At 37.4% G+C, this 288,358-nt stretch overlaps 11 protein-coding genes across 13 annotated transcripts; 9 read left to right on the forward strand and 2 right to left on the reverse strand.

The window, feature by feature from the left end:
* Positions 1-4,025: 4,025 nt before the first annotated feature.
* Positions 4,026-21,617, forward strand: smarcb1b (SWI/SNF related, matrix associated, actin dependent regulator of chromatin, subfamily b, member 1b). The gene is made up of 9 exons (XM_052104246.1): positions 4,026-4,131; positions 4,556-4,667; positions 4,859-4,967; positions 7,354-7,491; positions 8,900-9,027; positions 11,179-11,345; positions 12,527-12,717; positions 17,283-17,414; positions 21,139-21,617. Exons 1-9 carry the CDS (start codon positions 4,048-4,050, stop codon positions 21,176-21,178), a joined length of 1,101 nt encoding a protein of 366 aa, XP_051960206.1. The 5' UTR covers positions 4,026-4,047; the 3' UTR covers positions 21,179-21,617.
* Positions 21,618-35,846: 14,229 nt separating this feature from the next.
* mmp11b (matrix metallopeptidase 11b) lies at positions 35,847-65,376 on the reverse strand. Its single transcript, XM_052104492.1, has 8 exons — positions 65,141-65,376; positions 54,133-54,431; positions 47,501-47,644; positions 44,296-44,429; positions 43,625-43,863; positions 43,256-43,460; positions 40,670-40,930; positions 35,847-37,855 (listed from the first exon to the last, which is right to left on the reverse strand). The coding sequence occupies exons 1-8, from the start codon at positions 65,246-65,248 to the stop codon at positions 37,728-37,730; spliced, it is 1,518 nt and encodes a 505-aa protein (XP_051960452.1). The 5' UTR covers positions 65,249-65,376; the 3' UTR covers positions 35,847-37,727.
* A 12,369-nt stretch (positions 65,377-77,745) lies between these two features.
* Positions 77,746-80,691, forward strand: chchd10 (coiled-coil-helix-coiled-coil-helix domain containing 10). The gene is made up of 4 exons (XM_052104813.1): positions 77,746-77,932; positions 78,492-78,714; positions 78,982-79,123; positions 80,504-80,691. Exons 1-4 carry the CDS (start codon positions 77,889-77,891, stop codon positions 80,521-80,523), a joined length of 429 nt encoding a protein of 142 aa, XP_051960773.1. The 5' UTR covers positions 77,746-77,888; the 3' UTR covers positions 80,524-80,691.
* Positions 80,692-81,260: 569 nt separating this feature from the next.
* ddt (D-dopachrome tautomerase) lies at positions 81,261-86,707 on the forward strand. Of its 2 annotated transcripts, none has more exons than XM_052105031.1 (3): positions 81,261-81,434; positions 81,657-81,832; positions 84,933-85,665. In XM_052105031.1, the coding sequence occupies exons 1-3, from the start codon at positions 81,327-81,329 to the stop codon at positions 84,985-84,987; spliced, it is 339 nt and encodes a 112-aa protein (XP_051960991.1). In that variant the 5' UTR covers positions 81,261-81,326; the 3' UTR covers positions 84,988-85,665. The 2 variants fall into 2 exon arrangements, with proteins under 2 accessions (XP_051960991.1, XP_051960989.1); XM_052105029.1 differs by lacking the exon at positions 84,933-85,665 and adding an exon at positions 85,680-86,707 and having other exon boundaries at positions 81,263-81,434.
* Positions 86,708-91,564: 4,857 nt separating this feature from the next.
* Positions 91,565-97,059, forward strand: LOC127627958 (glutathione S-transferase theta-1-like). Its single transcript, XM_052104586.1, has 5 exons — positions 91,565-91,792; positions 93,467-93,554; positions 94,317-94,467; positions 95,016-95,189; positions 95,626-97,059. The coding sequence occupies exons 1-5, from the start codon at positions 91,681-91,683 to the stop codon at positions 95,821-95,823; spliced, it is 723 nt and encodes a 240-aa protein (XP_051960546.1). The 5' UTR covers positions 91,565-91,680; the 3' UTR covers positions 95,824-97,059.
* A 108-nt stretch (positions 97,060-97,167) lies between these two features.
* On the forward strand, positions 97,168-101,852 carry p2rx4a (purinergic receptor P2X, ligand-gated ion channel, 4a). The gene is made up of 12 exons (XM_052104585.1): positions 97,168-97,440; positions 97,544-97,691; positions 98,353-98,424; positions 98,598-98,670; positions 98,748-98,844; positions 98,972-99,052; positions 100,106-100,247; positions 100,450-100,586; positions 100,672-100,765; positions 100,951-101,016; positions 101,171-101,266; positions 101,446-101,852. Exons 1-12 carry the CDS (start codon positions 97,301-97,303, stop codon positions 101,464-101,466), a joined length of 1,167 nt encoding a protein of 388 aa, XP_051960545.1. The 5' UTR covers positions 97,168-97,300; the 3' UTR covers positions 101,467-101,852.
* Positions 101,853-103,692: 1,840 nt separating this feature from the next.
* On the forward strand, positions 103,693-131,725 carry idh3b (isocitrate dehydrogenase (NAD(+)) 3 non-catalytic subunit beta). Of its 2 annotated transcripts, none has more exons than XM_052104365.1 (11): positions 103,693-103,824; positions 106,050-106,223; positions 111,149-111,269; positions 111,417-111,477; positions 111,627-111,759; positions 113,243-113,376; positions 116,447-116,549; positions 116,635-116,781; positions 121,986-122,080; positions 123,308-123,368; positions 130,034-131,725. In XM_052104365.1, the coding sequence occupies exons 1-11, from the start codon at positions 103,714-103,716 to the stop codon at positions 130,109-130,111; spliced, it is 1,218 nt and encodes a 405-aa protein (XP_051960325.1). In that variant the 5' UTR covers positions 103,693-103,713; the 3' UTR covers positions 130,112-131,725. The 2 variants fall into 2 exon arrangements, with proteins under 2 accessions (XP_051960325.1, XP_051960324.1); XM_052104364.1 differs by lacking the exon at positions 130,034-131,725 and adding an exon at positions 126,532-130,011.
* A 6,894-nt stretch (positions 131,726-138,619) lies between these two features.
* ptpra (protein tyrosine phosphatase receptor type A) lies at positions 138,620-199,113 on the forward strand. The gene is made up of 22 exons (XM_052104171.1): positions 138,620-139,022; positions 162,075-162,121; positions 162,296-162,380; positions 167,996-168,391; positions 169,841-169,925; positions 170,216-170,289; positions 171,408-171,544; positions 174,044-174,134; positions 174,351-174,427; positions 174,552-174,588; positions 176,373-176,470; positions 176,642-176,761; positions 181,869-182,035; positions 182,147-182,282; positions 182,791-182,940; positions 185,158-185,251; positions 185,387-185,463; positions 186,258-186,392; positions 186,476-186,601; positions 186,798-186,949; positions 193,666-193,801; positions 194,430-199,113. The coding sequence occupies exons 2-22, from the start codon at positions 162,101-162,103 to the stop codon at positions 194,502-194,504; spliced, it is 2,469 nt and encodes an 822-aa protein (XP_051960131.1). The 5' UTR covers positions 138,620-139,022; positions 162,075-162,100; the 3' UTR covers positions 194,505-199,113.
* A 2,307-nt stretch (positions 199,114-201,420) lies between these two features.
* Positions 201,421-205,281, forward strand: gnrh2 (gonadotropin-releasing hormone 2). The gene is made up of 4 exons (XM_052104473.1): positions 201,421-201,520; positions 204,596-204,735; positions 204,876-204,959; positions 205,059-205,281. The coding sequence occupies exons 2-4, from the start codon at positions 204,598-204,600 to the stop codon at positions 205,095-205,097; spliced, it is 261 nt and encodes an 86-aa protein (XP_051960433.1). The 5' UTR covers positions 201,421-201,520; positions 204,596-204,597; the 3' UTR covers positions 205,098-205,281.
* Positions 205,282-212,772: 7,491 nt separating this feature from the next.
* Positions 212,773-245,723, forward strand: fam169ab (family with sequence similarity 169 member Ab). Its single transcript, XM_052103669.1, has 14 exons — positions 212,773-212,882; positions 222,575-222,711; positions 223,136-223,235; positions 223,380-223,465; positions 230,377-230,548; positions 231,570-231,749; positions 235,027-235,149; positions 237,189-237,265; positions 237,929-237,971; positions 238,084-238,201; positions 238,512-238,671; positions 238,960-239,109; positions 240,368-241,306; positions 245,158-245,723. The coding sequence occupies exons 2-13, from the start codon at positions 222,577-222,579 to the stop codon at positions 241,304-241,306; spliced, it is 2,283 nt and encodes a 760-aa protein (XP_051959629.1). The 5' UTR covers positions 212,773-212,882; positions 222,575-222,576; the 3' UTR covers positions 245,158-245,723.
* Positions 245,724-252,898: 7,175 nt separating this feature from the next.
* lhx5 (LIM homeobox 5) lies at positions 252,899-265,311 on the reverse strand. The gene is made up of 5 exons (XM_052104792.1): positions 264,821-265,311; positions 262,641-262,864; positions 260,850-261,127; positions 256,095-256,260; positions 252,899-253,794 (listed from the first exon to the last, which is right to left on the reverse strand). Exons 1-5 carry the CDS (start codon positions 264,991-264,993, stop codon positions 253,430-253,432), a joined length of 1,206 nt encoding a protein of 401 aa, XP_051960752.1. The 5' UTR covers positions 264,994-265,311; the 3' UTR covers positions 252,899-253,429.
* Positions 265,312-288,358: the final 23,047 nt, after the last annotated feature.

The raw sequence follows: 288,358 nt of genomic DNA on the forward strand, positions 1-288,358 counted from the left end.
ATCAAATATTTTTTTTATTTTATCATTTTTAATAAATGAAACACATGTGACAGCCAGCCCCAATTAAAATGTCACAACCTTTCCTTAGCCTTTCATTTAAAATCTGCCTTCATTATACATTATATATAGTTGAACCTAGCTTTAGTGTACATTAGTGTGGTTGTATTATGTTCACTTGATTAACAGCTATTAATGATGATATACAATTTTAGTTTGAGGGATGGAATTCACAAAATGCATTATAATATAAGCGAGTTTTGAACTAGGTGTGTAGAACATTTTAAACTTTGTAAGAAAACAAGCATTTGTGTCATGGGGCTTTTGAATGAAAACCTTATTAATACTGATACTGTATAGCCCTGACAAAGCCCTGTTCTTCCCTGTTGGATTAGAAAAGGAAGGTTCCTGGTCCTCCCTATCATTTCTCACATGAACGTGCATCCCTGTACTCTAATACATCTCTCTCATAAAGAATAAAGCTTTCTGTATGATCAGAAACAAACATGTCAGTGATCATGAAGCCCAGTTTAAGTATGTCCATATGTGCACAAAATTATTATGTCAAGAATCCATCATAAAAATTATTTCCCAGAAGACCGGTTTTTATTCCCGCAATATGGAATGGATTGGAAGTCCTGCTTGCGCTGTAAAATTTATGGCTGGTGTGAGTGCTGGATTATGGCCAGATCTATTGAAAACCATTTATTTTCAATGTTCTTTTTCCTTCAGATGAAAATGCACTTATGCACACTCACATCCTCACAAAAATATAACAGCATATAAAAATTTTCAGACTAGGAGATATAGGACATAGGTATACATAACATTACAGGCACAAAGAACACAATGGCATACAATATTGACAATAGGTTGCCTTTATGTGAGAAAAATGTAACTTCTGCAAACATGTGGCTGCATTTTATTTAATTGCGTATTTTGCATTTTTTTCTCCACAGGTCCTAAAGACTTTGGCTAGTGGGGTGAAAGGTAGTAACGATTCTAGGGGCCCACAGGTCCAGGGGGTACCTAGGCCTACAACAAATTCTAAACGGCAAAGAATCCCTTGCTGTGGTCCTGTTGTTTATTTCCAGGCTGAATCGTGCACACAAAGTAAATAATTCAAACTGATCACTAAATATAAATCTATCTAAGCATACTGCATAGCGATCTGAATAGTGGCTGAAAGCTGACATAAACTAGGGACAAAACAGAGTCCAGATAAAGAAACTTATTATATATTTATCTTGAGTTGAGGGTTGAGGAACATTTATACAAGATCGCCATCTTGTGTTGATATCAGAAACAGCAGACAACATGGCGTACTCTACAACAGATGACATGCTAACGAAATGTATTAGTCAAGTTTGTGGATCACATTTGCACCTTGCTGGTTATTGTTTCACCCACCTAAATATAGAAAAGCAAACATGTGTTATTCATAAACTGGGACTAAGCCACTGCGGATGAACGTGCTATTCAAACAGGAAGTAATGAATTGTAAAAATGCTTGAGATCTATGGGATTATCCCCCATATCATTAGGATTACAGAACTGTGCAAGTGCAAATTGCCTGCAAATCTGAGTAAAAAAACGCATATGAGATTAAAGCTTCTTATTTCTTTGAGGTTCAAATTGGTCTTTTCTATTATCTTTCCCCATGTTTGAATCTCTAATGACAAACTATCAAGGAGGAGCACTCTTATAAAATTATTTCATTTATTAATTAACTTTACAGTTTGACTGTGAAATGGGGTCACAAACCACTTGGGGCCTAATTCATTGCATATTGCAGAAACTCTCAATTATAGCAGCGTGGTGTCCCATGTGTTCCAAAATCATTGTCAAGGTTATTCTGAGTCTTGAAACTCAGTGTATGAACTCAAACTCTTACATCCTTGTACTTGGTTAGACTAAGACAACATGAAGTTGTGCACACTTTTCAACTTGCTTAATTGCACTAAAAGTTAATTATCCATATATAATTGTACTTATATATAATTATATATAATATAGGGACATATTTTAGGTAAATTCTCATTAAACTCTTTTTAGCATATGTGGCAATATCTATTAGCTCAGTGGCACATTTGCTTTTCCCCCTGAAGGACACCCAGTGATGCTATTAAGCTGCCTTGGGGAGAGTTTTCATTGTGAATCTTATTGGTAATGACGATCATTAATGTTTTTAGCAAACGGATGATGTGTAGTTTAATGTAGCATGTTTAATGAAAATTTGTGTTTGTGTTAATGAAATGAGTTCAGGCTGTGACCTGTGCTAATGGTTTCTCAGAGTATGTCAAACTCTGTTTATGAGGTGCATGTAAAGTGCTGCAGATGTACAAGTTTTGATATTGACTGCCACCCATTTAGGAAATAGCACCATAAAAATTTAGAATTAGCTGATCTCTTCTTCCTAGGGGCACGTCGCAGCTGATTACTTATTTAAAAAGGTATGTTTAAAACATTTATTTTCGTCCCCTTTAATGAAAAGCACATTATCTACAAAACTTTCCAATCTAATCTGAATAGTCAGATAATTGCACAAAAAAGGCGTATTCTCTAATATTTCGTTGGACTGCCTTTAACGTTGATTACAGAATGTATTCATCATGACATTGTTTCGACAACCACAAGAGTCCAGAGTAGCCTAAATCTTGTATTGATGACGGGAGAGTCAAACCACTCCATAAAGTCTTCTCTATAGCACATACCGAATACTTTCAATGGGGTTAAGGTCAGGACTCTGTGGTGGCCAATTCACGAGTGAAAATGATTCCTCGTGCTCCCTGAACCACTCATTCACAATTTGAGCCCGATGAATTTTGGCATTGTCATCCTGGAATATGCCCATGCTGTCAGGAATAAAAATCCATTGATGGGATAACCTGGTCATTCAGTATATTCAGGTAGTCAGCTGACTTAATTTTATTGTCACATAACATTGCTGAGCCTTGACCTGACCAATTGAAGCAACCCCAGATCATAACACTGCCTCCAGATGCTTGTACAGTGGGCACTATGCATGACGGGTGCATCGCTTCATGTGCTTCCCTTCTTACCCTGACATGCCCATCGCTTTGGAATAGTGTAAATCTGGACTCATCAGACTACATTACCTTTTTCCATTGCTCCACAATCCAATCTTTATACTCCCTAGAAAACTGAAGTCATTTTAGCCGATTAGCCTCACTAGCAAGTGGCTTTCTTGTGGCCACACAGATGTGTAGTCCCAATTCTGTAAATTCTTGTCGCATTGTGCATGTGGAAAATACTTACTTTTACTATTAAACATGGCTGTGAGTTCTACTGTCGATTTTTTACGATGTGACTTCACCATGCATTTTAATGTGGTGGAAAGCATATATGGCAAAATATTGATTACAAATAATAATAATAATAATAATAATTGTCTCTCCTTTTCTTAAAAAAAAAAAAAAAAAAATCTGGGTTACAGTGAGGCACTTACAATGGAAGTGAATGGGGTAAATATTTGGAGGGTTTAAAGGCAGGAATATGAAGCTTATAATTTTATAATGAAAAGGATGTATGAGTCTAAATACACATTATGCCACAAATGCTGTCCATTGGGCTAAACTTGTTTTCTTTTCGTAAACAAGTATGTATTGAAACTTGTGTTGAAACCGGCTCTGTGGTGGCTTTTAAGTACACAGTAGGCAAACCTTTTATTTCTAGTTTGAAATCCTAAGGGAAACCTTAACAACAACAGTATGCTTATACTCACATGTTGGCCCTATTAATAATATGTTATACATTGCTCTGTCAAATAATGAGTAGAACTATATATAGCATTAAAATGAATATAAAATATACTGCCTACTAAATAACTCTTGAATAAGAACTGATTAGTTAAAACAAAATACAAGGCATTAAGGCAACTGTATCTTGACACATTTCGATCACCGAGTCATCCTCCAGCCATGGGCTGTTCTGCAGGCCTGCAGTCTGGCGCCCCTGTGCATGAGCTCTTCCCACCTTTCCGTTTACTTTAGTGCGCATGCGCTGTGCCGCTCATTGTTTTTAGCAAAGATGGCGTTGAGTAAAACATTTGGACAAAAACCAATAAAATTTCAACTCGAGCAAGATGGGGACTTTTACATGATAGGCTCTGAGGTATGTATTTTCTCTCACGAAGAACAACGCGTATGTTTACAGCTAAATTAGCTTTAATGCAGCCGCCACGTGAACCCTAAACATCGTCTTCGAATTCTCTTTGTTGATCCTTGCGTGTTAAATATGCTGATATCTGCATAAACACTGAATTAATGAATTATGAATTGATTAATACAGTTTATTGACAAAATAGATATTTTGTATAGTAAAGCTGCAAGCACCAGTCTATCCCATTTATAAAAGTAAGATTTGATGTGCGTTTGCATATTCAGGCCAGTAAAGTTGGGATATTTACGTTATTTTTATAACAGTTTGTCCGCAGCTTTAGCTCCAAAAACGAATTCAAGTCTCTAGTCATTTCTACGATTCTTCGTTACATAATGCAGCCCTGCATTTTCTGTAAGTCTTTACGATTGTTGTTTAGGTTGGCAACTACCTGCGTATGTTCAGAGGCTCTCTGTATAAGCGGTACCCGTCACTATGGAGACGCCTCGCATCCGTGGAGGAGAGGAAGAAGATCGTAGCATCATCTCACGGTAAGTGATTTATTTCCCTTTAAATCATCTCTCCAAAGTCCTTGGTTAAGAATGCAGCTTTAAGTGTAAGGCAGCAACTCCTCCAGAATGGATGAATGACTTCTAGATTAGACATAGTGTTATAGTCCAGCTTCTGGACAGAAGTTTGTGCAGTGTTCTTTTTGTGTTAGATCATGGTTACACAACTTTAGCCACCAGTGTGACCCTGCTCAAGGCGTCGGAGTGTGAGGAGATCTTCGAGGGGAATGATGAGAAGTACAAGGCGGTGTCCATCAGCACAGAGCCTCCGGCGTATCTCAGGTAAGGAGCCATCTAATGGTCCTTATGAACATTATGTCATGTCACATTTGACATGTGGACACTTCAAAGATTGCCTAAAATAATAAAAAGACACTCTTTAGGCTGATTAAAGTAATACAAACAGTAGTTTTTCAACATGTGTTTGTCAGTTTTTCCCTATTTACCCAGACTGTTTTATTTGATTGACATAGAGACACTTCTAGCATTGCTGCAATTAATAGAGATTGTAATAGAGGTCGACCGATAGTGGATTATGCCAGTACTGATAACTAAATTGGCAGGAAAAGCCGATAACTATTAATTGGTGATAATCTATGATAGTGATGTCAAAAGTATCGATAGTTCTAAAATAAAAAAGATATAATAATACCAGTGTTTCTACGGTAACGATAGTGCTCAATTTGGTCCCCATTTGCTGTCTGACTGATAGACAGCTGCGTACAAATGCTCTTTTGATCATGTGTTTTCACTCGTTTACTCTGAAATGGACCATTAATAAAATACAAATTATGATATGTCCCCTAGTGTCCAAATTATTTTTTTTTAACTGCAATTGATTTAATTAAATACATATACAGTCTGCTATGTACGGCACACATTTTTCACATCATAAATCATTAAATGTGTGAAGCTTCTCATACTGTACGCTCAAAACAGCACAATTTACGAGCATCAAGCTGTGTTTATTGTAGTAAATGACTGAGCGCACATTCACTGTGAATTGTGGAGAGCCTGTATGTATATAATGAAATTGCAGAATTTCACGCTTCAATAATCACATTTGGTCATATAAACAAAGTCTTATCTGAAATCGTGTAATACCGTCAAATAAACAGAACCAGAAAAACAAAAAGAAGACCAAAGTTGTGTTTTAGATTATTTAGTGTGGATCTTTACTAAAGCACTTCATTTGAGAGAAAAAAATGCAATGGTATGTTAAAAGTAATTGTTCAGTTTTCATTTGATTAAAGTGTGGATTTATTTGATCAGACACAATTTTGATGATGAAATTTAATTAAACTTTAAAACATGGAATTCATAAAAACTTTACAATGTTTTCTTAATTGAGAAACACTTCAAGGAAACATGCTATTGTTTCAATGTATTATTTACATTGAAATTGAGAATCGTGAAATGTTACTAGTATCGGTACGCAACCGTTGGCGACAGAGATCGCCTTGGTGAGCGACAAGACATGTTGAGAAAATGTCTACTTTATGCAAATGATGAGAAACATTCGTGATTGACTACCAATGAGAGTGAAGATAGAGGAGCTTATGTCATCCATCTCCAAGCAGAGTGAGTGTGAGATACTGGAGTCGACTCGAGTGCAGGCAAGACGGCGAAGTTCAAAGTTTCTTTAAACGATTTCACTGTTCAATATCATTTGTCTGTATCCACATACATAGTTATGGCCTAATAAAATGATGCATGGAAAACCGTGTCGGCATTCTAAGTGAGTTTGATTCATATATTGATATAACGTTCACTTTGTTTAATAATGTAATGCATTAAGCTCTGCTGCAGGTTATATAAAACGCTCGCTCTGCAGATTGTGCATTTTTAGAGGCAAAAGAACTGGTTCCTTGTCAAATTAGAATGATATCTTAGTTTAGCGACATGCCGCCCTCGGTGTGAATGGGGCTTAAGCTCTGTATTTACCAAATTATGCTTTTTGATTCTATATATTCACTAAATTAAGGGTTTTGTAAACCCATATTTCATCAGATGAGGTTAAATAAGGAAAATGGTTAATTACTATTCACAAGAAATAAAGTTGGAGAATATATGTGCTGACGGGGCACATATCTGTATACTCATATTTTTCTATGCATACACTTGCTTAAATGCATTGAAAATGTGCATTGAAGTGAGGATAAAAATATGGGTGAATACGTCAATGATTAAATATTTAGATTCAGTAAATCCCCCATCTAAAGAACCAGAGTGTTCTAACTGTAGAGTCTTCCAGTGCTGGCCACAGAGAAACACATAGGAAGAATAATCTTTAAAAAACTATTGGCATAGATTTTTTTTTCAGGTAATTGTTCCCCAAAAGTGATTAATGGGTACAACTGATACATTGCTCTACCTCTGTTTAGTAAAGGATTGAAATCGGTAATTTGGCCATTTTGAGATCATCATTGCCTGAAATCTGTGTCTGCTTGGCTGATTAAGGTTTAAGTGTTACTCTCCTTGTGTCAGTTAAAAATGTTTTTTAATTTTGAGAAATATTGTGTACATATATTGTGTCTTTAAATATTGTGTAAGTACATACATTTATAATACATTTGTTTTAAAGAATGTTTAGCTGATCATGTAGCTTAAATGATAATGTGCTTGTGGAGTTTATGTTGATGTATGCCTTTTTAAATCTCAAAATTAGGGAGCAGAAGGCGAAGAAGAACAGTCAATGGGTGCCCACCCTGCCCAACAGCTCCCATCATCTGGATGCAGTGCCTTGCTCCACCACGATCAACCGAAATCGAATGGGTCGTGATAAGAAGAGAACTTTTCCATTATGGTGAGAGTATTACTCTCCCTTCAAGGGGCAATTTTGGTTTCAGCATCTGATAACAAACACTTATCCACATACACAAACATGCATGCATTATACAGAATAAACAAGAAAATGTATATAATACAGATAATACCAACACAGCTTTTAAAATGCAAAATACACAGTATTACAGTATTTCCAAGCTATTCATTTTAATTCTCATCTCATGCCTCAGATATACATTGACCATCGACACATCATTTGCTAAAAAATCTGGAAGCTCATATAATTCTAAAGCTCTATATCACTAACCTGAATAAAGAACTTTCAGTTATCAGTTAAAAATAAGGGTGTAATCATTCAAGATACTTAAAGCCTTTTTGAGAACCGGTTTCTCACAAAGACCAAAAAACCTTGGCTGTAATGCACCTGTATTATTTGACCAAGTTCACAATTTTCTGCACCTGCAATCTACTTTAAACATTCATTCCATAAAACCAGCAAGTTAAGGCAAATTATTTGAAAACAGTGATATTTGCAATTTTGTTCAGTGATGTTCGTGCCACAGAAAGTGTTCACTCCACCTTTAAACATTTTCAAACTTTAGAATGGAACTCAATGTATGCAATTAATAAATGTAAAACTTAGTGTAAACATCTGAGCAATTGTTTAATATAACTGATGTTGTTATCAGGGCAACATCAAGCCACAGGATGTATATAAAGGAACCATACCCCATCTCTGCTACATAGTTCCCATGACTGAGTTGTTTTAGGTCAGCAGATGAATCAACAGTCCAGATCACTGGCTTATTTTTGATCTGAGTATCATTCGGCTCATGTTGATTATCATTGACAGAATCTTTTCTGATGATGTTACAGATAGACACATTTTTCTTTGAAAGTGCTGAAGTTCCAATTTCCAAATGTTTAACACAACTTTAACACAAATTAGCCAGACATAATTGTGGTTTTTGGTTCTCAGTTGTCCATACATCATCTCATGCTAAGAGGCTGTCCTTCTGGGATATTTATCCTGAAGTACTGGTACTTACAATATTGTCAACATCCCTTCATAAGGCTGTGGTAAATGTAAAAGATTGGCTTTTATTGAGGCTGAGTTCAGACTAGAATGCTGCCAACCAGCTGTTGGTTTCAAGCACTGCTCCAGTGTGTCAAAAACAACATCTTATGATTCATTCTTCTGTCATTACTTACAAGACAATTGTTTTTAATCACTCACATAATCACATATGTATGTTGTTAAACATACAGGCATTTGTTGAGTCAGAAAAGGGCACACAAGTTCTTGCAGGGTATGAAGTGTGAATCATGCGGGCTGTTGTTTAGAATTAAAGTTCTGATTTTAACAGCACATGCTCAGTGATGAAAGTGTGGGTTGATGTGTTATTCTGCTTTTCTTCAATGCGTAGTTTTGACGACCACGACCCTGCAGTCATCCATGAAAATGCTTCCCAAGCTGAGGTCCTGGTTCCCATCCGCCTAGATATGGAGATTGATGGGATGAAACTCAGAGACGCCTTCACCTGGAACATGAATGGTAAGGGAACAGAATCTAAAAATTGCCTTTTTACTTCCTGTTTCTAAAATACTAGACATTTTCAGAAATTCATTTGAAAAGGGCAAGTAGTGTCGGGGTCATTGCTTAGAGAGTAGCAAGCCAATCTCACAATGCTGCGTTCACACCGGCGCGTTACGCGCGAATGGTGCATTTTGTGCATTCACGCGTTTGACGCGAATTCGCGTCTGCCGCCCGAGTTGAAAAATCTAAACTTTGGCGTCAATTCGCGCCGCGTTAACTAATCAGGAGCCTAGCTGCCTGCTGTCACTCAGGAGGTAAAGTGACGTAAACTTTCATTATTATTGTAATGTAAAGACAACCAACATTAGTGTCTGGACAGTGTTGAATAAGGAAAAAAACACAGGACAGGTTAATTACTTTTGGAGGCTGGCTCCATTTATCATCAAAACAAAAATAAATAAATAATTTAACCTGATATACTACCATGGAAAACCTGACATTTTTAAAAAGTCTCAACTTAATAAATGTGCATGTTGTGGACCTGACATCCTGGAACTGGGGCTGACAACCTGGGAAAAAAAATACAAAATATAATAATAATGGACTATTTTTAGATAGTTTAGCTCTTTATAGGTTTGTGGGTGGCTCTTAAAAGAGCCGTTGTGGGGAAGTCATGAGGAGGACTTCAAACGCTACTCCGTCGGCTGCCATGGTACTGCTCCCTCCGCCGAGAAGTGTGCCATGAAGACATCCCTCACCCGGAGTGCCTCTCTGGAGGAGTTGTTGGCCACAACCCGACACAGACCTGGCAGTGGCTCCTCTCCAGCATGTCCCGCACCCCTCGCTGGTGGACCCAAGTACGGCGACGACGACCCATATGCCGCTGTTCTGCCCTCCAGAGCAAATACAGAGCGGTGACTCTCTCCACGAATGCTCGATCAACATCAGCCATCTTGTAAAAAGATGGCCGTCATCGGATTTCGCCTCCGGCGCGCGTCACGCGCGTAAATTTCGCTTCAAACTTTTGTTTTTTACGCTCTTGACGCGCGAATGGATTCAAAGTGGTCAAGCGTATAACTAGACGCGGTAGGCGCGATTTTGACGCGCTATTCGCGTCCGGTGTGAACGTAGCATAAAACCTGTCAAGAATATGTCTGGGCAATGTTTCACTCAAAAATTCCGTTACTGTAATTTGCTAACAAATTTGTTTTAAATGTATATGTCATTGTAGTATTTTTGTACTGCTTTTAATTTTGATTAATTACATAAATTTTTTTATTAAATACTTTTTTCAATTACTGTAATGCAGTGATTTAGGGGAAATTGTAGCTTTTTTTTTTGTCATGTATTTTTTACGACCAAAAAATTTATTCCCCTAAATCACCACATTACTGTAATGGAAAGAATTATTTAATACAATCATTTATGTAAATAAATAAATGTAAATACTGTAATGGAAAAAATTCTTACAATAAACTTTTTTTATTAATGGTTTTGAAAAAACAAGCTTAATTGTTTATGTAATATATTATTATTAATGCTGTAAATCTAATAAAATCTTTAAACCAATTAATCACATGTTTTATTTTATTAATAGTGATTAATCATGGTACATTAAAACAAACATTAAAATCTAATCATAAAAATTTTATATTTTCCCAGCAGAAAAAAATTAAAATAATAATAATGTATGTAACTAATAACCACTTGCTTGATCTGAACAAAATGTGGGTCTTTTTTTCACAGTTACATTTGAAAATCGCCACACCAAAAAAAAAAAAAAAATCAAATACCATACGTGTACATTGTCAAAAAATTGTATTCCATTTGAAATTAATTAAAAAATAAATAAAATAAAAAAAAGTTGTCCGTGTCAAAATTAACAGAACACAACATAAGGGTTAATTACGTTATTTATTTTTTACACTTTAAACAGTCAACTATTAATCGCAGAAATTAAGGAGTTAAATTCCCAACTCTAATTATTATTATTATACTTTGGTTGTGATCTGTACATGTTTTTGTGAGATTCTCCTTTTCATTTCCTGTCTCTCTCTACTGTCACTATCAGTAAAAGTTGCACAAATTAAAAAATGTTTGTTGTAAGCTGTATGTTGAGAGAATCCATGCTAACCACATTAGAACATGTGGTTCTTTTTGCATCTCCAGAGAAGCTTATGACTCCAGAGATGTTTGCCGAGATCCTTTGTGATGACCTAGATCTCAATCCTCTCACCTTCGTCCCTGCCATCGCCTCTGCCATTAGACAGCAGATAGAGTCCTACCCCACCGACAGTATTCTGGATGAGCAGACAGATCAGAGGGTTATCATCAAGGTGTGCATTACAGTGAAATCCAAAAGTGATAAGGGATTTTCTTCAGATTTTGTTAAATTGGCCTTAAAAAAAATATAAAAAGAACAGTCCTTAAAGGGGTCATGAAATGCATTTTTATTATTTTAAAATGTTCCTTAAGGTTCGCTTATAATATTAGTAAATGTTTTGCACAAAAACATGATAATTTTCCACTCTCATTCTGACCATCTGTCAGAAATGCTCTGTTGTGGTGCTTCTCATTTTAAGACTTGACAGGCCATTGTTATGTTTGGCTCTCTGCTCTTGACTGACCTGCTCTCTTGCCATCTCACTGTTCACCATTACTGGGTGGGCTACGAATGCATTGATGTGTTGTTGTAGAGGCAGTCAAATGCAAATATCTACAACAGTGTGACATCACAATGTGGAGGAAGTAGAGAACGAGTCGTTTTGGCAGATTGGTTTCAACAAATGTTCTTTTTGCAGTGAGGAGGAAGTTTTGAGTTCTGAAACTTAGAGTATGTTTTATAGTACAATGACCTCTTATATGTCACAAGATCAAGGAAATCCTAAACGTTGATTCCTCATGTCATGACCCCTTAATCTTGTACTTTAGGCTTGCAACACAAGTAGCATTTTTGCTTAATAAAATATTCACATATGTTTATTAGCTTTTAGGCCATCTATATGCTAGTGTACTCCTGAAAGTTTTGAAAATGAACTTTTAGCAGATATACTTGTTTAAAATGTCTTTCTCTTCTATTAAAAAAAAATGACTCATGCACTGAGAGGTGTTTACACATTTTTGTTAATTGAAATGCTTTCTAGAATGTCCCTCCCCATAATACCACCTGCCACTGACTAGCAAGTAGCACATTATTGTTTGTGACTTTGACATAACCAAAGGCTATTGACATTAAAAATAAAATAAAAGATGAGCTCTTCGATATGTCCTGCCTCAACTTTCTGTTTTAGTAGAAAATACACCAACAAGCATTCCCACCTGGGTTGTAATGCCAGATAAACAGTCTAGTCCTACACTTTGTCTACTTTACTGACACGCCGTGTCCTTAATTGACCAAAACTTGATTAATGCTTGTTTGCTAACTGTCTCTGAAAAGGGGCTAACCATAACTAATATGGGTGATACTGTTACTGACCTGTGTTGGATTTTGCTTTCCATTCCATTTTTGTGCTTTCAGCTAAACATTCACGTAGGGAACATCTCTCTGGTTGACCAGTTTGAATGGGACATGTCAGAGAAGGAGAACTCACCAGAAACGTTTGCTTTGAAGCTCTGCTCTGAGCTGGGCCTTGGAGGAGAGTTTGTCACCACCATCGCCTACAGCATCCGAGGACAGCTCAGCTGGCACCAGAGGACGTATGCCTTCAGGTGGGCGACACACATACGTAAATCCCAACAGTTATTTAAGGACTGAGTTCACCTGCAAAATTCAGTGTAAGCTGTTTATTCAGGTTCATAACTTGCAGACTGTAGTATTGACAGATTATCCACTGGATCACCACTGAGACATTCCCCAAGAGTCATTTAAGGACAATTTTTAAATTATTGTTTTCAAATTGGCTGCACCCATGATTTATATGTGCTGACATTATCTCCAAAATCGCATATATAAACCATAAGATGGATGTAAGGGAAGTTCCTCTGTGGTGTTCTGTCTTTCTGTGGCCTATTTGAGAAATTATTTGTTCTTTAAAACTTACAAACCACCAGAAACCTCACTGTGTCATAAGTTAGAATTTAATTATATCTCCTAAAAAGCCATTTCACAATTCTGTCAAGAGAAAATCAAAACAGGCAGCAGAAAAAATGACATAACACATCACTAGAAGGAACAGACAATATTCAATTGACCAACACTGACATATGAGAGCGAACCTTTTATGTTAAGTGTCTGGAGCAAGAATTCAAATGAACATTGAGCTGTTGATATCGTTGGTCTCGAAGCACAAGAAATTATAAAACAAAATCTATAGAGACCGCAAACAAGCAGAGCAAAGAGAAGTGACATATCAATTGCTGTGAAATTGGATATATTTTTAATAGGAAAGTCCCGATACTGATTCTGCACTCATGTACTTATGCGCATAAACATTTTCCGATTTAATTAGATAAATGTTTAGTTTGCATGTGCTGCATGCGTCAAAGTAAATAAATCTTGTTTTAAGAATGTATGAATGTAAAGGTGAAGCTGGCTACTCAAACCAAGGAGCTGTAAAACACCATCATGAGCATTGCACACTCTGTTTGTAGCAAATGACAGCGAGCAGAGTGTTGCGTGCAGCACTACAATAGGGCTCCAGACTGCATTTTGCGTCCATTTTTCCCACCGGTGCGACTAAGGGCGTTTTCACACCTAGTTTGTTTAAGCACTCCAACCTCTCTGTTATAACGTGTATATGTGAACAACCCAAGTGGTCTCAGACCCCCTAAAAGGACCCAAAAGCAAACCATAACCAGACCACCTCATTTTATGACATAAGTACCGTGTGGTTTGCCATACATAGCTGCATTATATACTTCATATTCCAGTCACAATTTACTGTCCACTTATGGGAATTGTAAGTGAGTATTGATATGCCATGATTAACATGATGTTTTTGTGTCTCATATTCACCTAAAATGAACGGAACCAAATTTCATAATCGTGACAGCCCTAGCTGCAATGGGGTCTTAGTGCTTAAGGAGCTGTGGTGTGAACAACAAGGTGTCTGAGACCTAATAAATGTGAAGAGGACCAAAAAAGAAACTGGGTCCTCTTTTTAAGTCCACTTACATTGTAAACACCAAAAGCACTGAGGTCATTTGCGGCCGGTTCACTTTCTGGTTCACTTTAACCGAACTGGGTTTGGTTAATTTCAAACGTTCTATATGTGAAACCACCCTAAGTTTTGTTATAGGTGGCAGGGGTGCAACTACAGTGTTGGCCAACTCTCCCTCTTTCTCCGTTTATGCGCTGCCGTTTTCAATGAAGCAATCAAATAAAAAATGGCAAATGTATCAAAAGCAGAACAAAACAGCGATATCCGCTATCCGAACCAATTATCAGTACGGCTCAAAGGCCTGAGATGGAGATCTTCTATAGAGAGATAACGACCTCTGTGTTTTTAACATTGGAGAGAGCGTAATGGTCAGTTTGGATCACGTGAGTCTTCCCTGTCCAATCATATAACGGCTGACATCAATGGCCCGCATTCAGTGTTTTTGTTGCACTTTTTCTTGTGTTAGATTTTGAGATATCTATGTTAATTCATGTATTTTAGGATCGTAATGTTTGTGGAATACGTTTCAGCAAGTGAGAAAAAGAGCATGCTTTAGCTGCTGCAGATTTCGGCACGAGAGTCTTAATCTATTTAGAAATGTGTGTGTGTGTGTGTATGTGTGTATATATATATATATATATATATATATATATATATATATATATATATATATATATATATATATATATATATATATATATATATTATTTTTATGTCAGCATTATTGGGCACACACACTGCAGTCATAATAGTCATTACATTAATATAATTACATGTATAATATATTAATCATTACAATTTATTCAGTTAAACTTGTAATTTAAGTTTACGTCAAAATCGATTGATATTTCTTACTTAGTGCTAGTAGATTTGAATGAATAAATTACATCCGGTTGGGCATTCACATAAGGTCTAGTCGCTCAAGTTTAAATATTTCAACACAGCCGAAGTTCAAATCGGATCTGAAAATGACTCATCCTGAGATGGTTGCAAGCCAACGTGCAACTCTCCATTGGAAATTAATGACTTCCTGTCTATCGTTTGTCAGAAGGCGGTTTGAAGGAATAGTTGACCCAAAAATCAAAGTTCTCTCATTTACTCACCCCATGCCATGCCTTGTTTGACTTTTTCTTCAACAGAACACAAAAGAAGATTTTTAGAAGAATATTTCAGCTTTGTAGGTCCATACAATGCAAGTGAAAGGGTGCTAAAATTCAGCATAAAAGTAATCCATATGACTCCAGTGGTTAAATCCAAGTCTTCAGAAGCGATTTGATAGATGTGGGTGAGAAACAGATCAATATTTTAGTCATTTTCTACTATCAATTCTCCTCCCTGCTCAGTCAACTTCCAATTTTACATTCAAGAATGTTATAATGTTATTCACATTCTTCATGCATACAGGGGCAGGGAAAAGAATTTCTAGCAAAAAGGACTTAAATATTGATCTGTTTCTCACCCACACCTATCATATCACTTCTAAATATAGATATAGCCGCTGGAGTCTTATTACTTTATGCTGCCTTTTATGTGCTTTTTGGTGCACCCATTCACTTGCATTGTATGGACCTACAGAGCTGAGATATTCTTCTAAAAATCTCTAGACACTAGAGCAATTAGGCGTTCTGGAATGTGTGTGTGCGGGTTTCTCGGGTTTACGAGAAAATACATTTTAGGTAACAAACTGGTAATTACAAGGGTATTATGTTATAACTGTGTTTATGAGGACATTTCTTGTGTCCCCATTATTCAAATCGTTAAAAAACACACTAAATAATGTTTTTTGGAAACTGTTAAAATGCAGAAAGGTTTTTGTGAGGGATAGGGGATAGAAGCTATAGTTCGTCCAGTATAAAATTCATTATGTCTATGGAGAGTCCTCAAAGGATAGCCGTGTGTGTGTGTGTGTGTGTGTGTGTGTGTGTGTGTGTGTGTGAGAGATGTTCACTTGTCCCAGACGACTTGGCACTGCCTTACGTAGTCATGTGTTTGCGTTCTTGCATGTGATATTTATGTTCATCTCTGAGTTTGTTTGTCCTATATTGAATGGTTTGCCTGTACCACATACCCATATCCTGTGTCTCTTGATACGTCAGGAACGAATTTTATTTGAAAAGAATGATTTACTTCCAATATCAAGTGGAATAATCATTCCTGTTTATTACGTGGTCACATACACACAAACCCTCTTGTTTATGCCTTTCAATTTAGACCACCCTTAATGCGGTTGATATTCTTATATATTGTTTCATTGTTCTGTCACTCTGATCTTGCATGGCTTGCGGCCTTACTTTCCCCCTTTAGGGGGCTTAACCAGTTAGCATTACATTCTTACTGCCTGTAGATCAAAGGTGAAAATTACATATTATTTTGCTTTGTGGTCCATTTTATTACACTGAGGATAAACATCTGCTGCTGGTTGCAAAAGACCCCACCTAGTGACCGTACCAAGGTTTTTTCTTAATTTAAGGGGTTTCTTGCAACTGGGCCCTGATAGTTTTAATTTAGTTTACTTTGTGAAATTACTTCATTGCTTTTTTTGCTTTGCTGTAACCTAATTGTTTGCTTCTCCCACTGTCTGTTCCAATAGGTCTGATTTCAGGTCAATATACTTCAAATTTTCTTGATCTTCTCTCCCTCTTACCCCACGTTTCATACCCTGGGAAGCTGAGTACTTTCATCTCTTATTTTTAAAATCTGTTACTTTTGCAGGGATTGTCCCTGTATTTGGGCATTATTTTCCATTGATAATGTCTAATGCAATTTTCCTCGTAATATGACAAGCATATAAAGCTTATCATGTTTCCTTTTGATTGTAAAAACTGTACAAATATACATCAAAATAATCTAGTAACACAAAATCATTTCAAATGACAAATTGTAGTTTTATTAAGTTGACTTCTTTCTTTTTTTTATGATTACCCTCTTTGCATGTGCTATCATAGCATGGCTTTATTGATTTCTGATTTTAATTAATCAGAGGTTATTTTGCATGATAATATAAATTGATTTTATTAACAAAAGTTTAAAAGTCCCTCTAGATATTTCTAGATGTTATTCATCACATTTGTGCCTTGAGAAGAGTCACCAGTGAAGCATCATTGGTCGTCCATGATGTTGAAGTGATTTTGCTGTCCGTTTCTGACAATTTGGTCCTGATCTCATTTTCTTCAGTGAGAACCCTTTACCTACCGTGGAGATTGCCATTCGGACCACAGGTGATGCTGACCAGTGGTGCCCTCTACTGGAGACCCTGACAGATGCAGAGATGGAGAAGAAGATCAGAGATCAGGACAGAAACACAAGGTAAGATACATGATGAAATTATGAAACATAAGGAATAGTCGCATTTCACCTACTAAACAGCAAACATTTGGACTGTAGCCAATATTTCAGATTCAAATCATTCTTCTTGCTCTCAACAGACCTGCCTATCCAGCCTGTCTGTCTTTTATTTTGTGTCCCGCGACATGCCTAGTTAATGTTTATACAGGGTTCACCTGGTCCTGGAATTCCTGTAAATATTTCTGTAATTAAAATATAATGGGGGGTGTATATAATGTATAAATAAAATACATTTATTTCATAATTATATACATTTATTTGAGGTTTTCTCTACTCTAGTACTTCTTTGGAATTTTGGAACCTTTACATTGCAGCATTTATCATTATTTATTATATAATTAATGTAAATATAATATAATTTTTTCTAGTTATGCTGTGATCTGAAATGTTAAATTGGCTAAATATTGCTCTTTTATAGAGTAAAACTTAATTTAAACCAAATTAATGTCTGTATATGAGAGTTTCATTTGAGTTTTGATTGACTGTCAAATTGGTCACTATTTGGTCTGAATGATTCATTAGTGAATCAGTCTGAATTTAAATTATTAAAAAAAAAAATCTTTATCACATAATATGACTAGAAATGTCATGCAAAAGTAATGGAAGTGTATTGGTCAATAAGTGTTTGATCTCTGTATATACTATATAATTATCCCAAATATTTGTTAGGCAGTGCGATTTTTCATTCTTTATGTTAAGCAAAAGCATCCTAACTAACAATGTGAAAGTTAACGGGTTACAGCAAGAGCTCATCATCAGTCAAACCAGAGCTGGTTACAGAGCTGCTTCAGCTCAGCCATATTCTTAGAATGTCATAGGTAAACGGCTCTCTTGAGGTCCTTCCACAGCATCTTTTTTGGGTTAAGGTCTGGACTTTCCAAAAGGTTTTTTTTTTTTTTTTGAAGCCATTCTTTAGTGGATTTACTTTGATGTGTAGGTTCATTGTCCTGCTGCATCACCCAACTTCTACTGAGCTTCAGCTGGTATACAGCCACTCTGAAATTATCCTGAAGGATATCTTGATAAACTTGGGAATTCATTTTCATGAATTCCCCAAAATCAGCAAAGCAGCCCCAAATCATGATGCTCCCTCCACCATACTTAACTATTGGGATGATGTTTTCATGTTGGTATGCAGCACTGTTTTTATGCCATATGCAGTGCTCCATGTGCTTCCCAAACAATTCAAGCTTAGATTCATCAGTCAAAAAAAAATGTTTCCCAGCAGTGTTGTGGAGTGTCAAAGCGGTCTTTGGCAAATTTCAGATGTGCAGCAATGTTTTTGTTGGAAAGCAGCGGCTTCCTTCTTGATGTCCTGTTATGGACACAATGACTGTTTAATGTTTTCTGTATAGTAGACTCATGAACCAAGATGTTAACCAGTTCCAGTGATTCTTTCAAGTCTTTAGCTGTCACTCTAGGCTTCTTTTTTACCTCATTGACCATTCTGCAGTGTGCTCTTTGAGCTGGATGGCCACTTAGAGTAGCCACAGTACTAAATCATCTCCATGTATAGACTGTTTGTCTAACTGTGGACAGATGAATATCTAAGCTCTTCGAGATACAGTGCATCAGGAAAGTATTCACAGCGCTTCACTTTTTCCATATTTTGTTATGTTACAGCCTTATTCCAAAATTGATTAAATTCATTATTTTCCTCAAAATTCTACAAACAATACCCCATAATGACAACTTGAAAGAAGTTTGTTTGAAATCTTTGCAAATTTATTAAAAATCAAAAACGGGGGGAAAAAAAACAATTCACAGCCTATGCTCAATACTTTGTTGAAGCACCTTTGGCAGCAATTACAGCCTCAAGTCTTTTTGAGTATGATGCTACAAGCTTGGCACACCTATTTTTGGGCAGTTTCTCCCATTCTCCTTTGCAGGACCTCTCAAGCTCTATCAGGTTGAATGGGGAGCGTCGGTGCACAGCCATTTTCAGATCTCTCCAGAGATGTTCAATCAGGTTCAAGTCTGGGCTCTGGCCGGGCCACTCAAGGACATTCACAGAGTTGTCCAGTAGCCACTCCTTTGTTATCTTGGCTGTGAGCTTAGGGTTGTTGTCCTGTTGGAAGATGAACCTTCACTCCAGTCTGAGGTCCAGAGCGCTCTGGGGCAGGTTTTCATCAAGGATGTCTCTGTACATTGCTGCATACATCTTTCCCTCGATCCTGAGTAGTCTCCCAGTTCCTGCCACTGAAAAACATCCCCACAGCATGATGCTGCCACTACCATGCTTCACTGTAGGGATGGTATTGGCTAGATGATGAGCGGTGCCTGGTTTCCTCCAGACACGACGCTTGCCATTCAGTCCAAAGAGTTCAACCTTTGTTTCATCAGACCAGAGAATTTTGTTTCTCATGGTCTGAGAGTCTTTCAGGTGCCTTTTGGCATACTCCAGGCGGGCTGTCATGTGCCTTTTACTGAGGAGTGGCTTCCGTCTGGGCACTCTACCATACAGGCCTGATTGGTGGAGTGCTGCAGAGATAGTTGTTCTTCTGGAAGATTCTCCTCTCTCCACAGAGAAACGCTGGAGCTGTCAGAGTGACCATCAGATTCTTGGTCACCTCACTGACTAAGGCTCTTCTACCCCAGTCGCTCTAGGAAGAGTCCTGGTGGTTCCAAACTTCCATTTACTGTGCTCAATGGGACCACAACGATGCAGAAAATTGTCTGTACCCTTCCCCAGATCTGTGCCTCGATACAATCCTGTCTCGGAGGTCTACAGACAATTCCTATGACTTCATGGCTTGGTTTGTGCTCTGACATGCTCTGTTAACAGTGAGACCTTATACAGACAGGTGTGTGCCTTTCCAAATCATGTCCAATCAACTGAATTTACCACAGGTGGACTCCAGTCAAGTTGTAGAAACATCTCAAGGATGATCAGTGGAAACAGGATGCACCTGAGCTCAATTTTGAGTGTCATGGCAAAGGCTGTGAATACTTATGTACATGTTTTTTTATTTATTTATTTATTTTTTTATAAATTTGCAAAGATTTCAAACAAACTTCTTTCAAGTTGTCATTATGGTGTATTGTTTGTAGAATTTTGAGGGAAATAATGCATATAATCCATTTTGGAATAAGGCTGTAACAAAACAATATGTGGGAAAAGTGAAGCGCTGTGAATAATTTCCGGATGCACTGTAACTTTGTTACCCTTTCCAGCTTTATGTAAAGAAACAATTCTTGATCGTAGGTCTTCTGAGATCTCTTTTTGAGAGGCATGGTCCACATCAGCAAAATGCTGCTTGTGAATTGAAAACTCAAATTGTTTGAGTGCTATTTATAAGTTAAAGTAGCTCTAACCCACACCTCCAATCTCATTTCATTAATTGGATGCCAGGTTTGCCAACTCCTGACTCTCATTAGCTTTTGTTGACATCAGGAGCCTTGGGGTTCACATACTTTTTCCAGCATACTCTGTGAATGTTTGAATGATGTATTCAATATGCGCAAGAACAATACAATAATTTGTGTGTTATTAAATAAAACCGTAATTTAGATGATCAAAACAGATTTTAAGACAAATTTATACATAAATGCTGGTAATTCCAAAGGGTTCACATGCTTTTTCTTGCCACTGTATATAGTGTCGTTTTGCATATTTTTGCAGTTTGAATGTAAGTTGAGTATGTCTGGTTTAGACATTGTTAATATGGCTTTCTCATTTTCACAGACGTATGCGACGACTTGCCAACACAGTCCCTGCCTGGTAGAGAAAGGTCATTATTGGTGCTGCCACTCAATAAGCTTACAATCTCTAAAAAAGCCCTGGGGTTGCTGGAGGTCTTTGCACAGATACACACAGCGCTCCAGGTAACATTCCTCCCTGCCTTCTGACCTCTTCAATCCACAACAGCTTTACATACACTCTAGAGACACCAGTTCTTTCAACTCTGATCTAGTGTCAGCCAGACTTAACAGTGCCCAAAGGGGCAACTCATACTTCACTGATCATGAGTCAGATCTAATTAGAATGCCTGTCATTGCAGTTTCCCTGGTCTGCATATACAGGGACATCTGTAAAGACTGATAACTTACTCTGTTGTAAAAGGACACTTTTGAGAATGATTGAGAAGTATTGTGTTTTCCGTTAAAGGTGCTAATACAAACTATAAACTTGACTTGCTTTTATAAAATAAAGGAAGTAGAGAATTGTTTGCCTATGTTTCTGTTTTATATTTTATTTTATTGTAATCTTTGATTTACAAAAGCACTAGTGAAAAGGCTTCTATTTTATATTTTTGTCATTTAATAAATTCCATTACAAATTATATTATCATCATAACAATAAGCACAATAATAAGTTGAATAAAAAAAAATACTTGAATGTTAGTATAATTTGTTCAAAATCTTAACACTTTATTTACAGGTTTAAAATAGAACTTCAAATTCCAGGTTTTTAATTTGGTCTCAGACTTTTGGAAAACCAAATATTCCATACTTATAAAGGCATTCAAGTTCCTCAATACCAGTTGAGCACTGTTTCAAGTTTTTATAATTTTTCTCTATGCAGCTCATCACCTAAATTCTGTCCTCCTAACTACATGCATCATGCGAAAAGAACCATGCATTTCAGTTTCCAAAGCATTCTTTTGAAATGTGAGTCAAAGTATCTTTAATGTTTATTGAGACTGGAAGCAGTTCAATCAAAACCCCGAAAGCCCTCATTAACCGATGCCTGTGATAGATTATATATATATACTCACATAATCCTTTGGCAGTCTATCACAGGACATGTAATTGGTTTTACTATAGAGAATATTTGTATTTCCAGAGTAGTTCCAGGCCCATCAAGATTCCTTTTTCTTACGTAAATCACACATTTTCTGTTGTTTGCTAAAATGATACTTGGGGACATGCATATGTAAAGGGGCATTGTGAAAGGATGTTTAACTGGATGCCAAACATTTATAAAGCTCTTAAAGCAAGCACTAACAAGCAATGTGTATTTAGACATTTAGTATGTTATTCATGTTCACTGAACTCTGAATAGGATGTGTAATATTTATAATCTACAGAACAGATGCATGGAAATGAAAATTATGATGTCAGTGAGACCAGGATTGCAATTTGACCTGATAATGTGTAACTGCATCTTTACAATTAGTTCAGTTACCACAACTTAAAAAACTGTATTGTTTTCACTTTAGAATACCTTTTTTTTCAGTGAAAAGTTCCAGAAAGTGAAAAGGGGATACACTTTGATCTGTTCTCACCCAAAACCAACTGGATCACTTCAGAAGACATTGATTAAACTACCTTAGTCTGATGGATTATGTTTATGATGACTTTATCTGCTTTTTGGAGCTTCAAAGGCCTTATCACAATTCACTTGCATTGTATGGACCAACAGAGCTGAGATATTCTTCTAAAAATCTTAGTTTGTGTTCTGCAGAATAAAGAAAGTCATAAACATCTTCGACGGTATGAGGGTGAGTAAATGATGAGAGTTTTAATTTTTGGGTGTTCTAACCCTTTAACCACTAAAACAAAATCACTGGAATCCCTGTGACAAAACTGGTTTTAGCCCTGTCTACAGAATAACAAGAAAGTCACCGTTATGATACGCAAGTCACCAGTACTTGATGCCAGAATGAAAAGGATTACACCATCTCGATGTCGCACTGCCACGGACCTTTAAAGGAATAGTTCACCCAAAAACGAAAATTCTCTAATGATTGACTCACCTTTTAAGCCATCCCATATGTGTATGACTTTCCTTCTTCAGCAGACCCGAAATGAAGATGTTTATGAGCACATTTCAGCTCTTTTTGTCCATATAATGCTGGAGAATGGGTGTCATTAGACTGCTGGCTATTTGACAGTCCAAAAGGCATATTGAGGCAGCATAAAAGTAATTCACACAACTCCAGTCGATCAATTAATGTCTTCTGAAGAAAACCGATAGGTTGGTGTAAGAAACGAATCGATAATAAAACCATTTTTAACCTTAAATTGTTGCTTCTACCCAACGCTGTATTGCTGTTTGAAATGACCTCTATTGTATACAAAGCACGCTTCTGTCTTCCCACACGAATGCGCCATTGCGGTTACGTCATTGATGCGTTGACTCCTGGGAGAAAAAAAAAAAATTAAGTTAAAAACAATTTGATAATCGATTTATTGGCCCCGTTTCCACCTGGTATTAAGATGTGTCTCAGTTGAACTGATCACATGTGGTCCGGTGAGATACATCACTGTTTACACCTGCTCACTTAAATGTGTCTCCTTTAAACACTTGTGTTCGGATTTGGAGAGGAGGGTCTCGGTTTCATTACAAGATACATCAATCACTATGCCAATGTGTTACTACTGCATGATCAAAGTCAGAAAAGACAAAGAAAGTGCTAATAAAACAGCACGCTGTTCCTCCCAGATGTGGTTGAAATTTAATTTAACCACAAACACAATATGTCAAGCAGAATTATCCATTATTTTGTCAATTACCTGTATTGGAGCTTCAGGTGTTCATGCTTATCATCTGTGTTGATATCAAACACACCGAAGAAGATCTGTGAATCTCTCGTGATTGTGTATGTATCCGTTTTTTTTGTTTTGTTTTTTCGCTCTTAAAATCTTGTTTTAGCGCAACGGTTGATTGGTGAGTTGTGGTGCTTCTCTGCTGCCAGCACATACAGGACTGATTAGCATTAATACCCCAAATGCGATGTGGACACATGCGTTTTTGAACAAATCCGTATGTGGTTTCTGTGATCCGATCACAAACCATTTTAGACCCCTGTGATCGGAATGCCTGACACTAGAGGCCAACCGATATATCGGTTTTGTCTATTAATCTGCACTGATAACCTATTTCTGGAACAATTGGTTATTGGCAAAAATCCTCACCAATAGTTTTCCCCATTGCATCTGGTGCTGTAGCGGTTGGGAAGGATCCGTTGTCGTTATACAGTATGAGAGCAGCCTCGAGGCGCTTCACTGATTCATTGTGGTGTTTGTTTTGACTATACTCTGCATGGAGCGGAACACTTAAGATGCGGATTGAAACGAAAAGGTATGTATACAGTACACTAAAGTACACACTGTCGTAGTTAAAGTAATTAAAGTAATTAATTTGTTGAATAGATGCTGCATTAGTAGAGAACAGCAGTATGTTTGTGACAAGGCTGAGAGGACACTAACATTAAAGCTAACCTCAAACGGTTAGAATAATGTGACAAAAATACAGGCAAGTCCTACCAAAGTGTTTAAATGTCATGATTGTTACCATCTTTTGCCATCTATTTGCAATAGTTTATATCCAGCTGGTCATGTTTATGTATTCGTTAGCAAGCTTAGTTGCATATTTAAAGCTAGTGACATGAGAAAGCAAATTAATATCTTCATGCTGCTGAGAGAAAGAAATCTAAACAAATCAGAAACGCATCTGATTTCAATTCATTTTTTTTTATCCTCACTGTAAATATGATGACTTCAGATCGTTCACATTCTTGTATACAGTTTAATAGAAAGCAGGTTAAAGTTATTTTTAATTAGACACATCCTCTAAAAAACACCGCTCCTGCACGAGACGCTGAATAAACAAAGACATTTGTCTAGTACGCATTTACATAGAAAAACAAATGGATAGTTGCAAAAGCGTTTCGTGTGAACAGCCCCTTACAGTTGGTACTTGGCCATTGCATCTTGCTCTTTTCTAAGCATTTCTCAGATTAAGCAGTGAGTTTTTTTTTTTTTAAACTCTTTATTAGGAAAGGAGTTCAACTTACTAATGTGTGTCTCGTTATCCTCATGTTCTGTTCCAGTCTGTTGTGTTCCGTCTGTTTGAACAGCCCCTGGCCTGGGCTCATTGTCTGAGCTGCTACACCACCAAGTTCAGCCGAATACCACTGCTATCTGTGAATATTGCCACTCTACATACAACTGTACTGAATAAAAAACAATGTGGTTTTTCGCTGTAATTATGAAGCTTGTTTCTGGAGTAATAGGAATCTGTGCAAGTGTAACACCATGTAAACTGTCTGTTGAAGCGTTTTGCCTACTCATTTTACTTTTGATAATATGAATGGACTAAAACTTATTATTTATAACAATAGTTAAATAATGAAATGGTCTTTTTTTTTTTTTTTTTTTAACAGCCAAGATAGGAATGTTCTTTGCAATAATATAATGTCGCTGAATGGTTTATGTATTTATAGCGCCCTCTTGTGGACTAAGGAACAACATCAATTTAAAATCAGCTGAAGTTTTTAAAGTTCAGTACTATTTTAATTTGTGTTATTTTTCATTCAGTGTCAATTTTAAAAACTATTCGATTGATTAATCGGTTATCGCAGGTAACAAACATAGTTATCGTTATCGGTAAAATCCACTATCGGTCAACCTCTACCCGCAACGCATCTTAATACCAGATGGAAATGGTCCATTTTTACACAAACCTCTCAATTTGCTTCAGAAGACATTAATTGATCGACTGGATGGATTACTTTTATGCTGCCTTAATTTGCTTGTTGGACCATCAAATAGCCATTAGTCTAATGGAACCCATTCAATTGATTTGTATGGACAAAAAGAGCTGAAACATGCTTCTAAAAATCTTCACTTCAGTTCTGCTGAAGAAAGAAAGTCAAACACATCTGGGATGGCTTAAAGGTGAGACAATCATGAGAGGATGTTCATTTTTGGGTGAACTAACTCTTAAGTTATCTTTTAAAGTGATGGTTGTCCCCAAAATGAAAATTCCATTATTTGTTACTCAACCTCTTGTCGTTGCAAACCTGTATTTTTTTTCTGTAGACCACAAAAGATGTCAGGCAGGATGTTCATGCTGCTCATTTCCATAAAATATCCATCCATCTGCCGTAGTGTGTAAATGATGAGAGCAATTATTTTCTATTTCTCTTGTGTGTTCATTGCACCTTGTTGGGATCATCTTAGTCAAAGTGCAGTCCTCTTCTTTTATGTGTGTAGAAGAGACAAATTTACAAAAGAAGGAAGCAATCTAATTCTGAACACACCTGTGATCCATTATGGAATCCAAAGTGTTGCCGATTGTATCTAAGGTTTCAGGTCGTAAAAACAAACAGTTAACATTTCAAACACAGTGTTGTTAGTAGAAAAGAACTCATTGTAGAGTTTTTTTGTTTTTTTTTGTCTTGGCTCTGGACTTAAATGACTTTTGATGGATGTGGTTTACATGCTAATAGTTTTGTAGAGGACCTTAATTACATTGTGTCTGATCTTTCATCATTTGTATCTAATGTCCTCGCTTAGAAAAACAAATTGAACATTCCACTCTTATGAAAATTGTGTACCATAGCGGATGTTGTTTTGAGTGGTAATAAATAAAACTGGAAACTTGACTCTTTAACCTTTTTTTCAGGACCGGTTTCAAAATTGTTAGTGCTTTCGTTTTAAATGTCCTTTTAAAAGCCATATATTTTTCGATTGTACTATTCTCTGGGATTTATGTGACATATTTGAACATACAAATAATATGCTTTTTCATTTAATGAGAGAAATACTGCAAGGATGGCAGGGTCAACTGTGTGTGCATGCTTGTGGTTAGACCAGTGCAGACATGCTTTACCCTAAAGGCAAATGTCCTCCAAGTTCAATATCCAGACATGTGTTTTACAACATACTCTTAGAAGAGGTACATATGTGTGCATAACAGCATTTCCAATCAATCAATCAATTTATTTTTATGTAGCTCATTTAAAAACAACTTTGTTGACCAAGGTTCTTCACAATCAAGAATCTAGAAACAGTTAAGAGATTAAGAATGATGTAAACATCACCACACATAACATGCATATAAACAATATAAATTCAACAGGAAAAACTATATATTAAAAAGCACAGTGTATGTGCATATATCTCCAATTTAAGATTCCCTAGATTGAAAAGCAAGAGAAAAGAGAAGTTTTCAATTGAGACTTGAAGACCTCAACAGATGGGACCAAACAAATGTGAAGGGGAAGATTATTCCATAGTTTAGTGGCAACTACCGAAAAAGCTTGATCCCGCTTAGCTTTTCCTTGGACCGAGGGGCAGCCAACAGCATTTGGTTTGAAGATCTTAGTAGCCTAGGAGATTTTGTGGTGGCTTAAGAGATCATTAATGTACTGAGACAGAGTGTGTTTAAAAATCAATTCTGTTGCACACCGGAAGCCAGTGAAGAGAGGATAGCACAGGAGCAATATGCTCCCTTTTTTGTGTGTAGAGAGAGTTACAATAGTCTAGGCTCAAGGTAATAAAAGCATGAACAACTGTCTCTAAATCTTTGAAACTGAAAAAGGGTTTTAGCCTAGAAATCATTCTGAGCAGGTAAAAGCTGTTTTTAAAAAACGAATGTATATGATTCTCAAAGCTAAGTGCCGATTCAGTATTGACACTGAGATTTCTCATCTTATCTTTCACAGTTATCGCCAAGGGAGCAAGAATACTGGCTATCCTCTCAGTATATTTAGGAGGCCCAACTATAATAATCTCTGACTTGTTTTGATTTAGCTGGAGAAAATGATTAGACAACCAGCTTTTAACCACTTCCAGACAGACCATCAGGGATTGATCATTCCCAATTTTCATAGGTAGATACATCTGTGTGTCATTGCATGAATATGATAAGAAATGGCATGTATGCAGCAGATGGATCCTAGAGGTCGTATGTATAATGAAAACCGAATTGGGCCCAATTCAATTCAATTCAATTTTATTTGTATAGCGCCTTTCACAACACACATCGTTTCAAAGCAGCTTCACAGAACATCAGCATTAACAGACGACAAAAACTGCAACGCCCATAAAGTCGATTAATCATCATTGTGTAATTTAGACAAAATTTGATTTTAATGGTTTAAAAATAATTAAATGATAATTATATTAACTCTTTCCCTTCCAAACACGGAATTTTCCGGGTTTTATGAAAAAGCTTTCCGCCAAACACGGAATTTTCCTGGTATCCGTGTTTTAGGTGGAATACGGTAAGAAAGACCACGACGCATGTTTTGAAAGAGTACGCAACTCTTTGATCAAAGAAACAGACTGCGCATCGCCTTAAACGTAAGTGGAGTTTTGAGAATGTAGCTCAAAATGTAGATAGAAATGCCGTTTTCTCAGCTTTTTGTCCGAAATGTTGTTTTTGACAAAGCTTACCTTTAATGCCTTAATGGCATTAAAAATAACAAATGAAGATAAAATAAAATCGTTTTTTATTTGCCTAAAAGCAGAGGCTCAGATCTTTATTTTGATATATAGCATCTTCATATATTCATGGAATTAAATATTCTATGGGCCATTAAAGTTTTGCTAAAATCGCCAAAAACCCTGGCGTGTGGCTGGCAACTTTTTTTTTTTTAAACGCTGGCGGGAAAGAGTTAATAACCCCAGTGAGCAAGCCGTAGGCGTACTGTGGCAAGGAACACAAAACTCCATAAGATGTAGATTAATGGAGAAAAATAACCTTGGGAGAAACCAGACTCACTGTGGGGGCCAGTTCCCTCTGGCTAACATTATGAATGTAATGTAAATATTAATTATGTATAGGTAAAATCATGTTTTAAAATCATTAAACTAAGTGTTAAGGTGTCAGTGAGTAAAAATCGATTGTGTTTGAACTGTAAGATTAATGACCAAAGTCTTTGAAGTCCATCTAGATTAATTGTAGAGGTTCACATAGATGCAAGTGTCCCTGTCAATTGGCCGACGTAAGGCTTTTGTGGGCAATAGTTAGTCTATGCATTCCATTTCACGATCAGTAGTCCATCAATCGACCGCGATTTAGTCATCATCATTCAGCTGACATGTAGCAGTGGAGTCCAACATGAAGCAGGAATGGTGCTGGATCCAGCCGGTTCTGGTGACCTCAGGATAGGAGTCCCGAGGTTGAGACAGGGAAACAAATAAAAAGATGTAAGCTGTAGATGCCATTCAATTTATTGCAGAGTTTGAGATCATGCTCAATGTTTCTAGTTCCGCAGACTCAACTAAAGCAGCCTAAGTGTGGGATAAATTAGGTGTATGCCTGGCTAAATAGATGAGTCTTTAGTCTAGACTTAAACTGAGAGAGTGTGTCTGCATCTCTAACAGTGTTTGGGAGATTATTCCATAGTTTAGGAGCCAAATATGAAAAGGATCTTCCTCCTTTGTGGATTTTGATATTCTAGGAACTATTAATAGGCCAGAATTTTGCGATCTTAATGAACGTGTTGGAATATAGCGTGTTAGAAGATCACTTAAGTACAGTGGAGCTAGACCATTCAAAGCTTTGTAACGTAGATAACAGAATTTTAAAATCAATACGTAAATTTAACAGGTAGCCAATGTAGCGATGATAAAATGGGGCTAATATGATCATATTTCTTGGTTCTCGCCAGCACTCTGGCTGCTGCATTTTGAACCAATTGAAGTTTATTTATTGATCTTGCTGGACATCCTCCCAGTAATGCATTACAATAATCTAGTCTTGAGGTCATGAACGCATGAATTAGTTTTTCGGCATCAGCAACCGAGAGCATGTGCCTTAATTTAGCAATATTTCTTAGGTGGAAGAATGCTGTTCTACAAACATTTGTAATTTGATTTTCAAAGGACAGATTTGTATCAAATATAACACCTAAGTTCTTTGTTGTTGAAGATGATGTAACGGTACATCCATCTAGAGTCAAATTATATTTTAGTGGCTTATTTTTAGAGCTTTTTGGTCCAATAATTAGAACCTCTGTTTTGTCAGAATTGAGTAGAAGGAAATTTCTGGCCATCCAATCTTTTATTTCATTGATACACTCTGTTAATTTTGATAATTGTGAAATCTCATCAGGTTTTGAAGAAATATAAAGTTGTGTATCAGTCAGCATAGCAGTGGAAACTTATTCCACGATTCCTGATAATATCTCCCAGGGGAAGCATATACATGGAGAAAAGCAGAGGCCCTAAAACTGATCCCTGTGGCACTCCATATTTTACTTTTGTTTGGTTTGACAATTCCTCATTTACATAGACAAAGTGGTAACGGTCTGCTAAATATGACCTAAACCATGCTAATGCCACTCCACAAATTCCAACATAATTCTCCAGCCTATTCAAGAGAATGTCGTGATCTATCGTGTCGAATGCAGCACTAAGATCTAAAAGCACTAGAAGAGAAATGCTGCCGCGATCAGATGATAAGAGCAAGTCATTTGTAACTCTGATAAGTGCAGTCTCTGTACTGTGATGAGGCCTAAATCCAGATTGAAATTCTTCATATACAGTGAGGAAAATAAGTATTTGAACACCCTGCTATTTTGCAAGTTCTCCCACTTGGAAATCATGGAGGGGTCTGAAATTGTCATCATAGGTGCATGTCCATTGTGAGAGACATAATCTAAAAAAAAAAATCCAGAAATCACAATATATGATTTTTTAACTATTTTTTTGTATGATACAGCTGCAAATAAGTATTTGAACACCTGTCTATCAGCTAGAATTCTGACCCTCAAAGACCTGTTAGTCTGCCTTTAAAATGTCCACCTCCACTCCATTTATTATCCTAAATTAGATGCACCTATTTGAGGTCATTAGGTGCATAAAGACACCTGTCCACCCCATACAATCAGTAAGAATCCAACTACTAACATGACCAAGACCAAAGAGCTGTCCAAAGACACTAGAGACAAAATTGTACACCTCCACAAGGCTGGAAAGGGCTACGGGAAATTGCCAAGCAGCTTGGTGAAAAAAGGTCCACTGTTGGAGCAATCATTAGAAAATGGAAGAAGCTAAACATGACTGTCAATCTCCCTCGGACTGGGGCTCCATGCAAGATCTCACCTCGTGGGGTCTCAATGATCCTAAGAAAGGTGAGAAATCAGCCCAGAACTACACGGGAGGAGCTGGTCAATGACCTGAAAAGAGCTGGGACCACCGTTTCCAAGGTTACTGTTGGTAATACACTAAGACGTCATGCTTTGAAATCATGCATGGCACGGAAGGTTCCCCTGCTTAAACCAGCACATGTCAAGGCCCGACTTAAGTTTGCCAATGACCATTTGGATGATCCAGAGGAGTCATGAGAGAAAGTCATGTGGTCAGATGAGACCAAAATAGAACTTTTTGGTCATAATTCCACTAACCGTGTTTGGAGGAAGAAGAATGATGAGTACCATCCCAAGAACACCATCCCTACTGTGAAGCATGGGGGTGGTAGCATCATGCTTTGGGGGTGTTTTTCTGCACATGGGACAGGGCTGACTGCACTGTATTAAGGAGAGGATGACCGGGGCCATGTATTGCGAGATTTTGGGGAACAACCTCCTTACCTCAGTTAGAGCATTGAAGATGGGTTGAGGCTGGGTCTTCCAACATGACAATGACCCGAAGCACACAGCCAGGATAACCAAGGAGTGGCTCTGTAAGAAGCATATCAAGGTTCTGGCGTGGCCTAGCCAGTCTCCAGACCTAAACCCAATAGAGAATCTTTGGAGGGAGCTCAAACTCCGTGTTTCTCAGCGACAGCCCAGAAACCTGACTGATCTAGAGAAGATCTGTGTGGAGGAGTGGGCCAAAATCCCTCCTGCAGTGTGTGCAAACCTGGTGAAAAACTACAGGAAACGTTTGACCTCTGTAATTGCAAACAAAGGCTACTGTACCAAATATTAACATTGATTTTCTCAGGTGTTCAAATACTTATTTGCAGCTGTATCATACAAATAAATAGTTAAAAAATCATACATTGTGATTTCTGGATTTTTTTTTTTAGATTATGTCTCTCACAGTGGACATGCACCTATGATGACAATTTCAGACCCCTCCATGATGTCTAAGTGGGAGAACTTGCAAAATAGCAGGGTGTTCAAATACTTATTTTCCTCACTGTATACTATTTTTCTGTAGAAATGAACATATTTGGGAGGATACTACCCTTTCTAGTATTTTTGACATAAACGGGAGATTTGAAATCGGTCTATAATTAGCAAGTTCTCCAGAATCAAGTTGTGGCTTCTTAATTAGCGGTTTGATAATTGCCATTTTAAAGTTTCTTGGGACATGTCCTAAGCATAGCGAGGAGTTAATGATATTAAGAAGAGGTTCTGATATTACAGGAGATACCTCTTTTAAGAGCTTAGTTGGTATTGGATCTAACAAACAAGTTGTGGCTTTTGATGTTTCGATAAGTTTTGTTAGCTCTTCATGACCTATGATAGCGAAGGATTGAAGATGCACATGAGGGAAATTAGTCGACTCTGATTTCTGAGGTGCTATGACAGATGATTGCATAATTCCAATTTTATTTCTGATTATTTCAATTTTATCTGTAAAGAAATTCATGAAGTCATTACTCTTGAGGTGTGGCGTAATATCTGGTTCGGTTGAGGCTTTATTCCTAACCAATTTAGCCACAGTACTGAATAAACATCTAGGATTGTTGTGGTTATTTTCTATGAGTTTACTAAAATATGCTGACCTGGCAGCTTTTAGTGCGTGTTTGTAGCTACAGACACTATCCTTCCATGCACCCTGAAATACTTCTAATTTTGTATTTTTCCACATACGCTCCATTTTCCGAGCTGCTCTCTTGAGAGCATGAGTGTGATCATTGTACCATGGTGCAGGGCTTATTTTTTTATTTTTTTTAATCGAAGTGGGGCGACAACATCAAGGGTGCTAGAAGACTGCATTTAAATTTTTTGTTATTTCATCAAGTTCTTCTGGGCTTTGCGGTTTATTGAGTATATGAGATAGATCTGGAAGAGTATTAGTGAAGCTATCTTTAGTGGTCGAAAGAATAGTTCTACCTAAGCGATAAGCGTGGTGTAGATTGAGTAACAGTAGCTGATCGCAGCATACAAGAGACGAGGCAATGATCCGAGATGTCATCGCTCTGCTGCAGAATTTCTATATTATCAACATCAACTCCATATGAAAGAATTAAATCTAGCGTATGATTATGGCGATGAGTTGGTCCTGTTACATTTTGTCTGACTCGAGAGAGTTGAGAATATCGATAAATGCTAATCCCAATGTATCATTTTCATTATCTATGTGAATGTTGAAGTCACCAACAATTAAGGCTCTATCTACAGTAACTACAAGATCTGATAGAAAATTTGAAAATTCACTAAGGAAATCTGAATAAGGCCGGGTGATCTATACACTGTAGCAAGGGTAAAGGACGACAGAGATTTTTTATTTATATTTGTATTTGACGGTGTCACATTAAGCATTATTAGTTCAAAAGACTTACATTTATATCCTGTCCTCTGAGTAACACCAAAAACTTCACTGTAAATTGTAGCAACACCTCCTCCTCGGCCCTTCAGGCGAGGCTCATGTTTATAACAATAACCTGGGGAGTAGATTCATTTAAACTAATATATTCATCCAGTTTAAGCCAGGTTTCAGTCAAACAGAGCGCATCCAATCTATGATCTGTAATCATTTCATTGACAATTAGTGCTTTGGTAGCAAGAGATCTAATGTTTAGTAGCCCTATTTTTATATGATGTTTATTTTTAATTTGTTTGTTTTGTTCAAGTTTGACCTTAATCAAATTTTTTCTAAATGATTTAGTGAGGGTATTGTGTTTGGTAGTTCGGGGAACAGACACAGTCTCTATGAGATATCTAGGTGATACTGTCTCTATGTGTTGTAGTTTATGTGACCTGTGTCACATAAACTACAAGATGGAGCCAAGATGGAGCCTTGAGGGAGGCCATATTTCAGTGTAACAGAGGAGCATGAATAGTTTCCAATGTTCACAGAAAATTACCTATCATGGAGATATGAATCAAACCACTTCAGTGCAGTCCCTCGGATGCCAATATCACACTCCATGCGGTCCAAGAGAATCGAGTCCAAGTGATCGACAGTGTTGAATGCTGCACTGTGGTCTAACATAATTAACACTACAGCCATCCCCGAGTCAACGGCTACTAGTAAATCATTTGTAACTTTTAACAGGGCAGTCTCTGTGTGGTGACCGTTCTAAATCCAGACTGGAATATGTCTAGGATGTCATTTTCTGATTAAAAAAAAAAATCTTTTCTAAAACACTTTTGATAAAAAGTGTTATTTTGAGATTGTACGAAAGTGTTCCAGCACTGTGGGGTTGAAACCTGTTTTATTTTATTAAAGGATGAGCCACTGCTTGTTTAAAACAGGGCGGGACAATACCACTAATCAAAGAGCTGTTTACAAAGGACTGAACACTAAGTAGTTTTTTAAGTAGTCTGGTTCAGTGTCTAGCTTTAGTTACTACTAATCATCTCAAGGAAACTATGCCATGATTTATTGAGCACTTTGAACAATTCAGAATTTGCTCTGGGTTGTTTCCAGTGCATTGCTAAGATGTTCTAAGTGGAATTTACTATAAATCTCCACTTTCACATTCACATTCTTATTTTGTTTTTGGCGATTCACATTCGTTGTGTATATTAGCACCTACTGGTCAGAGAGGAGATTTTATAGTAAAAAAGGACTGAAATATTGAATGTTTTCTCGCCCACACCTATCATATCACTTCTGAAATCACAAATGTAACCATTTTGAGTTGAGTATTACTTTAATGCTGCCTTTATATGCTTTTTGGACCTTCAAAGTTCTGACCACCATTTTCATTTGCTTTGTATGAAACTACAGAGCTGAGATATTTTTCTAAAAATCTTTGATTTTGTTCAGCTGAAGAAAGAAAGTCGTACACATCTGGGATGGCATGAGAGTGAGTAAATAATGAGAATTTTCATTGTTGGGTGAACTATATCTTTAACATACACTTTTGACAATAAAAGTAAGGCCTGCAATTAATGTCCTAATCCTGTTTCTATAAAATTTGAAAAGATTACAAATCATTTGATTTATTCAGGATGCATGTCAGCTAAACATAAATGGATCCAGAAGCCCTTGAATGAACGGCACAGAACACAAAAATGACATTGATTTCTGAAATCATTTCAAATGAGTTTATTGTTTTGATTTAGAGGATCTATGAAAGAGTTAATAAGATTTGGTCAGCAAAATGGCTCATTCAGTAAGCATGATTATGAAAGTGTTCTGTTTCAAATCCTCTTGTTAAAACAAGGATCAGGGTTTGTGTTTCTACAAAAGCAACTCAACATCTGTAGTTACTAAAGTGAAACACTTCAAAATGCAGTAACTTGATGAAGGATGGCGCCAACAGATGCTACAGATTAAACTGAACTGGAGCGATGATGTCATTATGTTACAATGTCATTGTGTTACAAATTTGCTCTGTGTGGTAGAATGGGGAGTCTGTATGTTTCCGGAATCGACTCGGCAGAGGGGCCATGTCCTATTTCCACTCTTGAGACCCCTTAAAGAACATAATATAACCAGACACATGGGGAAAGTGCTCGCTTCTCTCATATGAGAGCGTAAACTGATAATATTACAATCCAGCTGTGAAGGGAAAGAAATTTAAGAACAAAAGCTTTATACAAAGTCTATGAATATTGAACAAAACCTATAAACATGAATTGTTTCTGGAGCCCTGACAACAGATAATTAGACAGAACACAATAAACAAAGAAATGCTTTTATTAAAGCTGAAAAAATGTATAATACAATTCTTTTTACAAAGTATTTACACAGTAAATGGATCATTAAAAACAATAACAAAAGAAAGAATTGATTACATGACATACAGAGCATTATAATAACAGGATGAAAGGTGTACAATGTCCTTTGCTCAAAGCAATCACGTCCAGTGCTTTGTAAAGACTATGAGAATTTCATAGCTCCACTATGCAGAAAGTTTTTTGTAATTATTTAACACTTGATCTGAAAAGAGACTGAAACAACAGCATCAGTGGCCTGCACTGGAACATACTACACATTATCACCATTTAAGAACAGGTTTAAGTCATCTTCCAGACTTAAAGGTCACATACTGGTAGCGTAAGAGTAATCCATATGACTCCAGTGGTTAAATCGATATCTTCAGGAGAAACATGATAGGTGTGGATGAGAAACAGATAAATATTTAACTCCTTTTTTTCTATAAATTCCCCTCCCTGCCCAGTAGATGGTGATATGCACAAAGAATGTGAATTGGGAAAAAAAGAAAGTGAAAGTGGAGATTTATTGTTAAAAAAGGACTTAAATATGTATCTGTTTCTCACGCACACCTATCATATTGCTTGTGAATATAAAGATTTAACCACTGGAGTCATGTGGATTACTTTTACACTACCTTTATATGCTTTTTGGATCCTCAAAGTTCTGGCCACTATTCACTTGAATAATATGGACCTACAGAGCTGAAATATTCTTCTTAAAATCATCATCCGGGATGCCATGAGCACAAGTATATGATAAGAGAATTTTCATTTATGGTGAACTATCCCATTAAGGCAGGCCTAAAGGGGCATTCACACTGAGAGCATATTGTGGTAGGTCCAAAGTCGCTGTACTTGCCAAGTATTGTAGGTCAAAAATACCTTGAGAGTGTTAACCATTCGTTTTATGGACTTACAGATATGTTTACTTTGGACTGAGAACTAATGACATGTTAGCACATATACATATGACATAAAAATATCCACTACTGTGTGGGGGCAAACACTACTGGAAAACAGGCCAGAATGGAAAGCCAAGCGACCAATTTGAGTCATTAGACTCAAATTATGAAATATTTGGCAGCGAAACTGTATTGTTCGAGGTTATTTATCTTCTATAAATGTTGTGGCACCTATATTTGTACCAAAAGTGCCTCCATATTAAAATGCTGGTGCAAGTATGTTCTTATGTAAGAAATGTTGACTGAAATTTAAAATATGGGCATTGATTTAAAACTACTATAATTTATATGATGGCACAATTTACAGTATTACTGAAGAAGAATGGCAGTTATATTTTCCTAAATTCTATCAACACTGGCAACAAAGTACACACATAATAAATAATCAAGTACACAATAAGTAAGAAAAGCATTTTAAGGCCAAAGTTTCCTGCTTTTCCTGAGAGGAGAGTTGTTGTGATTTCATTATGTTGCATTTGAGAATATTTAGCAACAATTTCAGGTTTCGTTCAAAAAGAAGTGGCACAGTAAACATGCTATAGCACCTTGAGTTATAGATGGAGCAGTTACACAGTACCTGCTCGAAATGACAGAAAACGGCTTTGTCTAGTGGTCAAACATGAAAATACTGCAATATCTGACACTCTACCTAAAAAATCCTGCAGTTCAATGATTGGTATGATCTTGATCAGAGGTGTAACTGTGTGGAGGGTACTAGTTCGGAGAAGAAAAAAAAGACCCCGGTGATGAATTTGAGATGAATTATGTCTAGCTGGGCACAGAATTTATCGATACAGGGATGCAGAGCAACTGAAGAAATCCATGCCGATGTAGCGTGGATATCCCTCTAGCACACGCACGTCCACTGGGTCAAACTTCCAGTACTGATTTCCTTTCAAGAAGTGTGCAAATCCTGTTGAGATATTTAGAATAAAGAGAAAATTAACTACTTTTTTTAAATATTTGACAACTTTGCTGTGTTGATATGATGTTAAATTATATTCAAGATGCATCCTTTAAAAACAGCCTGAAGAATGTGAGAGACAAGGTGAGTTGATATAATTTTGTTTATGTTGACGTATAGCTTACTTTGCAGAGTCAGCTATAAGTAAGCCATTTTTATGTTGGTTTAACTTAGAAGTATAACAATTTATCTATTTGGGTCTATCAAAACATTCTTCTGTTGGTTTGAGTGACCCATCCAGCTCTACACAGTAACATTGACTTGACCCATGATGTGAGTTTGGGGCAGGGGTAGGCTGAAAAGTAAATATAGCAGTCATTTCTACATTTAATAAGTTAGTATACGCTTGAAATTAAGTCAATTCTTCATCTGTAGAGCACTCATCTCAAACATGTAAACAAAATAATGCTCTATATTAAATGTAAATATTCTTTATGATTGCTTATCTTTACAATGCATCATCATGTATCAATCCTAAAATTGGAAATTGTGTCATTAATTTGCTAATTTGAGTACATTTCTCAAGTAAACGAAATGTGCATTTTACTTACATTTCAAAGCTGGTTTTCCCAGCATGTACCGGGCTTGAATAATTCATGAGCTTGAATGGTTTTACTGAATGAAAGTTGATTGACAAAATGTTTTATATATATATATATATATATATATATCTTTATTTGTAAATGGAAGTATAAAGTGTCATCAATATATTATTATTTTATTAGTGGCTTAAGGAGATCCAATAGGACTGATGGAGTTTGGTGCTGCTTGTAAGGTTAATTTAAGAAATAATCATTTGAAAAAGGTTTATCAGAGAAGATGTCTTTGTCATGTATGAAGAATATTTTGTTAATGAATTCTGTATTCATTTTTAATGCATACATGCTTTGTTGTGACACATGACCAGTTGTTTCAAACTGAACTCCAACTGTGCCCCTAAATACCCCCCATAAGACTGGATTAAATTCGGTCACTGATTAGTTCGGTGTTGCTGAGAGATATCTTTATTTAGATATATTGACAGTGCTGTGAAGGTTTGTTGTTTATTGTTTGTCATTGCACTTTAAACAACTTTGGTGCTTACATGGCATTACTGTCCATCCATCCAAATTCTTGTATATTTCCCTAAATGACTTAACACATTTAGTATTACTGGTAAAAATACCATTACCCTTAACTACCCTACAAAGGCTAAGCTCAGTAACTAACACTGAAACTGAGGGGAAAAAATGGCTCAAATTTGTGGATTTTGCAGTTGCTGCATTTTCTCTCAATGGTTTCACTGAATTTCAGCATATGAGACAAACTCATCTGTCAGAGACCTGTTTCAGTCATAACTCTATAATTCAGTCATAATTGCCCTACAGATGCAAAACACAATAAAATCATATTAACCAGAAAATTCAAACAGAAAGAATCATCATCATTTAATATTAGATTATTACTTCTTTAAGCAGTTCAATATAGGTCAAATTTTAGGATCTTAAGCTAATATGTTATTAATCCCTCCAAATATTTCCTTCCACTCCATCCTTGTTTTCCTCCTCGATATTATTTCTCTCCACTCCATTCTTGCATTCGTAGGAAACTGATTTGTATTTGTAATTTGTTTTAAGACTGTTATTCTAATTACTCTGTAAGTATATGGCTTTATTTTATTTCTTGTTAATGGAGGTTGTGTACCAATAATTAGGTTGTCAGGTCCCACTTCAATCTTATGATTACATACAATGTTTATCTGTTTATTTATTTCAATATGTTTTTAATATGGGGAATGTAAACTCAGCAAAAAAAGAAATGTCCCTTTTTCAGGACACTGTATTTCAAAGATAATTTTGTAAAAATCCAAATAACTTTACAGATCTTTATTGTAAAGGGTTTAAACAGGTTTTCCATGCTTGTTCAATGAACCATAAACAATTAACAATGCACCTGTGGAACAGTCAGTAAGACACTAACAGCTTACAGATGGTAGGCAATTAAGGTCACAGTTATAAAAACTTAGGACACTAAAGAGACCCTTCTGCTGACTCTGAAAAACACCCAAAAAAAGATGTCCAGGGTCACTGCTCATCTGCGTGAATGTGCCTTAGACATGCTCCATGGAGGCATGAGGACTGCAGATGTGGCCAGGGCAATAAATTGCAATGGCTGTACTGTGAGACACCTAAGACAGTGCTACAGGGAGACAGGAAGGACAGCTGATCGTCCTCGCAGTGGCAGACCACGTGAACCGTGTTCAGGGAACATTATTCCATTTCTGTTCGTCACATGTCTATGAAACTTGATCAGTTTATGTCTTACTTGTTGAATCTTTTTATGTTCATACAAATACTTACACATGTTATGTTTGCTGAAATTAAAAGCATATTGGGCCGTATGATCTTAACAATCAGACCATGTTATGCCAATTAAAGACATTAAATTAGTACTCTCCATGACTAAATATGTTTAAAAAAAAAGCACTGACATGCTAGTACATTTTTATAAACATGAATTCAGTGTAAAATGTACAACGAGTTTGAAAAATGTACTTGAGAATATCTAATTAAAGCCACCAAGAATTGTGTTTAGCCTTTACATGAAAATGTGGTGTTAAATGTACTAGCAATTTCTGTATGGAGTAAAAGTAAACCCCACATTTTTTTTTCAGTGTATCTGTACAACCAATGAAAGACAGGAGGAATTTTCTGGAATCGGTTTAAAAACAGTGGTTCTTTTTCAGTGACAGTTTCAGCTTTTAGCTTTAAGTGACAGTCATACCGTAACGGTCCTGGAAAGCAGCGTCTATGTCATTCGGTATGCCTCTCCAGTCCCTCATGCTGCGAGCGTGTGTTGTGTCTAGGCTGTTTTCCATCAGGTTGAAACGCCAGTAGCTTCCCGACTTGAAGAAGTAGGTCTTCTGGGCTTTGTCTTCTCCCCACGTGAGGGCCGCCTGGATGTCAGTCACTGTTAGACCCAGCCGCTGTACTGAATCTGGGCCAGTGATCTGCCGCTCTGCATCAAACACCCAGTAAATCTGGCCTACAGAGGGATTAGTGGGTGAGAGACACTAAGAACATGCATACAGACCAGATGCGCTTGGTTTTGAAATAGATCATAAATTGTGAAAGACATAACATTGGATTGAGCTTGTCAGTTTGGTAAACAGATACCACTCATGTGTAAAGCACAAAATTAAATGGGCCTCATTCATGAAAGATGACCAGAACAAAGAACTTCATGTATATCGATCATAAATCCACTCTTATGTAAATTGTTGAGTTGAATTGAATGCAATAATCTACATAAAAATGGTTTAATGAACGATTTACACAAATTCATTATACTCATGTTTCACAAATGAGGCCCAATGTCTGATCATCATGGGTGGAGGAATATATTCATTATAGAATATGGAACAATGTCCATTTGTAAGTGGCACAATAATTTGATCAAATACTTGGCTATTGGTTATGGGAAAGTGAAATGCTTATATATTAATATATTATACTATATACTCCACCTTGCCTGTAAACCTAACATATATCTCATGATTCGGCATCCAAACATATATATACAAATATGCCTGACTCATATTCTTCAAAGACAAAGGACAACTGGCTCTAACAAGGACAGAAAGAGATGTGGAAGGCCACATGTACAACTAATATAAGTACATCAGAGTCTCTAGTTTGAGAAATAAATGCCTCACATGTCCTCAGATGACAGCTTCATTGAATTCTACCCGCTCAAGTCTCAGGGGTGCATGCCTTAGGTGAATTTAAATTTGTCTAAAAACAAAACTAGTTTCAAGCATTTAAGCATAAGCCCTTAATCCTTTAAGCTCTGAAAGTGTTTTTACAGATTTACTGTTTCAGTGGCATACCCAAAATTAAAACAAAGAGGGTCAAGTGTTTGGTATCATTCCATTTTTTTAATAATATAGACTATGATCAATTCTGAAACTCTGAAGATACTGCTAGGGGGAAAATTAATTTTTTCTTATTTTTCTGATTTAACATTTATATATATATATATATATATATATATATATATATATATATATATATATATATATATATATATATATATATATATATTATATAACATAGCTTTCGAAAAACTGCTTTTGTTTTGTTCTCAGCTTTTGTTTTGTTCTAAGTAATCCCAGTTCCCTGTATGTGAATATCAATGTTGTGTCGATAAAACAAAACAATCAAAAGTTATATTAGCATTACAAAAATGTCTTCAAACAAATAAAACATAATATTTGTGTACTAATAGAACTAAAAAAAAAAAAGAACTAATGATGCATGCAAATATAACAATGACTAAAGGTATGCTCTCTCTCTCTCTCCAAAGCATGCAGGGTTGAGGAAGGAGATCTCATTCAGTTCCATTCTGTGTCATTTGAGCCATCATCTAGTCTGCGTTATGTATTTGGCACCATCTAGTGGTGGAAATATGTAATTACAGTGAACTGTCCTCTCTGCCCATATTTGGATGACTTCCACCTCTGGATGCAGTTTTCAAAGTTACACTGTGTGTGGACTTTGAAAGATAATAAATTGGTATGTGATATTTTATGTTCTGTTGAATTTTAGTGAAGTTATAAGCTAAAACGGGGCAAATAAGCAACTCCTGTTTACATGTAACATGTATGTAAAAGACATAATTTTACTCGCTATTACTTGCTATATTTTTGCCTGTGGGTAAACAAAATAGGCTGGTTGTATTATACTCTTTAAGAGCTTGCCAAAAACATATGCCACATGGCTATTTGATGTTTTTACCGATTACAATAAAATGTGCAGTGCAGTTTTTTTTAATATAATTTAGAGAAATGGAAAACTTCTGAGTTGTCTGCAAATTTCAAAGCACTTTTTCAATGTTGGTCATAATGCCTCCATGTATTGTAAAGTTGAGCTTCTAAGCTTTCAAACGATACCTATTTTGTGTTGGTCAAGATTATAGTTAGTAATATTTTTATCATTCTTTTTTTCTTGAGGGCCGGGGCCCATCCGAACTTAAAGGTTTTTAAGATAATAAGAAACAAATAAGCTGGTAACACTTTACAATAAGGTTCTATTAGTGAACATGAGTAAATGCGTAACTAACTAATGTTAATTTATAAAGATACTAGATAAAAGATACAATTGTTCATTGTAGTTCATGTTAGTTCATAATGCATTAACTAATGTTAACATCAACAAGAAAGTGTTTAAATTAACATTAACCAAGATGCTGAAAACGTATTGTTAGCTTCTGTTAACTAATGTAGTTACTTAATGTTAACAAACACAAACAAACAAAATACAAGTGTTACCAATTAACCTTTGACTAGCGGTGTATTTTGAGATAAGTTACCTTGAAAGAACCAGATATTTCCAGACTTGTCCTCAAAAGCAGCATCAATGTTGTCTGGTATTCCTTTCCAGTGCCTGGATGCCAGAGCAGGATATCCAGCCTGGAGTTTACCATTACGGATCCGCCATACGTAACCTGACTTGAAGAAAAACAGCTCTCCTCGGATCATAGATACAGCATCGAAGTCTGTTTGGCAAGCATCAGGCTAGGAACATGAAAATGAGAGAGAGGAACAAAATCAATTCCCAAGATTTTTTTTTTTTTTTTTTACATTGATTATTTTTGTTGTTGTTGTACTGTACAGAAATAATTTTTACAGTACTTTTTATGAGTACTAATCGGAAAGCTTCAGTAATATCACACACACACCACTATGCTTTCAATCTCATTGGTTTCTGTGACTTTAGGTGGCCTCTCCTTCTTCTCTGTTTTCTCATCTGAGTGTTTTGACCCATATAGAGACTGTATGCCCCGCTTGTCATCCTCACTCAGTTGGAGTGGGTAAGAAAATGAGTAAAAAGGAGACATCACTGCGCCTGATTCCATGGAGTGTTGCAATCCTAAAACATGACCAAACTCATGAGCAGCCACCTGGAGGAGGTCCGTACCTAGAGGAAATGTAAAAATATATTTTATTATAATTATTATTATTATTATTAAATATATTATTCTGAGTTACATACACTGTAACATTTATCAGTAATGTCCAGAATATGTAAAGGCATAGCTCATCCAAAAATGAATATTCTTTCATCATTTGCTCATCCTAATTGGTGTTGCAAACCCCTATGACTTACTTTCTTCTGTGGTAAACAAAAGAATATGTTAGGCAGAATGTTCTGTCTTTCCATACAATAAAAGTGAATGGCGACTGAGGCTGTTGTTCTGCCTAAAATATTCCCAGTGTTCCATAGAGGAAAGAAATTCATATGTGTTTAGAACATCACAAGGGTGAGTAAATGATGACGTTTGGGTGAACTATCCCTTTAAATAAAAGATGGTTCCCAGCTATTGCAGTTCCCTTGAACTCCTTCACTCACCCATACTGTTGCCCACTGTCCAAGACTCATCATAGTCAAAGTGAATATCTCCCTCCCTATATGTTCGAGGAAAGAAGGCATGGGCAAGAATTCCTCCTGGACCATCAAAAGGAAGATTGTCTCCATGCCAGTACCTGAATAGTCAAACTCAGTATTTTAGGCAAAGGACATTCTGTTTCCCTTATTCTAATTTCAATAAAGCGCACACTTCATTACATGACATGATTACTATAAATGAGGATGAGAATATGACCTGGCCAGTGCCATGACTAATATGCAGATATGTCATTCTTTAGTATATAGTGTAACAGTCACATCTCAGCATTTTTCTTGACTCCAGGAATCCAATTTAAGACTTGTTGCTTTTGGAAGGTAATGTATATTCCACTCTGGCTAAATGGAATTGAATAAACCAAAAAACATATTTTCCATTGTAAAAAAAGACAGAAAGGGAAAATTGCCCACAGAGCCTTGCTGGGTGAATAGATCTGTAAGTAAGAAAAGTCACTATTCTGAGAAAAACTGACCTACAAACAGATGGATGCTTGGTCCACTGCTATCCCACTGATTCAATCTGAGATTTACAGAACAGGCAGGCTTCATTGCATGGTCTGACCTCCATATTTCACTTTATGCATGATGGACATAGATATTTTCTTCTGCTTTGGAGAATATCGCTAACCCTTATTGGAGCTTCAAGCGTGTGTATATGAGAAACACAATAACTTTGTACAAATACATTAGTGTTTAGTAAGTGGCCGATTTCTATATAAGGAATCTAGGCACTCATTTTCCAAAAAAATGTAAATGCTACAACTCTGTAGGGAAAGTGCCACTGGCTTTAGCAAGGTCTCTACAGAAGGAAACAGAATATCCTCTCAAAAGAGATGTAGCATTTATATAGGTTTTGTGTGTATGTGCTGCATACTGTTTAACAAACACTTTTATCACAAAGGCTTTTAAGATTCTTGTCTGCATGCCAAATGGGTGCATATGTTCTACAGAGGAAATAAAAACATACCTCTAAGGCACTTTGTGGTAATAATCTGCTATAACAAAAGTCATGCTTTTAGGGTTTTCCAAAATTAACCCTCGGCAAGCGCCAAATGCAAGCAGAAGTTGGCTTTGAAGAGTAAATTAAAGAGTAAGTTACTCACCAGTTGTCTGCTAACTTAATTAAGATCTGCAACATTACGAGGTTTATATCTAATTTAAAGAACGAAAGTCTGACCCTGAGCGAATCAAAGGCTTAAAAACCATCTACTTAAAGGAGTAGTTGACACAAAAATGAAAATTATTTCATCATTTACTCCTTTTACTGTTCCAAACCCTTATAACTTTCTCTCTTTAATGGAACACAAAAAAAGATATTAGGCAGGATGACAGCCTCAGTCACCATTTAGACAATATGGACAAAAGATGCAATGGAAGTGAATGGTGAATCTCGTTTTGTGTTCAGTAGAAAAAAAGAAAGTTGTATGGGTTTACATGATGGTGAGTAAATGATTCATTTTTTGGGTGAACTATCTCTTTAAGTAGATGGTTGTTAATATATTGAATATAATATATATTTTAATAAAATAATGCAAAGTACAGTTTAATGGCCAGTAGGAAATATTTATGGCTGGCAAATTCAATTCAATTCCCAGGAGTTGCAAAAAGTTCATTTTGGAACACAAATCCTTTGCTACAATCAGGTTATTTTGTATTTATTTTTTTAAGAAAAAAACATTAAAACTGCAGAATTTAGAGCAACAGTTTTGCATGGCCACATGCTAAACATAACAGAAACCTGTGAACTAAACCCCACAGGTGTGCTGAGTAATGGCACTTCTTTCTCTCATTCTCTCTATCCTCTTACCATGGCAATGTATAAAGCAACATGCATGTATATATGGATGTGTACAGTGTCTATAATCCTAAACCAACACCCACTCTAATATCCGGCTTGTAGAAGAGATGAAAGCATCTGTGTTTGTCTAGTGAAGTGGAAACTTTTCCTCTTTGTTTCAATGAACATGTCCATCAAAATGTTTCACATTTTTAATGCACATTTCTGAAAATTTGACTAAAGAAAATTCGAAACATTGGATGTTTCCATGAATTGTAAATGCCCATTATCATGAGGGAACCCACCTTTTTTGTCACCTTTGCTTTGGGGAGACTTGTATTATTTGTTATAAAGCAATTGTACATTTTGATATTAAATGGTGCCAGGAGACACTGCAGAATTAATGCATTAGCTCAAATAATGAGGGCTCAAATGGCTATTCCCATTCGCCGACAGCCTCCATAACTGGGAGCACCCATGCTAAAAAAAGGTTCTGGTGGATTGTGAGGATCCACTTTAACTATGATCCATGAATGAAACTACAGAGTGCTTGGAGAAGCACTTTGAAATAGAAGACATTTATGTACTATGAAAATATTTTTTAACTTTCAGCACAAAAATCCCACCCCAGTCCAAAACGACAATTTATTGAAAGTAAGCTGCAAAAAGAGGCTGAAGTTTGTTTTTAATAAAGTCCCTGATCATTCAGGTTCTACATTTGTATAATTGAAATGATTGCTTTCAGGCCGGACCAAACATGCAAAGAGGTTAGCCAATTAAAACAAAGTGGCTTGTTAATTTCAGAAAGTCAGAAAGATGGAGGAAAATGGTCATGTAAAACTAAAGAGGACCTCAGATTTAATTTCCATCTATAAAATGTTTCAAATATTTTATTTGTAACTTTCTGAATTTTTTTTTTTTTTTAACTCTACCAACAATGTTTGTCCAATTTGTACAAAATTGGATAAAATTATTTTGATTTGTCAAATAACTTTCATTAGTTATACACCAATAAAAAGATTTGGGCATGGCCCAGATTAATTTATCAATCTACTGTATATCTTCTAAACACAAATTCAAAACTTAACGAAATTTGGTGAACGTGAAGACAAATTGAGGATGCACAACTAAAACACCATTTTAATTCTGCAACTGTTTTATCAAGGAAATTGGAACTTGGCGTGCATCTTCTTTGGTTCAAGTCCTAACATATCCTAAAAATATTGACAAATCAACAGCAGTCAATCAAAAGTCAGCATCTAATAACTTAAATTGCAAATGGCCAATGGTCATGAAACTTTTTTTATAAAATCATAAAAAACTATTACAAGGCGCCTTTAAAAACATGAGCAGACAAAGAGAGTGTCTTTTTACCTGTTGAAATCGATTATGATATCCGCCCGCCCACTGGTGATCTCTGTAAAGGTGAGAGAGGTGACGTCACTCCAGACCCGCAGCGCCTCTTGCAGCACATGTCTGACTTTCTCTAAACTCATCTGCCAAGGGGTGCGCATGATCCTGTAACACAAGCACAAGCACTCATAAACGGTCATTAAGGACCACCCTTGCGACTTTCATTTGCTCTCTGGTGCAATACCCTAATAATCCCCTTTATTTGAAAGTGTTTACTACGCTCCACGGTGGTTCCCTTATGAACTGAGGAACTTGTGTCTTTGGGACTGGATCTGGAACTGAATCTGGCTGTTTTGAAAAAACAAACAGAGTCTGAATGTTTGCCCAGTTGAGGATTAGACACAGTGCTCATTACTATTACACTCTCTGACCACAATTATAAAATAAATCTGATACATGATATTGTGACGGTGATGGCACCCCTATGTGGGTTCATTTAAGTACATAAGCTTTACAGAACTAGTATAAAATTCCAAGACTCTTTGTTACTTTGTCAACAGGCACTTTTGATCCAGAAGAATTTACAATACACAATAAAGTACATTTTTTAGAGACATCAACAACTCTCCACTTCTTAGGTTGCCTTAATCTTGAATCAGATCGTTGTAGTTTATGTTACCAGTCTACCACATGTCTACTGTACCATCACTCCACCTATGTTTCCTCCTTGAAAGCAAAAAAACAGACCCAGAGGAGTATTTTATTGCTCAGATTTGCTCTTAAAGCTCAGGAGACTTAATCATATTTGTATAAGATGTTGCTTCTAAAACACTAGGAGGTATACAAATAGAAACATGCCATATAGTAAGAGTATAAGAGCTGTAAAATGTATGTTAATTACATAGCCCAGAAAATGGGATCTTGGAAGAATTTGATGGGAAATGTGTGAGTTCATATTGAACTCTCTGACTTATTATAGCAGACTTTGGTATTTTGGTAAATTTGATCATAGTTTGTGGCACTGTTGAGAGCTAATTCTGTTTATGTTGTAAGTATTGTTAGCTGATCTAGTGTTAAGTGATCTAGTGGGGCGATTTCTCTTACCGGTCCAGCCCTGCCATGAACGAAGAATGTAGATGAACTTTTCCGGAAGTATATAGGGCCTTAATATCATAAGAGAGACAATGGCTATATTAAAGACATCTCATTTTAGATTTGTCTATCCTACGAGGACATAGATAAAAAAAAAAATTTTTATAGAACTGTGCCCTTAAATTGTGATCTGGTGCTCATACTCAAGCTCAAGCTACTGATTATTTATTTATATAATGCCAGGTTTTAGCAATGTTGTTTATTCGAATATTACAGTTTGTAGGGTTTACTACTCAAAGAGATGCATTATAAAACTTGCTGAGTGATGAAGGCATGTATGCTTATTTTCACAAGTGGAATCCCCACTGAGCACATTTAAATTAGTGGACCGCAAGTCTGTATCATGTTCCACAAAGCTTCCCTCTGGTACATTTCTTTAAATAATTAAATATCTTAAACCACCACATCTGAAGTATTGTGGAGATCCCATCCTGCAGCTATAATGACTGGTATCTCTGTGCTGTTTCATGCTTGGACACCTCCATAGTCATTATTAGCTCTGTGGGATAGGGATCACTCTAGGGCTACAGGTTGGAGCCACAAACTGTTTCAGATCGGGGGCCCTCTGCAGTCTGCAAGCCCAGACAGGAGCTGTGACAGCGGGATAGAGCCCAGTGTGGTAGTCTGTGGCTTTAAACATTTTTTCTGCTATTTTGTGGATCCAATTAGAGAATTCCTCCCTATCTGCTCATCTTTAACCAAGGTTAAGTTCGTAAATCCTGACTCCAACTGTCTACTGCCATCAAAGAAAACATTTGAACTTAGAACAGGTTTAAAAAAAATTCTGACCCTGTAAAACAGTGGTTCTACACTGGTGGGTTTGTTCTGATAGGGTTGCAGACTGAAGGGGAAATGCAAATAAAATGCAACTATATACTCCTACATAGTTAGCATGGTAAAATACTGTACAGTAATTAGGCTGATCAAACTTTAAAAGGGATGAGAAAATATCAGACATTAAAGGTCGTCCAATCAAACTCTAAAAATTTTTTTGCTGCTATTTTTTTATGTTATCTTGAAGATTGAGTCCCCTCTGGACCCTGAGTCGATTTAATTGGCTGCATTAAGTAGTTTTGGGCATTCTATTTGTAACCTTATAATAAAACCTACAATATCGCTTGAAGATTTATGTTGCCTCAATCATGAAAATACATAAGCTACAGTATATCTGACATATCACATAATATGGTTAAATTAAACATTTCTGTTTGTGTTGCCACTACGCATGCTAACTGATTAGCCTGCAATGCTAACATTCCATCATGCATTCCCTTTGGTTCAATCATGCATTTACTGGTAAGCTAAAATATTCAGCGCAATTAAGTTTTTCACACAATTATCAAGACGTTGAATTTAGTACTATGTGTTAAATGGATATGGTAATACTGCATTTACTTGATCAGCTACAACAGCAATTAGCAGCAGATACTAGTCATAACAAACTGCTACACAAGAAGGGCATGAAATCATCTTCAAAAACCATGGACTGCAAGACAATACTAGGAATATTCACAACACAATTTAAGCTCAATCGACAGCATTTCACAACTCATCCCACCTTTTCTTTTAAAGGTCAATATGTCAAATTGTTCATGTAATATTTGCCTTTTTTGCCAACTTCCTAGTTTGCCTATTAAAGTCTATATTCAAAAACTATATTGAACATCGTAGGGCATTTGATTCCTGGAGAGAACTTCGTTCGGTTTTGGGGATCAAAACCGACCCTGAATTGGCATTCTTCTTATTGGACAAGTAAGCTTACATAACTGCAAAGCATGTGAAATATAGTGCCATTGATTGATTGATCTGTGTAATTTTTAGCTAACTTGATCTTGCTTGCTAACGCTGACGAATTGCAAGCTACCTTGCATCGTAACTTTCAACTAATTTAAACAATTTACTCTTTATAATAAATGTCAGGTTAATGTCAATGTTAATCAATGTTAATTCAGCAAGGTAAACTACAATAATAGATGAAATGAATGCTAGACAATGTTCAAGATAATGCAAAAGCTCCATTCATTAGTGTAACATAACTTTGTTATACAGAAAATATATACATTCTATTATTATAAAACAATAGAGCATCGATATATCAAAATTACATATCACATCAATACTGAATTGTTAACATATTTATAATGTTCTATTTTATAAACAGCTACTGCCATCATCCACCAAATTTAGCTAACAGCTATTGATAAAGCTGGCTAGCTATCTAAAGCCGACATACTCTATTGTATAAATGCAGTCAATGCATCATGCAAAGAAAAGTGATTTCTTCAAACTACAGTCTCGCGTAGTCAGACAGATATCCACACTTTGTTTTAGCCCTGTTCCAGCACTGGAGAGTCAAATATAATATACAGTTTCAAAGATTGTACTAAAACAATCATAACTGTATAAGTTTAATTATGCTACCTCATCTGTCAGCATGATGCCGGTGAATCACGTTCAGTCTCTTTGTACGTTACGTTATTGTTTTGGTCGATGCTCGCTCACATCCCTATGGAGTGTGTACGTGATCACGAGCAACAGGAAGCTGGCTGCAGTTCACTTAATGGCCACAGGTGTCATTAATAACAAGGGTTTCTGAATCTTACATACTGTACCTTTAAAATTAAGCTACAGTGGGGCACTTACAATGGAAGTGCAAACGGACATTTTTTTGAGGGTTTCAATGTAAAGCTTGTAACTTCATAAAAGCACTTATATTAATTCCTCTGTTAAAAATCATGTATTATTTGAGCTGTAAAGTTGTTGAAATCTTCATTTTTACAGTCATTTTAGGGTTTTAGGATTTTGTTGACAATACATCAACATGGCAACAAAGTTAAAATAAGTGCAATTTTATCACACTAAAATCGTGTTAACATGCATATTGTTTATGTCTTGTGGCTTTACTTTTGAAATAATTAGTATTTTAACATTTACAGATTGACCCCATTCACTTCCATTGTAAGTGCCTCACTGGGACCCAGATTTTTGCTTTTTTTTTTAAGAAAAGGAGGGGCAATTGTTGTGGTAGTCCGTATTATGCCACAAATGCTGTTGATTGAGCTTAATTTGTATTGAACCTGGAATATTCCTTTAAATTCAGGTTCACTTGCAATGAGAATAAACTTGGTTTGTGCCCACCACAATGTGTTTTATGAGATGAGGTTTTGACTGCTGAGAGTATGAGAAATTGAATGTTATGTAAAATGTTCAAATTTAAAATCTGGGTTCTGAAGCAAAACCATTTGAGAACCACTTCTCGAAATTAGTCACATAAGTGACACAGACATACCCTGGGTAGACCTACTAAAGGCTTGTTAGACTCATTAAAGAAAGAGACCTGAATTGACAGCTGAAGAGTGGGAGGGTGGGTTTGGTGTCTTTGAGTTCATTATCCTCAAGTACAGTCCGTCATTGAGCCAGGGGAGAAATTTCAGGGGACAGCAAGGTGCTATAACCCATAAACAACCTTCAGAGACGTGAGTCATGACATCTTATAGAGGCAGAACATTAGAATGGCGCTGACTTGAGGATGAAATATGTGCATGCGTTGCTTTCGCAACATCAGATTCTGATGATGCAGCACCCAGTGTGCGAATTATATAATAACTGTCATGGGGATTTACTTTTTTAAATGGAATTTCTATAGGTAATTTTGCAAAACGTTAAATAATACTTTGTAAACAAAATACTTTTTTTATTTTTTATTTATATGTCAAAGTATAATAAAGTGATAAATACAAGCAGAGTGATGCAAATAGTGAAGTGTCCTACTGCTGTTACACTAAATATCAGCACACTTTTCATATTTTGTCAATGTTATGTCTGATCCTGAAATTAATGGAAGGAATTGAGCAGCCTTTAATGTTGCTATGGTTACCACATTTACCCTGCTGAACCCTGCTGAAATGTGTATTCTTATATGTAATAAAGAACATATGCTTTTAAGACCCCCCCCCTTTGTTTTAACATCATTTGGAGGGGGTTCAAGCCATAATTAGAGGGGTCAGACCCCCCCAAAATCCCCCATAATTTACAACCATGTTCTACAATTTTTATATTTCACTTCTGTCTTACAGTATGCAGACAAAAAGACAGTCTACCCTACAGCAATGTGGCTTGATGTGGATGGTGAACAATTGGAGATTTATGTCCTGTTTTATTTTATGCGAAGGGTCATAAATCGGGGGCAGTTTTAATCAGTGCATTCGTTGCACAGGGCAGGCTGCTTTTCTAAAGACTTAAATCTTTGTCTGGGCCCTCATCTCACCCCCTGTCGAGTGGTGAAGGGAAAACCATTTTGGCTCCACTGCAATAAATCACATGAGTGCTCTGAACTGTTACTTCTGCTTCCAGTCGTGTCACGACCCCACCGACTTGAGATTACAGAGTAGATTCACGCACTATGTCCGGTGGAGGCCTTCTTTGACAAAGATGTAGGAGCGAAATCCTTCAAAACATGAAGTGGTGACCAGATAACCACATCAGCGATGTCATCATATCAATCAAATTCAAGTAAACTTGAAGCGCACTGCATCATAATCAGTATTTGTGCCTTGTTTTCCAGTACCAGCTATCAAAACATCCTTAAAACAAAATACATTTAGGCTACTTCAGAAGCAAATGTGCATAAAACATTTAATTTTGTTTTCAGAGAATATATATCAAATTAAGTTTATTTTTCTTACGTTTAAAAAAGGAAAAACGTTTTTTCGTTATGCATTTTTTATTTTCAAATGTATGTGAAATGAACGGAAGATACACAGATCTTTAATACATGTTTTTTACTTATAACCAGTGTAGGGTAAGGTACTTTAAAAGTAATCCACTACAAATTACTAACTACTTCTTTAAAAAATTACAATCAGATTACTTTACTTATTTCTTCACTGATAAAGTAATCACATTACTAATTACTTTATTTTTTTAATTATTTTCCAATTAGACAAAGACAAAGAGAGAAACATTAACTGTTTAAAACAGGTCTTTCCTGAGAGGGTGGGAAATGATTTATGCCTTAACAGAAGGGGAAGAACTGCAAATGTTGAAATTAAAAAACTGTGCCTTTTGTAAGAAAAATCCTTAATGTATAGATTGAGTCAAACGTGTGTTGGGAGTGGTTGCTAGGGTATAAGATATACGTATATATATATATATTGTATATTAGGGAACATGTATATTTTATAGGTATAGTTCACCCAAAAATGAAAATTCTGTGTAAATGAGGGCAGTATTTTCTATCCCTATCTACAAAAAGTACTGTAACACAGCACTATTTATTTTCATCTTTTTGGCCTTCATTATTTTATTTTAAAAGGTTCTGCACTGTGACTGAATGAAAAATAATTTTTTAGAAGTCGTAGTCTTGAAACTAAATGTATAAAACATATTTTCAGAACGTTTTGAAATAGCTTTAGATGGAGTTTGGTATATTTCATGTCACACAGGTGAAATTGCTTGAAATGTAATTTTCTTTTTAACACTACAAATACAGTAAGTCTTACTTGTAGGTGAGATCTGTCTTGTCCCAGCGTCCTCCAAACAAAACAAAACGTTTTTGGCGATGACGGCCCCCGAGCAAGCCTCCTTTGAGGGTTGAGTAACTAAAGGTGCTCCCTCCCTTCTGTGATGGGTAGTCTGGTACTCCACAGCGAGGTCTGTTCCAGAATTCAGTGTCATTCTTCACATGAGCCAAGTGTGTCTGCACTCTCTTACTGCCGAAGACTTCACTCAGAGTGTCCTGAACATGATGAAGTTTGCCCCTTTTCTTCAGGTCATGGTGATGGGTCTTTTGAGACCAGTCCTGTTAATACACACATAAGCTGTCAATCAAATGCACATTTGAGGATACACCTGATAAAACATTAATATGGGTGTGTGGTTGCCAGGGTTTCGCTGTGTGGTTACTAGGGTGATTGCATACTAGCCCAAATGAGCCCAACCCCAGGTCTCTATGATATTCTGGCCCGTAGACATGGCTTGGGCCCTTATTCAGTGTAAGTCTATGAAAACGATCAAAGTCCAGAGGCAAGAATCATTATTACTACTTCTCATACTTGCGGTTATGAACAAACCCCTAATCCTAAGAGCTAACTTCGGAGCGTAACTTAACCCACATCATTTAAGCTACTTGTGCTACAAGCACAAAGGATACCACAAATTGTGAAGCTTGTTAAAGAGAGGTGTGCTATTGCTTTTCGACTTTTCATTGCAACAAAGACGTGCGTCTAGTGCATGTTTACAACACCATTAAAAAACTATGCAGGTGGAACAGCCCCCTACAGTCTAAATCAGGAATGGTCAATTTGCAGCCCAACTGAATATTTATGTAACAGTTGGTTTAACGTCAATAATAATTTCAGAAAGCATTTTCACAGTCAATTTCCTCTAACAAATTTTAAGCAATTGGTTCTGTTAAATGACTGGGAGGTGAACTGCCTGGAGGGAAAAGTCAGATTGCCCCAATTTCTCTCCATTCCCAACCCCCATTTTCCCCCTGTGTTTCCTTGTTGAAATTCACTGCTGGTTTAGAGACTTCTTCCTCTGTCTTCTCTCCATTTCTCTCTTTCTTTCTCTCTCTCTATCCTTCTTTCTCTCTAATTTGGGTTTAGTTATGAGGCCAAGGGTGGTATGGGGAGAACGATTTTCTTTTAAATGCTTTTAAAAATCCTTCCGCCTCTCATAGCTATAGGGAGTCTTTTAAAAGCTGTAATTTAAGGACAAGCTATATTTGGACAACCATAAATCGTTTAGAAATATAAAGCAGGAAGTCTGAAAAAAAAAAACACACCCACTTGTTTAAGAGTTTCTTTAACATAGAGAGCAAGAAGGACCAACTACCACATGAAGAAGAAGGTTAATGTAAGGGCAGGTGATTCTTCAATTAGGAGAAGTTTCTGTCCCCTTGGATGATTTAAAAGAAAAAATAGCTTATTTACACCCACACACACACACAAAAAATACTAGTTTTGCTAGTCGATTAAATTTTTTAATCGTGATTAATCGCATGGTTTTTCAAAGTGAATCGCAATTAATCGCTGATTTTGAAAGTGCTGAAATTTGAAATATACTTCTTTTCATTTGAAAAACATTTATTTCCTTATTAAAAAGGAAAAGAAAAGAAAACAATATGTAACAATAATGGTTTTTTACATTTTCAAAACAAAGCCTTCCACAGTATAAAGATAGAAATGCACAAAAATAGCACCTATTTCTAGTAACATTAAATGTTTACCAAAGTCTAAGTGGGAGGACTAATTTAAATAATCTAGTCCCCATAGTTTGCATTTTTATTGGAATTGGCATTGAATCTCTTAAACCCTCATCCTCCACAATTTGTTTAGTGGCTATACACCTTGCTACAGAAATTGTGAAGCTGCATTTACATGATTTGCCGCTTTGAACTCTACATACTGTAAAAAAGTCTTGTTTTGCTTTTAGCGCTGGCACTGTACACGTAATGATCCTTCATCAAATTGTCCGGAGTGCGACTCTAGGAAAACTTTTCCCATAACTTGATCATTGACACAGAATTGCTGTTGTGTGTTTGTGGTGTGTGTGTGTGTGTGTGTGTGTGTGTGCGTGTTTTTGTGATTTACGAGGACAATTTTGTAAGTTACAAATTAGTAATTACAAGGGTATTATGCTATAAATGTGATTTATGAGGACATTTCTAGTGTCCCCATAATTCAAATCGCTTAAAAATCATACTAAACAATGTTTTATTGAAAATGTAAAAATGCAGAAAGTTTTCTGTGATGATTAGGTTTAGGGGTTGTGTTAGGTTTAGAGGATAGAATCTATAGTTTGTACAGTATAAAAGTCATTATGTCTATGGAAAGTCCTCATAATGATAGGTAGACCAACGTGTGTGTGTGTGTGTGTGTGTGTGTGTGTGTGTGTGTGTGTGTGTGTGTGTGTGTGTGTGTGTGTATGTCAGTGTAATGACCCCAGACAGTGTTTAGAACTCACACAGAGCTGAATGTCAGAATCTAATGTGAAAATTGGACGTCCAAAAGGAGACGTTAGTTTCAGTATGTTGGTCTCAGTCACCATTCACTCTCGTTGATATAATGTTGATATCTTTTTTGATATAATGAAAATTAAAGGTGCCTAATATCTCCTTTTGTAGTCCACAGAAGAGAGAAAGTCAAACGGGCTTAGATCAACAAAGTAAATGCGAGTAAATGATGATAGAATTAAACATTTTTGGTGGACTATCCCTTCAAGGTTCATGCCTGACAGAAAAACAGCAACACATGGCCTTCAAACTAATTCCTATACAAATAAAAGTAAAAACAACCAAATATTTTGTGGGCAGGTCGAGACAGATAGTACCTTGTTAAAAATGTACTGGCAGGTGAACTTGATAGCATTGCTAAACCATGACCCCCCCCCCCCAACCCCCACACCCCCGACAATGAGGAACCGTACAAATTCCACATATTCATTGCACTTTATCCACTACTTTGTTTCTCTCAAATCTGCTGAGTGAGCATGCACTTTCCATAGGCTGAGCCATCATTACATGGTCATACATGTTGATAGCATGTAATTTAAGCATTGTCCCAAATAGAGAGAACTTGAGGAGAGCAAGTTTTTTTATAACAGTCAAGATTGTTTATTGTAGAGTAGTAACCTCTCAGCAATGACAAACTGGCCTCAAGTCTATTTAGCGAGTGGAGGTGAAAAAGAAACGGACCCGGGCGTCTCAGGTTCAATAGGAGTCAAGGGTTAAAGGTTAAAGTCTATATCAACAAAACAGACCCCTTGGGCCAATGTAAACACACAGACTCTTGTTTCAATCCAAAACTCAGTTGCAGAAGACAAAGATACATTTACTGATTTTCTTTGTTTGTGCTCTCAAATAATATGAATGTATCTGCCTAAAATATATACATTCTGTATTACCTATGTACAATTCCAAGTACATAAATATAAAAAAACTTTCTAAGAACCCATTCACCCATTTTTAAACCACATTACATAATAGGCTACTGGTATTTTCTAAAAGGTGGAGGTGATGAGTGCAAACAAGATGGTTCAGGTTTGCTGATGTAATGGCAGGCAGGTGCATATTAGCACCTAAAATTGCTAAGCATGGAGCCAAAGCCGGGACTCAAAAGAGAGAATCAGCATGCAAGCAGAGCATCATTATTTTCTCAACAAACAACCCAACAATCAATCTATCATTAACCATCATGAAACTGCTCCATATAACTGTGGTGATTCTAGAGAGCTGTTGCTCTCTGGAATGTTCCAGTTCTACATAAATGAAGCTCAGTTGACAGCATTTTACTGTATACTGTATGTATCAAATGTATAGCAATAAGATGTTAACTTGTTTAGTGTGATAAAATCGCTCACTAACTTTATCTATATGAAGCTATATATTTGTTCTCATGATGACGTATCGCTGTAAATCCTGTAATCGCTTTAACGTTGGTAAATCCCTGATTTGATCACAATAAAATCATTTTTTACATGTATGATGTTTACGCTGTTTATGTTAACATTTATGGACTAGCCCTATTTAATTCCGTTGCAAGTGTCTTACTGTAACCACTATATTTGCTTAGTAAATGTGGGAGGAATAAAAAAAAATAAAAAAAATTCTCAGTATTTTCCATTATTTGAACTTTTTTTTAATTAACCCTAAACGACAGGGAAAAACAAAACATCTTGGTCACTTCGCATTTTGGTTAACACTCTCCTTCTGTCGAAATAGACAGTTCTTAGACAGAATAAGCAACAATCTCTACCAGACTGTATGCTGATAGTAAAAAGTCTAGTCCCACAAGACTATATACAACCTAACTCACACAGTCTCATTTTAACGAATGCCAAAATCAAAGAAACTCTTTTCAACCAGACATTCCTCATGTCTGGGCATATTTTACAGCATCCACCTGCATGCAGTCAAAAATGTAAAGATGGGGATGTCTGTCCAGAGACACACTAGAATTTGTTACATGTTTCATGACAAAACAAACTTAATCATGTGGAAGTGTTGGGCACATTTTTTTTTCATCTCTGTTAATGTTTTTATGTTTGCTCCCTGACAGATATATGCCACTCATCAGCTGAGAAACAAACACAACATGGAATTATTTTACCTTAAGTGGGATTCACAAATGGTCACATCCAAAGAACAGGCATTTGTGCCTGCAGGAAGATCTGCCATGTGGTTCCAGACAATACAGAAGGCATATAAATTTGATTGAAACTATTGCATACACTAAATATAAGATATCCAAGTATAGTACCACCAGATATCCAAAATGTGTTAATCAGCCATTAAAACCATATAGATCGACCACTAAATGTAATATACTGCATATGTGTACCAATACAAACAGGAATAAACTTGAAACTATTTTCATCTGTAGGTCAATAGGTCATGTGGGTCAGAATTCTAACATGATATGTACACTGTAACGCTGTGCAAACACAGAGACCATGAGCTGATGTTTCAACGAGGACCCTTAAAGAGTTAACATGTCAGAGCAAGAAGATGGTATGGAGAGATTTCTGAACTACAACAGAAGTTCAGAGATCCTGGCATTGTGCCAGCTCCAAAGGGTTCCTGAGGATAAACTATTTGTTGGTAACCATAGCATTCTCTTGGGGGCATCCAGCTGATGTCATCATCTCCTGATACATCCCACAAATTATTCAGCAGAGATGGCATCAGGATTGGCAGAGAAGCTGTTTACATTTGCAAAACACATTCAAACTGGTAGAGCATAGTGCTGGCAACACCAAGGCCATTGGTTTGATTCCCAGGGGACACATGTACTAATAAACTGTGAATTTAAATGTATTGTAAGTGGTTTTAGATTACATAAGTGTAATTCACTATTTTACTACTGATTTAGCAAGCCCTAAAAATACACTCAACAGCACTTCCTATCATCCTACCTTTCTGGCTTGGCTTTTTATTTTCTCATTGTCTCTCTCTTTTCCTCTCTATGCCATTGTCAAGTGAGCGAGCAGTGAAAAATTACAAACAAGAGCTTCCAGGAGCATCTTTTGGCACAAAGTAGGACACGCCTGAGATAAAGAATGAACATGCAAGAGGAAATCAGGCTAGTGTAAATATTTACCCACAAAAACCTCCAGAGATCTGTATGCCTTGAGATTGTATACACATGTAAAGTGGTTACACCACAGGGGAAGAATGTTTTGTAGGAATGGTACAGGGACTATATTGATGGAAGATGATAGATATAATCATTAAATCTGTAAATCTACACACACTTTTTGTAAATGAATTCATGCAGAAATAGCAAACAGTTTATTGCTATAGAAACATAAATAGAGGACTGAGTATAGTGGGTGCATCCAAACGGCAAGGATTCTAAACACTCTTTCTAACAGAAGGATTCTAACAGTCATTTACACAGGACATGTTCTTGCGTTAAAAAAACAACCTGGTCTCATAGAATTACATTATTATACCTAAATTTTGCTAAATTATTTTAACGTGGCTCATTGCATATTTTCAATGGTGAAATGAACGCTAGGGTACTAAAATGTTGACTTGTATACCCTTTCTCACAAATCACAAGCAAAACTGGAAGATTATCAGTTCATAAACAGTATATAAAAAATAACTTGTTAAAAAAATGAATGCAATTGATCATGTCCCCAGACAGTAATAAGGATTATTCCTGCCATTGGAGCAATTCAAGCTTGACTGGCCACCTGTTTTTTCCAAGGCGGCAGTTAGCGAAACTTCAGCTGTATAGGCAATGCGTGGCTTATACAGAGAACAAACCACACTCACCGACAGCAGACAGAACTAGATGAGAACATGTTTTTGCGTTTAAACACATGATAGAGCGCAAATCTGAATGCAGACATCTCAAGAAGTGTTTTCTAAGTTTCAAACTGTGTAACTTGACACAGTGACCTAAAAACTGTATGTTTATGAAGCTCCAAAAAGTTCTGTCTGACGAAGTTGTGCATGTACAGTCCGAGACTTATTATAAGGGATTTTCTATGGACGTCATCCTTAGAAAATCCCTTATAATAAGTCTCGGACTGTTCTTATCATGCTTTACTCATCTGCCATAATAATGTCATGCATTTGAATTATTTTTATTTTTATTTGTTATAATATATATATATAGAGAGAGAGAGAGAGAGAGTAAGACATGTAGTTAAATTCTTCGTAGACTTTTCTCCCCACAGTTTATGATAAAAAAATATATATATATATATATATATATATATATATATATATATATATATATATATATATATATATATATATATATAGGAGTAGAAATAGAAGTAAAAAACACAATTAAATAAACACAATTTACAACACAATAGAATAGGAGAAAGAAGAAATATATACAGTGTGTACAAAGTATGCATATGAATATGAAATAGTGCATAATGACAGATGCAGAGTTGGTAGCAGCAACATTTTGATTGGGAATATGTACATTGTGCAAGGTAAAGTGCAAGTGTGCAGTAATGTTGACCTGCAACAGGCTGATGTTATAGAGGTGGTGTTGTAGATGTATAGTAATGATAATGCAGAGTGTAATATTACTTCAAGTGTGTGGTGTTGAATAGTGAAACTCTTACATATATATATATATATATATATATATATATATATATATATATAATATAATTTTTGAAATTATTTAAATATAACTATTTATATTTATTTCATCATTATATATTAAATTATTGTTTTTTGAGGGGCTTTCTCCACAAATATTTATTTATGTGATTAATTGAAATTAATTTGATTAATTAATCGGCTCACCATGTAATTAATTTGATAAAACATTTGAATCAATTAACAGCCCAAATTTGAACATTTGTATAACATTTCCAACTACATTTACAAAGTTATTTGTGTGTAATCGAACTGTGCAGTAGCCCAACTGATAGAGAGGTGCACTTGTGATGCAAAGTAAAGGGTCCTGAAGAACACACGAGTCAACAGATGAGGTAAAAGTGGGTGTAAGGTTTAGGATAGAGATGACAGTTTTATTGATTTAATACTCTATAGTATTAAATGGGAGAAAATGTAACTCATTTTTAGCACCACTCAATGGACATGCAAAAATGTCACGTAATTTTCACGAGATCATGCAACTTAAAAAACCTAGATAGAGCATAAATGAATGGAACAAAACACATATGTCTCAACATGTCGTTTTAAAAGTTTTCCCTCATGATGGATGGTGAAACAATTTGACACAGCATCACAACGACCAAAAAATTTCAGTTTAATGCATTTTTACATAGAAAAACTATGAAAAATAGCATAGATGGATGCAAGAACATGTTATTTGTGCTTGGCCCCTTACTGTTCTTTCAATGTAGCACATGATTGGTCAATAATCTTACCTAATTCAAGCCAGGCCTCCCCCTCAAAAAGAGAAGGATATAGCTGCAGGCAGAGCTCCAAAAAGGGGCCGGAGTTCCAAATCGCCAGCAAAGATATAGGGAGCCCCTAACCTAACACTTTCCCTAACCCTGTACGTGTGTGGAAGTGACGCCCCCTTTTGGAGTTGGCACATCCCACTTTTGGAGTTGCCCTGCCATCTTCTGGAGAAATCCCGTCCTCTTTTGGAGATTACACCCCCATTTGGAGATCTCCGGCCTGCATCTATACCTACTTGGCTCAAAGCGCTTATTGCTAATGGATGTTTTAATGGTTTCCAGTTGATATGTCACCTCTTTTGCCTCCAGAGTGATCCTTTCCTTTATTTTTTTTGTCACACGTTATACATTATGAACATATACAGTGATTTTATTTTGCATATCGCAGCTAAACTGGGATCACAATGTCATTATGAAAGTTACACTGCAACATTCAGCAATTCTTGATTCGTTGCCAGGAACAGCCATAAACTTGAAATAATGGTCTTAAAATCATTTTGTCTCACCATTTTTGTAGAGATATGAAGCAGCTGTGGAGTGGTTTTATATCAATGTGTAAAGGTCAGTTGAGTGGAAAGTTGGTGATTTGAATAAGAATCGGGTACACCAGGTTGTTGGCGTCAGTCAAGCTCTTATTTGTGCCTGCGAGCAAGAAATCTAAACCTAACTGCTCCACAGGAGGTGCATTGCAGCTGACCCTGACCTAATGCTCTACCTTCTACCTTGCGTCTGTATGCCTGTGGAACCAAGGTAGAGGTTCAGATTGGAAATGTTTCTCATATGTCTAGAGGCTGGGTCAATCGGACAACCCATATTAAATTATTGGTGTTGATGGACAAGGTGCTTTAGAATAGGTTAGAAGATCCTAGAAGGTTAAAGGGATAGTTCACCCAAAATGTAAATTCTCTCATCATTGACTCACCTTCATGCCATCCCAGATGTGTATGGATTTCTTTCTTCTGCAAAACACAAACAAAGATTTCTAGAAGAATAATTCAGCTCTGTAGGTCCATACGATGCAAGTGATGGTGATCAGACATTTGAAGCAGCAAAAATCACATAAAGGCAGTATAAAAGTAATCCACACAACTCTAGTGGTTAAATCCATGTCTTCAGGAGCGATATGATAGGTGTTTGTGAGAAACAGATCAATATTTAAGTATTTTTTATATAAATCTCCACTTTCTGAAAGTGAAAGTGGAGATTTATTTTCTTTAAAAAAAAAGCATCGAAATATGTATCTGTTTCTCACTCAAAGTGATTCTATCGCTTCAGAACACATAAATTATGGATTACTTATGTGCTGCCTTTTATATGATTTTTGCAGCTTCAAAAATCTGGATACCATTCACTTGTATTGTATTGACCTACAGAGCTGAAATATTCTTCTAAAAATCTTTGCTTGTGTTCTGCAGAAGAAAGAAAGTCATACACATCTGGGATGGCATATGGGTGAATAAATTATAAAATAATTTTCATTTTAAAGTGAACTATCCCTTTAAGAAGAGTTTGGGGCAGTTTTGCCTGTACAGTTTTTCAATAGTTTTTCTGTTATCATGCACTAGACATACATCTTTGACAGTTGAGCTGTGTCCCTTTGTTTTTTAATCTTCTATTTTATAGATGCAATGTCAATTTAAAAAGACATTCAACTTTTACATTTGTGTCTAAAGACATCTGGATTCTGTTATATTCCTTGTGTTGCATCTATCTATTTTAACTATGTTCTGTCTGGATGGTTCCTTTGTTGTCCTTTTCAACTCCTAAATTAAAACAACGGCTATTGAGGCATTACGGCAGCTACTCAGAACACTCAGCTACTAGAAAAAATGCAGAAGAACATCAACTTCAACATAAACAGCTTATGTTTGTGCTTGGACATTTTCAAGAGGATGTTGCACGTTTCCTCATCAACAAATCTGACTGTCTATTGAAACCTTACTCCTAAATTCTCAAGTTGGACTTCGTGGGACACACATCTTGGATTTGTTGGGAGTTGCATAATATTTTGGCAAACTTCATGGAGCTGGTAATGCATGCACAATGCTCTTAAGAAGGACATCAGCCTTTCTTTTCTCAGGGGCGGGAGGGGGAGGTGGGGGGGGTTGCAGTGGTAGCTATCTGGATCCTTACATTTTCCCTCTGTCAGCAAACACAGAGTTTGTTATCCTGCTCAGGGTGCCAGATTACTTGCCCCTGCCTGCATAATCTCCTGCTCAGGCTTTGTCAACATTCAAGAACAAATTGACTGCACATGCTCTCCATCAGAGCTGCCTCTCAACATTCAAACATGAGCCCAATTCTTCTCTAAAGAGGTCTGGAGCTGGTTTGATTGCAGATGCCACTCCTGTTTGATTGGCAAAGTTGGTCAAGACAAACATACAATAAAATAAAGCTGCACTTTATATTCAGATGCTTTGACGGCATGCAGTATGAGTGTCTGTGATCAGCGCTTCTGAATGAAAGTGATCCGCTCCCATCATAGCTACTACTTTATGCTCCTTTACTCCCAGTTTCAAATAGGTACATGGGTTTAGCCTCCACTTATATTTTCCCTGGCAAAATCTCCTTTTGGATCTTTGCCAAGTGGGTTAAAACAGCCATCTGTAGCTACTCTTAGTCAACTTCCTCTAAGCACTCTTTCTTTGTACAGAACAATTTTCTTATATTCAGATTGTAGTTCTCTGAGGATAAGCAGGACGTTTTTAACCATAAAACTACATCACGCACGGTATTTTGGAATTTCTGTAACCAATTAAAAATGAATGAGGTGAATGACACAGAATAACATGTAGTAGGCTACATTTGGATTTAAAGCCAAGATATGCCAAATTAAACAGCCCTAAATTAATTTTGCCCATAAAGTAGGAAAAGGGACAAACAAAACATGGTTGACGCTTCTATGACCTGTCTTGCATTTTTAAGCACATACCTGGAGGAGACAAAAAAGCATTCCAGGTTTCCATGTCTTAAGCAAATGTGCAGAACTGCAGTCAGCAACAGTATTACTATAAATCACAATACTGTCACAGAGATCATTTACAAGCATTTTAGTATACCATTATGTTTTGGATATAGTTGTTTTTTTAATTCACTCACCGCAGCAGCTTTGTACCTGTGGCTGTTCTTTCCTTCTGGCACCGGTAAAGAATGAATGCACACTAAGCAGTATAAAACTGCTGCGAGGAGCTGAGCACATCGCATCATCCTGAGGTCTGACTCTGAACCTGAGCCGCACGCACCACCTGCGCGCGGGGCACTTTAAACTACACGAGCGCGAGGGAAGGCGGAGAGGGCGCGCGCTGTTAGACTGAAGAGCTTACAAGCGCGGGTGATTTTATACTCTCTGATTTCTTTGTTCTCTTTTCTTCCAATTACACTTTTCTTTAAGGGGCTGGAGTGGTATGTTCACCGGCAATCACGTGATTCATCCCTCCATTCCTCTTTCGCGCTCAGTCGCGAGAGGGGCGACGGTGGGATTGCTTTTCATAGATATGGGTTTGCAGGGGGATGTTTGGAAAATCTGTTTTTCCTCAAAAACTATTAAATGTGGCAATGAAGTACTGCTACGATGTACTGATATCTTGCCAGCCACATACAGTCATTGTTTTATGGAATGTCCGTGCCTAGTGTTTTAGCCTGTTATATTTATTAGGTTGTTCATTGTTATACAGGCATAGAGTGAATGTGCAGGTGTTGGCAATGTAAAGGTATAGTGGGACACTTAAAGGGATAGTTCACCCATAAATAAACATTTTCTCATAATTTACTCACCCTCATGCCATCCCAGATGTGTTTGACTTTCTTTCAACTGCTGAACTCAAGCAAAGATTTTTTTTTTCATAGCTCTGTTTGTCCATTCAATGCAAGTGAATAGTGCCCAAAACTTTGAAGCTCAGAAAAATACACAAAAGCAGCATAAAAGTAATCCATACAACTCCAGTGGTTTAATCCATGTCTTCTGAAGTGATACAATATGTGTGGGTGAGAAACAGATCAATATTTAAGCCCTTTTTACCATAAATTCTCCTCCCTGTCCAGTAGGTCATTGTTTCCCAACCACTGTCCCGCAGCACACTGTGCCGTGAAAGATTGTCAGGTATGCAGTGGAAAATTATCAAATTCCACAAAATAAATAAATGCATAACTTTTTTATATATCATTTCAGGGATCCAAACTTCTCACCTTTCTGAGTTTTTTATGAAACCATAATCTGTCACTTTTGAATGTACAAAACTGATATTTATAGGCGTTAAGTGTTTTTCTTGTCAGCGCTGCAGAATACATTGAAGTCTATGAAGTGACTTTACAACAAAGTGTTTTTCACACACGTTTTTGCTTCACCAATAATGTCTTTGAGAGTACTAAGCAACAAGATATATTTAAAAACTGTCCAAATTTGTGAAGAGATGTTGAATTTGAATCTTTTACTTAAATATTACCTTATTGTTTACAAATATCAGAGACCCCAGTAATTGAACTAATTTAAATTCACCAAGAAAACACTTAGACCTAAACATAAATGAGTCATTTTATACTTTCTGCTATCAAAGCAACTGCAAGCTTTTTTCTCTCTTCCAAATACATGTTTTCAATGTTTATTGTGCATACCTCCCAATTTGTTACGTGGCAAACTTGTAAAATTGCCCCTCTGTGACACTTTCTGCACTTTCATCATGTGGAGGGCGATGTGTCGCTTGACGCTGTGTTCAACCTCCAGAACCAAATTAAAACTGCCACGAGAAGTCATCTGTCCAAGGCAAAGATGCAAAATCTAATGACAATTGCCTCAGCATCAGTCACCCAGTTTAAGTTGATGCAGACCAGGCGGAAGATTTGAGTGAATGTTTTGGGGAAACACTGCATTGTAGGTAGCGATATGCACAAAGAATGTGCATTGCAAAAACAAAAGAAGAAAGTGAATGTGGAGATTTATAGTAAAAAAAAAGGACTTAAATATTGATCTGTTTCTCACCCACAGCTATAAAATCGCTTCAGAAGACATGGATTGCAACTGTAGTTTTATGAATTAATTTTATGCTGCCTTTATATGCTTTTTAGAACTTCAAAGTTCTGGTCACCATTCACATGAATTGTATGGACCTACAGGGCTGAGATATTCTTCTAAAAATCTTTGTTTTGTTCTGCAAAAGAAAAAAAGTCACACATCTGGGATGGCATGAGGATGTGTAAATGATGGGAGGATTTTCATTATTCCTTCAAGCTTAAACATCTATGATTATGATTTATGTTTATAATCTTCTTTTACTAAAAATCTGCATTATTCTTCCTAAACTAGTATGGGATGACACTGATTTAGCTATATGGATCATATTTTTAAAAACAATGGCAATGAAAATGATCAAAGTATCCCACTTTATCTATATTCATCCTGATTAAATGCACCTGTTGTATTTAACCCTCATGTTCTGTGTGACCCTTTATTGTTTATAGGTTTAGAGACAATGAAACCACAGTCCCTCAGCAGCAGTTGCAGTACTGCCCTTGAAAAACATATTAAATCACAAATGATTTATAATTATTATATATTAATTGAATATATTAATAATAAATATAACATTAATTATCCAACACAAAGTTAAACATTCTAAAAAATTCCACATATACAGACAACATGTACAACATAATGCAATCCACAATCATATCAGTATACACAAGTCATACCACCTTGATCTAATTATCACATGACTGTTTTTCATTCAGCCAATTTTAACACCTAATTTAAACATTTTAAAAGTACTAAAGTGCTCAGCAGGAAAATACTGGTCTACCCAATTTTGTTGATCTAAATGTAATATAACAATCACCTCTTGAAGAGAACCTATTCAACATAGTAGCAGTAGTGTGATGCATTACAAATTGTTTGAGAGGTGGTGAGGCAAGATCATGTCAAATCTTATATAGCAACAGTACATTAGCTATAAACAAAATGGTCAAAAGTCAGGAGATTACATTTTCTAATTATGTTACAATGGTGGTAAGAATTCCTGTTCTTGCCCAATACCTTGTGTCTGTTTATCCAATCTATACAGAGGTTTAATTTGTTGTAAAACAATAAGACAAATGCGACAGTATCATTGAATGCATGTATAATTTAGCTGCATCAGTGTTTATTTGATTCCTGATCAATTTTAACTGATTAAGATTATATTTTACAATCCCTATGATTTTCATAATATGTTTTTTAAAAGTAAAGTTAGTATAAATAATCACACCTAAATATTTAAAACGTTGTACCATTTCCACTCACTGACCTATGATCTCAGGTGGAGTAATATAATTCTTCTTAATAGAAAATACATGCAAACTGTTTTAGAGACATTCCGTGTCAGACAAGAATAATTCATCCAGTCAACTATTTTTCCAGTTGCTACTTTAAGTAAACGACTATCATCTACGTACTTCTGTATTTCTGGAGCAACTGATAAATCATTAATATGGATATACTAAACAGTAAGGGGCCTAAAATTGACCCTAGTGGAACCCCTATTGAACAATCTAAAAAGATCTACAATCTACAAATATCCATTGATTCTAGAGTAGTGTTGTCTATTATCTAAATAAGAGGATTTCCATTGTATTATACTTTAATATTTCAAAAAACATTCATTGAAAACATTTAAGTACCATGTTGATTACGCATGACTAATCTGTTTGGGGCCTCAGAGACTGCAGGAATAAAACATGAATAAATGCAAGACCTTTTCACATACTAAGAATTCCTGAGTGGTGACACAACTCCTGACAATTATCTATATATAATTGCTTTATTTTTCCACAAAGTGTTTTTTTCTGGGGTCAAGTTAACCCTAAACCATAATACTTTTGGACACTATAACAGTCATATTTCTGACAAGTGTAGGCTATGCCTACAGAGGATTATGGTATCAATAATATCTGTCTACTGGGTTTCAACAATAGGTCAGAGGAACAAACTAAAAGAATGTAAAAGGAAAATATGACATGAATTTAAAAAATAACTTTTACTGTTTTGACACATGTGTCAGGTATACATCGTAGTGTCTCTATGCCTCTGAGGGTTAAATGCATACCTAAATCCAAATAGGAGGTATTAGGAAAAACACTACAATAGGTAAAACTTTGGAGGTTGAGACAAAGGCTGTGTTCTGGATTTGGCACAACTCTGAAAGTGGCATTCTTGATTTATCCGCCTGACCTGAAAGCAGCTGAAGACACATTTCTCAGATGCCTCTGGTTAAAGTGCATGAACGGTATCATTAGCGTTTGGACCATTGTTAAGGAAATTGTTTGCTCGGAAAGCATCTGTAAATTAAAGGGCTGTTGACAATCTCTTTTGAACAGCAGCAGTCCGGGTTGTCATCAAGGAAGTTGTGTTTCCTTATGTCCAAGATATACAGTACATCAACTCATGGTATGCCTGAAACATTGATTTCATGCACAACTTAATAATATCATGTTTTATATCAGTCACATTCACACTAGCTAAGAATATAGTTGATTTTAACACATTTGTTACAGCTTTGTTATGATATATTGCAACTTTAGTGTCTAGGCAGCACTTGACTGCTTCATTTTGCAGTAAACAGCATTCTTCCTTTCACTTGTGACTTGTTTTTTTTCTACCAACTGATTAATAACAATAATAGGGCCACTGAAAAGGATGAGTGCAGCATGATTTTGTTTCTCTCTCTCTCTATCTATCTTTTGGCATTTTCTTTTTCACTATATCACAGTTCTGTAGGTGGGGGAAATGCTGAATCTATATCTATTTCCCGTTTTAGAACTCCTGCCAAATAACCGTTCTCTGTCTCTGTCACTGTAACAAAGGGCTTTGTTTCATTTTGCTCCACACATTTGGATCAAAACCAAAACAAATATTGCTATACAGAACAGTTTTTTAACAGTGGGTTAGATGAGTTGTACCCCTTTTGATAATGGTAGAGACAATTATTACTGCTTAAAAGCCCAGTTTTAAATTTTAAACTTAAAATTATTTTATTTTTTATTTACATGTTTCTGTTGTGTTGCACTTTCCTGAGGTAAGCAGATATGTTACATTTATTATCAAATAACTTTTTCTCTTTCAGCAATTCTTTTTTCTCATCAGTCTATGAGTCGCTGTGAAGAATTTATCATTTTTTTAAGACATTAAAAAGCATACAACAGTAGGCAGTATGTCAAATACATAAATTATGAACTATCCAATCCTTATAAAACATAGTAGCATCATCCCGAAAATGTGTTACCACAGTCTTCACTTGTCCAGATCTTAAACCTAACTCCTTGCTTTTTGTTTGAGCATGTCTCTAGCTGAGGTAACACCATGCTTTCAAAGTGTTGAAAACCATTCAGTTCCTATTTGTTAGGGTGTTGATGCCGGTTTAAACATAAGTGTGAATTTTACCCTCATTCCAACCAGGTCAATTCTCCTCAACCTAAACTCCAACTTAACCCTTTGACGCCACCAGAAGGACCGGCCACAAGAAAGCCAATGAGACTAGCCAGCTAAAGTAGTGACTTTACTCTAAGGACACACTTATAATCAATAATGTCTTCAGGAAAACAAAGGAAGACTGTCCAGCTTAAACACTGGCAGACTTCCTTTAAAAACAATCAACCCCTCACTTTAAAAGAGAGAACCACAATGAGACTGACACACCTCAAATAACAGGGTCACTTTTAAACCCCCATAGGAAGTTTTCTGTCAGGCACCCCAGGTGTGCAATGATGGAAGGATCATAAAAAGAAAAGGAAAGATAGTGACTTCACTTCTGTTTACACTGTCAGCTAAAAGTGAGCATGAGGTGCTTCCTCTGTGTATAAAAAACACTACAACAATGAATCCAACCAAATCTACTGGCTAAAGGCATTTCCACCTAATGAGTACCATTATTTTACCTCAGACTCACACTTTGCTGCAATGGCCTTACAGTGAGCATAGCTGTGATACTCTTTTGTTACTGCGAGCTGTAAATTTAACAGCCTACTCACTGTAAATTCTCTTCCACTGAATATTCAAAGGGCATTTACTGCAGGGGTGTATCAAAGTAAGCAAACAAACTCTGTAGATGCTTTTTTTTTATTAGTTATTTTTCTTTCTTTTTTTCATTTTACACCATTTCATGATGTTTTGGCCATAATAATGGGTATTCCTTTCTTTCACTCTTTGCACACAAAAAGAGCACACCTGCAAAAATCAAAGTCAGCATCTGCAAGGGGTCATATAGGGAGGAGATCCATGGGTTTCTCATCATTGCATCAAGCTGTGGCTGAATCACATAATCGCTGACACCGAGCCACATTGATCCATTTAAGAGAGCGATTGTCTAATGACATAGATCATGCCATTGGTCCAACACAGAGGCTCAGCTTTCCCCAAAGCCATATGTTGGAAGATAAGACATTCAAGTTGTTCGTATCAAGGGCACTTCCGATATTCACCACTGCTCGTAAAGTTAGCCAAGCCTTTAATGTTTAAAAGTAAATGCAATACAAATGTGTCTTTTTTGTCATAAACTGGCGAACCGAATTTTACGAGGTGCCTGGTAACACTTATTTTTGCTTTTACATGAATTTTGATCCGTTTTTCATTCAAGTTAAATGAGTCAAAATGTACAGTATGAATTGTAAACTACAGCTCTGGGGTCTTGTCAGGGGTGAAAATACAAGTTTTCACTGTAGATTACAGCTTCAAAGAGCAGTGACAAGGGCTCCACTGTGTGCAGTAAATGATTAATGTAACATCCAGCGCACTATATTCATGATCTAAATCCATCCTTTCCAGTTGCTTCTCTTTCAACAGTATCATCGTGATCATGTATTTGAAGAGGAGCTGAGATGATACTGAAGCCAATATTTACATATATTTTTAATTATGTTAATAAACTCAATGTTTCAGTTAGATTAACTTCCATATTTTGATTTTGTTCTACACATTTCTGTTAATTGCTCTTAACTTGGAATACCTAGTAAGCTAACTCATACATTTTGATGGCACGTAACTTTAAATTGAACTCTTTGACTGAACTTGATTTGATCTTGGACAGTTGTTCCACTTGTTTAAAATATTTTTTCATAAATTAAAATTACAGTGTAATCTCAATTTAAATACTTCAAATACAAAGGTAACCTAATTGAATTGTACATGTTAAATAAGCATGCCAGAGGGAAATACTATGCTTTGATTAGGATAGTATTTGCTCAATGGGTATCCAATAAAGCGCATTCTTAAATTCTACCTGTTCTCAACCTAAACTAAACTCAATCTCAGCCTATAATGGTTCCCCCAAAGCTCCAACATAAGAGAAACTCTTCTAAATCCAAACACAACAAACATCACCCACTAAGTCTCCCCTTTACATTCATCTTGCACAAAGACGCATTATACAATAACTTCATTTTAACATTTACTCTTCGTATCGAGGGCCATGCAAAGCATAGGAATTAAAATACACAGCCCCAGTTTTTAATGAAAGCATTAAAACAACTTAGTTTAAGTTAAGTTGACATTGTTACAAGATTTTTGTAAGTAAAATGAACAAGAGATGATTCAGTAAAACTGGCAATAGTGAAAGTTCTTTTTTTATTATAATTTTTTAGTGTACTGTAACACATGTAAATCCCCGCTATTAACAAGTGTGTTCAAATAGAAATAATGACCATCGCATTGTAAGCTCCACACTCTACCAGTGAAGCTACAGTAACATCGCTTGCTCTGTTCAAGCCCTGCAGAAAAACAGAACCGATATCTATTTTACATGGTGAAATTAAGTATATGTTTGAGAGACAGTGTATACATGCTGTCTGCTTGATAAGTCTATGTGCACTAAGATTAGATCTCCTCAGGTGAAACCTTTCCCTTAGAGAATGTGAGCTTATGTAATTATACCTCAGACAAGATTCACAGTAGTCTGACTTAGTAAGTCAATGTGCCATGAAAGCTTTGAACTAGTTTGCACCACTAAGTGATGCATTTTTTTAAGAAAAAAAAAAACTACTGTCTGCTGTTTTGAGACTTAATTTCTTTGTTTCAGTGCCAAATTTTTAAAGCGTTTTAAAACTTCATCAGAGAAAGAGAGTGCAAAGTGGCTTGTAACAGGTGGGTATCACTAATGGCGCTGCTTAGGAGGAGAGAGATTTTACTGTGGAAGAATATGCATCCACAAGTTACAACTACCTGAAGCTTACCTTTACTTCTGCTGTCCAATGGGACTTTTCAATAATAAGGAGCCCTGTGAAGAAATTACAGCGCTGCAAGCCTCACATCCCACCAGGATCATGAACCTTTAGGGTAAGAATGGCATTCAGATGCCTCTAATGAAAAAAGCAACAAAAGGATACGATGCATAGGGTTTTGTGTGTGTATTGGTGCACAGTATGTCTTTACTTTGTTTGCCAGCATGTCATGGCATGTTGTGCATATTAACAAGCATAAATCATGCAGTCTTTATGCTTATAACACATGTACCTAGAGATGCATGCATCTTCACCCTTGCAACAGGGTTTATATCAGCATGAAGCTGTAAATGATGTGTTTATTTGTGAAAATATGTGCTGTGTTGATTAAGAGTGCTAAAGCTAAGGTTTTAATCATTGACGACAAGGAGGTTCAAAACAATGGCAGGACTTAAGCCTCTTTTATGCTGTTGTCAGCCTCTTTCGTGGGGTGTAGGAGCACCTCAGTCTGATAAAATACAAGCCAGACTCCTCGTGCACTCCACCATGGAAGCAGCTTCAACTAGACCCCTGAGGGTCTATTAAACGTCACTCAGTGGAAACTTGAAAGGAAGTCTTGGAAATGAATCATACCCTCTACCTCCTCCTCAGCCCGAGCCCTCCATTCCATGTGCCAGTGACCACAAGAAAGAGCACGACAGTTAAGTGAGGGGAGGTTATAAGCTAGCTTTAGTGAAGCTTGTTGTTGACAACTGTGCTACAAGCTAATGTTGGTACAGTTAAGTAGAATATTTTATTATTCTTTTGTTAGTATTTGATGTATAATATTACAAATACACCCATTTTTTTAATTTAGATTAATTTAATGCCCTTTTAAAAAATTATAATTATAAGCCTTAGGTTCTGCTTTTCAAAGATCGTTGAATAAGTCTTTGGGCTCCAAAGCACCTTTTCTGATTTCAAAGTTAAAAAGCCTCCATGACACACATGTACATTTAAATAAAAAATCTAATTAAAAAACACATTTCAGCAGAACAGCCTTCCTTGGAATGTCAGGGTACAAATAAACGTATTGACAATTATGTATAAAAAAGTATAAAATGCCTGTTATTAAGCTGCTATCAGATTGCTAGTTTCTAGTTACATTATAGTTCTTGATGTTGTACAGTTTAACCAAAACTGAAAGGGTTAGTTCACCAAAAAATAAAATCTCTCTCATCATTTGCCATCCCAGATGTGTATGACTTTCTTTCTTCTACAGAACACAACCAAAGATTTTTAGAAGAATATCTCAGCTCTGTAGGTTTATATAATGAAAGTGAATGGGGACAAGAACTCCAAGAGCGCCAACAATGAAATTAAGGAAATCCATTTGACTCCAGTGGTTTAATCAATGTCTTCTGAAGCAATCCAGTTGGTTTTGGTTGAGAACAGACCAAAATATAACTCTTTTTTCACTGTACATCTTGACAGCAGTCTTCTTAGCTATCATGATTTCAAATTCAGTTACATTTCCTATAGCGCCATCTAGTGCTGTGCACATGAGCCAAGCTCTAGGAAGTGTAATCGAGCTTGAAATCATGATCGTGCCTAGAGACTTCAATGACAAGTTGTCAAGTGATAAAGGAGTTACATTTTGGTCTTTTCTCAAACACAACTTATTGGGTCACTTCAGAAGACATTGATTGAGCCACTGGAGTCTTGTGGATTACGTTTATGCTGACTTTATCTCCATTTTGGTGTTCTGGTCACCATTCACTTGCATTGTATAGACCTACAGGGCTGAGATGTTTTTCTTAAAATCTTTGTTTGTGTTCAGCAGAAGAAAAGAGTCATACACATGATCTGGGATGGTATGAGGGTGAGTAAATTATTAGAGAATTTTCATTTTTGGGTGAACTATCACTTGAAGTTGCCCCAAAATTTATTGAAATGCAAATTACATATTAAACAGAGCCTGAATGTTGGTGGCACAACAAAATCGCTATAGCCAAATAATCCCTATGGTTTCTGAACTCTTTCGTTTTTAACTGCTTTTTAGGTTTTGCGAATCATTCTGGAATTCACCGTGGACACCTGTGGAGATCAGATGCACCCAGCATCATCACAGACCATATGGGCACTATATTCCTGTAGAGCCCTGATGATTCTTTAGGTTCACTGTCATGCAAAATGTCACTAATATAGACACATAATAGACCACCTATCATGATGAAATAAAGCAGAACCATTTACAAAGCATAATGCACACTGAATCACTGCCTGCCATCTGAAACTGGGGTGTGAATCACACATGTTTAAGTTCATTTGAGCTCCCCCATGCCACACACTAAGCAGAAATAATCAGGGCAGCTGTAACCACAATGCAATCTTAGACTCTTTGTGCTGTATTTATCTACATGTTTATGTCCCACCAAAGTATTTTAGTCTGCAACACACTATATTACACTTTTCCATTTCACCACGTGACCCTTTTTTGAAAAGACTAAGTGAGACTAAACATATAAGTGATAACAAAAATGATAGTGTGATGTGGTGGTGTTGTAATTCAAATCATTATCTGAACTTTGATTTGGAAGTGATGACACCACAAATACCCCGGGAGATGCTTATGGTCTTTTGGAAATATGTCATTATATTCACACATAAAATATTGAATATATCCTTTATATAAAAATGTATTTAGTTCACACCCCTTTCTCTTCCAAGAAGACCCTTTTTCTTGTTGCGTGATATTCACACCAACAAGAAATTAAGAAATTTTAGGGGAGACCAGGGTTGGTTGGCGACAGGGTTTGGTTGGCACAGAGTTAATTTCTGGTTATTTTGACATTGTTTTCACAAAATTGTAACATCTAAACTTTTTTTTTTCTTTTTTTACCTACACTGATACATTTTGTCAGGGCATTTGAATGTTAAAGTCTGCAAAAATGTTATAGAAATTCTACCAACAAAGATTTTTTAATAGAAATGGTATCAGCTGTATTTTGATATAATATTTGTAAGCATGTGATAAGCTATGCTAGCTGGCTAACATATCAAAAGAATGTGAGTGGGGTTGGTTATCACACTGGGTATAAAAAAAAGAATAGATAATAATAATTAATAACCTTCATACACACTATTTACCAACTTAATACCTCTAAATACACACAATAATGTATGATAGTAATAATAATAATAATAATAACAATAATAATAATAATAATAGGTCTATTACACATACACACCACTCAAGCCAGAGACAATACATTTATTTCATTTGTAATAAAAAAAAAAAAAAAGATCTTTATATAACACAAGTTTAAGTAAATATTTATATATTTATACAAGTTTATATAAGTAAAAAATATTAATATAAATTAAAAACGGTACATTTGTATATATGAATCATAATCATGTTAATACAATCTTATTACTTACATAATAATTTCTTGTATTATTTATAGAAGACAAACATGTGTTGTTCTGTTGTCCTGGTTTAAAATAAACTGTTGTTTGTTTTTCTGTGTGTTGCCTCTCTCTTAAATCTATAGTGTTTTATCACTGTGCCAACCGACCCCACATACTGGCGTTAGTTGGCAAAAATGCACAATATAACTTTGACCAAAAGTCATTCAATATTTGAGTTTTCATTTGTACCTACTTGGGGTATCTTAACGTTTGATCCTCCAGAGATATTCAACAAAGTATGAAAAGGGTACCAACCCCAGTCTCAATCTACAGGGATCTTGGCATGAGCAATCTAATGAGCACATGCTGCATATAAACATAAGTAAATAATTTGTGTTTAAAACAGCCTCTATCTCTGCATTTCTCGCTGTTTTATATGCCAAGCCGAAATTACTCCATTTTGACATTTATTCTGTGCTGGCATGTTACTGCGATGACTCCAATAATAACACCACACACCGACATCTCAGTGCCATCTTGTGGTTGGACTAATATTTTGTCACATGATATAAGATTGACGAACGTCTTGTTTAGATTCCGTATTTAAAAAAGATTTTCCGAAGTTCTCTGGGCAGATTCTTTAGAAAACTAAACAGAAAATATGACTGAAATTATAAAAAAATTAAAAAAAAAATCGTCGAAAATTTGATAAAGGGAACATTTTTTATATAAATGAGTTTTCACGAAGAAATGTCTTGGTCATATTTCATCCCAGAATAAATAATAATAATTTTAAAAATTATAATAATATTAACAATAATAGCCTATCTTTTGCATAAAGAACCTGAAGCCTATTTTAGGACCATTATCTTTTTGTTGTTGAATTGTGATATTATTTTCCTCACAATAAAGCACAGTTCCACCTAAAGTATTGCATTACAGGAATGAGAACGATATTTGTTTCGTGAGACTAAAACATAAGAAGGCACAAGATAACCTTCTATAATTGTTATAAAAGTCAAATGAACCGTATCGGTCACTGATGTTAAATGAATGGCATAGTACATTAACGTCTAAAAGTAGAATTGTGACACTTTTCTAGAAGTCTGACGCGCGCATGCGCCATGACGGTTTTAACCACACAAGGTCATACGCACGTGGGTCTGCTCGGCTGTCATCTAGTATTTTGTGCGTGAGCGTAGTTGATTTAAATACTTTGTCTGCAACGTTATTTGTCAAAATTGTGCTTTCATTACAGTTTGGATCTACCTTTACAATGGCAAGAGGAAGTCGCAGTCGTACTTCACCGGCACCAGCGAGGTATCTGACACAGTTTGACTGACTGTTTTGTAATATCCTTCAACGTCGGATTCACACATCCTCCGTGAAAGCTGCAAGCTTTGATAACCGACGCAAAATAGACTGTAGACTGTAAATAAAATTCACTAGACTATTTCTCATCAATGTACTTTCATATGAGTGATTCTAGTCAGTCATGCCCTTTCCTTTATACAGAGCAGTAGGGTAAAGGGTCAAACTAAACCATATTACTGTCATGCTAATAAGTTGTATTTATTTTTGCATAATGTCTGTTATTTAATTACGCAAGCCAGGTTTAGATTTGCATTGTCTTCTTTCCATCTGAAGTTGCCAAAAGCACCTCAAAGACTTCTCTGCGAGGTACTTACTGATTCAGTTTATGTCACAAAGCATATGGATTTCCATTTGGGCTGCACTTTTATGAGATTGTTTTGTAGTTTAGAGGGCATTTGGCATTTTTTATGTAAGACCTTGTTTAAACTAGTTAACAGACATCACATGATGCCACCTCTGTACACACACGCACACACTAACACATTTCATCTTTGTTTCTTCTCAGTGCTCCTGCCCCATCTTATGCTCCTGCCCCAGCACCACCTCCTCCAATGGCAGTGGCTCCAGTCCAGCCCAAGCAACCAGGCCTCATGGCCCAGATGGCCACCACAGCTGCCGGAATGGCCGTTGGCTCAGCTGTAGGACATGTGATGGGCAGTGCCATCACAGGTGCTTTTAGTGGAGGCAGCAGCAGCTCAGAGGCACCCAAACCAGCACCAACCTATCAGGTGCGCTAAAAGAGCTTTGCGATTCCTTTTAGAACAATAAGTGCTATTTAGTCAAAAAAATTGATCAAAATAGATAACATTTAAGGCAAGTGACACTCTCAGACTGGCCCCAGGCCATCCTTATTGTTGAGCCCTGTCATAGGTTTTATCTTTGCCAAATGGTTTTATCTATCTAAAACATACAGAGAGGACTTCGGATATCTTATCTTGTATATGCCTTTCTGAATTCCTATTTTTGTCTCTGTCTTTTGAATTTGTGCATTTCAGGAGCCTTCACGACTCCCAACATCTCAGTCAGGCCCGTGTCTCTTTGAGGTGCGGCAGTTCCTGGACTGTGCAACGACTCAAGCTGATCTCAGCTTGTGTGAAGGTTTCAATGAAGCTCTTAAGCAGTGCAAACTCTCACATGGTAATCCTCTCATCTACACTGACATAAGACTAGGTCCTCATGTTGGACAGTTCTGATAACATGTGGCCTGTGATGTGCATTTCACAGACAGTGCAAAGATATTCCATTTGTTTTTGACTTCCACTCTAATACGCTTTCATTTGAAAACTCATTAATTTTGCTACAATTTGGGCTTTTTTGTACAGTGAAAACTGAGCTTTTCGAAAAAGCTTTCACAAGTGGATACATTTGAAAACTCTAGGTGTGTCCCAAACTGCAAACTTCTGCACTATTTTACATAATTTTGAAGTGTTAGTTGTGCGAGTAGTATGTTTACACTGAAAATGCAACTAAAATAAGTGTACTACAAGTACCCAGATGATGCTCTTTTTCAACCATCAAAACGGACTGTGGAATGTGCACTCTGCGCACGTGGCTTGCTGTACATAACGGAAGGGGCGGAGTTACCGTTAGCAATGGTGATCTGGTAAATGGTAAAAATTGGAGAATAATACAACTAGTGAAACTTCTTTGAAGACAGCACCTTACAATAGTGAGTTAAACGCTTTACCATCATACCATGCTGTGTGAATACAGTATGTATTTTATTGAGATAGAAGTGTTGAACTGAGGGTGGATAGCGTGATAAAGCTAGCAACAACACAATGCTTGGGTTTGAAACTTCATTTAGTCGGCTGTTAAACAGCAAAAGCTTCCTTGTAGTGAAAAACGTTAAGTGTTCCATTTGGAATAATACTACACTTTGAAAATTCATAAAATTCATGGCTGAGTGCATAGTACATTTTGTAAGTGCATAGTGTATTGTGTGTCATTTGGGGCACAGCTCTGGTCTTCGCGTTGTAGTGTGGACAGGCAAAATGGAGATATTCAAAAACAATGATGCATTTGTTATCATATTACGCAGTTATATCAACAATCAAGATGACTGCCCATGTTGTATCTGCATTGTTGTGCCTGCTATCCATGCAGCGTTGTTAAAGATAAATGTACAACCTTATCACGACAGGAAGTTTGTTCAGAATTGCTGTCCGGCAGTAGAACACAAGGACAATTGTGATTCAGACCATACATGGAAATAACGTAGGGCCACGCTTATATTTTTTAAGCATGCACAGTAAGGGGATTTAAGATTTTTTAAGACGTTTCAGTGTGGAGGAGCAACTTTTAGGAAACGTTTGAAAATGGCAATTTGGCGGAGAGCGTTTCAGAAACGAAAACAACATTTTCAAATTCTTCCAGATTAATGTGGATGTAGCCTAATATAGTTTGAAATTGTTTTGTAAGAAATACTCAGTCTTTATACTTATTGTACTAATTTTAATTTGTCATACAACTGTACTGTTTGCCTTTGAATTACTTTTTGATATGTTGCCCTTTTAGGTGTGTCATCCCTGGTATAAAGAAGAACCTGGAAAGATCGTCAAATGAAAACTCTAAATGTAGATAAATAAACTATTGATCCAGAATCTCAATATCACCAGCAGTTAATGAGCATTACTTGTGTTTTTAGTTGTGAAATTTACTCTTTTTAATATGTGACCGTGTAAATGAAGTTGTACAATTAAAGAGTTGCTATTTAGTTTTTCTCTCTACTCTTCTTTGGTTGTTATTTGGTCACAAATGTCACATTGAATACATACCATAATTCGTTCAGTTGCTGCTCAGTATCTTTTATATATAGTGTGGATGGTGCCGATTTGGAAAGTGTTTCTGTGTCACAATCTTGTTTATTATTTACACTGATCTAATGAACTTTAGAATTGGAGTTACAAAACAAGCCTTATTGATATGGCAGGCTTTACAAACTAAATGAGCACACTTGATTACACAATCTACATTTATGCAGACGCTTTTATCCAATCTAGTGTTTGTAATAATGGGGGGGGGGGGGTCCTTACTGCATTTTTACACAAACAGAAGACAGCAGAAGATTGAATAAGGCATGCAGCATGGAAATTATTATATAACGTTGCGATTTCATTACCATGAATTTTGGCAAATTTATATCTACAGTTTTTCTCTGACATGCCATTGCTTAACTTTGGAGGCGTGGGGGGAATAAAGCCTACATAACTCAAAACCTTTCCAATCACAAAGCACAGTGAACAGGCGTCTCCTTCTTTCAACCAATCAGAGTGGGTATTGTATCATCAGGAAGAGGGACTGTAGCGGTTCACATTAGTTGTCAGCTGAAACTGAAATAATGCCGTTCATTGATTTGGAGACAAATTTACCTGCAAGCAAGTTTTCAGAAGACTTTCTGAAAAGACTATGTACTACAACGGCTGCAGCTTTGGGAAAACCAGAAGACGTGAGTATTGTAGCATTAACAATGCAATTAAAAAGCTATGTTGCCCTCAGTAGATATGGATACATTTTTCTCTCCACGTCAATCTCGACCTTGATTAAATGACAATGCATGAAGTATCAGTTAGGGTCCAGGGAAGTTCCGCGTGCAAATACATGTGTAGAATGTTGCTGTTCGTTCGAAGTAATCCATTATCATATTGTAATCATTCGTTTATTTCTCCAGAGGATGAACCTTGTGGTAAAGGCCGACCTGCCGATGTTGATCGCGGGGTCCTGCTCCCCGTGTGTGATGTTGTCCGTGTCTGCCATCGGAGTGACTGATACTGCTGAGAAGAATAAGGAACACAGTGCCAAAATATTCCAGTTCCTGACAGGAGAGCTTGGGCTAACTGATGACCGGTAATATGAAAGTAGCAAGAGCCGTGTAATATAATGGGGCGATGTGAATGTGAAAAGTGACCCTAATGCCTGAGACCACATTGAACATGTGTGATTTTGTTGTTGTTGTTGTTGTTTTAAATCTGAGAGATTAACAGAAATGTTATAGTAGGTAAAAAAAAAAAAAATCAAAGACTTCAAATATATATATTTTTTACAAATCTGCACCATTCCTATGTTTTTCTTCAATGCAGTGTAATGTAAATTTGTCACATTGTTAAAGGGATAGTTCACCCAAAAAATGAAAATTCTCTAATAATTTCCTCATGCCATCCCAGGTGTGTATGACTTTCCTTCTTCTGCAGAACACAAACGAAGAATTTCTCAGCTCTGTAGGTTCGTGCAATGCAATTAAATAGTGACCAAAATTTTGGAGCTCCAAAAAGCACTTAAACGCAGCATAAAGGTAATGGATAAGACTCCAGTGATTTATATCCATGTATCATAGCGATTTAATCAATTTTGGGTGAGAACCAATGGCATACGGGACACCCCCGCAGTGCTAGGGGGCCCCGCCCTTATGGGGGAACCCGTCGCAGATTTACCTATCTACGAGTAGCCTTTGGTTTTTAGAAAATAAATCAATTCTTGCAAGAACTCAAAACCTTTGCAGGGATGCCAATTCCCCATTAATTAGCATCACCATCAAATATTTACCCATTGGTCCAACATTTAAATATTCAGTGTTCGTCAGAGCTGTGGTGTGGGCACACCCCTCCCTCTCTCCCCACTGTGTGTTATCATTGTTCATAGGCCAATTTCACACTACCACGTTTGTCGCTTCAGGATATGGCCCCCGCAGTGTAAACTGACATTTTTCTGTTAGTCTCCCTTTGTCTATTTGGGTCGGCTCTGCATTACTGCAAGTGAAAACAGCCCATTCAGAGAGAATCATTGGCAGTGGCTCTTCTCCCTCACAGCTGTACAGTGCCAGAAAAGAGAAGCAGTGCTGGATAATCACGTCTGGTCCGATCACTCGCACCATGGACTCTTTCATGAACACAGACACTCCTGTCATCTCTCTCTCTCTCTCTCTCCGATATTTCATCTCATTTATGTACTTCTGTCATCATAAAAAAAAAACTGAGTGCGGTAAAGTTCCATAACCTCATAATATTGTTGATTAATGCACATTTTAATATTGTTATAGAATTATATAATATGTTGTAATTAACTATTACTTATAGTTCCTTATTGCTCTCTGCTACTTTCTTAATTTGATAATGCACATTGTGTTTATGGATATAATTTATGAAAACCGATAAATCATTGCAGATATTGCGCAGCTGTTATTTATTAAACACCACTCCATCCTGCCTAGTGTCCCCGATGTTGCAACAGCTCTGAAGTTGTTTTTAACTTTACTGTAATGGTTGCAACAGCTAAAAGATCATTCTAGAAATTGATAGTGATCAAGACAATTCTCTGAGCACAATGACACAAGAAAGGCTGTTCATTTGATAAAAGAATAAATAAGGTGAACGATGAAGGTAGCACCTCCTAATATAGCAATAAAATCAGAGAGCGGCACGTTTGCCTGCATGATCATAAAATAAAAAAATATTCCATCAGGGATTTAAATCAGATTAAAGCACAATATATATATACAATCACTACACATACATTATATAGCCTATATATAATGTTTTAATAATAAGATCAATTAATAGCATCAATAACACTGTGACATGGCGGAGGGCGGGGCCGGGTCATGATGCTACACACCTGACCCCTAATCAGGCTAATCAAGCCTCAGAGAGGGATAAAGGCCGACTGGAGACTGCAATGGGACAGAGAGAGAGATTTACAGGCAGCTGTCCGACTGCAGTCTCCAGTCGGCATTTATCCCTCTCTGAGGCTTGATTAGCCTGATTAGGGGCCGGGTTTGTAGCATCACGACCCGGCCCCGCCCTCCGCCCTGTCACAACCACTAATAATAATTTATCACTGTATGCAAAATCTGATATTTTATAACATTAACTCAAGTATATGTAAATGGGGGAGATGGCCTCAACAGTGTGTTGCAGCAGGTGCACAACGTCGTCCCACTGCTTGTGGGAGGGGCCCATCTCGTGCTTTGCGGGGAGCCGACAGTTGTGCTCTACGCCACTGGTGAGAACAGATTAAAATGTAACTCCTTTTTCACTATAAATCTTGACATCAGTAGTCTCCTTGGCGATCATGATTGCAAGCTCAATTACACTTCCTAGCAGCATCTAGCGCCAGAGCCCATCTGAAGGGGAGCCTACAAGGTTAGCATAGATTAGTATAATGTAATGGCCACCTGTCTGTCAATCATTAACCTGTTTTACACCAAAAAATCCTTTTGGAATGAACTATGTGCAGAGTGTACTATGATAAATTGCTGTTTTATAAGGCAAGTCATGGACGGATTTGCGACAGGTTGCTGATAGTTTACAGCTCTCCCAATATATTTGTATGGTATCCGCAAACTATGACTTACTGTCGTAACACACTAGTTTATCTTTACGCTCTCTCCTATGGCAAAAGTGTGGATGTTGTTATCTCAGTATAGTAGATCTCTCCTAGCACTGTGGGCATGTGTCAAGCACTAGGAAGTGTAACTGAGCTTGAAACCATGATTGTGCCTAAAGTCTGCAATGGCAAGATGTACTGTGAAAAAGGAGTTACATTTTGGTCCGTTCTCACCCAAAACCGATTGGATCGCTTCAGAAGATATGGATTAAAACACTGGAGTCTTATGGATTACTTTAATGTTGCCTTTATGTGCTCTTTGAAGTTTCAGAATGTTGGTCACCACTCACTTATATTTATATTGACCTACATAGCTGACATATTCTTCTAAAAATCTTTGTTCGTGTTCTGCTGAAGAAAGAAAGTCATACACATCTGACATGAGGGTGAATAAATTATGAGAAAATGTAAATTTTTGTGCAAACTATAAGTCTTTTGAATGAAAGGTCAGATTCCCTTGCTTTCACTAAAGTGCACTACATGCTTTATTATATATTTTTAATTTGTTTTCCCTTTTTCTCCCAATTTGGAATGCCAAATTACCAATGTGCTCATGGTGGCATAGTGACTTGCCTCAACCTGTGTGGCGGAGGACGAATCTTAGCAGCCTCTACGTCTGACACCGTCAACCCGCGCATCTTATCATGTGGCTTGTTGAGCGCATTACCGCAGAGACAAAGCACTTGTGGAGGCTTCACGCCATCCACCGCGGCATCCACGAACAACTCGCCACGCGGCCCAACAAGAGCGAACAACATTATAGCGATCACGAGAAAGTTACCCGGTGTGACTCCACCCTCCCTAGCAACCGGGCCAAATTGTTGCTTTGGAGACATGGCTGGAGTCACTCTGCATGCCCTGTGATTCAACAGGGGTGGTAGCCAGCATCTTTACCACTGAGCTACCCAGGCCCCCTACACTACAAATTAATATATATTTTTTTTAATTCAACAAATTTAATTTACTCAATGTTATGCTGATAATATAATTTGTAATTAAAATGTTGCATTTAATTAGAAAAAATGCAAATGATAGTTCCCCAGGGATATTCTAAAATTCATATACATTTTTTATAAAATTAGAATTTTTATCCTGGTAGCCGGGAGAGTGTGTGGGATTTTTTTTCCATTTCGTTGACTATCCTGATTATATAACTTGTAATACATTTTTTGTTGTTTCCATTTTATTAGAAATATGTAAAACATTAGCATGTTCACTAGTGTTCTCAGACTTTTGGACATCTCTGTTGTGCTGTAGGGTTTGCACAATTTAACATCCCGATTATCTCCAACTATTTTCTGTTCTGTTTTAGTATTGTTATCAGGTTCTACCCTCTGGAGCCATGGCAGGTTGGGAAGAGAGGAACGGTGATGAGCTTCTTATAAGACTCTACATTCTATCTTTGAGAGTGAATTGTTGTTATATGGTTGCAATGTGGGATTAAACTAGATGGACCTGCTTTGTTGCTTGGTGGGTTCAAGATCAGAATTTATGTCCATGTGTAAACTGATATTATACTAATATTATACTAATATTTTGAATTAAAATCTTCATATTTTCCCTCATTTGGTTTGATTTGATAAATTAAAAACAACCATAAAATACATCTAACAAGCATTGCTCATTAATGTTTTTTATAAAGAACATCATTGTCATAGATGTGAATTAGACTTAAAGCTGAAGTATGTAATTTCTGTGACACTAGTGCCACCAAATTAAATTGCACAAATACAGTTATTGTTTTCAAAACAGCTTTCTTTTTGAATATGCCCCTCATCTGCCATTGATAAAACAAATAGATAGTTCCGCCTCCATTTCACACCATTAATTGAATAATGTTGTTTGGGCAGGTTGCTCAAAACAAACAGGAATTTCCATGGTGCCACAGAGACAGTGTTTACAGTTTTTGAGAACATTAACCCATGAATGGATTACCTATAGTTGTCTTGCATATTAAGATGGGATAGAAGAAAGCATTTTAACACTAAAAAAAGTTCAGCTTTAAAGTAGACATCAATCAATCAAACACTTGGACATTTTTTTTCTCCTCAAGAAAATGTATGAGAAAGGCTACGATCCAGAGATTTTTAAAGAGCTTTAGGCCACTGAAGTCACTGCACAGGCTATTGCAAATCAATGGGCAACCTGGTGGTCCTGGGTCATCACATCTGGCTGAACCTCACAGAAATACGTGATGACAGCAAAAGCGCTCCTTACGAGCACAGCCCTATGAAGTGGAATGCAGAGCTTGCTGTTCCTTCTGAACCTGTCCTGAAAAAGGCTCAATTAGAGACACACACTGCTGTTTGTCAGGAAATAAAAATGTTTGTTCAAAATGTTGCTTCTGTGTCTCACATTCAAATAAAGAATGTTAACCTTATAATCAGTTCAAAGTCCTGCCCTTCAGAATGTCTCTGGCTCCTCTCACATTCACAAAGTGAATGATGCAGTACTCGCCCCTCTGAGCGGTGTGCGCATTTTGAACAACCTAGATGATTGGCTATTACTGGCCCAATCAAAGGCTCTATTACACACAGGGACTTATTGTTCCAACATCTGAACAGCCTGGGCCTCAATGTTAACTGGGCAAATAGCATGGTGGCAGATGCTTCCAACACTGCATTGTGTGACAGACTCCCGGCATTTGGCACCTGGATGGGTGCGTGGAGAGTGCGGCACATCAACCGCCTGGAGCTGTCTGCTGTTTTCCTAGCCTTGAAGGCTTTTCAATCCGAAATAGTTAATTATCAAGTTCTGATTTGCTCAGACAACACGACATTTGTGGTGTATATAAATCGCTGTGACAAGGAGGAGAGCGTGGCTGGGCCATGATGACGCATCAGCGCTGAATCAGCTGAGAGCGAGATAAAGGGGAGCCGGAGACGAGAGAGAGATGCACACAGCCACGTTGCATGTTTCTCTGTATTTGTTTATTATTGTTTTATGTTGAGTTTCTTATTACATTTTGTTTACTGTTCAGCTGCTTCCCACCTCCTCCTTGCCCGCCGTTTATCTGTTACAGTGGTGCCGAAACCCGGGAGGGAGGAGGGATGCGCTGTTGCCTAGTCCTCGCTGCTGCCATCCACCAGTGGTGCAGCCGCTTCTGTCTGACTGGGGATGGAGAGATAACTGCCAGCCACTGAGAGTGTCCACCAAAGAAGGGGAGGAGTTTTTCCTTCAGCCAGGGGCCGGAGAACTCGCTGCCGTCCGCCGGGGGAGGAGCGAGCTGGCATCTGCCAGAGGGCGAAAGAGCAGTTGAGGACCGGGCGTCAGCTCTTCTGGGAGCCAGCGAAAAAGTTCTTCTCTCTCTCCTCACTCTCTCTCTCTCTCTCTCTCTCGGTGTGTGTCTCCGCTCACCTTTTCCCCCACTCCTTGTCTCTCCCCCATGTTCACGGGAGGCGGGGTGGACAACCGGCTGACAGAACGGCCGGAAGGGCAGCATCTCCCCTCCAGAGATGGAGGGGGAGTTGGTCAGACTGGTGGCGCCCCGGCCTGAATCTGGAGGTGGAGGAGTGTGATGAGGAGGGGGGCTAGGATCAGCTGATCAGCGAGAGAGCGAGATAAAGGGGAGCCAGGTGCGCCACTTTAAGTGCTCTGTGTTTTGTAGATGATAGAAAGCAGAGCACTCTAAAGTGAGCAGCACATACAGACTAGTCTCAATCAGCTCCCTTGTTCAGTAGTCAGTGCACTGATAAGGGAGTCTGACATTTTTGTATGTCTCAATTGCAAAATCGTTCCAGTGCAATGAAATGTTCGCTCCCTAGAAAATCCCAGAATGCACCGTAAAAACCAGGGACCATCAGTGATTATTTAGCAGATATGGGCCACTTCTATTAAAATGAATGGGAGAAATTGGAATGCTCAACCCAGGAGCTCTGAGCGCCCAACGGATGTAGAAAGGAAGTCCTGCCTTACAGTTTAAAGAGCCAATCACCTTTTAGATACAGACATCACCTATCAATCAATGAACGTGCATGTGCATTAGCTATACAGGCTGGGAAAATTGTAGTATCACACAATGGAAGTATCACAATTTATGATTACAGTAATGTCAGATTTTATTGCTGATTTGAAATATGTTCTTTAATCGTAACCTTGACCAACCATTTTTGAGATTTTGGTCTTTCTCCATACAAGTAGATAGGAGCTGCACTGGCATGACTGGAAATAGCCTCCAGAGATTGTTCCAAAGAAGGATAACAGTGGACTGACTTACAAGAAAGAATTTGGGAGCATCGTTGCTCAATACGTTCCCTTCCCAGAAACATTGTCATGTCTTCTAAAGTCTCAAGTCATTGAAAGATGAGCACAAGTGTAAAGAGTTGTTAAAAGTAGTATTTTGATTAATGAAGAGATTACTTTAAATATTAAATGACAATAAAATGCAGTCTATTCAGTTGGAAAACATTTATCCATATAAATGATGCAATCCAACATTTGAACAGCAGTGGAACACTTTCTTATTATGTGTTACATTCATATGAGCAGACAGAATTTTGGACCAGCAGAAATGGAAATAAATTTGTCATGTCAGCATTTAGCTCTATGCTAAACTAAAAGGCTATTTCTAGTCATTTTTATTATCAAGAAAATCCATGTTAAATAATAAAAAAAAAAAGTTATCTAGTAAGACCTTTAAAAATCCTAATCATGATGAGTATTGTTTTATTTTTCTGTAAAAATATCTAAAACATTTTTTTTTTTTAAACATAAAACAGTATCCATTTGCTTTATCTTGTTTTAAAAGAAACACTCATAAGATATTTAAGTTTTTCAGAGAATGTTTTTTAATGTGGATTTTGTCTTGCTGTACTGGCAGATTTTTTTTTATCAAGTGAAAAAATCTGCCAGTGCTGAAGAAGTAATCCACAGTATTTATATATTTTAACTGACCTTGAGTAATCTAAAGGAATACTTTACAAATTACATTGTACATCATATATTCTGTAATCTGTAGTGGAATACATTTTAAAAGTAACCCTCCCAACCCTGCATAGGGTGCTGATTGAGACGCACCCTGGGCCATGTAGCCTATATATATATATATATATATATATATATATATATATATATATATATATATATATATATATAGGTCTGATTAAAGTCAGAACTTTACACACACTTAGGTTCAAGTCATTAAAACTCTTTTAACCACTCCACAGATTTCATATTGGCAAACTATAATTTTGGCAAGTCGTTTAGGACATGAGTAATTTTTCCAACAATTGTTTACAGACAGATTGTTTCACTTTTAACTGACTATATCACAATTCCAGTGGGTCAGAAGTTTACATATATTAAAAGCAGCTTGGAGAATTCCAGAAAATTATGTCAAGCCTTCAGGCAATTAGCCAATTGAATTCTGATAGGCTAATTGAAGGTGTACCTGTTGAATTATTTTAAATCCTACCTGCAAACTCAGTGCCTCTTTGCTTTGCATCATGGGAAAATCAAAAGAAATCAGCCAAGACATCAGAAAAAAAAATTTGGACCTCCACAAGTCTGGTTCATCATTGGGAGCAATTTCCAAACACCTGAAGGCACCATGTTCATCTGTACAAACAATAGCACACAAGTGTACACACCATGGGACCATGCAGCCATCAAACCGCTCTGGAAGGGACACATTCAGTCTCCTAGAGATTAACGTATTTTACAATTACATTTATTCATTTGGCAGATGCTTTTATCCAAAGCGACTTACAAAAGAGTAAAACTTAAGCAAATCATCTTAAGGAGACAGTGATACAAAAAGTGCCATATTACAAAGTTTCACTAGCATCAGAATATTATTCAAAACAGATGGGAAATGGGTAGACGAGTATCTATATCCACAGTAAAATGAGTCATATGTTGACATAACCTGAAGTCTGCTCTACAAGGAAGAAGCCACTGTTCCAAACCTGCCACAAAAAAGATAGACTACAGTTTGCAAGTGCACATGGGGACAAAGATCTTTTTGGAGAAATGCCCTCTGGTCTGATGAAACAAACATTGAACTGTTTGGCCATAATGACCATTGTTATGTTTGGATGAAAAAGGGAGAGGCTTGCAAGCCGAAGAACACCATCCCAACCATGAAGCATGGGTGTGGCAGCATCATGTTGTGGGGGTGTTTTGCTGCAGGAGGAACTGGTGCACTTCACAAAATAGATGGCATCATAAGGAAGGAAAACGGTGTGGATATATTGAAGCAACATCTCAAGACATCAGGAAGTTAAAGTTTAATCAAAAAGGGTCTTTTAAATGGAGAATGAACCCAAGCATACCTTCAAAGTTGTGGCAAAATGGCTTAAGGACAATAAAGTTAAGGTATTGGAGTGGCCTCAATCTGATAGCACATTTGTGGGCAGAACTTAAAAAAACAACGTGTGCGAGCAAGCAGGCTTACAAACCTGACTCGGTTACACCAGTTCTGTCTGGAGGAATGGGTCAAAATTCAAGCAACTTATTGAGAGAAGCTTGTGGAAGGCTACCCAAAACGTTTGACAAGTTAAACATTTTAAAGGCAATGCAACCAAATACTAACAAAGTGTATGTAAACTTATGACCCACTGGGAATGTTATAGAAGCTGAAATACATAATTCTCTCTACTATTATTCTGACATATCCATTCTAAAAATAAAGTAGTGATCCTAATTGACAGGGATTGTTTTCTACGATTAAATATCAGGAATTGTGAAAAATATATTTAAATATAATTGGCTAAGGTGTATGTAAACTTCTGACATCAACTGTGTGTATGTGTGTGTGTATGTATATATATATATATATATAACAGTACTGTCTATATGTAAAATTATGCAATGCTATGTTAAAAAATGTAACTAAAGTAATTCTATTTTAATTTGATTAAAGTTTTAATGAATTCATTTGAATAGACACAATTTTATTAATAATAATAATAATAAAAATTAAACTGTTGAATGCGGAATTCAGAAAAAATAAACATCTAATAACCACAATATCGCCTACGTCATGACCTCTTGTGTATTTTGTATATACATGAGGAAAACGATGATCTGAAATAAATAAACTTTTCATTTCAATTTAGTTTCGAGTTTATTTGCAGCTTACAGTTTATTGGACCACTTTAAACGGGTCTTTCTGAGCGAAATTCAATAAACCCATGGTCAGAAGATGCAATGAGCTCGACTGTCCCATTCTCTACAGTTTGGGATTGGCTATATGGATCAGAGTTTACTGGGGGCGTGGAATAATAGATATTTCTGCAGCAGTGTGGATCAGTCTAGGCTAGATTCACTTCTATTGCTGTTTTCTCGGTTTGTTTTCGATCAGGTCCTTTAAAATGTCTTTGGAAATGTATTTGGATCTTCTTTCGCAGCCTTGTCGCTCTGTTTACATTTTTGCGAAGAAAAACAACATCCAGTTCGACTACAAGAAGATAGCGTTGTTTGAGGGTATGGGACAGTGAGAAAGTGTAATCTGACCTTTTGTTGCACTAGGGAATGCTAGTTTACTTTGATCTGGCAACTTTCAAATGTTTGTTGTCTTGCTATGTGATGTTCTTTGCTTTATAATCAAATGAAACTATGTTTTCCCGAGTGTCATGTTAGTCGTAGCCTACAATGTTTTGTAATGTTGGCGTTAATACTAGACTATCTTCGCTGCGGAAAGTAGCGCGATGACGTAGTGGATGTATTTAATATGCACGCGCACAGCTACATATGATTATATTCTCTAAACAATATTTGATTATTTAACGTTGTCAGTGTGGCATCTAGCCTATGCGCATTTTTGTTTGACAGGTTATATTAACCTAGTGGCAACTGAAAGTTGGTTGTTACTGCCAAATCATCCATTTAACAAATGCTATTTTGTCTCTGGCAGCTTTAAAAATTGATGTTTAATTGAAATACTGAATATATGCGTTGATTGTATTTTATCTCCACGAAACTACTTGTGCCTTATAGTAATCTACCATTGCAGGGTGCAAAGTGCGGTAAAGTTAGTTGTATATGTGACATTCGCGACAGTACCCATTAAACTCTCGTGCCTATAACATTTTCAAGCCAAACCAACTTGGAAATGCGTGAATATGTTTTCTTTTCCTAGTAGCTACAAGGCCCTGATGCTGGCATACAAAACAGTCACTGGGTCTGCTCCAGTATACCTAAAAACATTTATGGAGAGCTACGTTCCCACCAGCCTGCGGTCGGCTAAGGAACTTCACCTTGTCGTACCAATACAAAGAGTCACCAAAACACTTTCCGGACTTTCAGTTTCATCATACCACGGTGGTGGAATGACCTTCCCAACTTAATCCGGAAGCTAACTCACTCTCTATCTTCAAAAAACGGCCAAAAACACATCTTTTCCAAAAGCACTTAACTGGTCACTAAAAAAAAAAAACATTTTTTACATTTCTTGCTGCACTTAAATCTGTTTTGTATACTATTCTGATGATAGTGAAACTTTGTATTATGGCACTTTTCGTACCACTGTCTCCTTAAGATGATTCGCTTATGTTTTCCTCTTTTGTAAGTCGCTTCGGATAAAACGTCTGCCAAATGTATGTAAATGTATTACAAAGCTGAATTTTAAAAAAGATTTTATTTTCATATCAATTTTATTAGCCCTATAAATCAATTAAACAATTTAACTATTTTATATTATGACATCACAACAAATATGTAATGTTCTTATATAAATATAAATATATATAAATATAATCACTTTCATGGCACAAGGGTCTGTTTGTGGAATTTACATTCTATATTTTTTCAAATAAATATAGTAACGTAAATGTTTGGAACTCTAACTAAAAATATATCAGTATATAACAGCTCCGAACATTTTAAACGCTATAAAACATGTTCTTAATCCACTACGTAATGGATGTCCATGACGTAGTAGATTAAATCCACTACCTCATCACGCTATAGTCCGCAGTGAGTACCTCTTGGTTAGTACAGGCATTGCAAAAAATTGTTGGCAGTGAGTCATACTCTGGCAGACATGTATTGTGCCAGCAAAAACTTCCATTATGTCTAATTGTGTTTAAAAGTTCACTGATATTATTACTGTAGGCATATTTGTTCAAAATGTAAATATTGCACATTTCTGTCCATCAGGTCAGCAATATACTGAAGAGTTTGGTAAAGTCAGCATGCTAAGAAAAGTACCAGCAATCAGAGATGGAGACTTTTGCTTGGCTGAGAGGTCTGTGGTCTATGGAATCCTGTTTAATCTGTTTTACCTATTCTTTCTTAAATGGATAGTTCGCCCCAAAATGAAAAATTGTCTTTCTTTCTTTCTTTTGCAGATCACAAATGAAGATTTTCATCTGACCTCTGTAGGTCTGTGGTCTGTAGTGAATGGTGACCAAAATGTTGAAGCTCCAAAAAGCACATATAGAGGTAACCCTTAAGACTCCAGTGGCTTAGTCTTCTAAAGTGATCTAATCGATTTTGGGTGAAAAAAATTTGTAACACATTTTTCACTATAATCCTTGACATCTCTCCTTGGCGATTCTCCTGATGATGCGACAAGCACTAGGAAGTGTAATCAAGCTTGAAATCCCGATTGTGTCTAGAGACTGCAATGACAGGACTTGAGTAATATTTTGGTTTGTTCTCACCCAAAATCAATTAGATCGCTTTAGAAACATGGATTAAACCACAGGAGTTTTATGGATTACCCTTATGCTGCTTTTATGTCTGTTTTGGAGCTGCAACATTTTGGTCACCATTTATTTGCATTGTATGGACCTACAGAGCTGAAATATTTTTCTAAAAATCTTTGTTTGTGTTCAGCAAAAGAAAGAAAGTCATACAAGAAAGTAATCTGGGATGGAATGAGGGTGAGTAGAGGATGAGAGAATTTTCATTTTGGGGTGAACTATTCCTTTAAGGATTTAAAAGTTGTCTTTAATTGTCTTTTGTAAAACAGTTTTGAGTAAATTAATGCATAATTATCCTGTAGTATTGCAATTATGATGTACCTGGCAGAGAAGTTCCACACTCCCGACCACTGGTACCCAGTCGACTTGAAGAAGCGCGCCAAAGTAAATGAATATCTGTCATGGCAACACTCTGCCATGCGTATACATGGATCCAAGATTCTCTGGTTCAGGGTGAGTGAAGAGCAGCAAACACTTTAAAACAGTTTAGTATGATCAGAATGTCAAAAGTAGGTTTAATTAAATTTGGATATATTAAGTAATTGGTAAATTGCATTTAAACACAATACACAAATATTACTGGGCGCACTGTCTAAATTTTCATTCTTTACAGTAAGTCACTTTAAAGAAGCTATTTGCAATAAACCTATAGCATTTTTAAGCAATATTTTTGAACGTGGGGGGGAGGGGTTAAATCTATGGCAAGGACAGTTTCCCATCCAAGGGTTAAGTATTTATTATTCAATGGCACTCTGGTGACCTGAGCAGGACTTTGATTTCAGCAACTCCCTAGTTCACTCCCATTGCTTGGAGACAATGTGACTGAAACCTTATATTTAGAATTGTTATTTTGCTTCAGCTGCTAGACTACACAGCCCCCCATGAAAACATAAATTATGACTGCCATTATAGGCCAACCATGGACAAATATTAATATTATTTTAGTGTTTTTATGGTATTATTTAAACTCAAAAGTTTACAAGACTGCTTTTTTGTTGTAGCTCCTGATTCCAGCTATGGGGGTAGAGATTCCTAAAGAAAAAATGGACCTTGCACTAGAGGATCTTAATGAATCACTGAATCTTGTTGAGCAGAACTTTCTTCAAGACAAACCATTCATTTGTGGTGATCAAATCTCATTGGCTGATCTGGTTGCTATAGTGGAAATCATGCAGGTATGCTCAAACTATTGACTGAATTCCTGTAATTTTGAATAGATTTCCTTAAAATTACTAAAAGAGAAATTCTGTTGTCATTTACTCAACCTCATGTTGTTCCAAATCTGTATTACTTTCTTTCTTCCATGGAACACAAAAGAGGATGTTAGGTAGAATGTTAGCCTCATTCACCATTGAGATGCATAAAGATGCAATGAAAATGACTAAGGCTGTCAGTCCCTAACATTCTGCCTAGCATCTCCTTTTGGGTTCCCTGAAAGTAATTCAGATGGGTTTAGAATAACTTAAGGGTTAGTAAATTATGACCAAATTTTCACTTTTGGGAACTATCCCCTTAAGTTATTCATCAACGTATGTAGACAAAATAATGATATTGTGCTGATTAAGGGACAGATTTTTAAAAATTATCTGATTGGACGATGATCTGTTTTAGCCTGTAGGTGCTGGTTTGGATGTGTTTGAGGACAGACCCAAGCTCAGGGCATGGAAGGACAGAGTCAGAGAATCAATTGGGGCTGAGCTGTTTGATGAGGCCCATCAGAGCATCCTCTCTGCTCAGGAGATGGTAGAAACCATGGAACCCGGCAAGATGGCGCCATTTAAACCCAAAGTTTTGAAATATTTCCTCTAAATCAACAAACTTTTGTTAAAACCTGCAGATATAAAAATATTTAACCTATAATTGTAATACATCTAATAATGGTCTCATTCATTACATTCCATGTAAGCATTTTGTGTAAGAATAAAATGCATTAATTCATTTGAAGTTTTCATGGAAAATAATTAGCCATCTTTTTGTGTGTACTTTACCTCATGCATGCAATGAAATGTGTGAAATATCATGCCTCCAGCTGTACTCACTTGGACATTTTTAATTTCTGCACTCCCTGTGACCCAAATCATTTAAACCCTCTCAACAAAACATTGTTCCAGAAAATCACTTAACAGCCATGGGAAGGGGCAAAGGATGAATGTTTCCTCCTCCTGTGTTTAAGGAATTATAACTTGTTATCAGATATTATTTCCTGTTTCCTGTTGCCTATTCAGCACGATATAGATTTTTTTTTTCCCTTGAAGAAAAAGATGAGGGTTAAATAACCCTGTTGAGAAAACAGCTAAAACTGGTCACCCATGCCTGGCTGAGCTGGTTTGCCAGCCTGACCAGATTTAAGTGCCAAAAATCCCTCTAAAACCAGCCAGCTACTAGCTAAGACCAGCCAAGTATAAAACTACAAAACCTCTAAAACCAGTCTAATTACTTATTTATTTAAACAGGGAAATGTAGCCTCTAAAAACTGAAAAATCCAGTCTAATCTAGTAGCTGGGTTTTTGGAACATGGTAGCTGGTCTAACCTGGTCATGAGCTGGTCCAAGCTGGTTTTTGGAACATGGTAGCTGGTCCAAACTAGTTTTTGGAACATGGTAGATGGTCCAAGATAGTTTTTGGAACATGGTAGGTAGTCCAAGCCGGTTTTTGGAACATGTTAGCTGGTCTAAACTGGTCATGAGCTGGTCCAAACTAGTTTTTGCTACATGGAAGCAGGTCCAAGCTGGTTTTTGGAACATGGTAGCTGGTCTAAATTGGTCATAAGTGGGTCCAAGCTGGCTTTTAGAACATATTAGCTGATCCAAAATGTTTTTTGAAGATGGTAGCTGGTTGACCGTCAAAGGACTAGTTATGTTCCAAAACACAGCTACCAATTAAAACTGGATTTGTTTTTTTCCTGCAATATCTTTTACAGGTGTAAGGTGTTAGATTCATTACCCATGTTTTAGAATGTATGTAAGTTTAGTTTACATACAGTTTATGGCTTGAATTGCTTATTTTCTTTTCTTACTTTTCCTTACCTTTCAAATGCAGTTGGAATTCGGTTGTGGCTCTCTGTTAAGAATGTAACTAGTAAAGAATTGTATTTCGAAGAACCTGAATTTTTTGTTTACATGGTTTCATGTAAAGGCACTTTAACGGAAGCTTATAAAGGTTTGGACTCCACTGCGCCGTCGTGGAAAGTTAATTACAAACGAAACTTGGGACTGAGTGAACAGGAAAGTCAATAAGGCGGTATGGACAACTTGAACGAAATTGAGCGATCATAAACGCGACAATAATGAACGATAAAAGCGGTTGCGTTTCACTGGCTCAGTGCTTTTTTGACTACTCGACGTCAAAAATATTGGTGATAAGGAGTAGAAAAGTAGGAACGCTGAATCGATTCACTCAAGCTTTAGTGATAGCGTACATCATTGGGTAAGTTCGTATAAATCCATAAAGAGAACGTTTTACAGTTTAGTCTTCGTGTAAATTATTTCATTTATATAAATATATCTATGTAAACCTTATGCGATTTCAGATATGTGTGCATTCTGAAGAAAGGCTATCAGGATACTGACACCGTACTGAGCTCTGTCACGACCAAAGTGAAAGGCATTGCCCTAACAAACACTACCGAGTTGGGCGAACGGATTTGGGATGTGGCTGACTACGTCATTCCACCTCAGGTAGTCCGTCGATATGACGATAAGGAGGTACAGGCTAGACAATTTTTGGTAAAACGAACCAGTACACCAACACCTCACTGGTGCCCACCTCTCGGGTTATGCAGACGTTACTGGCTTAAGGAATCTGTGCACCTGCATGATCAAACACACTTTTGTTTCCACTGTATTTGCATCGTTTATTTAGAGGATGTTCGATGTTTCCCTTTTTAAATTGTAGTAATGCAAATTGGCGAATAGTCATCTGATATAATAATAATAATTATTATTTTTTTACATCTTTTAAATTCCACAAAATTAACAGTTCTGTCTCTCTTGTATTTTTTATGCTTATTTGGCATAAAGGATATATATATATATATATATATATTCAAGCTGTGACATGTTTAAAGAAAGCCATAATATATGTAATACATGTCAGGTTTGATCATCTTAAAAATCATTTTTCAATTAAAACTGCAAAACATACATTCAGTCTGCGTTCTAAACATATAAATATCTGGGTTTATTCAAAGCATTTATGATTTAGATGGTCTTACCTCAAAAAGTAAAATCTAAACATATTGTTCCTCATCATGCTTACAGGCATTTTTGAGCTATGAGGAAGTTAGCTATTTTTTTTTTACTGTTGCTAAGCACAACCATGTTTATTTGCATGTTGTAGGAGCATAGCTCATTCTTTGTGATGACCAACATGATCATCACCCCAAACCAAACACAGTCAAAATGTGCAGAGGTGAGTTTTTATCTCCTTTTCACAAACTGACTGAATTTCCTAATAATTAATTGCTTCAGAATGAGACAGTGTAATGATTTCAGTGAAATACCCTTTTAAATAATGCTTTAGTTTAAATGTATTAATTGGAAATTAGTATAAATGGTTTCAATTTGCCTTAACCCCCCCCCAAGATTCCAACACCGGCATCCATGTGCACCTCTCACAGGGACTGCAAGAGAGGCTTCAGTGATGCTCGAGGGAATGGTATGGCTCAATAGTTACATTTAAATATATGTAATCTCATCTTTGTTGACCGCAAACTGAACCATTTTAATTTTTAGGTGTCCGGACAGGTAGATGTGTCAATTTCACTGATTCGGTGAAAACGTGTGAGTTGTTGGCCTGGTGTCCTTTGGAGAAGACTATCGAACCTTCAGAGTAAAATTCTCACCTCTCAGTCCCTCAAATTAAAAATAAAATACAATGTTGAATGTTTTTCATAGATATGGGACTATTCAAAGTTTTTCTTTGTTAATCTCTTTCTCTCTTTGTCTTTGTGATGTAGTCCAGCGCTCCTGGCAGATGCTGAAAACTTCACTGTACTCATAAAGAATAATATCCGATATCCTAAATTTAACTTCAACAAGTATGTTTTAAGAACCTTTGACATGTATTACATTTTTTCTGTATGGATTCTTGTCATGACCTTAAAGGGATAGTTCACCCAAAAATTAAACATCTCTCATCATTTACTCACCCTCTTGTCATCCCAGATATGTATGATTTTCTTTCTTCTGCAGAACACAAATGAAGATTTTTTTAGAAGAATATCTCCGCTCTGTAGGTCCTTACAATTAAAGTAAGTGGTGACCAGACCTTAGAAGCTCCAAAATTCACATAAAGGCAGAATAAAATAATCCATGTTACTCCAGTTGTTAAATCTATGACTTCAAAAGTGATATGATTTGTGTGGGTGAGAAAGGGATCAATATTTGAGTCCTTTTTACTTTAAATCTCCACATTCTCTTTCAAAATGTGAAAGTGGAGATTTATAGTAAAAAAAGGACTTAAATATTTATTTTCACCCCAGTTTCTCACCCACACTTATCACATAGCTTCGAAAGACATAGATTTAAAAACTGGAGTCATATGGATTACTTTTACGCTGCCTTTGTGTGTTTTGGAGATTCAAAGGTCTGGTCACCATTTACTTTAATTGTAAGGACCTATTGAGCTGAGATATTCTTCTAAGAATATTTTTTTGTGTTCTGCAGAAGAAAGAAATTCATACACATATAGGATGGCATGAGGGTGAGTAAATGATGAGAATTAAAATTTTGGGTGAACTATCCCTTTAACTGTATTTCACCTATACTACCGTATGAAGAAAAAACTGTGAAACTGATAAAAAAAAAATTTTTTAAACTTTTGATTGTCACCCTCTGTTTTCTTTGATTCTGAGCATGGTTGAGACAAACCCATTTGTCACCGGATGTCTTAATGTTTCAAAACAAAATTTTTGACAAAATGTGGGTACTGTGTTTGCAAGACCGTACAGTGCAGCAGTATTTATCTGTATCTTAACCATAAACCTAGTGCTGCAAAATGAAACCATGTAAACAAATGAAAAGTTAAATCTGTTGGTTGAATTACGGCAAATGTGTTTGAATTGCATTCCTTATGCCTTAATGTCTTGCAGAAGGAATATCCTACCAAATATTAACAACTCCTACTTGACAGAGTGTGTGTTCAATCGTACAACAGACCCTGATTGCCCAATCTTCAGACTCAAAGATATCATTGCTGAGGCGCAAGAGGATTTTCAGACCATGGCAGTCCATGTCAGAGACTTTGTTTTTTGACATTGCTGTTTCAAAAAATTGAAATCGCTAATTTGTATTGTAGGTTAATTAGGTAACTGCTAATTAAACCTATAGCTGTAACCAAATATTTTGCAGTCTTTATGCATACTTGGTGTTTTTTTTTCTGTTGCACAATGCTTTAGGACTATCTCTCATCATTAGTGTTATTTTCTCTGTTTAGGGGGGAGTCATGGGAGTGCAAATTCGGTGGGATTGTGACCTCGACATGCCAGGGAGCTGGTGTGTGCCTCGCTACACTTTTCGCAGACTAGACAACAAAGACCCAGAAAATAACGTGGCCCCGGGGTACAACTTTAGGTAGGAGGAATTTGCAATTAGTAAAAGATGTTTCTGAGAAGGAAGGCTTAATTTAAATGCATGTGAATTTGTGAAATCATTGCAGATTTGCTAAATATTACAAGAACATTGATGGCAAGGAATTCAGGACCCTTATCAAGGGTTATGGCATTCGCTTTGATGTCATGGTATTTGGCCAGGTACGTTTTTTTTAAAGTAAAGACAGTTTGACCTTTCCATATGTAACTGTATATGTTAAACACACATTATACTATTTGAGATTAATTTATTACTGATTTGTTTAGACACCAAAAGTGTAGTTGGGGGTGGTAATAACCCCCTATAATCTATGCCCCTGCATAAAGTGCTTTGGTTTTTAACACAGGCAGGAAAATTCAACATTGTACCAACACTTCTGAACATAGGTGCAGGCTTGGCACTTCTAGGCCTGGTAAGTAAATGTATTGCTGATATGAATACAATAATTTAAGTTGCAAAAAGTAAGAGAAATAAATTAGCTTTAGTGAAAATATAGAGATTAATTTTATATTTTGGCCACAGTGTGTGCCTTAAAATTAAATCCTAATCTTTGTGGCCCACTTCAGGTGACTGTTATCTGTGATTGGATTGTCCTGACATTCATGAAAAGAAAACATCATTACAGTGAGCAGAAATATACATATGTTGATGACTTTGGACTGGTGAGTATTTAATGGCTTAATGGACGCACGTATACTTGCTACAGTTATTCCCTTTAACAATAATTTAATTTGCTATATTTGTATCATCATCCTAGCTAACTTTATATAACTGCCTATTAAGTAAAATATTTGTGTTGCCTGTTATCATGGAACTAATGAGAGATTTTTGTTTCAATTAGTTATCCAATGAAGAAACATAGATGATCTTCAGGCATGAGCACAGCACAAACTAATCCTACATTAATTCTACACAAATTAGTAATTCTACACAAATTAGTAATTCTACACAAATTTCATCATCTAGTGTATGTGTTGATCATGTTTACAATTGCAGCTGTTCCAAACTGACAATTGGTATGACAGATGTTTTGAAAAATAATTAAAAAACAACTTTTTGATAACATGATCAGTGTGATTTTATCAGAGGCTTTGGATGATGTGGGTAATGTTTGTTCCAGTGGAGGGCAATAGAGTCAACAGCTAAATATAACCATGGCCTGTACTGGGACGTGATCTATGGTGGGACACTTGTATTTAAGGGGGCACAATGGATTTTAAATGTGCAAAAGTTTATAATTTTTCCTGACTTTTAGACTTGGTATTATTTAAATTATTATTAATTTTAGTAGCAGAAACTAGGATTGTCAATCAATTAAAATAATTATAATTAATCATGGTTTATTCTGTGATTACAGAACTGGATGTTCTTCAATGAGTCGTTGAATTTAAATCAACTGATGTGAGTTTATATGTTGTTGCTTAAATCTCGATTTTTATCAGGTTTTAACATTATTATTATTATTAATAATAATAATAATAAAATACCTTCTTGACTTACTTTAAATACATTTTGAAGTCTTCTTGAGGCCTGCTTTTAAGTATGCTGAGGCCTTCTAGTTGTGGACTACGGCCCCCTTATGGAGATCCACTTATGTAGGTAACACTTGCTCCCAGCAGGTGCAATAGAAAACGCACACATATCACGGTCACCGGCTCATGAGGAAAGGAAGATATGGTGTCATGTTTAGATCACCAAAACTTGAATTTGAAAAAGCCTCCGAATTCATGATCTTGAAAAAATAAAAGTGCAATTTAATGTTATCAAAACATTTTGCTGTTCATTTTAAATATTGAAAATATTTTGTGTGAATTCCCCTAAAAAAAAAAAATCAAGTTGTGAAATTCAAGTTTTTATTATTCAAGTGGTGGATTTCAGGTCGTGAAATTCAGGTCTCAATATTCAAGTTGATAAATACGGGTTGAGATATTCCGGTGGCAAAATTCGAGAGTGTTTATTTAAAATTAACAGCAAAATTTTCGATAACATGAAATTACAATCGGAGGCTTTTTCAAATTCAGGTTCTGGATATATAAAAATGACGTCATAGGATGACAACTACCACCTTCAGAATGGTCATGTCAAGAAGGGATCCCTCTTTCAGCAACTTCGTGCACATGCGCAGTCTGTTATGTATGGTATGCGTAACTACGTTCTTCAGTTAACTGTATTTAGCAAAAGAACGACAAATAAAGTTAAAGACCAGTTTAGGATGGCTAACAAAATAACAACGGGATACTTTTCATTTTAAACGATATAAGCGTTAATTGTATAATTTTGTTAAATCTGTCAATTTGCTCATTCGTTTGGGCATTGTTTCCAATCAGCTGTCATTTGCTGCTACTGTCAAGCAGCTGTTTGAAGCCGAACACAACAGCGCTTCGCGCGTTCGCGGAGAGATTGACAGGCAGGGATTTGGCCAATAGTTGCTACAAGCCTCTTGTAATAATCGACCAATTGGTGTGCCAAAATGCGGGACTTGCAAAAACTGATTAAAGCAATGCAAATATGATGTACTTCTCCACTGATTTACAATATGTCATGACCGACGGTAGCACAAATAGTTATCAAATTTATTTAGTTAAATATATATTTTAGATAAAGAATGACTATTTTTCAAAACAGACCATTTAAAATAATATTTTACTAGCACTCATCGTTTCTGTGCTACTTCAAACGTCGTGTATAATCTGCAGAATTGTAGAATCTCGCGGGATTGACGAAAGAGGGTTTTCTTCTAGATATGACCCTTCAGAACCCTTCTACATTGAAAGCACTAGCGTGGAGACGAGAAGCCTTTTTTTAAAGGATGTATATGGAGGAGATGCTTCATTACGCTGAATAAACTGCCTTTGTGAGGAAACAGCTCATAATTTAATAAATTGACCACCTGTCCACTAACCTTAAACATGTTTTAAACTAAAACATCATTTTGGAATAAACTATGTGTAGAGTTTACTTGGATAAAATTACTGTTATTATAAGAGAAGACGCAGAACATTTTGCGACAGGTAGGTGTCAGTTTACGGTTGTTTTTATTCGTTTGTACGGTAGCCACAAACGATGGCTTACTGTCGTAACACGTTAGTTGGCCGTTACCCTCTCTCCTATGGTAAAAGCGCAGAAATTGAAATCAGCAATAGAAGATCTCTGCCTTTCACTTCATTTAAAATCTACGATGGCGGCCGTGTTGAGAGGAAGCCTCGTAACATTGGCCAAGGTTAGTGTTTTGGAACGATGTTGTCATCTGCTTATAGTTCACAACGAAAAATGACTAATGTGTCTTTACGTTCGGAGCTTTAAGGCCTAATACAAACATGAATATGTGTAATGTATTTTCCTCATTAATGTCACGTACAGAGTCTCAACACATGGCTGTCATGCATAGGGAAAACATAAAATATTAGATGACCGCTAACTGAGAGATACATTAAAAATATCATGGATTTCTAGATTAAAACGAGTTGCTAACTCAAGTAACCTTAATTGCAGAAAAAACTGACGGTACCATGCTGCAGTGATGCGATCAGATGGTAACAGTCTGTAATCGTAATGGTACTAGAAGTGTTATCGCGCTTAGTGTATACAGCTCTTGCTCTAGTCATAAAATAAGTAGATTCTGTTTTGTTTAATTTCATCTGAAAGAACAGATCGCACTATTAAAAAAAGTCTAAGGTGGTCTGAATGTACTAGATTTTAATACTGCTAACTGCATATTTAAGAATAAATGGATAAATAATGATTTGTGCTTTAAAGACAAAATATGGAATATCATCCCTGACCAGATATTTGAAAAGTTGGGAGGTTTGGAATTTTTTTTAGATGTAATTTTGATGTAAACAAGGTTCCGATAAAGCTATCTTGTTTTATAGACGGTTATTTTTATTATGTATGCTCATTTATAAACATAACTTCTCACCACACAAATCTTTAATTCGGAATAACAAGAACATTGTACTTAAAAACAAATCTTTATTTTTTAGAAACTGGTACGATAACAGTATTGAACTGTTGAGACAGTTATTTAAGAGTAATGGACAACTTTTTAATTATTGTGAATTCCTTAATTACTATAAGATTCCAGTAACTGCTAAAGAGTTTGCAATAGTTTTTGATGCCATTCCTGGTGGCCTTATTCAACTCTTATCAGGTGATATATCCTCTGAGTGTATCTCTGTATATAATACTCACATAATAGTATTAATGGTGTGGAGGTTTTAGATGAAAAATGTAACAACTTCTTTATAAAAACAATATACATTGTTACCTAAATGCAAACCATATTGAAATTCATTGTATAATCAGATTGAATAGAAAGAGGTTTGGAAGTTACCTAATAAATACTGTCTCACCAATAAAGTTAAAGAAATCACATATCAAATTATTCATTTAATTTACCCAGTGAGACAAATATTCTCAAGATTTTTTTTAGAGACATGGAGACTACATGTGTCTTTTGTAACTTAGAAGAAGAATCCATAAAACATTTATTCTTTGAATGTGTGTTTACCCAATTTTTTTGGATTGATATTGATTGAATATATAATACTTAAACACACAAAATTTAAAATTCAGCTAACTGGTAAATATATATTTTTGTTGTATAAGAATAAGAGTTTAGAAGAAAATGTGGTGATTAATCCGTTAATTATATATGGAAAATACCATATACACAAACAAAAATGGGCAAACAATAAACCTAACATCATACCGTTTAAAACTGAACTGATGCATTATATTGAGACTCTAAAAGATGCAAGAAATAAAAAGGCAAAACAAATGCCCTTTCTCTTGTTAATCCATTTTAAGTTAGCCCCTGGCTTTATTTTGTTTATTATTATTTGTTGTTTTTTCCACTATCTTTTCTGTTTATACTCTTTGATGCTAGTATGATTGTAACAGTAAGTACATTGCGATCCTCTGTATGTATTTTTTGTTGTAAGTGTTCTATAATAATAATAATACAAAAAAAAGTAATGGTGCTAAATTATTTAGTTAAATCATTTATCATAATTTTTACATGGTACTCTAATGTGGTTAAAAAATACCATGGCATCATCATGATACATTTCCAAAAGTTACAGGTATTCCATAATATGTTTGTGTTAGTGCTTTCCTGTCTGTTTACAAATGTTTACTGTAGTATATACAGAATATTATACTGCATACATACAATAAATTATAATTAAAATGCTGTTATTTTGTGCTAGTGGTGATACACATAGAGGACCAGAAAAATGTCTACTGTATATTTTTTTTTCAGAGAGTGAGAGAGAGAGAATGTTGTCGGCTATATAGAAATCAATAGACTTTTAAATGTCATGTCTGTTTAATTCACCAAAATTTGCGAGTCATGCCAGATATAACAGGTGTAGCTGTTCTTCTCAGCTCTGTGATGTCCACTGGCGATAAAATATGTAACCTGAAACATGTTTAACCTTTCAGGGTTTAAATGGTGCCTGGTTGCAGCGACTGTGCACCCGCTCCCTGAGTTTGACTTCCAGTCAGAATGTTTTGGAGGTGCCCCCGGCGCGTGCTGACAGCACATTCAAGGTCACCATGGTACCTGGAGATGGAGTTGGACCTGAGCTTATGACTGCGGTAAAAGAGGTTTTCAAGGTACTGATACACTTTCTCGACCACATGGGTCAAACTCCTTGTTTTTAAGTCTTAACTTACTGAGAGTGCATCCACATTGTGGACATTACATTTTGAATTTGCTATAGGCTATGCATAATTATATTTCATTAAAACTTACTGATCTCAGTTCAGGAGACTCTAGGCTGTCACTAAATTGTTGAACTTTCGACACACAGAGTCATGTTACAAAACAACATTGGGCCGATCTCAGCTGAGATTGTCTTTGGGAGAATGGCAACAAAGCTACATCTGGTTGGAACCTCGTTAAGTTTTCAGAGGCTGTATATGGAGTTAGGATGAAAATAAGGTGCATTTCGAACTGTTCTGAGACCAGTGCAGACTGACAGCACACAGGGGATTAAGTCATTCCCTAATAGTGTGCAAAGGAGCATCCTATAGCTTTTCTATGCAGCCAAGTTTATTCACTCCTAACATCCGACCAAAAGCTCAGTTTCAGCCTGCAAATGATGTTTGGACCACTCAGCATGTTTGACAGACATGGGACAATGGTAATCAGTACATATTTTCAGAATTTATAATGTATAATTTTTATATGAACATGGCTGGCAGTGATTGGATGATGCTGGCCATTACTTTTAACCAGAATTATATATGCTAATTTCTGATGTAATGTCTGTAATGGCTCATAAACATAAACCAACTCTCCTGGAAACATAATAAACAATTTGAATAAAGAAAATCTGACCTTCTATAGCTTGGTATTGTTTACAATTTCACAACTTAATTCTATTATCCACATATGTGGACATACAGTTGAAGTCAGAAGTTTACATACACTTAGGTTGAAGTCATTTAAACTCATTTTGTAACCACTCCACAGATTTAATATTTGGCAAGTCATTTAGGATATCTAATTTGTGCAACAGAAGTAATTTTTCCAACATTTGTTTACAGACTTGTTTCACATTTAATGGACTATATCACAATTTCAGTGGGCCAGAAGTTTACATATACTAAAAGCAGCTTCGAAAATTCCAGAAAATTATGTCAAGCCTTTAGGCAATTAGCCAATTAGCTTCTGATAGGCTAATTAGATTAAATTGGAGGTGCACCTGTGGATGTATTTTAAGTCCTACCTTCAAACTCAGTGCCTCCTTGCTTGTCATCATGGGAATATCAATATAAATCAGCCAAGACCTCAGGGAAAAAAAAATGTGGACCTCCACAAGTCTGGTTCATCTTTGGAAGCAATTTCCAAATGCCTGTTGTTGCTATGTTCATCTGTACAAACAACAGTATGCAATTATAAACACCATGGGTCCACGAAGCTATTGTACCATTTAGGAAGGAGACACATTCTGTCTCCTAGAGATTAACTTAGTTTGGTGTGAAAAGTGCAAATCAATCCCAGAACAACAGCAAAGGTCCTTGTGAAGATTCTGGATGAAACAGGTAGACATGTATCTATATCCAAAGTAAAAACAAGTCCTATATCGACATAACCTGAAAGGCTGCTCAGCAAGGAAGAAGCCACTGCTCCAAAACCACCATAAAAAAGACTATAGTTTGCAAGTGCACATGGGTACAAAGATCTTACTTTTTGGAGAAATGTCCTCTGGTCTAATGAATCCTTCAGTGAAATAACTTACAGAATTCAAGAGACCATTCAAGAGACCGAATCCCCACAAAGCAGCCAGACCAGACTCTGTCTCTCCATCCACCTTGAAGCACTGTACTGATCAGCTGTCTCACCGACATCTTTAACACCTAAGACCTCCACCATCATTCTTGTCCCCAAAAAAACAAGGACCACAGGACTTAATGACTTCAGACCTGTCGCCCTGACCTCTGTGTTAATGAAATCATTTGAGCGCCTTGTGCTGTCCCACCTCAAAGCCATCGCTGATCCTCTCCTGGCCCCCCTGCAGTTCACCTACAGAGCTAACAGATCAGTAGATGATGCAGTTAACATGGCCCTCCACTTCATCCTCCAGCACCTGGACTCCTCAGGAACTTGCGCCAGGATCTTGTTTGTGGATTTTAGTTCCTCCTTCAACACTATCATCCCGGCTCTTTTGCATTACAAGCTCTCCCTGCTGAGTGTGCCTGACTCCACATGTAGGTGGATCACAGACTTCCTGACTGATAGGAAGCAGCAAGCGAGGCTAGGAAAACATGTCTCTGACTCCCGGACCATCAGCACTGGTTCCCCTCAATGCTGTGTTCTTTCCCCTCTACTTTTCTCCCTGTACACTAACATCTGCACCCCCAGTCACCAGTCTGTCAAGCTCCTGAAGTTTGTGGATGACACCACCCTCATTGGGCTCATCTCTGGTGGGGATGAGTCCACCTACAGGTGGGAGATTGATCATCTGTTGACCTGATGCACAGAACAGAACAACTTGGAGCTCAATGCTGTAAAGTCAGTGGAGATGGTAGTAGATTTCAGGAAGAACCCAGGCCCACCCAACCCCATCATCCTGTATGACTCTCCAGTTGATACTGTGGAGTCCTTTCACTTCCTGGGGAACCATCATCTCCCAGGACCTCAAGTGGGAGCTGAACATAGCTCTCTAATTAAAAAAAAGCACAGCAGAGGAAGTACTTCCTGCAGCAGCTGAAGAAGTTCAACCTGCCGAAGGTAATGATGGTGCACTTCTACACCTCCATCATTGAGTCCATCCTTACCTCCTCAATCACCATCTGGTATGCTTCTGCCACTGCCAAGGACAAAAGCAGACTGCAGCATGTCATTAGTTCTGCTGAAAAGGGTATGCCTCCAGGACACTGAGGTGGGCAGAAAAGATTGTTGTCGACCCCTCCCACCCAGGACACAATCTCTTTGAGACACTCCCCTCCGGCAGGAGGGTACGGTCCATCAGGACTAAAACCTCAAGCTACATGAACAATTTCTTCCCGTCTGCAGCTGGCCTCAAAAACAAGGCCTAGGACCCTCTGGCACTGTCTCTTATCACTCCACTATAGACACTACACGTTACATTAACATAGTTTCCACATCTGTCTTGCGTCAACTTAAAGAACATTTATCTGGTCTATTGCACTATTTATTATACTCGAACTGTGAACTTTTCTGTGAACTGTGAACACCGTGAACAGTGAACATTTGCACATTCTATGGTTCATATTCTGCACATATTTTGCACAACTGTATATCTCCTTTATTAAAACCAGTCAGTTTACTTTTTCTCTATATATACTGTATCCTAAATATAGTTATTTATTTACCTTACTATGTTTATTGTTATTGTATGCATCAAACACCAAGGCAAATTCTTTGTATGTGAAAACTTACTTTGCTATAAAGTCACTTTTGAGACCGATTCTGAATTATTCAGAGGGGCTGAATGAATATGATTTTCTGTACGTTGCTCAGTCACGTTGCTCAGAAAAGTTTGGAATAATGTACGGATTTTGCTCTTATGGAAAGAAATTGGTACTTCTATTCACCAAAGTGGCATTCAACTGATCACAATGTATAGTCAGGACATAAATATCATGAAAAATGACTTTTACAATTTTATTTAATTTTTTCAGAACTTCTTAAACTACTTCAAAGAGTTCTCATTAAAAAATCCTCCACGTGCAGCAATGACAGCTTTGTAGATCCTTGACATTCTAGCTGTCAGTTCGTTCAGATACTCTGGTGACATTTCAACCCACACTTCCTGTAGCAGTCTTGTAGTAGTCTTATCGGGCACTTCTCACGTACCTTACAGTCTAGCTGATCCCACAAAAGCTCAATGGGGTTAAGATCATACCACTCTTTTCCAGTTATCTGTTGTCCGAAGTCAGTGTTTCTTTGTCCACTCAAAACTTTTCTTTTTCTTTTTCAAAAGTGGCTTTTTCTTTGCCGTTCTTCCCATAAGGCCTGCACCCCTGAGTCTTCTCTTTACTGTTGTACATGGAACTGGTGTTGAGCGGGTAGAATTCAATGAAGCTGTCAGCTGAGGACATGTGAGGCTTCTATTTCTCAAACTAGATACTCTGATGTAGTTGTCCTTTTGTTTAGTTGTATCTGGCCTTCCACATCTCATTCTGTCCTTGTTAAATCCAGTTGTCCTTTGTCTCTGAAGACTGTAGTGTACACCTTCGTATGAAATCTTCAGTTTTATGGCAGTTTCAAGCATTGTATAGTCTTCATTCCTCAAAACAATGATTGACTGACAAGTTTCTAAAGAAAGCTGTTTCTTTTTTGCCATTGTTTTACCTAATATTGACCTTAAGACATGTCAGTCTATTGCGTACTGTAGCAACTCAAAAACATACACAAAGACAATGTTAAGATTCATTTAAAGAACCAAATAGATTTCAGAAGTATTTAATATAGTGGCAAGTGATTTACTTGTTCCAAATTAGCAATTTAGCATGATTACTGAAGCATAAGGTGTTGGAGTGATGGCTGCTAGAAATGGGGCCTCTCTAGATTTGATAAAAACATGACTTTTATCAAATAGTGATGGTGCTGTTTTTTACAACAGTAATGTCCTGACTATACTTTGTGATCAGTTTAATGCCACTTTGGTGAATTAAAGTACCAATTTCCAGTCAAAACAGCCACACAAAAAAATAATATTCTAAACTTTTGGCCACCAGTATATGTGTGTGTGTCTATATATGTATATGTAAAAAATTATTAATTCATTATTATAAAAAAAAAATTGTGCATGTTACTTAAGGGCTACTAGTTACAAATCAAAAAGGGGAATGGAAATGCACTCAGCAGTCACGTTTCGGGTCTCATGAGTTTAAAATGATAGAACACCAAAATGGTAAATTCTGTTATCATCTACTCACCCTCATGTTCTTCCAAAACCGAATAATGTGAATTCTTCAGAGAAACACACACGGAGATGATTAACTCTCACTTGCCTTACACTTGCGTCTCCCTTTTTTCCTTATACCCATTTAACCTTACCCACTAGGCAGCTGATGTTCCGGTGGAATTTGAGGAGTTTCATTTGAGTGAGGTGCAGAACATGGCTAGTGAAGAGAAACTGGATGAGGTGCTGGCCTCCATGAAGAACAACAGAGTCGCCATCAAAGGTAATTTTGTTTAACTCATATCTTAAAGTATCATTTGATATCATACATCACATCTTTACTTACAATTACCTTATTGATATATTGATGTGTACAATATGCTAATTCGTTGTTTAAAATGAATGTTGGTTTAATTTTCTCTGCGCTTAGGAAAGATTCACACTCCCATGGAGTACAAGGGTGAGCTGGCATCTTATGAAATGAGACTGAGGTACATTTTCAGTGACTTAGTACCAGCATCAAAATAAGTTGTCATATATATAAAATGGAATTAAATAAAGACAAGCTTTCATTTATCTTCTTTTATCTGATTTACCTGCTCCTATTCACATTAGTTGTTTGTTTTCATATAATGTACAGGAGAAAGCTGGACCTGTTTGCCAATGTGGTTCATGTGAACAGCCTCCCCGGTTACAGCACCCGTCATAATAATCTCGATCTGGTCATCATCCGTGAGCAGACAGAGGGAGAATACAGCTCTCTGGAGCATGAGGTACCAGCTGTGCTTGCATCACTTCATTTTTTTACTTTTCTGCTTATTCATTCATGAAAGCTCCATTTTAGAACCCGTTTCCACCTGGTATTAAAGGAATAGTTCACCCGAATGAAGATTCTCTCATTCACTTACCCAGATGCCATCCCAGATGTGCATGACTGTCTGTCTTCAGAAGAACACAAATGAAGATTTTTAGAAGAAGACTGAGCTCTGCAGGCCCTTAAAATGGAAGTACACGGATGCCAGCAATTTGACGTCCAAAAGTCATATTTCAGCAGCAATAAAGTAATCCACACAACTCCAGTCGATCAATGAATGTCTTCTGAAGCAAATCGATACGTTTGTGTAAAAATTAAATTGATAATTAACATTTTATTAACTTTTAAAAAGCGCTCCCTGCCAGCAGCTGACGTGAACTGTGACGTAAACGCGTCGGCGAGTTTACAACATAATTCGGAAGTGGCGCAGAACGAACGTCACACATGAGTTTGTCCATTTCAAACCGCTTTAGAGCCCTAGATTGAAGCGCTGATTTAAAGTTAAAAACGTTTTAATTTTCGACTTGTTTCTTACATAAACCTATCGATTCGCTTCAGAAGACATTCATTGATTGACTGGAGTCGCATTGATTACTTTTATGCTGCCTAAATGTGACTTTTGGACCGTCAAAGTACTGTCACACCCGTACTTCCATTATAAGGGCCTGACAGAGCTCTATCTTCTAAAAATCTTAATTTGTGTTCTTCTGAAGAAAGACAGACATACACATCAGGGTAAGTAAATAATGAGAGAATTTTCATTTTTGGGTGAACTATTCCTCTAAGATGTTTCGGGTGATCCGATGGCATGTGGTCAGCCCTAAACACAGGTCTAAACAGAGTCTGAAACATTTTGTGAATGGACCACAAAAACCAAATAAGAATGTCGATAAAAATTGCATACGTCCACATCGCATTTGAGGTGTAAACACTAATCCTTCATTTATGCATCCCGGCAGCAGTTAAGTGCAACCCCTCAACTGCTGCGCTTAAACAATCGCATCTGGGAGAAACAAGGCATATCATATAGTAACACACTGACATGGAGAATTATGTATGTTGTATTGAAACAGAGACCTTCCCATCCAAATCCATTCATAAGTGGTCACAGAAGACACATTTAAGCGACCGGGTGTAAACAGTTATTTGTCTAACCTGACCACATGTGATCAGATCACCCAAGACGCATCGTAATACCAGGTGGAAACGGGGTCATAGATGCATTTCATCATCTAACCTGCTGAATGTGTAATCATAGACATTTGTTCTCATTAACCGCTTTCAACTGCTTCTATTGCAATTAACATAAATATGAAGTTAATTTATTGTGCTTTAAATTGAACCATTCACAACATGTTAAATAGTTTTTACTTGTTTTGATTGTTTATTTCATATTTGATTATTTGCATATACAGCTGCATTTATGAGATCTGTGTTCGCAGAGTGTTTCAGGAGTGGTTGAGTGCCTGAAGATCATCACCAGAGTGAAATCCCGCCGTATTGCCAAATTTGCATTCGACTACGCCACCAAGAAGGGCCGTAGCAAAGTAACTGCTGTACACAAAGCAAACATTATGTAAGTGTGGTGTTTCCTCTAGAATTTGTTTTTAGCAGCAGTGCTGTTGTGAACGTCCACAAGCCCACAACGCCAGACCCATGTTTGCACGTGTCGGTGGAGGAATAGCTTAAAACGAAGTATCATTATAGATTGGTTATTTTCCTCTTGTCATGTTTGTTTATTTACTGGGAGCTTTTGACACTTGAAGGACTCTGGAAGCACAGATAGCTGTAGTAATAACGGCCAAATAATGAAATGCTGCAATGCAGAAAATGACTTGCACTATTTTGATTAAACACAAATACAAATAAAAACCAGGGGCAATTCTAGGATTTCAGTCATGGGGGGCTCATCCCCCAGTGGCTCCTATGTTGCATAGAGATGTACATAGGTGTTTGTTTGTTTTTTTTTACTATGTTTTTACATCATTTAATCTAGCCAACTAATATTCATTCAGAATATTGTAATGTTCTATAATTATCATTTATAAATTGATAAAGATAAGCACTTGAAGAATACAGACAAACCATATATTTTTCAGCTGTACATTTCACCTGTTCTAATCATTCCTTTTTGTTATTCATTTATTTACATAAATGAAATTTTGTACTAATGTAAATTCAAAAAAATTATAGAACATTAATTAATAATTTCAAATGATTTGGAATTTATTTTATAGACTGACTATTTAAACTGCAGGTTATATATGGACAGATCAGATTTTTGCTGTTCAGACTGCAGTCGCTTTTGCTAGTATGTCTACATTAGTTGTCATTGTAATGATGCAAACTTGCATTTGTTCGCCATGCGTGAGTATTTATCAATAGATGTTTTTCATGAAGGCATCCAAATATGAACACATTCTTAGCAGAAAATTGCTTAAAAAACGGGTGAGGTGGCATATGCAACGTTTATTGCTGCTAATGTTTACAACTGTCCTGTTTTCCCCAGACGTCCCATATTTTATCCCAAACGTGACGTGCCTATTATTTTAACGTGTAGCTAAATATCTCGTATTTAAGGCTTTTTGTCCCATATTGAAGCATAAAAGGGTTGGACAGTGAGACTTTTGAAGAGGACCCCCGTCCTATATTAAAGTGCTCAAAATGCTCAAGTGTCCCGTATTCGTATGAGACATTCAACCTCATTGCGCTGTTGTGGAGAAAAGCCAATGTCTGTATTATTGTAAAAGATGTACTGCTTTGCTGTCCTGTAACATACAGTATAATGTATATGACATATTGGTGTGTTCCAATCAGAAGAGATTCTCATACTTTACCTTCTGCTGTCGGAGGGCCGAAAGGTTTAATACAGGGGTGGGGAACCTTTTTTCCATTAAGGGCCATTTGAGTATTTTCAAAATTATTCGCGGGCCATATAATTGCTTGGAATTTCTGATTGTGGGTTGAAATTAATGTACTCATTCGTTATGTGCTCACACACCAAAAACACAAAGATCTGTCTATTATACAATATTTTGTGTTGTTATCATTTTAAATCATTTCTAAACATTATTTGAAAGGAAAGTTCATTGAATAAAGGCCATTTTTTGCTTTTTAAATTATTTCTCAAATGGCCTCACGGGCCATTCACCATCCCTGGTGTAATAAAATGGTCATTCTAAACTCACTTTTAAGTCATTTTTATTGAAGATTCTCTTGTAACGATCCTACGGCTTGGCCATCATTCTTGTTTTCCCTTCGAAAGTTGTCCTGTGAAGGTATCGTTTATGCTGTTTGGAATGCAGTACATGTCTTCTCATCGCAGCACCTGACGAAACAACCCGTCGTTCACAACGAATGAGGGAAAAAACACATGAAATATGTTCTGACCTTTTAGACTGAGATTAATTTAGAAAATCTGATTGTAATCAGATTCCAAACCACCTTCGAATATGGTTTGGATCAGGCTTGTAAAAATCAGATTTTTTTTTTTTTCTGCCTGTGTGAACAAAGCCTAAATGTCACATTTATTTAGTGGAGTGAATTAACTCTAGAAGATATTTCTCTGTCAGATTTTGTTTTAAATACACCTTAACCAGTAGGTGGCAACAAATGTACGTATTTCATGTGTTTGAGTGAGTCATTAAAGGGGTCATGAAATGCTCTTTTTCCATAGTTTTATTTTCTTCCCTGAGGTCCACTGATAATGTTAGTAAACGTTTTTGCATTATAAATGCAAAAATAATTTAGTAATAAATTATAATTTTCCACCCTGTTTTTGGACCTCTGTCTGAAATGCTTGGTTTTATAATAAGCGCCTCTTACAACTTCAACGTAAATGCACACTGTTATGATTGGCTAACCTCGAATAGAGCCATTTTTTTAACTCAATCAGAAGAGAATAAACCAGCTCAACAACATTATAAAACTAAATGTCATGGTTTACACAATGCTCATCTAACACATTGCATCTGAATATATTAAACTTCATCTCAAGCACAACAGTTAACACTCACACCCCGTGTACACTGGGACGTGAGAGTCGCATCAAAAGCTATGGAACCCATTATAATCAATTAATCTGTCTACCATGGAAGCGTCCGTTGCGGCGTGTCGTGTTGATTAGTAAATAGATGTCCCGTTCCATTTTGTGGTGCATGCGGTGAAGCTACTACTGCCAACAACACTGACTGACCAGTGGACGGGGCCATAGGTGCAATGACGGAAAAATAGGCATTGCATATGCAGATGGATTTAGTCCTTGTGACGTCCACGAATTCCAAGCAAGCCATTTTTGCAGCTTGGTTTAAATAAATGCTCTTTTTCTATTAAGGAGGAAGTTTTCAGTTCTGAAACTTACAGGATATTTTTATAGTATAATGACCTCTTATATGCCAAAAGAAAAAGGAAAGTTTTATTCCTCATGCCATGACTGACGCCTTTATTAAAAATTGCATGTTTTTAAATTAACTTCGAAAGTTCAGCAGATTGTTTAAGCATCAAAATAATTTTCCCCACATATGACAACAAAGGATAGTTGCTGAATGCATATAGGGGAAACACTGAAGTTCAACAGGTATTATTCCACCTATACAGGTTTCAAATCCAAACAGAGATACTGAATTTGCCTTGGATTATCTCTACAGGAAACTCGGGGATGGTCTCTTTCTGCAGTGCTGTGCAGAGATAGCTGAGCTTTACCCCAAGATTAAATATGAAAACATCATCATTGATAACTGCTGCATGCAGGTATAGTTTCCATGATTTTATTTTTAATGAGTGGCAGAACAAATGACATCTTGAAGTAATTATCATATTGTTCTGTGGTTCACAGCTTGTGCAGAATCCATACCAGTTCGATGTGCTTGTGATGCCTAATCTCTATGGCAACATCATCGATAACCTGGCAGCAGGGCTAGTGGGTGGAGCAGGTGTAGTTCCAGGGGAGAGTTTTAGCGCTGAATATGCTGTGTTTGAGACGGTAGGCGTCAATCATTTTCTCATATATTATATATAAAATATTATATTAAAATTATATATATTTTTTTATTATTATAATACATATTATAAAATAGATAGTGCCGGTCCTTACTGTTGAGGGACTTGGGACTACCGGTATTTCTAATAGTGGAAGGATGGCATTGAATGAATTTGCTAATAAAATAACGTTTTAATGAAGATTTTTACCCTAATATTTCTTATATTGTAACTATTATTGTAGGAATGTGGTACTTAAGGTTGTGCTATATTCTGATTATAGGCACGACTAAACGTAATGTAGGCTGCACGTTGTGCCTAATAAAGCCTTTTAACCATGACTATTCACAACTAGTGAATAGGGTTTTTTAATGACCAACGCCGATATCCAGAGAGCAGGGTGGCCGATAGGCAGATACAATGTCGATATATCACACAATGTAATATAGTAAGTAACAAACATTAAATTGCTAAAAAAAATAAAAATAAACTCTCATTAAGCACTATATTTACTTAATTTCACACAAAACTAAAAAATATTGTATTTTACATGGTAGATAGAACGATTTCTGTTTAGTCATCAAATTATTGTAATTGATTTGCACATGAAGAAATTTGTTGAAATAACAGTACACACAGTAGTCCAGCAACCATGGATGGCATGTCCACGTTAGCCATCCTATTTACTATAAAAATATAGAATTAAACCTATTGAACTGTACATACAGTGATAGTGAATGAGACATTTACTTATTACACAAGTGAAGCGCCTTGGGCAGCATCCATTAATCTAGGCAGCTGACTTGCGACCTTGCTGCCTAATCAGTTAATGGCTTTACTGACAGCTGTTTTGAATGAATGGAACTCTTAAGGAAACTGATCTCTGAACAGTTTGAAAAGCACCTTATTTTCATGGTATCTTCGTATACAGCCTCCGGTGGCTGCATTTTCCTGGTTTCGGATGCACCCTTGAAGTTGCACTCACACACTCATGCAGATCCACCATGAGCCTCAATCTCCTGACATTTTAAACAGCCTGGATTGCCTACCTGGATTGTTACAGACGGACCATCATGATTTGTGAATGAGAGTAACTTTTGATCCTGATCCTGATGTTTTTGATTCTGGCTGATAGAATACCTGTTTCAGAGGAAGATATTAAATGAGCGCTCGACGGGAAGAAAACGCTGGATTTTCGTAAGGTATCTGTTTAATCTGTTTAAACAAGATACCTGGATATTTGCAAACAGTATATAATAGAAGTTTTATTGATATGTGCCTTTTATCATTAGATAAGTTACATGGAACTGTTGAGGAGAATACGTGCTTCAGAGTTAAATAAATGAGCATTACACAGGACACTGGATCTGCTGAGTTGTGTGAGGTTGGTTTATTACATCTGTTTAAATGAGATATACACATATTTGCAGACGGTATATGATATTCGTTTTATTGACATTTGCCTTTTTCTAATTAGACAAGACAGTTAAAGTTAAAGGGAACTGTTGAGGAGAGAGGGAGAATGAAACAGGCGAGCACTTTAACATTATGAGCTCAAACGCGTCTACCGCAGCTCTGATATATGGACCGTTTAAATGAGACTGTGTTGCACATCGGTCTATTATTGTAGTAACACAATGGCAGGTAACAACAAAAATGAACCACGGCTGGTCGTTTACATGTCTCAGTCGCTTCACATGCAAGCAGGTGATTTTCGGCACCCTCAAGAAACAAATTGGCCAAACGGGAAATGTATCTGCTGATAATAAAAAAAAAGTCCGAATATCGGACGATTTATCGGTCGACCACTATTCACAACAAGCAGCCATGGCCAAAAGTATTGGCAGTGACATAAATTTTGTGTTTTGCAAAGTTTGCTGCTTCAGTATTTGTAGATTATTTTTCACATGTTTCTATGGTATACTGCAAAACAATGATAAGCATTTCATAAGTTTTAAAAGCTTTTATTGGCAAAAACACTCAATTTAAGCAAAGAGTCAATATTTACAGTGTTGACCCATGTTCTTCATTACCTCTGCAATTCGCTCTGGCATGCTGGATATCAGCGTCTGGGCCAAATCCTGACTGATGGCGATCCAATCTTGACTTATTAGTGCTCAGATTTGATCACAATTTATGGGCTTCTGCTTGTCCACTCGCCTTTTGAGGATTGACCACAGGTTCTCTATGGGAATAAGATCCTGGCCACGGATCCAAAATTTCAATATAATGATCTCAGAGCCACTTCATTATCACTCTTGCCTTGTGAAATGGTGCTCCATCATGTGGGAAAATGCAAGGATCATCACCAAATTGCTCCTGGTTCGTTGGGAAAAGTTGCTCTTGCAGGACGTTTTGATACCATTCTTTATTCATGGCAGTGTTTTTGGGCAGCATATTGAGAGAGCCGACTCCCTTGGATGAAAAGCAACCCCACACATAGATGGTCTCACACAGGACTCATGGTAACGTTCACCTTTTCTTCTCCGGACTATCTATTTTCCAGATGTCCCAAACAGTCGGAATCTGAGAAAATATCTTGGAATCTGCTGTCCAATCCTTGTACTTCCTGCAGAATTTCAGTCTGCCTTGATGTTTTTCTTGGAGAGAAGTGGTTTATTTGCTGCCCTTCTTGACACCAGGCCATTGTCCAAAAGTCTTCACCTCACTGTGCGTGCAGATGAACTCACACCAACCTGCTGCCAATATTGAGCAAGCTCTGCACTGGTGGTGACACGATTCCATAGCTGACTCCTCAGGAGGAGATGGTCCTGGCACTTGCTGGACAATCTGGGACGTCCTGAAGCCTTCTTCACTGCAGTTGAACCTCTCTCCTTGAAGTTCTTTCAGATGCGATATTCTTTGCAGCAATTTCCTTGCATGTGAGGCCATTTTGATTCAAAGGGATGATGGCTGCATGTCTTCCTTTAGAGATAACCATTGCTAACAAGAACACAATGATTGAAAGCACTTCTTCCCTCCTTTTATAGCAAACAGTCTGCTCTTATAATCCAATCAGAATGATAAGAGTGATTTCACCTGACTAGTACTCATTCACACTTTCCTAGTTGCTGCTGTTATAATTAGTGAAATGATGTTGGCTGGTCATTTTGTGCCAGGACCAAAAAACTGTGAAATTTGGGTTTTTGTGATAAAGTAAATTTTTTGGGCCTATTAAGCTTTTTGCAGTTATTTAAAATGCATCGGATCACTCTGCACAATAATCTAGAAACAATGTGAATCAACACCACAACAACTGAAGCAGAAAAATGGGCGAAACACAAAATGTATGCCACTGCCAATACTTTTGGCCACGGCTGTAGAATGACTTTTCATATGTTACTGCGTAAATGGAAATATGCAATACTGTAGCTGCAAGCAGCCATTACGGGGCCAAGCACCATCATGGCAACCACTGCACGACACTAAACACAACCCAAAGATCTCACAGAACAAGCACAGATCATGTCACCTCAGGACGGATTTGAACCCACAACTTTCTGTTCTAGAGTTCAGTGTCCTATCCACTACACTACACAACCATAGAATTGTCAGTCAAAAAAGGGACATACTGAACTTAGTGGAATTACAGCTGAGCACAGCATTTACCCTGATCAACTTTATTTTCATGTAACTTTTCAACAAAGGGGAAAATAAAAATTTGCTTGGGGAAAAGCCCAGCAACCATTCAGTAAATGGAATTCAAAATGGAGGGTAATTACACTATAGTAATGAAAATGACATACAAAGCAACCCCACACACACAAGTCACCAAAACGTTAGAGAAACAGAAAAGTTTCAAGGTGCTAAAGAGATATACCAAGCTGAGAGTCAGCAGGTTTTGAATAAAACATGTATTTAATATGGTGGTGTGCTGACATGGCTGATATCAAGCACAACAGAAATAAAAAACAAACCAGACATGATGTATTTTGAAATTACTAAAAAGTTGCCCCAAGCTGATCTCAAAGCAACACACTTTTGATCTCCAAAGCACACATGTATGGTGCATCATTGTTCTGGACCACATTGCCATGGCTTTACACTTGTTGAAGAGACATACCAAGCTGAGTGTCAGTAAGTTTTGAATAAAAAAAGTGTTCAAAATGGTGGAGAGCCAAAATGGCTGATATCAAACTGAAAGAAAGAACAGACTTGTCATGATGTATTTAACTGATTAGCATGCTAGCTGATTAGCATGTTAAACTAATGTTGCCGACGGATAGCAGATTAGCACAGATTATAGGTGGCGCTGTCGCCAAACTGCTTAAGTATCATCAGAACATGATGTTGATAAAGCATACCAATTTTCTTTAAAGTCTGACAGTGTATTTAAAAGATATATAATTTTGTAATAACTATCGCTGAAATGTGCATGACCCCAGTAATCCACAGACACCAGCCCCATGATTTTAGGACATATGGTTCGAAAGTTATGGGCAAAAATATTTTTTTTCACAATTCTTGACCTATAGGTGGCGCTGTCGCCAAACTCTACATGTGCCCTCAGACCATGGTCCTCATAAGGCATAAAAAGTTTTGTTTCGATAGGACACAGCACTGCCGAGATACAGCCTCAAATCCTTTTTCACAGCCTAATTATGTGTTTGCGTAACTTTTCAACAAAGTCAAATATCAAAATGCTGTATTATTCATTCTGTGCGGCTCAGTCTGGAGATTATTTTTAGCCATTTTGTGTGCAAATCAGGCAAAGTTTGAAGGAGCAGAAGTGAAAAAACTATGAATGACATAATCCAAGATAGTGGCCACTGTAATGTGCGGATGTAAGGGTTCCATTGGAATCATCATAGAGTAATCAGACAAAACAAGAATTGTGTCTCTAGGACAAACGGTTCAAATGATATGCACAAAAGAAAAGTGCATTTTGACATTTGGCGGGCTTATAGAGTATGTTCTAGAGGCCCCGAATTTTGTATGGGGGCTATTTCATCATTTTCCTATGTACGATTCTATGGGCTGCCGTAGACTGCCATTAGGGAGGAATAATAATAATAATAATAATAATAAAACTATTGGATACAATAGGTGCCACAGCACATTCGGTGCTTGGCCCCTAATAATAATAATAATACTAAAGAAAACAGTAGGTGCCACAGCACCTCCGGTGCTTGGCCCCTAAATATGCAAAACCATATCTCTTCACATATGATCTAAAAATATTAAACTGTTTCTGTATTGTATCTTCAGGGTGCCAGGCATCCCTTTGCTCAGGCTGTCGGCAGGAATATTGCTAACCCTACTGCTATGCTGCTTAGTGCATCTAACATGCTGAGACACCTCAAGTAAGTTCACGTCTCCCACTGTTTTTACAGTAATTCCATTACATTTTATTATTATTTCATTACTTATACTTAAGCATTATCATCACTCGTAAACCTATAAGCTTTACCATGAACATTTAGTTAAGTGTTAGTTTTCATGCTAATCATGTTTTTCACATCTGTGTGGAAATAATATTAGTTTTAATTTGTTTGTCCTCTAATTCTATCTTTTGTTTCTTGCATCTTGTTTTTTTTTTTTTTTTACCATTGACTAGCTATGTTTTATAGATAACAGGGGTCATATTAGGGATGGGCATTTTCGAGTAATTTTGTAGTCGAGTATTATAACCCACAAAAAACTATAATATAATATACTATAATATAATTTCTTTTACTTTTTTTGTATTCACAAACGTTACCAAAAACAGTTTCAGAATAAGCTAACTTTAACAAACTTTGCTTTTCTTTGGGAAAAAATTTAATGATAAATAATAAAATGTATTTATTTAAATAACAGTAAAAAATGTAAATAAATTATTTTCTATCACCTGGAGCTTACATAGAAACCAATACTGATGGCATTAGGGTAATGTACATTTATAAACTCTTAAGTCTACATAAAAAGACAAATTACATTTTTATAATTTCACATGGTATTATTCAGAAAAGCAAGTGTTAGAAGTTTACTTTTTATAAAATATGCTGTGTCTGTTCAGATATTTAACACTGAAAAGCTTCAGAGTTTCTTGTACCGCTTTGCATTTCCTCTGTAGCATAAAAAAATATCCTTGTCCTTTGGTATGCATGACTCCAACAAAAACTAAAAACCAGTAGAGTAGAATTCAATAAGAATAAAAAAATTTCAAATATTGCCACACTTGGCTGTGCTTGAAAGCACACAAAAATGCCATCATGTCTCTTCCACTCATCCAACACCTTGATGACACATCCATAGCACCCTCCAATGGACTCAATTGTAACTGCGAGACACGGTGAGAGCTCCAGAAGGAAAGCTGGCTTACAGGATAATTCAGCATTGCCCACTGCAGGCAAATGCATAAATGAAAATCAATTAGCAATATTCGAGAAGTGTATTTAATAGTCGACTAGCTGGTGCAGAGTGATTACTCGATTAGCCGATTACTTGTGCACATCCCTATGTTATAAAGAAGATAAAATACAACGACTGTTATTTTGCTACTGGCAAGTATTTTGTATTGATATGTGTGTGTGTTCTTTGTCTTTCAGTCTTGAGTATCATGCAAACATGGTTTCTGAGGCTGTTAAGAAAGTCATTAAGCAGGGCAAGGTAAGAGATTTTAATGTGTGTTTAATGTCTGTTTGAGTGGGAGAAATAGTAGTTTTGTTGCATGTACGACTGTATGTTCACTATGTGAAATTTGAAATTCTGTTTGTAGAGAACATGACACTGTAAGTGATAATGTCTCAGTGTTTTTTGTGTTCAATATACATGCATTATGCAGCTGCTGTATTGATGAAAGTTCAAACACATTGGTATGCAGTTAACAGCATGATAATCCTGGTGGTATTTGTTTGTGGTTCCCCTGAAATATTGGCAGCTGGCTTTGAATAGATTAACCCTAACCAGAACCAAGCACTGTACCTCTAATCCGGCAACAATTTGTTTGAAAAACTCTTTGTCTTGCATTGATTGGTTCAATGTGGCTTTATGGCTAGTTTTGGGGGTTTAAAGGGGTCATGACATGAGAAACCAAATTTTGGTATATAAGAGGTCTTTGTATCATTAAAACGTCCTGCAAGTTTAATATTTTAAGACGTCCTCCCCATTCTAAACGAATCATTTATTTAATCAAGCTCAAAATACAGCTCGTTCTGGATTCATGGTTAGAAGTGACGTGACGGTTAGAAGTGACGTACCAGCGTTTGCATATGACCGCCTCCAGCACAAGATAACTACGCTTTAAGCGCAAGACAACTACGCTCATTTCGTATCGCCGTGCGCCTCACAAGTGTTCAGTCGATGGACAGCGAGCTCTGACAGAGACTACTTGTGCACAGGAAAATTACGATGCCACACAGATGTGCTGTTCCTGGCTGTGGTCAAACAAAACCTCTGAATAAGCTGCCGAAAGATCCAGACGTCAGGGAAAAATGGATGCAGTTTATTTTTTGCGGACGTCCTAGTCACGGCAGTGTTAACTTAAGCGTTTGTTCTGTACATTTTAAGGATGACTGTTTTGAGAACAAATCTCAATATGATGCTGGCTTTGCCAGAAAACTGTTGCTCAAAGATAAGTCCGTGCCGACTATTCTGGGAACAACGACGACGCAAACTGTAAGTAATCTATTTTAAACTTTAAACTACTTTTTAAAGCGCAATTTCATTCATTATGAATAATCACAGTGTTTTTACTTAGTTTACTTGCATATTGTTCTGGCTGGGGGCGTCAATAATTGATACATAGGCACTGACGTTAGCCAATCATAACAGTGGGCGTTAACACTGAAGTCTTAAATGGAAAACGCCCCCAAAACAGACTGTTTGAATCAGAGGATGAGAAACAGGGTGGGAAAAGGTCATAAATCACTAGATTTTAAAAGTTTTTCTTAAAAAAAAAATATATTAATACTATAATTGCACCTAAGGGAACATAATAATACAATAAAAAAAACCCATGTCATGACCCCTTTAAGTAAACTGCTCATTTCCTAATGATTTCCTAATGATCAAACTGTACCTTGCTGTTTTTCTCATATTTTCTCTCTGTCGTCTCATTTAAAGACCCCATGAAATGGTTGGACGAATTCCTGTATTGACATATTTTCTATTGAAACAGGACATTTGGGTGGGACATATCGAAATGCCTGTCCTTTACTTTTAATTAGCCAATTGCCTTTAGTTTACATTTATATTTACATTTATGCATTTGGCAGATGCTTGTATCCAAAGCGACTTACAGAGAACTTATTACAGGGACAATCCCCCTGGAGAAACCTGGAGTTAAGGACACAATGGTGGTGGCTGTGGGGCTCAAACCAACAACCTTCTGATTACTGAAACTGACAGTTTAGTACTTTAGCCCACTACACCACCACCACTCCACTCCAGTTTACGTTGCTGTCTGGCAAAACTACACTCAATAACTTACACCTTGGACGCAAGCATTGATGACACTTACAAAATGAATAAATTCCAGCCCCGTCCTTCAGATTCTTTAGCGTAAACATAGACACACCATTAACCTTGATTTGCTACTTGTATTGATTGTCAAAGGCAGGTGGTATTTATAATTGATGGGGAGGTGTTCTTCTCATTCTAGAGAGCATTTTATTGGACAAAAAAGTTTTGTCATGAATATTTCACCTTTTCTTCTCCGGACTATCTATTTTCCAGATGTCCCAAACAGTCGGAATCTGAGAAAATATCTTGGAATCTGCTGTCCAATCCTTGTATGTCATGAATATTTTTAGTTCCATTTTGTTAGAAGAGAAAGACTTAAAGGATTAGTTCACCACAAATGTAAATTCAGTCATTGTTTATTCACCCCTGTGTTGTTATAATCCCATATGACTTTCTTTCTTTTTCTTCACACACAGAATTGTGAAAAAAAAAATAGTTTTCAGTGTCGTCATACAATGGCAGTTTATGGTGACCACCTCTTCAAGCTTCAAAAGGACACAAAAGTATAATTCATAAGTCTAATAAATTATTCCATGAGACACATGATTGTTTCTTGAAAGCATACGACAAGGTTTGGTGCGTAACAAAGCAAAGTCTTTAGTAAAAATATTCACTGACCGTTGATCTTCTGTGTGCGTTCATGAGTCTGCACACAAGCTTTAGAGCTCTTTGCACGAGAGAACATTAGTTACGCAGCACGCACAAGATGGGCCATTCAAGCGAAACTTGTTTTGTTTCACTTCAACAGGACCACCAGCATTATTAATAACAGAAAACACAACATAGCTGCACACAAACCAGAGAACAGAAATTACAAAAATATCTGAAGAGTTTGAAGTGGAAGAATAGATGCATTTCAATGTCCAGCCTGAGAAAAAAAAAAAAAAAAAACAATCTCACAGTTTCTCCCTTTGTGTTCAGAAAAAGAAAGTAATATGGGGTTATAACAACACAGGTGTGAGTAAACAATGACTGAATTGTCATTTTTGGGTGAACTATCCTTTTAAATGCTTGCATATAATTGTCCTCAAGGTATCGTACATTGATTAAAAGCCACAAAACTCTAATTTTGATTTCATGAGTTACATAATGCTCTATTAATATACAGTACGTTTAGATCTCTCTCAGTGAAGACATTTAGCTTTTTTTTGGCTTTCAGGAAGCTTTTTCTTATAGTCACTCTAGAAAATTTGCAAGTGTGTGCTTGTTGTCTTCGCCTCCCCTTTCCCCACTTTTCCTCATCTCGTCTTCTTCCGTCACACCCCATTCTGGGTGTATGTGACTCTGTGTGTGTATCTCTGTGTCCCAGGTGAGGACTCGAGACCTAGGGGGTTACTGCACCACTGGTGACTTTGTCCGTGCAGTTGTGGCCAACCTGCGCCATCGGACTGTTTGAGGATGCTTGTGTGACCCAATGTCCATCCAGGATCACCCTTTACCTGCTTCTGCTTTTTCAAATATTTTCAAAGCCCCTTTTAAAACAGAGATTTTTATTTTGTCACTTATGTTGATTTTATTATTTTCTTTTGCTCTCATCCCCTTTTCTTTTTTTTCTGGCTGGTTTCTGATTTCTGTTTCCTTATTTTTCTTTATTCAAAACATCCATGTACATTCTTTATTTTCATTACTGTTCGTCATTGTGTCCATACTTACCCAGAATTATGCCTGACATTGTTACATTTTACTGCGCTGCTGTATTTTGTCCCACCCCACGCATTTTCCATATGGCATCACCTTGCATTTTTCTGTGTAATTCCTGCTTTTCTACAAACTCTATTAAGGGCTGGTCCTCCTCAAAATTGTTAGTTTTGATTCCAGGTCCTCAATAAATTTTAATTTGATTATCAACAAGCTGGGGCTAAACTGCCAGCAGTCTGATACTCAATTGAGGGGTTTTTCTCCCTTGAGATATGGATCTTATTAATTTAAACTTCTCTAATCAAGTCTGCTGTTGTAATAAGTCAGATGTTTATCATTTCATTAATTCAAATATTCTGAAGTCCCGGACAGGAAGTCTGCTCTGTGTCATTGCTGACTAACTATGTCTAAGGAAATTACAACTGAATTATATCAAGAAAATTGCTGAATCAATTGACAGTTATGTCTCTATGTGACTCTCGAGCCTTTTTAAACTTACAGTGCGTTCAGAAAGTACTCAGACCCTTTCATTTTCTTCACATTTTGTTATGTTGCAGCCTTATGTGAAAATGCTTTAAATTATTAATGTTTTTCACATCATTCTACACTCCATACCCCATATTGACAAAGCAAAACCTAGATTTTAGATAACTGCAAATGTATTAAAAACTGTAATATCGTGGCCTGGGTAGCTCAGTGGTAAAGACGCTGGCTACCACCCATGGAGTTCACTAGTTTGAATCCCAGGGCATGCTGAGTGACTCCAATAGGGACTTGGCAATAGGGTAGAGTGACACGGTGTAACCTCCTCGTGATTGCTATAATGTGGTTCCCTCTTGGTGGGGCACGTTTTGAGGTGTCCACGGTGGATGGCGTGAAGCCTCCACACAAGCTATATCTCTGCGGTAATGCGCTTAACAAGCTATGTGATGAGATGCGCGTGTTTACAGTCTCGGACCATTTATACGACAAAGTTTTCAACTGAAAACTTTATGCGTTTTGGCTGTTCGTTTACAAGACGACAGCGTTTTGAGGCCTGAAAACGCAAACTTTTGAAAACGGCTTTCAAACTGCAAGTTTTTGAAAACGATCGTCTCCGTTTAAACATACAAAAACGTGATTTTATGATCATGCGTGTTTAGTCTATAGGCATGTACTTCGTCCTTACCTCCAGAGATCACCAGTTGGAGTCCTTAAAAAGGTGGTATGCTTTATAGTCCATGTGAATGGGGATCATTTTGACAACGTTGTTGTCTGTATGCAAAACTTTTCAAAAACGCAAAGGAAAAACTTTTCAGTTTTTAGTACATTGTTGTGTAAATTTACCCTCAGGACAAATCTCAGCTGCCTCCATGTCTGAGTCACTATGCCACCACAATTACTTGGAGTACATTGGGAATTGGGCATTCCAAAAGGAGAGAAAATCCACACAAATCCATCACATTGACAGGTATTTAGACCCTTAACTCAGTGCTTAGTTGAAGCACCTTTGGCAGCGATTTCAGCCTCAAGTCTTTTTGTGTATGATGCAACAATCATTGCACACCTGGATTTGGGAATTTTCTGCCATTCTTCTCTGCAGATCCTCTCAAGTTCTGTCAGGTTGGCTGGGGACTGTCGGTGGACAGCCATTTTCAGGTCTCTCCAGAGGTGTTTGATTGGATTGAAGTCCAGGCTCTGGCTGGGCCACTCAAGGACATTCACATAGTTGTCCCTAAGCCACTCTTGTGTTGTCTTGGCTGTGTGCTTAGGGACATTGTCTTGTTGGAAGTTCAACCTTCATCTTGATCTTCTGGACCAGTCTTTCATTAAGCATATCTCTTTATTTTGCTGCGATCAGCTTTCCTTCAACCCTGACCAGTCCCCCAGTCCCTGCTGCTGAAAAGCACCCCCACAGCATGAAGCTACCACCACCATGATTCACTGTTGGGATGTTATTGCGCAGGTGATGAGCGGTGCCTGGTTTCCTCCAGACAAGATGCTTGGAATTGAGGCCAGACAGTTCAATCTTTGTTTCATCAGACTAGAGAATCTTGTGTCTCACAGTCTGATAGTTCTTTAGGTGCTTTTTTGCTTTCTTGCTCTAAGTGGAGACTTCCATCTGGCCACTATGCCATAAAGCCCAAATCAGTGGAGTGTTGCAGTGATGGTTGTCCTTCTGCAAGTTTCTCCCCTCTCCACACATGATCTCTGGAGCTCCATAGGGTTCTTGGTCACCTCTCTTACCAAGGCCATTCTCCCCGATTGCTCAACTTGGCTGGACGTCCAGCTCTAGGAAGAGTCCTGGTTGTTCCAAACTTCTTCCATTTAAAAATTATGGAGGCCACTGTGCTCTCGGGAACTTAAATGCAGACAATTCTTTTTTTTTTTTAGCCTTACCCATATCTGTGTCTCAACACAATCCTGTCTCTGAGCTCTGCAGGCAGTTCCTTTGACCTCATGGCTTGGTTTTTGCTCTGATATACATTTTCAGCTGTGAGACCTGTAGACAGTGTCTGAATACTTACGTCAATGTGATATTTCAGTTTTATTTTTATTTAATTTTTTATTAATGTGCAAAATAATGTTTTTTTTTTTTGCTTTGTCATAATGGGGTATTGAGTGTAGATTGATGTGTGAAAAAAAAGTTGAAGCATTTTAACATAAGGCTGCAACAACAAAGTGTGAACATGTAGACATGTTGTCTTTGTATTTTTTAAAACTTGGGTCCTGTAGTATTAGAACTTTCAATACGTTTCACTGTGGAGTGTTTGGGTTGAGGGGAAACCACATAAAAGTTTTATCGGTTTATTCATGCCTCCAGTTGACTAAATTGACAAATGTGCATTTACTTAAATTAATGAATAAATACATTTATAAAACCAAATGGAGTAAAGAGTGTCACTTTCTAAACAGCAACTGGTATTGTTTTGATTACTTGCAATGTTTAAAGACCTTTTATCCTTGTTCAAACATTGTTCATTTTTCATTTACAAAGTGAATATGAAGATATTTTTGGAGCATGGTCTTAAATAAGGAGTGAACTTGTGTGCAGAGTGGGTGGTGAATGTTTGAAAGCTGGGTATGTGAGAAACCGATGGTGAACAATGTGTTTATAAAGTATGTGCACATTACATCCATGTGAGCATAGCTGAAACTCAATATAATATATATTATTCCTTTCTTTTGTGCAGGTACGCACCTCAGACCTGGGAGGCTACGCATCAAGCGAGGAGTTTACAAGGGCTGTTATCGCGAATCTGGCTTTCTAAACCCACACCAGCTCTCCATGCTTCACAAATACTTTAAGCACAGCAGTGGTTGTCCAATATTTCACATTTTGCTAGCTCTATTTATCTTTACTATTGGTCTAACTTTAAGAATGTCACTGCAGGCAAATAGCCTGAAATGGAGCATAAGTATGTAAGATTCATATCTTCTGGTTTGCTGTTCCCTGACCAACATCAGAGACTTTATTTAGTATTGTAGAATTGTACTGTATTGCTTTTTAATCCTGCTTAATTAAAAATATATAATATTTATTCCACTATTTATTAACTGATAGCTATTGCTATTTGTTCTGTCATTAACATAATTGTAATACAATGTTATATTAAACATCCAGTATGTTGTAAAGTTCTGTAATATAACACTTAAATAAGAACTATGTGTACTATACATAAATCGTGGTTTACATTCTGCTAAGGTCTGTTTAGTGTAAAACGGATATTAATTTATATAAATTTTTTCTGGTGTTGCCGGATAGTTAACAAAGAACATGAACTGGATTTTTTGTTTTTCAACATCAAGATTTTAGGTTGTATTAAAATGATCAACGTAGAAGGGAAAGTGTCTCCATTAATGTGAAGTCATACAACTGAATGTATAGTAATTATAGATTAAGTATAGCAAGTCATACTGCTGGACACTTTGGCACAGTTTTGTTAATTAGAGGTGAAATCATCTTTGTACAAATTTACAAACTTAACATGTGCTCACACCAAGGTTGCAGCACCTCTCTGTCCTGGGTGTCATTGTATCTCAAGCAAGAAAACATAATGTGACATGTAAGGGAAACATTTCTGACAACATACACTCACTTAGCACTTTATTAGGAACACTATAGTCCTAATAAAATGCCTGATGTGGTCTTCAGCTGTTGTAGCCCCTGCCTCGAGATTCAATGTATTGTATTCAATGAGATGCTATTCTGCTCACTACAATTGTACAGAGTGGTTATCTGAGTTACTGTTGCCTTTCTGTCAGCTCAAACTAGTCTGGCCATTCTCAGTTGACCTTGCTAATCAACAAGGCATTTCCGTTCTCAGAACTGCCACTCACTGAATGTTCTTTTGTTTCTGGCACCATTCTGTGTAAACTCTAGAGACTGTTGTTTGTGAAAATCCCAGGAGATCAGCAAATACAGAAATACTCAAAACAAGTCTGGCACCAACAATCATGCCACGGTCTAAATCACTGAAATCATTTCCCCATTCTGAAGGTTGATGTAAACATTCACTGAATCTCCTGACCCCTATCTGCGTGACTTTATGCATTGCACTTCTGCCACACGATTGGCTGATTAGATGATCACATGAATAAATAGGTGTACAGGTGTTCCTAATAATGTTCTCAGTGAGTGCATAATCTGATAGCCTAAATAAATTGTGTACATTTCTGACAATTAAAACACTTTTAATGGCAGCTTGCCCCAACAGAAATGTGACAACTTGCCCTTAAGGAGATATATATATTTATATACAGTGCATCCGGAAAGTATTCACAGCGCTTCACTTTATCCACATTTTGTTATGTTACAGCCTTATTTCATAGTGGATTAAATTCATTATTTTCCTCAAAATTCTACAAACAATACCCCATAATGACAATGTGAAAGAAGTTTGTTCTAAATCTTTGCAAATTTATTAAAAATAAAAAACGAAAAAAATCACATGTACGTAAGTATTCACAGCCTTTGCCATGACACTCAAAATTGAGCTCAGGTGCATCCCGTTTCCACTGATCATCCTTGAGATGTTCCTAAAACTTGACTGGAGTCCACCTGTGGTAAATTCAGTTGATTGGACATGATTTGGAAAGGCACACACCTGTCTATATAAGGTGTCACAGGTAACAGTGCATGCCAGAGCACAAACCAAACCATGAAGTCCAAGGAATTGTCTGTAGACCGCCGAGACAGGATTGTATTGAGGCACAGATCTGTCGAAGGGTACAGAAACATTTCTGCAGCATCGAAGATCCCAATGAGCATAGTGGCCTCCATCCGTAAATGGAAGATGGAACCACCAGGACTCTTCCTAGAGCTGGCTGCCTGGCCAAACTGAGCGATCGGGGGACAAGGGTCACTCTGACAGAGCTCCAGCGTTTCTATGTGGAGAGAGGAGAACTTTCCAGAAGAACAACCATCTCTCCAGCACTCCACCAATCAAGCCTATATGGTAGAGTGGCCAGACGAAAGCCACTCCTCAGTAAAAGGCACATGACAGCCCGCCTGGAGTTTGGCACCTGAAGGACTCTCAGACCATGAGGAACAAAATTCTCTATACCATCCCTAAAGTGAAGCATGGTGGTGGCAGCATCATGCTGTGGGGATGTTTTACAGCAGCAAGAACTGGGAGACTACTCAGGATCGAGGGAAAATGAATGCTGCAATGTTCAGAGACATCCTTGATGAAAACCTGCTCTGGACCTCAGACTGGGGCGAAGGTTCATCTTCCAACAGGACAACGACCCTAAACACACAGCCAAGATAACAAAGGAGTGACTACTGGACAACTCTGTGAATGTCCTTGAGTGGCCCGGCCAGAGCCCAGACTTGAACCTGATTGAGCATCACTGGAGAGATCTGAAAATGGCTGTGCACTGACGCTCCCCATTTAACTTGATGGAGCTTGAGAGGTCCTGCAAAGAAGAATGGGAGAAACTGCTCAAAAATAGGTGTGCCTAGCTTGTAGCATCATACACAAAAATAATTAAGGCTGTAGTTGGTGCCAAAAGTGCTTCAACAAAGTATTGAGCAAAGGCTGTGAATGCTTGTACATGTGTTTTTTTTTTTTTTTTTTTTAATATGTACAAAGATTGTGTGTGTGCGCGCGCGCGCGTGTATTTATCACTTTGTGGGGACCAAATGTCCCCATAAGGATAGTAAAACCCGAAATTTTTGACCTTGTGGGGACATTTTGTCGGTCCCCATGAGGAAAACAGCTTATAAATCATACTAAATTATGTTTTTTGAAAATGTAAAAATGCAGAATGTTTTCTGTGAGGGTTAGGTTTAGGGGATAGAATATAAAGTTTGTACAGTATAAAAACCATTATGTCTATGGAAAGTCCCCATAAAACATGGAAACACAACGTGTGTGTGTGTGTGTGTGTGTGTGTGTGTGTGTGTGTGTGTGTGTGTGTCCTTGTTCTGAGAACATAGTTTAAACTGTCAGCTAAAATCTACCTTCATTATATATTTGACTCTTGTCTCAATTGTTTTCCCAACAGCTGTGGCAAAATGTGATATCAGAATTTTAGTTTGCAGGTGGAACTCAAAAGAAAAGAATTGTTTACATTTAAGTGCACCTTATGGTTACTTAAATATAGGTGTATAATATGTCTAGAGAAATAATGTACAAACTAAAAAAAGTAAGGGTTAATATGTCACAGTCAAAAAAGAGGTGTATAAAATATTACACATTCAAACTTACCATGTTAAGGCGATTTAGAATGTGCGTGTCTACAGGTTCACAATTGCCACATCAATGCAGACAAACTGCGTGTTGACTGTCCATGTGATAGTGGCCATTTTGAAAGTGTTTCTTTGTTTCGTGTAGACACTTATATTATTATTGCCTTAATGGCACAATACTGTGTATCAGTAACTATAAGGTCAACCTTACAGTTACTGATATATAGATATATAATATATTGTGATATATAATATTGTGTTACAAACAACTTCTAGGCCTAATAGACATAAGATTTAAAGTATGCATATGCTGTATGTGCTTTCACTCATGTCCTTTTTAAGTTAAACGTAAATATATACGGTATTATGTATAAATAAACATGTATGTCACTCATACAAAACCGTGTATATTAATTAAAATGATTTAATAAGGATCCGTCATTACGTCATACGATACTTAATTTTATTTATTTACTTCAGCACAGTTGGTAGCAGTTCAATTCCATTAAACTTAAGCAAGGAACGGTTATGTCACACGATCAAAAGTGTCTAAAATATTACGTGTTCAAAATGACGGTGTTAAGGCAATAATAATGTACATGTCTACATGTTCAAAATGGCCTCTTTAACCTGGAAAAACTGCATGTTGACAAACTGTGCAACCTAAGGGGGCAATTTTGACCGGGTTTCTTTGTGTATCTTAAATATTATGTGACAAGTTGCTCCACAAAGCACAAAACGTCCCCCAAAGGAGAGATTGTGTCAGCTAAAATAAAGATTCGATCTTCAGGAAAATAGATACACTTGTGCACAGCAGGAAGACTGAAAAGTGTCTTGTCTAATAATATTTGTATTACTATTATTAGATTATATCTTTAATAATATGGTCATTTATTATGTAGTCTTTTAATTTTTCATCACATCACTATGAGAGTCATTCTATGAGACGGGTGCCATTTGTGTCCGCAACATTTGATGAGATTCATAAGGGACAAAAAATGTGTGTGTTTCCAAAGCTTAAAGTTATTAAATCAAGTGTTTTTTTGTTAAAATGATATATGATAAAAAATACTATTCTTAAAGAGTAACATACTATTTTTAATAATTTTTCATTAGTACATAGCCAATTTCACATGTCCACTTGCATCTAAAATATCACCATATAAGTTTTAATATATTTTTTTGTCAAACATTTATTTTTGGGGGATTTTATGTGTGTCACTGTATATATGAGATATATTTATTCAAAATAAACCTGATTTTTTTGTAAATATTTTATGAATGTGTGCATCCCTCAGTTTGACTTAGCACCCCATCACACTAACTTGTTTTATCTATAAATAATGTACCATTGCTTTAAATGACATCACATAGTGGAAATGACATAATTTGAGCCTTATAGCCACCAAGAACAAAAGCAGGCAAGTACTAACATTCTTTTACTTTGTTTATTTGTTGCTTTTTCATGTTAGGCAGGGTCCGTCAAGCTTAAACCAACCACCCCGTCACGCAAAATAGATGGGGAAAACTGTTTTTTATTAAATTATTTGCATTATTAATGCAAAGAAAATTATATTTCGGATTGAATGCATTTATGCTATGTGAGGAACTTGACCACATGTGAGATCTGCAGCCATTTTGGGATAAAATGTACCACCCCGTCACATGTTTTATTGTGACATGGTGGTAAGGGATGTGATGGGGTGGTTCTGCTTTCCGTTTGAATGTGTGAAATCAAGGATTCTAATATAGGCTAATCAATGTATTTTCTGTTAACTTAACCCTGTTTGGTTCACTCACTCACTCTCTCACTATATCTTTCAGTCACTCACTCACTCTCTCACTATATCTTTCAGTCACTCACTCACTCTCTCACTATATCTTTCAGTCACTCACTCACTCTCTCACTGTATCTTTCACTCAAGCACTATATATTTCACTCACTCATCACTCCACTATATCATTCCCTCACTCACTCATCACTTACTACATCTTTCACTCACTCATCACTTACTATCTCTTTCACTCACTCACTGTATCTTTCAGTCACTCACTCACTCTCTCACTATATCTTTCACTCAAGCACTATATATTTCACTCACTCATCACTTACTATATCATTCCCTCACTCACTCATCACTTACTACATCTTTCACTCACTCATCACTTACTATCTCTTTCACTCACTCACTATGTCTTTCACTCACTAACTCACTCAGTCTCTCACTATATCTTTCAGTCACTCACTCTCTCACTCACTATATCTTTCAATCACTCACTCACTCTCTCACTATATTTTTCACTCACTCACTCACTCTCTCACTATATCTTTCACTCACTCTCTCACTATATCTTTCACTCACTCACTCACTCTCTCACTATATCTTTCACTCACTCACTCACTCACTCTCTCACTATCTCTTTCACTCACTCACTATATCTTTCAATCATTCACTCACTCTCTCACTATATCTTTCACTCACTCATCACTCACTATATCTTTCAATCATTCACTCACTCTCTCACTATATATTTCACTCACTCATCACTCACTATATCATTCCCTCACTCACTCATCACTTACTATCTCTTTCTCTCACTCACTATATCTTTCACTCACTCACTCACTCTCTCACTATATCTTTCAGTCACTCACTCACTCTCTCACTATATCTTTCAATCACTCACTCACTCTCTCACTATATCTTTCAGTCACTCACTCTCTCACTATATCTTTCAATCACTCACTCACTCTCTCACTATATCTTTCAGTCACTCACTCACTCTCTCACTATATCTTTCAATCACTCACTCACTCTCTCACTATATCTTTCAATCACTCACTCACTCTCTCACTATATCTTTCAGTCACTCACTCACTCTCTCACTATATCTTTCAATCACTCAATCTCTCACTATATCTTTCAATCACTCACTCTCTCACTATATCTTTCAGTCACTCACTCACTCTCTCACTATATCTTTCAGTCACTCACTCACTCTCTCACTATATCTTTCAGTCACTCACTCACTCACTCACTCACTCACTATATCTTTCACTCACTCACTCACTATATCTTTCAATCACTCACTCACTCACTCACTATATCTTTCAATCACTCACTCACTCACTCACTCACTATATCTTTCAATCACTCACTAACTCTCTCACTATATCTTTCACTCAAGCACTATATCTTTCACTCACTCATCACTCACTATATCATTCCCTCACTCACTCATCACTTACTATCTCTTTCACTCACACACTCACTATATCTTTCACTCACTCACTCACTATATCTTTCACTCACTCATCACTTACTATCTCTTTCACTCACTCACTATATCTTTCACTCACTCATCACTTACTATCTCTTTCACTCACTCACTCACTATATCTTTCACTCACTCATCACTTACTATCTCTTTCACTCACTCACTATATCTTTCACTCACTCACACACTCACTATATCTTTCACTCACTCACTCACTATATCTTTCACTCACTCATCACTTACTATCTCTTTCACTCACTCACTATATCTTTCACTCACTCATCACTTACTATCTCTTTCACTCACTCATCACTTACTATCTCTTTCACTCACTCACTATATCTTTCACTCACTCATCACTCACTATATCGTTCACTCACTCACTCACTCATTCATCATTTATCTTTTTTATTTACTGTACAACTTCCATTATACAGTTGAATGCAAAAAGTATTGTGACGTATATGATCAAAGTCTAGAAAATGTTCTTTCATTATTACGAGGACATTTTCAAAAAATTGTTTGTTAATAATTTTATTGTAAAATGTTCAAAATATCATTGGTTCTAAAGTTTGCATCCCCATTTCTGAATGTAATAGCAATGCTCTCAAATAATATCTTTGTATCTTTTTCCATTAAATGTTCATCCAACCTCTTTGGGTACTCTTTGAGCAGCTTTTTTGTAGTTTAGAGGGATGTGTGGATGCGACACTCCCATTTACTGTTATGATGCACTTTTCAGGTATTCAGAGCATGACCAAAGTTTTCCATTACATCTCCAATTTTAATGTTTCCCACCCCCAGTTTTATAAAGGTTAAAACCAGCAGATCATATAGAAAAACACTTTGTCCATACCACCCTGTCACAGTGAACCACCCCGTCACGTCAGTTACCACCTCGTCACAGGATCATTTTTTTTTAATTTTATGGAAAGGAAATTCAATTTTACATAAATGAATGTTGAATGATGTTCTTGTTGTGTGGACTAATCAGATAAATGTAACATTATTTGTATTTTTTTTTTAAGTGAATTAGTTTTTTCAGTACAAACAATGAGGCCATTGAAATGTCGAATTCATATTTCAAGATTAAAAATTTAAAAATACAAAAATGTATTAAAATTACAGACTTTCTATTGATGGTTTCCAAAAAAGGGACTACTATTAGGAGAACATTAGATTTTAAAAATCTATTTCTTGTTTTGCTACTCTAATGGCATACATATTGTCTGTAATGGGGTGATACGAGAAAGGCTCCCATGCCTGAATAAAAATGATAATATTAATAAGGATTTTGTGCCTGAGGTGGGAAAATATGTTTTTTTGAAGGATTAACATATCTTTCAAGTTGCAAGTTTAAAAAAAAAAAAAAAGTTTGTTCTTAATGAACAAAGTGGAAATGGCACCCGTTTGGTAGAATGACTCATGACCTATTAAGGTAAAATACTAACAGTAAACTTAATAATTGTTTAAAGATGCAACAAATTATTGTTTTTGTACCAGTGATTGTGCAGCTATACCTATTTGGCTGTGTAAATGAGTGAGTATTGACTTCATAATATTCACGATGAAATTAGAGAGTAGGCACAGAATAGATGCTCACCCTGTTTCACAAAAGTCTTTGTGGCCTTGCCACTGCTCCACGTTCCCTCCGCATGAATAATTTTAATCGAGCGTGTTATACCACAATCAACCGCTGGATGCCGCACTGCACCTCAGCACGCCTCCCGTACATTCCTTTTTCCTGGAAACAAGTCGTCCGCCAGATTTCGCGGCATCGCTGCGTTGGAAGATTAGAGGAGGGGCCTGGCCTGGGAATCTGCTGTTTCCCATTCCAGGCGCAGGGGCACAACATGGCGGATTAGGAAGCGACCGACGCGCCCGGATACAACGAACAAATCGTGGGATACCGATTCCCTGTGTCGTGAAGAGACCAGAAGTAGGCTACACGCTTTGCGGATAGGAGGATCTTGGCTAAAACCAACATACGGGTTCTTGAGACATGCATTTTGGATACTAGTAAGCATCTTCGTTTCGTTGCCCCACTCCAAATTGGCTGTCTGTCCGAGATCATTTCTATCACCCAGGCCCCCCACCCCGAACACACTCTCGGTTCCTGGGGTGTGGAGACAGGGGCCGGGGAAGTGGAAAATAATCGCACTTTATCTGGAACATCAGGCTCCATAGCACGGGACAGGGGTGTCAAGGTGAGTTACACATCTGCTCCTCTAGTGTATTTGCAGCCCAAACTATCTACTTCATCGCCTTAATTTGTCAGACATCCCCGTGGTGTCACTTGTATAAGCTCACGCAGGTTGTGTCACATTTGTGGGTCGGCTAGCCAAAGAGCCCTTTCTGGCACAACCGAGACTTACTGTTTTTATATAATATTTAACCACTAAACATTGATGTATTTGGAGCGCACCCAATAATGTTTGAAGCAACGCGAACATTTGCCGAACTAGCAGGGAGGCAAGGAGGGGGAAAATGAGGTGGGGTGGTGGGTGTCTGCTTAGAAAAGGGAGGGGGAGAGGAAGAGAGACACGCATAGCTTTTATTGGAAGTTAGTCAGATTGTGCGCCAGAACGCTGGAGCGATTTCTGACTGGATGCATTGTATCAATACTAATCGTTCTAGAATGGATACATTGTAACAACATTAATGGTTTCTGACTGGATACATTTTAACAATTCTAATCGTTCCAGACTGGATACATTTTTATGAACAATAACGGGTTCTGACTGGATACATTGTAAACCTTGTAACATTGTATCAATAACAGATGGGGAAACAATGGGAGTCTAGTGCGTTCGCGTCACGCGCTTGTGGCGCGCTGAAAGTGAACATATTGATCAGCGCTTTGTCGCTACATGTTTTTAAAGGGTGTGTTTGTGTGGAGGGGGCACACGAGGGAGTTGGTGATTGGTAGCTTTTGTGTTCCACAAACACAGGAATTAAGTCTCTCAGACGTCCCGTCAAATGCTATGTCCATTGTCTCCACATAGGTGAAAGTTGCCATGCAAAGACGCACCTTTTCCTTTAATTCAGTGGTAAGTTAGCTTTTATTCGCCATTGCCAGAATGCTTAGAGAATACTGGATTGAAAATCTAGTCACTCACTAACTTTGGTCTCTTTCAGTGGTGCGACATTTATGACATTTAGAGGCCCGTGTTATATCAACAGAGCGGAATATGCAAATTAGATGGAGTTTCTGCATTGTTTGGAAATAGTTTTGAATTTTGATTTAGACTTGAGACTGGTTTTGAATGGATATATGTTCACACTCCATAGTCATAGTAAGTACACATCATTGTACCCAATAGTTATTTTTGTACATTGTTTGACAATTCACATGGTGAGGTGGTAGGCTACCGAAGTACAATACACTGTTAAAGGACAGTTAGAACACAATCAGCTAACTAATAAACTGATAATATCAGACAGGCAGTGTTGTGGACTCGAGTCGCTTGACTTGGACTTGACTAGGACTCGAGCCCTCTGATTTGGAAAGACTTATACCTTCTAAAACCAAAGATCAGAGTTGTACATTATAAAATGTGCAGCAAATCATCAATTCATTTCCCCAATAAACTGTTAATTTTCAAATCTGCTTTTCCACACTCCACATTCAGCCAATCAGACCTAATGATCAACTTCCACGAGAGTAGGACCAAGTTTGAAGATTACATACAAAAATGACACCAAAGGTAATTTCAAAATTGTTTGGATATAAAGAATACAATAGGCAACTAATATGAATTGCAGCATGTAGAACCTGTGGTTCAATAATTAAAGATGCTTCCAATAACATCCAATTTTCAGCTCTGGCTCAGTAGCAACTTATCGTGTTAGCTAGCGAACTTCTTTGTTTGGGAAAAGAGCACTAATGACTTGACTAAGACATGATTAAAGTTGAGGACTTGGAACTTGACATGGACTGGCTGGTTTTGAATTGAGATTTGAATGCAAAGACTTACTTGTGACTTGCAAAACAATGACTTGGTCCCACCTCTGCAGCCAGGCAGATAAATCAGCAAACATTTGTCCATTTTGACTCAAAAATCTAATGACATTTTAACAGTTTAATAAACATTTGATATTTTCTGTTTTCAAATATTTATGTGAATTGAGTAAATATTGTCCTAATATCTAATTTCCCATCATTAAATTGAACGACTTGTTATACATTGGCCATCGCCCTTCACTGTTCATATCAGGATTTGCTTAATTTGACCACTATCTCATTGTGGTGTTAAAGTGGACAGATAAATATGGACCCATACAGTGATGTACATGCTTAGGCATGCAGAGGTGAGTCTTGCCTTTGTGTCTGAAGTCCAGCTCTAAAGTCCTGCAATGATTTCACTCTTATCACTTGCTCTGGTCCTGAACCCCAGAAACTGACTTTTACACGATCCATAGATTTGTTCTCTGTACATCTAGTACAGGTTATCCGCAGGCCATAAAAATTCTTAAATTAAATTTTCTGAGGTTTTACATTTTGGGGCATGAATAGATGAGACGCTTAAAACTGCAGAATCTGCAGGAGTCAAAATCATCTCTCTCTCATGCATCCGTCATTTAGTAGCTGACACTTGAGTTGAGCATGTGCATGGAAGCACATTTTTACTGAACTTACGATGTTACACATCCCATTAATCCGAAATGCAAATGGCATTATTTTTCTTCTCTAACACTATCGCTCCTGTTTTTAATCGACAAAGCGGTCAACGTTACAATTTGCATGCTCGCAAGGTTGGAGCGGTCTTTTGACACCTTTCAAATCGTTGCGCTTCCTTATTTTACACTACCTTTGACAATAATTGTAAAGCTAACAAAACTACTTTGCTGCAGAGTTACACCTGTTACTTTATATCTCTCATCTCCATCTCTCTAGATTTAGGGCTGCCAACGTAATTGACACTGTTCTCACACTCTCATGCCACACGTCCCTTTTCACACCCAGTGATAACATCGCGCAGCAAAGAGGACACTGACAGCGCACAGACAGACAAGACAGAGCAGCCTGCATGATGCTGCGAGTTATTCAGACCTATCAGGGGGAAAGCAGCAGCACAGCATCTCTCCTTCTCTTTCATAGGGTAATCTTTAAACGTTTTCAATACGTCTTGTCAACTTTAAACGGCCATTTTTAAGGTAACCGATGAGTTTTTATTTGAGATATTTCACTCAAAAATAAAAATTGTCATCACTTACCTTCATGCTGTTGCAAACCTGTCTTATTTCAGTGGATATCATAAGGAGATATTAGGGAGTTTCAGTTACCATTCACTTACATTGAATGAAAAAAAAGATGCAATGACAGTGAATTGAGACTGAGACATAATGTTTGCTTAACATCTCCTTTTTTGTTCCATGGCAGAGAAAAATTCATTCAGACTTAAAGGGCACCTATTATGACCCTTTTTACAAAATGTAATTAAAATCTTTGATGTCCCCAGAATGTGTCTGTGAAGTTTCAGCTCAAAATACCCTACAGATCATTTATTATACCATGTTGAAAATGCCAATTTTTGGGTGGGAATAAAAATGAGCTGTTTTGTGTGTGTGTGTCTTTAAAAGCAAATGAGCTGGTGCTCCCCGCCCCGTATCCAGAATAGGGCAGAGTTTTGACATCTCTGCTTCAGTTAACTACACATCATAAGCAATATGTCTGACAGCGAAAGTAGTGGTGTTCAGTCCTATACGCTAGTTTTAAGTTTAGCTACAGCAATAGCAGTATCATTTGTTCACGTGACTTTCGAATTGTAAAAAGAAATGGCTGTGTGCAAAACCATACCATGGTCAATAAACAAGGTGCAGCGATGAACGAAACAACGAAAAAGTCTTTCAGGAAGTGTCTCGGTTATTGGCCGCACACGGCTACCACCGGACCTACTAACAGTGTAGGGAAAAGTTAAAAAAAAAAACGTAAAAGTGACTACAGAACTATCAAGGAAAAGTGGAAGTGTTTCGACCAAATGGACACTATCTAGACTGGAGAGCAATTGGAGGGAGAGTGCCCTGGACTCCGCCATGGCTGGAGTCCACAATGGAGGATGGTATGTTTTGTTACTTTAACTCTATACTCTGCTTGAAAGCTTCACTTTATTTAGTTGACCAGCTATTGGAAGCTTTGCTTCTAAAACAACCAGGCCAATTTAACTGTTACACTTGTGTAAAATCACCATGCAACAACTGCTTTATGCAGCACAATGAGCTAGTAGCTAACAGCTAGCTGTTGTGTAATTGTTTGTTTTTTTTTTTGTGTCGCGTTTAAGATGATGTCATGGCAGTAGAGTCAGCGCAACTATGACGATCATCATATAATCCCACCCATGTTTAGGCGGCACTAAACTGCAGTGGAAAAGCAAACTCAGAAAAGTAAAGTGAGTAGAGCAGTGTCGAACCGTAACATGCAGTGGAAAAGTGCCATAAGGTCTATAGATCAATCCTCTTATTTAAAAAAATTTCAGCGCATGTGCAGTAAGTGGTGGCAGAAAGCCTGCTGATTGTTGTGTTAGATTTGACAGATTAGAGGATTAAACGAAAGTATGAAACAAAACCATCATAAATACAAACATATTCTTAGCGATACAATTACTATAATGATATGAGTTAATAACAAACATGTAATCATGTTCGCTATAAATGTATGCTGCAAATTTGTGAGTTGAAATTATCTCCTCAGTCCAGTTGATGATCTTGAAGCCACAGCAGTCAAATAGAGCCCTCGGAATAATTTTTCGACAACGTAATCCAATAAAATAAAAACATTTTGTGCATGGTTTTTGCCACCACTTCTGTGACATAAGCGGTGACGTTGCCACAACATTGGTCTAATATGTCATGTCTTGCTAGAAAGCAAGTGACTAAAGAGAAGGGTCACAATATAGGCTACATACATTAGGCTACATGCATTCTTAATATCATTTAGAGTTTTAATGTTGTATTAACTTATTAACACGTAAATAAATGATATATATAAAACATGTCCAGAAACATTGAAGTAGCCTCAGTGGTTTTGTATTTACCAGCTAATTAATGAATGTGTTTTTTTTTTTTTATTGCGAAAGTGGTCTTACATTTTTATTTTATTTGGCCTTAAAAAGTCTTAAATTTCATTACTTTGAACATGCAAATACCCTGTAGTACTTTCCTGTATTTGATTTCTTAGGTCTGGTCTCACGCTGCAAGGCTTTTTGATCAACTCTTCCTGTCTGGACCTGTTATTACTTCTCCCTGGAAGCCGTAAGGTTATGAATTAGACTTGCACCTTCAGCAACTGAGCAACTAGAAAAGACGCCCTGTAGTCTTTCCACAGCTTAACTTTAGAGATAAATGCATATCATCTATCTGGCCTCCGTATGTCTTCCATTGGCTGTGTAGTTAGGCAGCCGTGTGTATTTAGGTGGTTAGTTATGTGACAACAATACACATTTGTGTTTTGCGGCATAATTATTGCTTTAGGCATTAGGTAATATTTCACAAACATCCTGACACAATTCCAACAAAGGGCTTTTCTGTGTTTGCATGGGTGGGGAAGGGCTGTGAAAACTCTAAGACAATTTAAAATTATAGATAGTCTATTAATCACAGAGAGGAATTTTTGTGATAATATGTATACACCCATTGATGGTATGTATGTAGCAAATCAACTAAGCTTGTCTGTATGTAAAGTCATAATTGGTTGCCATTCTATGATAGTGGGTCCAAATAACAAGCACTGTCATATGAAGCAAAATAGACATGTAATTGTAAGTGCAGTGTTACCTTCTACTCGGTGTTGATTGCATATATTTGTATTGATTATGTAAGTTGATCTCAGTCTCTTCATGAAAAGATTCTAAGACACTTGTTTTTTTTTTGTTTTTTTTTAACAAAACCAGGGCCGTAAATAATGACTAATGACAACTTGAAATAATTCTTATAGATCATTTTTTTTCTTAAACATTATAAAGGTTTTTAAATAACAAAAAGGTACAACTTTTACAACATCCAGTTAAAAAACACACGAAAACACAATTTCAAATCGATACAAAAACACTATTTTAAGAATGGAAATGTCTGTGAACAAATTTGGTTACTCATTCCATATTTATTTATGCAATACAAATGATATATGTCGGATCAGTCCCAATAGGATCTTATATATTGATTCTCTCAGCCAGTGATCCGAAGTCTGCTGTGATGCAATTTCGATTCCATTTGATTCAGGTGGCTGTGATCGTTATTATGTGCCTATTTTATATAATCAATTTCATTTATTATCTTACAAATGCAACCAAAATATAATTTGAACATTTTGAGCCATCTGAAAAATGCTAATTCCGTACATTGGGACAACCACAACAAAATAACGTACTTCAGTTGTTGAAAAAATGTATACAGATAAATAAATGATATTAAATCACGTACATGTGGTCATCAATCGTTTGGTGACAGTTTATTGCCTTGTGTTATGAGGTAAACAATACAGTGACAATTTGTCAAATCTACATCAGTCAAGCAAGTCTTTCAATCCAAAATATTTACATTTCCATGAAGAAGGTATTCGTTTTTTATCTTCCATAGTTGTATTGAAAAATTCTGTTACAGTTTACTGTGATAAATGTTAGTTGGGGTGATGTGTAGATAAAAGTCTTTAAAGTTGGTAAAAGTAATTTATGTTGGAGCAGGGCAGGTGTTTCATTAGTGCTGTTCAGATTTTTGGGGATGTCAAGCCATTTGACATGGCTGAATTGCTCAATAGAGCTATAAAATAGAAAATACTCATGTAGAATTCGAATGTGTCGCATGCGCTACGATATTGAGGGAACCCCGATTCAATCGCTGCGTATATGAGCTACTTTCACACTGCCCGCATTCATGTAGAGCAGAGCGCAGCTTCAGTCACCCACGGGCACATCCGTGTCCCACATAAGGAGCATATTTAGTGCTTTTAAAGCAAATTATTACACCCCTAAAGCGCATCCCTACTATTGTTCCAAACCCAAAGTTATTTTCCTATTAAAATCATGGTTAGATTTGGGTTAGGGGTTTAACTTGGCAAATATTTTCATAACATGGTTTGTTAGTTTGTTTATTTTTCTCTAGGGGAGTAAAAGTCGTACGAGCCAATTCATAGATTTCCCATTTTGTATTATTATTACATCTTGTCATAAGACCAGGTTGGCTGTAACCTCCGAACAGGACAGGCGGTTAAAATATTTTGAACAAACAATTTATAAGCATTACATCACGTGGTCTCCAACATTAACAAAGGTTCACAGTGAATTCTGTGTCCCAGCAGTTTAGACGCTTGTATAGTAATTTTTCATGTGCTTATGGCATTTTTAAAACAAGATATTTTAAGTACTGTCCTCAGAGCAGTTTAGTCAATTACAGATGTCAGAAAGGATAAGCCAGTGCAAGGTTGACTGTGGTGCATAGTCTTCCTCCCTTCTTTGAGTAAGCTCAAGGGTACAGACAGAATAAAAGCCAGTTTATGTAAGGATTCTGAGAGCATTTGCAAGCATTTGCATTCTTATCAAGGAGTTAAAGATTGATCAGTTTTGATGAACTAAAGAAGATAATTCTTTTGCTTGACTTTGAGTAATGGATGCAAAGTTTATTTTCTTAAAGGTGAAGTGTTTCATTTCTTCATCATTAACATCAATAAATAGAGTTACATTTGTTTTCCAAAGACTCCCCATCTAAAATTGGTCAAACAAACAGGTAGTCCTGCCCCAAACTTACCCCATTGGATAAACCAATGTTGTGGTTTTGGGCTTTTTGGAATGCTCAAACAGAGCAAAGCTCTGATAGCCCCACAGTGTCATAGTGTTTACACGGTTTTGGTGGAATTATCCCATGTATAGCTTACTTAAAATTGACACTGCATATTATACTGGGATTGGAGAAAGTAACATTGAAAAACACCCAAAAATTACACACAAGCTTTGAAACAGCTCTTTTGGATGTCCACTGTATGTGTGGACTCACTGTTTGGCTCAGTGTGTCTGAGTGCTAAATACTGACCTCAGCTTTGCCACTTCATGCCCTATATGTGTGATGTGGCAAGACCTGAGCATTCTCTGGGAAACCCTGACACAAGAGAACACCACACTATCTCCCCCATCTGTTAGTAAAAGTAATTAATTTACCCTGATTTTAGTACTTTAATAATTCAGTCATTTTGTGGGAGTGTTCAGAGATAAAAATAAATAGACAGCATACCTATCCCTTGCTTCCGGATATGACTCCCATCCTGTATCAGGTTAATCCCAATCCCATATCTGCGTTTTCCATTTCACTGGTTTCTCATCTGTGTCTTCCCTTTCTGTCTTTTATCGTGTCTAAAGTAATGCCACTACCAACGATTATTTCAATAAATGGATATTGATTATTCTGACCACTAATGTAATCTGAAGTAATACATGTACGTTTAAATAAGCTTTTCTGACAGTCATGTTATTTATAGCCTGTTATATTATAATGGGTCATAATCATTTGTTGTAGGGATAGACTGGGCAGACCAATTTATCGGCCAATGTTTCACAATTTTTGGATTATCGTCATCACAAAACTTTGTAATCAGCACAGTACAGATTGCATATGTGCTGAACAAATCAGTATGGGCTCGCAGTCAAAACAAAAGGTTACATCTTAGAAGCGATAAGAAAGGACATGCGGATAAAATGTATACCCTTGCCTAAACTGAATATTTTATGTTATTTTCAAAATCTACACAAATGTATCATTGTGTAATGCACATTCTGGTACATACAGTACTATGCAAAGGTTTTAGATACTTGTAAAAAATGTTGCATTGTGAGGATGTATTAAAAAATAATGCCATAAATAGTTTTAATTTATCAATTAAGGAGAATCTGCCACAGTTCTTCTATCTGTTTAGGCTGCCTCAATTGCTTGTGTTTCTTCATGTAATCCCAGACTGATTCAATGCTCTGTGGGGGCCATGCAATCTGTTGCAGAGCTCCCTGTTTTCTATTATATTCTATTTGCAAAATGAATTTTTGGGAGTCTAAAATGCATATATTTCCTATTTAAACACCATCTTAAGATAAATGTTTTGTGAGACATGTGCCTAAACCTTAGCACAGTACTGTATGTTTATTGAATTGCCGAACTCATTTGCCGTCTCATTTGCCCTGCTCGCTTACTGATATTGACGATTGATATTTCAGCTTATACAAATATTGGCCCATATAAGTAGACCACTAGTCATGTACGTTAACTTGTTAATTTGTTAAATAGTAAATACAATTAGTCGAAGCTCACCTTGCCTCATGTGTTTTGTCTTATCATGAATTCAACTGTTCTTTTTGTTTTTATGTCATGCTTTCCCAAACATTGAGAGTTTTTGGTGTGACTTGCCAGCTCGCTTATCCTGGCTCACCACCTGTTCGGTTCCACATTTATTGTTCAGCACGAGAGAAGAAAAATTCTTACCCTGCTATTTTGCAGTCAAGTAACTGGAGTAATCGTGCAAGCCCTGAATGAGCTTTGCTGGAAGCTGTGCCAGACTGATCACAGTGAACTCGGAAACAGTAGGTTGACTTTTCTTTAGCTAAAATCGGTCTGTGCTTACCAGAATTTGAAACAGTGCCCTCAGTGGCCAAAGCGGTAAGTGTTGTTGGGTGTATGGGCAAGAGTTGTGAATTGAGTTTTTTCTTCCAGTCGCACCACAAGGGAAGGTAAACACTCTGGAGCCAGTTCAATAATGTCTGATGGAAGATGGTGCTTGTCATTGAGTCAGCATAATGTGGCCGATAGGCTACTGGAACTGTCAGAAAAAAACATGCCGTCTTCCCGTGTGATCATGTTGGCTGTGCAGGAAGTTGCAGGAATGGCAGGCTGTGTGTGTTGTGAAATGCCATCAGGGGTCGTCTTATAACTGCAGCGACTGCAGTGTCATTTTGCTGTCCCAGTTATAGTGAGATGAAGAGGAGCATTGAGCTTATTCCTGTCATAATTTACACCTCCAGGGAATGGACCAGACCATGAATGGGGACAGACAGATACCCATTATCTCTCCATAGGAAGTGCTTTCTGGCTGCAGGAAGGACCTCCACTGCCACGTTCTCAGTCTCCTTATTGGGCATTGCAATTGCAGCCTGTACAAACTGATCTAGGGCCAGCTTTCCTTTTCCGAACACATAATCTGACCTTTCATGAGTGAAAATGCAAAACTGATCCCACTCCAACGCATAAAGACTATATTGACATCCTGGTTTGCTGTTAGTTTCTCTGACTTGTGGTTTCCGTAGGGATCTGGAAAATAAAGTGCACCTGTTCACTGCCTAACAGGTTGATTATTCATAGTGCGCTTGTACTGTTTATTGTGATGGTTTTTCCATACTGTAAAGGATGTAGAAAAGAGGAACATGTTGATCTTGTGACTGTCTCCTTTTCTTTTGAGATGTCCTCCTCAGGCTTGGAGCAGAGAGAGATGGTTCGAAAGATAAAGAGTGAGAGAGTGTATGTTTTAGTCAAGCTGTATTCAAAGCATGACTTCCCTGGTATGTTTAGAACTGAACAATTAATCACAGTCATTACAATTTAGAGGAACCGCACATGAAAATACACAACTGCATGTTGAAAGATATTTTGTAACTATTTGTAAAGGAGCAAGTTTATAGCCTTGAACAGTTTTCCAGTGTCTAGTATTTGTACAGTTGAATTCCAACGTTTACATTAAAACACATTTTTAACCACTCCACAGATTTAATATTAGCAAACTATAGTTTTGGTAAGTCATTTAGGACATCTACTTGGTGCATGACAATTCATTTTTCCAACAATTGTTTACAGAGAGATTGTTTCACTTTTAATTAACTGTACTACAATTCCAGTGAGTCAGAAGTTTACATACACTAAATTAACTGTGCCTTTAAGCAGCTTGGAAAATTACAGAAAATGATTTCAAGCCTTTAGACAATTAGCCAATTAGCTGCTGATTGGAGATGTACTGAATTGGATGTATTTTAAGGCCTTCATTGAAACTCAGTGCCTCTTTGCTTGACATCATAGGAAAATTAAAAGAAATAAGCCAAGACCTCAGAAAAAGTTATGGACCTCCACAAGCCTGGTTCATCCTTGGGAGCAATTTCAAATGCCTTAATTTGTACAAACAATAGTACACAATATAAACACAATTTGACCACACAGCCATCATACTGCTCAGGAAGGAGACGCATTCTGTCTCCTAGAGATGAACATAGTTTGTAGGGAAACGTGCAAATCAATCCCAGAACAACAGAAAAGGACCTTGTGAAGATGCTGGAGGAGACAGATAGACAAGTATCTATATCCACAGTAAAACAAGTCCTATATCGACATAACCTGAAAGGCTGCTCAGCAAGGAAGAAGCCACTGCTCCAAAACTACCAAAAAAAGCCAGACTACAGTTTGCAAGTGCACATGGGGACAAAGATCTTACTTTTTGGGGAAATGTCTAATGAAACAAATATTGAACTGTTTGGCCATAATGACCATCGTTATGTATGGAGGAAAAAGGGTGATGCTTGCAAGATGAAGAACACCATCCAAACAGAGAAGCATGGAGGTGGCAGCATCATGTTTTGGAGGTGCTTTGCTGCAGGAGGGACTGGTGCACTTCTCAAAATAAGTGGCATCATGAGGAAGGAAAATTGTGTGGATATATTGAAGTAACATCTCAAGACATCAGCCAGGAAGTTAGAGCTTGGTCGCAAATGGGTCTTCCAAATGGACAATGACCCCAAGCATACCTCCAAACTTGTGGCAAAATGGCTTATGGACAACAAAGTCAAGGTGTTGGAGTGGCCATCACAAAGCCCTGACCTCAATCCGGGCAGAATTGAAGAAGTGTGTGCGAGCAAGGAGGGCTACAAACCTGTCTCCGTTACACCAGTTCTGTCTGGAGGAAGGGGCCAAAATTCCAGCAATTTATTGTGAGAAGCTTGTGGAAGGCTATCACAAGTAAACCAATTTAAAGGAAATTCAGCCAAATACTAACAAAGTGTATGTAAACTTCTGATCCACTGGGAATGGGATGAAAGAAATAAAAGCTGAAATAAGTAATTCTGTCTACTATACGGATACCCCCTAATAGTCGACCAACGTTGGACGATGAGAAGAGTCTTAGTTGACCAAGTTTTAATTGGTCGGTTGGTCACAGAAAAATAAAACTCCAAAGGAAGTGGTGAATCATTTTTACAGCTGGTCCATGGAATTAATTATTCACGTTCAAACCGTAGAACACTAACATTACTGCTGGCTGGATGCTAGGTGGTACTATGGGGTAATTTTCATTAAGCTGGGTTATGGTTAAGCCTACACAATAAAGCAAGACACTTTGAACTTGTATTTTTTTTATTTAGTTTAACTAAAACAAATCAAATGAAACTGGAAAAAAAATTTGTGTTTTTTGAAAGATGGCTTTAGTAAAGAACCTACTTCATCTGTGTATTTTCTACCGGTCTGGTATTTCGTTGTCTGGGAAAATACATAATGTGTGTGAATACATTTGTTTTGTTCCCCCTTTACAATGTGTGTGTGTGTATATAGCAATATCCAGTTTCATCAGCAACCCCCGGGCTGAGGGATCAGCGTATATTCTTGCTTTGATTTAGCATTTAAAATTAAATAAATGTATTTAAAAAACGAAAAACTTGAATCAAATACATTTCTAAATTCAAATTGCACTCCAAATGAAATGAAAAGCAATTAAAGTAATGAAGTGATCAAAAAAATTATATATATAAGTAACCATCTTTCCATTTACCGTTAGGCAAGTATCCGTCTAAACATGCAGGTTGAAAATTACTTACGCAAATGAAGACATAAAAACAATTATAAATGTAAAAATAATAATTATAATGAGGATTATAATCACTGAAATATAAATCATGGTTCGAGGTGAATTTTTAATTTTTTTTATTATTATTTCATGTTTTAATCACAGATGTGTATATATAGACTGCAGAGTTTCGGTCACAATAAACTGCTCTGTGGAAATAAAGCAAACTGAACTCAAAGCACCTCCTGAGATGTCTGAGGTCATTTGCAGCACTCATAGACAATACTGTTCTTGCAAAAAAAAGAAAAAATTCAGAAGACCTTCAAAAAACCTTTTACATGTTCCACGAGACTGCACGTTTCCGTACAGCTTGTCATATATGCGCATGGATGGCTTTTCTGTCATCTGTTCTTAAAAACATAATAAAGTGTTTCTTAAAGCGGGTATATGTGTGCCTACAGGCAAATTATTTGTAATGTTAATTTGATAATAATTATAGTCGAATAATAATAATAATTTAGTACATTAATGGAAAAGAGAGCCAAATTTCGTCTTCACATGGTCAAAGGCATCAGATATTGGCAATCACTCTGATTATCGTCGATCCCCGAGATCATCGTCTGTCAGCACAACCCTAATGTGAATTTCTCTCCATAAATTAACAAAATGTTCAGACAGTCTCCTTGCTGGTTTTTCCAACACATTCGGAATCATTACCACTTTTGCTGGTGTTGCTTCTGCTCACTTCCTGTGTGCACTTGTAAAATGCACATTTTAAAGGCTCATTATTATGGTTTAGTATTTCTCTGTTATGTAGAACAGTGTTAACAATGTTACTGATAACATTCTTTCTCAGCCCTGGAACTCAAACCATTTTTGAGTGATGCCCTCCAAAAATATCCCCAAAAATATCTATATTTAAGTAATTCAATTAATATCATAAATGTGCGACAACTAATCGACTAATGGCTTAAAGTACTCACTTTTCGACTAGGAAAATCTTTGGTTAGGGGCAGCCCTACTCTACTATTCTTCTGAAATTTCACATTCTTAAAATAAAGTAGTGATCCCAGGAATTGTGAGTTTAAATGTATTTGGCTAAGGTGTATGTAAACTTCTGACTTCAACTGTATATGTTAAAGTTCCATTTTGCTTCTAGAAAACACTGCACACAATAAAACTATCCTGATATAATCCTGTTTTCCTGTACTTGCTAACTAAATTGACTTTGCAAATGTATTTTTTCCTTCCTCATTTCAAAATCATTTCAACGGTTGTTGGTGTTTAAAAATTGGACACATTTCACATTAACTATCAAAATAAACATAGTCAAACCGTTTTCATTTGAGGCAAACTAAGAATGCTCTGCCTCATTTGCCCGTTTATGGCCTTTACGCTGATAAAGGAATGCGGTCTATTGCGTTAACATGGCTGCATGCATTGTCGGTGTGAGAACGTGTATATTACACGCACTGTGTTAAAAGTACCAGTACCGAGTACAGTCTCAATTCGGTACTCGCATGCTTTTTGACTACAGCTGGCTGCTTTCAAATGCTCACATGCGTATGTCTGCATGTGCTATTGAGTGGTTGTATCTCGTGTTGAAACAGCTGTGCGCATGAACGTTCAGATGCACTTCTTGGGCAAAATAGCCCCTTAAAGCCATAATAATGTGTAAACAGCTGTTCAAATTTTATGTGGGTGCAAGCAGACAGGACAAAAATATTATATCTCAAAATATCAGATCTGTGTGATGTATAAATGCAGCCTAATTGACCCACTGCTATCTTTTATAGCATAGGCCTATCAATAATATTTGTCAGATCACAATATTGACCCCCCCTCCCAAAAAAAAAGGAAAGCATTCCCTATCCTTGGCTCAATAAATTTTAGAAGCTTTAAGCCCAATGCATTTCAATGACTGATCTGATTCTCATTAAAACTCTGACTTGAATCAGTATCAGTTAGTGCTGTCAGTCGATTCAAAAGTTGTATTTAATCAACTGATTTAAATTTGATTAATCGCTTAATTTAATGTAGTTAGTCATGATTAAATCGTAGATTTTTACATTTTACAGTATTTGTACTTCTTTTCCTGTCAAAATGCATTTATTTCCATCTAAGGAAAGACAACAAAACAATGTGTTTTATTACAATATAATGATTTATTAACATTTTCCAACAAAGCCTTCCACAGTATAGTGATAGAAAAATTTCAGAACCACTGTGTTAAGGCAATCATCGCTATAACTATTGCTCATACTTTGAGTTAAGGATTTTAACAAGTATTTAAAATTCACTGTGTGACTCGTCCTGCACCATTTGTGCTATGATCATGAATCATGCTGCTTGTTGAGGAGATCAGAAACTTCGCCTGGCCCTCCAAAACACCCTAGCAATTGCATGGCACCATGCTAAAACCAATTATTACATATCATCAAAGTAATATTAAAAGCCTATTAAATATCTCAATGTTTGAATGAGACATATGTAGAAATCTCATTTATAACCTTTAGAATTCACAGCACATTTATTTTAACAAGAACTGTAAAAGCCCAGAAATAAAACCACATTTTTCTGGGACTAAATAAATATTATAATATTTTTTTTATGGGAACTATTTTGGAAGGCAGGAACATGCAGCCTCTGCAGTAGTGCATTTTCAGGAGGAAGCCTCTAGTGCTCTTGAGCAGTGTGGAACTGGAGATGGTCCATTTGTGCACTTAAAAATAAACGATGTCATATCTCAGAGGAAAACCCCTATTATGGGTGTCTTATATAGAGGTGCGCCATTTCCTCTGTTACTCGTTATAGTGTGTTAAAATAATGACCGTGGCTGATTCATCATTCCAAAAAAAAACAAAAAAAAAACTGGATGGATATGCATTTTTTACTGATTGATAAAAAATAAAATTATGTTAATAGCCTGGCGCATTTCAGAAATAATGTTTTGCTTTCCATGATGTGTTAGGTAAGGGGGTGTGGTGCTCTCGGGCCAAATGACGGATCTGGCAGGCAATCAGACTGATGCCAAGGAAGGAAGGAAGCAATGTGCTCCCTAGGGTTTACGACTTTCCTGTAAAGAAAAAAAAAATGGAGATGGGATCAGATAGACTGACAATTAATGTATAGACTGTGACAGGGAAGACAAGAACATCTGTCCCTCCCAAATAGGGCTGGAATTAATCGCAATCAAATTGTGATGTGTAGAAATGTAATGGTATGAAAATTTCATATCACGATTATCATGACCAAAACTATCACTGTTATCAGTATTATCACAATATTGTTAAAATGTGCTGAAAATGTACAAAAAGTACTGAAATCATTTAAACAGGTTTTATATTGAAAAAACAACAAATAAAATGAGTAAACAAGGGAATAGCAAATGCAGTATAATAATAATAATAATAATGTGTGGTTACATTATTATTTTTATTATTATTATTAACTTTTTAAATTATCAAAATATGTTGGTTCGGTGACTAAACTACATAACAAGCTAAATTTGTATAAACAACATTGTTGTGTGCATGAAGCACACATAGTGAGTTTGTATGGTAATTAATAATCATATTCGTGAAACACCTAAAACAGACAATGAATCATCATAGTCCTAAAACAGTAATCATAGTCATAATCACAATTATTTGTTTGACAATTAATTGTCAGTCAAATTTCCCAATCGTGACCCCTAATTTTCATTATTAGGTTCCTACCTTGTGAATTGTTTTGTTACAAATGTTTATTTTAATGAGAGTTCATTAAGATGGCACAAGTTTTAGTTATTCCTGTTATAAAAACATTTAAGTGTTACTCAAATTGCACTAATTTTACTGTAAAATAATTTTATGTTGCACTGCTAAACTCGAGGTTGCACAATGTTTTGATATTCCCCCTGAAAGTGACTTGAATTTTACATTTTGTGTAATTTATTTTGTTGTTGGATTGCTAAATGTAGATTGCACTTTACTTTTACTCGAATTAGGGCTGCACGATTTGGGGAAAATGTCATATTGCGATTGTTGAGGTCAATATTGCAATTTGCGATTTAATAAACAAATGGTATCATGAGTCAACTTGCTTGGTTATCAAGGAAAATGCACAAATAGATTACTGATAATGCTGAAATGTGTATTTTCAACTCGAACATACAAACTAGCAACAACTATAAATGCACAGTGTTTTCAAATTAAAATATTTTTACAAAATTAAATAATATCTGCATTTCTGCAAACTTGTTATTTTCTCAATATTACACCTAAATAAAATGGAACAAAAATTTTCATGAAAATAAGATTTTCCAAACAAACAGGGACATTTAAGCAGGATGTAACATGTACTTTCTATAAACTCTTTTGAAAAGGAAACTGGATATAAAAGTGTGGTTCACTCAATCAAACCACTAAAAAACTGGTTGTGTGTGTGTATGTATATATATATATATATATATATATATATATATACACACACCCACACACACATTTAATTGTTGTTGGAATTTGAATGTTATTTTGAGTGCCATTGATTAACCCTCTGTGCCAGTGCTGGCACACATGCCCTAGGTTGCCGACACCTGTGCTAGCTGGACATCTTTGATAATTTATTTATTTATTAGGGATCTTGTGCAGGAGGGCTGTTTTTTTTATTTGTATTTTTTTTTGCTGTCAAGTTAAACTTTAAAAAAGCATCTTGAAACACCTGCTTTTTGTTTAACTTTAAATTTGTTGCTCTGCATCTAGCCTTTCTTAGCACAAGAATGTGATTGTCAATGCACACAAATCCCCCCAAAAATGTTTTTATTTTAAATTCATAAAAAATTTGAATTTCACCTTTAATTTGATTAATTCACACAAAAAAAGAAATTGGAAATGTGAATAAAGAAAAACAAAATGGCACAAAGAAATAACAAACACTGTTGTTTATCATTTATGGAAAGACACATTTTTTCACACTTAAAATGTCCTTTTGAACACTGGACATTTGTAATGTTAAATTTAAACAGCCCCAATTGGAGGTTTAGACCAAACCGATTCAAAACCTTTAATGCAAAGTGTAAAATACAGTAATAATTTTGATAAAAATGATCAATGCATGTTTTACATACTGTTTTTCACAAAATGAATACAAGGAAGAATGTTATTTATTTATTAACTGTATTTTAATTTATATGCAACAATATTATAAAACAGATGGAGGGCCAAATGAATAAAAATTATGTAATTAAATAAATATTTAAATCATTAAATGCACTGGCATTTTTAATAAAAACCTATAAAATCTGTAAATCACTAGATAAATCAATAAATGTCTCTTTTAGCACTAGTGTGTGTGTCCATTTTCAGTTTCATTTTTCACATCTATTCATAAAAGGGGACATTTGTGGGGGCCTGGGTAGCTCAGCGAGTATTGATGCTGGAGTTGCAAGTTCGAATCCAGGGTGTGCTGAGTGATTCCAGCCAGGTCTCCTAACCAACCAAATTGGCCTGGTTGCTCGGGAGGTTAGCGTCAAATGGGGTAACCTCCTAGTGTTGTGTAAGTATGTGTACATTTGATATGTAAATTGTGTTGTGTTAATATGTTGTTTATTGTAATTGGTATATGTCTCGTCACTGTCATGACTGCTATGTTGCTCGGAACTGCATTCAAGACTTTCACCTACTGTTGCACCTGTGTACATGTTAGTGTGACAATAAAGTGATTTGATTTTGATTTGATTTGTGGTCGCGATTAGTGGTTCTCACTCTCAATGGGGCACTTTAAATTGTGCATGGTTCGCGTAGAGTAGCATGAGCCTCCACATACAGAGTCGAGCCACGTGATAAGATGCGCTGATTGACAGTTGCTTCTGAGACTTGTCCTCCGCCACCCGGATTGAGGTGAGCAACCGCGACACTACGAAGACCTACTAAGTAGTGGGAATTGAGATGTTTTTAATTGCATTTTAATATAATGTTCAGCTTTAAAACAAATTATGTTTGACATTCAGCTTCCAGAATTTTTGTGGACACAGCGGCTGCAGTCACTGCCACGAGGCTGATTTGATTAAATTGTCAAGAGATGGATGTGGCTGTGCTTGTAACTTCTTTGTATGGAAATAGTCAGCTGTTTGCATTACCTAACTGCAAATTTCCATCAAGAATAACGCTGAAGCCGGACAGTTTTGCATGAACCCATTCATAGCTCGAAATGAGCCAAGGCAGCATGACAAACTGAATTGAAATCCCACAAACGAAGACTGAGTATCTGTTCTTAAAGGGAACTAGATTTTTATATAATTTCTGAAAATGTGATTGGTGCTTGCCTGTGCAAAACATGCCACTATGATGCAAAGGTGTTTTAGGTGGCTGCTTTGGTTGGGCCTTGATAGGGTGTTCCAGGTGTTACTGAGTTAAAAGAGCCCACCTACATGTCTCTGATATGGTCCCTAGAAATGTCTCATGTTACTCCATTATTAGTTTATGGTCTTTTTTTTACCCATTTTGTTGGTGGCTAGATCAAAATCATAAGTATGTTCACTAAGAAAAGTAATAGCACACCTCTCCTCAACAAGCCACATGGTTTGAGGTTTCATTCATCATTCACTCTGCAGCATAAATTGTGCATGACGAGTTACCTGCCAAGGTTTAATGTTTGGGTTAGGGGTTTGTTCAGACCCCAAAGTATGATCAAGTGTAATAGTATTAATACTTGCCTTAGCAAGCACCAATAATGAACACTAAAAATATGTCGGTAAGAAACAAGCACCGAAATATGGCATTATCTGCAAACTGAGTTGGTTGACATGGTTTGTGCTCTGGAAAACAAGGTTGTAATTGTGGGCATCTTAACGGGCAATTGGTGCATAGATGTGGGAAAACAGAACGGGAGAGAGAGTGGCAAGAGACCATTGTGGTTAATTGAAGAGCTTGTAATGCCCAAAGAATCCCCTTTATTTGAGCTGAAATGTCCTTGAGTGCAGTACTTGTTCAGAGATGTTTTGTTGACCAGTAGTAGGGCTGGGGGATAATTATCAGGGGGAAAGAATTCTCAATATTGATGATTAACTCTTAATTCTCTTAATATTGATTGATGATTAGTATTTTTTTTTTATATTTGTTTTATATGTTCTACATAGACGATCGGATCAGGTGTGTGTTGCTAAAAATGCAAGTGGTTTGGCAAACACAAACTTAATCAGTCATTAAAATAATAGTTCAGGCCATCCAAGATGTATCGGAGTTTCTTTCTTCATCAAAACAGAATTTAAGATTTTTAGGATTTCATTTCAGGCCTCCTCCTTTAAATAATGCAAGTGAATGTACTCCATTTTTGATGGTCCAAAATGCATATTTAGGGTGCATCAAAATAATCCACACAAATAAAGTTCTTCAGAACCCAAACGATTGATACATTTTAGAAACAAAACAATACTTATATACTTTTTAACTACAAATGTTCGCTTCCTTACATCTCTGTGACACACGCTCATGAGAGGTATGACGTAAGCTTGTTGGTAAGGTCACGCATCACATGGAGGAGGCAGGAAGCGCGTCATTGTTTACAAGAGAAACTTGCACAGACCAAGTGCTGTTCACTAACCAAAACATTTTTTTTTTTTCGAAACTGTATTAAAATAATAAAAAAATATATTTCCAAATAGTAATAAAAAAAACATTACTTCAGTAAATAACATCCTTTATTTCATAGCAATGCTGTTGCATTATCTACTTGTGCTTTTTCTTTAGCAGAAATATAAAGGCTATATGACTCATGAATTCAAGCCACACAAGTTGTAGTTGGTGAACCCAAGTGCGAGAGCATTTACTGAGATTCACAGGATTTACACAGTGAGATCAATGGTACAGGTGATATCACACACAAGAGAAGCTTCACAAACTTATTTATGCAGGCAGTGATGAACGAGTGAATTGAGTGCAGGTGCTGTTAATTAGATATCGGTGATGAGGAGCGGAAGACTGAGGGAGGTGCAGAGCCCAAGGGAGGCGTGACAATGACAAAGTTTTCAAACATACCTGAGAAAAACCCTTTTGTTTCTTTCTATGGTCTGAAATTCTCAGGGGTAAAATGTTCACTGCACACCCTCCAATATTTGAGAGAATGTAGGGGTGTACTGATATCCAGGTTCAGCTCGATAAGCCAGAGCTTCAATCATTCATGATCATGTATAAGCAATCGATGAAAAGTAAATATTTTCAGAGCATGCATTTTCTTTGGGGTTTCTGAAGGTTGAAGCATCCACAATATACACATCAAACGACCATTTTGAACTAAACACTTATACAAATACAAACCTATAGCAAAGACAATTCAACTTTTGTACAGCGCCACTTCTCTTGTAAACAATGACGCGCTTCCTGCCTCCTCCTGCGTGACATTACCAACAAGCTTACGTCATCGCATCACAGAGATGTACGGAAGTGAACATTTGTAGCTAAAAAGTATATTAGTATTGTTTTGTTTCTAAAAATAATCAATCATTTGGGTTCAGAAGAACTTTATTTGTCGACTGGGTCATGTGGATTATTTTGATGCACCCTAAATATGCATTTTGGACCGTCAAAAAAATGGAGTACATTCACTTGCATTGTTTAGAGGAGGAGGCCTGAAATTAAATCCTTAAAATCTTAAATTCTGTTTTGAAGAAAGAAAGAAAAGAAAGAAAGAAACTGGTAGATCTTGGATGGCCTGAGGATGAGTAAATTATCAGCAAATCAAAATTTTGGGGTGAACTATTCCTTTAAATCAGCCAGTAAGGAAGGATTAGCTGGCTAGTGGCAACATACAGTATAGTGTGTAATTTGGGACACATCTAAAGCTCTGCTGTCATGTAAATCAGTAATAATAAGGCAAGGTAGATGGTAGCTTGCACAAAGCTATCATGATATTGTTGTGTACCGAACAAGACAGCACTGACAATGCAATACAACTATTGACAGAATACAACAGCAACCCCGACATCAACACCATTGCTGTTTATTTACTCTCTGTACTATTTAGTTAACTTTTTCATTATCCATAGCACTATTGCGTCCCCTTATTTTTGGACACAGGTAAGGAAGTATTTCTTCTTCTTGTGATGTTTATTGGCAAATGGCTATCCAGCTTATGGTGCATTGCCACCAGCTACTGAGCTGGAGTATGGAGGATCACAAGAAATTCTTTCAGTGAAGTCAAACGTCTGCTGAAGATGATGGAATTGGCCATATCATCCAGCCCTAACCAACATTGACTTAAAGGGATAGTTCATCCAAAAATTAACATTTTCATAATTTTTCTCACCTTCTTGTTCCAAACACATATGACATACAGTCTTTTTATTTTTTTTTATATTTTCCTATACTAGTTTGGAAACTATTAGTTGACATTATTGAAAGAATTGTCAATAAATATTGAAATTGTTAAATAGTCATTTATTGCACAGATTATTTTAAGAAGGGTACATTTATGCTAAATCATTGTAATAAGTCATTTTACGAAGTTACGTAAATGTGGTGAAATTATCGGAATTCTCGTATAATCAGCTCAAACTGACTCTTGAGTCACCAAAAAAACTCTCTTTATAGGCAGTGGGTTGATTACTGGGCATGACCTGTGGATGTTTCAATGTCAGGGTTTGCTAAGAGGTCAGTGGAAGCTGATTGGCAGAGCAGTAGCACTATGAGTACTCGTGCTTGAGTGGCAGACAGACTGGATTATTTCAGGGTTTGACCCTTCAGATTGGGACTGAGTTTATCATGGTTTAGTCAGTGAGACACCACTGAGATTACAGCATGGGTTGATGTTTAGCCTGGCACTTGGCTTCAGATGGTGTGATTACATGTTTTACTTCCCACATTGAACCATCTCAAAGCCACTCATTTAATCCATGGACCAAATCTGCTGGCAATCTGACGGATGTGTGTATATATATATATATATATATATATATAAGACATTGTCTGTCTAGTGTCTGTTGCTTTTGTCTAGTATGATACATGGTCATGTGTGCTGTATTTAGCTGGATTGTGAGTACAGTTGTAAAACAGAGGAAGTTGTAATCTAGATTTTCCATACTGGCATGACACACGTATGGGTCACTGGAGTTTTTTTTTTACTAAATAATAAAAAAAAATCAGTGTTTTCTGGTTGTAGTTTACACAGCGCAGACAGATGCAAAAACGCATGTGATGGAAATGTTTTCTGTTTTCTAACCCCATTGTTTTTCAAACTTGCAGTACTAGAGAGCATTTTCAAGACTGGAAATCCGAGGAAAATGCCATTCCAGTGTAGATTAAAGGGTTAAACATAGCAAAATCAATGCATTTTCAAGCAAAATTGTTTTTGTGTGTACCTGGCCTTTGTATTTGTTTTAGTTTCTGTTTACAATATAAACACTGTTTCTAAATAAACTGGAATTTTATGTATGAATGTAATTATAGATATGAACACTTGTTTTAACCAAATTTTTCTCTTTCTCCATCTCTGTTTACAGGAGATCATTGGGCGAATGAGTTAGTGATGCAGGTTACGTTTCTCCTGGTAAGTGACCAATTACCCCACCTTCAACAGAACAGCCAGTCCCAGACTTTAAGTATTTGATCACTTGCCAAAGGTTTATCCCCACTACAATGTTGGTGCAAATTAGTTGATTGAGAATTTTGCCAATATATTTTGCTGTAACATGTAATGTATTGCCTGTGTCTGTTGTTTCAGGGCAGTATGGGTGTCTATCCTCTGCTCCTGCTGCAGGTGGCCTTTGTGGCCCTCAGCAAGGCCCAGGCACTCCCTGACCCTTCAGGTATTACCCTCAGATTAAACTCTTTTGTCACACAAAAGCCTTGGTTAATTTAATCTCCACATAAATGTATTACTTAAGTAAAAGTCATCCATTAAAATATTATTTTCAGTAAAGTGCCCCCCCCCCCTTCTCCCAATTTGGAATGCCCAATTCACACTACTTAGTAGGTCCTCAAGGTGGCACGGTTGCTCACCTCAATCCAGGTGGCGGAGGACAAGTCTCAGTTGCCTCCACTTCGGAGACCGTCAATCCGCGCATCTTATCATGTGGCTCGTCATGCATTTAAAAAATATGACCCATTCATGTTGTTATTTTTAAAGCCTAATAATTTGGTCTCATACAGGTAATATTAAATACAACAAGCTCTAGTTTAGTTTATTAAGTAAAGCTTAGTCGCAGGTGGATAAGGACTGGTAATTTTATTCTGAAAATAAGCTTATTGCCCATGGAAACGAACATGAACAGCATATAATTAATTCACATAATATCAATCATTTTAAAATGTATAAGTTTAATATTAGTGGTGTAAAAAATATTGTAGCGTACGATACGACGCTCACTATTCAATACCGTATGTAATATATGATACATAAACAAACACAGTATAGTGTAATTAAAACTAAGCAGCGCATCACTGAGAGCTGCGAAACAATCTCCTCCATGGTGAGGGGGTGCTGAGTACACACAGGAAAAACAGAGCAACATAATGTATCTACAGTACATACAGTTGAAGTCAGAAGTTTACATGCACTTAATTTGAAGTCATTAAAACTGGAGCTCGTCACGCCGGAGATTATCACGCACATAATATATCGGCATAGACGCATTGCATGGAGATTAAGGGGCTCGTGGGGCGTATGCCAGCATGAGGTCCTCCTCAAATTCATCCTGCTTGAACTCATGGCCCCGCCATGCCTCTTCGTGTCATCCCTCAGGTATCACAGAACGGGTGGTTGGGAGTGCGAGGGAGGCTTACTCGTCCCTCCAGAACGAGGGTGATCCGTGTGCGCAGCGTCTTGAGACTCATGCTCTCGCAGTGAGGGCAGTCTCAATGAGAGCCAAGTCAGAAGTGACTGTTTTAGAATATATATATATATATATATATTAATTACACACCCACAGTTGAGGCCAGAAGTTTACATAGACTTACATTTACTTCACAGATTTTATATCAGCAAACTATAGTCATCTACTGTGTGCATACACGAGTAATTTTTCCAACAATTGTTTATAGACAGATTGTTTCACTTTTAATTGACTATATCACAATTCCAGTGGGTCAGAAGTTTACATACACTAAGTTAACTGTGCCTTTTAAGCAGCTGAGAAAATTCCAGAAAATGATTTCAAACCTTTAGACAATTAGATTCTGATAGGTTAAGTGGAGTCCACTGGAGCTGTACCTGTGGATGTATTTTAAGCATACCTTCAAACTCAGTGCCTCTTTGCTTGATATCATGGGAAAATCAAAAGAAATAAGCCAGACCTCAGAAAAAAAATTGTGGACCTCCACAAGTCTGGTTCATCCATGGGAGCAATTTCCAAACGCCTGAAGGTACCACGTTCATCTGTTCAAACATGATGCGAAAAATGGTGCACTTCACAATATAGATGGCATCATGAGGAAGGAAATTTATTTGGATATATTAAAGCAACATCTCAAGACATCAGCCAGCAAGTTAAAGCTCTGTAGCAAATGGGTCTTCCAAATGGACAATGAACCCAAGCATGCCTCCAAAGTTGTGGCAAAATGGCTTAAGGACACCAAAGTCAAGGTATTGGAGTGGCCATCACAAAGCCCTGACCTCAATCCGATAAAAAATTTGTGGGCAGAACTGAAAAAGCATGTGCGAGCAAGTAGGCCTACAAACCTGACTCAGTTACACCAGTTCTTATTGTGAGATGCTTTTTGAAGGCTATCCAAAATGTTTGACCCAAGTTCAACAATTTAAAGGCAATGCTGCCAAATACAAAAAAAAAATAATAAATGTGTGTAAATGTCTGACCCACTGGGAATGTGATGAAATCACAGAGAAAATCTGAAATAAATAATTCTATTATTCTGACATTTCAAATTCTTAAAATAAAGTAGTGATCCTAACTGACCTAAGAAAGGGAATGTTTTCTCCGATTAAATGTCAGGAATTGTGAAAACTGAGTGTAAATGTATTTGGCTAAGGTGTATGTAAACTTAAACTGACTTAAACTGTAGGTGAGAAGATCGATGGCAAATGGCAAGTAGCGTTACAGCGTTATATGATCATATAAGATCTTTACGGGCTATAAGAGCGAGCCGGATGCCAGTGAGGGGAGAGAGAGCAGACTGTGTTGCTTTGATTCCACTGAAAAGCTAGTTTTCTGTGTTTGTTCAAATAAATTACCTTTTTGAGTTGGATCTCGCCATCTCCCACTTCCTCCTTTCCCTTAAGCAGAGACATTACCTGTTACACTGGTGCTGAAACCCGGGAATAAAGGGAGGAAGAATGTCATCATTGATCCCTCACCTCTGGAGGACATTGTCAAGACCCTTGCCAGCATCCACCAGACACAACATCAGGCCCTCTTCGAGCTGTGCACTGAACAGGTGCAGCTGTTCATTGCACTCCTCCAAGCCCAAGCGGAGGGCCGGCAGATGTTCCGGAGCTTGCTGCACCAGGTGGGTGCTCCAACCACCCGCCCCAGGTTCTGCTGGAAGATGGACCCCCAAGACGATCCTGTGGCATTCCTGGAGCTCTTTTAGCTTATTTAGTTGACCAGCTACTGGAAAGCTTGCTTCTAAAACAACCAGGCCAATTTAACCGTTACACTTGTGTAAAATCACCATGCAACAACTGCTTTATGCAGCACAATGAGCTAGTAGCTAACAGCTAGTACTCATGTTATGGTTTTGTGTTGTGTTTAAGATGATGTCACGGCAGTAGAGGTGGTGCACCTATGACGATCATTCTATAATCCCACCTACGTTGAGGCTGCACAAAACAGCAATTGAAAAGCAAGCTCAGAAAAGTAAAGCGAGTGCCATTAGATGTCGTGAGGGAAAATTTGGAAGGATTTTCAAACAACAAAAATGAAAATAATTACGTTCTTGATTTGAGAGTAAAACTCCACACATTGGGGTAACTATCACAGGAGAATTTGCTACAGGCTAAAGAACATCAGACCCGGCTATATAACAGGGGAGTTCGAGTATGGGAATTAACACAGGGAGATAAAGTCCTTGTATTACTACCCACATCAAGCTCTAAATTATTCACAAAGTGGCAAGGGCCCTTTGAGGTCACACAGCGAGTCGGGAAGTTGATTATGAGATTAAAAGAATGGATGGGGTGGAGCAAGGCAAATTTACCACCTCAACCTCTTAAACCGTGGTGGGAGGTTTTCCCCGTGGCTTTGGCGACAGTGGTACCGGAGAGGGAGGAGCTCGGGCCGGAGGTGATTTTAAAAGCCAATCTCAGCACCCCGGTCACTTGCGGAGACCACCTCTCACCATCCCTAATCACGGACGTGGCCTGGTTGCAAAGAGAATTCTCAAATGTGTTCTCGCCCCTTCCCGGTCGTAGGAACCTCATAAACCGCCACATCGAAACAACTACAGTGGTAGTGGAATGCAGTTGCCCCTACATTTTACCCGAGCACAAAAAAAAGTGCTTCAAGAAGAATTAAAGGCCATGATTGATATGGGGGTAATAGAAGAATCCGACAGTGCCTGGGCTCGGTGGTGCTGGTTCCGAAGAGCTATGGCTCGGTCCGGTTCTGTGTGGATTATAGAAAGGTCAATGCAGGGTCTTGCTCTTCAGACTTTTAAGTTTGAGGTGGTCCACATACCGGGGGCGCAGATGGCTGTTGCAGACTTTCTCTCCAGAAATGGGGGGTGAGGGGAGAACTGGGCAGACCAGATGGCTCACTGCCTGAGTCGGGCAATGGGGGTATGTGGTGGTGGGGGCGTGGTTGAGCGCCGGCTTGTGAATGGAGAGCGAGATCAGGAGATGAGAACGATAAGGATCATCACCTGGCAATGATTGTCTCTAACAGCTGTTTGTCATTGCAGTGAGAGTGGAGACGGGATTTAAGAGCGAGCCAGATGCCAGTGAGAGAGCGAGCTGCAAAGCGAGTTTTCTGTGTTTTGTTAAATTAACTTTTTGAGTTGGATCTCACTATCTCCTGCTTCCTCCTTTCCCTTAAGCAGAGCTATTACCCATTACAATGTCATTTTATTTACGCTGACATCACCGCACAAATCTGTAGATTTGCGATGCAGAAACACAGCAGCAGCAAAGTTGCAATTAACTACCAGCCTCTCCCAGATGACACGGAGTAATTTTGAATCCTCCAAACAAACCGATTCACTAAAATGAATCAATGCTTCATCAATGCTGAATCCCAATGCTTCATATGAGAGGAAGAGAACTGTTTTGGTGAGCTTCATACAGATGAATTGTACAAACTAACTGACTCACTAAAAAGACTTTCTAAAGATTCATATGGGAGCAGTTTAGTAGAGCATGTTTGATCGGTCTTCTTGAATACTGTGCACATAAACAACCAGTGTTCATATGGGAAAACGCATCAGGAAGATGTTACATTTCCACGACATTTTGTAAATGGAATTTACAAAATTCCAATAGAGCTTAAGTTATATTTAACACAGAATACCACTGATATAGGCACTTGACGGCAAGTATACTTTTTCTACAATGTACAAGTCTAATTCTTTAAGTGCCACCAAAAATACTTAAATAAGCAGATAATGTATATGACCTTCTTTCTTCATCAGGAAAGAATTTAAGATTTGTATTAAAGTATCCCAGGTTTTAAGCTTCATCCAATGCAAGTGAATGGACACCAATTGTGATGGTCCAAAAAGCATATGTAGGTAGCATCAAAGTAATCAACTCGTCTTCCACCGATTAAGTAATGTCTTTTGAAGTTAATCGATACGTTTGTGTGAAACGCGTCAACGTGATGACATCACACGACAGCGACGTGAGGCATTCAGTGTTTACAGGAAGCACATTTTTAAAGTTAATAAAGTTTTTTTTTTTTGGAATAAAGTCTTAACTAGATAATTTCCTTAATCACTGATGTGGACATAAATGTGGTCAAATTTAAGAGATGAATAGACAGGTTCCGACATGAAATCATCACTTCAGGTCAGGGATTTAACATCGCACTCAGGTTTAAGCTATAAATGAATACATGGGAATCACTAGTGAATCGTGTGATACATTAACATAGACATTTCAAGAAGTGGAAATGTATATGTCGTATCTTAATGTTACGTTTGATAAGATACAGATGCGCACAATTAACAGGGACTGCAAACGGAGGAGTCAAGACCACGCCCATCCGATCTGAAATCACAACATGCGTGTTTTCATTTATAAGGTTTACACTTTAGAAATATTGGCTGCACAGATGCATAAACTCTTTGTAATTTTGTATATGTTTATTTAAAAAGTCACTTTATCCTTGTGCCTCTTGGATAATCAGTCATACGAATATTTTCTATATTATTTGAATGAATCCGTTATTTGTTTTGAAGTCATTATTCCTTTCCAAATAAGGTATTCGTCTTCGGGCACAAACCTAATCTAAAGCATTACAATCTCTCTCAGGTGCATTCCTGACCACCAAACCTACAGACCCTCCTCCCAAGTCACCCACCATCGTAGTCACCCAGGTGCCCCCATCAATCATCCCAGCTGTGACACCATCCATTGAACTTGTTGCAACAACAAGCATCAATGACACTGGGGGCGCAGTGACCCCAGAGGTTCCCCCTCCAACTGTGCACATCCCGACCGATCTGCCTTCTGCCCCTTTAACCCCATCTGCTGTGTCCCCGTCCCTCAGCACCAACAAAACCGGGGATTCGGAGACTACAGTTTTGACTACATTCAATACCCCGACTCAAACCAATCTCTATTCCACTGAGGAATCTACAGAACCCGAGTCGGACATACCGTTTGCCACTACACATGCCACCACAGCTGATGTCAGCAAACCTCCAGGTACTATTTGAATTTGTATGCATTTCCAAACCAGTTGATCCCTTATTTTATCCTAGCTTTTTTTTTTTTTGCTGTCCGGCTCTTTGTAAGAACTACATATAAGGAAAGCATTGATTTATCGACCACCAATAATTATAAGCCCGTTTCTAGCCAAACTGAAACCCAGTGGTATATCGGTAAAAAAACTATGGCGTGTTTATCAATTACGTAAATGTATTGCGTTGTATGAAGTTTATAATAATTTTGGTAGCACTTGACAATAAGGTTGTATATGTTAACTACATTAGCTAACATAAACTTAACAATGAAAAATACTTTTACAGCACTTATTTGTCTTGCTTAAATGTTAATTTCAATATATATTAATCAATTTTAAAAATTCAAAGTTTTAGATATATTTTAATATTAGTTAATGCATTGTGAACTAACAATGTACAATTGTATATTCATAAATTAACATTAATAAAAAAAATTCACTTTTAGTTCATGATACCTAATGCAGTAACTCATTTTAACAAATACAACCCTATTGTAAAGTCTTACTTTTATTTATGTGTGTGTGTGTGTGTGTGTTATAGATTAAATAAATGAAATCAGAAAAAAGCATGTAAACTATATGCATAATACAAATTTGTTATGTTCTATCATAATATGTCAAATGTGAGTTCTGTTGAGAACTGCGAAAACAAAATTTAAACTTGTTTTATAAGTGCAAACTTATTTTTCCCACATCAGACAATGTTATCATATTTTATCAATTCTTTTTTTATATGTAATTTTATCTTTTATCTTTTTTTTTTAATCTTTCATTGTGGCTTTCTTAAAATTTTGGCCTGACTTTTGTCATCCGATATAATCCATGTTCAATGGAAATTATTTATTGTTATAATAATAAAATAGCTTTTGTTCCTCTTTGTAAATTTTTAAAGCATAATTACAAGTAAGTTGCAAAAGTTCACATTGGTATTGGCCAGTAGTTTTTGCTAAAATCAGTTCGTCCCAAAATCCCTATTTGCAATTTTAAATATGCTTTGTGGTATATCTCTAACATATTACTGTTGTGTTTTCTTAATGTTATGAAGACAATGATGGACAAGGTAAGTTTTGGCTGCCTATTTTTACGCTTCACAATGTTTTCATGTAGAATAAAGCTGTTTTTCTATTTCCTAGTTACTATCAATTGCATAGTTTTTTATACTCTATAGACATAAATATGGACACACTTGTCTGAATCTATCTCAAAGACATTTTGATATATAAGCTTATGCATAAATGCTTGAAATTAGTTTTTTTGGCAAAAAGAAATTGTGCCTATGGATGAATTTACAAAACACACCAAACACACTTAAGGGATCTGATATAACTTTCATTCTTTAGCTAAGTCATATGCAATTCTACTTTAAAATAATTCTATATTTTTCACCAACTAATGTTGTCCTCTACACCAAGATGACACTGCGATCATGGCTGTGATGGTTGCCCTGTCCTCGCTCCTGGTGATCGTCTTCATTATTGTCGTCCTGTACATGCTCAGGTCAGTACCAGTATGCACAAACTTTAATAAATGAAAGCCCATAGTCTTGCATGTCTTTCAATAGATTCCAGCACACAAAGGGCTTAGAGACAAAGTTATTGGTTACTAGCAGTTTGAACAGAAGGGCACTAGCAGACATACAATCATAAGAGAACAGATACAGAAAAAGTGTTCAAGCCTAAGCAGAAAGCTCCATTCATCAGGAAAACCACAGTGACAGCGGGGGGCTAGAGAGCTGAATCCAGTTACCATGGCAATGATTGACTTTTTGTACTGCTCGGTTGTGGCAGGTTTAAGAAGTACAAGCAGGCAGGGAGCCACTCCAATTCCTTCCGCCTGACCAATGGCAGAGCTGACGACACAGGTATGATTAAAGGGATGTTTGTATACTGCATTTTCTTGTGAATAATTTGTGCTTAAAGTAATTGTTCACCGAAATCTGTAAATTCTGTCATCACTTACTCATTTAAATTCATTCCAAACCCATATGACTTACTGACTTTTAACCAGAACCTGAAAGAAGAAATTCTGAAAAATGCACTGGTCACTCTTTTCCATGGAATTGCAATGAATGAGGATTAGAGTTTTTTTAAGCTTAAAAAAGGAAACAAAATATCATAAAAGTGGTCCATATGATTTGTGCACCATATTACATGTTTTCCGAAGTTACACGATAGCTTTGAGTGATGAACAGACAACAATTTAAAGAGTTCACCCAAAAATGTTTCATTCTCATCATTTACTTATCCTAATGCCATCCCAGATGTGTATTACTTTCTTTCTTCTGAGGAACACAAACAAAGATTTTTTGAAGAATATGTCAGCTCTGTAGATCCTTAGAATGCAAGTGCATTGTGTACCAAAGATTTGAAGCTACAAAAAGCACAAAGACAGCATAAAAGATATCCATATGTCTCCAGTGGTTTTCTCAGTGTCTTCTGTGTTTTTGAGGGAAGTAGTTATATCTGGTTTTGGAACAAATCATTATTTTGAACTGGGTATTTTCAGTCAGTACATCTGTGGCTCACAAAACCAGTCTGAATGGCACATTCACGTTGATTGAAATTACTTTAAAGGAATATTTAATTCGAAAATCAAAATCTTTTTATCATTTACTCATTCTTTATTTATAGAGGAAATGGATATAAGTAGTTAAATTAACTAATTGTGTCAGCACACTTTAAACTTGAGTTTAGCCACAAATAAGTGATTTGAAAATCATGAAAATTGTATTAGACCATTTAATCTTGAATTGACCATGTCGCCCCCTACTGGTTGTCCTGTACACAGCATGGATTAAGGAGAAAGTTATTCTTACAATATGTTTTGTTTTTGGTATGATTATACATTTTGATGCTTTGATGTTTTACTGTGGGACAATGTTCCTGTTTTATTTGAACGTATATCATTATTTTCTCCACTTATATTCCTGCCCACTTTTCCATTCCTTATGCCTGCCTCCCTTCCTGCTCCATCTCGCAGAACTTCAGAGTGTGCCACTATTGGCTCGGTCCCCTAGTACCAACAGGAAGTACCCGCCCCTTCTTGTCGACAAACTAGAGGAGGAAATGAACCGTCGAATGGCAGATGACAATAAACTCTTCCGGGAAGAATTTAACGTTGGTGCACAAACATACACACAACCATACAACTATGATTTGGGAATTGACAAATGAATGGCCTGATTGTAAATTACCATGATCTTTGGAGTCACCGTTATAGTTAAACATATTTAAAGTTCAAATATCCCTTCTTATATATGCCAAATTTCCCAAAGAGAGCACATTACACACATGCCATATCAATGTGGTAAACTTCTAAACAGATTTGTGTTCATATATGGTATTTGACATGTCCTGTAGCGTGATGTGCTAAACTCTTTTATTAAAAGGATTATTTTAAGCAGCATTTTGCCATTTTCTTTTTTTTTTATTATTACTATATTACTATGCATACATACAGTTAAAGTTAGAAGTTTACATACACTTATCTTGAAGTCATTAGAACTTGTTTTTTTTACCACTCCTCATAATATTAGCAAACTATAGTTTTTGCTAGTCGTTTAGGACATACACTTTGTGCATGACTCAAGTATTTTTTCCAACAATTGTTTACTGACAGATTGTTTCACAATTAATTGACTATATCACAATTCCAGTGGGTCAAAAGTTTACATAAACTATGTTAACTGTTCCTTTAAGCAGCTTGGAAAATTCCAGAAAAAGATGCCAAGCCTTTAGACAATTAGCCAATTAGCTTCTGATATGAGGTGCACCTGTGGATGTATATTAAGACCTACCTTCAAACTGCCTCTTTGCTTGACATCATGGGAAAATCAAATTTTCCCATGATGTCAATCATGATGTGGATTTCCAGCAATTTCCAAATGCCTGAAGGTACCATGTTAATTTATACAAACAATAGTATGCAAGTATAAACCCCATGTGATCACGCAGCCATCATACCGCTCAGCAAGGAGATGCATTCTGTCTCCTAGAGATGAACGTAGTTTGGTGCGAAAAGTGCAAATCAATCCCAGAACAACAGCAAAGGTCTTTGTGAAGATGCTGGAGGAAACAGGTAGACAAGTATCTATATCCACAGTAAAACAAGTCCTATATCGACATAACCTGAACGGCTGCTCAGCAAGGATGAAGCCACTGCTCCAAAACTGCCATAAAAAAGCCAGACTACAGTTTGCAAGTGCACATGGGGACAAAGATCTTACTTTTTGGAGAAATGTCCTCTTGTCTAATGAAACAAAAATGTAACTGTTTGGCCATAATGACCATTGATATGTTTGGAGGAAAAAGGGTGATGCTTGCAAGCTGAAGAGCACCATCCCAACTGTGAAGCATGGGGGTGGCAGCATCATGTTGTGGGGGTGCTTTGCTGCAGGAGGGACTGGTGCACTTCACAAATAGATGGCATCATGAGGAAGGAAAATTGTGTGGATATATTGAAGTAAAATCTCAAGACATCAGCCAGGAAGTTAAAGATTGGTATCTGTAACAGGTAAAGGATGGACAAGGAGGAGGCGGGACCTTGCCGAACAGTAAACAAAGATTAATAAAAACTCCACATAAAAACATAAAACACAAGGGCACAGACACACATGCAAGGTGACTGCATGCATCTCTCTCTTTCTCAAACTGCCATCTCCGACTGCCTTTATCTCACTCTCCCGCTGATCAGCTGATTCAGTGCCGGCCATGCCCTCCTCCTCGTCACACTCCTCAACCACCCGATTCTTGCTTGGATGCCACCGGTTTGACTAACTACATCTCTTGGCCCTTCCTGCCATTCCGTCAGCCGGTGGCCCACCAGAGACGAGGGGAGGCGTGGTGAGAGGAAAGGGCGAGTGGAGACACGGAGAGAGAGAGAGAGGATTGAGAGAAGAACTTGCTTGACCCAAGTTAAACAATTTAAAGGCAATGCTGCCAAATACTAACGAAGTGTATGGAAAGTTCTGACCCACTGGGAATGTGATGAAAGATATAAAAGCTGAAATAAATCATTCTCTGTAATATTATTCTGACATTTCACATTCTTAAAATAAAGTAGTGATCCTAACTGACCTAAGATAGGGTATGGTTTCTATGATTAAATGTCAGGAATTGTGAAAAACGAGTTTAAATGTATTTGGCTAAGGTGTATGTAAACTTCTGGCTTCAGTTGTATATTATTGTATGACCATAGAGAGATGGTGACTAAACAAAAATAAACTCTTTAACATTCATAGAAATTGTATCCTAAAATCTTGATGTTAATTTTCAAAACAGTTGAACATGTTATGTGCTATATTTGAGTCCATATATCTCCCTTTCATACCCTCATTTAATACACGGGGCAGTGGTGGCTCAGTGGTTGAGGCTCAGGGTTACTGACCAGAAGGTCGGGGGTTCAAGCCCCAGCACCACCAAGATGCCACTGATGCCATCTGCACCAGGGGCGCTGTATCATGGCTGACCCTGCACTCTGACCCCAGCTTAGCTGGGATATGTGAAAACTAATACATTTCACTGTATATATGCAAAAAACTGTGTGTATATAAAGGATTCTATTCTATTCTCAGCCCATATGAACTGAATGATTGACGCTTTGTCTATTCTCTGCAGGCATTGCCTGTGTGTCCCATTCAAGCCTCATGTGATGCTGCCTCGAAGGAAGAGAACAAGGAGAAAAACAGATATGTCAACATCCTTCCCTGTACGGCTTTCCCACAACTTATCTGAAAACCACAGCTGATAAAACAGGCTTTTCTCATAGTTCTGAGGCCTATGAAGGCATTTCTGATGTGAAAATGACAGTTTATAAATGTAACATTTGTTTATATGTGAAATACATAGCTTAATGTCTTTTTTTTTTAATTTACCATCCTATTTTTCTTCTCTCTTTTGTGTATTTTTCCACATTCTGTCTCAGACGATCATTCCAGGGTGCATTTGACCCCTTTGGAGGGTGTTCCTGACTCGGACTACATCAATTCTTCCTACATAAATGTAAGACACCCATAAGGCTCAGACGTATGAATCACATGACTCATGAATAGTTGGAACCTAATGCTAGTGAATCCAACTTGACCAACTCTTTCACACTGATTACTATTTCTATCTTTGTCTTCAGGGATACCAAGAAAAGAACAAATTCATTGCTGCACAAGGTAAAGAATAAACAATATATAAGTTGCTTTCATAATATTCAAATATTTAAGGTGTAGTGTGTCATTTCAGTATCGCTAGTATCACCAAATGAAAATGCTAATATACTGACCCAAACACACTCCTTGTCGCCATTGGCTGCATAAAAAGTTAGTTCAGCTACAAACTTGCACCATTGGTTAAGCCAGTATTGTCAGGCTGGTCGAAATGCTCAAGAAAAAAAAAAAACAGAGCAATGTTTTGATCGTGTCACAATGTTGATATTTTGGGGGGAAATCAACCAACATATGGCTTGGAGACAGGGAGAAAAAAAATACACACTTTAACTTTATATAGATTAATATCAATAAACAAGATGCCGATTTTGTTATTTATTAGTAAGCCAGAACAAGGCCCAAGACTACGCCTAAACTAAGGTCCCGTTTCCACGTGGTATTGAGATGCGTTTCAGGTGATCAAATCACGGGTGGTCAGGTGAGACACATTGCTGTTTACACCTGGTCGTTTAAATGTGTCTCCAGTGACCACTTGTATTTGGATTTGGAGGGGAGGGTCTCTGTTTCATAACGACATAAATCAATCACTATGTCCATGTGTTAATGCTTGATATTAAAGCAAAATAAAGTCAGAAAAGACAAAGAAAGTGCAAAAATAACGGCACACTGTTTCTCCCAGATGCGGTTGATATTTAATCGAAGCACAAATGCAACATGTCAAGCAGAATTATCCTTTATTTAAGTGGATTACGTGTATTAAAGGAGCTTCCGGAGTTCGTGCTTGTCATCTGTGTTGATATCAGACACACTAAAGAAGATCCGTGAAGCTATTGTGATTGTGTATGTATCCGCTTTTTTATTTTCCAATCTGACTGTTATTTCCTCATAAATGGCATTGTAAGGGGGTTGGGAGGTGAGAATCAGCTTAATAATATAAATAATATTTAATTAAATAAAAAGACACACACAAACACATACAGGGCAGCTACCCGTAGTTCTCTCTCTCGAACTGTCGTCACCAGCCGCCTTTATCCCTCGCGCGCTGATTGGGGACCGAGCGTGCGTCATTCCAGCCTGGCCCCACCCCCCCTCCGCTCTACACTCCTCCTGGTGTTGCCTCAGGCCGGGGAGGGGCGTGCCTTGTGCCATCTGCCAGCTGGTTATCCCCGCCTTCCTCGACCTGGTAGGAGACAGGATTAAAAATAGGTGAGGGAAAAGGCCAACAAGGAGAGAGAGAGATCAGCTCGGTCACCAGTTCTCTGATGCACCGTCGCGTGTTCCCCGATCACTCCTCCACACTCTCAGGTGGACAAGTCAAGCCTCCGACCCCTGGCAGGGGCTACATCGTCCAGTCCCCACTTGCCCCGTGGACAGCGGCTGTTTCCTGCGTCCGGGCGGTCGGGTTACTCCGGCAGCGGTGCTCCCCTGTGTGGATAGCAGTGTCGAGGACTCTGTTACACGGGCATCCCTCCTCCTCCCTGGTTTTCGGCACCAATGTAAGGGGGTTCGATGGGCAAGGAGGAGGCAAGAACCGGCATAACAATATAAATAATATTTAATGAAATAAAGACACATACAAACACATACAGGGGCAGCTACCCGTAATTCTCTCTCTCTCGAACTGTCGTCACCGGTCACCTTTATCCCTCGCGTGCCCCATCAGGCTGATTTTAAACTTTTGGTTTTGAGTGGTGGTGCTTCACTGCTGCCAGGACACAGAAAAACACATCTTAATACCAGGTGGAAACAGGGCCTAAAGACTAAACTAAACCTGAGATTTTGCATCACAGGGCCAAAAGAGGAGACTGTCAATGATTTCTGGAGGATGATCTGGGAACAGAACACTGCCACCATTGTCATGGTAACCAACCTGAAAGAGAGGAAAGAGGTAAATGCCATGAGAGATCTATAGATGTAGTCTAGTGTTACTAGAAGTAAACTGATCTTTCATTTTACTGCACCAGCTCTTTACTGCAACCAGTTTTGAGGAAGGTGGTCATTTAATAAAGATGTGTGCTCATAGATGAAGAGTGTGATAGACTGTGCTTGATATCCACAGTGTAAATGTGCCCAGTACTGGCCAGACCAGGGCTGCTGGACTTACGGAAATATCCGGGTGTCAGTGGAGGACATGATGGTCCTGGTGGACTACACCATTCGCAAGTTCTGCATCCAACAGGTAACTGTTTCTGTAAAGCGTTCCCATATCTGTCAGTCTGATTAATCGGTCAGCAGTGGTGTCCAACTGGCCAATTAAAGGAACGTTCTAGGTTCCATACAAGTTAAGCTTTATTGATGGCATCTGGATCATACTGTCAATTTTACATTGAAAATAATTTAATCTCGTCTCTTAGTTTGTAAAAAAACTAATATAATTGTAAATGTTAAGCACTTATAATGGAAGTCTAAGGGGCACAGCATTGTTCTGGGTTAAATGCTAAAAAACACTTTGTTTTGAAGGTATAGCCACAAGACTTAAACTTGTGTTGTCTAGGGATCGATCGATCGATTATAGTCCTGGCCGATAATCTGATCTGATATTCATAATTTTTAAAATTATTGGAATCTGTATGTTGTCTGATCTGATTGCCGATCAATTTTAAAATGTGCACCATTGGCTCTGAAGCCGCCTCTCTCTGAAAGGATACTGCTTGTTGTAGTGATGTCCAGTTCATGAATGAATCGTTCTTTTGAAGCGGTTCTTTTTAGTGAACGAGTTGAACTAATTCACCAAATCGGACTGAATCGTTTGAAACAGTTCGCATCTAGAGTCAACACTGATCCACAAGTTACTCTTATCTTAACCTGTCTCTTGGATGTGCCTGACACTCTGAATTGAACCGATAGCCGGAGGTAATATGTTCCTAGAACTGGTGATATCTGCTTTTGCCAACTTTTCTTTGCAATGAACTGCTCCTACTAGTTCACAAAGCAGACTGAACGCTTGGGTCGCAACAGCTCTTGAGTCAACAGTACTATGAGTTGCTCATAACAGTTCTCGAGTCAACAGTACACTGAACTGAGAATCGCCTCTTTTGGAGGTGTCCGACACACAGAGAACCGTTGAGCTGCTGACATTGAGCATGTGTGTGATTAAGGGGTGTCGGTGTATTTTGCTGAACAACAGAGAGTGTAACAAATAAAACATACTGAAAATGTTTATGACTTGATTGTATTACCGTATTTATCAACATATGAAGATGATCCACTCTACAGCTCTCGAGTCAGCAGTACATTGAGTCATTCGCAGCAGTTCTCGAGTCAACCGTACACTGAACCGAGGACAGCAGCTCTCGCGTCAGCAGTACACTGATCCGAGGACAGCAGTTCTCGAGTCTACAGTGCACTGATCCGAGGACAGCAGTTCTCAAGTTAACCGTACACTGATCCGAGGAAAGCAGCTCTTGCGTCAGCAATTCATTGAGTGATGAGAATTGCCTCTTTCGGACATCAGTGAGCAGCTGATGAGCATGTGTAAACCGAAGACTTGAATGAGGGAGAGAAATGGTTCAGTCGAGAGATGCATACAAATGTTACTACTGAGAATTCTGCATGCAGATTATATCTGAAGTCATGATGAGCTGAATCATGGATTCTGTAAAAAGTTGATTAAGACTAGTTTAATCACTTTTTATGCTTTAAATGTCTAGAGCATCCATGTTTGTATATTCGTGTCAATATTGGGTGCTTTAGTTGCAAAACCTTAACGTAGGATTTATTGTAAGATCACTGAATGAAACACTGATTACATTAAATACCCTTATTATTCTAACTTAATGTTATAATCAGCAATATGGCTTTATTGATTGTGTTTGTGCATGTATTCTTTGACGCCGGCGTATTGGCGTTATATATAGTGACATCATTACATGACGTAAATGAACTGGTGAATCTGTTTTTAAACCAGTTAATTGAAAGGTGGGGGCAGCTGTCAACGGAGCTGTGTACACCTCAAGCACTTCAGGGCGTAGATTGCACTAATCTTTCAGCGCTATATCATTGAATATTTTTCTCTAGCACCTAACATAATTCATTAATGCCTTTTCGTGCTCCGCACATGTTACCTCCCTCCACCGGCCTGCGACAGGAAACACTGCATAGTAGAGCTGTAGACACGTTTATTTTAACAACAGTAGACCGTAATAGAGAAATACAGGTAGCATATTTTGCTGAAATACACTGCAGAAAATGAAAATGAAGCAGAATCAATCTTCATGTGTCTGAAATTACTCTTCTGCTAAGCGAGGTTTGTGACGGGACAATTATTGTGGTTCCTGATCTCTTTAGACTAGAAATGTACCATCTGAAATTAGCATTATCAATCAACATGTTTCGAGCCTATTGATAATAAACTGATTTTTGTCTACATTTTGTGAAAAATTAATCTGAGATAACCATATCTGACCTGGATGGCAAGAAAGACAACCAAAACTTTATTTATTTTTTATCTCCTTTTTCTCCCAATTTGGCATGCCCAATTCCCACTACTTAGTAGGTCCTCGTGGTGGCATGGTTACTCACCTCAATCCGGGTGGGGAGGACAAGTCCCAGTTGCCTCCGCTTCTGAGACCGTCAAACCTTGCATCTTTATCACATGGCTCGCTGTACATGACACCGCGGTGTGTCCCAGCAGGTGGAGGCTCATGCTACTCTCCGTAATCCATGCACAACTTACCACACGCCCCATTGAGAGCGAGAACCCCTAATCGCGACCAAGAGGAGGTTACCCCATGTGACTCTACACTCCATAGCAACTGGGCCAATTTGGTTGCTTAGGAGACCTGACTGGAGTCACTCAGCACACCCTGGATTCGAACTCGCTTCAATACTGGCTGAGCAACGCAAGCCCAAACTTTGAAATCACGAGTTCTCTGCTTATGATGAAAAATATTTCCATTATTTGACAGCCAGCCCCTTTATACTTAATAACAAACAGTATTTTTAAACTGCACTATTTAGATGTACATTGTTTGTTTGTTTTTGGTAGATTTGCATTTAAAAATAAAAAATTGGTTCATTAAGGCGTGTACTTTTCTCTCAGGGGTACCCCTGAACCATATACATCTATATATTAACAGTAGAAGATCCCCATAGTCCACTACTTTGGTTGTCTTTGGGCCACAATGTCCTCCATTCTTGCCCAGTTTTTAAAGTCCCTCTCCAGTCAATGGTTTAACCCCTAAATACTGTTAATCAAAATTACATATTTAAAAGGTTTTTTCCATGAAAATAATCTCTTCATGCCTTAAAATAACTTATCTCAGATTTTCAGATCCTTTGGTAATACATGAAGGCTCACCATTGGTCCTTTCCCAACTTTGCATCCGAAAACAGAACATGTCTTGCAAAAAACTGATACGTAGCTACACCTGGCTTCTCCTGATACCCCTTGCTTTGCCATAGCATATGCTATTGATATGGAAAGCCCCACCCCTCAAGTTGATGGGATTGGTTCCTTAGGTTTGTGACGTATGAAACCCTGGCTGTCTGAATCCGTGTTTTTGAGATTGTCTTTGGGAAACTGCAGTTACAAGGCACAATTGCACAGCCATGGAATTGACTGCTGATTTCACTCATGGTATGTCTTCTAACATATAAAAACACAATGTAAACAAGGTTGAAAACATGATTTTCACTGGAAGGGACTTTAAGAGACTTTTTGACTGTTGATTTAAAATGATAATTTTTACTGCAAATGTGTAGCAGCTCCAAACATCGGTTATCGGTTTCTTTGATTACTAATAATAGCTATTGGTATCTGCCCTGAAAAAAACATATCGGTCAACCACTTGTGTTTTCATGACACTACAGTAGTGTTATTAAATCGCTTTCTATGTCTGTGTTAAGTTAAATGTAATCTTTGCACTCTTGTCATTATCATGTAAATCCGGTAAAGCCTGCAACAAGGATTCCAGAAAGGGGCTGTTTACATTGAAAAATATACCTACAGGAATTAGCTACGTTGGTAAAGTGTAGCTAAAAGTTAATCTGCACAGAAACGTTTTACCATGACTAAAAGGACTATTTAGACAACTTTTCAACTCAAAATTAAATTAATGTTTGCTTTTAAATCCTCCTGAATGTCTTGCCAACATTGACTTTCAATATTTCTGTAAACACAATTTACAGTCGGAATAAAGGACCAGTTGAAATTATTGTCTGTGATAAATGGCAGCTGAAAGGGAAATTTCCCCCAAAATTGAAAATTCTATCATTCTTTACTGACCCTCATGCCATCCCAGATGTGTGTGACTGACTTTCTTCCGCAGAAAACAAACAAACATTTTCTGAAGAATATCTCCGCTACAATGCAAGTGAATGATGACCAAAACTTTGAAGCTCCAAAAAGCAATAAAGAAAAGCAGCATAATGGTAATAGTTGTTTAATCAGTGTCCTCTTATGCAATCTATGTGGTTTTGGGTGAGAACAGACCAAAATGTAACACCTTTTTCACTATACATATTGCCATTGCAAGCAGGATTATGATTTTAAGCTTGATTACACTTCATAGCGATTGATGCACGCGCAGAGTGCTAGATTGCGTTATTAAGTGTAATCAAGACTGCGGAAGTCATATAGTGAAAATTTTGTTACATTTTAATCTGTTTTATCCCAAAACCAATTTGATCGCTTTAGAAGACATGGATTAAACCACTGGAGTCTTGTGGATTACTTTTATGCTGCTTTTGTGCTTTTTGGAGCTTAAAGGTTTTGGTCACCATTCACTTGCATTGTATGGATCTACAGAGCTGAGAAATTCTTCTAAAAATCATTGTATTTTAGAAAGACGTTTTAAGTTTGAAATCCACTGAAAGTCCTGTCAGTCAGGTAGTTATAGCTGCAGCCCGGAGATCTCCAAATGGTGCAGAATCTACAAAAAAAGGTGTGATTACTCCAAAAGAGGACAGAGTTACCCTCAGAAGAGGGTTGGATCAGCTCCAAAAGGGAGCTACACTTCCACACATGGTCTGGGTTAGGGAAAGGGTTAGGTTAGGGGTTTTCTATACCTTTGTTGGTGGTTTGGAGCTCCTGCCCCTTTTGGAGCATGGCCTTCAGTTATATCCTTCTCCTGTCAATGGTTAATGTGGATTTTTCATTGATTTAATGTGTACTTCTCGTTTGCTTTTTTAAAATTGTATTATATGTATTTATCAACATCACGTTGGTTATCAGATATAATTATCATCATAACAATAATAACAGCTTTTTACTGTAACCCTTTTTTATTTTCAGTATGAATCGTGATGGGGCTAGAATGACCTCTTGTGTGTATTTGTGTTTCTAGGTGGGTGATGTTTCTGGTAAGAAGCCTCAGAGGCTGGTAACACAGTTTCACTTCACTAGCTGGCCGGATTTTGGAGTTCCTTTCACTCCCATCGGCATGCTGAAGTTCCTAAAGAAGGTCAAGACTTGTAACCCACAGTATGCAGGACCCATTGTGGTGCACTGCAGGTAAAGAGCTTCATTACCTTGTATGGGTGTTTGTATAATGCCAGTTAGTATCTGTGTAGTGTGTGTATACTCTCTTATATGCGGTAACTGATTCTCTTCTGTTTGACTCAGTGCTGGTGTGGGCAGAACGGGGACCTTCATCGTAATAGACGCTATGCTGGACATGATGGGAGCGGAGAAGAAAGTCGATGTCTTTGGGTTTGTCACACGGATCAGAGCTCAGCGCTGCCAGATGGTCCAAACCGACGTGAGTTCAGAAAAACCATCTCTAAACTTAAAGACCCCATAAAATGACTTGATGGGCATCATTTTCCTTCCTGTGTTAATGTATTTCCCATTGAAAAAGGAAGTTTGTGCATATTGACATGTTTTTTTCAATTAACCAATAGTCATTACTTCTATGAGCCATGATTTACTACTAGCTGTTGCTAGTCAGTAGATGGTGTTATTGATAGGATTTTCAAATTCTTAAGAGTATTCAATTTAAACAAAAAAAACATATGGGATACGCCCATAAGTGCTAGATGAGTCATCAGTATTTTTGGTCCGTTGTCCTAGATGGAAAAGACATAAGACATTCATAAAGGCATAGATCTGCTAAAAGTATATTGGCATATAGATGATCTCAAAGCAAATAGATATGAACTAAAAGCCACAAAACTTTGGTGTTGATTTCATGGGCCCTTTAAAGTAATAGTTTAACATACTTGAACATCTTAACTCATGACACTAACACCCTCCCTCTTTCCGTACAGATGCAATATGTGTTCATATTCCAAGCCATGCTAGAGCACTACCTGTATGGAGACACAGAGTTGGAAGTGACGTCTTTGGAGTCTCACCTGGCAAAACTTTACGCTCCTTTACCTGGGGCTGGCTGTGGTGGCCTGGAGGCAGAGTTTAAGGTAGACTAAAGTTATCAGCTCTACTTTGATAGACTACTCACCTGACCTTTTGTTCTCCCGCTTATGTTTCACCTCTGAAAATCTCAGCTTCATCAGGCATGACTTACAAGTCTTATTGTTCCAGTAGTGCCAGATTGAGTCTTTAATGGTCTTTAGTCTTTTATCACCATCTTTCCATTTTTTTTGTTTTTGTTTTTTTTCCTCCTACATTATCTGGTCAGACGATCAATTTGGGGGAGGTGAAACACAGTCCCATATGGTCTTGGGAATATGTGTGATCTCAAAATGTCAACAGATATTAAGATGGAGGCCATTTTGTATGCAGCCACTAAAAATAATTTTCTTTCTTTCTATATTTGGGTCATTGACAAATAAGGTTGTCTGAGGTGATACAAATTAGAAATCTTTTAAAAATCAAGTTAAACCGTGTCAAGTTCATAGGAATGTAATTTTTTAGTCCGTTTTGTTCTCAACATTTTTAGAAAACAGTTGAGAAATTTTTTTTTTTTTTGACTTTTTTAAATGTTGTATGGTGTAACCAAGTAATAAGTATTGAAAAAATTGTACCTTGAATACATGTTTACGCAACCTAATTATTAATTTCAAAAAGTTTTTCTGCATTTTTTTTTTTAGGTGAAATCTTTTTTTTTTTTTTTTTACATGTATCATGAAGTTTTGAGTCAAGAATAGTTTTATCAAAAAAGTTTTATCATGGGTTACACCAATTGACCTGACCAAAACGTGACTTTTCATAAAATGTTAAAAAATCTTGATATTTATTTAATACAAAATAATGATAAAAAAAAAAAATCGCAAACAGTCTAAAGGGGCTAGAGGGATCTTCTCTGTTTTTTTTTGTTTTTGTCACGACAACAAAATGACTAACTGCACTGCCTGGCCAAAAAAAAAGCATTCTCTAATATTTTGTTGGACCGCCTTTAGCTTTGATTGCGGCAAGCATTCGTCTTGGCTTTGTTTCGACAACCTTATGCAACATTTGTTTCTAAATTCAAATTGCACTTTAAACTAAACAAACAAAAAAAAGCAATAAAATAACGGAAGTGATAAAAACTTCTTATTTAACCACCTCCCCAAATCCAAACATTTACCATCTCCAACGACTCCATTTGCCATTACGCAAGCATCCATCAACACAGTTGAAAATTACTAATAGCCTACAGATTAAGAACTAAAGACAATAATAAATGTAAAGACAATTATAATCAAAATGAATAAGCCTAATAAATTCCCTTGTGTTCCCAAAATAATGCTGCCAAATGTTTGTTCTTATCGAATTTGTGTTTGTATTGCGTTTTGTGAATTGCATTTGTAATATATTTTGAATAATTATATAGATCTGGACAAAAGAAATAAGTGCCACGTCATTGATACATTTTTCTTTTTTTAATACTTTTGCATTAAGGAAGTGGTTCCAAATATTTACCCTCTCCAACGGCTCCATTTGCCATCATGCAAGCATCCATATACACTTCAATAATTTAATAGACAAAATAAATTCCACATTATTGTCACATTTCTGTTTTTTTTTTTTTTTTTTTGTTATATTATGCATTAAACAAGTGGTTCTCTACTTGTGGGTCACAGGTCTGTTTTGACAGATGCAAATAATGTGATGACACTTTACAATAAGGTTCCATTTGTTATCATTAGTTAACATGAACTAACAATGAACAACTTTTACCTCATTTATTAATATTCGTTAATGTTAATTTCAACACAGTAATACATTTTTTTAATCAAAAGTTCTATGTTAACATTAGTAAATGAACTATGAACTAACAATGAACAATTATATTTGTATTAACTAACATTAGCAAAAATGAATAAATGCTGTTTATGTTCATGATGAATAATGCTTTTAACTAATGTTAACAAATGGAACCTTGTTGTAAAGTGTTACCAATGATGCTAAATACAAATAATAAAATGCAACTAACAATATATGTGCATAGATAAGATTGCAAAATAAATAGCTTTATCAGCTTTTAAAAGAGAGTTGAAAATGCTTCCAAGCTATATGGATTTTTTGGTGCAAATTCACCTTTCACTTGATGATATGGTTAATATTAATACAATACTTGGCCAATAAAGATTTGAGTATCACTGTATTAAACTGTTATATTATTTAGAATTGTATTCGATGTTTGGGTTTTTCTGATTTTTAATTAATTATAATTTTTTCTCTGTCTCTTACAGAAACTCACCTCCATAAAAATCCAGAATGACAAGATGAGAACAGGGAACCTGCCTGCCAACATGAAGAAGAATCGTGTTTTGCAAATCATTCCATGTGCGTTGTGTATTCACTCAGGCAAACGTGACATAATCTCTGCTGAAATAAATACTGCAACCAAACTGAGCTGCCTAGTTTTATGTGCTTGTACTTTTATCCTTCTAAACCTAGTTTCATCCCTGTTTCTCCCAGATGAGTTTAATAGAGTGATCATCCCTGTAAAACGAGGGGAGGAGAACACAGACTACATTAACGCCTCTTTTATAGACGTGAGTAAAAACCCCTCTGACCTCAGCCAACGGTTATTCCAGATTACAAAAACACCACTCAATAAACCCTGGAGATAACGCTGCAGTATTCCACGCTCCGTTGAGAGACCACACAGCGTGCTCCTTCATTGGTTTTGCAGTGGTTTAGACATGCATTTTTCAGCCATGATGTTAAACGGACGCCAATGTTGAGATAGTGAACATGTGTCTGTCTCCATTTTAAGATTATTCATTTTATTAGCAGATCTTCAATGAGAGTGTATTATCTTAGCATTGGCTAAATGCCCAATTCCTCCTTTTTGGGTGGCTGTATCACTTTATCGAATGATTGTCAGCAGAGGAAAACATCACAGCTGCTGTAATGGAAATCAGACTCACAATGCAATCTTGAAGATAACAATACTGATGAACTAATGCCTATTTTGGCATAAGTGATATGCCTTCTTAGACACAGACAGTTAGGGGCTGTGTTTGCATTCTTGCATTAAAAACAGCATGACTGAGTGCAGTTGAATCAAATAGAAGGCGTTTATAGACGTAATAACTTTCATAGACTGTTGCTAACAGTTGTGCACACGCAATATGCTTGAGCGTTGGAAAATGCATATCCTGCACTATATTTGTCTGATTGGGCCATTGTTTAAAGCTGCCACTGATCCGCGGCACTGCATGTCAAAATTTTGAATGCAGAAAAATTAGCTAAATGTGCCGTAATGACCAAGGATGTCTGTCTTGGAACACAAGAAAGCTTCCTGTGTGAACGGCCCATAATATGTGTGTGTATGTATATGTAGGGCTACAGGCAAAAGGACTCATACATGGCGTGTCAGGGGCCCCTACAGCACACCACCGAGGACTTCTGGAGGATGATCTGGGAGTGGAGGAGCTGTTCTATTGTTATGTTGACTGAACTGGAGGAGAGAGGACAGGTAGAAAAGAGGACTGCCTCTGATGTGTTCACCTGCTTCCTGTTTGCAGCTGTTTAGAGCATAAATATTCTTCACTTCTGTAGGAGAAGTGTACTCAGTACTGGCCTAGTGATGGTGCGATGACTTGTGGGGACATGTCCATTGAATTAAAGAGAGAGGAGGAAAGTGAGAGCTACACTGTTAGGGACCTTCTCGTCACCAATAACAGAGTGAGTCCACTCCAGAGCATCTTCCAAAAGATTTATAAATGTATTTAAATGACATTTGAACCCTGTTGTATATATAAACTTTAATAATACATGTATTTTTAATTATTACATAAGAGTCCTTAGTATTGTATTTAAAAATGTTACAAAATATCTCTGATGCATTTCTGTGCATTCTGCTTGTCCTTTCTCCCTGCAGGAAAATAAGTCTCGCGCGGTAAGGCAGTTTCATTTCCACGGCTGGCCAGAGGTGGGCATCCCCACAGATGGGAAGGGCATGATCAATATTATCGCTGCGGTTCAGAAACAGCAGCAGCAGTCTGGAAACCACCCAATCACTGTGCACTGCAGGTAAGCCACAACTCCTTTTGCAACCAATCAGGAGCCTGAAACCCAAAACCCCACCGGAGACATCATGTTTAATGTTTTAGCATGCATGTGTAGGTATGAATGAGACAAGCTCAATAAACACATGAGTAAAGCAGCAAGCCAAAAATTATGTTAATGTAATCTAGGGCTACTTCGGAAAGGTAAGGGGCCGCAAAGCAACAGTCAGTATCTGGTGTGGCCACCAGCTGCATTAAGTACTGCAGTGCATCTCCTCCTCATGGACTGCACCAGTATTGCTAGTTCTTGCTGTGAGATGTTACCCCACTCTTCCACCAAGGCACTTGCAAGATCCCAGACATTTCTGGGGGGAATGGCCCTAGCGCTCACCCTCTGCTCCAAAAGGTCCCAGATGTGCTCAATGGGCCATGACAGAACACTGACATTCCTGTCTTGCAGGAAGTCACGTACAGAACGAGCAGTATGGCTCTTGGCATTGTCATGCTGGAGGGTCATGTCAGGATGAGCCTGCAGGAAGGGTTTCACATGAGGGAGGAGGATGTCTACCCTGTAACGCACAGCTTTGAAATTGCCTGCAAGTCCGATCATCACCCCTGGTGAGACAAAACCGCAACTCCTCAGTGAAGAGCACTTTTTGCCAGTCCTGTCTGGTCCAGCGAAGGTGGGTTTGTGCCCATAGGTGATGTCTGGTAAGGACCTGCCTTACAACAGGCTTACAAGCCCTCTCTCAGCCTATTGCGGACAGTCTGAGCACTGATGGAGGGATTGTGCGTTCCTGGTGTAACTCGGGCAGTTGTTGTTGCCATCATGTACCTGTCCTGCAGGTGTGATATTCGGATCTACCGATCCTGTGCAGGTGTTGTTACACGTTGTCTGCCACTGCCTATAGCGCTGTCGTAAGGCGTCTCACAGTACAGACATTGCAATTTATTGCCCTGGCCACATCAGCAGTCCTCATGCCTCCATGAGTTTTAAAAAATGAGTTTTAATCACTTCAACCTAAGTGTATGTAAACTTCTGACTACAACTGTAAAATTATACGATTTTTAAAGAAAGAATGTTGGAATGTTAGTTAACCGGATAGTTCACCTAAAAATGAAAATTCTCTCGTCATTTCCTCACCCTCATGCCATCCCAGATGTGTATAACATTATTTCTTCTGCTGAAGACAAATTATGATTATTTAGAAAAAAAATATCTCCACTCTGTGGATGAGAGACAGATCAATATTTAAGTCCATAGCTTTTTTACTATAAATATCCACTTTACAGGTGCCACGTGTGACATCCATATGTGAACGTGAAGATTTATAGTAATAAAGCGACTTAAATATTGATCTGTTTCTCACCCACACCTTTCATATCTCTTTTTTAGATATAGATTTGACTACTGGAGTCTTATGGATTACTTTAATGCTGCCTTTATGTGCTTTTTGGAACTTCAAAGTTCTGGCCACCATTCACTTGAGCTGAGATATTCTTCAAAAAAAATCTTCATTTTTGTTCTGCAGAACAAATAAAATCATACACATCTGGGATGGCATGAGGGTGAGGAAATGACGAGAGAATTTTAATTTTTGGTTTAAGGTGTATAACGGTTAGATTTTATGATATAGATCAGTTCTGTTGACACTGTGACCGTCAACTTACAAACACACCATGAGTGTTCAACATTACATACACCAGAGTGGTGTTCTGAAACAAGATCGATATATCCAAATTAAGCACCAAAAGTCCTTCAGTGACCTACTTATAAAGATTTGTTCATCTAGCTTAGTGTTTTGGGCTGAAGCAGATCACTAAAAAGAATTCTCGTGAAGGTGTCTTATTGCTGTCACTACAGGAAAAACTGTTATTTTTTCCTGTAAATACTGTTGTCATGACAAGTACATATCTCTGAGCTGTTCAAGAAAGTGGACATGTTTGCGCTAGGGATGTGTATTTATCAATAATTTGGTATTCGAATATTTAAGCTCTTAAAAACGAATATTAAATTATTGAAATGAAGTTCATTAATGAGAAAGAGACATTGTAAAGTTATTTCTTTAGCCATTAAAAAAAAAACAAGCTTATATCATGTCCTGTGTGTTTATTAATATATATATATACACTCACCTAAAGGATTATTAGGAACACCATACTAATACTGTGTTTGACCCCCTTTCGCCTTCAGAACTGCCTTAATTCTACGTGGCATTGATTCAACAAGGTGCTGAAAGCATTCTTTAGAAATGTTGGCCCATATTGATAGGATAGCATCTTGCAGTTGATGGAGATTTGTGGGATGCACATCCAGGGCACGAAGCTCCCGTTCCACCACATCCCAAAGATGCTCTATTGGGTTGAGATCTGGTGACTGTGGGGGCCATTTTAGTACAGTGAACTCATTGTCATGTTCAAGAAACCAATTTGAAATGATTCGAGCTTTGTGACATGGTGCATTATCCTGCTGGAAGTAGCCATCAGAGGATGGGTACATGGTGGCAATAAAGGGATGGACATGGTCAGAAACTATGCTCAGGTAGGCCGTGGCATTTAAACGATGCCCAATTGGCACTAAGGGGCCTAAAGTGTGCCAAGAAAACATCCCCCACACCATTACACCACCACCACCAGCCTGCACAGTGGTAACAAGGCATGATGTATCCATGTTCTCATTCTGTTTACACCAAATTCTGACTCTACCATCTGAAGGTCTCAACAGAAATCGAGACTCATCAGACCAGGCAACATTTTTCCAGTCTTCAACTGTCCAATTTTGGTGAGCTCTTGCAAATTGTAGCCTCTTTTTCCTATTTGTAGTGGAGATGAGTGGTACCCGGTGAGGTCTTCTGCTGTTGTAGCCCATCCGCCTCAAGGTTGTGCGTGTTGTGGCTTCACAAATGCTTTGCTGCATACCTCGGTTGTAACGAGTGGTTATTTCAGGCAAAGTTGCTCTTCTATCAGCTTGAATCAGTCGGCCCATTTTCCTCTGACCTCTAGCATCAACAAGGCATTTTCGCCCACAGGACTGCCGAATACTGGATTTTTTTCCTTTTCACACCATTCTTTGTAAACTCTAGAAATGGTTGTGCGTGAAAATCCCAGTAACTGAGCAGATTGTGAAATACTCAGACCGGCCCGTCTGGCACCAACATCCATGCCACGCTCAAAATTGCTTAAATCACCTTTCTTTCCCATTCTGACATTCAGTTTGGAGTTCAGGAGATTGTCTTGACCAGGACCACACCCCTAAATGCATTGAAGCAACTGCCATGTGATTGGTTGATTAGATAATTGCATTAATGAGAAATTGAACAGGTGTTCCTAATAATCCTTTAGGTGAGTGTATGTATATACACATACAGGACGAGTATAAACACTCATATAATAGTTATGTTTATATTGTATCTCATGTCATGTTTTTGTTGAGAAAAAACGTAAACTATACTCATTTAGTTTAAATGATGGGATATCCCTTACCTCAGCTAGCATAGTCTTTCTCGGATGCCATGTTTGTTGTTTTCAGAAGTGTCGCGGGAATACGTTGCTATGGGGATGCTGCTTTCTGACAAGCTGCACATATATGAGAGTATAGTGTACACTGCATATCCAGTACATTTAAACAGGAACACCAGCTTTCTCACAGTAAGCCACATTCTCACAATAACCTGCTTTTCTGGTGTCCCAACTGAATGTACTGACAGAACAGTTTGCTCAACATGTGTGATCAACTTGTGTCCACACTCAACAGTGCCACCCAGTGCATTCTGTTATAACTGGCAGTTTTAGTTTGTGTGTTCAGGATTTAACATGCATCTCACTGTATATATGGCCAGCAAAGCAAAACTTAGCGAAATTTGAATAGTATTTTTATTATTCTAATAATTATTGCAGAAAGAATATTCAAATATTCGACTACTCGTACACATCCCTAGTTTGCACCGTGTTGAGTAACACTCACGCGGGCCGGCCTTGTGTTGAGTAGCGCTGATGTAAACTGTCAGACTGTGTGCTAAATCTAGAGAGAATTGTTAATACACTCAATCAGCAGTTACAGAAATACTCAAACTATCCCGTCTGGCACCAGGAATCATCCATGCGATTATCTAATCAGCCAATCATGTGGCAGCAGTGCATGGCACTGGTCAGGAGCTTCAGTTAATGTTCACATCAACCATCAGAATGGGAAAAAAAGATTTATCTCAGCGATTTGGACCATGGCATGATTGTTGGTGTCAGATGGGCTGGTTTGTGTATTTCTGTAACTTCTGATTTCCTGGGATTTTCACACACAACAGTCTCTAGAATTTACTCCAAATGGTGCCAAAAAACAAACAAAAAAACATCCAGTGAGCAGCAGTTTTGTGGGCGGAAATGCCTTGTTGATGAGAGAGGTCAACTGAGAATGGCCAGACTGGTTCGAACTGACAAAGTCTATGGTAACTCTGATAACTGCTCTGTAAAATTGTGGTGAGAAGAATAGCATCTCAGAGTTCTTTTCTGAGATGCGGGTTGGCTCTGACTTGGCGGAACAAGGGGTACCTACACAATATTAGGCAGGTGGTTTTAATGTTGTGGCTGATCTGTGTGTGTGTGTGTGTATTATATATACACACACACATACACTGATGAGCCATAACATTACCACCTGCCTAATATGCTGTTGGTCCTCCGCGTGCCACCAAAACAGCACTGACCTGCCGAGGCATGGACTCTACAAGCCCTATGAAGGTGTGCTGTGGTATCTGACACCAAGACATTAGCTGCAGATCCTTTAAGTCCTGTAAGTTGCAAGGTGGAGCCACCGTGGATCAGACTTGTTGCTCCAGCACATCCCATAGATGCTCAATAAGATTGAGATCTGGGTAATTCGTAGGCTAGGGCAACACTCTTCATCATGTTCCTCAAACCATTCGAATAATGTGTGGCTGGGCGCATTATCCAGCTGAAAGAGACCACTGCCATCAGTGAATACTATTGCCATGAAGGGTTGTATTTGGTCTGCAACGATGTTTAGGTGGGTGGCACGTGTTAAATTGATGTCCACATGAATGGCCGGACCCAGGGTTTCCCAGCAGAACATTGCCCAGAGCATCACACTCCCTCCACCGGCCTTTTGTTTTTCCACAGCGCATCCTGGTGCCATCACTTCACAGGTAAATGATATACACGGTTGTCCATGTGATGTAAAAGAAAACAGTACTCATTTTTCCACTGCTCCAATGTCCTGTTCCAACGCTCAAGTGCCCATTGTAGGTGCTTTCGATCGGTGGACAGGGGTTACCATGGGCACTCTGACTGGTTTGCGGCTACGCAACCCCATACGCAGCCGGGTGCGATCCACTGTGTGTTGTGACACTGTGTGCCAAGCGTGTGTCGGTGACCGCTGAAAAGCAAACCATTTGTTTGTGACACTGAAAAGTTTTTTATAGTTCATAAATGTCTACGTGTGTTGTCAAGCCAGTCCCAGCTTCCTCCTTTCCCATCCTTGAATTGTTACATTGGTGCCGAAACCTGGGAAGGTGGAGGGATGCGATGTTGCTGTGTCTTAACCACTGCCATCTGCCATGGCCGGGGGACGGAGTCGTCGCCACCGGGTGTCAGAGGAACCGCTGCCATCTGCCAGGAAGGGGAGGGTCCATTCCCTCCACCAGGGGTCGGGGATTTGCTGCGTTCTGCCTGGGGAGGGAGCGGCTGTCAGAGGGTGGAGGAGTGGTTGAGGATCAGGCAACGGCGTGTCTGGGGACTGGCAAGCAAGTTTTTCTCTTTCTCTCTCTCGCTCTCTCTTTGTGTGTCTCCTGCTCGCCCCTCCCCTCGTCTCTCCTTCAGGTTCCTAGGAGGTGGGGTGGACCACCGTCTGGCAGAACAGCCGTAAGGGCTGCGTTTCCCCTCCAGAGATGGGGGGAGTTGGTCAGTCTGGATGGCATACAGGCCTGAATTGGGCAGGGGAGGAGTTTGACAAGGAGGAGGGTGTGGCCGGGCCGTGAGGGTGCACAGCCGGCGCAGAGTCAGCTGATCAGTAGGAGAGCGAGATAAAGGGGATCCAGAGACGCCAGTTTGAGAGAGAGAGACACGACCACTTTATGTTTGTGTGCGCGTCTTTGTTTTAGGTTGTTTTAAGTTGAATTTCTGTAATTAAAGTTACGTTGACTGTTCTGCCGGTTCCTGCCTCCTCCTCGCCCAATCTTTACCCTATCCTGACCCGTATATGCATGATTGTACACATTGCACTGCTGCCACACAAATGGCTGATTAGATAATCACATGAATATGTAGGTGTACAGGTGTCCCTAATAAAGTGGTTGGTGTGTGTTTATATGTAGAAGTATATATTATTAACACCGTCAATACAGCATTGTACACTACCGTACTTTAGCTTATTACAAAATAAGTTATTCAGTCTAACTATTTCTTCAAATCTTCGTGGAGGACCGGAAAGACAACTTTTAGCTTGCCAAGTTTTACATTTATGAAAAGTTGAGTAAGATATAGTGGTTTTGCAATCCTGGAAGACTGCCTACATCCATAGATGCTTGGTGTTACTCCACCTAAACCTGCTCATCATTACCACTCAACACCAGCTAATGATGAAACGGTGACAGAGTTCACTGGGAATTCAAGATCAGCCAATTAAGATGCTTTGCCCTGGGAAAGGAATGCAGGCAACTGACTCATATCCATGAAGTGTTGGGTAATTGATGCTTTTGCGTGTGTGTGTGTGTGTGTGTGTGTTAACAGTGCCGGTGCCGGGCGTACAGGGACGTTCTGTGCTCTGAGCACGGTTCTGGAGCGGGTGAAGGCAGAGGGCATTCTGGACGTTTTTCAGACGGTGAAGAGTCTAAGACTACAGAGACCGCACATGGTGCAGACACTGGTGAGAAAATATTGTTGATTACAATACTGTGTTGACCAACTGATTTAAACTGAAAGGCAAATTACTGAGAGCAATTACTCTACTAAAGCGATTTGGAAGATTGTTTGCTGTGTGAAATTATTAGAGGTATATTATTATTTTGGGTTGTTATAAACCCCTAACCTTAAGTATAAAACTCAACTAACTTACTCCTGTAACTAACATATGAATGATAACTCGAATATATAACCTAACGAGGGGAGGTGTGCTGTTAGTTTTCTAAGAGGTCAAACTTATGATTTTCGTTTTGCAGATGATAAAACAGGTGAAAAAAATCCCATAGACTTTCCTGTACATTGAAGTGGGGAGTCGGTATATATCTTCAAACCTCTCACAACACCCTAGCAACTGCATAGTAACAAACTAAAAACCTCTCAGAAGGCCCTAGCAGCCACATAGCAGCACATACTTTAAACCACTCCGAACACCCTAGCAACCACATAGCAACGCACTTTAAACCTCTCAGAATGCCCCAGCAACCACATACTGTAGCATCATGCATAAATCCATCTTGTTTAAACAATTCTTTATAAAAAAGGCATAAAACATGCAATGATATCACTCCTTTTTCTCTTTTTTTTCTTCACAGGAGCAGTATGAGTTCTGCTACAAAGTGGTCCAGGAATATATTGATGCCTTTTCTGACTATGCCAACTTTAAGTAAAGCCACGGCCAGCTGAAAGAGGATTGGACAGACACTCCCAGCCTCACAGAGGATATGCACTCGCATCTACACTCACACAAACACCACAAAAATACTCAACTGGGGAAAGAGACAGACTGCCAGCACAAAGCAAAAGGGAATGGAAATCCTTTGACCAACAAGGATGAGATGAAAATCATTGGTGATGAAGATGGAGAAAAAAACAAACAAAGAAAACACCATTAGAGATGCCTTCTTAAATATTTTGTAATATTGCTCTTGTTAATATGGCCCATACCCATTTCTCTTTGTAAATATGCTCTTATTTTTTTTATTTTTTTTAAGAAGCTGTTCTGTTGCAGTTTTAGAGTGACCTTTCAAATATAGTTTTCTCTGGTATATGAAAATGTACATTTTTGAAAACGCCGCTGTAAAGATGCGATAGAGCAGTAGCATGTGGCAAGATGAGGTTGCTTTTTCACTGGTGTTTTTACAAGAAATTATTTCCACCTTTTTCTGCAGTTCAGTGACTGAAACTTATTTGAATAGCAGCTCAATACAACTTTTGCTGTTGCCTGTAGCTATGTAGTGTATGATGTAGCACTGCTAAAAATCAGCTTAAACAAACCTAAGATTGTTTGCTGTCTTAGCTGTTCTGATCGGACTGGTTTTAGCGGGATTTTGGGCACTAGAAAAATGTGGCCAGTGTGGGAGACCAACTATAACCAGCAAGCCAGCTTAAGTTTTTTAATTTTTCTCAGTAGGGATCAGAAATGACCAATAGTAATGTTACTCATCAGTGTCAGAAAACACAATACTGCAAGCACTTGCATTCACAGAAATGCAGTAATAGAGACATGCTGTTATTTTACTTCACTGTGCTTTTAAATTGTGTTCACTGGAATGACAATTATGACATTTTGATTGGTGGATTGGATGATGTCATCTCTCAATGCATCAGATATGGTGTATATTTTAACAGGTGTTCTTTCTTTAGTTCGCATCCTTTAGAATACACCTTAAACATCCTTTTGAAGATGTTGCGACTGAGACGTGTGTATTGTGAACTGTGCAACTTTGTTGGATCCATTTTTTTACAATGTGTCAGACCCAACTTAGCTTATGTCAGTGTTCTGTTTTGGTTCAGACTAGACGAGGATAGAAGTCGATTAAAGACACAATTAAACTTATTGGAAAGGGATAGTTCTCTCAAAACTGAAAAATTCCAAACTGTATGACTTCTGTGAACTGTCACATTTTACTTTCCTTGTATGGAAAAAATATCCAATGAAAGTGAATGGTGACAGAGCCTGTCAGTCCCTAACATTTTACTTGACATCATCATTTGTGTTCCACAGAATAAAATTAGTAATACAAGTTTGAAACAGTATGAATGTGAGTAAATGATGGCATTTTTCATTTTTGGCAGAACTATCCCTTTAAAGAAGTCTTGAGGGTTTACATTTTGTGGATACATGGTCTTAGAGGAAAGATAGTTTGTCCTCCGACTATTGTGTAATATTTTGTGCTTTTTGCACTTCCCCTTTTTACTATCCAAGATGTGATCTATTTCTGCCCATAAGGCTTTGCTTGCTTTGTATTGAAGTTTTATGCAATGCTTGATTTTTTTTTTTATTTTTTTTTTTTTCTACCTTTCTTGATTACTCTTAACAGCACCTTTTGTATTTGCGATTGTAACCAAGGAAATGACGTGTTTGCTTGCCCGGACATCTGTTGATTGGCCTTAACGATTGTACTTGACAATACTAACGTGTAGGCAGTTACATTTCCTTCCTCTGTTGACTGCCTCGTAGGATCACTGGGGGTCATTTTCCTCAAAATTCTTCTAAGGTACAGTGTGCAAAGGTTATTCTAGAAATGATCACCTGATCATCTGTTCCTGCCCATGTAAAGGACTTCAGCCGCTGTGCTTAAGTCAATGAGCCCCTTCAGCTCCACTGAGCCAGTTAAGTCAATATGCAAGATACTTTAAAAAGTGATACTTTCATTAGCAACTTCTCCAAGCCTGTGGCTTGCAAAACAGATAGAACAGATACCCATTAATGTCTTGGCATTCAAGTGGTCTCAACTGTTGGATGTGTTTTACCTTAAAGGGGAAGTGTCACAAATGGATCACATCCCATTCGATTGATCATTAGACAGATATGCTATGTGATTCAGCTTAAATGTGTAAAGCTGATTGATTGTTATTGGAAAGAATTCTTAAATTATTCCTTGTAAGTTTTGCAATGTGGCTGGTTAATGTTACAGTTACCACCTGGTTTATGTTATCTAATGTTTTGAAAAGGTTTAGCCCTTGGTCCACACTGCCTTGTCTTATGAAATGTATGTAATCGATCATAAGTGTATGTAAACCCAATGGGTTTCACTCTAAAATAGTCACCTATCAGTCATTCCAGATTAACAGGGATCTTGATGGATCTTTTAAAGTATTTTTTATATTATTTAAAATCCATGATTTTAAGGATCAAAGAGAAAAGGGCGTGTTACAGCTAAAAGGAGCAAAGTAGGTCCATTTTATAGGCTTTAATGGGTTCATCTTAAAATACAGTACTGTGCAAATGTTTTAGGTACTTGTGAAAATTGTTGCATAGTGAGATAAATAATAAAAATAATGACAAATAGTTTTCATTTATCACTTAATGCTATACAAAGTCCAGTAAACGTAAAAAAGCTAAATCAATTTCGGTATGACCACCTTTGCCTTTAAAACTGCACCAATTCTCCTAGGTACACCTGGACACAGTTTATCTTGGTTGTTGGTAGATATGATGTTCCAAGATTCTTGGAGAATTCACCACAGTTCTTCTATCTATTTAGGCTGTCAATTGCTTCTGTCTCTTTATGTAATCTCAGACTGTCACGATGTTCAGTGGGGGGGGGGGCTTTGTGGGGGCTATGGCATCTGTTGCAGGGCTTCCTGTTCTTCTATTCTAATTTTTTTCTATTTGCAAAAGTAATGTTTGGAAGTCTAACATTTATATGTCCTATTGACTCTAATGTAGCAGATATAAATAACCATCATAAGACAAATAATTTTGTGAAACATCTGATGTGCCTTTACCTTAAGACTTTTGCACAGTACTGTATATTCCAGGAAATGCTGAAAAATTCGCTTAACAATCGCGTGTGCATGCGATTTATATGAATACAAGTTTTGTGTTTTACTGCTGTGATATACTTAATGCCACACTAACCCCTATTTCATGAGACACTGTGCCAATACCAGCCTCTCCGAGGCTGGATCCTTCTTTAGAGGTACGGCTGGGAAAGTGCCTCGATACGTTTTTGTAGCTTGAAGCATGTCCCGGTCCGTTCTTTTGTAGCCAATGCTCTCACAATCCCAACCTGACGCACTCAACATATATTTGGGAAATATTGTTGCCGATTCACAGCTGTGTCCCAAATGGCATATGATAATCTGTACTGAAACCCAAATGATGTGCTTAATTGCTTCTTAACCCTGATATGGCTCTTTGTTTGTAGTGTGCCAGGTTATAAAGCTATTTTTCAATTCTTCGTCAATTATTCCCATTATTTAATCAATGTAATCTCTTGAACCCACAATCCTGTATCCTGTAGGAAGTCTTCTAGTCAGTTCTCCACACCGAAGGGATACATTTTCACCATAAAATGAAAATTCTGTAGTAACAAAGTCAAACATGTTTTTTTAAGTTTAGCAGAATGGTTTTGCTGCTCTTTTCCATTCAATGGAAGTGGATGGTGGTTCATTTTTGACCTGGACAGCAGTGGGTCAGTCATGCACTTTTATTATGTGGAAACACAATAAAGCAGTGTCAATATTCTTAAAATGTCTTTGTTTGTGTTCTACAAAAGAGACTCATTTTACATCTAAATATGTTTTGGGTGAATAAACAATAACAGAATTTTCATTTTTGTGTGTACTATTCCATTAATCTACGGAGAGTGAGATAGCAATGCTCCTTTGATTAAGAAGGGAAGTCACGTGCCTGGAGGCCCCTGTTCAATGTCACGCTGTGCTCAATGAGAAATAGATTAAGATTCGACCTGCTCTTATAAGAATGAATAAATGTGGTATAAGAAGAGATTTTTTTTTTTTCTCCAAACACCTTCTTAGTATTTTCTTTCCTTTTAAACAAAAGCTTTGATTGGATAATATCTAAATGTTACACCTTTAGAGCGCCTGCTTATTTACGTTCCATAAATCCTAAAAACTTTCCTCTTTTGAGTCCCCTTTCCACTTTTTCTTTTCATGCACCCTTATGTACATAATGTAAGGTTATTTATATTTCATTCCTATCTGTTGCCTTATTTGTTTTATCTCTTTGCTTTTTTTTTTTTTTAAGATACTTGTATATTAAAACTGTATTGGGACCATTTTGAAATTTATTAGGTGTTTTCTTTTTTTCTGTTTTTAATTCTGTATTATTACTGTCTTAATTTGCATCAGTTTTCTAATGTTTTGGTATTCAAATTTGAATATATATATGTATATATATATATATATATATATATAATTATATATATGATGCAAATTATATATAATTATATAATGCCAAACGGCTTTTCTAAGCAAGATATTGTTAAAACCTAATAAACATGCTTGAGATTTTATCAGCTGTCATCAGTTCATGTAATACATTGTATATGTCCACATTAGAGGTAGACTGATATATCGGTTTTATCAGTTAATCTGTGCAGATAGTTGCTTTTTGGAACTATCGTTATAGGCAAAAATCTATGAATTATTTTAGATATTTTTATCCACACTTCAATGCATAATTTATTTTGATTAGATTAATCAGGTGTTCTAAATTGAAGCAAGAGCATGCAGAGACTTTTTAGAAATGTGCCCCACAGCACATCCATCGTGTATCCAACTTTCTTGTCAATAATAAAAAAAAAAAAGCTCACATTGTGATATATAAAATATTCAGTCTGGTGAATATAGGCTATAAAAGTGTGATTTGGTTAACTCTTATATATAGAGCATTCTAACTGAGCCAATTCTGCATCATTTCAAAATAAAAGTCCCATAATTAGTAAGTGTATTTTGGGCTTATTTATAGTTAAAAGTCCTAAATTTTTTCAATCAGACATGATTGATCCCTAAGGGAAAGTTCAGGGTGTGAGTCATGTCACCTTGTGTCACCGTGTCTGGCATCCTTCCTGGCCCTGTAGTCCTGTGTATGACCCCTGTGTGTGTTTAAACACTGTTTGACAGGAACTCAATCAGAACTTGAAACACTGCAATGAGTCAGACGACATCCGTCACTCTCCCTACTCCAATCACCACATGAGGAGATCTTCTCTGTAATTAAGACCCATATTAGGTTTGAGTGTTTGCACAATCTCTTGCTGCTCGGGGTCTCCGGGCGGGGTGTCCAAGTCGCAAAGGATGGATGTGAGATAACAATGGCCAATTTTCCCAACTTGGAGGAAATGAGCTAGACATTAGCTTTTAAATAAAACATGCTCATCAATCATCATATGATATTGAGGTCATTATTGAGTTGCCATGTCTAAAACATTAATGCATAGAATAATATATTCATTTATTTACAGTAAATATCTACAATGATCAGATTTAGATAGCTGACTCCAATGAAATAATAGATTTTTCTCTAGGCTAATACGTCATTATTTTTATTTCTTGCAATCGCAACTTTATTTGTCTTAATTATGAGATATAAACTTGTAATCACGACTATATTTCTAATTATTACAAGCTATATGCTCAAGTAGCACATTATTTGGATCTGTACATTTATTCATGTGATAATCTAATCAGACAATCGTGTGACAGTAGTGCAGTGTATAAAATTATGCAGATACTGGTCAGGAGCTTCAGTTACTGTTCACATCAACCATCAGAATGGGGGAAAACGTTTATCTCAGCAATTTAGACCATGGCATGATTGCTGGTTTGAGAATTTCTGTAACTGCTGATCTCCTGGGATTTTCACGCACAACAGCCTCTAGAATTTATTCAGAATGGTGCCAAAAACAAAAAACACCCAGTGAGTGGCAGTTCTACGGACAGAAACACCTTGTTGATGGAGAGGTCAATGGAGAATGGTCAGACTGGTTCAAGGTGAAAGAAAGGCTACGGTAACTCAGATAACCACTCTGTATAATTGTAGTGAACAGAATAGCATCTCAGAATGCACAACACATCAAACATTGAGACAGCAGAAGACCACGTTGGGCACTACAGGACCATAGTGTTCCTAATAAAGTGCTCAGTGAGTGTAAAATTGCAAATGCTAGAAAGGTTAGAACTCGAAATATATTTTTTGTGAGTTAATTTCTCAAAATTGCGAATCCTCGTGATTGAAGAAATGCAATGCAATTGCAGGTTTCTTTTTTCTCGTAATTTAATTGTGACTTTATTCCTCATTATTACAAGAGATGAACTCGCAATTGCAGGAAAAGTCTAAATTGCCTCTCTTTTTTTTAGTCCTTGGTGGGATATCACAATTGATAAAATAGCAGTGGAGTCCAAACTTTTGACTGGTAGTGCATTTTCTTCTGTTTTTGTCTGGTTCTTTTGCAAAGTCCACTCTGTTTAATTAGCACTTTGGCACATGATGTTTTTTATTGACAGTTGTTTTGAAGTTGAAAATTTGTATTGCGTAAAAGTGATGTAATTGCCAAAAGTTGCATGTTTTTTGGCAACACTGATGTGTGCATTTTGAATTGAGCTGATCTTACACATGCTCTCCTCCCAAAGGAACCACACTGACCATGAGAAGTGTGTGAGGACTGGGGAGGTCAAAGTGTGTGTGTATTTTTGACAGGGAGGAGAGATCTGGAGTGGTACATAAATTGTGAGGAAGAGGAGAAGGAATATTTCAGAGAATGAGAGGAAGACATATCTCAGAAACTGAGAGCTGAATCTCTGTGATTCCACTGAACTGTTCTGAACTGTTGAGGACAAGGAGACCCAATCAGGATTACCAAGAGCAGGACTTCACAGTAGAGGACATACTTCTAGATAATACTTCAAGAAAAGACGTGCCCATAGGTAAAAGGTAAGAACAGTTGATTTTAGTCTAATTTGGAAGTTTCATTTTGATTTGGGTAGTCATTTCAGAATTATAATAGATTGTGCTAATGTTATTATTTTAATCCTACACTAAATATTATTTTAAAAACATAACATAACTTTTTCCCTGTGAATGATCAGTTTAGATTGTGTCCATATCTGTGTGACATCTTTACGGATTTTTACTTACTATTTTACTAAATATAAATCTGAATATGATCATGATATTTAACATTGTCTATATGTAATTGTTTTAATAGATAACTATAATAATTCATGTTAACATATTACAATAAGTTAACATTTGTAAAAACATTAGGGATCAAGAACTAAAAATGACCTTTTTAACAGCATTTATTCATCTTGGTAAATGATAATATATGAAAATGAATGTATAAATATTCAATCATAATGCATTTCCTAATATTAACATATACAACTTTAATTTTTTAAAATATATTAGTATATACAATTAACGTTATATGAATGTTATAGAAATGTGTAATATTATATCAAATAAAAAAAAAGCATTAACCAAGATTAATAAATGGTATAGGAGTTAATTGTTAACTAATAGAATATTCCGGGTTAAATACAAGTTAATCTCAATGGACAGCATTTGTGTCATAATATTGATTACAAGAAAAAAAATCACTTTGACTCCTCCCTAATTTTCTTAAAAAACATTAAATACAATTTTGGTTACAGTGAGGCACTTACAATGGAAGTGAATGGGGCCAATTTTTGGACAGTTTAAAGGCAGTAATGTAAGGCTTATAATTTTATAAAAGCACTTACATTAATTATTCTGTTATAACTCATGTATTATTTGAGCTGTAAAGTTGTTTAAATCGTCATTTAAGCCATTTTAGGGTTTGTTGATGGCAACAAAGTTGTATTGGAATATATAATATAATATTGGAAATCAGAAAAGGTTAGTAAGTGATTTTATCACACTAAAATCATGTTAACGTACATATTGTTTTTATCTTGTGACTATACTTGTGAAACAGTGAGTATTTTATTGTTTACGGATTGGCCCCCATTTCCTTCCACTGTAAGTGCCTCACTGTCTCCCAGATATTTGCTATTCTTTTGGGGGTAATCAACATTATGCCACAAATGCTGTCAACTTGTACTGAACCCGGAATATTCCTTTAACTAATATTAATGAATACAACCTTCTAAAAAGTGTTACTAACCCACATAACAAACACATGATCAAAGACACTTTAATTTAGGAATTTATGGAATGTCTGATGAATAGACCACTTTCTGTATATAAATATATATAATTTTTTTTCACATACAGTATATATATATATATATATATATATATATATATATATATATATATGCATTTTAGGGTAAAACAAGTGTAATTGCGTCATTGTTATTGTGTGAAGATTTTATTAACTCAGTTTTGCCATATTGTGATCATTTTGACACCATCGTCATCATCATGTTATCTGAACCTCTATTGTTGGAAATACATATCGTCCTGAAATTGTTTGATAAATAAAGACAATTACTTAATCAGTGGTGCATCCAGGATTTATTGGGTGGCACACCAAAACATGTGCATATGTATGTATGTATGTATATAATTGTGAGTGAGTGAGTGAGTGAGTGTGTGTGTTTATGCCTAATTAAACAAGTTCAAATAGGACAGTGGTATTCAATTAACAATATAAAAGGTCCAATTTCTATATTTTCTTCCAAGTAAAATGAGCAGATTTACAGATAATAAAATAGTGTCTTACAAAACTCCAGTGAGCAAGCCAAAGGTGAGTAGTCTGTAACAAGAACTCAGCAAACACAGAACATTCCCCTAAGTTAACGTTAGCATATGTTCCTTTTTTTGTTCATTTTTGGGAACCAATTCTCTTTAGGTTATATTTTTAAAACCATAAACTAATGTTTCCAGAACATTGAAGGCAGATTTTTCTGTTGCAACCTTAAAAGCACTTATGCAGAATGTTCTCTAATGGTTATTTTTAGTTTTTATTTGTGAAACCATAAACTAACATTCCAAGGGTTTTATTTTTCGTTCACATTTTCATAACTTTTCATCATCACATTTGATTATGTGAGTTTGACAGACAACAGTGAATTAAATTAGTGAAGTAGGCTAGCATTTCATTAAATGCAGAAAATAGATAGGCCAACAGTAACTGCCATTTTAATGCATTATATGAACACATGATAAAAACATTCAAGAATGCACTTTCTACTTAATATATTATCTTTATTTCTCCCCAATTTGGAATGCCCAACTCCCAATGCGCTCCAAGTCCTCATGGTGGCCTAGTGACTTGCCTCAATCCGGGTAGCAGAGGACAAATCTTATCCGCGCATCTTATCACATAGCTTGTTGAGCGTGTTACAGCGGAGACCTAGTGCGTGTGGAGGCTTCACGCTATTCTCCGCGGCATCCACGCACAACTCACCACGTGCCCCACCGAGAGTGAAAACAACACATTATAGCGACCATGTTTACCCCATGTGACTCTACCCTCCATAGCAACCGGGCCAATTTGGTTGCTTAGGAGACCTTGCTGGAGTCACTCAGCATGTCCTGGATTCAAACTCGTGACTCCAGGGGTGGTAGACAGCATCAATCCTCGCTGAGCTTCCCAGGCCACACATAATATATTATCTTAATATCAAATCACCTAAGTTGCTGTCCGCCACCCGGATTGAGGTGAGTAACCACGCCCCCATGAGGACCTACTAAATAGTGGGAATTGGGAGAAAAAGGGGCTAAAAATAAAGAAATTGCTCAAGAGTGCGATTTTTTTTTTTGTGGATGAGTGAAGCGTGTGCAGATCAAATGCTGATCATTTACATTATAGCCTGTCCTTTAAAATGATTGTTAGCAATCACATTGACTGGCTGCTACATTATAAGTGAACATACAGTATGTGACTGGGAAAACAAAACCCCTCCCCCCGGAGGATCCACTGGTCTTAATGTGTCAGCGTAACAATAGTGCCATTCTCTCGCTCTCTGTTCATCTCATATATCTCTATTCTAACTCTCTTCTTACTTCTTTCCCCAGTAATGGTGCATATCTGCAGGCTGCTTATGGTGATGGGGATGTTGCTGTGTCTAAGTGCCCAGTTTGCCAGCTCTCAGCACTGGTCTCATGGCTGGTACCCTGGAGGAAAGAGAGAAATAGACACTTACGATACATCAGAGGTGCGTTAACCAAGTCTTATTGCTGAAACCAATGCTCACTGCCAAACCAATGACAATCAATTCCAGGCAAAACAAGATCTAAAATACTGTCAGATTAGGACTGTTTTTTGGGATGTGGCTAATTTTGCTATCTGTAACAGATTTCTGAGGAAATTAAACTCTGTGAGGCAGGAAAATGCAGCTACCTGAGACCCCAGGAGAGAAATGTTGTGAAGACAATACTGGTGGGTCTTGTATTATCCCCAATAAATAGTAGTTACATAAGCTAATATCATGTCTGGATATTGTGGGGTGTAACTAACTTGTTTCAACCACTTTAACAGCTGGATGTGCTCATCAGGGATTTTCAAAAGAGAAAGTGACATCATGATGCCTTCTCAGCCGGTGTCCAAAGAAACGTCCTTTTCAGCCAATATATTACTTTTCCGTGTAAATGGTGTTTTTTTTTCTTCATTTCTGTAAATTTGTGTATGCCCTGTGTTTTGTTGAAGTCTCATAACCACTGTTAGTATACTATCTGTGTATCCATTTGCAGAACTTCCTACAATAAAGGCTTTATTTTGGTATTTTGTTTTAGCTGTTCTGCGTCTTAAATTACAGTTTGAGGTCTGTCAGTCATTCTTGCTCAGGACAAAAAAATAAATAAAAAATAAAAAGAGAGAAAGAGAGAGGGAATTGTTTTCTTCTTCTTCTTTCTTGTTCTGTGTTGTGTTTTTATACTAACAAATTATTTTGAACTGCATGTAAAGAGAATGGTGGCAGACAAGTGTTAAAGGTGCTTTAGGCTAATTTATTTCTCCCCTTTTCTCCTCAATTTGGCATGCCAAATTCCCAATGCGCTCTAAGTCCTTGTGGTGGATATGGCTAAAGATAGTATATCACTGAAATAAGTGTCCTGAGATTTCTCACAGGTCTCTATAACAGCACTACAACTGTGTAAACTGCAAACCGAGGACGGACATGTTCGCTAATCAGCCAATCGGAAGACTTTAATTTGCTTTCTGCCTGTCAATACATTTACACATTCTCAGTGTACTAGCGGAACATAACAGTTTAATGTAATATTCAAATTCATAACAGTTGTCAGCTGAGGGAACTATTTTGCTACTGCTATTTTTGAAAACTGTGAGAAGATGCACTCAGTATTAACGCTATCTTTGCAGGGTGGAGTTTCAGAATGAGGGGGCGTGCCTAATTTAACTGCTCAATCTCCTGAAAGTTCCATTTTAGGGTGAAATCATTATTATTATCATTATTATTATTATTATTGTTTTTTTTGTTATTATTAGTATTATTATAGTTAGAATTTATTCATAAATATATTTATAATCATTTTTAGAAACTCTCCATGATGAAAGACATTTCGTTTGATTTGGCAATATTGTGCTTGGCCGCCAGATGGAGGAATTGGACGTCCTTGTCTGAATTCAGTAATCTCAGGAATGGTCAAGTTAAGACATTCATGTAAAACCATTCAGTGTAATAAAAAATGTATGCAGCTCTAACCCTAAAGCAAACAGCATAAAGTAACAAAGCATTTGCTTTCGAGTGAATTTTCAAGCCAACATTTAAAATTTTGAGTCATTATGGTTCTTCTGGTATATTTAGGCACATTAATCACTCATATATACAGCCTTGCTAAGTTAACACAAGGCTGTTTAACAGGTTTAAGAATAGAAAGGTAGACAATCTGATTCCTTTAAATTTAAAGTAGTCAAGGAACTTGTGTAGACCTTTGCTCCCCTCAGTACAGAGGACTGAAACTTCTGTGAATTTCCTACATTATTCTGCACACGGAAGCTTTTTTGGCAGCATCATAGTCACATGCGTGTGTTTACTAAGGCATGCACGCACGCACGCACACACACAGAGTGCACTTTTCCACTACACGTTACGGTTCGACTCACCTCAACTTACTTGCTTTACTTTTCTGAGCTTGCATTTCCACTTCAGTTTAGTGCCCCTCAACGTGGGTGGGATTATAGGCTGATCATCATAGTTGCACCGCATCTACTGCCGTGACATCATCTTAAAAATTACACAAACTGACCAAAACAATAACACAACTGCTAGCTGTTAGCTACTAGCTCATTGTGCTGCATAAAGCAGTTGTTGCATGGAGATTTCACACAAGTGTAACAGTTAAATTTGGCCTGGTTATTTTAGAAGGAAGCTTCCAGTAGCTGGTCAACTAAATAAAGTGAAGCTTTCAAGCGGAGTATAGAGTTAACATAACAAAACATACCATCCTCCATCATGCCTGAGTCCAGGGCACTCTCCCTCCCATTCCTCGCCAGTTTAGATAGCGTCCATTTGGTTGAACCACTTCCACTTATCCTTGATATCTCTGTAGTCACTTTTAAGGTTGTTTTTTTTTTTACTTTTCCCTACACTGTTGGTAGGTCTGGTGGTAGCAGTGTGCGGCCAACAGCTAAGACACTTGCTGAAAGACTTTTTTGTTTCGCTCATCGCTAACGAGTGGACCGTCTGCACCTCGTTTATTAACGACGGCATGGTTTTGTCTAACTTTAAAATTTGCGGGTTGATGTCGTGTATCGGAAATCAAGTGACGCTGGTAGTGATGATTCTCTCTGATCAATCAGTGATGTGCAGGATTTTGACGTCACATTTAGTATCGGCTCGGCTCGCTTGGAACCTCGACCGAAGTGGTACTAAAAAAAGTATCAGGTACCGTACTATCCACAGGAAAACCCCAAAAAAGCAAGCAGAGTCGAGTTGAGTCGCGTTTTACTGTGCAGTGGAAAAGCCCCTATATTTCATGCACAAGGAAACACACATACAAGGAAGCCTTCAAACATAGAATTCAGAAGAATTGAACAAAGGCTACAAACTTTAATACTGTTAGAACAAATAAACATTATGTGTGTGTGTGAGTTTGTTTGTGTGTGTGTGCGTGCGTGTGTGTGTGTGTGTATGTGCATGGTGGGGGTCTTCCTGACAAGCAACTCATTTGAAAGAAAGACAGGTTGTATTCAAAAATTTTGTAGTTGCCATGTTAAGTACACATAAATCTTTCTATCATGTTCAGCTCTAAAATGAAAGAACAGTTTGTTTCGTTAGAGGGCCTCGTCTATACCTCAGTCCCTACTGAGAACTAGAATATTCTTTGCAGTAACACAGAAGACCTTTCTAGTGTGTGTGTGTGTGTGTGTGTATAAGAAATATACTAAATACAATACTATATTAGTTACTATAACTATATATAACAGATAATACATACATTTATATACCTTAAAGAGCTTCAAAATCTTCTAATTTTTTTTTATATCAATTAAATGTACAAAACTGTAATGAAATTATTATCTAAATCACATAATGTATTTGTATGCACTGAGCAACAGAATTGAGAGTGGACAGAATGGTTTCTGACAAATATATAATTATTCAGATTGCAGATGCTTTATCCATAATGTATTGAAGGTATACATTTTACATAAGTCAATATACAAGGTCTCTGCTGAAATTAGCAATGCTAACGTTAGCAGCCGTGGCAATGAACAGGCAATCGTTACTATAGTTAAAAAGGCCAAAGAGTTTAAGTTACTGTAACGTATTCAGTGGAAAAGAGGAGGCGAGAACCGGCTTGACAATATAAATAATAGTTTAATTATAAACTTAAAAGACAACATAAACACACATGTCTGTAAACGATCTCTCTCTCCCGCACAATCCTCTGCAGTCGACCTTTATCCCTCTCGGAGGCTTGATTAGCCTAATACGGGACCAGGTGTGTAGGATCACGACCCGGCCCCGCCCTCCGCCCTGCCACATTTACCTAATGCGAGATACAAAAAAACTGCAAAGCTGATTCCAAACAAGTCGCGTTTGTCATTTGTCACCGTGAGAGCAAGTGGACTTTTGAAGCTGAAATAATGAGTGGATTAGCTATGCTGTTTCAGTCAACAAGAGAGGAATCACAGAAAACATGGATGTGTTTTGCCAACTTTCTTGGCAAGGAGGATGGATTTCTCGATTTGTATGGGTACAGGTCCGGTTAAGGTCCAGGTAGTATATTTCTGGGTCTCTTTGGGTTTGGGCACACATTTTTGGACCCGTGAAGACCTCTAGTCTGTTTACCGAAATTTGAACCACTGCCCCCAGTGGCTGAAGTGGGAAGTGTTGTTGAGGTGAAATGTCTACAGCAGGGGTTCTCAACCTTTTGCAAGCTGGGCCCCCCCCAAAGCTGGTTCATTGCAGTTGGGGCCCCAGTGCCCCCCGCCCCGCCCCATGCTTTATTGTTGTTATTATTATTATTATTATTATAATTGGCAGTAGCGCCAGACTTCTAATGTGAGCTTGCAGGCATTATTATTATTATGAGTAGTAGTAGGCCTATCATCATTACTAGGCTATTGCTATATAATTATATGAGGTTGCATGCTTTATTGTTGTTATTATTATTATTATTATTATTATTATAATTGGCAGTAGCACCAGACTTCTAATGTGAGCTTGCAGGCATTATTATTATTATGAGTAGTAGTAGGCCTATCATCATTACTAGGCTATTGCTATATAATTATATGAGGTTACATGCTTTATTGTTGTTATTATTATTATTATTATTATTATTATAATTGGCAGTAGCACCAGACTTCTAATGTGAGCTTGCAGGCATTATTATTATGAGTAGTAGTAGGCCTATCATCATTACTAGGCTATTGCTATATAATTATATGAGGTTACATGCTTTATTGTTGTTATTATTATTATTATTATTATTATTATCATCATCAGTAGGCCTATTATCATTACTAGGCTATTGCTATAATTGGGAATTGGCACCAGACCTCTGATATTAATTTATGCTTTATTATTGTTATTATTACTAGGCCTACTAGTAGGCATCATCTGCATTTTTTCAGAAGCTTGCTGGTAGGTGATGTTAATGTGAGACCTGAGTCTGCTTTGCCTTGCAAAGATCCTCAATTCTTGGCTCAATGTTTGATAAACATAGCCTCAAATCATCCTCGATTTGTGCACGATTGCGGTATGTCGTTTTGAGTGCAGTCATTTTTGAGAATCCTGCCTCACACAAATATGTCGACGCGAAAGGAAGGAGAATCTTCAAGGCGACGTCACAGAGTTCAGGGTATTCCTGCATCAATGCTGCCCAGAATGACGAAAGAGGGCAGGAGCTAAAGAGTTCCTTCAGTCTACTGTCACTCTTCAGCTCAATACACTGCAAAAAATGATTTTCTAGACAAGTATTTTTGTCTTGTATTCCTGTCAAATTATCTAAACTTTCTTAAAACACGATTTATTTACTTGTCAAGCAAAATGGGATAAGATATTAAGTCTTGTTTTAAGATAAATCTGACTAAATTTAGTGAACTTTAGACTCAAAACAAGAAAAAAAAATCTGCCAATGGGGTAAGCAAAATAAACTTAATACAAGTTTATTTTGCTTACCCCAAAATAAACCGTGTTTTATTAATCAATCGTGTTTTGAATGATTCAGTGTTGTGAAAGAATCGGTTGAGTCAAAGATTCAATGACCCATTCACAAACATCTGTCTCATTCTTGATGAATCGGCCGTTTGAACGAATCGTTTGAATGAACGACTCAATGACTCGCTTAATGAAATCGCTTATGCTTATCACCTGCATTTGCGCTCACTATCGACAAACCAATAAAATTGGTTCAAAAACTTTTTTTTTAAATCAGTCCAAACACATTTTAATTTGTATTCAGGAGTTATGTAAAACTATACATTTTTATGACAGTAGTTTAGTGATAAAAAAAAATGTGCCCAAAATTTTTTTTCCAGTTTTTTTCCCTTCCATCGTAGCCTACTCGCGCCCCCCCGGGAGAGTGTCCGCGCCCCACCGGTTGAGAACCACATATATTATGACCTGAAGTCTTCAGATAACTTTATTTTCGGCTGTAAAAGGACTGACCTGCTGCATCCCTAACGTCTTTATTGCCTCAAAACTGGAAAGGATGCAGTATGCAAGTATCTCACGCTTCAAAGCAGAGTCTGAATTTCTAAAGTATGTTAGGTCAGGTGGAAATATGTCATCAACCTGTGTGGCCAGGATTTTCCACTGCGGACAAACGTAGAGCTCTTTTTGCTCTAAAGGCACTTCAATGTATGAACATGGGGGACACCAGACGTCCTGGTGAAAGAAGTGGTGCTGGACGTTCAATAGCCAGGAATTTCATGACTTGGTCTGAGGATACATACTAACCGGTGAACATTTCTGACCCTGACATCACAAAACTGACATCAGAAACCTGCCTGGTGAAGTGGTACTAGTGGTTGTATTTTGAAGAAAGTCTTTACCCACCATGCACTGGGAACATATATGGACTGTGTGTATTTATGGTTCTGCTGAACTCAGATGGCTCCTAAACTATGTAGATCCTGATCTTATTGAATATTTAGAGGAGAAGCTTTTTGAAAAAATGGCTGATGTAAAAAAAAAAAAACATTATATAAAATAAATAAAAAGAAAAAACTGTGTAAAATATCTACATTTGTCACTACATGTCATCTTTTGGGTTTGGGGTTTAAAAAAATATTGTGAGATTATTGCCCATAACTACAGTAAAATCCCAAGATCACACTACCTTTTGATAATATGAAATAATGTGACATAGAAACGTAATTCGTTTAATGTAGTCGGCTACCAGTAATTGTACCTAATCACCTAAATATTCCTTGTTACCAACCCTGGAATGTGAAGGGCAGTCTGGTTCTTTAAACCAAACGAATGCCAGTAGGCCTATGTCACATATATGTGTGAGTTCAAGGTTACCATTTTCATTATTTTAAGTAGTATGTATGAATGGCAAAAAAAAAAAAAAAAAAAAAACAACAACAACAACAAAAAAAAAAACAATGTGTGTAAAAAGTAAGGTATGAATAATACATTCTCGCACTAGCACGATGTAAATATTAAGGGTCTGGTTTTACAAGTCTCTATCGCCCCCTGTCGTGTGGAAATAATGGCGAGATGTCTTGATGCTCAGTCTCAAGATGACCAATACATTCCACTCAGCAGCATGAGATACTATTGCTTTTATATCTTTATTTATTTAATTTATTATTTTTTTTAGCACTTTTTATTATTTTAGTTAAGTTTATTTTAAAATAACTTTAATAAAAATAATAATAATTTTGAGTCCAGTGTTCAAATATGTAAGAGTATGGTATGCAAGTGAATTTCTATTTATCTGTACATTAATTCGACCTGCTTGACTTTAACATAATTCAGTGGTTTAATATATTTCTTCTGATGCGATGCAATCCCTTTGGGTGAGAAACAGATCAATATTTAAGTCTTTTTTTTTTTTTTACTTTCAGAATGTGATTGTAAATGAAATTGGAGCTTTATAGAAAAAAGGACTGGAAAGGATCTGTTTCTCACCCACACATATTATATTGCTTATAAAGAAAGATTTAACCACTGGAGTCATATGGATTTTTATGTTGCCTATATGTGATTTTTGGAACTTGAAAGGTCTGGTCAACATTCACTTGCATTGTAAGACCTACAGACCTAGTTTTCAGCAGAAGAAAGAAATTCATACACATCTGGGATGGCATGAGGGTGATTAAATGATGACAGAATGTTCATGTTTGGGTGAATAATCCATTTAAAAGGGTACACGGACCTGTTAATCACTGACAGGGTATTAATCCATCAATGTTAATGTTGCAGTCCTGTTAATATTATTATTATTATTATTATTATTATTATTATTATTATTATTATTATAGGATAAGGATAAATTAAACTTGTATTATTTCCCAAAACAAACTCAGATCAATAAATAGAGAAGCTGAAGAAAATTAAGCAGTGACACTTTAGATGCTACAAAGTTATTAAAATAAATAACAATTCACACCTGGACCCCCACAAATGTTGAGACCAAATCTACACTACGCTATTGATAAGACATGCATGGTACTCCCCTTAAATCCTTTACTTTTATCTAGAGGTGATTGAGACCTCGCACATCCCGTAGATCCCACAGCCCCACGTGTGCGCGCAGCGTCGAGTGCGTCTCTGAGCTCACGCTATTAACAACAAGCGACGGTACCGTGCTTATATTGAATACTGATTAAGTTAGTCTTATAAAGGAAATATAAGACACATAAAAACATCGTCAGGTTCAGGTGAGTCAACAGTTTTCCTCCAGTCGCATGCACTGCCAATAGCTTGTTCTCGCTTGTAGTATTGCAAACTAAACTGGCACGGCCCAGTGTTTGTGAGATTGAGTAAATGAATGGTCGACGTTCCCGCTCGCATCTCTCATAATGTTAAATGTTGTTAGGAGTGGAGGAATTTGAGTCGTGGTCCTAAAATGTTGCATTATATCTTTAGGAATTTTTTTTTAAATCAAAGAACGGTAAAAAAGTGTACGCTGCTTCAGATAAGGCGCACACATATTGGGTAAAAATATGAGCGTGCGCACTCACTCGCTTGACCAAACTTGTGTTTACTTTATGGATTTATCATTTCTGCGCGTGGATTTGCGGATGCCTTTAAATGTATATCTATAGGTCTGCACTATATTTATATTTGTTGTTGTACTTTTAGTTTTGTTAAATATGCTATAATTTCTTTAGTTTGAATTGTTCCATCTTCATTATATACGTTTCATGTTAACGTGGTAAAAAGGTACAACTGCAATTCATGCATTGGTTGCTTTATAACGTGTTCAAATAACTACATAATTGTTGACACAATGTAGCCTACAATAGTCTTCAACTTTAAGCCTTCAATTTCTAATGATAAAAGTTTGTCATAGAGTAGTATTTTTATTATAACAGTGGTTTTGTTGGACATGGTACACATTGGCTGACAAGTAACCCCCCCCCAAGTAACAACCTTGGTCTCAAAATGATAGTTCTATAGTGCAGTTTGCCTTTTGGTTGTTTTCTTATGACCAGACCAGTCCAATCCAGCACTGGAATTTAAACAGTTCACACTCCCCTCTGAAACTTTTTTTTACACACAAATTTATTACACACCACCTTGTTATTATCTGAACGGATGTCCATCCACTACATCTGATTCACATTTATATTATCTTTCAATTTGCTTTGAATTATCTGTTACGGTCCATATCTTAATTAAATTATAAAGATGTAGAAAAACCCAAAGGTTGGGCAATAATAAGGGTAATGGCAAGTTAAATTTGCGTATATTTAAATATATTTTTGCATTGCCTTTGGCATGAATTACACTGACTCAACATTAGTGGTGATTAAGCATGCGATAAAGACAGAAAAATATATCTGCCTGCAGAATTTTGCTTTTGTGCTTGACTGCTAATTCCAACCTGAACTCATGAAAAGTCGTATATAATTTAAGAGTGTGTAAACATGATAGGAAGCTGTTGTGTGTGACAGAAGCAAGTAATTGTCGCAGATGCATTGTCTGTAGTGAAAGTCGTTTGGAATTCAAACGAGTGCAGTCGCATGATATCATACGAATTATCAAAATTTAGAAAATTCATACAAATCCTGACTATTTCATTGTGAGAGTGTGCTGGCTAAGTCTATCTGACACTATATAGTGCTGTCATGATTACTCGGTTTGAAAAATTAAGTTGAAAATAAGGTGGAAGTGATGTTTAAGGCAGAGGGTCCAAACACATACCGACAAGTGTCAGCTGTGTAAGAGCACTTCACTTTAGATTTGAAAAACAACGTTGTACGTTGACCTGTAAAACCATTACATCACTTTAGATTCTACCTAATAAATCTGACTGAATCATCAAACCATGACTTTGCCTCAACAACATTAAGCAATCTGAGTTATTAAATAATATTTCAGATTATTTGATTAATCGGCAGAGTAGTCGTTAGTATGCTCAATCACAAAAATAATTGATAGTGACAGCCCTACACTACTGTTTGTGTGTGTTGTAGAGCATGCAGGAGAGTGTACTGGCCTCCTTTTTATATAAGGCGAGTTGTTGTGTCACATACAAACACACAGACATGACTGTCCCCCAAGCGTGTCACGACCAGCAGTTCCCTGTTCAGCTTAGATGACTTGGTCGCTGTCCCACTCTATTATTTATTTTGCATCATTTCCTTTACCCAATTTAATTGTGTAATTTCAGCACCACTAGAGGCAGAAAAAGGAGTTGTGTCAAAATAAAAATAAAAATGTTGTACCATAGTATGGCCAAAAATGTAGTCCTGTCTCAAATTGTTGGTTGAGCCAGATGTTGGCATGTTTGACTGCTTAAGCAGAGCAATGTTTTGAAAACACCATAGAGACTGATATTTGACTGTCTCTACACAAACTGGGATAAAAATAATTAATTTTAACTAGGGCTGTTAATCAGTTAAAAAGTTTGACTGCAATTAATTGCATTTTGAGATGCATTCTGTTTAGCTTCCGCAGCTGTCAAGAGCGTGTTCTGTGTGAACAGCACGCATTCTGCGGCTGCACTTCTTGCGAACAGGGTCATAAATTAGCACCAGCCAAGCGCCAAATGCAAGTGAATTTCGCAGCGTCACACCACTCTGGCGGGTGCTTTTTAGCTTTCTATCAGTTTGTGTCATTTGTAAAATATTTTTGCATGTTCCAGTTTTGTCCTCAAGGGGGCTCTGCAGGCCTACAGTCAGTAAGGTCACAAGTGTTTACATAGAACGGCTCTTATTAGCTAGTAGTCCCGCTGCTCATCGAGAGTCTAAATGGATTGTGCCACTGGCACGTGATGAGCGAAGATGGATTTAGTGCTTTAATCACATCATTATATTTAATCAAAAGTTTAATAGATCAACACTTGGTACACCTTTTGAGCGTTTGAAAATGGCATCTGTTGGCATCTTTCCATCTGTAATCATGCATATTTAAGATGATAGCGTTGCTCGTGTACTTAAAGCTAATATACATTATATGGCAGCTCTCTAGCGTGGTGAACGGGGCTAAGCAGAATTTTTCCACATCACTTTTATGTGGTGTTTGAACATAAATGTGTGTTGGCAGTTTGTGTGTGTGTTGATCATCCATCATTGCGAAACTGCTGAAAATTTTTTTATAATAAATAAATGCATCAAATAACCATTCTTAAACTTCCTGGTTCATTCTCAAAGTTGTTACTTCTGAAGGCGTCTCTCCCTCTTCAGTGTCTGACTCTGGTACAGACATATAGGTCTGAACTCCACTATTATCGCTGTCAGACATATTGCTTATGATGTCTAGTTATCCGAAGCAGAGATGTCAAAACTCTGCCCTATTCTGGATACGGGGCGGGGATCACTAGCTCATTTGCTTTTAAAGACACACACACACACACACACAATAACATGTTGTTTTATTCCCACCAAATAATGGGCATTTTCAACATGGTATATTAAATTATCTGTAGGGTATTTTGAGCTGAAACTTCACAGGCACATTCTGGAGAAACCAAAGATTTAAATGACATCTTGTGAAAAGGGGCATAAGTTAAGTTTGGTCCCTGCTTGTGAGGTTTGTTGAGGTGCATTGAGTGCTCCCTGCAGTTTTGCGGTTCACATGGCACCTGAGATATCACATTAGATTAACCTGTGTTTATTTCCACAAGCAGTGGCTCTAATGCTTCAACACCCCCTGCTGATTTCAGCCTCGGATTCATGAGGATAATTGGCTTTCTTATCTGATCTGCTTGTGTTGTACTACACCAGTGGCAAGAATAGATCTCAATGCCCTCAGTGAACCATGGGACCTGGGGACCCACAATAGAAAGGAGTCTTGGATGGCTGGCTTTATCAGAGAGTTGGGTATTGGCTTGGTTTAGGCCAGAGGTAGACCACAGGGAATGGGAATATTTGGCCAAAAATCACACCATCACAGCAGTCTCCCATTCATTATATGTAAAGTTCTGCAAAGCTTATCAAAGCAAGCAACTGTAACCAAGCGGGGCAGAGCTTAATGAATGGTCAATTGTATTACCAAGGGTCAAATGGATCCAAACATTTCAAACTTTTACTGACAAACACTGCTTTTAGTGTTTGAATTGTTGTATTTCTTAAATATATTATATTTGATTTTCGTTGGTTTGTTAAACTGACAAAGCCCTCTCTGTCTGCCTGTATATGAGCATCAGCGTAGTGACTGAGCACATTCTATACATTCTATAGTTAGAGGACAGAGAGTGCTATGGACCCCTGTCTTTTCTGGCTTTTCCTGTAGACAGCTGTTATGCAACATGCTCTGGGATTTTTTATTTATTTTTTTGCCTTAGCTATTACACACTCATTAAGTTTTATTTTGAATATGGTGACATGTTATTGTATAACAGTTTATCAAAACTGAGGGCATTTTATAAAATGAAATGAAGGAGAGTCTTTTTAATAAAAAGAAATAGCTTTTTTGTTCTGCTAAGATGTAGTGCAGTTTTGTGGGTGTGAGAAACAGAGAGAGTGAAAAAAACAATATGATCCAGTGTATTTTGTGCGTGGTTTTGATGGATGTGTGGTGAGATCCATCAAGGTAATTGGAGGCAATTTAAGACACAAGGAAATTAAAAGTGTATCCCTGAGTGGCAGGGGCCAAAGGCTGATGCTAAATATGGACTCTGGTGATTGGCCAAAACGCCTTCAGATCATCAACACCACAAGTTTTGTGTTTGGGGACGGTGGTCCATATCACATTTATAAATAGCCAGATTCAGAAATGTACGGGTTGAAAAATAGAACGTTTTAGGCCTACTGCTGCCTCCTTTTTATTGTTTTTTTTTAAAGGTGCACTTGCATTCCACTTAAATAATGCTGGATGTGTTGGCGGGGGTGTTTGTGTCTGGTTGGGTATTTGAGGCCCTAGGCTGTGTCTGATCCAAGGCTGGTGTGTTTATATAGATACATGGGCAGCACAATATCCATATGTCCCTATTTGTGTTCGTCAGGGTTCCCACGCGACCTGGAATTCCTGGAATTTTGCGACACAGTTTTCCAGTTATGGAAAAGTCATGGTAAATAAGAAGAATACCTAAATGCCCTAGAAATAATTATTTGACCTGGAAAATATTTCAGTAGAATAAAAAGTTTTGACTATGTTGCTAGTAATGTTATATGTACAAAAACATGGTAACGATCGGGACGCGGAATAGGAGTCAAGTATACACATTCCAATAATTTTGTTTGTCATACACGGTGACTATGCATTGTGAAACAACATCAGTTAAGGGTGCTTACACCCTTGTGATTGATTACAGCAGCAGCCAGTCATGTGCTTGGCTAAAGTAGCACATGCACAATGAGAAGCTGCATTCGTGACATTTCTCACTCATTAACAAACTCCATGCATATTGTGGATTGCTCCGTACACTATATTTGTTAAGTCAGGGTATCTGCAGGTTTCAGCATATTCAATTTATTAAATTTTAAAACCCTTTTGAAGGCCTTCTCAATCATTCACATTCTTTGTTCCTCACTGGTGGGTAGCGCTTCCAACATAACCTCAGATATAGCCTAAATATTCTCCAGATATCACAAACATAGTAATAAACATTTATCACAAACATAGTGCAAATTGACTGTTTGATATGTACAGTTTTACTATTAGCTATGTAGCAGATATTAAAATTAATCTTTAATTATTTGTATTTTTTGTAAACCATATGAATATAATGTTAATTTCACTATATTGATGGATATCCTAAAATAATCTGTATTGTAAAATATTTCATTTTTACATTGTAATTCATGTTCGTATGTATTTTATTAAATTCGTTAATTCAATATGGGACTTTTACTTTGAAAAAACAATGATGTCCAGAAGCGCTTGACGGTGTCTTTCTCTCTCACACATACACACACACACACACACACACACACACACACACACACACACACACACACACATCAATGCAGTAAAAGCACAGGACGGCGCCAGTTACAACTATGCACAAATTGTGACGCCATCATTTGAGTCAGATGTAGTTTTTTGGAGAGACACGATTTTAGTCTCAGCTTTCAAATTATGTAATTTCATCTCGAAATTCGAACAATAACTGTTGTATTCATACACTTTAATGGTGTGTGTGTGACAGATTGCGGTAGCAGGCCATTCAAAATAGCGGGGAACAATGCTCTCAACAACTTATTGCATGAAAAATAACATGAATGAACCTCGGAGGTTTTGAATAATACTGTACAACTTACTGAAATGTGTTTTCTCTCATGCAATTGCCCATTCTGTTAATGTTGGAAAGACAATGGAGAAAATTAATAGGGAACATCTTGAGCACTGGAGCACTTGCAGGCTCAGATTCAGCATTTATGTACACTGAAAACACGCACACATGTATGTGAAAATTGCGCGCCCATTCTTGCTGCTATCTAGGTGTGGAAGGTTTTCATTCAACATTACAACGGAGGGAAATGTTAAAACAAAAAATATTTTGGGAAATGTAATGTAAGATTTTTTTTAATGTCATTAATTTTCACAAAATTTATGTAATAAGTTTTAATGACCCACAGATTCCTGTAAGTGTGAGCTGTGCTAAATTGATCAGGATGCTGTAGGGGCATTTACATTTTTAAAGAGACATGACAAATAGCCTGGAAATACATCTAAAAGACAGGAATAATTGTAAATAATTTCACGAAATGTATCGTATCATAACTGCATTAATTAAACTGTATTTATAATTATTATCTTTACTAAAATAAAAATATACGTTGGGTGTCGCACACCGCCCCGCAAGCTGTGTTGGAAGCATCCGTTGGAAGCATCACCACTTTCTGCCTGACAACTTGGGACTTTGAGTACCAGAGGAGACAGTGGGTATTCTACACTGACGCAAATAGATCGATTTCTGCTTTTCCAGATATTTCCCAAATCCTCAATACAGATTTAGGGTGAAGTCTCCTGAATTCCGCCTTGGTGGTTTATATATGCCACAACTGTCATGTTGTCTGAGCGAGCCAGGATATGACAGTTTGATATTTCTGACTGAAAAGCCTTTAAGGCAAGAAATGCAGCCGATGGCTTTAGGCACTGCGTGACACAGGTGGCACAACACATACAGACTATGAACTTATTTCATTAAATCACAGCTTCACAAGGATTAATAATCACACTGGGCCATGGAGCAAACTGCTTGTCTGGAGGTTAGAAACTACCATCACCACACAGAACTGCCAAAATAAAATCTATTTTTAAATGGATGCATGTGTTTTTGCTTAAATATTACACTTGTTGGGTGCATAAAATGTCCTGGAAAATTGTGCCTTGGAGAGTTGGAACCCTTGTTTGTGTGTCTGTGAAAATCACAGCTATTAAAGCTAGACCATAACATTAAAATTTTAAATTGGACAAACTTTTTTTGGGTTGTCAGTCATAATTTTCATGTCAACAACACAGAACTGTAACCTTTTTAGGGGGGGATTTTCTCCCCAGTAGTGACTCGCCTCAATCTTGGTGGCAGAGGAAAAATCTCAGTTGCCTGTGCATCTGAGACAGTCAATCCGTGCATCTTGTCACGTGGCTTGTTGAGCGCATTACCGTGGAGACATATTACGTGTGGAGGTTCACTCTATTCTCCACTGCATCCTTGCACAACTCATCACGCGCCCCAAAAAGAGCTAGAACCACATTATAGTGACAAAGAGGAGGTTAACCCAAGGTTTTTTATGTTTATTGTAACTTGTGTTTAATTATATATATATATATGGCCCCTATACAGACGTGTATGTGTGCTGTTTACTATTGCACTACTGTACTCATTCTTTATCGTTTTGGACTACATCTCTCTATTTCTTTAGTGCGGAGGAGAGTTTGCATTTGTGTGTGTGCGTGGGCATTGCCAAGTGTGATTGTCAGCGTGGCACACATAGTTGTTGATAGTAGGGGATTCATTGAGGCCAGCAAATGTTGGACAGCAGCCAGCTGTCTGTGATAGTCAGGGTGTCTGTATTTCTGGATTTGAGTTTTTCCTCAGCTTTGTTTGATAAATTGTTGTTTTATTACAGTGGGTTAGGACTGGGCGATATGGCCAAAATTGTTATCACGATAAGCTTTTTCATATTGTTCGATATCGATATTTATCACAATATACACGTTGCACTTTCTTTTTTTTATTTCAAAGTTGATGGAAAAAAAGAAGAAAAAATGCATTCTAAACAGTCAAAATTATCTCTACACAACTGCACAGGGGGTCCAGAGACGGCCAAAGCAGTGGGGTCTGCGGGATCGTATACCAATTTTACCATCTTTTACCGTTTATCAATTGAAAATGAATGTTAAAAGATCATCTGTTTGTTCTGAAGCATAGTGACATCAGTCCAGTATTTGTTGGAATATTTTTACATTAAAATGAAATATAAAAAATATTTCTTTAGATTCAGATACCCAAGTATGGGGAATAGAAGCCCTTGTGACTGTGGAATGATGCTGAATGTGGGTTCAGGCATGTCCTGAGGGAAAATTTAGAAAACTTTTTTTAAAAATATTTGTATATTTTCATTAAAGTGAGAGACTATTCTACCAACTAGTAATTTTAGTCTTTCCTTATCCATTGCAGACATCTAATTAATTTTCTCAAAATTAAAACAGAAATCAATTTTGTTTATTCGATTTATTTATTATTAAAGGCTCGTAACATGCTGATTTATTAAAGATACATTTAGAAGGGACAAACATTATGGTCTAAAAGGTGCTTTGAAACCACATTAACTCATGCGGCGCTTCATGTCTACACACATGCAGGGAAAATAGGCAATGCGTGCTGAGCGGGACGGCAGAAATTATGCATGTTTGTTGCTAGAGAACAATATTCAAGATTACAGCGCAGAAAGATCAGAGCTGTTGTCCACATCACTGTTGTTCTTTCGCGCTCGTCACTAGAGACGATGAGAGGGCGCATCCACTGTCATGAAGTCTTGCGATGCGGATGGAATCAATCCGGTGTCCGAAGTAGCCTAATCGTTAGCAAGGCAGCTAGCATTAGCTAGTTCATCCAGTCTGACTCATTAGACTGAGAGCGTTTTCAATTAATTCCTATGAAAGCTGAGCGTCATGCTCACAAGGTGGATCGTAGGATTGGCAGCGGTGCGGAGCAAGCTCTCTCCTAGCGCTGTGAGCAGATTTCGTCCGCCCCAGTGGGAAACGCAGCCTGAGAAAGCCGAACTGCTTGTGTTTTAGCGAAACGCAGTAAATATCGAAAATTCCTCAAAAGCTTATTGTGGATTATCTTTATCGTGATGTATATCGATATCGTTTTATCGCCCAGCCCTACAGTGGGTGCAAGACAGCACTATTGAGCCTCCTCAAACTTTAATTTGTCCTTCTCTTCCTCCTTTCCCCTCCCTTTCCTTTTCTTCTCGTTGTCCTCCACCTCTTCCCTTTTTCTCTTTCTTTTCCTCTTCCTTCTTCCTCCACCTTTCCCTCATCCCCCTCCTTTTCCTCATCCTATGCATAAACCTATGTAAGCAGCCCTAATGAAGCCTTAAGTCTTCTCAACACAAACACAAAATCCCATATATTGTGCCACACGGTTCAATTTGACTGCAGAATTCAGCAACATATTCTACTTCTGTGAGGTCTCATTGCAATATGCAGTTCTTCATAAACCAATCTGGCCTCCATAGGATCAGTTCTTCATTGTATCCTAATAAACCAACTTCTATTCACCTAATAGCAATAATTTTAGCTTTCTGCTGACTCTTCTATGGCTATATTGCAAAAACACCAATTTAAAGTTACAAACAAGTGGCAGTGTTCTAGATTTCATGGGGTTCAAGGCTACTTTCATTACAATATGAAATCGAACATTCTCATATTAACATTTAGTTCTTTTTAATATTGAGTTTATTTGACAGTACATTGAGGTTGTTGTGTTTGTGACCTTTGACCTCTGTAGGGATGGAGTTCCCTGTAGATTTGTTGGTGTCCGGGAGACATGAGAATTTGGAAAGTTCAGCCCAGATCTACATGAATACACTACTCTATAGCAACCCAGATAACACGCAATACCTTTCTCTGCCTAGCTACAGAAAGGTAATGAACACCACAAATCTTACATTAGATTTAAATGGATTTTCACCCCAATAATAAAAAATAATTATATATATATATATATATATATATATATATATATATATATATATATATATATATATATATATATATTTATTTATTTAACAATTGGTTGAGGTAGTGTGTGTGCAAAGGCACTGTGAATTACTATTGCCTGAGTTAACTTCTATGTTAAAGGGATAATTCACCCACAAATGAAAATTATTTCATAATTTACACACTCATGTTGTTCCAAACCTGTATGACTTTTGAAACGCAAAAGAACCTTTGGGTCCCAAGGAGAAAAAGTCATAAGGGTTTGGAACAACACAAGGGTGAGGAAATAAGTTTGGGTGAAATATCCTTTATGTTATGCCATAAACATAATTTTTTCTACTACTTTTAGATCCAGATCAGTCCTGCCAATGTCGGTTTTGTACCTCTGTATGGAACCAACCTCAGATATAAAGTCCTGGCACTGTTTGCTCCTGAAGACCAGTTCACAGGTAGCCAACTCTCGCTTCCATATGCATTTACACATGAATAAAACTCAGGTGATCTGGCTCCCATAGACTGGCTCCCATATGGACCCACCATGTTCCAATTGCTTTAATCACTTATTTCCTTCTATTTCTTTTTCCTCTCCATAGCTGTGGCATTGTTCTTGACTGATCAGTGGTACGCAGTGGAAGATATTCTCAGAACTTCCGATCCTGCAAGAGAAGGCCTTGTTAAGGTATTTTAGTTTGGTTGGATTTTTAATTTTTAAGGAAATTATAGAATTTTTTTTTATACCTGAAGAGGAATCGTTGAATTATCGAATCACTGGAATCATTCACGCATCGGTATGTTGTTTAACCCTCTGGGGTCGACGGACAGTCCTGCTGGATTTTTTCGTCATTACAGCAGAAACAACATAAAATTCTCCGTCATTTTGGGGCATACAGATAAGTGTAAGACATCATTAGAGACTATAAAGGGTCTACTTTTATTTGTGTACACTCACAATAACAACAAAACCTTGTGCTTTTGTAAAATAAAGAAAATAAAAAGGGTGAGCTGTCATCAGTCTCTGTGTCAGCGAGCATATTTCTGAAACGCGTCACAAAAATGAACAAACTCCTCGAATACTTATCACACAAACATGAAACCTATGTCTAAAGAAAGCTTAAAATGTCTACTTTTAAAACAAATATTCTCCTGCAATATAATCTGTATGAAACGAAGCAATGTACAGTTTTCCTGGCTCAGCTAATTTATTTCTAATGTGATAGCACCCACCAGCAGAGCGCCCTAGTCATACGCTAATGTGCTGAGACGATCAAATCAAATGGTAAACGTCCCTGACTGTGTCTTAAAAACAACAAGTTCGTTCACTTTTCTGCGCTTTTGAAAGACAGCATGATACACAAGTGAGAAAACTCCTGGATAGTGACGAAGAGTTACAATTTTCCTCAGAAGAAGAGCGGGACTCTGATGAACATTTGTATTTTGAAGGGAGACATGATCCAGCCGAGGATACAATCTTGGATGAGTAAGTCATGTTAGTTAATTAGTTGACATGCTTTTTTATATAAACATGTACATATTTTACTAGTGGGACAGTTTCCAGACTTGCCAGCCAGTATTCAGAATATGTTTGAAATATGTCCTAATAAGCAAGTTTTAGGTACACTGAAATGCTGTTTCGGCTAAAACAGGTATTTCAATTGTATGCTGTATGATATAAATATGATATTTAATATGATATAAAAATAATATGAATGTTTAGATTCTATTTTAACTAATGTTTATGCTGCCTCATTATCATAAACTAAGCTTGTGCTTGCAAATATGTGTTCAGGTTAAATTAGTAAAATGGACTTTAAATATACCCATATTAGAAAATCACCATTTTATAATGATTTCTGAAGGATCATGTGACACTGAAGACTGCAGTAATGATGCTGAAAATTCAGCTCTGATCACAAATTGCATTTGACAATATATTCAAATAGAAAACTGTTCTTTTTAAATGGTAAAAATAGTTCAAAATATCACAGTTTTTACTGTATTTTGGATCAAATAAATGCAGTCTTTGTGAGCAGAAGAGACTTATTTTAAACTGTAGTATAGGTCTAAAATTAAGTAAAGTCTTTATGTAAAGAAAATGTATAGTCAGATTACTTATTTGAACTTGACTTGATTTTGATCATTAAGTCTGCTCGCATTCTCTTTCTGTAACATTCCTCATTGATAGGCCCAGGGGAGGGGTCTTTTGTCTCCTCAGGTGTGAATTTCTATCAATATTCATTATAGTTCACGCCTCCACGCATATGACCTTTTCAACTCTAAAATTGTCTTTAAAAAGTTCAATTACTATATTGTTTTGTATGAATGAGTGATCAGGATGGTTTTCACATAATTTTGTAGCTACAACTCTAAGCTACAAGATCCAGTTCTCAAAAGGCTTGTGGAAAAATGTTTAGTATGTGTTATATGGCCTTATTTCAATGACTTAAAAAATTATCAGACTTGAGCCATTAATGTGTTTTTAAGCAACTGAAAAAAGCACAAATGTCAAGGCATGTAAAAACACCCTCAGACCCCAGAGGGTTAAAACCTGTACCATTTCCTTTTTTGCATGGAACACAAATCTAGTTCCCTTTCATAGGAACTCGAGCTGCGTAATCGCATTAGGACACGCCCTGAGTGTCACGTGGTCTGAAGCCCTTGTACAATCACTGGTGGTGCTTTAGTGATGCCCCAACGGAGGTATGTCACAGGCTCTATAAAAATGCTCGCTTTGCGCCATTAAGACAGATTTTCTGTTCTTCAATACGCAATCTCGTCTGGCCTGTGTTATACCAACGACTCACATTGAAGCTTGGCCGCAGAATAAGGGGGCTGGAATAAGAGAATATTCCCCAATGGAGTAATGGCGAACCAACGCGCGAGCTTTTTTTGGTGCTAATATTCTTTCGGATGCTATCAGGAGATGAGGTATTTTTCCTTTTATTTATTTTTTTTTCATTTGTTCGGGGACCACGCGAGTGCTCTGGTGAGACAAGAGATGCACACTGCCATCTCTGCTCGATTTTTCATTGGCGGCACGGATGTCGCTCTTTTCAGTCAACTGTTGGATCTCCACAATAGTTTTGCAGTGCAACCAAGCACATTGCTTTAAGAAATACTTTGAGCTAAGATCGGCTCCGATTTTAATTTCCCTCATTTTCCACCCCACGGCTCGTGCTGGGGAATGAGTTGGTCAGGGCAGTTCTTTTGTTCACAAGGATGTTTCGCGCTATTTGGATACTTCGTGTTGTTCCCCCTTTATATATTGGGACTGGTTTAGTTCAGTTTCAGTACACCAATTTAGCTCAGTCTCCCCCATAATTTACACTGGCGAATGATCATTGAAAATTTTCAGCTTGAGTTTTGGCTTTGCCCCAAGCATCTCTGGTCATGCGTAATGTAACTCAACGTATGATAAAAATGGGTCTACACACAAGCCTGATGGGCATACGAAAATAAAGGATGTGTATAATAAAGGATGAGGCCCTATTCAGTGAATTAAATCGGACTATATAAATGTATCAGTTTCTCTCCTGTATGCCCTTTGGTCGTATCGAGATGAGTTTGCAGTTGTACGTGCCTCGAATGTCCGACAAGCAGAATATGGTTCAGTTTCCCCCCGCACCTTCTCCATGACCATGGGTCTCAAATCATACATAACAGAATTCGATGTTCATCAAGCACAAGTGTACACAAAACACAGTAAACATTAGCACCACACGTTGTCCCCCCCACTAGAGTTCTGGGACCATTGTGGCAAGCATTAAATTCCCCTCCATGTTTGCACATTCTTCCCTGCTCTTTGCTAGGGAAGATGGTATATCTGGTGTCCTCTGTTGTAAATACATTCAGAGTGACTGCTTTTTATAGCTGCATAATCGAATTTGGACTCTGTCTCCATGACCAAGGGTTTCGAGACATGTATAACAGAATTCGAGCACAAGTGTACACAAAACATACAGTGAACTTAAGTATCACACGTTGTCCCTCCAAAATGAATGCCGGGGTCATTGTGGCGGACCAGATTTCTGAATTAAACGTTCCCCACAATGTTCATGCACTTCTCCCCATTCAAATACCAGGGAAAAGTTTTATTCTGTCAGCGTCCCTATTGTAAGTACATTCAGGGCACTCATCATTTATGCCTAAATAAAATAAAGGCAAAAAAATTATCAAAGTCCCTTCAACCAGCCACAGTATTAGAGGAGTGAAGGGGCAGTCGCCAAAAGTAATCCAGGCTCGCCATCTAGTGGTTACAAGTCGCACTGCAGGCAAGTGCCATTCATTAATCCCTCTATCTGCCCGTCTGTCAGCTTGGCAGCAGCTGTTGGGCATTTCAAACTGGGTACTTCAAATGATGAAGCATTGTTATGTTATTCAATTTAGGCAGGTTTCGGCGGTGTTCAATGGGGTTGTCTCGACAGACGTTTCTGTTTGTAAAGCCCAGTTTTTCGGGAAATTCTTTCTCTCAGAAAAACGGGCAATAGAGGGCATTCCCCTTTCACAGAGAGAATGTGGCTTTTGCAGCCATTATTTTCTGGTCCCGAAAAAAGACTGCAGCTTGTGTCCCATTCTGGATTTTGAGAAATGTCAATTCAGAAGGCTGATGCAGAAACAAATAATGGCACAAGTGCAGCTGGGGATTGGTTTGTGACAATAGATTTGAAGGACGTTCATTTCCATATTTAGATTGCACCGAAGCACAGGTGCGTCCTCTGATTCAGCAATGTTCAGAGTGTGACGTGTTCTCCCTTCGAGAACATTTCACCGGCTTTTGGGGTTCAAGATCGCGGCTTCCGCTGTCATTCCCCCTGACATGTTGCATACGAGACATTTTCAGACAAAAAAAATTAATTATACTTTTACAGAAAGTACAAATTAATCCCAGAACAACAGCAAAGGACCTTGTGAAGATATTGGAGGAAACAGGTAGACAAGTATCTATATCCACAGTAAAACAAGTCCAATATCGACAAAACCTGAAGGCTGCTCCGCAAGGATGAAGCCGCTGCTCCAAAACCGACAAAAAAAGCCAGACTACAGTTTGCAAGTGCACATGGGGAAAAAGATCTTACTTTTGGAGATCTGTCCTCTGGTCTGATGAAACAAAAAATCTAACTGTTTGGCCATAATTACCATCATTATGTTTGGAGGAAAAAGGATGATGCTTGCAAGCCGAAGAAATACCATACCAACCTTGAAGCATGGGGGTGGCAGCATCATGTTGTGGGGGTGCTTTGCTGCAGGAGGGACTGGTCCTCTTCACAAACTAGATGGCATCATGAGGAAAGAAAATTGTGGATATATTGAAGCAACATCTCCAGACATTAGCCAGGAAGTTAAAGCTCAGTTGAAAATGGGTCTTCCAAATGGACAATGACATAAAGCATACCTCCAAATTTTGGTAAAATGTCTCAAGGACAGCAAGTCAAGGAGTTGGAGTGTCCATCACAAAGCCCGGACCTCAATCCAATAGAAAATGTGTGGGCAGGACTGAAAAACCCTGTGCAAGCAAGGAGGCATACAAACCTCAATTACAAACACCAGTTTGTACCAAAATTCCAGCAACGTATTGTGAGAAGCTTGTGGAGGGCTACTCGGAACATTTAACTCAGTTAAACAATTTAAAGGCAGTGCTAAATACTAACAAAGTGTATTTAAATATCTGACCCAATGTGTTGAAAGAAATAAAAGCTGAAATAAATCATTCTCTCTACTATTATTCTGACATTTCACATTCTAAAAATAAAGTAGTGATCCTAACTGACCTAAGACAGGGAATATTTTCTATGATTAAATGACAAGAATTGTGAAAAACTGAGTTTAAATGTATTTGGGTTTGGTTTATGCCAAACAAATTAGTGGAAACGGGCAGTAGTTTGTGTCTGATCAGTGAAAGATGTCTTTGTCTGAGTTTGGCATACACAGGCCTGCTTTCATTATTCACCAGAGCAAAGTCCTGAAATATTCATATCAAAGTACACACACAAGCACTTTCTGCTTGCCTATTTTACCATCTCTCTCACTCAAAAATACACAATGCAACATCTTTGGGATGAAAACAGTTCTGCAAATCCAGGGCTTGTTCATTTCACTGCTCTGTGTAGCATAACATGCTCCATGTGTTGTAATATCCTGTGAGACAGACTAAATTTCCTCTCCTGGCATCTTTATAGCTTGATTTCTCTATAACAGTGTTTCCCAACCTTTTCCCAAACCTGTAAGCAACATCAGTAAGACCCAGATATGTGTTTTTCTTTTTTCTTGCACAAGTCTTGCAGAAATCAATAGTGGGCTGCAATATGATGCAACTGTTTATGTAATAATGGTTTTAAAGACCGTTTGCACTAAAATGCGCTCTGCTCGTGTTTTATGAATGAGGCATATTATTTTATCGCAACATCAATGCAGCACCTGTTGAAGAACATTGGTATATTTGGATCAGTGTTCTAGAAGTCACTGAATGACATGGCAGAGGAAGCAGAAAAGGGGAACTTTTTGCTATGGTTAAGAAGGAAGGATAAAAAGTGGGGTGTGCAAAAGTGAGAAAGTAGGAATAAGGTACAATTGCAATATGTGGTGAAGTAGCATGTAGACGAGGAAAGGGAGGAATTGTTTCCGCTGACCTACTCTGTCCTTCTCCAGGGATTTTTGGAGGGTGATTGAGTGGGGGAGCGAAACTTGGCCAAACTAGACATTGGAGGGGTGGCTGATGCAGTCTCGTGGCTTGCCTCATGTCACTCTCCTACTCAATCTGGATAGGCACAGTGCAGGTGGTACGAAACATCCTTGATGGGTGGCTCCCAGCTAAAGACCTCATAAGTGGACATCTGAAGGCACCGGCGGAGGTGCGGCAGGGTTAAAGGTGCAGCATGTAAGAATTTTCATGTAATATTTGCCTTTCTTGCCAAAGAGTGAACGGCTTGTAACGCAACTTAAAAAAATGAGCCCTTCCTGGATGTCCTAGGTTGCCTATTAAAGCCTGTAGACTGATTTTCATGTGAAGGGAGTGGGTCGGTTTTGCCGGGAAAATCCAAAGGATGTGATGTTATGCGCGCTCCTGAGAGCCTTGTGCTAGTGCTTCTCTTACACTATTCAACAGCGACAACAAACTGCAACACTAGGTGAGGTTATCTTAGAGATGGAATCCAGCAAACATCCGGCTCCCAGCACAACACCAACTTAATATGTAGTTGTATTTGTGTATCAGTATGCTATGTTAGCTGATAAGTAGTTTTAGTTTAGTCTCAGGTGTGGTTGAGAAACAGATCTATATTTATGTTCTTTAGTACCATAAATATCCACTTTCAAAATGTGAAGTAATATGAAAGTGAAAGTGGAGATTTATAGAAAAAAAGGACTTAAAAGATATTTTTCAAAAATCTTTGTTTTCTGAAAAATAAAAAGTCATACACTTCTGAGATGGCATGAGTGTGAGTAAATGATGAGAGAATTAAAATGTTTGGCTTAAATATCCCTTTAAGGCCTGATAACCCACAAGCAAGCTATTTTCACATCTCTGTTCTATTTTCCAGAAACAGCATTGGTTCTCTTTTGTTCATAACTTTTTTTTGTTTGCTGTTGTTTGGACAGGTGACGTCTGTAGGCGAGAGGATAGTCTTATATATTCTGAACCGCATAATTTACCGGACAGTGGAGATGAGTTCTAATGAGGTGCCGTTCTTGTGCCATGGTGAAGATGACTATGCTAAAATACTTTGGAAGAATGGAGAGGCGGTGGGCTTCTACTCTATCAAATCTAAAGGTTGGTCTTTCTCCCTTGAGAGTCAGGCAGTGCAGTAGGGGCATTGCGCTCATTCTGCCTTCTGTGTAAGTTTTCGTCAAAAAACTATGTGCAGTTGTACACTAGTGATGGTTAAGGAGATTCCCCCACTCTCACTGAAGTGTTTGAGTGTGACAAAGGTGCTTTATAAATGTAATTAGTTATTATTTTTAAGGATTATTGGAGTTATTAAGTACAAAGAATTTAAGCTTTCTCACCAAAATCAACTCGTTTTTAAGTGTTCAAATCCTGCATTTCTCAATACTGCTCAGGATTTTGGCTATTTAAGTTCTTTAAATAACTTTGTGCCTATAAAAGTATTTTGATTTCTTGCTCTCATACCTCACCAAGAGCACTTAAGAGAGTGCACTGTCTACCCTGAAGGCTTTGGTCACTTCTCAGCTCTCAATGTCCACACATTTTATGGCACTTCAAAAGAGCATGACCTGTTGAATGATTAATTAAATATTTAAATTTTTAGAGCTTTTTAACATTTTGATATTGGCAGATGTTCAGTCATTTTTCCGTTGTGTGTTTCAAAAGCAAGATTTAGACTAGTTTGAGGAAAGTCCTTCACTAATTATTACTGTCTTTTGTCAAGATAAGAATTTTAATTTCTCTTCATCAGTATTTTAAAGGGATAGTTAACCCAAAAATGAAAATTCTGTCATGATTCTGTTTTTTTTTTTTTTTTTTCTTCCCTGGAAATTTAGGGCAGAATGTTCATCTCAGTCACCGTTCACATTTGATGCATGTTTTTGTTTTCCATACAATGAAAGTGAATGGTGACTCTCAGGCTAACATTCTACCTTACATCTCCTTGTGTGTTCCATGGAAGAAAGTCATACAAGTTTGGAATAACATGAGGGTGAGTAAATGACAGTTTTTATTTTTGTGTGAACTATGCTTTTAAGTGAATACATATTGAATCTAATATACAGGATGTTTGATCAGGTATTCCTTATACAGGCTCATAATCTACTGTGTTTGTTCTCCCCTACAGGTAGCTTGTGTAATAGCTTTGTGAGCCAGTGCTACCTGCTTCCTATCATGGACACTATATTTGTGCGGAAGGATCACCGTGGTAACGGTCATGGCTTACAGATGTTGGAGGACTTTGTGGACTCTTTTAAAGACGATGAACTGGGCTTGAAATATCCTCTAACGCAGGCCATGCAAAAGGGTTAAAAAACGACTTAACTTCTTTTTCAATTTTAAATGCCTCTTTAAAACTAGTGTTGCCTTAAATATATTTGAATGATGGTGGCAATGTACTTAAAGGGTTAGTTTACCCAAAAAAGAAACCATCCCAGATGCTTGACGCTGGCTCTCGTATGACATAAGCACGTTGACTTGTTCATGTGAGAAATTATACGATACATTTATTCATTTGGCAGATGCTTTTATCCAAAGCGATTTACAAAAGAGGAATATATTATAAGCTAATCATCTTAAGGAGACAGTGGTACTGTATTACAAAGTTTCACTAGCATCAGAATAGTAGTATTCAAGACCGATTATAGTGCAACAGGATTTTTATTTTTTAAGTTAGTGCACATGGAAAAGGAAAAAAAAAAACTTTTAAACAAAGTTAATCAGCTTCACGGATGGAGTTGGGAAGGTCATTCCACCAAAGCGGTACAATTAAACCTGGTTGACTGTCAAAGGCTGCAGTCTAGGTCCAGTAGAATCAGGATGGATGATCTGGATCCAGCTCTCGCCTGTTTCAGCTACTCTGTGACAGACAGAAGGGCAGTCTCAGTGTCCGCTTTTGAAGCCTGACTGATTGTCATCCAGCAGCTTGTTTCTGTGAGAGATATCAGAGATCTGATCGAAAACTGCCCTGAGGTCAGTCCGATGTTCACGAAGGATGTCAGAGAGCCAGGTCTGCGTGGTGTCATAGGCATTGGCCTAGAGGAGAGAGGACAGATGCTGTCTAGACAGGTTGTTAAAGTAGAGCTTAGTGTGTCTGTGGCAGTGTTTACATCCAGGGTGGAAAATAAGTTTTGTGTGGGAAGTGAGGTAAATATAGCAGTGAAAAGGCTTGAGGGTGAAAAAGAACGGAGGTAATGGCGAAAGAAAACAAGGCAGTTTAAAAAATAGATTGGGGTCATGTTGAATTGAACAAATAGTGATCAGAGACATGTTAAGGAGTAACAAGAAAATTTTAGTTGGTACATTTACATATAAAAATAAGGTCTAGCTGGTTGCCCAATCTGTGAGTTGCTGTAGTGCTTGGTCTTTCCAAGTCAAATGATTCCAGAAGAGCATGATGTTCAGTGGCCCGGGGGCTTGTCTTGGTGTATGAAATCTCCAAGAACCACAAGTGGCCTACCATCTTCTGGGAAGGAGGACAGCAGGACATCCAACACCTCAAGAAAGTTTGCCAGCTGACCTGGAGGGCGATAGATGACAACAATATGGATTTTTGTGGGTTGCATTGTAGTAATAGGATGGATTTCAAAAGATCTGATGTTACATAGTGTGGTGAAAATGTCCAGTTTTTTTGAAAGAGCAAACCTGTTCCCCCACCCCTATCGGTGTGTAGAGGGGTGTGAGAGAAGTTGTTGGAGAGAGCAGCGGGTGTTGCTTTATCCTCTGGACGTATCCATGTTTCTCTCAGTGCGAGGATGCTGATGGTGGATTGTGTGGCGAAAGCTTGAATGAAGTCTTTGTTCACAGCTGACTGGCATTTGCAGAGTCACACTGAAAAGAGAGGAGCAGGCGCTGATGTGCAGAGTGGCTGTAGGTTGTGTTGTATCTTGCATCTATATCATGTAAACTGTCTGTAACTGATAACAGGGATGTGCTTGAGGGCACATGTTATTCGTGAAGTAGACATATTAGAATGTAGAAGGAAAATATAAGAGAATAAATACAATTAAAAGACACTTAAGTGCTATGGTGTGTGGCCTTGTCTGTGTCCTTGCTCAGTGGACTTGCACAGGTAGACTCACAGATTTTCACAGGAGGAGGGCTTTACATGAGGTCTACCACTTCCACATCAGCATTCACGCCAAATATATACAAGCTGATAACGAGCAGTTAAGTGAAAAAAGCTGGACACGCCTTAATGCTGCATAGCACAACAAAGATAATCACGTGATCAACAGAAATGATGGGTCGTGCAAGGTGACTGGTGCAGGAACAGACGCAACTTCAGTACACTGCAAACAAACAATGCTCAACATTAGCAATAAATAATATTCTAAAACTAGCGAAGCACTGTTTATAGACACACTAAAAACAATTATAGTTTTACACACCATAAACAAACAACTCTAAATATAGCAGTGAATACCCTGGGACAAGTCAAAACCATGTAGCCCACGTTTAAGTGACAAGTTCAACACAGTAAACAAACAGCACAAGCCTAGCATTGAATACTACTATAGAACAAAGTAAAACACTGAAATAAACACTTACATGCAACTGCTGACTCCTGTAGATTATCCTGAAATGACTATGGATCCCTTACCTGGTGATACAACGGGAAGTTCAGCTCAATTTGTTTATAAGAGAATGCTGTTCACAAGCTTCATTGGTTTTGCTTTCATTTGATCATGCCAGTATGTGTGAACCACCATTTACAACTGGAAACATGTCTCTTTTGACCAATTGTATCACGAGTTTGTGGAGAGGGTCTCCAATTTCATGACTGCATACATCAATCATTACATCAGTGCATCACGATAAAGCGCAAAATAGTATAACAAAAGAAGTGTAAAAAGCGGCTCATCATTTCTGCCAATTATACTTGCATTTAATATTATCACAAACACTGCGTTATGATGGAAATTTTACAACAAATTTTTCAGAGTGACGGATAAAGATTTTTCTAGCGCAACTTCTGGCCACTCTTCTTTATATTGTGCTTTTTACTGTATACAGTAATGTTTGTGCTTTTATTAAATCTTTGCTGAATGTAAAATTAAGTTCATCAAATATTTTTTTGTTAATGTGAAACGGCTTTCGCAACCCATTTTACTTATATTAGAATTAATATTTGTGATGCAGCATAATCGATAAAGGTTCAATCGTGACTTGGATTTTATACTTTGGGAATTAATTGGGAAGTTGCATAGTAAAATAGATCCAGGTGGTTAGATTTGATGGGTTGAAAAAGGGGTTTTTGATGGTAGCTGATTAGGAAAGTCGTTTCATGACATGCTTTTTTATTTTGATAAAAGATTATGAAGATTAACATTTTCTTACTAAAAATAATGAATCTTTCTCATTAAGACTAGAAATGTTAAGAACCCAGTTTTAAACAGATGTTTTTAATGTACTGGCTCAGTAATAGTATTTTGTTAATTTCGAAAAAAACACATGATGTATCCTATGTAGTGTGCCTTTAAGAAATCATATAAGGTCATTATAATAAGGTTACTTTTACACAAACACAGATGCATACTACAGTCTTTGTGCATCAATTTATGAGTTTGACCCCTTTGCTCCAGTATGCAGTCAATACCTGATCACGTACCCAGCCGATGGTGACCTTCTGTGGGAGGTGGAGGGAGTCGGAGGTCCCTATCAGAAAGTGAAAGTGGCAAGCAAACTTGGCTCACTGGCATTGCGATGTAAGTATTGGCACTAGTGCTGCCTAGATCCTATCTGTCCGTGACACTCTTTTGTGAGTCTAAAATAGAGATAGTGGATTTTTCAGATACCGATATCTAAGGTGGTGGGAAAGGCAGATAACCAATTAATCGGCTGATCGTTTTTAAAATCGATTAATTGAATCTTGAAAAATAATTTCTTTACTGTGATGAGCACAGACATAGAGGCCGCAAGAGTCCAAAATGAGTGAAATCCCAGATGTGTGTTTGTTGTGAAACCAAAATCCCAATAAAACTATTATATAATTTTTTTGGTGCATATTATGGGACTTTTAATTGTAAACAATCCCAAAATACACTGGAGACTCCTAATTTGAAATGTCTGTGCTCATACAAACTATATATGTACATGTGTATATATATATATATGCACTGGCGGACCAAGATTTGGAATAATGTACAGATTTTGCTCTTATGGAAAGAAATTGGTACTTTTATTCACCAAAGTGGCATTCAACTGATCATAATATATAGTCAGGACATTAATAATGTGAAAAATTACTATTACAATTTGAAACAACTATATTCATATATTTTTAAACTACTTCAAATAGTTCTCATCAAAAAATCCTCCACCCGCAGCAATTACTGCTTTGGAGATCCTTGATAGTCATTTTGTCCAGATACTCAAGTGACATTTCACCCCACACTTCCTGTAGCACTTTCCACAGATGTGGCTGTCTTGTCAGGCACTTCTCACGCACCTTACAGTCTAGCTGATCCCACAAGATGGGGTTACGATCCATAACACGCTTTATCAATTATCTGTTGTCCAATGTTTTTTTTGCTCACTCTGTTTCTGTTTCTCAAACTAGAGACTCTTATGTACTCACCCTCTTGTTTAGTTGTATCTGGCCTTCCACATCTCATTCTGTCCTTGTTAGAGCCAGTTGTCCTTTGTCTTTGAAGACTGTAGTGTACACCTTTGTATGAAATCTTTAGTTTTTTTTCAAGCAATGAGCAATTTCAAGTATTGTATTGTCTTCATTCCTCAAAACAATGATTGACTGACAAGTTTCTAGAGAAAGCTGTTTCTTTTTTGTCTTTTTTACGTAATATTGACCATAAGACATGCCAGTTTATTGCATACTGTGGCAACTCAAAAACAAAGACAATATCAAGCATAATTTAATGAACCAAATAGCTTTCAACTGAGTTTGATATAATGGCAAATTATTTTCCAGTTCCAAATTAGCAATTTTACATGAATACTCAAGGATAAGGTGTTGGAGTGATGGCTGCTGGGAATGGGGCCTCTCTAGATTTGATCAAAAAGTAAACTTTTCAACTAGTGATGGTGCTGTTGTTTACATCAGTAATGTCCTGACTATACTTTGTGATCAGTTGGATGCCACTTTGGTGAATTAAAGTGCCAATTTCCTTCGGAAACAGCTAAATCTGTACATTATTCCAAACTTTTGGCTTCCTTTGTTTGTTTGTGTGTGTGTGTGTGTGTATATATATATATATATATATGTGTATATATATATATATATATATATATGTGTGTGTGTCAAATTTAGCAGATTACCGATGGTTCTAAAAAGCAACTATAGGCACAAATAATATGTTAAAACTTACATCATTTGTAAAGCTTACAAAACTTACAATATGTTAAAAAAATCGTAGATTTTGCAGATAACCAGTAGTTCCAAAAATCAACTATCACCACCTTTAATCCGTAAAATCTAAATATCTGTGCAGATTTTTGCTGATAACCGATAGTTGCTTTTTGGAGCTATCGGGTATCTGCACAAATCGGCGCAGATATATTGATTTTTGCACTGATTAATCGATATATCGTTAAACCTCTAGTATTGAATACTCTACTCAAATTCTGACCTTTACAGTTATAGGATTTTTTTCTCCGAATGGCTTTTACCAGGCATGCTGGGTAGAAACCGTTAGTAGAGACCAATTTCACATGACTTAATTACACCTGATTTATAGTTGATATAACTGATTTATTTTTTGTGATGTTTGTGCTGGTCTCCATAAAGGCAACCATAGCTCATTGGTAGAAGAGCACAGCAAAAATGGAGAGGTTCCAAATATTGAGGAGAGCCTGGATATTATGGTAAATATAAAGATTCTGTGTTTTGTCCTTTTTATATGTTATTTTTCTTAAAACTATTCATAGATGCAAAGTTTTGGAGAGAGTTTTGGCGGTTTTAGCTACCTACAATCTAAAGGGGCCATTCACAAATTATTTTGCATCCGTCTGCACATTTGAAAAATAGTTTTTCTATGTAAACATGCACTATATATATGTCTTTGACCATTGTGCCACATCTCACTGTTTTTCAGTATCTTTTGTTGGAGCAGCACATTTGTAGCCACTTTAAGTAAAAAAAAAAAAAAACTTTACTATCTGTCCTATTCGTTGTGCTGTCTAGCTTTTTTAGGGCAAAAACGTGTTCACTGAGCGGCTCCTAACAGCTTATACGAACTTTAGAGAAGTTGGGTTTCTAAATTCAAGTCTGCTTCAACAAAACACTACTTAAGTAACAAATTTGCCATCTACAGAAACATTTAAGACAACTTTACTGTTACACTATCTAGTCATTCAGACTGACACTGACTAGTTAATTTTGAAAAGATGTAGTCTTGTACATCCCTACACCCCTTTATAGTTGTGCTTTATCCTCTGAATGATAAATGTAAGATTTGTGTGTAGTCATTTACAGAATTTGCAAACCTCGACTAAGTTGAATGCATTGTTATAATTTTGGTTTTGTAGGAAGAAGTGGTGGTAGTCAACAAACATCTCGCAGTAGCAGAAGGTTTGAATTTGTTTGGTCAATTTTACTTAATAAAAACATATTTTCCTGCCAATTCAGGCAGTTTAAGTGGGTGTTAAAATCCAATATTTTGTCTTGCTGTCTCTCTCCGTAGAAATGAATAAATTGCCCATATCCACACGCACGCGGAGCAGCGAGTGCAAACAAAAGAAAAGGCTGAGGGAAGAACCGGATGAGAGTGCAGAGGAGAACCAACCTGAAAAAATCAACAGGTCTATAAAATCTCTTATACATGACACCTAATAGCAGTCGATAAATGAGAGGTGGTTACAAGATTACAGTAACTGTTCTGTCTGTCACTGAGATATGCATACAATATCATAATGCAATAGAAAGGCTCTTAAAATGACCCATTTCCATTTGTCTGATAGTAATCTTTTAATATTAAATACCGACAAGCATCGCTTATTTGAAAATGTATTTGTAGTCGCATCTTTTCTAGTCTAGTAGGATCTTTTGGACTCAAAGTTGACTTTTACTGGATATTTTCTTTATCATTTCAAACCTGTAATGTGGGATCAGATTGGAGGAACCAGAAACAGAAGTAGAACCTGATGCGGTTGTATCCAAGACTAAAGAACCAGTGGACGGAGAGTGTGCTGGAGAACAAGAGGACAAAGTGGAGGTGGAGGAGGCTGTGGCCACTCTAACCCTTGCAGTTAAGGCAGAGCATAAATGTCCGGTGAGGGATGTGACCCTGTTTAACCCCTGCTAGACACAGCACACCCTTTGGTACAATATTTCCTCTTAGGTTTAGTATGAGGAGAAGTTGATAAACATGGCTGCCAGTGCAAATTATGTTTGTTTTTGTGGTTCATAAAACAGTTGTGGAATTGTGTGCTCTGTCCGGCAGAGGTGCATATGCAAATTGTGTTTGTATGGCAGAGGTGCATTATCAAATTCTGTTTGTGCACATATGCAAATATGCACACACCCAAACCACAGGTATTCAGCACATCTCTATGTACAGGTGGCAGAGGTGAATGGAGAATTGAGTTACAATCAGGAAGAAGAGAACAAGGCATCAGCAGACACTGCTGAGGATATGCTGGATCAGGAGTGCCCCCTAGAGGAAGAATCTTTTGTGGAAAATGGCACTGCAGAGGAAGAGGAGATGAAGGTAGTGGGAGAGAGAGAGAAGCAAAGGAGATGGACTTGGGAAAAGTCAAATATTTTGTTACTGATTGTTAAATGTTTAAAGCATTTCTCATACATGCTCTTAAAGGGATAATTCACCCAAAAAAGAAAATTCTCATCATTACTCGCCCTCATGCCATTGTAGATGTGTATGACTTTCTTCTGCAGAACATGAATGAAGATTTTTAGAAAATATCTCAGCTCTGAAGGTCCATCAATGCAAGTGAATGTGACCAACTTCAGCAGTTTAATCCATTTCTTCTGATGCAATCCAATCGGTTTTGAGTGAGAACAGATCAAAATGTAAAAACATTTTACTATACATCTTGACATCGTTTCCATCTTGATTGCAAGCTTGATTACACTTCCTATAGCGCCATCTAGCACTCTGCACATGCAATAACTAGGAAGTGTAATTGAGCTTGAAATTATGATCATGCCTAGAGACTGCAATGACAAGATGTACAGTAAAAACAAAATAATAATTTTGGTCTGTTTTCACCTCAAAACAAATTGGATTGCTTCAGAAGACACAGATTAAACCACTGAAGTTTTATGGATTACTTTTAAGCTGCCTTTATGTGCTTTTTGGAGCTTGAAAATGTTGTACCCCATTCACTTACATTGTGAGGACCTACAGATCTGAAATATGTTTCTTAAAATCTTTGTTTGTGTTCTGCTGGAGAAAGAAAGTCACATCTGGCATGGCATGAAAGTGAGTTAATGATGAGAGAAATGTCATTTTTGGGGGAAGTTTAAATGCACATACGGGTTATCAGTTCGACTTTAGTTTGACACAAAGCTTCATTCTTTATAGGGCTATCTATCCTAAAATAGAGAATATTTTTTGGAAGCCTACTTATTTAAAAGACATTTTCATTTATTTTTTTATGAATATTTTTGTGTTTACTTGATTTTTTTCAATTACCCAGGCTACAGATATTTCTCAGCAAAAACTAAGCAGCAAATATGGTACTACCAACAGGATCATTCAGTTAACAGTGTCAATGAGCAGAAAGCTTAAATATAACCAGTCATGACAGAGTTCCTGATAAAAGGCTAACAATTGGTATCGACTGTAAAAATCCTGATTGCATCTTCCCTAATCACCATTAAATATACAGTGCAAAATCTTGTTAACATTGCAAAATCTGTTTCTAAAGTTTAAATCGTCAACATCAACCCTTCAAATTAGTCCAGAGCTGAATTGATCGACTCTTGTTTTGCTTTGTCATTTGCAGGAGGACTTTGTCAATCCCTCAGAGTGTGAAGAACCAGATGCAGTGGTTGAGCAGATTGATCAAGAGCCTATTACTGAGGAGAAACTGGAAGCAGAGTTGGAAAATTCCCCTGCAGATGAGGAGGAAAAGGATGTGGAAGTAGCATCTGCTATTGATGAGGAAAAGGAAGAGGATGTAGCTCCTGCAGTTGAGGGGAAACATGTAGAGCAAATAGAAACCAAAGACACTGATCAGCCAACAACTGTTGAGGCCTATTCAACTGACCTGGCAGATGGGAACAGTGAAGCAGTGGTGGAACCAGTGCCTCCAGAGCCCAATACTCCAGAAGAAGAGTCTTCTGCTGCTCCTGCTGCGGCAGGGGAAAGAGAAGCCACCATGAAGACCGAGGAACCAGATGTGAACCAAGAGGATGAAACCGCTTCCAATGTGCCACTTGAGGCAAAGGAGAGCCAGCTTACCATGGACGACAAAGAAATGGAGGATGAAATTGAGGCAGGATATGAAAAGGAAGTGGTTCCTGAGGAGCCAGATGAAGATAAACAGGCTGACGCTGATGATAAAGGTGAACAAAAAGAAGAGGAGAACTCTCTTGCTACAGAAGATGAGAATGGAGAAGAGGTGAAAAGTCCGGATGAGGCCAATGATTCCACCCCTGATGTTCGAGTCCTTAGAGGAGGCAGAAGTAAACCTGTCCCTCCAACCCCCAAACGCACTTCCAGCAGACGGAGCAAAGCTGTGATCATAGAGGAAGTAGTAGAAAAGGAGCAGCTCACGAGCACAGAAGAGGAAAAGGGAAGCACAGAAGAGGAGGAAACTGAAGAGCACAGCATGGGAGAAGAGGAGGAGCCACCTGTGATTGACAGGAGGATGTTGAGACATAAAACCAAAGGGATGAAGTCCACGCCCAGAGTGAAAGCAAAGAGACGCAGCAATATCTGAGTACACACACACTGTTTCTCTGTCATTCTACAGCACTCCATTGTCTGTCTACACACACAAAAAACACACAATATATAAAGTACTACACAATTACGTAATACACTATTATAGACGAGGATCTCTACTAAAAAGATATAGAATGTCTTTTATACTTGGGTTAGGGTTTATAACTGGCAGTGTGTACAATATCAAGGTTGTGCTTTTGATTTAGATTTTGTTTAGTTTTATTACTAAAACAATTTTTATGAAAAAGTGATGTATTTCATATTTAAGGAATATTCTGCGTTAAATACAAAAAGGCCTTTGGACAGCATCTGTGGCATCCTATCAATTACCACAGAATACAATTTCATATCGTACCTCAGTTTGTGAAACCAGAAATGCATGTACAGTGGGAGTCTATGGAGCAACCGCTTTCCCATTGACTTCAATTGTAAGTGCACAACTTTAAACTTATATTTTGTTTTTGATGTTTACAAACGAAGCTATACATATAAAATATTTTCTGTGCCAGTCGACAACATGCCACAGATTCTGTTAATAAAATGTGACTTGTATTTAAAGGGATAGTTCACCCAAAAAATTTCAATGATCTCGTCATTTTCTCACCCTCATGCCATCCCAGATATGAGCTTCAAAGTTCTGGCCACCATTCACTTGCATTGTATGGACCAAAAGAGCGGAGATATTCTTCTAAAAAATCTTTGTGTTCAGCAGAAGAAAGTAAGTCATACACATCTGGGATGTCATGAGGGTGAGTAAATGAGAGAATTTAAATTTTTGGAGGAACTATTCCTTTAAACTGGAATATTTATTTAATGTGCTGTAAACACTGCCCTTTACTTGCAATGAGGGTTTACATAAATCTCAAAATTATTGCTGTGATTTTAATTTTCACATTCCTTTGTCATACATTTCCAGTTTATTCTGACCTATCCTAAACTGCAGATTAAAAAAACAGCCAAGCTTGCAAATTTGCCAGACTGAGTAGCAATGTGAAAGTCTTAAAGGTTTGGTTTACCCAAAAATAAAAATTATCTCATTTACTCACCCTCATGCTGTTCCAAACCCATATGACTTTCTTTCCTACGTAAAACACAAATATCAGGCAGAATGACAGCCTCATTCAACATTCAATTTCATTGCATCTAATAAATGTGAATGGTGACTGAGGCTGACATTCTGCCTTTTGTATCTCCTTTCTGTATTCCACAGAATGGAGAAAGTCATATGGAAACAACATGAGTATAAGTAAATAATAGAAAATGTGACTGAATATTCTTTGTTGGGTGAACTATTTGTTTAAATTACACATGCCATGTGTTGAGTTTCACCATTTCTGTGTTAGGAACAATTTCCAGTATCATCTGACACATTTAAGGTTTTAAAGAAATCCTGCCACAAATTCACATGCTTTAACCTTTCAACATAACCACATGATAATGCATCAGAGGACTTATTTTGTCTTAAGATGGTTCTGAACAGTATTTTTCCAATTTTGGAAAATTACTTAAAATGCTTTGAATTACACGTGCATAAACACTCAACCACATGCACTCGTCTATACTTGCACATAAACTATATGAAATATTCACTCATAAATATGCAGGTGTATATGACGTTTACGTATAGGTTTATATGTTAACTATATGGTTACATATATATGACTTGATAGAAGTTGCTGACTAATATTATAAATAAAGTTATACTTTTGCCTAGAAATGAATATCTTACAGTCTTCTATTTTAAAATAACACTAGATTAAACATTTAGCCAAAAGTTAATTGATGAATTGGATGCTGTTTGTTTGATGTCAAGAGCTTTAAAGGGACAGTTCACTCAAAAATGAAAATTTTGTCATCATTTACTCACCCTCATTTTGTTTTAATGCCGAAAGGCTGCTTAGAACACAAAAGGAGGTATTCGGCTGAAAGTTAGGGACTGATATTCTTTAACTTTTAATAGATGGTAAATAGAACCGTCAACATTCTTCAGAATTTCTGCTTGTCTAAGAAAGAGTCGTATGGGTTTTTAATGATACGACTAAAGTATGAGTAAATAACAATAGAGTTTTAATTTTTGGGTGAGCTACCCATTTAATAGCAATTTGGATGTTCATAGGAAGTAGTTGATTTTTGTTGTTATGACTGTATGAAGACTGTATGACACCATTAGCATTAAACCTTTAGCCTAAAATAAACTTAAGTATATTATTACTTTTTTTCTTTGTGTATTATTTTCTTTTCTAAAAGTATAAACCCACCTATGTTATTTCATTCATATTTTTTATGTTTAAGCTGTGAAAGAGACACTTTCAGTGTGTTTTTCCCCTCAAGGTTTTCGTTTTTATCTTTATTTTTGGTTGCACATTTTTAGGTGACCACAAGAGGGCTCTCTAGGATATATATATATATATATATATATATATATATATATATATATATATATATATATATATATAAAAAGGCCATCGCAAGGAGTCGAGAGATTTTGCACTCTTTCAGGGCAGGCTGTTATATGTCTCCAGGGCCATAGCAAGGAATTCTGGGCCCCCTGACAGTATTTTACTCTGGGCCCCTTAGCTATTCAAAAATACAGTTTTGAATTTGTTGTGGGCCCCTAGAATCATTACCACCTTTCACCCCACTAGTTACAGCCCTGTCTGGCTCCACTGTTATCTCACTGTGAACAACCAAGGTCTGTTGCTCGCATTTTTATAACAAGTGGAAACAAAAGACTGCGCACATCACATTTTTAATGGGACTGAATTGTAAAATTTCTCTCAATAAAAAGGGATCGAATGTGATTCCTTTTTTGTTTTGAAAAAGGCAAATAAAAAGTGGAATATTTTGAGCCGAAGTTGGAAATCTTGAGTGCTTTAAAAACTCTTTATTTACTTGTTTTATTTGTTTGAGCAATATTTTTCTGAAATAGCTGTCTGAATCTGTGAATTCCTGTAGTTAATAAATACCTTTATATATATATATATATATATATATATATATATATATATAATGTTCTTTGTGTCCTCATTTCAACAGTTTTTCACTTGAAATAGTATTTATTAATATTTCTTGTACAGTGTTTTTTATTTGAATGGCAGAAGTAGAATCTACCCCAATTATGTAGCTTTGCTGCATAGATTCTCCTTTTAGTCTTTCTCTTGGTAGACTTTTATAATGATATTGATGGGTCTTGATAAGGTGCTTAACTTTATATTTCAGCTGTGTGAACCTGCACATATGCGCAACGCCGAGTAATTTTGTACAGCTCTAGGAAGAGTTGAATAATTTTTTTGGTGTCAATCATTTGATAAGCAAGGTGTGTGAGTGTATGTGCATGTTCTTTTGTGTTTTCTAACAAAAGCCACCCAGCTGGCTTCCTTCTCTGCCTTGACCTGCCTGTTTCTCTCTGCGTCAATCTATTTTAGCAAATTTTATGTAATTTTCACATCTTTTGTATGTTGGTATTGCATTGAAAATATCTCTGTGTGTGCAACCTTGCAAATCTGCAGAGAATTGGTTAAGGGGTATTTTGAAGATGAAATGCCCAGCTGCATTTTTTGAGAAATATACGGTTCGAAATGAGGAGAGAATTCGAGACCAAACACAGACAGACATCCACCTCTTTTCACACCTTTTGAATGGTATATGGTTTATAGTTCTCCACAAGTGAGTGCATTAGTGTGTGTATCCACGCATACATCTGTGTTAGTGGTGTGGTGCACCAGGCTCTGTGTGTGTGTGTGTGTGTGTGTATTTTATGGTCCTGGCTGATTAAGCTTGGCACTATCAGGAGTGGGTTTGTGTGTGTAATTAATGATGTGTCTCCTGCTCTCTCCCCTGGTAAAGGCTAATAGGATTTCCCAGGCTACAGCGAGGAGAGGCTGAGTGCGTGTAGAAGTGTGCAGGAGAGGAGAGGCAGATTGCGAGAGGTGACTACACAGGAGGTTTGCAGCATGAAGAATATACATGTTTCCATTTGTGTATGTTATTAATATTGGAATCTACACCTGAAAAAAGGACTTGAATATTGTTCTGTTTCTCACCCAAAGTGATTGCATTGCTTATGAAGACTTATATTAAACCACTGGAGTCATATGGATTACTTTTTTACATGCAGACATACATATACTGGACCTTAACGCTTAATTTACACATTTTAAACCATGACTTGCACCGCACAAATAACTAATATTGGCATTATAGTCATGTTGTTTAGACAAAGGGGAACTGGCCCCCACAGTGAGTCTGGTTTCTCCCAAGGTTATTTTTCTCCATTAACCAACATCTTATGGAGTTTTATGTTCCTTGCCACAGTCACCTTCAGCTTGCTCACAGGGGCTCTAAATACAATTATTATAAAAAAAAATTTATTCACAATTTACAATCATATTTAATCAAACTACAAAATGATCACTAAGACTTTATAGATATTATGGTTTAATTATTATTATTATTATTTTGTTACTGCTTGATTTCCTGTAAAGCTGCTTTGAAATTGTGTGTTGTGAAAAGCGCTATACAAATAAAAATGACTTGACTTTTATGCTGCCTTTGTGATTTTTGGAGCTTGAAAGATCTTGCCACAATTCACTTGAATTGTATGGACATACAGAGCTGAACTATGCTTTTAAAAATCTTTGTTTATGTTCAGCAGAAGAAGGAAAATCATACACATCTGGGATGGCATGAAAGTGAATATATGAATTAAAATTTTTAGTGTGTCCATTTAAACGTGTAAAATGTGATTAAAAAAATTAAAAAGCAGTTTGTTGTTTAGCAGACATTCATTTGATGCTTTTTTTTTTTTTTTTTAAATGGTTGTTATAGTGATTGTTCAACCAAAAATGAAAAATAATTCATTATTGTCTCACCCTTGTGTTGTCTTTTTTGGTAAATAAAGGGAGAAATGTTGAAAAAATGTAGTGGTCTGTGATGTCATACTATGGCAGTGGAAGGCCCACCTCTTCAAGCTTCAAAAGGACTCAAAATTATAATTCAGAAGTCTAATAAATTGTACAATGTGACTCATACTTTGTTCTGAAGGCATACAATAGAGTGCAATAGTCTGGTTCTGGAATTAAAAATCCCATTCATTTGTCCCATAGATGAGTTTATTTTCAACAATATCTTTTAAATCTTTAAAGACAGACTTACCGTGAGCTACGAGGTTGTTCATTGATGAAATATGCTTCCGTTGAAGCCATCCATCTGTGTTTTCTCAACTTCATTGTTTAAAAATAGTGTTTAATAGCAGAATTCTTTGTAATCAACTACACTACCCATGGTGCATCAGAAAAATATCCACCAATCAGAGAACCACGGGCAACGAAACCCATGTAAGGTGCCTCTGACTGTGATTGACTTAATCGAGTCGGTCTCCCTTCACCCTTAAACTACTTCTATGTGTACTTATCGGGATATTTTGCAATAAACGTAAAATATAGTGTTTCTAATCTTATAAACAACAACCTAAAATCAATAGTTTTATATATTCCCATCATTTTCTATTCAATTCCATAATTTGTAATGCTTCATGGGATTGTAGTTTGTGTCCTCATGTAAGATGTTAAGTACAGTCTTGTACCTTTGTCTTCACGTCTGATTTTAAAATAAAAAAATGTTCCCTCCCATTTTTCTCCCAATTTGGAATGCCCCGTTCCCAATGTATTCTTATGTCCTCGTGGTGGCGTAGTGACTCGCCTCAATCTGGGTGGCAGAGGACAAATCTCAACTGTCTCTGCATCTGAGAGTGTAAACCTGTGCATCTTCTCACGTGGCTTATTGAGTGTGTTACCGCGGAGATATAGCGGATGTGGGGGTTTTGCGGCATCCACGCACAACTCACCACGTGCCCCACTGAGAGCGATCCACATGATCACGAGGAGGTTACCCCGTGTGACTCTACCCTCCCTAGCAACCGGGCCAATTTGGTTGCTTAGGAGACCTGGCTGGAGTTACTCAGCATGCCTTGGGATTTAAACTAGTGAACTCCAGGGGTGTTAAAATACTTTTTTGCCTCAAAACAAAGTTGGAGCTTGTTGTTTTGGTTCATCACAACTATTTTATGAAGGATTTTATTAAAAGTTTATGGGAGAAATGTATGGGGAAAATACTTCCGGAACCCAGACAGCTGAAAAAGTGGGTGGGAACTGACGCGCTCTATAAGGTTCGGTGAGAAACAAACTGAAATCTAATTTTTATTTAGTGAAAATCTTTACCAACTGTTGCGTTCTCCTGTGCATTCATGAGAGTGCACGAGAGCAGCAATTGTGCAGCCCTGCTCACGAGATGGGGCATTCAAGTGAAAACTCCCTTGTTTGGAACAATAAGACAACCATTATATTAACAGAAAACAACACTCCTTCACAAACACCAGAGAACTGTTGTTAGAAAACATGTCAGGAGTATGTTGGAAGTCAAAGAGGTGATGCATTTCTGTGCCCAGCCTTATTTGTAACTGCATATCAATGATTTATGCATTTGGAAATGAATTATTAGTCATTAATGAAAACCTTTAAAAACTATTTTTACAAAGGGAACATTAATGTAAATTATTACCATTACCAACTATTTTCAATCTTTTAAGCAAAAATCGATGAAAAGAATTATCTAATTTTAAACTCTGAGAACCATTTTAATATCGCTGTACAATGTACTATACATGCAGAATACAAATTTATAACAGACCCTAAAATATTTCTTCCAAGCTGGTTTATAGTGCAAAAATAAAATAAAATTTTAAGCTGAACTAAAAATACACAAGAACTACAAAGCGTAATCTTACATTTTCCATGAGTGTGTTCAGGCAAATCAATCAATAGTTTAATGATAGACATTTAAATCTTAAAAGCAAAAACAACATTTTAACGGTTTCATTTTTTTGCGCTAAGTTTGCTCTAACATTCAAATAAATAGTTTGTGTCACTGTAAGCGTTAATGAAGAGAAGATAGATGGATTGAGTTAACTGAAGTAGAGTGAAGGAGGGATGCTGAGAAGGTGTGTGTGTGTGTGTGGTGAAAGACGGGCGTACTTGGGGTTCCTGTGCTGTGGGGCTGATTGTGTTGCTAGGTGGAGGGGGGCATTGTGGGATAGCATGGACCGGAAAACAGGCGGGAGAGGGAAGGAGAGAGGTGTGAGAGAAAGAGCAGGTGATTTATAACAACAACAGAAGGCTTCTGCCCTCCACCTCCTCCTCGCCTCTTCTCTCACTGAAGCACAACAAGGAAATCCATTACAAAAAAGGCTTGTGCGATAATGGACTTTTCTGTGTGTGTGTGTGTGTGTGTGCGCGCGCAGAAGCAAGACACCGGATATATTTGGATAATAAAACTGTAAAGATTTTTTGAGATACGAGTGTGTCTGTGAAGCTCTGGTCCAGTTCGTAAGTGTATGTGTATAGACACATTTTAGTCCGTTAATGTGGTCCCCTTCTTCCTCATCACCCTGAGATAAAGACCCCTATTCTATCTCGGAGAATGAGAAATGGTGTGTGCAGACTCCAGAGAGCAAACAGAGAGAAGCAGGAGAAGTAAATAAGAAAGGGATATGGCACGCAGTAATGGTATGGTGGCAGGAAAAAACACGTTCTCCACCACAGGGGGGGGGGGGCAACATACGAGATCTAGTCCTGCTCAGAGTCTCCCTCTGGGGGAAGCAACGGGGTGGAAGAGCCCGTATCTGCACCTCTCACATTACCCTTTATGTTAAAATCAGTCAGGGGGAAAATTGGGGACTGCGTGGTCCTCCACAAGCCCACCTGAGCCCATTGAGACAATGAATGGAGGGATAAATGGGGGTCTATAAAAAGTCTCTAAATGCATGAGTAATAAGAATAATAACCTTGAAAACATGTTGGGTTTGAAAACCAATATGAAAAAGTAATTGTGTTTGTTAAAATGTGTCTGTTGGCTCATATACATGAGATAGTCTGAGAACTTATCCTATGTGTGTTTATTTACAGCGTAACGTTATGGAGAGTCTAATCATACCTATTCATTAATTCAAACTTTAATAGAATTTAATGTTCTTATTGTAAATTTTCTATTGTGTGTATTCAAATTTTAATTATTGGATTATTCATTAAGCACAATTACATTTCCATGTATTTGCTAGAAAATGTATTTGGAAGATGTGATTATAAGAAAACTCTCATAGCTTATCAGCTGAGATATTAGTTGATTTCATTAGCTATATCTAGGTTTTAATTTTTATTTTTAATTACTAAAAAAGTAGTTTTTTTTATTGCCTGATATCATAATATATATTTAAATACATTTGAACTCTGTCTGGGCTGTACATAAGCATATATTATACTGGAGAAAACACTGTGGATCTGATATTTGTTTTCAAAGAATAAAAAATGGTTTATTCAAACAAAGGTAATTTTTTGAGGTAATCAACTATATGTCACAAATGCTGTCGACTGAGCTTAACTTGTATTGAACCCGGAATATTCCTCTAAAATTACAAAATGTTTATTCCCACTTATTTTATAATTGTATCTTAATACCAGGTGTGATATTTGCCTAGACAATTGTTTTTCTTCCCTAGCCCATCAGATGGCGCCTGCTTTCAGACTAGGGGCTGTTCAGAGTGCAGTGGTAAGTCACAGATGTTGCCTGTCCCGTCCTTTTGTTTTCCCCCTATTGAAAAGAGAGACCTCAGCTGTTAAAGGAGATTCTTCATTATGGCTTCAATGTTCTTTTGAAAATCGTTTCCATTTAAAAAAAAAAAGAAAAAGAAAAATCCAAAGGAAGGTACCAAAGTGAGGGTTAAATGAAGTTGAACAACGCACAGGCTCGTCTGGTGCATCTATGACATTCTCAATGACAGATCGCACTGTGGGCAAAGGCCTCTAAAAGGACTACAACAGGCTTGAAAAGCGATGGGGAATGGATGGTGCTTTGGTTAAGGCAGATGTCTCCATGTGTTGCAGGTGCACTTTGTTTGTTTGTTTGTTTGTTTGTTGTGTTTGAAGTCTCAGTAAATTTGGAGAATTTAAGAAAAAAAATATGCTTTTGATTTCATCCTTTGGTATAGTAGTGATTCCTAGTATTCTCATAAACCAATGCGGAGTAAACCTGTGTTGAATTGCCACCAAATGACTAACCATTATTACTTAAAAGACAAAGTATGTTTAGAAGAGCCATTGACAAATGCAAAAATGTACCTGTGTAGTTGACTGAACTTAGAAGTACATTCATTTATTTTTAAATCAACATCAACATTTCTCTTCATTTTATGTGGTCCAGCTCAGTATAATATTTTTAATCTAAAAAAGTTATGTAGTCTCTCAATAACAACTGCAAATAATTAGCAAAAGGCAGTTTAGTATTGTTTTTGATTAAGTTTAGTATCTTCTCAAAAGCATTTCATGGCAATTACCCACATGCAGGATCAAGAGGTAAACCATTCTGATTTTTAGTTAAGCAAAGACTTAAAGGGCTATTTCACCCAAAAATAAAAATATTCTCACCCTCATGCTATCCTGGATGTGGATGAATTTACAGCATAAGGCAGCATAAGTGATCGATATGCAAGTATTTTTTACTATAAATTCTCCTACCTGCCCAGTAGGTGGCAATATGCACAAGAATGTGAATTGACAAAAAACTAAAGAAGAATGTGAAAGTTGTGATTGATTGCCAAAAAGACACAGTTGAAGTCAGACTTTTAAATACACTCATTTTTTAACCACTCCACAGATTTCATATTAGCAAACCATAGTTTTGGCAAGTCGTTTAGGACATCTACTTTGTGCATGACGCAAGTAATTTTTCTATCAATTGTTTACAGACAGATTTTTTTACTTTTACTTGACTATATCACAATTCCAGTGGGTCAGAAGTTTACATACACTAAGTAAACAGTGTCTTTAAGCAGCTAGGAACATTCCAGGCAGTTAGCCAATTAGCTTCTGATAGGCTAATTGGAGTCAATTGGAGCTGTATCTGTGGATGTATTTTAAGGCCTACCTTCCAAGTGCCTCTTTGCTTGACATCATGGGAAAATAAAAGGAAATCAGCCAAGACCTCAGAAAATTTTTTTTTGGACCTCCACAAGTTTGGTTCATCCTTGGGAGAAATGTCCAAATCCCTGAAGGTACCAGGGATACCACACTCATCTGTAAAAAGTAATAACAATAGTATGCAAGTATAAACATCATGGGACCATGCAGCGATCATACCGCTCATGAAGGGGACACATTCTGTCTTCTAGATATGAATGTAGTTTTGTGCAAAACCTGCAAATCAGTCCCAGAACAACAGCAAATGACTTTATGAAGATGCTGGAGGAAACAGGTTGACAAGTATCTATATCCACAGTAAAACAAGTCCTTTATTGACATAACCTGAAAGGCTGCTCAGCAAAGAAGAAGCCACTGCTCTCAAACCGCCATAAAAAAGCCAGAGTACAGTTTGCAAGTGCACATGAAGACAAATATCTTATTTTTTGGGGAAATTTCCTCAGATCTTATGAATCAATTGAATATCACTTTTTGGCCATAATGACCATCACTATGTATGGAGAAAAAAGGGTGAGGCTTGCAAGCCGAAGAACACCATCCCAACTGTGAAGCATGGGGGAGGCAGCATCATGTTGTGGGGGTGTTTTGCTGCAGGAGGGTCTGGTGCACTTCTCAAAATAGATGGCATCATGAGGAAGGAAAATGATGTAGATAAATTGAAGCAACATCTCAAGACATCAGCCAGGAAGTTCAAGCTTGGTCACAAATGGGACTTCCAAATGGACAATGACCCCAAGCATACCTCCAAAGTTGTGGTAAAATGGCTTATGGACAACAAAGTCAAGGTGTTGGAGTGGCCATCACAAAGCCCTGACCTCAATCTGATTTAAAATTTGTGGACAGAACTGAAAAAGCTAGAGTGAGCAAGGAGGCCAACAAACCTGACTCAATTATACCAGTTCTGACTGGAGGAATGGCCCAAAATTCGAGCAACATATTGTGAGAAGCTTGTGGAGGGCTACCCAAAACGTTTGGCAAGTTAAACAATTTAAAGAAATGCTGCCAAATACTTACAAAGTGTATGGAAAGTTCTGACCCACTGGGAATGTTATGAAAGAAATTAAAGCTGAAATGAATCATTCTCTCTACTATTATTCTGACATTTCACATTCTTAAAATAAAGTAGTGATCCTAACTGACCTAAGACAGGGAATGTATTAAATGTCAGGAATTGTGAAAAACTGAGTTTAAATGTATTTGGTTAAGGAGTATGTAAACTTCTGACTTCAGCTGTAAGTGCTAATCTGTTTCACACCCACATCTACCATATCACTTCTGAAGATATGTTTTTAATATCTAATTTTTCTATGTCAGCTAACAGTGTATTTTTTTTTCTCTGAAAGTGTTGTAATATTTGATTTGGTAAAATGAATGTCTAATTAAATATTCATGCACAGCAAGATGTTTTAGAGTGGCACAGATTTATCAGAACTCGGGTTTACTTGGTGTTCATAAAAATGTTTAATGAACCAATTCATCAGTTAATGAATTAACCAAAAATGACCAGTTTTAAGACAGAAAAATAAAACATTTAAAATGTAAACAAACTAAAGCCAACCTAACCATGAAGATGCATTTACCTTTAAGTATTAGTTCACGTTTGAAAGTAAACTGACTGTCAGATGCAATTGAGCATTCACCAAGAGTGCGGTCATCAAATGTACTTCTATATGGAAGCAGTTTGACAACTTTGCTAATCAGTTAGTCATAGCAGTCGAAAACCCTTGGAAAGACAATTGAACTATTGTTGATTATGACACAATCATAATATTAAACTTGGGGAAACCATAGCAATGGAATCAAACCATTGTGATTGGTCAGATGACAATACATATCCTTTGACAGTAGAAACTAAACAGAGAGAGAGAGTGGTAGTTAATGCCCCTCATTTTGTGAAGAGTCCTTTGTCCAAATATTGGGTGAAGTACCAAGACCAGCTAATAAGCACTCCCTCGGTTACTTATAGCACTCAGGGGATATTTCTGATAGGTAGGAAGGTTTGGGTAGACCGTTAAGGGTGGAAGAGCCCCTTTTTGTCCATAGTCCATGGCTCAATACCAGATCACTTCTCATGTCCAGAATTTCCGACCCTACCAAACTGTATTCTCCCCTATCTCTTGGCCAGGACGAGACATGGGGCCGCTGTAACTGGTGTTGTTGGCCATGGGGAAGGGGGGACTAGGACCCCCTGCGAAGCCACCCTCCCCCTGTTGATTGGGATGAAGTGGTCCAGTCATGCCTGGTTCAGGGCTGGGGGTGTCTGCATGCGAGATCATGTCCGTGAACCTTTGGTCGTCTGAGGGGTGGTGACCAGGGACCGGGCCGCCCTCCAGGGCTCCTGTAACCGAGCCTAGGATGTAAGGGGACTCAGCTGGAGACTGTGCCTGTGAGGAAGGGGGTCCGTGAGGGAAGAAATCGTAGTTGACCACTGGCCCGTAGTAATCACCCTGGTATTCTGTAGAAAAGACATGAGAAATATGAGTCCAATTCAGTAAGTGCTTCCCTAAATCTTTGTGAATTGTTAACCTATAAATGCATGGGGGATTTTCCAAAGATTACTTCCATAGGGTCTTTAGTGACCAGACACATATATTGATCAGAAATGGATCAAGAAAATGCCAAGATAGTGTAAAATTACACTAATTGTTTTTTTTTTTATGTATTTATTTTTAAATATCAAAGAGATGATGCAACAAATGATAGAACAGAATTTATTACTTCCATGCGGAAATATTATGAGACTCAACTGTCTGTCACTGAGCACTTTTTTAGGAACATCTGACATGATCATCTGCCTCAAGGTTACGGTAGCCTTTTTGTCAGCTCAAACCATTCTCCGTTGACCTCGCTCATCAACAAGATGTTTCTGTCCGTAGAACTGCAACTTACTGTTTTTGAAATCTAAACTCTAGAGACCAGGGCTGGACTGGTAATCTGACACCCCGGGCATTTTCCCGGTGGGCCGATGCACATTGGGGCCGATCGTGGGTGGACTGGCCAGCGGGAGAACCGAGTGGGCCGGTGGTGTGTCTGCGAAATGTGCCGCGATAAGCAAAAATGAGCCGCCGCGTTATGCAGAACGGACCACAAAACGGCGCCACGATATGCAGAAAACGACAGCGAACACCCCTCTTGCTCAACAACTTTTGGATCAACCTCCCCTCCACAACTTTTGGGCCAGTTGCCATGTAAAATCCCGGGCCGATTTCACTTCCCAGCCCTGCTAGAGACTGTTGTGCATTGAAATCCCAGGAGATCAGCAGTTAAAGAAATACTCAAACCAGCCTGTCTGAATCAACCATCAGAATGGGGAAAAAAATTTGTTCTCAGTGATTTCGACCGTGGCATGATTGTTGGTTGATGTGAACATCGACCACACGATTGGCTGATTAGATAATTGCATGAATAAGTAGGTGCACTGGTGTTCCTTATAAAGTGCTAAATGAGTGTATATTGGAACATTATTACATATCTTCTTGGGTCACTAACTAACCTTTTCACTTTTGTAGTCAAGCAATGTGATTTTTTATTTTTATAGTTACACTATTTATAAGAGAAAGCTTGAGGAATACTAAAGAGGTTTGAGCATAACTCCAGAACATTGATGAGGTAAAGGGGGTGGAATGAGCTCCTGGGTCACTAACGACCCATGGCATGCATTTCAGGGTTAAGGCTGTTTTTTTCTCACCACAATTATAATTTGATTAGCTCATTAGGTAATGCTATATTTATTTGATGCCCAAATTCACTGTTTTTTTTTTTCCATTGTACCACTTAATAAGTCAGAATAATTTAGCTGCGACCAAGTTATTTATAAAGGTAGTGTAATAAAGACAATATTGAAATGGAAAATGTGCTAATTATTGAAGGAAAAGACAGCTCTAATAAAAAGGAAGGAAAGAGGACCAAAATAGATTTAGGAATAGTGGAAAGGAGCACAGAGTGGCACGTGTGCATTGCCACACATACTTCATTTTTACTGACACATCCTATCTCTCTCTCTCTCATACCTATATGAGTTGGCCTATATAATTAGTGCTACAGAAAGTCATTAACCATTCTCCCAATTCAATTATTTTTCCCAAAGTTGTGATAATTTAATGTGGTAATCAATCATCAAAAGACAATTTACTGTAAAGAAACGGCAATTGCTCATAGGGCAATAGATAGTCAAATCATCGATGTCGGACATCGAGGAATCCATTTGTCCATCTACATGCAATCTTCAGCATTTGCTCCTGAAATCTATGATTTTTGATAAGGATACAAAACTGAGAATATCTGGGAATAATGTGGACTTGAAATTCCAAATTCTATAATGGTTGGTGCCATTATTCTGATTGTATTTTTATGTTCATTCATTGCAGAAATTAAATATATGCTGTAACAACTGTTAGTAGGTCAGATTCCAGGTGTGTGCTGGAATGTAGTACAACAGGTAACACAATTATTTTGCTTTTAGGTGTCTTTCAAACACATTTCTGTGTGTTTATGACTAGCACCAATGCATAATTCTCAATTAAATTATGCAGGATCCTGTGTTATACTTTTTTAGAAGTATTACGCTGGTTTTTAGGAGACAAACGTCTTTGGAAATTCAGCTTTAAAGGTATGATGGGCGAGAAAGTGGCATCTTTATACAGAGAAAGAGTGTGTGTGTGTAAGTGCGTAAATGTGCGGTTTGTGAGAACACATTCTGATTCTCCTTACACAGACAAACACAAAGAGAGAAGGGGAGAATATCTGTCTCCATACCTCCATAGTAACTGTATCCTCCAGGGCCCAGGATGTCAGGGTCCTCTAGCCTTCCTCCGAGTGGCCTCATTCTGCGGGGTCCCCTGAAAAATGCATGCCTTCGAGCACCTAGAGCACTGAGCTGCTTCATCCTGCGTTCTTTAGACCGTCGATTTTGAAACCATACCTACAAGGCAAAGCCATATACATATAACATTGTTAATGACATATTGTAACTCAATACATATCATGTGTGTCCACATGTCTGAGGAATTTGCACATATGTGCTCATCTAAAGGATTTGGATGCTCCTGAACACTTAATATTATCTTTTAGTCTAATCCATACATTTCCAATGGCTGGTCACTTTTGACCGGGAACACAACAGGTTAAACAAAGTGAAATAAAACCAATAAAATGGTCAAATTTTTTTGTGTGTTTTCTGATGTGAAAAAGGTCAGGGAATTTGATTTCAATTGGATTAAGTAAAAATTCTATAAAAATCATTACAAAAATAGTAGTCTGGGTCAAAATGACCAGAACACAACATAAGGGTTAACATCTGTGATTTACTGCACTTTGGCTAATTTTACTGATTACACTATTTAACACAATTTTTGTTCCTGGGTAGTAAGTGTTATATCCTAATCGCTTATGCCTCATAAGTATAGAAAATGGCTATTATTCCCCACAAACTTTGCTTTTGTGACCAGGACAGTGATATTTTGAAATGTACCTATTTCCAGTGAGAAAACGGACACATTTGTATCTTTTCGTTCACATAAAGTCAGATAAAAAACATATGAATCCAAATTAACATGAATTCATACTAAAGTAATACAAAAATGACTACAAAAGATTTAGAAGCGAGTAGTTTTTGAAGCGAGTCGTTTTTTTAAATCACCCCCAAATGTACTCATCATACTTCAAGGCATCCAGCAAGGTCTTGATGCTGTTGTAATCCTCGTTCAGGTGCACCAAGTGAGCCAGGGGAAGAGACGGGTACTTGTTACCATTATGGAGCAACACGGCTTTGAGGCTTCTGGATGAGCTGTCAATGAAGAGGCGCCACTCATTCTGGTTACAGGTGATTCCGATTACCTTAAACAGACTGGTCACATTGTGGCAGAAGCAGAGCCCATCTTGACAGGCAAAGAAGCTGGAAAAAGTTTGGTGATGCTTCCTCTTATCTGCGACTTGCACACTTTCATCCAACAAGTTCCACTGCCTGAGCCTAGACGTCAAAAGCTCGGCACTGGACTTGGTGAGTCCAAGATCTCTAATCAAGTCTTTGAGGTCTTTTTGGTCGGGGTAGTATGGGTTTCTCTCCTCAGCTCCACCTCTGAAATTGTCATCTGGATCAACAACGTCTTCCTCACTCTCTTACTTGCTGCTCTCTTCTAAAGACGGCTGCTCTCTCTCTGGAGGATTGGGTACGGGGAGCTCATGACAGTGTGGCACCGGGGCGATGGATGAAGGAAGGTCCGGATTCGTGATAGCAGTTGCATTCTTGCCAGACTGACGTTTGGAAGGTCCCACCATGCAGAAGTAGCTGTTGCTTGAGTGGTCACTGGGTTCCCGCAAAATCCTTGGGATAGCAAACATCATGGCTCTCTTTTCCCCTCTGTACCATCCTACAAAAATACATTTATTTCACCCATGACTAATGTGTAAGAGATTCTCGCAACTTTTTTCATATATTTATATTTTTTTAATTAACACATTTTATAAAATAAAATTCCAAGCAACAATTGTCCATCTTACCATCCAGAGTTTTTTTGCAGTGCTCGCAGGTGAAATGAGGTGCCCAGGGTTTATCTTGATCCCCGACAGACATGCAGAAATATGCCTTGTAGACCTCACACATCTAAGCAGATGCTTCCACGGAGTACTTTTTTCACTCTTGTCTTGATAAGTTGGCCGCTGACATAGCAAAATGCTTCTGCCGGATGCTTGCAGCCTCTTGATGCCTTCTCAGAAAAATGCAGATATGTATCCACTTAGGCAGCTGGAAATAAAGTGAACTGGTGGGCTTAAGGCCCCTGTATTTACACTACTATATTACTGGAACGTTCAAGAAAGTTCTAGAAGTTACTCCAAGTTTCCTCAGCACTGAATCTATCTGGAATGTTCTGGAAAATAGGTAAATGTCCAAATATCACTGTCCTGTTCACAAAAGCAAAGTTTGTGGGGAATAATAGCCATTTTCTATACGTTTGTGGCTTAAGCAATTATGAAATAACACTTACTACCCAGGAACCAAAAAATACTAAATGTTACACTGTGTTATCCTTTCAGAAAGCAGTTTTCAACATTATATAAACAATTTTCAGAGCTTGTACAGTTTGCCTGATTTCTATGAACCTGGTTTAGGTACCTTGTGTGAGTAATTAAACCATCTGGAACAGCTAAACAAGACCATGTTTACTTTCATCATGACACATCTTCAGCTGATGTAAGGTTAAAATGGTTTAAGCCATTGCAGAAGGAAAGTAAGATTTTGTGGTTTATATGTCAAAAGGTCCACAGAAAGATTAAAAAAAAAATTATTTTACCATTTTTACTCTTCTATCAACACTTAATGAGGGGAATTGCCACTCAAATGTTTCCACAGTGTTTTCCAAGTGTTGTAATTTAATAAAAGAAATAATCGTGAGCGCACATTAGCGAAGACTAGATATATGAAATATTTATAAAAGTTAACTTCACTATACCACTGTCATGGCCGTGATGATGATTTTCCATCTAAACAACATGTTGCTCAACTTCTGAAGCAGAACAGGCTACATTGCAGACAAACAAGCAGCAGGATAAACAAGAAAACAACAGAACAGCCACTGACAACAACTAATCAGTTATAAAATTATTAATGAAGAGAACTGACACAAAACTGATCATTTGAGACTTGTTAAATTCTGACTTTAAAGTCTAAACTTCAGCTACAGAGCTCAATGACAGCGCTGTAAATGCTGCCCGAGATTTATTTTCCTGCAAAAATGAATATGCTGTGAGGATTTCAACAGTCTCATCTGTGCATGCACGCACATAATTTCTGAGCTACTGCAATGCAGACAGGTATCATTTGATCACGACACCACCAACTCATTACAAAGAGAACTGATATAGAAGTGTGTGAACGATGCAATATCAAACTCATCACTGTCGAACATTGTTTTAATCTTCGACAGTGGCCAAGGCAATTTGGCATACCACTGTGCCGGTGAAACTCCAATATATCCATTTAGTCAAAAGAATAACAGTGCTTCAACAAACAGCACATGGGCTTATAAACTGCTTGCACAGGAAAACAGAAAAATTATATGAAATTGACATAAGGTGATATTGTTATGCATATTGGTATAATGTAACACGTTCATGTCCAAATCTGCATTGTCACTGCATTATATATGCTAACAACAGAAATTCTAATCTGGAGGCAGAATCCTACTGTGTTCGAAAGCAAGAGAGACTATATTGAGAGTGTGTTCGAGAGACAAAACATGTTCTCTACCTAAAACCACTTAAGCATTCCTCTCCATGCTCAGCAAAGGCAACACCTGCTTATTGAGAACAATCGACTAACTGTTTGGTACATTTTTATGGAAATGTTTTGCCTCCTCCTGAGTGAGCGTTGCTTAGGGATTACACACACACATGCTGCTGAACCGGCATGGCTCCAGAGGGCTCCCTGTACAGAACACAATCCGCATTTAACACATGAAAAATGAATAGGGATGCATGGCAAAGGCCGTCTCCATTTTGGCTCAGAAACAATGCAGTGAGCCTTGCCGGGATCGAGAGTGGGTTGTGATTTCTTGATGATGACGTGAAGATGAGCTACCTAGTCTTCTGTATGATTGAATTCACACATATCAGACACCCAAGGTACATTGGCAATTAATGATGCAGAATCAAGTTCCCTTTGTTATTATGGACCTTCCTTTATTTTATGCCAAAAAAAACCAGGTGAACAAACAAATAGAATAGGTATTTCTACATAAAATTAGCTCTATGAGGATGTGCCCTTATGTTTATTGGTAGTTTTGCAACATTTGATAGTTTCTCCAGTTATTCAATCAACATTTTCATGTTTAATTAAAATAATATTTATAAAGATCATTTTTGGTACGTTTAGAAAAGTCGTAGAACTCTCATTCTCACATAAGATATTGATCTGAAATATATGATGCATCCATTCTACAGCATGGCTGTGTTTATACCAACCAATGCTTATCCAGTTAAGTTCTACCGAACAAATTGTCTGAGCAATTTATTAACATGAAAGTATACATTTAATGAGAACAGTTGGCTGCATTTGCTGTCAGAACAGATTGTCTTTCACGTTAACATTTTCTGTCTATCGTGTGAACTTTTAGCTGATGTTTTCATCTTAACTACTTTTGCCTTTTTTGATAAAGGCCTACATGACTTAACATTAAGGAACTGTTTCACAGGATTTACAACAAAGAAAGAAATGTGCCAGCCTAAACAAGTATTTTGTAGCATGCTACACTATCAATGAGCAAATTAGTAAGCTATAGCCTACACATGACAAACCATGCATTTGCAGAGGTAAATGAAACGATTAAATAGATATAGAGTGTTAGTGTGAATGCACCAACACAATGCACAGCCTATGACAAAAGAAGGCTTAAAAGGTTGACTACATGGTATTATTTTGTTAAATAATACAAGCCCTACCAATTCAGATACTTTCATGTAAATAAATAAATAATGACCAAATAAAAATTCTAAAATATCCATGGCTATCCTTACCTGTATGACCCGCATGTTGAGGCCTGTCTCTTGCGCGAGCTGCTCGCGGATATGTCGCGTAGGCTTCGGCGTGGCCACGAACGCGGCTTTCAACGTCTCCAGCTGTTTGGCCTTGATGGTGGTGCGCGGGCCCCTTCTCTTCGTGCACGAGTTTTGCTCCTCGTTTTCGTTGTTGTTAGTGTCCTTATCTGATGATGTGGAATTGTCCGTCTCCTTCGTGTCGTCCTGAATCGGGTCCGGGAGATCCGGCGATAAACTCCGGTCCGTACACGATGACACTGAAATGATAAAGAATTAATGAGGGACTTAATACGCACATTGCAAAAGAAATGCATGCACTGAAAAAAGGTCCCAATGTTTTTATACACAATTAAAAATATACCCTTGCGAAACTATAAAACAAAACATATGCATGTGCAAATATAACAATGTCCATGCAACCTAATGCTCTCGATGAACAAATATTGAGACCTTTCACAAAAGGCTCCATTACGACCGACTGATTCGAATACACAAAAGAGAAACATGCAGAGGTCTAAACGTGAATCATACGATCACTTCTGCAAAATATCGGAGGAATTAAGACTGGTTGTCTCTTGGGACAGGCTGCTGTGTTTGATAACACCTTGTCATTGTCTGAAGAGCGGGGATAAACGATTACAGGCGTTTATCTGACAAGAACGCATGAGCTGAAGAAAATGAGATATGGACATTTTTCCATTGGTGGACACAACAACACCAAACCAAAACAGTGCTCAGCTGCAATGACAAGGATTGAATAAAATCATATTACGGACATGGGCTATCATAGTGTTGAGCGGTTTAACATTTATTCTAAAGTGTTTAAAATATTGCTAAAATATGAACTAACATTTTTTAAATAATATAATAAATCAAGCATGATTTTTAAGAATAGCATTTGAATAATTCACTCAAATATCAGGCTATCTAACATCATATTTACATAATCAATTGCAACACACCCGGTAGGGCCAGATTTTTGAATAAATGTGATATTGGGGATTTTTTTAATTATTATTATTTTTTACAAACCCTAATAAATATGCTTTTGTACAAGTTATTAAAATCAGAATCGGTATTAAATTAGCACGCCATCGATTTCAAAAGACCATTTGCTGCATTAACGAATCTGAGTGTTATGTCCCTTTTAAATAGTACAGACGAAGCACTCAGTCGCTGGTAAATTCGTTAATTGGACAAGCGCTGACCCACGAGAGGAGGCGATAATGATGTCATTGGTGTTTTGGGAAACAAACAGCTTGTTGTTCTAAACACTCGTGGCCATCTCAGTCACACGTGAATGGTGAAACAACACACCTCGGAATTAGTTTTTTTTTTTTTTTTTTTTTTTTAATGTAGCCCTTTCTTCCAGTGGATTTTACATTTGAATAGCCTACAGTATTAACTAAAAGTGCTTTGCAATGTGTATTTACATTAACTAAATTAGCATTTTAGCTAATTTAAACAGGTAATATATCAGCAATTGACAAATAAATAAATAAACAAACTTATAAAGTTAACAAAACGTAAATCTGAATTACACCCAAATTTAGATGCGATAGCAAATTTGACCGCGATTTTAAAAACGCCGCGGTCACTTTTTTTATATTTTTATTTATCTTTATTTATTTTATTGTATGTTAAAGCTTTATAAACAACAACAGCAATTGATTCAGCCTCATTCAGTCTAGCCTAACAAATATAATTTTTTCAATATTATTCAAACAACAGATTCAGACTCTACCAGAATACCCCAGTCGACTCTCTCACCTGAGTTTAAATTGACCTCTTTGATAGCGCTCGCACTCGTGTAGTCCTCTTTGCACACAAATTTGTTTTCGTCTATGACGTAGAGCTCCTCGCCCGTGGACAGCTGTTTGTTGCACACCATGCACGTGAAGCAGTTCAGATGGAACACCTTGCTGCGCGCTCTTCTCACGAGGTCGCTGGGTGAAATGCCCTGCAAGCAGCCCGCACATTTCGTACCAAAACGCCTAAAGGGGACAGACAGTTGTAAATTACGCAACAATATTTTATTAAAAGAAAAAGTGCAGCATGGTACAACTAATCGTAAAAACAAACGGTGAGGTAAAAGAAAATCATATCGTCCTATAAAATAATCCTTCTAAATTAAACAATATGACAAAATATTTATCAATGACTCCATGCAACGTCTAATGTCTAACGGGCATCTCAAATTTCTATTCAGCCTTTTAATAAACCATGCCGTGGACTCTGAATAATTCTGAAGGAATTTAGCAATAGGCTCAAGATAGGCTATTTGTAAAAATCGACACGCTTTAAATGGAAATATTATTATGGGATTAGGCAGAATACCAAAATTAAGGCGTTCAAATACTAATTCAATGTTTTGACAGATTATCACAATTGACACCCAAATACACAATTTATTTCTTCAGTATCAAAATATCGTTGAAATTAAAACGGAACAACACGCTGCAAAAAGCACGTAGCCTATTTAGCGTGCTTTTTAACACATTTAAGAATAGGCCAATTGAACCTGGTTTTTGTGTGGGCTATTATTTTATTTATTCAGCCTATGCTGTGAAATGACATATCTGCCAATGCACCTATTTTGAATCTGCTTCTGTTTAATCGAATACAATGCAGCATTACATAGAGGTCATACAGTTTGCTAAATTCATATTTCAATGACAATGAGACGGGAATGGCAAGGTATACAGTGATTTTCACCTTAAAAATGGGAGTGAGGCGCGTCAAGCGCACTCCCTTATGTTTCTCCCCTCGGGTTTATTTTAACACTAATGTACTAAATCTTCCCCCATTTGTTATGGTATCTAGTCGCTCTCGCGCTATTCAAATGCATCTCTCCCAGTGAAAGGTCACAACACTACTTACACAACAAATGGACGCATTACGGGTGATTACTGATTCGCCCCACTAATGGCTCTACATTCAAGCACAGAGCTGGATGGGCCCAATAGAACGCGATGGTCAAGTCCGTTTGGGATAACAATGGCATACATAAAAGCTTAAACAGTGTATGACATTAAATAGCACAGTAAAATGTAAACTAGAAAAATACTTAGGCCTAACTTAACTAATTTGCAGATAATAAGAATGAATAAAAGTATATAAGCGGCCTGATCTGCCTGCATACTACAACATTATAATTACAGGTGTAAACAACACAGGTAAGGCTTGTTGTTTTGAATATCTCTCTTTAAAATAATAATAATAATAATTTAAGAGTGTGTATGTTTAGTATATATATATAGCCTATATATGTCTTACGCTTGGAGTAAAACGAATATATATTCATAAGATTGCGAAAAACATGTTTGGTGGTTTAACTATGGTTGTAGAAAGCATCTTATAATATTTCAAACACAATATTATTATTTTGCAATAAATAAATAAGAACATTTCTAAATGATTAACGTGTTTAATCAATCATTATATTTGGGGGTAATGTAGATGTACAGAACTGTATGACACACAATTGGTAAAACTACACCATCATGTATACAAAAGGCCGCAAACGCTTTAAGAGAAATACTTTCACTGAAAGTTTGGAATGGGTTGGAATGATCAACATGGTGTGTTTTCGAGTAAAATGAACATTTGAATGTTATTGTTTTAAATTAAGGAACACTCTTTTCCCCACGGTCATGTAAAGGCCGCAAACGCTTTAAGAGGAATACTCTCACTGAAAGTGTGTGAACACAATAAGCAATGAATAGCCATCAATCAAAAGCTATTAATGAATGACGCGATGTTAGGGAGGATCAAAGGTTTAAAAGTACATTACACATTTTTTAGGCAGGTTAATCCACAAATTGAGACTAATCCACGCAGAGGAAAACAAGAGTAGGCAAATCCTAAATGACACATTCTTCACATTGGGATTAAAGTCCAAAAGTTTGACGAGGTGAGGGAACCCAAATGCGAGCAGCTTCATATCTTACCTGAAAAAGTCAATTTTGCAATAGAGCTTTCCGTCCCTGGAGAAGCATTTTTCAGTCAGGTTGCAGTTACATTCGCAGCATTGAACACACTTGGCGTGCCATGCACGGTCGAGAACATTTAAGAGGAACCGATCCAGAATGGGCCTCTCGCACCCCGCGCAGTGCACCATCATTACGCCCTGGAGGGGACCAAGAGCCGACCTTCCCGAACGGGCTCTGCGCCTCAGATCGCACGAATCGGTGCGGAGCAACGTCTTGGCTTCTTGGAGAGGGGGCAACGGCAGAGCAAATGTTCCGTCTTGAGAATGAGTTTCCACCACGCCTAAAGGTAAACTCTCCGGACGTGATTGTTATGCATTATACCTGTCGACATCCAGAAATCCAGGTTGTTGAAACACGCCAGTCAGAAAAACAATATCGTTGCAAAAGGGTTCTCCAGCTAGCACTATATAAATTTGATCAGATTCCGCATTTCCTCTTATTTTTCTCTGTGTTTTGTGATATTGATCCACCTGCTTGTCCACTCACCTCACAACGACACTTTTCACATATCTGTGTTCCAGTTCGCGGGGGCTCCGCGCATCCGTATTCAGATTTGGTGACGTTTTTGCTTGTCCTCGTGCCACGGTGGCCAATCACGGATGAGTTGCCATGGTAACGAGTTTAAATATTTGGCACTCTCAGGTTGCCTCCAAAGTTCCACGGTGGGGTTGCTAAAACGTCTAGTAGAAAGTGCATTAGCTAATAATTAGGCTACAACGACGAGCTGTTTTTTTTTCTTTTTCTGACAGTGTGCAACTTGGATTCGACTTAGTAAAGGCCCCAACAGACCCGAAATCTCCGTTAAAACGACACCAAATAGGGACAAGAAGACGCTGTTTAATTTCTACAATTGTTTTTGTATTTTTTTTGAACGAATGAAAAAGATGATACCGCTCAATCGGGTCTACAGTGATTTTGAGTGTAGCCTAATAATTATAACATTTCTTGTTAAACATCTAGCGACATTGACTACAAGAATGTAATAGCTTGTTCTTGTTAGAAATATCGATAAATATCTAAATGAAAATTGTTGGCATGTCATTTGCATGATGTCTACAGTGCAGTGAAGAAATCCAAATAGCCATCAATGCGTCTTAATACAGAAGGAGTGATCTGCGTGCGCGCTGTGGGAGGATCCCGTTCTTTTCTCATGCAAAAAGCTATTTACAGGGAAATGCAGTGGATTAAAATACTGGCTCGCATCAATAGCGATTACCGAGTAGCCCAGCGATTTGACAAAGTAGCCATAAATCGAAGGGATTTTAAATATTTACCCAGGTAATCATTTTGTTAGCAGTAGAAATGCAAACACTACTCGATGCATTCCAGCGCACTAGAGACTGGACTTATCATTATTTAAAAAAAAAAAAAAAAAAAATATATATATATATATATATATATATATATATATATATATATATATATATATATATATATATATATATATATATATATATATATTTTTTAAATTGTTATATTAAGTTAAAATTTGACACTACAATCTGAATTTACTTTTGTAAAAAAACAAAAAAACAAATCGCATTTATTTAACAATTATTTCACGTTATTATATATTTTTTTGCGTATAGAGGTAAACACTTCTAAAAGTAAAAATCGCCCATTGAGGGGGGAAAAAAGCACACAAAAAGCACAATATAAAACCGTATTACCAATTTGGGTCGATTTAAATTATTATTTTTTTAAACCAACATTTCCCTCTACATTATCATATAGCCTATATATATTGTAGCTGACTGAGTCATTTAGTCATTGCTGTTTTCACGGGCATGTCTGATCATTGGAATAAATCCGGATCAGGCCACCCGTGGGTTGTCTGCTTCCCTCTCTCCATGTAAACAATGCCACATTTACAGTTGTGTTAGTGTATCGGATTAAAAAGCGAATGCAAACACCGTAACCAATGTTCATTGTCAAATAGAGCTTATTCGTGGGACATTTAGCAAGCTATTAACAAGGGTAAATCGTAGCAATAACAATTATTAAAATAACAACAACAACAACAATAAGTCTACATACAATTAATTATTATTATTAGGCCTATTATAATTATACATTTACATAAAGCATTATAATAAAGTAGGCTCTTTTTTAAAACCTTGGTTTCACACAAATTGTAAACAATTATATAGCTTACAGGGTGACTAAATAAAGAAATACAATTTTAAATAATTTGAAATAGTTTGAAATAACTCACCCGCAAATATCTATCTATCTATCTATCTATCTATCTATCTATCTATCTATCTATCTATCTATCTATCTATCTATCTATCTATCTATCTATCTATCTATCTATCTATCTATCTATCTATCTATCCATCCATCCATCCATCCATCCATCCATCCATCCATCCTTTTTACATCAAGAAGGGTTTAAGCAGTGGCTACATAATAGCTTTTGGTAATATTTGGAGTCAGGTGATGCCGGTGGTCTGCATGCTGGGGAAACGGAGAGCCGCAGGCGAATTTTGGAACTCCCGCTGTTCTTGTCAGGCAACAAAGGCAGCGAGCTTGGCTTCGCTTACATTTCTAATCCCTTCGCGATCCTCGCTATTTATTTTCTCACTAAGTATTGTTTTCTTGACTTCCCATTTAAGAATTCCCCCAGTTTTCCCCCTGACGTTACCCTCAGCGAATAAGCAAATATGAGTGAAATGCACGCTTGGGCTACTTCCAGTCATTTGCATATTTTTAAATAGCTAAATGCTAAAATTAAAGGTGCCATCTGTTTACAATCGCCCTGACAGAAGAACCATTAACAGGCTGGCCTAACCTTGTCGAGTCTTTTTGGTTAAATAGCGAATCAGCCCACAGCTTGCGCTTACATACATTTTCACTCCCAAGACTACAGGCTATGCACCTCCACTGTTAATGTGCAAGTATGGAAAGCAACAACTAATTAAAAGCTGATTTTAAGTGACACATTCATGGAACTTACCCAGTCTCATTTCACCTTCTTTTTATGGCAAGCAACGTGTTATCAATTGAGGCATGGGAAAGCTAACATTTGGGACTCGAAACTCTCCAGCACGGAGAGTCCATGTTTGAGAGTCTGTTCGTCTGTATTGTTTAATCAATAGGCTCCAGTTCTATTAAGTGCTGCAACAGGAGCTTTGGTCTGCAACGTAAACAAACGGTAGCTGAACACTTGTCCAGACCCATGTAACTGTCCAAGGTGCTGAAAACAGCGGGAGGATTTGTGCTCTTCATTCAGAACTGTAAAAAGTGGCAACCTGCAATTGTTACCTTAAGGAGCTATTTCTACCCTAAAATTAGTTTAACCTAATGTATTAAAGTCGATTCAGTGATGTTAAATAATATTTTCGACTTGGAAAACAAATAGGTTAAAATTTGTCTTCAGTGTAGGTTACGTTTGTTCCTAGATATAGCTTATACATAGAGAAAACATTTATTTATATTTTATTATTACATTATTATTATTATTATTATTATATTAACAATATTAGTCTAAAATCAGCAAATATCATTATTATATAATATATTATTCATATTGGCCACTCCCCTAAATTTGGTATAACAGGAAAGCCCAGGATTTCTATTTTAAGGTGCAAGACTTACATCAATGGCATACATGCTTTAAGAGACATTAAAGGGATAGTTCACCCAAAAATGGAAATTCTCTCATAATTTACCCACACTAATGCCATCCCATATATGTATGATCTTCTTCTGCTGAAAAAAAGTTCTATACAATGCAAGTGATTGGGTACCAGAATTTAGAAGCTGCAAAAGCACATAAAAGCAGTGTTTAATTAATCCATACGACTCCAGTGGTTAAATCAATATCTTCAGAAGCGATATGATAGCTGTGGGAGAGAAACAGATCCATTTTTAAGTCCTTTTTTACCATCACTTTCTCTTTCACATTCTTCTTTTGTGTTTGGCAATTTGTATTCTTCATGCATATCGCAACCTACTGGGCAGAGAAGAATTTTTTTTTGGTAAAAACAGACTTAAATATTGATCTGTCTCTCACCCACACCTATCATATTACTTCTGAAGATATGGATTTAAACACTGAAGTCTTATGGATTACTTTTATGCTGCCTTTATGTGTATTTTGGAGCTTAAAAATTTTGGTCACCATTCACTTGCATTGTATTGACATACAGAGCTGAGATATTCTTCTAAAAAACATTTTTTTGTGTTCATCAGAAGATAAAAGTCTGGGAAGGCATGAGGGTGAGTAAATGATGAAGGATTTTTCATTTATGGATGCACTATTCCTTTAACTATCAACTCTACGTCTAATAAAGTGAATTTATGGGTCACAAATGGAACAGATCAACTTTGGTCTCAGACAATGTCTCTGCTCTGAATTAACAGTGTTTAACCTGGGCCAGCTCTCTCTATTATATTTGAATTCCCCAATTTGAACTTGATTTCCATCCCTTTAATTAAACAAAAATAGTTATTGATTAGGCTACTTATTGGACCATTTTTAAATTGGGTGTTGACTCCCAATTACCTCTGTATGTCTTTCTTCATCATGGCCCACTTTACCTATATTTTATTGGCCACATTTTTATATTAAGTGGTATTTGTCCATCTCTTTGCACAAGCAACATATATATTTTTAAAATAGTTTACATCAGTGCATTTTGGTCACATTAATTCTACAAGATTTGCCTTTGATGGACACACATATGAACAACATAAGATTTATTGAAAGAATAAATACATCTATGTATTTACATTTTGTAGTACTGGATTGGTTATTTCCGACAACATTAGGAAAACTTCATATACATTTTAAGCAGATAATAAGCATTGTCATATGCATTTCATTTAAAGGTAAATGTCCTTAATAAAAGCCTCAAAGGCTGGTTGTCTATCAAAGATATGCACAGATCAAGTGTGATCTAGTTTTGCCCTGTTCTGCATAAACAAGACATGAATACATGCATAGGAGATAAAACAGCTCTGTGTTTTTTGTGTAAATGACAAAATACTATTTAGAGGGCCTCATTTATTTGAGATTTATTTAGTGGACATATTCACATATACACACAAACCAGTAGCACAAATGAAAACAATATACAAATTCACACAGAAAGAGAGGAAGAGACTGAGGGAGAGTTGTACACAAACATACAAGTATTCAAAAGTGTATATATTTTCAATAATTCATTATATTTTCTCAATATATCATTCAGAATATATACAGAATGAATATGAAAAAATTAACATATTCAAAGCAAAAACATATGCAAAGCAAACTAAACGAGAAAGATATACAGAGCAAAAGAGATGATGTAAATAGACAAAAGGACACGAGAGGCATGAACATACACACTTTGAAATGAGCTCTACTCAAAACATGTTTCCCTGGAGACATTAGACTGAGTGGCACACTTCCACTTCCCCTGCACAGACCTTCATTCTCACTGCCAGAACTAGCCTGGAGGGGCCAAGCCATCTCAGCATGTTTTCTACCCCACACAACAATCCACCAAGACCACCACTCACACACACAGGCAGACAGACACACTCTCGGCCCAAAGTGCCATTAGTCGTGAAAGGTAGAAGAGAGAAGAGGTGAACAGGCATCTCAAGCATTCCGATTTGTGACCCCTTCCTGCCTCCACCTTCCATATCCATCCAGAGTACATGACTCCCCAGGGCTGAGGCAGCAGGCTGGGGTAGGCCTGAGGGGGGCCGTGAGCCGGGATGCGGGTGTGGGGGTCGGTTAGTGTGATGGATGGTTGATTGGTAGCTGTCCCAGGGGCCTCCCTCTCTCTCACCTCTGGCGCTGGGAATTAAAAGGCGGTTTGTCTCTAGCGAGTCCTCAGCTGCTGAAAGCAGGCTGGCAATTTCACAGAGATCAGAGAGGGCATTACTGCTGCCTGTCAGGGGAGCCGTCACACAGCCGGACACCACAGGGTGGGGTGGTAAAGGAGTGGGCTAGTACTTGCATGCATGCACATGCGTGTTAATTCTTGCACATACAAAAACATGTGAATAGATATGAAAAAGAGAGGGCTTGTTTCTGTGAAGCAAGAATTATTTAAAGAGTAGATCTGTCTGATTGGGGCAGACACACACACACACACACACACACACACACACACACACACACACACACAAACACACAAACACACAAACACACACACTCTCGCAGGGCTTTTTATCAACCGTGCTGTCCATCTCACTTATCTGTTCTAATCAAAGCTCTCTCCATTAACACCCAAACTACCTGCAGAACACCAAAGCGAGACCCCTGTCCTGATGAGTATAAATACACACACACATACATACATTCACACTTTCACACCCACTAAAACAGCAAGAAATGTATTAACAGCTAAACAGCTAGAGTTTGGTTGACACAAGCTGGTCAATAACCTAATTGAAACTATGGTTACTAATGTCTGAAAGTTTAAAATCATAAAAATTGGAATCATGAGTTTCAAATCACATGTTGTAAAGGAGTTTATTGGGTGGGAAAGGAGGAAATGGGAAATGTGGGACTTCAACTCAGAAGGTAGGTCTTTAACTAGACAAAACTCAAAATAGCTTTTCAGCATTCACTTTTAAATATTTGCTTTTGCACGGCTTTGTGTGTTTCTCTCTCGCTGTCTCTAGCAAGGTTCCTCCTTATATCGCTCTCCCTAGTGCTTACTGCAATCAGAAACAGGCGTTAGACATTGTAGTGCTCAGGTGTGTGCACTAGGGCTGGGACGACGCAAAAAATATGCACGTCGATTCGTCAGACCAAAACAAAGATGGCGGCGCCGGAGAGTAGAAGCAAAACGAGTGGCTCCTCAGACTACCAGAAGTGCAAGGCGGCACGTACTCGTTCATCTAAAGTGTGGGAATTCTTTAATTTAAAAGGAAAAAATTATGTGATATGTCGTCTTTGCAAAATGGAGATGGCTTTCCATTCTAGCACCACGGCAATGCACCAGCACTAGGGCTGGGATGACGTCGACGCAAAAAATACGTCGACGCAAAATATGCGCGTCGAATTGTCAGACCCAAAACAAAGATGGCAGCGCCGGCGCCAACACGAGTGACTCCTCAGACTATCAGATGTGCAAGGCGGCATGCACTCGTTCCTCTAAAGTATGGGAATTATTTAATTTAAAAGGAAACAATTCCGTGATATGTCGTCTTTGCAAAATGGAGATGGCCTTCCATTCTAGCGCCACCCGGGAGCAGCCGCAGATGACAGAGCACCGTAAGTTTTTTTCAACTCCCCACTTTGCACTCGATGTTGGAGTAGGCTATAATACGTTGTCGACACCTAAAGTTTTCGCTTATAGCTATTAATAATGCGCTTATAGCTATGAATGTCGTGAAAAATACATAGAGGACACTGACAACGCGCTGACAGACAGGACCAAGCAGGTAACATTTAATATTGTCTCAACTTTCAAATTTGGACATTCAAAGAAAATTAAACCATAAATAGACCTACTATTTTGTGGCTCTTTAATGTGTCGTGACAGATTGCCTCAGTTAAAGCTGCTCGTGAACCGATCATCTTTTCCTTGGTTAATTTATAGCATCAAATAGGCTAAACATGAATGTAGCCTACATTAGACAGAAGGACTGTCGTTTTAACCGCGGAAAGATGTCAGTACAGTAGCCTACAATCCATTATTCAAATTAAAATCCACCGACGTTAATCTTCTCTCTCCTGACTACTTTGTCCGACAAAAATGGCGTATTATGATTGATTGATCAGATCGCCAGTCAATCAAACTCCCAGCAAATGTTGTTTTTTTTTTTTTTTTTACATTTTATACACCCCCACCCCCCGATGAAACCGGTATTACCTGTGTTGTCACAAGTCGATTAATCGAATCGAAATCGAATCGGACTGAAAAAATGAATCGTTAGATTAATCGATGCATCGGGAAAAATAATCGCTAGATTAATCGTTTAAAAAATAATCGTTTATCCCAGCCCTAGTGTGCACCCTTACCGCTTTCTCTTTCTCCGGACGAATGCTTGACCACACCCCCACCACCACACATGTCAAGTCATTTTTATTAGTATTGTGCTTTTCACAACACCCAATGCTTCAAAGCAGCTTTACAGAAAGTTATGCTGTAACAGAATATGGTGCTAAAATGTCTTAAAGTCCAAAATGTGCAGTTTAAATTAATAATGCATCTCAAATGTCTTAAAGAATTAGTTCCAAGTAAAAATTCTGGTATAATTTAGATACTCTCATGTCATTCCAAACAAGTAAGCTAAACTTTTGTGTTTCACAGAAGAAAGTCATGCAGGTTTGAAATAACATAAGAGTGATAAATGATGACAGGGTTTTAAATTCCTTTAAATTACATTTGAACCAGATATGTTACCACAGTGTCAACATCCAACACAGAAATACCACAAATCTCACTAGTTTTGTGTCAGTGACTGAATACAACTATGTTATGAGCATTGAACAAAGATGACAACAGATCAATTAGAGTGAAAATTTGTCTGTCATCATTTACTCATCCTTATTTTGTTGTAAACATGTATGACTTTCTTTCTGCCATGGAACATAAATGTGTCGGCATATGTCTCCATGTGAATGCATACCGGTAAGTGAAGTCCTTCTATGTTTTTGAAGACTACACATGTGTATGTGTTTAAGTGTGTCATAGGAACCCTGAAGTGAAGGGAAACCCCACTATTGTAACGCATTGTATCTGTCGCAGAGTGCACGCCGCTTTAGTGTCTTCAGCAGCTTTTTTGCATTAAAAAGCTTTTGGAATTTAATATCTGCAGAAGTTATTACTCAAGCCCCTGCTTAACATAATTATCGACAACTCTATATTGTTGAACCAATGTGGTTAGAATGATGGATGTGTGATACAGTTACTACATTTTCATGAAATAGTTGTGACTAGCTATTGAATTTCACCAACGATGCGTCGTACAATGGTGGTTCAGCTGTGAGTTATGCAATTGTATGGAAAACGCTCCCCAGAATGACAGCCTCAGTCACCATTCACTTTCATTATCAACAAAAGAGACAGATAAACTTTAAAAAAAAAAACCTGTATTTGTGTTTCATTGAAGAAAGAAAGTTATACAGAGTTGGAACATCATGATGATGAGTAAATTGATGGCAGCATTTTCATTTTTGGGTGAATTATCCCTTCAATAAAAATTGAGGGTCAGCTTTTGTGCATCAAGAGCATATGATATGCGAATATATGCTGCGTGCCTATGCACATGATTGTAAACTGTTGTGCTAGTTGAATGAATGCAATGTGCTCATAAGTCTGTTTATACAGTATATGTATTTGATCATTTGATTAATCAATGCAGGTTGGCGGGGTCAGACACCACGGCCAGGGTCCTAACCCACCCCTAACACACTAATGGACTGACCGAAGGTGCATTTAGTTAAATGGCTCTGAATGCTTAGCATGAGGGAGAGGAGTAGTGTCAGAGACAGAGGAGGAGGATGCATATAGATGACGGCTGAGAAGCGAAAAACAACTGCAAAACAAAACTAAACAAAACAAAACAAGAAAACAAGATTTTTACATATTCTGAAAATGTAAGTGGCGCTTGCCCTTGCAAAACTTACTGTAATGATGTTAGAGTGTGGTGTTTGGTTGTCATGATGTGGCTATTTGGTTGCTAAAGTGTTCCGAGTCTTTTGGTACATTACTATGTGGTTGCTAAGGTGTTTTTTGGATGGTTGTTTGTTGGTTTTTTATTAGTATAAGTCAAATAAGTCCATCATCGTCAATAATATTCTCCCTTGATTTGGCTTGGGTTCCTTTTTCATTTTAGGTCTATGTGACTTTTTGACCATTTTATCACTTGCCAGGCAAAAATCATAAATCAGATTGCTTAGAAAAGTAACAGCACATCTTTCCTCAACAAGCGGCAGGATTTGAGGTATCATTAATGACTGTAAAAAAAAAAGGTGCGGGACGGGGTACACACCAAAGTTTCATATTAAGGGTCAGTGATTAGTTTAAATCTCAAAAAGTTAAAGTTATTTTCCAGGTTAAATACAAGTTAAGTTCAATCGACAACATTTGTGGCATAATATTGATTACAAAAAAAATATTTTAACTTGCCTATTCTTTAAAAAATTCTTTCAATTATATTGAAACTATTATTATTTAAATTATATTGTATGTATTTTAACTTATGGACTGGCCCCATTCACTTCCATTGTATGTGCCTTACTATAACCGCAATTTTTAAATAAACAAGGGACAAGTCTATTTTTGTTTTCTGTGGTAATCAGCATTATGCCACAAATGCTGTCGATTGAACTTTACTTGTATTGAACCTGGAATATTCCTTTAAGAATGAGCAATAATAAAATTCCACTGATTGCACCAGTTCTCAAAGTGTAATGTGTAATGTTAATAGAACCAAAAGACATTAAAATCACACTGTATTTTTCTGGTATTATGCAAAAAGAAAAGGAACTCATTCCAAATAAAAAATGGTTCTTGGTTCTCGGTTCCCAACCCTTGAACTGAGTGTAACGGTAGCCAGCTGGTAGGTACAGTAGCTGTGCAGTGTGTAAACCTTTCTCCCCTGGCCTCAAGAGGCACACTATCGACTGACCCTACAGGCTGTAGCCTTTAGCCTCCTCGTTAGAGTGCCCGCCTCCAATGCTGGAGACCATGGTTCAAATCCGTTTGGAGTGGGTTTAGCAGGACAAGTTACATGAGCACAAAGAGAATAAGGCAGGTTTGTTGTAAAAACACTGAAAATAAATATTAAAGGTAAAGTGTGTCATTTCTGAAAGTTCAAATACTTTCTATCCTAATGTAGAGACAACAATAAGTAAGATGTTTGCAGGTTGTTTCCTTAAAAACATGGAAACACTGCAAACCTGTGGCACTTATGGCAAGGTGATATGTCTACAAAAATTATATCTTGATACTGTATTTTTCAGACAATAGACAATTTTTAATATACACTCAGTAAGCATTTTATTAGGGACACCTGTACACCTACGTATTCATATAATTATCTAATCAGCAGTGTAATGCATAAAAGCATGTAGATATGGGTCATGAGTTTCAGTTAATATTCACATCAACCATCAGAATGGGGAAAACATTTAATCTCAGTGATTTCGACCATGGCATGGTTGTTGATGCCAGATGGGCTGGTTTGAGTATTTCTGTAACTGCTGCACAACAAAAACAAAGCAAAAAACATTCAGTGAGTAGCAGTTCTTTGGACGGAAATACCTTATTGATGAGAGAGGTCAACGGAGAATGGCCAGACTGGTTCGAGCTGACAGAAAGGCATCAGAAACAGAAGATCACATAGGGCACATTATGAGGACAATAGTGTTCCTAATAAACTGCTCAGTGAGAGTATATCTAAAATATATATCCCTGAATTGGCTTAAAAGTATTATTTTTTTTTTTTTTTAGAGAAACCATCATTTCAAGCCATTGTAGTCAAGTAGATTAAAAATGTTAAAGAAGTAATAATATAAAATAATAAAGACATATTTTCAAAATTTTCTAATTCACAAAAGGAAGAGTTATATTTAATTGTTTTCATTTATATGCACACAATGATACATTGTAGCCTAATAAAAAGCATTATTTACCTAAATATATTTTTACTAAATCATTTTTGTGATTGAACATCCTTCCCTCACTTATTTATTTATTTTTTTGCACCCAGTTGTATATTTTATAATACTGAAATAGTAAATTATTATTACTACTATTTTGAGGATTAGATTTGATTTATACAATAATAATGTTTTTCTGTACCATTTATTTCACCTGGAGCCTTTATTTTGGTGGAACACTAAAAGTGCACTGCAGTGTCAATGTGGATATTTGACAGTTTACGGTGTTCAGTATTACAAATCTGGCGAGAAGCTGTGATTTCCTTCTTTTCTCTGATACTGTGTCCATGTTTTTAGATTTGTATAATTACTTGCTCTGGTCTCAAATGTTTGGCATTGTGTGATTCTGTGAACCTGCAACACTTTGCTTTTACAATGCATGTGAACCGCTCTGAAAACAGCGTATAACGCGATCTCCTTGGTATCATTATAACTGCTCATGCACACAAACAGCACTTTACCCAATCGCTCTGTTGCACATAGAGACCATGTATTTATATCATAAATTCACAGACTTTTGCAGTTTAATATTGACATACTGTATGAATACACAGCAGTTCTTATGTTATTTTGATTAATTGTGCAGACCTGAAGGATCGTGAAATTTAATGAAGTGCTCTTTAGGAAATGCAGTGAAAATGTACTGAGCACCTGCACCACAGAGTGGCTATTTGCACTCAAATAGTATGGTGGAAACACAGAAATGGAAAACAATCCACACCTGCAAATGTTGATAAATTAGCATAGTGTGTAAAAATGTTGTGGATGTCGCTGACCCGGGTTCAATTCCGCACTTTTTTCCATTTTGTTTCTTGTTTCCACTCTTAATATTTCCTTTAATATTACTTATTATACTAAATAAAAATTCATATGAAGGTCGATTGCCTCGCAGTGATTTGATCATGGTGATGGTTGAGGAGTTGAGAGAAAGGTTTAATTCAGGTAAAATTAACCATGGTTTTACTATAGTAATATTGTAGTAACCATGTTTAATTTTTCTGATCACTTTGATTTGACTACAAAATACCATGGTGATACTATGGTTACTGAAGTAAAACTATGGTACATTTTTGTAAGGTAAGGTTAGGGTTTGGTTTAGGTTTAGGGGTAGTGGTTGGGTAGTGTTAGTCATTTGAAAACATTAATAGCTTTTGTAATACAGTTTGGTGCTGCTAGTTGCACAGAAATAACTTCACATTTCAAATGAGAAATTATGGAAAATAAGTTTACAGTGAGGGCAAAACAAAATGAGGATAAAAAGATGATAGGACAAAATGAATCAAATGGATAGATGGCAGTCACGATGGAAATGAGCAAGAAAACAAGAGTGTGAAAGAAACTGAATCAGTAAAGAGGTAAAGAAATATTTTATGTAGGTGTGAAAGAGAAAGAGTGAGCTTGTGAGAGGAGGAATAATCTGAGCTCTGTATGTGTGCTTGTGCCCTGTTCTCCCCTGGCTGGCTGCCCCAGCAGCCACTTGAATTAGCAGCCGCGGATTATGGGGGAGAGGCTCATTAATGGGGCAGACAAACAGCAGCCAGTGTGAATATTTGCACCCAGAAATTGAAAAGATTAAGTCCTATTTGACAATGACTGGCAGGCTATGTGCTCGGAGAGAAGCTACTGTTAAATATTCATATGCTGCCCGCAAGGCTGTCTATGCGTGAGTGTGTATGTGTGCGTCCTTCTCTATACATGCATAGATGTGTGTACATACAACACGGTCTATGCATGTCTTTCTCAGTGCATGCTTTAGATGTTTAAGAGCATCTGCGCATTTGTGTGCTAGCGTGTGTTCTTTTGTCAGTGCAGATCCTTGAAAATTCTGGGCATGTTTACTGGAGGTGAAGAAAGTGGCAGCTCAAGTTCAGCCATTTTCTAGCCTTTGGTATTACAAACGTTCATATAAAAAGGGGCTACCTGCTTTTTTCCACCATATGTCTTGAAGTCAGTTAGCAAGGACAGTGATGCCAGCATAATAAATACGACCAACAGGATTCATTCTCCATCTTTGGGCCCATTGTAGACGTGTACTGGAGAAAAAAGTGTTCCAAGAACCTCTGAATGCCCTTATTTCCTCTATGCTTTTAAAACTTTTTCAATTACCTTTGACACGCTCACAAACTAAAGTGTGGCCTTGGAGTTTGAAACAAATTCCTGGCACTATTGTGTCCAGCACTGTATTGTTTGTGAAATATGATGAAATATGGAATGCCTTTTTCATATAAAGAGCATTATTCATAAAGAATCTGCAACTGGATAAATGTGTCACCTGTCTTAAAAAATGGGAAATATTCCAACAAGGAAATGAGGATTGTTGGTTTTTCAACAAGGACTGGTGGTCCAGGCACTGTATCAAGAGTATAAAGCCCTGCTGGGGTAAAGCTAGGTCTGCATTAAGACTTCAACCTCTTGAAAACTACAGTAACACAAAAGCGCTGCAGAGGAGCTAAAACAGGCTCACCAATTTTGATTAGTCTTTCATATGCTATTTGTGAAAAGGGTCTGTATGATGTTACATGCAGATTTAGTGGTTGGTCCTGGTGCCCACCTACATAGGATGGTGATTAATGATGTGCCCTTTAGGTTTGTAGTTAATGCCAACCCCCCATTGGCACTTCCCTTTAAATGGCAAACTCATGACATAAAGAGGGTGCTGATCTGACAACTTGAATTAATCTATTGATCCTTTTTCCAGGCCCACCATCATGACAGAAAGCATCATTTGTGAGTAAAAGTAAAGACTTATTTGGGTATTTGGGACACAGAGAAAATGTTAATTGCTCTTTCATTGCTCTTTCATTGCTCAGGAAACTTAAAAGTATATTCCGGGTTCAATACATGTTAAGCTGAATTGACAGCATTTGTAGCATAATGTCGATTACCACAAAACAAATATTTTGACTCATCCCTCCTTTTTAATTTTATTAATTTTTTTTAATAAGAAGAAGAAACAAAAATCGTGATGACAGTGAGGCACTTACTGTAAATTAGAAGTGAATGGGGCCAATTTTTAGAGGGTTTAAGGAAAGCTTTTTCATTTATAAAAGCACTAACATGAATTCTCCTGTTAGAACTTGTATTTTCTGAGCTGTGAAATTGTATAAAAAGTTGTTTGTATTGAATTGAATTGAATATAACTTTACAAAGAAAATGTTAGTATGGGTTTTTATCACACTAAAATCAAGTTAACGCACAAATATTTTACATATTGTGCCTATACCTTTGAAAAAGTGAGTATTATAACATTTACGGATTGGCCCCATTCACTGTAACTCAGAGTGACATGTTACAAATGATATCATTGACAACCTTTGTCTGTTTATGTGTCCAAAATTATTTTGCATGCTCTAAGTTTCCATTTGCTCCATATTTAATCTCATGGCTGACTAAGAGAAACATAAGAGATACTATAGAGATTTTTCTTCCCTGAAGACAACCTATAAACGTACAGCACAGTTCAGTCCAATTCCTTGGGAAAAACACAATTGGGGTTTGCACATCTATTCATCTGGAATCAAAATGGAAATCAAAAACTACGATGAAGGGTTGTCAGTTTCCTGTTAGATGACTGGAGTTTATGCTAAAGATGAGGCAATTTGCACATAAATGGCCAAAAAACGAACAATATATATAGAGCAATAGAGTGCTCAATGAAGATGCACTTTGAAAACAATCACATATAAGCATTCACACATAGACGCACACAGAATTCTACAATGCAGTACCAACTACTAGCATTGTGTCTATGTTGCACAGTGTGAAGCCACTCTGACACCCTGTCGATCAGCCTGCTGTGAGGCTGCATAGCTGGAGATCACCTCAGGCGAATGCTTGGCAAATGCAGCACCAATTCATATCCTTGAAGGGACTGGATTCTTCAGACCTGACAAAGATATTTACCTAGTGCGCCCTGGTGCTAGCCCACGCTAGCGCTAATGTTTTCCCTCCCATAAAGGATCAATATCTTTGGAAGTGTACAAACAGCAATCCCTTGGTGGAACAGATTCTGATGTGAGCAGCTAAAAGACTGCCATAGATGGCTGATAGCAGCTCGGCTCTGAAGAATCAACAGCAGAGAGAAATCAAATCAACAGCACATGCTAATGGACCTCAAACTGAATCAACATCAGTGAGCTGTCAAAAACACTCTGCTCCTTGTGCTAATCAAAGCCAAATTAGACAGAATCAACACAGTCCACAATTACACCAGACTAGATCAACAAGTTGTGCAAATCCACATTTACTGAGATACAGAGTCAAATGGGTATTCTAATTTGATAGTGACTGAATTAAAATAATAAAGGTGAATAAAATAAATAGATAAATCTCAGGTAACTTTTTAGTTATTATCGCATTTATGGAGCATAATATTAAAAACACTTGCATCCACACTACAAAAACAGACTAAATATTTAGATTTTACAGTGTGAAAGGATACCAGCAGAGATTAATACTAGTCATTTGAACACAACATTTGCAAAACCAAACATACACTCACTGAACACTTACTACTTACTCATGTGATTATCTAATCAGCAAATCATGTGGCTGCAATGCATAAAATTATGCAGATAAGGGTCAGGAGCTTCATTTAATATCAGCATCAACCATCAGAATGGGGAAAAATGTGATCTCAGTGATTTGGACCGTGGCATGAATAATTCAACAATGGTGCCAGATGGGCTGGTTTGAGTATTTCTGTAATGGCTGATCTCCTGGGATTTTCACGCTCAACAATCTCTAGAGTTTACTCAAAATGATCCCAAAAACAAAAAACATTTAGTGAGCAGTAGTTCTTCAGAGCTGACAGAAAACGGTAAATGGTCTGCCCTTATATAGCACCTTTTTAAGCCTTAACGGCATTCAAAGCACTTTACACTGCATCTCATTCACCCATTCACACACACATTCATACACCAATGGTGGCAGAGCTGCTATGTAAGGTGCTAGCCTGCCATTGTGAGCAACTTGGGGTTCAGTGTCTTGCCCAAGGACACTTCGGCATGTGGAGTTGTGTGGATGCGGGATTTGAACCACCAACCCTGCGATTAGTGGCTGACCCGCTCTACCAACTGAGCCACAGCCGCCCCGAAAGGCTACGGTAACTCAGATAACCACTCAGAGCAGAATTAAATCTCAGAATGAACAACACATAGAACATTGGGGCGGATGGGCTACAACAGCAGAAGACCACATCTAGACCACCACAGTGTTCATAATAAAGTTCTCATTGAGTGTATGGTCATATAAAAAATCTCCAAACCGATAAGCTTCAAAACTAATATATAAACCTAAAATCCTTACGTTTACATGCAGCCTAATAATTCAATAATAATTCAGTTGATAGCTCCAAATGATAACTCAAAACCTCCATGTAAACACCTCATTTGAATGACAATTTCCGATTGAAAGAGGTGGTGCAGATCGTAAATAATTTTTTAAAAAGAAGTAGAACTGGCAAGAATATCTTTAAAACTGACTACTATTACAATTAAAAATATCTTACATACATGCGATAGTACTGTGTCTAAGCCTAAACTGCATGGACATATTTGTGCAACATGACTACAGATGACCTATTTGCTGAAAATATTGAGAGATCTTTAGAATTTCAGGAAACTTCTTCTAATTTGAATCTATTTTTAAGTTGGAAACCCAAGAAGAATGCTTTTTTGCCACATTTTTAGATATGTTAGCAAGGTAAACATGTCAGTTAGACACTTGAGTGCCATGTTGAATTGCCTAACTTGTCTAGTCAGCCCACTTGGTGGCTTTCTATGACAGGACAAACTGACAGGACCCGTTGCTATGGTAACGTTAAAGCTGCTCTTCCCAAATTTTGCCTGGAATACATGTGATGCACATGTAAAAGAATATTTTAATCAGATTGCAGATTAGGGTCCATATAAGCAGCACATTTGGAATCTGCATTCATATTGAATTGATTCAGATTGATGAAAATGACTTCTACCACTACCACTAAGACTAGAACAATAACCACAAGTAATAATAATGATGATGATAAAATGGCATTCCATATATACAATATAAATGCCATTGAATTTGTTTAAATAACATAAGCCACTCACCGCTGACCTAACACACACAATACTACAACAGTAGTATCATTCATTTTCATATAACAAAGCATCTTCTGTCAGTCACCATATGGCAGCAAACAAGGTGAATGGCATATGTCAAATAACGAAAAAAAAAAAAGAAGTGTGTGATGGAGTGCATATTTTGCACACACATCAAATTGTACAGTATGTGTGAAATTGGAAAGGTAGTTTTTCACAAATGTGAGTTTTTGTCTGCATATCATATGTATGTGTGTGCAGTAGTTAGCATGTGTGCACAAACAAGGCAAGGTGAGCTGGTTGAGTGTGTGTGTGTATGTGTGTGTGCGAGGGTGAGTGTGTTTAATCGCCTGCTCAGCTGTGATAATGCTGAAGCCTGTTATCTGGTCAATCTCTGCCTGAGGACTCAGTGGAGGTAGGCATACACACACACACACACACACACACACACACACACAAACAGACACACAATGCTCTGCATATCTCTAGCTTACACAGCCCTCTCTCGGTGCGCAGGGACCAGGGGGGCCAAGACAACCGCTGTTCTTCATAAACCTCTGACACTCATTCTGTGTCTGTCAGTTTTAGCATTGTGCTTCGCTTAGAAAACACCTGCTTCAATCAGCACACTGAACATTATCAAACCGGCCTTTACAAACATTTATTAGTCATTCTGAATATATCGTAAACAACAATGACTCTTATAGAATGTGGCCCCTTTGACCAGACGCAAGACTGCGGGCAGCTTACATCTCCATGGTAAAGCCATGTCTGTTTAAAGTACTGTGACAAATAGGGGAGACCGGGGAAATTGTTACACTTTACACCCCATTGCATATTTTTCAGGATAGGTTAAAATTTAAAAAATATATTTTTTTAATTGTCATTTATTTTGGATATATACAAATCAATGAACACATGTTAACCTTTTGTAACATCATGCCCCAATAACAGGGTATATTGTCACATTATATGGGGTAAACACCAAATAATTAATGAAACGGCAAATATGTCAAATGTAATGCAGAAAAATATCAAACTTTACCATTGTTTGTAAATAATATCCATGGGGCATTTTGTGACTTTCTTGGGTAAGTTGTCACTTTGAAACACAATATTATTTATGAAATGGAAAATATGTAAAATGAAACAAAATTATCCAGTTTTACAGTTATTTACAATTATAAATATTAAATAATCATGGGGCATGTTGTCACACTTTGTGGGGTAAGTTGTCACTGAAACAATATGATTCATGAAACAGCAAATATATAAAATGTAACAGACAACATTTATCAAAAATACTCTTCTGGTTAAAATCTACCTTCACTATATAGTTGACCCTTGTCTGAATGTATGTTAGTGTGGTGTTATTGTGCTCACTTGTTTATCCAACAGCTATTATGAAAAAATTATGATATTGGAGTTTTAGTTTGGAGGATATGAGAAAAAAAAAATTATTGTTTTGAACTATTGTATGTTTTTGAAATCATAATGTACAAACCCAATGCTAGGCAAAACACACCTTTAAAGTACTGAGGTGTTTCCCTTGTGACAACTTGCCCATGTGACAACTATCCTCCGCAGGGGCGGACTGGGACTTTCTGGCCCAGAGTGGCCCACCAAACCAATGAAAGCACAAGGGAAAGTGTGTATTTTAGGTGCTGTGACAAGTCAGCATTTCTTCAAAGTTTTTAAAGATCTTATCATCTTTCAACTTTTTTCTAGAAGTGCAAAAAAACTATTGTCATAGTTAATGTGAGGTTGTGGAAACAACAAGTATAATAATAATAATAATAATATATGATATACTGTATGCATATATAGCTATACAATATCATACAATGTTGTTTAAAATAGTTAGATGAAGAAAGTGTCACACAGCTGGACACTGATGACAATGCTTACAGTTTCATGTCAGTTACCCACATAAATACTGTAAGTGTAAATGTTTATTTAAAAACTAAATCTATGAAAACAAAGTTGGCCAGAATATTTACATATATAAATATAACCAAATATAAATATACATATAAAAATAAATAAATATACCTCTTGATGTGTAGACCTTTGCAGATCTTTTGCAGGTTAATTGCTCATATTTTCACTCTTTTTGAGTTTTTTTGCATCTTTATATCTGCAGTGTTTTAATTCCATCCCCAGAATATTCTTGTGAAAAGTGAAAAGACCTAATGCTTTGACAAGCACCTGTTCTGCTATCCTTTAAACAAAGTAAGCCTCAAAACCTCAAATAGCCACAAAGTAATATTTTTCATTACTTATTTTCTGCATTATTATCAGGCGTGATCATTATTCAGCAAGACGCACTTAAGCTCCCAGTAATGCTGTGCGGTATGAATAAATTATGCAAATGACTACGTACTGCTCATAACGTTAAACTTTGCCGATTTTATTTTCACTGCTGTTATTGTATTTGTTGCAACTTGCAGTTATTTGTCATTTTGTGATTATTCAGAGCCCATCTTATACTCAATATGCTGTTTTTGGTTTTCACTATTATTGTGATTTGTATGTCAAATAATGAGGTTCATGGGAGGTAGGCAGTAAATGCGCACATATGGAAATACGCTCCGATGTGTAAGTAATTTAAAAATAAAAGCTATTCAATTATTTCAAAATTAAAACCAATGTGTTGGCTTCATATTACATAGTTTATTGAACATTCACTCTTTAATGGGGTGTGAGCAGGCATGTTGGAGCCCAGGGCGGCCGTCTATATTGCCTGTAGGATGGTTCGGTACTTGCGCACCAGCGGGCCAGCCCAAATTACCCAGCGGCCCATCGGGAAAAGGCACATTGGTCCCGATGGCCAGTCCGCCTCTAAGCCCTCGTCTTAAATGCCAATGGAGAGAAGCATTTCTCCTAGAGCTCTCAAACAATGAAATATTTCTGGAATCCACATCTAAGACAGGTAGATTTGATTGGAGAAGAACATAGCTAGCATGGGGGCCCGATCTTTCCATTCAACTAATCACCCCCCACCCAACGTGTACCCAATCCCCCATTCGGCTAATTATTTGCTTTTTCACATGCAAAACATTTGGAGCAAGTGAGATGATTTCTCTTCAGCTGCTTAGGAGGCTGAAGAGTGAAGGGAAGGAAAGAAAGAAAGCCACCCGCAAAAAAGGGTAAGACGGAGGAAAGTATGAAAGAAATGACTTTCTCCTTCATAAGGCGGAGGTCTTTGAAGTTGAACATGATTGGAAAAAAGAGGGAGGGGTGGTCTTGGAGAGGGAGGTCCGATAAAAGCGAGGAAAGATTGTGTTAACGAGATGGCCTCTAAACATGAATTAAATGGTGGGAGAAAAGAAACACGATCAATCCTCTCCTACTTAGGCTGCTTACAAACCCCTTTCAGTGCCGATGAGGTGTTTCAAAGCCTGAATTCCTGGCCACGGCTTCTTAAAGGAGCATGGTGTTGAAGAGCTTGTAGGAGAGGGTGAGTTTTATGGATGGTGGGTGATAGACTATAGACATACATCATAGGACCAGAATAGGGAGGTCAGAGACTTACACGTTGACACCAGGTCAGAAGTTCTAAAGGATTACAAGCTCACTAAGCCCTCAGGATCCCTTGTTTTCACTCCTACTCAGTGTTTGCTGTTTTGTTGTGGCACAGACGTAGGGAAGAAAGGAGAGAGTGGACCGACGGACGGGAATTAGTGTAAAAGCCTGCGGAGGAGAATGGCATCTCATTCACACCTCTTGTTGGCTGTTTTCGAGGCCCCCCCAAAACAGCCCTCCCATCCCTTGTTGCTGTGAAAGCACGTTAGGTTGGCTTTGTGCAGACAAAAGGAGACACCCCTCCCTACTCTCCGGACCCCGCAGGAGCAACAAGAGGATTTGGCACGCCACGCTAAACCCTGAGCCGCTCTCACTTTGATTGGCTTCGTTAGGAGAGCTCCCTCTCTCTTTGTTGAGTAATCAAGAGATTTTCCAACTCTCTCTCTCTCTCAAACTCTTTCTCTCAGGCTCCAACTCTCTCTTTTACTTTGAAGGTATTTGTGTACTATGACATCATATTTGGGGGAATATTAGTTTTAGCAAGTTATGCTACCTATAAAGGGCACCTGTTATATATTTTTTTTCTAATTAGGATTAGAATTATTATTAAGCCTTTTATATTCTGCAACTACTTTACAAATGTTGCACTGTGTTGGAACAACTCCAAATGTTGCAGATTTCTTTATTAGTTCAAGAGGAAAATGATGGAATGGAATGCCATTAGAATGAGATATTTATCAATTTCCATATTTTTTCATGAATAATTAATAGTAAAAGAAATCATGTATATCTGAAATCAAAATAAATAACACAATTTCATGGTGCATTAAAATCTAATTTCTTGCATTGTGACACAGATACAGTTATATATGGCTGCCATTAATGAGCACATCATATGTGTGTAAATAATTATACATGAACAAAACCACTATCTGTAAAAAACACTATTTGCTCACATAAATATACAGTATTGTGCCATGAGTGGTCTAAAAAAAATATCAAAGCTTTGAATTAGAGATTATTTGAAACTAAAGAAGAAAGAACAATTAAAACTGAAATTATAAAACCATGTCAACTGAGTTCAAGACTTGCTGTGTGTATTAGACATCTCAGCATGATCTTCAGGATAACTTTCCAGACTGTTTGGTAGCAAGGATGATATTTAGGCACGATATTAAAGCTATTTTTGTGGCCTTTTCTATTTTTTATTCCGAGGACAGTAAAATTAGGACAAAAAATGGGTGCGCTAGAGGTGGCATGGGATCAGGGAATGTCACAAGACAGATTCGAAATCACATTGCCAATACGAGCGCCAAGGAGCGTATGCACTAACCACTGTGTCACTATGTTAAAGTATCACACTAAATGTACAATTTTAATTTCTGTGTGTGGATTGTTTTCTGAGCATTTGTGCCCATGTGGGTGTTCGAGCTGGAAAAAGAAGAGGGAGTCAGCGAGAAAAAGTGAGAGATTGAGCGAGAGAGATAAACAGAAAAAAAAAGGGGGTGGGTTTCAACAATAAATCAAGTTCCAGACTAATCTATTTAGCATGCTTTCACCATTACCCTGTCAGTGAAACAGCTAATTAATTAACTGATTCTACAATGAAGAGCTTTTGAATGAGCCCATTTAGGTAATTACTACCAAGAGCTGTTTGGGCGCGTCATTTACTGCAGTCACACAAGCACGCTGGCAGCTGCAGTAAAGTCCCTATCCGGTACAATTAGAAAAAATTAAAGATAATATACAGTAGGTTATGGGTGTGTAGGTGTGCCTGTGTTTGTATTTCTCCAGCGTTTGTGAGAGTGAGAGAGAAAGACAGAGAGAGACCAAAACATTTTTGTACTTGAAGAGCTAATGATAGCACTGTGTCTTATCCAAGCAAGTATGAAGTATACCATATATTCATGTAATAAAAATATCTAAAAATAATAATCATTTTCTAGACTAAAATAAAACATAACATGACTAAGAATGAAAAACTACTGTGCAATACCCATAAGAACATGTGCTGTGTAGATGCAACTTTCTTTATACAACAGTTAGTTTCAGTTCTTTATCTTATTGGACAGTGGCATTTCAAGAGTGCTGATATTTAACTGCACTGGGATGCTTCACTGTATCACTCCACTTGTCTGTGCTCGCATCCTTCCAGACAGGTTGTCAGTCTGCACAGTGCTTAGCAAAACGCATAGATTGATCCTGCTTTTGCTTTGTAAGGAGCATTTTTTTTAAGTGGAGCAAGAATAGACAAAATAGCTGGACAAA

This window comes from Xyrauchen texanus, chromosome 34 (assembly GCF_025860055.1).
Source record: "Xyrauchen texanus isolate HMW12.3.18 chromosome 34, RBS_HiC_50CHRs, whole genome shotgun sequence".
Lineage (NCBI taxonomy): Eukaryota > Metazoa > Chordata > Actinopteri > Cypriniformes > Catostomidae > Xyrauchen > Xyrauchen texanus.

What these genes read in the sequence shown, in the direction of transcription:
- gnrh2 (XM_052104473.1), top strand. Translation starts at nt 204,598, where the DNA reads ATGGTGCATATCTGCAGGCTGCTTATGGTGATGGGGATGTTGCTGTGT. An exon ending in ACACTTACGATACATCAGAG is followed by an intron (nt 204,736 to 204,875) that starts GTGCGTTAACCA and finishes TATCTGTAACAG; the next exon opens with ATTTCTGAGGAAATTAAACT. An exon ending in ATGTTGTGAAGACAATACTG is followed by an intron (nt 204,960 to 205,058) that starts GTGGGTCTTGTA and finishes CCACTTTAACAG; the next exon opens with CTGGATGTGCTCATCAGGGA.
- p2rx4a (XM_052104585.1), top strand. Translation starts at nt 97,301, where the DNA reads ATGAACGATAAAAGCGGTTGCGTTTCACTGGCTCAGTGCTTTTTTGAC. An exon ending in ACTACGTCATTCCACCTCAG is followed by an intron (nt 97,692 to 98,352) that starts GTAGTCCGTCGA and finishes TGCATGTTGTAG; the next exon opens with GAGCATAGCTCATTCTTTGT. An exon ending in ATGTCATGGTATTTGGCCAG is followed by an intron (nt 100,766 to 100,950) that starts GTACGTTTTTTT and finishes TTTTTAACACAG; the next exon opens with GCAGGAAAATTCAACATTGT.
- mmp11b (XM_052104492.1), bottom strand. Translation starts at nt 65,248, where the DNA reads ATGATGCGATGTGCTCAGCTCCTCGCAGCAGTTTTATACTGCTTAGTG. An exon ending in GACAGTGGGCAACAGTATGG is followed by an intron (nt 43,864 to 44,295) that starts GTGAGTGAAGGA and finishes CATTTCCTCTAG; the next exon opens with GTACGGACCTCCTCCAGGTG. An exon ending in AAATATCTGGTTCTTTCAAG is followed by an intron (nt 40,931 to 43,255) that starts GTAACTTATCTC and finishes ATCCCTCTGTAG; the next exon opens with GCCAGATTTACTGGGTGTTT.
- ddt (XM_052105029.1), top strand. Translation starts at nt 81,327, where the DNA reads ATGCCGTTCATTGATTTGGAGACAAATTTACCTGCAAGCAAGTTTTCA. An exon ending in CTTTGGGAAAACCAGAAGAC is followed by an intron (nt 81,435 to 81,656) that starts GTGAGTATTGTA and finishes TTATTTCTCCAG; the next exon opens with AGGATGAACCTTGTGGTAAA. An exon ending in CTTGGGCTAACTGATGACCG is followed by an intron (nt 81,833 to 85,679) that starts GTAATATGAAAG and finishes GTTCTGTTTTAG; the next exon opens with TATTGTTATCAGGTTCTACC.
- smarcb1b (XM_052104246.1), top strand. Translation starts at nt 4,048, where the DNA reads ATGGCGTTGAGTAAAACATTTGGACAAAAACCAATAAAATTTCAACTC. An exon ending in TTTACATGATAGGCTCTGAG is followed by an intron (nt 4,132 to 4,555) that starts GTATGTATTTTC and finishes ATTGTTGTTTAG; the next exon opens with GTTGGCAACTACCTGCGTAT. An exon ending in ATCAGAGGGTTATCATCAAG is followed by an intron (nt 11,346 to 12,526) that starts GTGTGCATTACA and finishes TTGTGCTTTCAG; the next exon opens with CTAAACATTCACGTAGGGAA.
- chchd10 (XM_052104813.1), top strand. Translation starts at nt 77,889, where the DNA reads ATGGCAAGAGGAAGTCGCAGTCGTACTTCACCGGCACCAGCGAG. An exon ending in AACCAGCACCAACCTATCAG is followed by an intron (nt 78,715 to 78,981) that starts GTGCGCTAAAAG and finishes TGTGCATTTCAG; the next exon opens with GAGCCTTCACGACTCCCAAC. An exon ending in GCAGTGCAAACTCTCACATG is followed by an intron (nt 79,124 to 80,503) that starts GTAATCCTCTCA and finishes TTGCCCTTTTAG; the next exon opens with GTGTGTCATCCCTGGTATAA.
- fam169ab (XM_052103669.1), top strand. Translation starts at nt 222,577, where the DNA reads ATGGAGTTCCCTGTAGATTTGTTGGTGTCCGGGAGACATGAGAATTTG. An exon ending in TCCTGAAGACCAGTTCACAG is followed by an intron (nt 223,236 to 223,379) that starts GTAGCCAACTCT and finishes TCCTCTCCATAG; the next exon opens with CTGTGGCATTGTTCTTGACT. An exon ending in AACGCAGGCCATGCAAAAGG is followed by an intron (nt 231,750 to 235,026) that starts GTTAAAAAACGA and finishes CCTTTGCTCCAG; the next exon opens with TATGCAGTCAATACCTGATC.
- ptpra (XM_052104171.1), top strand. Translation starts at nt 162,101, where the DNA reads ATGCAGGTTACGTTTCTCCTG. An exon ending in CCCATTGTGGTGCACTGCAG is followed by an intron (nt 182,036 to 182,146) that starts GTAAAGAGCTTC and finishes TGTTTGACTCAG; the next exon opens with TGCTGGTGTGGGCAGAACGG. An exon ending in AACTGGAGGAGAGAGGACAG is followed by an intron (nt 186,393 to 186,475) that starts GTAGAAAAGAGG and finishes TCACTTCTGTAG; the next exon opens with GAGAAGTGTACTCAGTACTG.
- LOC127627958 (XM_052104586.1), top strand. Translation starts at nt 91,681, where the DNA reads ATGTCTTTGGAAATGTATTTGGATCTTCTTTCGCAGCCTTGTCGCTCT. An exon ending in GACTTTTGCTTGGCTGAGAG is followed by an intron (nt 93,555 to 94,316) that starts GTCTGTGGTCTA and finishes ATTATCCTGTAG; the next exon opens with TATTGCAATTATGATGTACC. An exon ending in CCAAGATTCTCTGGTTCAGG is followed by an intron (nt 94,468 to 95,015) that starts GTGAGTGAAGAG and finishes TTTTTGTTGTAG; the next exon opens with CTCCTGATTCCAGCTATGGG.
- idh3b (XM_052104364.1), top strand. Translation starts at nt 103,714, where the DNA reads ATGGTAAAAGCGCAGAAATTGAAATCAGCAATAGAAGATCTCTGCCTT. An exon ending in ACAGCTCTCTGGAGCATGAG is followed by an intron (nt 111,760 to 113,242) that starts GTACCAGCTGTG and finishes CTGTGTTCGCAG; the next exon opens with AGTGTTTCAGGAGTGGTTGA. An exon ending in AACATGCTGAGACACCTCAA is followed by an intron (nt 122,081 to 123,307) that starts GTAAGTTCACGT and finishes TTTGTCTTTCAG; the next exon opens with TCTTGAGTATCATGCAAACA.
- lhx5 (XM_052104792.1), bottom strand. Translation starts at nt 264,993, where the DNA reads ATGATGGTGCACTGCGCGGGGTGCGAGAGGCCCATTCTGGATCGGTTC. An exon ending in TGCAAAATTGACTTTTTCAG is followed by an intron (nt 262,865 to 264,820) that starts GTAAGATATGAA and finishes TGTCCCCTTTAG; the next exon opens with GCGTTTTGGTACGAAATGTG. An exon ending in AGAGGTCAATTTAAACTCAG is followed by an intron (nt 261,128 to 262,640) that starts GTGAGAGAGTCG and finishes TTATCATTTCAG; the next exon opens with TGTCATCGTGTACGGACCGG.